Source organism: Lagopus muta, chromosome Z (assembly GCF_023343835.1).
Source record: "Lagopus muta isolate bLagMut1 chromosome Z, bLagMut1 primary, whole genome shotgun sequence".
Lineage (NCBI taxonomy): Eukaryota > Metazoa > Chordata > Aves > Galliformes > Phasianidae > Lagopus > Lagopus muta.
The window spans coordinates 10,079,458-10,345,154 of NC_064472.1; the positions used below are offsets into that span (position 1 = coordinate 10,079,458).

General features: G+C 48.3%; 10 protein-coding genes across 33 annotated transcripts; 5 read left to right on the forward strand and 5 right to left on the reverse strand.

Annotated features, from left to right (window-relative positions):
• The first annotated feature begins 1,552 nt into the window (after nt 1-1,552).
• LOC125686777 (avidin) lies at nt 1,553-11,031 on the forward strand. 2 transcript variants are annotated; one of them, XM_048931197.1, is made up of 4 exons: nt 1,553-1,680; nt 9,994-10,204; nt 10,686-10,806; nt 10,895-11,031. In XM_048931197.1, exons 1-4 carry the CDS (start codon nt 1,558-1,560, stop codon nt 10,938-10,940), a joined length of 501 nt encoding a protein of 166 aa, XP_048787154.1. In that variant the 5' UTR covers nt 1,553-1,557; the 3' UTR covers nt 10,941-11,031. The 2 variants fall into 2 exon arrangements, with proteins under 2 accessions (XP_048787154.1, XP_048787155.1); XM_048931198.1 differs by lacking the exon at nt 1,553-1,680 and adding an exon at nt 9,803-9,909.
• A 1,127-nt stretch (nt 11,032-12,158) lies between these two features.
• On the reverse strand, nt 12,159-17,560 carry CREB3 (cAMP responsive element binding protein 3). Its single transcript, XM_048931910.1, has 9 exons — nt 17,116-17,560; nt 16,766-17,039; nt 16,448-16,560; nt 16,108-16,200; nt 15,605-15,711; nt 15,008-15,076; nt 14,775-14,859; nt 14,557-14,638; nt 12,159-14,193 (listed from the first exon to the last, which is right to left on the reverse strand). The coding sequence occupies exons 1-9, from the start codon at nt 17,251-17,253 to the stop codon at nt 13,820-13,822; spliced, it is 1,335 nt and encodes a 444-aa protein (XP_048787867.1). The 5' UTR covers nt 17,254-17,560; the 3' UTR covers nt 12,159-13,819.
• A 292-nt stretch (nt 17,561-17,852) lies between these two features.
• On the forward strand, nt 17,853-48,800 carry TLN1 (talin 1). 2 transcript variants are annotated; one of them, XM_048931183.1, is made up of 58 exons: nt 17,853-17,935; nt 21,167-21,330; nt 24,071-24,168; nt 24,288-24,417; nt 24,504-24,656; nt 24,800-24,942; nt 25,099-25,226; nt 25,485-25,545; nt 25,824-25,928; nt 26,491-26,646; nt 26,810-26,911; nt 27,095-27,171; nt 27,327-27,507; nt 27,656-27,769; nt 28,025-28,133; nt 28,780-28,988; nt 29,116-29,214; nt 29,405-29,455; nt 30,898-31,065; nt 31,247-31,541; nt 31,736-31,902; nt 32,016-32,144; nt 32,285-32,398; nt 32,772-32,885; nt 32,967-33,101; nt 33,191-33,319; nt 33,418-33,520; nt 33,598-33,806; nt 33,893-34,012; nt 34,152-34,349; nt 34,575-34,714; nt 35,064-35,157; nt 35,305-35,394; nt 35,591-35,713; nt 35,817-35,960; nt 36,068-36,229; nt 36,336-36,476; nt 36,584-36,765; nt 37,105-37,237; nt 37,580-37,681; nt 37,811-37,981; nt 38,133-38,282; nt 38,612-38,713; nt 38,871-38,990; nt 39,103-39,249; nt 40,128-40,294; nt 40,567-40,750; nt 41,013-41,138; nt 41,429-41,545; nt 41,625-41,810; nt 41,917-42,024; nt 45,234-45,339; nt 45,467-45,591; nt 45,689-45,814; nt 45,951-46,013; nt 46,229-46,411; nt 47,080-47,205; nt 47,681-48,800. In XM_048931183.1, exons 2-58 carry the CDS (start codon nt 21,201-21,203, stop codon nt 47,810-47,812), a joined length of 7,677 nt encoding a protein of 2,558 aa, XP_048787140.1. In that variant the 5' UTR covers nt 17,853-17,935; nt 21,167-21,200; the 3' UTR covers nt 47,813-48,800. The 2 variants fall into 2 exon arrangements, with proteins under 2 accessions (XP_048787140.1, XP_048787141.1); XM_048931184.1 differs by lacking the exon at nt 29,405-29,455.
• Nucleotides 48,801-51,896: 3,096 nt separating this feature from the next.
• Nucleotides 51,897-62,979, forward strand: TPM2 (tropomyosin 2). Of its 12 annotated transcripts, none has more exons than XM_048931489.1 (9): nt 51,897-52,130; nt 52,824-52,949; nt 57,138-57,271; nt 58,366-58,483; nt 58,793-58,863; nt 59,522-59,597; nt 59,720-59,782; nt 59,991-60,060; nt 61,638-62,668. In XM_048931489.1, exons 1-9 carry the CDS (start codon nt 52,017-52,019, stop codon nt 61,715-61,717), a joined length of 852 nt encoding a protein of 283 aa, XP_048787446.1. In that variant the 5' UTR covers nt 51,897-52,016; the 3' UTR covers nt 61,718-62,668. The 12 variants fall into 12 exon arrangements, with proteins under 12 accessions (XP_048787446.1, XP_048787444.1, XP_048787443.1 ...); XM_048931487.1 differs by lacking the exon at nt 61,638-62,668 and adding an exon at nt 60,345-61,622; XM_048931486.1 differs by lacking the exon at nt 61,638-62,668 and adding an exon at nt 62,675-62,979 and having other exon boundaries at nt 51,900-52,130.
• A 3,170-nt stretch (nt 62,980-66,149) lies between these two features.
• LOC125687085 (gamma-secretase subunit Aph-1b-like) lies at nt 66,150-70,720 on the forward strand. The gene is made up of 7 exons (XM_048931855.1): nt 66,150-66,364; nt 67,066-67,236; nt 68,572-68,645; nt 68,756-68,878; nt 69,050-69,177; nt 69,580-69,703; nt 69,870-70,720. Exons 1-7 carry the CDS (start codon nt 66,252-66,254, stop codon nt 69,905-69,907), a joined length of 771 nt encoding a protein of 256 aa, XP_048787812.1. The 5' UTR covers nt 66,150-66,251; the 3' UTR covers nt 69,908-70,720.
• Nucleotides 70,721-70,839: 119 nt separating this feature from the next.
• CA9 (carbonic anhydrase 9) lies at nt 70,840-81,173 on the reverse strand. Of its 2 annotated transcripts, none has more exons than XM_048931854.1 (12): nt 80,777-81,173; nt 76,585-76,614; nt 75,638-75,808; nt 73,878-74,020; nt 73,495-73,587; nt 73,306-73,372; nt 73,041-73,198; nt 72,818-72,959; nt 71,795-71,818; nt 71,607-71,630; nt 71,422-71,515; nt 70,840-71,299 (listed from the first exon to the last, which is right to left on the reverse strand). In XM_048931854.1, exons 1-12 carry the CDS (start codon nt 80,955-80,957, stop codon nt 71,236-71,238), a joined length of 1,191 nt encoding a protein of 396 aa, XP_048787811.1. In that variant the 5' UTR covers nt 80,958-81,173; the 3' UTR covers nt 70,840-71,235. The 2 variants fall into 2 exon arrangements, with proteins under 2 accessions (XP_048787811.1, XP_048787810.1); XM_048931853.1 differs by having other exon boundaries at nt 71,607-71,633.
• Nucleotides 81,174-102,064: 20,891 nt separating this feature from the next.
• LOC125687098 (unconventional myosin-VIIa-like) lies at nt 102,065-128,638 on the reverse strand. 2 transcript variants are annotated; one of them, XM_048931893.1, is made up of 30 exons: nt 128,503-128,638; nt 128,348-128,413; nt 128,129-128,259; nt 123,763-123,865; nt 122,518-122,620; nt 121,926-122,082; nt 121,499-121,601; nt 121,170-121,298; nt 120,062-120,170; nt 118,758-118,874; nt 118,281-118,381; nt 117,770-117,856; nt 117,532-117,597; nt 117,111-117,224; nt 116,481-116,592; nt 113,782-113,828; nt 113,447-113,509; nt 113,036-113,155; nt 112,057-112,142; nt 111,765-111,812; nt 110,187-110,234; nt 109,916-110,007; nt 109,122-109,253; nt 108,456-108,580; nt 107,628-107,827; nt 105,563-105,652; nt 104,737-104,902; nt 104,102-104,410; nt 103,746-103,828; nt 102,065-102,780 (listed from the first exon to the last, which is right to left on the reverse strand). In XM_048931893.1, the coding sequence occupies exons 1-29, from the start codon at nt 128,620-128,622 to the stop codon at nt 103,784-103,786; spliced, it is 3,189 nt and encodes a 1,062-aa protein (XP_048787850.1). In that variant the 5' UTR covers nt 128,623-128,638; the 3' UTR covers nt 102,065-102,780; nt 103,746-103,783. The 2 variants fall into 2 exon arrangements, with proteins under 2 accessions (XP_048787850.1, XP_048787851.1); XM_048931894.1 differs by lacking the exons at nt 102,065-102,780; nt 103,746-103,828 and having other exon boundaries at nt 104,336-104,405.
• Nucleotides 128,639-128,649: 11 nt separating this feature from the next.
• On the forward strand, nt 128,650-141,733 carry ARHGEF39 (Rho guanine nucleotide exchange factor 39). Of its 9 annotated transcripts, none has more exons than XM_048931899.1 (10): nt 128,650-128,741; nt 131,197-131,356; nt 131,909-132,003; nt 132,360-132,480; nt 133,941-134,059; nt 135,594-135,664; nt 136,259-136,387; nt 138,750-138,979; nt 139,821-139,909; nt 140,101-141,733. In XM_048931899.1, exons 2-10 carry the CDS (start codon nt 131,210-131,212, stop codon nt 140,114-140,116), a joined length of 1,017 nt encoding a protein of 338 aa, XP_048787856.1. In that variant the 5' UTR covers nt 128,650-128,741; nt 131,197-131,209; the 3' UTR covers nt 140,117-141,733. The 9 variants fall into 9 exon arrangements, with proteins under 9 accessions (XP_048787856.1, XP_048787858.1, XP_048787857.1 ...); XM_048931901.1 differs by lacking the exon at nt 128,650-128,741 and adding an exon at nt 128,758-128,789; XM_048931900.1 differs by lacking the exon at nt 128,650-128,741 and adding an exon at nt 128,762-128,819.
• A 175-nt stretch (nt 141,734-141,908) lies between these two features.
• MRPL17 (mitochondrial ribosomal protein L17) lies at nt 141,909-142,912 on the reverse strand. Its single transcript, XM_048931201.1, has 3 exons — nt 142,685-142,912; nt 142,535-142,603; nt 141,909-142,467 (listed from the first exon to the last, which is right to left on the reverse strand). The coding sequence occupies exons 1-3, from the start codon at nt 142,856-142,858 to the stop codon at nt 142,219-142,221; spliced, it is 492 nt and encodes a 163-aa protein (XP_048787158.1). The 5' UTR covers nt 142,859-142,912; the 3' UTR covers nt 141,909-142,218.
• Nucleotides 142,913-143,340: 428 nt separating this feature from the next.
• CCBE1 (collagen and calcium binding EGF domains 1) lies at nt 143,341-232,066 on the reverse strand. The gene is made up of 11 exons (XM_048931439.1): nt 231,920-232,066; nt 231,749-231,829; nt 166,433-166,485; nt 161,408-161,542; nt 160,524-160,661; nt 156,305-156,411; nt 151,187-151,307; nt 149,011-149,150; nt 148,885-148,920; nt 148,271-148,306; nt 143,341-147,343 (listed from the first exon to the last, which is right to left on the reverse strand). The coding sequence occupies exons 1-11, from the start codon at nt 232,018-232,020 to the stop codon at nt 147,110-147,112; spliced, it is 1,182 nt and encodes a 393-aa protein (XP_048787396.1). The 5' UTR covers nt 232,021-232,066; the 3' UTR covers nt 143,341-147,109.
• Between the last annotated feature and the right edge of the window lie 33,631 nt (nt 232,067-265,697).

The window sequence follows — 265,697 nt, forward strand, 5'->3', positions numbered from 1 at the left end:
TCACGATTAGCCTGACTCACAATCATTTCCAACTCTTCCTGCTTGTTGCTCATGCTGCGTGCATTGGTATAGACACATTTCAGACGAGGCAGCCTCAAGGCGTGGGGTGACCTCCTTGCCCTGGGCTCTCTCCTAGGATGATCCTGCATCAGCTCTCCAGTCACCTCCCCTTCAACTTCCAGCATCTGCAACCTGTTCCTTAGAGGGAGTTGTGGAGGCGGGCTAGGCAGGCGGGGATGTCTCTTGTGACACCGAGTCGGGACTCTTTTCCAACCTTCCTCATCAGTGAAGTCTGTCCAACTGTGACAGGGCAGGGCTCCACCACCTGTCTGGGGTTTTGTTCCCGGGGCCCTTCCCTCTGGTAAGCCAGTGCTCCACTCCACCAGTCGATCTCCCGCTCACACTCCCTGATGGTCCTAAGTCTCTGCACCTCATCCTTGAGCTCCACCACCAGGCTGAGCAGCTCGTCCACCTGCTCACACCTCGCTCAGGTGAAGTCCCTGCCACTCTCCCCGGGCAGAAGTAGGCTCAGGCACTCCCGGCAGACAGCAACATTTCTCTGTAAGCTTTCCGTCTGCGTCGCCACGGTCTTCTTAGAATGAGCCCGCTGTCTAGAGGAGACCGTGTTTCAGCCTGTGGTCTCAGAGATTGCCAAGGAAAGCCGATCTCCTGAGCTAGGAGGGAGCAGAGCTCACAATTCTCACCACTGGACCCAGCTCCCACACGCACAGATGTAGCGCCCTATGGGAAGCGTGGGCTGTGCTTGCTCGCAGAACCTCCCCTTTCTCAATGAGCAGAAACAATGGTTTCTCACCTGATGTGACTCCTGGTCACAGCTAGCTTCCCCCCTCTCAGGAGCTACTTAAGGCTTATTATCAAGTGCAAAGGTGTGAAGGTGCAAAGGTGAGGGTGGGTGTTTAAACCATGCCGCTTATTTTGTTATTCTACAGTGGTCCAACTGAAAAACAGCCTTGTTCTCTCCCGGGGCAGCAGTCTTTCCACACTGCAGCAGCCCAGATGGGTTTGCCTCTGTGCAGGCTGTTGTTTTGCTTGCATTGCTTAGCCACTCCAAAAGGCTGCTGGCCACCAAACAGGAGTCAGTGCGGAGGTAGAGCTCTGGCCTTTTCTCATTTTCAGCAATGCCTACAGCCAGTTGGGTGGCCTCCACTTCTGCACCCTGGCCCATTTCACCTTCTCTTCAGCAGTTTCTGCAAGTCGTCACATAGGACTCTACCCAGCAGCCCTGCGTCTTCAGTGCCTGCACACAGTACGACAGGAGCCCTCAGTGAGCACGGCGTATTTCTTGTCTCCAATACTGTATTGCACAGTGGGGATGAATCAGCATGTGTCACCTCGTCCTCAAGTGATATTCCGAAGTTCCAGCTGGGTCTTGGACTTCCTGACCCCATCTCTGCAAGCTTCCTAAAAGACCTGCCAGCATAATTTTGGGGTTGTGCTCACAACTGGAAAATTTGGATGTGGGCTCACCCGGATTGCATAACACTGGGCAGAGTCAGAGATGGGAGCAATAAAAAGGCGAGAGAGCGTGCAGGAGGGATGAGTCCTGCCAGCAGCACACTCGGCTGTCCACCTGCTGCAGAGATGGTGCACGCAACCTCCTCCCTGCTGCTGCTGCTGCTCAGCCTGGCTCTGCTGGCTCCCAGACACTCTGCCAAAAAGGTAACGGGATGGGGCTGGGAGAGGGTGCCCCTGGGTGCCCACCCCTGCCTCCTGCCCGGCACTGAGTCCTTCCCTTCATCCCAGTGCTCGCTGACCGGGAACTGGATCAACGACCTGGGCTCCAACATGACCATCGAGCCTGTGAACGACAAGGGCGAGTTCAGAGGCACCTACTACACAGCTGTAGCAGCCACGCCAAATAAGATCACGAAGTCACCGCTGCTTGGTATCCAAAACATGACGGTCTGCCAGCCCACCTTTGGCTTCACAGTCGGATGGACTTTTATAGGTGCTTCTTTCCCATCCTCCCTGCCTTGTCCCTGTTCCTCTGCTGCCCTTCCCTGTGACATCCCCTTTGTTCTACTGCTCTTCCCCACAACATCCCCTTTGCTCTCCTACCCTTCCCCACGATGTCCCCACTGGTCTCCTCCAGTTCTATATGGTGGCCCTGATGATCTCTCCTCCTCTCTGTGATGTCCCTGACGATTTCCTACCCATACCCGTAGTCCCCCCACTCATGCCCTGCCTCTCATGGCCCCAGTGCTGCTCCATCCCTGCTGTGTTCCTAGCAGCCCCATCCCTTCCCCCAGAACTGTGGACTGCTGTCACCTCCTGGTCCCCAGGATCAGGGGAAGTGCTGGGGATGTCCCCAAGGGGCAGGGAGAGCTCAGATGAGTTGTCCCCAGGGCAGAGGGACCATGGCTCTGGCACTGCCCTGCTCTGTGTGGAGCTCATGACCCCACTCCCCTCATCTGCCCCTTTTCCTACAGAGACCACCACTGTCTTCACGGGTCAGTGCTTCATAAACGAGAACGGCGAGGAGATCCTGAAGACCATGTGGCTGCTGCGGTCAAATGTTACTAACATTGGTGATGACTGGAAAGCCACCAGGTGAGCCCAGAGCAGAGGCACAATGTCCCAGGCAGTGACCCAGAGGCTGTGCACTTACCACCTTACATGTCCCCTCTGTCCCCCACAGGGTTGGCAACAACAACTTCACTCGCCTGCACACAGAGAACATGGATGGCCCCACAAGTCCCACGTCAGCAACAATGCTGGAGTGCTGACTCTGCTTGTGACATTCCTCCCAATAAAGCTTTGCCTCATGCCACATCCCTTCAGGCTGCACTTTTGGCTCCCATATCCCCCCGTCACATCCCAATTCCTCTCCCTCACCTGTCCCCTCTGCCTATCCCACACCCCATGGCGTAGCAGTGCCAGCAATGACACTTGCATCACAATGTCCCCTGTGCCACCACAGGCACTGCTCAATGCCTTTGAGACTGCACACATTTGGGAAGCGGTTGGGAAGGAAGTTTAGGAAGCCAAAAGGGAAGAGAAAGAGAAGACGGGCCGTATTGCATACCAAGTGCAGGAGTGGGGAGTGCACTGGCACACAGTGCATGTGGGTGGGCTTCAATCCCCACGGCATCCAAGGAAAGCTGTCAGAGACAGCTCTGCCAGAAGCCTGCAGAAATAGCACGCTCCTTCTGCTCCTCCGCCATGTGCCACCGATGCTACCTGCAGCCCCTGGTGCTGGCCCAGCTCTACCCCAAATCCCTTTGAGTGATCCGAAAGCAAAGCAAAGGGTGGTGCTGCCAGCAGTGCTGGGAGCAGACACCACAGTGGCTCTGGGGCCAGGAGCATGGGGCTCTGGGGCTCTGCTCAAAAAGCACTGGACCTGGCACTTCATCATGCATCCCTTGGCAGAGCTCTGTACATTCCATGTGTTGATGTCTCACATAGTCAGCAAATCCACCACCTCGCACTGCTGTCTGTCCTAAAAAGTACACAGCCATCCCTGAGAGCATTCTAGTCATGTGCTTTCCCACCACATCCCTGTGCTGATCGCAGTGCTATCACAGCCCTACGACCATCCATGGATCTCGGACTCTTCCTGTTCATTCCCCGCACTGTGTGTCATGGTACACAGGCACTTCGGGGAAGAAAAGGGAGCACAGAATGCAGATTTCCCTTGGCAGGACTCCAGGGGCCCCATGCAGCCCCCACTGCTTATAAACAGGTCCAAGCAGGACTGCAACAGCAGGCAGAGTGCAGCTCAGCCACGGAGCACCTCCATGCTGCCTCCTGCTCGGCCTCGGCCCCACGGCCCCCAGGAAGGTGAGCACGGCCGGCGTGCTGGGAGCCACGGTGCGCTCTGACGCTGGTCCCAGTGCGAGCTGCAGGGCGTGTGCAGGCAAAAGCCGGGCTCCAAAATGGCCCTCAGCCCTGGACACCACTCAACGAGCGTCCAGGCTGCTCTCCATGCTGCAAAGAGCGACCTGTGAAAAGGGGCAACAAGCACGATTCCCGAACGCCACATTCCTAAACGGACTCAAAGGTGCGGCGCGCAAGCAGCCGCACCCGGCCACCATGTCCGCAGCTGTGTTCCGGCCGGGCCCTGCAGCTCCGCCAGCCGGTCCGCTCCCCCCAGTCTCCAGCAGCCGGTGCTCGCGGATCAGCAGTCCGCGCTGAACGCCGCAGGGCTGTCGCTGGGACACAGCGCTGCTCGCTTCTGCCGCCAGGCGGCGCTCTGCCCTCCCCACCCAGCGGCAGCGCAATTCCCAGCACGGAGCGCAATGGGCGCCCGCTGCGCGGCTGCAGGGCGCGTCCGGCGGCCACATGGCGGCGGTGCTGCAGCCTTCCTTCCGCAGGACGGCACCTCCGGCGTCCTCGAATTTGGCCCGGGAGGGCAGCACAGACCCGTGCTGCCAGCGTGCTCTGGGCTGTGGTGGGCCGGGGAGCAGGGTTTGGGCCACTGCTTACTTGTGGTCTTAATCGTCATCCAGCAGTCCATCCATAGCCTTGATCTTCACAGAATCACAGAATGGCTTTGGGTTGGAAGGAGCCTCAGAGCCCACCCAGCCCCAACCCCTGCCACGGGCTGGTTGCCCCCAGCAGCTCAGGTTCCCCAGGGCCCCATCCAGCTGGTCCTTGAGCACCTCCAGGGATGGGGCACCACAGCTCTGGGAGCAGTGCCAGCGCCTCACCACCCTCTGAATTTCCCTTTAACATCTAACCTAGATCTCCACTCTTAGTTTAATGTCATTCCTCCTTGCCCTATCGGTTTTACACCAAATAAAAAGACAGTGCTCTGCCTGTTAGCTCCCTTCAATTACTCGAAGGCTGCAATGAGGTATCCCTGTAGACCCAAAGCAGCGCGGCCAGCGGGGCAAGGGAGGGGATCCTGCCCCTCTGCTCTGCGCTGTGACACCGCACCTGGAGCGCTGCATCCACTTGGAGTGCTCAGCACAGCAGAGACGGGGGCCTGCTGGAGAGCGTCCAGAGGAGGGCCGCACGAATGGTCAGGATGGAGCAGCTCCCTGTGAGGACGGGCTGAGAGCTGGGGCTGTGCAGCCTGGGGAAGAGGAGGCTGAGCGAGACCTGAGGGCGGCCTGTCTGTGTCTACAGGGGGGATGTAAGAATGACAGGGATAGACTCTTCAGCAGGCTGTTGCATCATGTTCAGCTTCTGACGTGTTCCCACACTAGATCACTATCTTTAAATTGGAATGAGATGGATTTGAAGGGTGAACTATTTGATGGGTATGGAATTGGTTGAATGGTTGCAGCCAGAGGGTTTTGGTCAATGGCTCAATGTCCAGTGGAGGCCAGTGACTGGAGGTGCCCCCAGGGGTCCATCTTGTGGCTGACATTGTTCAACATTTTTATCAATCACATCACTGGGATTGAATTCACCTCAGCAGGTTTGCTGATGACACCAAGCTGAGCCGTACAGCAGTACGGCAGAAGGAAAGGATGCCATTCAGAGGACCTGGACACACTCAAAAAGTGGGCCAACATGAAACAAATGAGGTTGAATAAGTACTGAGTTCAGATTTAGGCCACTCCCTACAAGAAAGACATCGAGGCCATGGAGCAGGTACAGAGAAGGGCAACAAAGCTGTGAGGGGTCTGGAGCACAGGGCTTATGAGGAGTGGCTGCAGGAGCTGGGAATGTTCCGTGTGGAGAAGAGGAGGCTCAGGGGAGACCTCACTGCTCTCCATAACTACCTGAAGGGAGTTGCAGCGAGCTGGGGGTCGGGCTCTTCTCTCATGAAACTGGTGATAGGACTGGAGGGAATGGCTTCAGTTGTACTGGGGAGATTCATGCTGGACATCAGGAAATACTTTTCTGAAAGAGTGGTCAGGCACTGGAACAAGCTGCCCCGACCCTGGAGGTGTTCAAGGAACATTTAAACATTGTGTTGAGGGACATGGTTTAGTGAGAACTGTTGGTGACAGATGGATGGTTGGACTGGATGATCTTGTAGGTCTTTTCACAGAATCACACAGAATCACACAGAATCACACAGAATCACCCGGGTTGGAAGGGACCCCAAGGATCATGTAGTTCCAACCCCCCTGCCTAGCAGGGCCACCAACATACATATTCAGATCAGGTTGCCCAGGACCCCGTCCAACCTGGCCTTAAACACGTCCAAGGACGGGGCATCCACAACCTCCCTGGGCAGCCCGTTCCAGGGCCTAACCACTCTCCTAGTAAAGAACTTCCCCCTAACATCTAACCTAAATCTTCCCTCCTTCAACTTGGATCCATTTCCCCTAGTCCTGCTGTTGTCAGCCCTTTTGAAGAGTTTACTCCCCTCCTGGGTGTAGGTTCCCTTCAGGTATTGATAGGCTGCAATGAGGTCACCCCGCAGCCTTCTCTTCTCCAGGCTGAACAAGCCCAACTCCCTCAGCCTGTCCTCATAGGGGAGGTGCTCCAGCCCCCTGATCATCTTAGTCACCCTCCTCTGGACCCTTTCCAAAATCTCTATGTCTTTCTTGTACTGAGGGCTCCACACCTGGACACAGTACTCCAGATGGGGCCTCACAAGAGCCGAGTAGAGAGGGACAATCACCTCCCTGTCCCTGCTGGCCACCCCTCTCCTGATGGAGCCCAGGATCCCATTTGCCTTTTGAGCTGCCAGAGCGCACTGCTGGCTCATATTCAGTCTCTCGTCCATCAGGACCCCCAGCCTTGGTATTCCAGCCTTGGTATTCTATGATTCTCTGATCCTGTAAGTGCAAGGTGTTGCACGTGGGTCAGTGCAATCTCAGGTGTGTGCACAGACTGGGAAAAGAACTCCTTTAGAGCAGCCCTGCAGAGAAGGACTTGACATGAATGATTTAACATGGCCCAGTCCCCCTCTATTCTGCTCTCATGAGCCCCACCTGCAGTACTATGTGAAGGTCTGGACCCTCAGCACAGGAGGGATGTGGAGCTGCTGGGGCTGGTCCAGACGAGGGCCACAGAGATGTTCAGAAGGCTGGATCACCCCTCCCACAAAGAAAGGCTGAGTGAGTTGGGCTTGTTCAGTCTGGAGAAGAGGACCTCTTACTGCATCCTTCCAGTACCTGCAAGGAACCTACAGGCAGGAGGGGAACTGACTTTTACACAGTCTGATAGTGATAGGATAAGGAGGAAGCTCTAAACTAAAAGGGGAGATTTAGGTTAGATGTCAGGAGAAGATTGCTCACTAAAGAGCAGTGAGGCCGTGGCACAGACTTTCCAGAGCAGCTGTGGTGCCCCATCCCTGGAGGTGCTCAAGGCCGGGTTGGATGGGGCCCTTAGCATCCTGAGCTGGTGGGGGCAATCAGCCCGTGCAGGGGTTGGGGCTGGGTGGGCTTCGACGCCCCTTCCAACGTAAGCCATTCTGTGATGCTATGAAATGACACCAGGCTGCTTGGGAGGTTTCCACGGCTGGCTCCACGACTGGTTAATCAGCAGTAAGGCTGATTAATGGAGTACGGGCTGGACTCCCTGCTTAGTTGTCACTGTTATTCCAAGCCCAAATCTCATGTGATGGCTGCACTTACCTGGTTTCAGGGAGGTGCCCTTCAGCCCTCACCTGTCAACACCTTGCTGCCTCCATGTGGACACTGCAATGGGACATCCCAGCCAGGGCCCTGCATTCACACTGGAAGCACAGTGTGGTGCAGCTTCCCACAGCCACAGGTGCCATGGCTCGAGTTCAGCTGTGGGTCCAGAGTGTGTGGGTGGTGGCACAGTGCTGGCCACCCTGGGGACACCGTGCCCATGTCACGCTGCTGCCTGCATCCCTGCCACCTGTGCCCATTGTCTCCCCTTGTAGGACTGAAGAAGGGGTGCCAGGACAGGGGTGTCTGCTCCTTGCCAAGGAACAAGCCGTTCACCCTCGTTGGCCATCACCACAATAACCACATCCTGATCCAAACAGGCAAAGAACAAAAACAGCTGTGAAAGCCGTCACGCTTTCTTAGAGGCTGCTTTTATTACTGTGACCTACTGGCATCGCTCTTTAAGCTTATACAATGAGCTGCCTACAGGCTTTCATTCAAAGGCTGGGAAATTTGGTGGTACTGTGTTGTTGGACAATTCCACAATTTTCTTTTCTTACTTTTCAAGCACTTCAGTTAAAATTGTATCTTAAAGAGTCGGCTTTTGGAAAGGTTCATATGGACACGTCTGTAGGCTGAGGTGGTTTTGGTTACTTTGGGCAACCAAAGAGAAGTCATTTTCTCCACTGTTTGTGGAGAAATGATTCCCAGGGCTGACTCAGCCACGGGGCTCCTCCTGGCTCCCGCTTTGCTTAACTCCCTTATCTGAGACTTGCCAACAAATCCACCTTCAAGATACGAGATGCACCACTGGGCTGGGTAATGCTTGTGGGCTCCTTCCAACTTGGGATGTTCTGTGATTCTGTGACTCTAAAGGTCAATGGTAATGGCAGCGTTGTAGGTTCTGTTCTGCTGGATTAAGCCCGTCTATGTGTAAACGAGCTGTACCTGAGCAGCCAAAGTGAACTCAGCAGCCTTGTGGGAAAGGGAAACTTAATGTGCAGCCAATTCCCAGAAAAAGGCAAAGTAAACACTGGGGCAGGAATTTCCTACAGAAGAGCAGCCAGGAAGGGCCAGCCAGGCACGGCTGCTGTCACAGAGTGGGGAGTGAGCAGCAGGAGCACAGGGGCTGGGAAATCCATCAGGAAATGAGCCATAGGATGTGGCCCCTCATGGAAGTGCAGTGTTGGTGGGTCTGCAGGTGGTGGTAACAAGTTGACACTGACTGATGGTAACAAGTGGCACTGAGATGGCACTGGGGCAGCTGTGCAGTGCAGTGCTCAGCATTATGGGCAGGGATCAGTTCTGTAATCGGAGCTCAGAAGTGAATCTAAAGGGAAAGAGAAACTGACCACAGCAGCCAATTTTCTGTTTCCCTTACAAGAAATAGGGAGTGCTTTCTGACATGCAGGTCACCATGAGGTTACAGTGTGATGAACACAGAAGTAAAACACTCTTATTTTAACAGACCCCTGGAATGTTGCGAAGGAGCATGAGAAAAAACAGTGAAAAGCAAGTTACATCAGCCTCCCTGGCAAGCAAAAAGTGTTACAGAAGGGGAAGCATGAAAATACACAAGAAAAGCAACTGTTAGACCCCAGGACAATTGTGATATTCGTTGGCAATGAAATATGACATCCAAGATATTAATGGAATGTTTGTTTTTCCATAAACAATATTGTTTCCTCCAACAAAAGCCAATTTGATAAAACAACAGTGAACCTGCACACCAGCTCTGAGCAAAAAGAGCCCAGGAGCAGGTGGGATGCGGCTGGGCTTTGTGCTCTTGGCTGCCTTCTGCAGTGCACTGGGGTCCTGCAGCAGGTCTGAGCCATCGGGTCTGCAGCAGGAACCCTAAGCCTGGCCACACACAGGACTGAGCTGTAGGGAACACATGCTGTGTGCCTGCAGACCCTTCCAGTCTGGTCCCAAAGTAGTATGCATGATTGAGCAAGGAGAGCAAGAATGGGATGGGGCCTGGGGGCTGCCATTCCCAGATGGGCATTAATGATGTCAGACACCATGTGCACGGCTGTGCTGTGATCAACAGACAGCAGAAGATTGACCAGTGAAAAAGGGATTTTCCCCAGCTGAGCACCCTGCTGACAGCTTCCTTGAAGGGTCCTGCACAAACATGAGTTGTAAGCAAGGAGGGTCAGTTTCAGCACACTATTTTGGGAATGTTTGCAACCAGGAACGGTAAATGTGGGCTCACCCGGATTGCATAACACTGGGCAGAGTCAGAGATGGGAGCAATAAAAAGGCGAGAGAGCGTGCAGGAGGGATGAGTCCTGCCAGCAGCACACCCGGCTGTCCACCTGCTGCAGAGATGGTGCACGCAACCTCCTCCCTCCTGCTGCTGCTGCTCAGCCTGGCTCTGCTGGCTCCCGGACACTCTGCCAAAAAGGTAACGGGATGGGGCTGGGAGAGGGTGCCCCTGGGTGCCCACCCCTGCCTCCTGCCCGGCACTGAGTCCTTCCCTTCATCCCAGTGCTCGCTGACCGGGAACTGGACCAACGACCTGGGCTCCAACATGACCATCGGGGCCGTGAACCACAGGGGCGAATTCACAGGCACCTACTACACAGCTGTAACAGCCACATCAAATGCCATCAAACTGTCACCACTGCAGGGGACCCAAAACAACATCAACAAGAAGACCCAGCCCACCTTTGGCTTCACTGTCAATTGGAAGTTTTCAGGTGCTTCTTTCCCATCCTCCCTGCCTTGTCCCTGTTCCTCTGCTGCCCTTCCCTGTGACATCCCCTTTGTTCTACTGCTCTTCCCCACAACATCCCTTTTGCTCTCCTGCCCTTCCCCACGATGTCCCCACTGGTCTCCTCCAGTTCTATATGGTGGCCCTGATGATCTCTCCTCCTCTCTGTGATGTCCCTGACGATTTCCTACCCATACCCGTAGTCCCCCCAGTCATGCCCTGCCTCTCATGGCCCCAGTGCTGCTCCATCCCTGCTGTGTTCCCAGCAGCCCCATCCCTTCCCCCAGAACTGTGGACTGCTGTCACCTCCTGGTCCCCAGGATCAGGGGAAGTGCTGGGGATGTCCCCAAGGGGCAGGGAGAGCTCAGATGAGTTGTCCCCAGGGCAGAGGGACCATGGCTCTGGCACTGCCCTGCTCTGTGTGGAGCTCATGACCCCACTCCCCTCATCTGCCCCTTTTCCTACAGATTCCACCACTGTCTTCACGGGTCAGTGCTTCATAGACAGGAATGGCAAGGAGGTCCTGAAGACCATGTGGCTGCTGCGGTCAAGCGTTGATGACATTGGCGATGACTGGAAAGCCACCAGGTGAGCCCAGAGCAGAGGCACAATGTCCCAGGCAGTGACCTAGAGGCTGTGCACTTACCACCTTACATCTCTCCTCTGTTCCCCACAGGGTTGGCAACAATATCTTCACTCGCCTGCGCTCAGTGAAGGAGTGAGGATGGCTCTGCGAATCCCACGTCAGCAATAATGCAGGAGTGCTGACTCTGCTTGTGACATTCCTTCCAATAAAGCTTTACATCAGACACACTCTGGCTCTTGCAGTGTCCCTTTGGTCTGCACTTCTGGCTCCCATATCCCCCTGTCACATCCCAGTTCCTCTCCCCCCACCTGTCCCACACCCCATGGCGTGGCAGTGCCAGCAATGACACTTTGCGACACCACGTCCCCTGTGCCACCACAGGCACTGCTCAATGCCTTTGAGACCGCACACATTTGGGAAGTGGGTAGGGAAGAAAGCTTAAGAAGTCAAAAGGGAACAGAAGACTGTGCAGGGGCTGCGTGTGCTTGGGCCCACAGAGCACAAAGGGAGGGCTCCAATCCCCACAGCATGCAAGGAAAGCTGTCAGGGACAGCTCTGCCAGGGGCTTGCAGAAATAGCACGCTTCCTGGTCCTCTGCCTTGCAGGAATAAAACATGAACCTCTTTGACCGAAGGACTCATTCCTGGCATTTTTATCATCGCTGCCCCTCATCCCACAGTGGGAGGTCCAGGCTGCATTTCCTTTCCCCTGCTGGCTTAGAGCTGCTTGCTGTGGCACACAAGTGAGAGCAAAGAAAGCAAGGAGAAAAAACAGCAGTACTAGGGCAGAACAGGCTATGAGAGCAGATCAGCCAGCCCTGAAGCCCCCTACTATTCCACCTAGTACAGCTGTGGGAAATGCTCCAGACTCTTCACCTCAGTCTCAGTATCTTTCTGCAGAGAAGGGTTGTGCTGGCTGGCATGGCAACACCCCGTGCCAGCAGCACCAGGTCCAGTGTAGAGCCCCATGCTCCTGGCCCCAGAGCCACTGTGGTGTCTGCTCCCAGCACTGCTGGCAGCACCACCCTTTGCTTTGCTTTTGGATCACTCAAAGGGATTTGGGATAGAGCTGGGCCAGCACCAGGGGCTGCAGGTTGCATCAGTGCCATTACACATCTTAGCTTTGACTTGTGAAAAAACATAACAAAATCCAGCCAAGACTCCTACACCTCCCCACCACTGAGCAGGGCTCCTGGGGCAGGAGATGCAGGGTGAGCATGGCTGCCTTCCCAAGGCCAGACTGAGGGGCTCTGAGCTAACAGGATGAGCTGCCTCATCCTGTTAGAAGCATGCTATTGTCAGTTAGAGACATGACCCAGGCTTGAGACATCCTTCTTTACTTTTTCTCCTCCACAATGAAATCTGGCATACACTTCGACTTCTTGTCCATCTGCACAAGAACCTTTTCATACCACAAGTGTGTGCTGCTTGCCTCTCCAAGTTCCTGCACCCCAAACCCTGTGCAGGGCTCAGCAGCCTGAACACCACAGCCACTGATGCCTCTGTGGATCCAGTGATCCTGCCTGACTCCAATACGTAGCCTTGATCTAGTAACCATCACCTTCCTAGCAGTCAGGGCCCTCCAATTCCCCCCAGCAATGGGGCTATTGCACCACTCCAGACTCGCAGCCTTCCCGCAGTTGGGCAGTTTCTCCTTGTGAAAGCAGAGGTGGGGGCAGACAGCAGTTACTTGCACTTCCTACAAGGGAAGCTGCTTAGTTCCGTTGTGGTAACAGCTTTTCTGTGTGGCATGGTGCTGTCAGCACTGTCACTGTGCATGTGTGCTGGCAACATAAATTCGTCCTGGACGATTTTGAATGTATTTGCATGCCCCTGGCCTCTGCTGGCCTGGGAGCAGGGCTCCTGCACTCAGGTACTTTCACAACGCTCCCAACCCCTTGCCCCAAACCCAAGCCCCGTCCTCCTCTGGTCAGCCCAGCCCCAGATTGAAAAGACTGTGGAGTGCAGTTTGCACAGAGGGCATGTTTTATTTTCCCATCATTAACAAGGAAATGTCATTTGCTTAGATCTAAAGTAAGACAAGAAGATATGTTCAACAGGTACCACTCAACTGTATTCCAGGAAAGACACAAAGCCCCAGTGCAAAGCGCTTCTGCTCAGCCTCACAGAGCAACCAGAGCCAGCAAAAAGCCTCACTGGTCAGTGCAGGAAAGCTCAAGCTCACAGTGCAGCTGTGAACCTCAGCTGCAGAAAGGAAAACCTTCAGAATAACAGGCTCAGCTTCTCTGAGCTCTCTGCTCCAGTTAATAGTCTAGCAGAAAGCTTCCTCATCTCCCTGGGCAGAAGCCCAGCTCCCAGAGCTTTGGGAGAGGAGTGGCTCAGGCCTCTGTGACAGAAATGGGCATGCACAACATGGAAAGAACTCCCCATCATCTCCTCTAGCCACGCCAAAAGCTGCACCCATGGCTCAACAGTGAACAAGAACAGGGGAAGTGCAGGGTCTGCTGCAAGGGCAGGACGACTCCCTGTCAGGGCACTAAAGATAAGCATCACACTGAGAAATCAGAAATCACTGTAGGACTAAAGATAACGGACAAGGGACATGTGCTTGTGGCCACCAGATGCAGTAAGAAGCACAGGACCCAGCCTGTTCACTTCCATCTGGGCAGGGAGAAGCAAGGCAATGGCATTCATCAGCAGCAGCCTGCAGGTACTCACACCTCAGGCCCAGATGCTTTCAGCTTCCGGGCCAGAGCCCATCCCCAGTGAGTCTGAAGGCTTGCCCAAGGCTACAGGGAACAAAGCTCCCTGAGCTTCCTACCACATCTTGGATAGGAGCCTCTGTTACAGTTACACAGAGCAGAATGTAAGGATAGATCATCTCTAAAATGATTCCTCTCTAAAATGATTCCTCTGAGCTGCCAGCAATCAGGAGACTACATAAAAGCATTTGCTTTTACAGATTATCTGTTAACACAGTTCTGGCTGACCCTCCCAGCAGGGTGCCCAGCCTCACCCTGTCAGGCAGCAAGGAGGGGACGGTCACATCTCATGGTCACATCTCATCGGTGCGGTGCTGCTGGATGACAACGCTGGTGGTGTGCTCCACCCACTCCTGACTCTCATCTTTCCACGGTGCCAGCACCTCCGACTGCAAGGCATCTCTCTGGGAGTGCTGCTCCTGCGGCTGCGGAGGACCCAGCTCAGAGCCCGCTGTCCCAGGAGGGTCAGAGGATGAGTTGCTGTTGAATGCAGGCCTTGGGTCAGGCTTGGGTGGACTCTGCCCCTCTTCCCGTGACTGATTGAGGCTGCCCAACAGTGAAGTGTCTTCAGGCTCTGGACTGAACCTCTCCAGTACAACTTCCTCCTGCACAGCAGGTGCTGCCTGCCAGACCTTGTTTGGGAACTCACGAATCTGCCGTGACAGAACTGCAAAAGAGGGAGAGCCAGCTTCAACACTCCCACCCTGACAGAAGGATGCATCAACCACTCACGGTCCTGCAGGTCAATACAGAACCTGCGAGATAAACTCAAATTGTTCAGCTGGGGATGCCTCCTCCCAGTGAGGCACAGAAAGAGCATTGAACTCTGCCGTTCTGGTGGTATCACCCCTAGCCCTGGGTGAGAGGGTGAGAATCTGGAGACAGGCTAAGAAAGGGAAGGAAAACCAATGCTCGTATCAGGCAAGGGGCTCTTGGGTTGGAAGCGCCCCAAAATTCAGGCTGTCTCTGTGGGAAGTGCTCTGTTCTTGCAGACAACATTTTTTAATGGAATCATGCTTGGGGAACTCACCTCTGAACTCTGGCTGTGGCCCTCTGCTGCCGAACGAGTAGAGGCTGGGTGAGAGAATGAGGCAGAAGGAAAGGACAAGGACCTGGAAACAAAGAACAGCAAAGCCTTCAGCAAAAGACGTGAATAGGCATCATGAGCTGCAATAAATGCTTGCCTGCCAAGCTTATGGAGACAACAGAAACTCCTCCATCACAAACACGGGGGCTGAAGATGCTCACCATGATGCAGGTGCTTGCTGTGGTAGTTTTGGTTGTGGACTGTCTCACCAAGGCCTGCAGTTTACGCAGCTGCTCCAGCAGAGACCTGCAGGATAGCAAACAGTGAAGGTTAATGTAGCAGCTGAGGCATGAACTGTGCTCCCCTCCTTCACAGCCAGTGGCAGGATACAATCCTTGCAGAGGAACAACCTTCCCCATCACATCTCCTGCCACGTCAAACAACAAAAACTCACATGTTCTGCTTCTGCAGGAGCTGCACCTTCTTCTGCAGCTCATGGTTTTGGGCTGTGCAAGCTGCCACCCTGCCCAGGACAGACAAACAGCAAGGGAGAAGAACAGAAAGGTTTTAATTTGTTAGACAACAGCAGGAACTTTTCTGGCATCCCATTTCACGGGACCAGCCATCGCCCCTGAGTGGCTGGGGCAGATGAAAGCACTTCTGGAGTCTACTGGACATCAAGAGGGACAAAGCCCAGAGACCATACCTCGCACAGGACATGGGAAAAAAGGGCTGGGAGGGAGATGAAGTCTTTGCTGAGTCCCTCAGGGAAGCGCCATACTAACCTGTAAGGATGCTTGCTCCTGGCAGCACAGCAGCACCATTGTTCAGAGATACCAGTTTGTACTGCAAACTAGCCTGACACTGAGAACATGCTGGACCTAGCACGTCAGCACCTGGCTCAAAGTGAGAAGGCTCTGGGTCTTCTCCAAGTGCAAGAGAGCAGGCAGACTATGGCCTAAGCTACTGAGCTCCCTCCAGGGTCTGCTTATCTTCTGCCCACAGTGGCAAGACCTCAGCAGTAGCACAGCACAGTACTGTGTGCTCATACCTGTTCTCCAGGCCATCAACATAGATTTTCTTCCTGCGACGACTATCCTGGGCTGACTGCTTGTTCCGGATCTTCCGACGCACTTTCTTCAGAAGTCGCTCCTCAGCCTGCAATAACCATTTCTCATTAGCAGCCAGCCCTGGGTGAAGGCAATCCAGTCTTTACAAATCCTGTGTAGCACTCAGCCCTGCTTAGAGAAGCAGAAAGCAATGTACTTTTGTCCTCTGTCCCTTTCAGACCATTGGACAAACTGCACAGGTTGCACAGCAAACTCTGGTCTGCTGATAAGACTGGCAATTTCACGGCAGACCAGAGGACTGGGTCACACTGGAGGGAGATGGAAAACACACAACTCAGGAAGCACCAAGTAAGCAGGACGAAAAAGGCTGCAAGCACTGGTGGTGTAGGAGAGCACATTGTCCCACCACCAAAGCATTTTCAGCACTGAAGGGTAGGAGGAATCCAAGTCTGTTTGGGAGTTACAGGCCGCAGTGAGGACTCACTTTGGTCAGTGGCAGACAGGTTGGTAAGGAAACACCATCCTTCTCCAGAAGCTGCCTCTCCTCCTCAGTCAGGACCAGCTCTGGGAAGTTGGACTGGAAGAAAAAAAAAAACAGCCAAGCAAGAAAAATACATCTACTGAGAGCACAAAATAAAGGGAGTCCTTTATTACTAGGTAGAGAAAGCGTGCAAACTTTTCAGAACCAGAATCTGCTCTCCCAAAGCAGCACCACTGTCTCCCTTAAAACATTCCTCGAGTGGCCGTGCCCAGAAAGGGAGATGTGAGCAAAAGCAAACAGAGTGCCCATAAGTACACATTTCCTGAGGCACAAGACTCAGTACCTGCATGGAGGCTCCAGGAATATGCTGGGGTCCAGCATCCACAGCAACAGTGATTGGAAAACTGCAGTCCTGTTCCAGCGTCTCATTTGTGCCTTCCAAACACATCCATGTCTCTGGTAATAAAGGCAGAACGGGCCTTAACAAAGCTGTATAAAAAACTTACCAGACAGATTTGATCAGCATGAAATCAGTTATATGGCAGTGAAAAGCCATCATGCTCATCTTTCTCCGACATTATTTTGTGTCCCTACACCAAATCTCCACACCAGGCACAGCACTGCCTGCAGCTAGGACAGAGGGATCGCACGCATCACTTACCAAGGTCAATGGAAACGTCTCCTTCTGCCATGTCAGACCTCACACTTTCCAGTGCCTGCCAGTCTTGATGGAGGGAATAGTTGTGATCAAACTGCACGATGTCTGAGCTCTGAGGGCTGCTGGCAACATCACTGCTTGAGCTGTGGAACAGGTTCTGATCCTCAGAAGTGCTGCTATCACTGTCAGCAGGGAAACAGCCCTGCAGCGGGCACAGTTCGTCCTCAGAGGGGCTCAGCAGGGAGCTGATGAAGCTGTCCATCTCCTTGTCCAGGAGCTGCGGAGAAAAACCTCCAGCTAAACAGGAGCCAACCCTCCCGCCAGCACTTGGCAGCGGCTCCTCCACGACCCACCTCGAGCTCAGGCAGCACCCAGTCCCCCAGCGGCGGGCTGTCCCCCGCGGGGCTCCCCGCCGCCGGCGCGTCATCGTTCAGCAGGAAGTCGAGCAGGTCCCCGTCCGGCAGCGCGGCCAGAGGCTCCAGGCCCGCCATCGGAGCCAGGAAGCGCCCAGCCCCAGCGGGAAGGAGCCACGAAGGGTGAGAGCGCAAGGCGGGGAAGCCGGGCCTGGGCGGCGCCGGGAGGACGGGGGGCGGGCCGGGCCTCGGGGCCCGAGCAGCGCGAGGAGACAGAACGGGAGGGCCGCAGACGCTGCTCGGCGCGCAGCGCAGCCGCTCCAGGGAGCGCAGGGGCCGCCGTGGGGCCCCGGGCCGAAACGGGCCGCTCCTCCGCTCCTCCGCCGCCCCGCGCCCCGAAACCCGCTGCCGCGTCCGCCCCTCCGCGACCACCGCCCCGCGGTGCCGTCACCGCCGCCCGGCAGCCCCCGCGCGAGGCCCCGCCCGCCGCGCCCGGCCCCGCCCCCACGTGACGTGGGAAGCGCGGGCTGCCATTGGCCCACGGCACGTGGGCGGCGAGCGCGCGCGGGCGTGGCGGCGGCGGCGGATCCGTGCGGCGCGGCCCCGGGGCGCGGGCGGGCGTGGGCGGGGACCGAGCGCGGCGCAGCGCGGCGCAAGCCCGGGGGCCGGGCCGATCTGATCCGCTCCGCCCGGCGGCGGCGTCGTGCCGCGCCGCGCTCGGCGCATGCGCGGCGGGGGGCGGCGGGGCGGGAAGCGGGCGGTGCCGCCGCGCTGCCGCACAGCCTCGGCGGGCCCCGGCGCGCTGCTCGGCCGCGCTCAGGTACGGCACCGGGAGCGGGCGGCGCGGCCCCGCCACTGCGGGGCGACGCCGAGCGTGGATCGGGGGAGGGGAGACCGTTCGGATCGCGGCGCGGCAGCGTGCGGCGTGGGGTGGGGTGGGGGCTGCTGCCGCGGGGCGCGGTGGGGGAGCGCCGCTCGGAGACCCCGCGTGCGGCGGAGCGGTGCGGAGTGAAGCGCGCCCCACCCCGGCGCGGCCGCCGCCCCTCGGGCGCTCCGTGCGGGAGGAGCGCGGCCGCATCCTGTTTCCCGCACCCGCGGGGCGGCCGCGGTACTGCCTAGGGAGCGCGGCGGTCGGTCCCCGGAACGGAGCCTTCACCCGGCCCCGGAGCTCCGTGCCCCCGCCCGGCCCCGGGGCTGCATCGCTTCCAGCCCCATATTTGGAAGCGATGCCGCGAGACCGGGACACCGCGCGCGGGCCGGCGGGCGTGGGTGCCGCTGCGCTGCGGGGCTGTATTTCAGCGCGAGTCGGGGCGTGGGAGAGTCGAGCATCCCCTGTCCACGCCATCACTTCAGGATGCGGGTGGGGAGGGTGGGGCGCGGTGTGCGGCTCCGTGTTGCAGGCCCTCCCGGTGCCGTTCACCGGGGACGAAGTCACCGGCCCTACTGTCAGCCTGCTGCCACCCGGCGCCCATCCCCGGCGGGCATGAACCGGCCGCGGCCGCCGGAGAGAAGGAAGCGGCGTGAATCAGCCGCACTGCGTGGGGCTGAGTCACTGCGCCGCGGAGCTGCCCTCCCGGGATCCGCGGTGCTGCGGAGCGTGCGGGGCCGGCGCTGCGCCTCTGGGTTAAAACATTAACTTCTGCATTCGGTGGAGGAGGGGGAAAGCGTCGGAGCATGAGAACTAACAGCGCTGCGTTTTCTGAGATTAAAAGGAAAAAAAAAAAAAAAAAAAAGACACAACAAAAGCACACACCAAAAAAGAAATCTAGAACAAAGCAGTTTAAGTCCTTCCAGTGCTCCGCTGCGGAGCGGGGTGCTCCCCGCAGGAGCGGAAGGGCTGCGGGAACTTCCTGCAGTGCGATCGCACTGCTGCCCCTTCCCCCGGGCTGAGAGCAGCGAATTCGGTTCCTTCGGGAAAGCTCTGCGGCCTCTGAACGCGTGCCACGGACCGGCGTGAAAAGCCGGCTGCCTGCAGGCACAGCCTGTGAGGCAGAACCCGGGTGGGCTCCGCTTTGTTTTTTTTTTGCCTCTCTCTCTCTCTTTTTTTTTTTCTTTGCAAAAATAAAACTTTCTCTGTGCCCGTGCTCGCAGCAGCGCTGCTCTGAAGCCGGGAGACATAAATACAGCGGCGACGTCATGGGGTGGAAAATCGCTCTGTGCCCCGGGGATGGCGGCCGAGGCGTCGCGGGGAAGAGAAATGCAGAAGTGCCCGCAGCCGCTGCACTGCTGCTGTGCTGGCTTATCTGCCTCGCCTACCAGCGAGCACTGCTGACTTGTTTGCTTTCCCTGGAGGGCGGCCAGTGCTGAAAATTGGTGTGCATTCATCACATCGTTTGGCTTTTTGCTTTTTTTTTTTTCACCTCCCGGTGGGGCAACCTGGGGCTGACAGTTGCTTCTTGCACTTTGTCTGTGCTCTCAGTGGCACCATCACAGTGCAGCCCTTATTGCCGGTGCTGTGTCTGCACCGGTGCCTTGGGAACACGGCGCTGCTGTCATCAGCACAGAGCCCCAGATCTGTTTCCTGCCGCACCGGTGCCTCCGCAAAGCTCGCAGAAGGGCTCTCGCTGCCCTCCGATGCCCCCGTGTCCCCGTGCATACCCTAGTGCGAAATGCACTCAGGTCTTTCCTTTGCACCCCAGGGTGCTGCCATGGGGTGGGAAGCAGCAGCCGAGATTCAACCCTCACACTGTGCCCCGCTGCCACTGCTCTAAATAGCAGAGACCACTTCTGCTTTAACGTGCTGGTGGAGAGCAACGCACAAAGCATTTACTCGGAACGTAGAAAGAGCAACGAGCCTCCGGCTTCTTCATGGTTTAAGCGCCTCATAGAGAGAGCTATTTGGGACACAGCGTTATTTGGGGCACGGGGCGGTGGCCACGCGCGGCTGCTGATGGCCCCACAGAGCCGGAGCTGCCCCTGTCCCATCGCAGTTTCCCCCCCGGCACATCTTGCAGCTAGGGGCCGAGTTCACCAATTTTGCAGAAATTCACGAGTGAAGCCGGGCCGCTCAGGCGGCCGGGTGCGGCATCCCGTGTTTTCTTTGCAGTACTGTCCTGCTTTGGGACTGTTTTAATTTCTTCTCCTGCCTCTGCGTTCCTCTTCCTCCCCGCTCCCTGACCCTGCCCTGCGGGCAGAAGCGGGTGCGGGGGGGGGGGGGGGGGGGAGGGAATGGAAAAGGCTCAGCGCTCCGCTCCGGGGTATTTTTAGATTTAGGGAAGAGGATGATCTCCGTCCCGCCGGCCGCAGCCGCCCCTCCCGTCCGTCCCCTCAAATCCCCGGCGGCCCCTCACAGCTCCCGGCCGTGGGGCTGCGGAGCGGCTGCGTGCGGGGCCGTCCCGCTCGCGTTGCATTCCTCGTCGGCGGGGGCCGAGGGCCTCCGACGGGGCTCCTGCGCCGCATTGCCGAACGGCTCAGGAATGCGCAGCTGGAGCGGCTCCACGCGCTGGTGGAGGCGGCACGGCGCTCCTCCCGAGCAGAGCCCTGTGGCCGCCGGGATCCGATGGGGAGGACCGCCAGAGCCCCCCGGAGCGGACTGCGGCGAGCTGGGTGCTGCCCCAGCCCCTTCTCCTCGAGCAGCGCCGTGTGCGTTTCCTGGGGTCCCCACAGGGCTCCCTGCTGGACCTCGATAGTGGTGTTGGACCACGCACCACATGAGGTTTTCCTCTTGCAGTTGCTTTGCCACAGTTTTAATTAAAGCCCCTTCCGTTGCACAGTGCTGCCTTATCTCAGCACACTACTGACACACATTTCCTCTGTGCTGTGGCTGACAGCTGTGCACGAGCACAGCCCGCTCGGGGACACTGGGTGCACGATGAGGGCACAGCAGCCCCAGCGCTCTGCATTAGTAGGCCAGGCTGGGAACTCCATCTGAAGCCCTTCTGTCCGTACGCTATTCTCCACCACCTTCACCTGCTCCTGGGTTGGGACCTGAGCTCTGGGCTTTGCTCCCCCACCACCTCCAGGCACCTGCAGAGGGGTGAACACCATCACATCCCACCTAGTTGTGTCCCGACGCCTGGTGGTGGGATCTGACGTGTTGTGTCCTCAACAGGTGACACAGAAGTGGGGATAGCCCGGCCGCCACCATGGTTGCCCTCTCGCTGAAGATCAGCATTGGCAATGTGGTGAAGACGATGCAGTTCGAGCCCTCCACCATGGTGTACGACGCCTGCCGCATGATCCGGGAGCGCGTGCCCGAGGCACAGATGGGACAGCGTAAGTGTGCGGTCTGGGGATCGTCCCCTGCTCTTTGCAAGTGTGTTTCTGCTTCCCCAGATACACCTCCTTTTTTCTCTTCTGGCAGCCCTGGAATTGCTCTCATTGCTTCTCACCTGCCTGTGATGGGCACCTTTAAGCACCCAAAGTTTCAGCACGCTCCTGCAGCTTTGGACAAGCCCATCTTATTTCAGGCTGTGCTTTATGGCCTGCTCTGCTCTGCTGTTTGCATCTCTAAAATATATGTGTAATGGCTCTTCGCAGCTTTCCTTTCCTGCTCTGTCCCCCGAGATCTGGGTTTCTGCACCCACAGGGCGTTTGCTGGGTGCTGCATGGCGATGGGAGAGCTCGTTTCAAGGCATCTTGTAAGCCCTGGATGAAGAAGTTTGATAGTGAGCTTGGGAAGCTTTGTGCAAAATGAGGGCTTTGCTGGAGCTTTCGGTGGTGTTATCTTGCTGGAAAGTGTCAGTGCACTGCGGCTCGTTTTGGAGATCTGTAGACAGAATCACTGAATTGTAGGGGTTGAAGGAACCTCTGGTCTAACCCCTTGCTAGGCAGGTTTCCTGTGTTAGACCTTCACTCGCATGGAGGGACACAGGTCCCTCTCTGCAGCAACTGAAGGGGTTGCTCTGATAGAGCTGTTTCTATGAGCCTTGGTTCTAGCGAGATGTTCAGGCTCCCAGGCATGAAGGAATTGTCCAGCCACACAGAGTGGCACAAAAGAGCTCCAAGAGGAGCAGACTTTACCTGAGCCCCGGGGCTGTTGTCTGCTAAGGTCACTCGCTTGAAAATAAGTAATAGATGAGAACAGGCAGTAGTTCCTGCAGCCCAGCAAGTGCTGCCCTTGATCTGCTCTAGGCTTCCCATCTGCACGCAGCGAGTCTTGGAAAAATTCCTCCCAGTAACCTGGGAAGAATTTTGGGGACTTGGAGGGGGGGTAGGAAAAAGGCATTGGAAGTGAAATATGTGTCCATTGCTGTGAGCCTTTTCCCTGCCTCCTATCTCCTCTCCTACATGCCTTAAGCTGGCCAGGACTCGGTGGGTTCCAACAACTGCGGTGCTCCCAGCGGGTGTTCCTGTACCATATAAGTTAACTTTTCCTTTCTTGGGGAACATATACCCTCCCCTGCAGCCCTGTGTGGGGCCGTGACGTGCTGCCGTTGTGCTGAGCTTTGTCAGCTCTAATATCTCCCTGCTGCCGTCAGACTCAAAATTAAGTGGGTGACAAAGCACCTCGGGACGCTGAGCCGCCCCAGGGAGAGGCACCCCCAGCTCCAGGAGGTGGGAGGAGGGGGGTGAAGGCAGCGACATCTGGGAGCCGCAGATTCCTGGCGCAGCAGAGGAAATGCCTTCTCGCTCTGCACAACCATGGCTTTCGGTTTCGGAGGGGGACGGGGTGTTTACGCGGATCTGCAGCCATTGCATTTCCTGCCCCTGGGTCCGTGCCAGGCTGCTCGTAAAGCGCGAGGAGAGAGCCTTAAAGGGAGCTCTGACCATTGCCCTCTGCTCCGCCGGCAGCAGCTGAAGCTCAGCCCTGCTGCAGAGGAGACTTTGGGTCCCTGCATTCAGGCTGCAATGCTGGGAATCCCCAAGGCAGTTCTTCCACTTACCTGCTTTTACCTCATCCCTGCTGCAGAGCTCACCATTTTCTCTTATTTTTCTTTGTTGCCTTTACCCAATGACGTTTGTGGGTCTCTTTTGGAACTGCCCTGCTCCTCTTCCAGGATGCTGTTACAGTTTCATCTGAGCGTGTTTCCCAGCAAACCTCTCTGAGCCTGCTTTCCTGCCCCAGAGAGGAGTCCCGAGCTGCTGGGGCAGGTGCTGCCCTTTTCCCTGCCTTTTGCCTGAGTTTTATGGCTGAATGCCACTTCCCTGAACAGTGTGCTGAGCTCTGGCTCTGCTCTTGCCTTGCCCCAGGAAGTGCCTCTCTCCTCCTTTGCAGAGATCTGAGTGAGCTGCATGGTTCTTAGTGCTTTAGAATGAGCCTTTTAGAATTGGCTTTGGAAATAGCTTGCTTTTCCAAAAGCCAACAAAGGGCAGTCTCACTGATTCCCTGCTCCATTCAGCAGGATCCCCTGCACAGCATGAGCTGGGCAGGCATAGGGCAGCTCAGGAATTTCCCCCTCCCTGCCTGCTTACACAACCAGAGGTTGCTGGCAAGGAGCAGAAGGGCTTTTCCCGGGGCAGCACTTCTCGCAGCAGCAGTGCCAGGGCTGTCCTTGGGCAGCAGCAGACCCACCCTAGTGGGCAGGATTGTAGAACATCAAAATTCTGCACAAATTCACCTTGTAATCCTCCACCACATCCTTCTTCAATCCCCCACAGCAAGCAGCTGCCCCTCCTGCTCCATGACTTCTTCTGCTCTCTTGATGTGTTTGCAAACTCTGCGTTGTTCCCTGCAGCCTTCCTGGCAATGTTCAGCATTTTATCATCATCCTTTGGTTGTTATGTTTTGCATCAAACATTTTAGAGCTGTCAGCCACCACTCCGAGCTCATCTGTCAGCTGTGACTTCCACTTCCCAGTTAGTACTGTGTGGGCATGCTTCAGATGAGCTTTCCTGCAGACAAACAGATGTAAAACACCCACCCTGCTGTTTGTTTGCCAGCTTTTTGCCCACTCAGGCTTTCCCTGGTCTCATGGCCACTGCAGTCAATTCCAGCAGCGTGCAGGGGTGCTGCTGTGCCATGCACATCCCAGTGGCCCCATCCAACCAGACAGAATCTCTCTGTGTTTTCCAGCCAATGATTTTGGGCTGTTCCTCTCGGATGAAGACCCAAAGAAGGGGATTTGGCTGGAGGCTGGGAAGGCACTGGACTACTACATGCTTCGCAATGGGGTAAGCATTCAACCAGCGCTGTGCGTTCCCCACGGTCCTGCTGAGGAGCTGGGAGTCAGGGGGGATGTGGTGCAATGTACTCAGCATGGCTGCTGGAGTTGTGCTGGTTGTACCTGTAGGATACTATGGAGTACAAGAAGAAGCAGCGGCCCCTGAAGATTCGCATGCTGGATGGGACTGTGAAAACAGTTATGGTTGACGACTCCAAGACCGTCACAGACATGCTGATGACAATATGTGCTCGAATTGGTGAGAGGAGGGGTGGCAACGTGGGGCAGGGAGGAATATGGAGTGTCAGGGGAGCAGCACCGGCTCAGTGGTATGTGCTCCTGCAGGCATCACCAACTATGATGAGTACTCACTCGTTCGGGAGATCATGGAGGAAAAGAAGGAGGAAGTCACTGGCACCCTCAAGAAGGACAAGACCCTGCTGCGGGATGAGAAGAAGATGGAGAAACTGAAGCAGAAGTTGCACACTGATGACGAGTGTATGTGCTGGCAAGCTCTGGGGACAGAGCCATCCCGTGCTGAGGGTGGTGGGAATGGCAGTGAGGCCACCTGTCTGTGTGTCTCTGTATGTCTGTCCCTGCCTTGCTGTCTGTCCCTGCTCACACTCTGCCATCACCTGCAGTGAACTGGCTGGACCACGGCCGGACCCTGCGTGAACAAGGCATTGATGACAATGAGACGCTACTGCTGCGACGAAAGTTCTTCTACTCTGACCAGAACGTGGACTCACGAGATCCTGTACAGCTCAACCTGCTCTACGTGCAGGTACAGCAATGCTGCCCTGTGACAACCCATCAGGTGTTTGGTCAGGAGCAGCCCCGGGGCATTTCAGGTGCCTGGCTAGCTCCTCTGTGCCAGCACAGATCCCACCAGATGTGGAAGGGAGCAGAGCAGACCGCAGTGTCTTCTCTTCCCATTCAGGCACGCGATGACATCCTTAACGGTTCCCATCCCGTCTCATTTGACAAAGCGTGTGAGTTTGCTGGCTACCAGTGCCAGATCCAGTTTGGGCCACACAACGAGCAGAAGCACAAGCCCGGCTTTCTGGAGTGAGTGTCCCAGGGTGTCCCTTTGCGCATGTGCCAAGTTCCATCCCCCAGGGCATCATCATCCCAGAGGGTGGCTCCAAGGTTTTGGGTCCTGGAGTTGTCATTAGTTGCGATGACCTCTCCCACATCCTTCCTGTTACCAAAAACACTGCACCGGTGGGGTTTTGTGCAAGGCTCTGTGCTGGGCGTCTTCGTAGAGGAACACAAATGCTGGCTTTGGGCTGTGCTGTGGGAGCTGAGTTTGCTGTCTCTTGGCAGGCTGAAGGACTTCCTGCCAAAGGAGTACATCAAGCAGAAAGGGGAACGCAAGATCTTTATGGTAAGTGTGAGGCTGTGCTGAGATCAGGCTTGTCACTCCCTGCCAAAGGTTTGGGCTGCTATTGTCCCAGCACATCACATCCTGGCAGGTGAGGAAGAGGAGTGTGTGGCTGTAATTGGGCGTATGTGACAAATCTGAAGTTTCAGGTGGTCAGAGGGATGATTTGGGTGGGAATGGTGGGGAATGGAACACTAGTAAGGCAGAGGGAGAGCCTGGAGAAGCTGTGAAGGTGGTGTTGGCAACGTGGTAGCTGACCTGATGTCCTCTGGTGATTACAGGCCCACAAGAACTGCGGGACCATGAGCGAGATCGAGGCCAAAGTTCGCTACGTGAAGCTGGCCCGCTCCCTCAAGACCTATGGGGTCTCCTTCTTCCTAGTCAAGGTAGAGCAGAAGCTCTGCAGTTCTACCTCTTCTGCTGCTTTTCAGCATCTCTTCATTTTTCCCATCTCTACCCACCATTTACCTCTCAGTCCACATTGCCCTAGCTCTCCCTGTATCCCTCCTATCTGCCTGCCCTTCTTCTAACTGTAGAACTGTTCAGGTTGGAGAAGATCACTAAGGTCATCTAGTCCAACCACCAGCCCGTCCCCACCATGCCCACTAACCACATCTTTCAGTGCCACATCTCTACGGTTCATGGACACCCCCAAGGACGGTGACTTCACCACCTCCCTCGCCTGTGCCAGTGCCTTAACACTGTTTTTGAGAAGCAACTTTTCTTAATATCCAACCTGAACCTCCTCTGGTGCAACCTATGGCCAACTTAAAGACTTTGTGATTTTTATCTGCACTGCCCTCACACTCGGTTCCTGCTTTTCCCCATATCCTTTTCAAGATCCATGTAATAATTATCACACCTGGACTTGTGGCCCGAGGGTTGCTTGCTGCCCACATGGCTCTTTGATGAGCCTCCTAACCCCCATAACTTTGTCATGTCCTGCAGGAGAAAATGAAGGGGAAGAACAAGCTGGTGCCACGTCTGCTGGGGATCACCAAGGAATGCGTGATGCGTGTGGATGAGAAAACCAAGGAAGTGATACAGGAGTGGAGCCTGACCAACATCAAGCGCTGGGCAGCCTCTCCCAAGAGCTTCACCTTGGTAGGAGCCAGTCCCAGCTCTCAGCCCTCTGTGCCCTGCTCCCTTCCTCTCCTGGCCCCAAGAACAGGCAGAAAGTGCTGGCACAGCACTGGCACATACCAGAGGGGCTCAGGATATGTGCCAGCATCCAGCCTTGGTGCAACCCTGTGCTGTGCCCTTGTAGGATTTTGGAGATTACCAGGATGGCTACTACTCAGTGCAGACAACAGAAGGGGAGCAGATTGCCCAGCTGATTGCTGGCTACATCGACATCATCCTGAAAAAGGCAAGTTCAGGGAAAGGCAGCTTGCTCTTCTCCTGGGAGAAGTGCAAAGTGCAAGGTGCTTCTTGAGCTCATGGTTCTGCTGGGTATAGATGGGGATATCCCATGGACTTCCCCAGCCTGGGCAGCAGCATGGAGGCTGTGAGCTGTGGACTGACCCAATGCATTTTCTCTTTGCCTTAACAGAAAAAGAGCAAAGACCACTTCGGTCTGGAGGGAGATGAGGAGTCCACCATGCTGGAAGACTCGGTGTCTCCAAAGAAGTAAGTAAGAGCAAGTTGGCTGCCAAGTGGCATACCACAGTTCAGCCCCTGGCGTCCCTGGGCATCCTTCAGTATTCAGGGCAGCATTGTGGGGAGCAGCCAAAGTGCTGGTCCAGGGAGGAGGATCTCACTGCTGCTGTTCCTCTTCATTCCAGGTCAACCGTCCTGCAGCAGCAGTTTAACCGTGTGGGCAAGGCGGAGCTGGGCTCGGTTGCACTGCCAGCCATCATGCGCACAGGGGCTGGGGGCCCAGAGAACTTCCAGGTGGGGACAATGCCCCAGGCCCAGTTGCAAATCACCAGTGGCCAGATGCATCGAGGGCACATGCCTCCTCTGGTAGGTGCTTCCAGGGTGGCCAGGGGATTCATGCAGACCCATCCTTCTGGCCTGGCATCGGCTTGCCATGGAGAGCAGGGGCTCTGTAGTCAGCACCTGCCTAGACCACTGTCCCAAGCAGCCCCCTCACTCTGCTCTTGCCTTGCAGACTTCAGCACAACAGGCACTAACAGGTACCATCAACTCCAGCATGCAAGCTGTGAATGCAGCCCAGGCCACACTGGATGACTTCGAGACCTTGCCGCCCCTCGGGCAGGATGCTGTGAGTGCCTGGGGAAGGAGTGCCAGGCTGCTGGGGGCTAGAAGTTTGCTGGTGGGGTAGATGAGGCGAGAAGTGTTAGCAGCTCACAGGAAGATTGCTGCCTGCAGAATGAATTTGGAACACTCAGTCTTGGGGTTTTAGGGGTGAGGGGTTTTGGGTGGTGGCAGCTCTTCTTCCATTACCTCCTGTCTCCTTTCACATCTCACTGCAGCTCCCCATTGCCTCCACCTCCTGACCCTCTTCTCCTCATTTCAGGCTTCCAAAGCCTGGCGCAAAAACAAGATGGATGAGTCCAAGCATGAGATCCACTCCCAGGTGGATGCTATCACTGCCGGCACAGCCTCAGTGGTCAACCTCACTGCAGGTAGGGCAGCAGTGGACCACCTCTCAGCAGAAGGCTTTGGTCTCTCATTGTTCACCTTTGGCCTTCCTTAAAGAGAGCATGTATACAGGGGGAAATCAACTTTTCACATGGGCAGACAGCGATATGACAAGGAGGAACAGCTTTAAACTAAAAGAAAGGAGATTTAGATTGGATATCAGGGAAATTTTTCACTGGGAGGGTGGTGAGGCACTGGCATTGCTGTCCAGAGCAGCTGTGGTACCGCATCCCTGGAGGTGCTCAAGGCCAGGTTGGACGGGGCCCTGGGCAATCTGTGCTGCTGGGGGCAACCAGCCCATGGCAGGAGGATGGAAATTAGTGGAATGAGTGGACTTTACAGTCTCTTCTAACCCACCCATTGTATGATTGTATGAAGGTTGGGGTTCCTCCCTTCTGAAACGTGGCAGCCTGGCTTAGCCAGTGCTGAGTCTAGACCGCACTGATGTATATTTGTCCATTTTCACCTGTGGTAGCAGCCACAAGTGTGCTCCAGCTTTCCTGTACTGATGAAGGAGCCAGGGAGCTTCTCATGAATCACACTAATTTCAGGCACTTCTACTCCAGGCACAGGGTTGAGTGCTTCTGATGTTTCTCCAAGGGTCCCCATATCCCTCTTTTTTCTATGCAGGGGATCCAGCTGACACAGACTACACGGCTGTAGGCTGCGCTGTCACCACCATATCTTCTAACCTGACTGAGATGTCCAAGGGCGTGAAGCTGCTGGCTGCCCTGATGGAGGATGAGGGAGGCAATGGGAGGCAGCTCCTGCAGGCAGCCAAGAACTTGGCCAGTGCCGTCTCGGACTTGCTGAAGACAGCACAGCCCGCCAGTGCTGAGGTGCGAAGGAGCAGGAAGGACTGGCGGGCACTAGAGAGCTGAACCAGGATGCGTGGGAGCCATGGGAGCAGCTTGGTGCTCCCAACCTGGCTTGCCCAACGTGGTGGTTTTGCCTCTTTTCTTGCAGCCCCGCCAGAATCTCCTGCAGGCTGCTGGCCTTGTGGGCCAGACGAGCGGAGAGCTGCTGCAGCAGATCGGGGAAAGCGACACTGACCCTCGGTTCCAGGTGAGCGGCTCTGGCTGTGCGTGGGGACATACGCTTGGAAAATCCTTCTGCCCTGCACAGGAGCCCCAGGAGAGGTCCGTGCTGAAGCTTGACCCAAGCACAGTGCTGGGGGAGCAGACAGGCCAATTCCCATCCCTGCCCTTAGAGCCGCTGTCATGTAATGCCTCTTATCTTGTGGATTCCCATGTAGATGCCCGAAAGCCGGCGTGCTTGGATCCCGCCCTCCTCAGACCCAAAGACGGTAAAAGGGGGCTGTAGGCATGGCTTGGTGGTGTCCGCTCCTCTTGGATATCAGGGCTGCTCCTCTGGGGACAATCATCTGAATTCTTTGGAGATGGGTTCTGGTGGAAAATCTGCTTTTCTCGTGATCAGCTCTCAGAAGTCCATGCACTCGGGTCAGTGCCCCAGCAACCACCTTGTGCCTGCAGTGCCTGGCTGCCCAGAACAGGGATCTGGGACAGCCAAAGACCTGTGGTTGTTGTTTTTGCTGAACTGAGCTCTTCCCATGCTGGTTTCCTGTAGCTGCTCAGCACAGCAGAGGCAGCAGAGGGAACCTGACCTAGTGTAGACCAAAATGTGCTCATGAAATGAGAGGTCTCTGCTCACTGCAGCCACATGGCCTCAATATGGTCAGCAAAGCCGGAGAGAACACCAAGAAGAGCAGAACAGCTTGGGGGGGGGAAGTGAGACAGAGGCAGCATGTACAGGAGAAGCTAGCAGGAGGAGCTGGGGGGGCAGCTCCTTCCTGGGGGCCCTCACTAAAGACCAAGCAGTCCTATATGCAGCTAGCACAGGGCAGGGGACAGGTTTAGAAATCGTGGGATGTATAGCCTGCATCACAACCAGACCCGAGTGTATTCTCTTCCTTTCTCCAGACTGTTCATACAGAGTGCTTCTCTGCCTCAGGCAGCTGCTGTGCTTATGGGAACTGTGGGCTCCAGATTTTGGTGCATGTGCTCTCCAGCCTGCTGCCATGTCTGACAGGGTGATGGACAGCAGCAGGAGTGGCTTTGGCTTGCAGTAGGTGTGGGGATACTCTGATGTTGCTTGGTGGCCAGAGGCTTTGCTGTAGCAGGGTGCGGCTTTAGGGCTCATTCACGAGTCTGGTGGTGGTGTATTTGTCTTGTTTATGCTCTGCAAGCATGCCCTCAGAAGGAAGACAGGCCTGGCAGCCAGCTTAGCTGCTGTCTGCAATGGGAGGAGCTGTGACCTGTACACCTTGCCCGAGCTCCCTGTCCCAAGCACTGTTATTGGCATCCAGCAGCGTGGCATGAGAGCAAATCCAGATGGTTGCAGTGTGCTGGGCGTTCTGCCAGGAAGATCCTGCTGTGTGCTGCAGGGCCTCCTGGCAGCATGGGGCCTCACTGCAGGTTCTGGCCGTGGGGTAATCAGAAGTGCTGCGTGGGTTGTCCCTGTGACAACATCATGGGTGGTGCTGCTGAGTTGCTCCAGGCAGTGATTTTGTCCATGACAGTGTCCTGGTGCTGGTAGGTGCCACAGCACCCAGCTGTAGGGATTTGCTGGAGGTGTTGCCAGCCACACACCGGGAGTTCGATGCAAGGCAGGGGTGGCGGAAAGGCCCCCTGATCTCATGTTTCCCTGCTGAATATTTCACGAGAGCCGTGCAGGCGGCTGTGCCTGGCTCTGTGGTGGCTCCAGGACTGACCCTGTCCGTCCTCCCAGGACATGCTGATGCAACTGGCCAAGGCTGTGGCCAGCGCCGCTGCTGCGCTGGTGCTGAAGGCCAAGAACGTGGCTCAGAAAACAGAAGACTCAGCACTGCAGACACAGGTGATTGCAGCTGCCACGCAGTGTGCCCTCTCCACCTCCCAGCTGGTGGCCTGCACCAAGGTAAGCACCAACACTCACTTTGCTTCTGCTCAGACTTGAAGTCTCTGTTTCCTCTGACCCTGGTTCTTTGGAACATCCTCCTTGGGGGTCAAGGACAGCAGTCACTGATGTCGTGGGATGCTGGACAGAGAGTGGGGGCTGCAGAATGGCAGCGCTGCCCAGCTTTTTTCCTGTCCTGCAGGTGGTGGCTCCCACCATCAGCTCCCCAGTGTGCCAGGAGCAGCTGATCGAGGCTGGCAAGCTGGTAGCCAAGTCGGCAGAGGGCTGTGTGGAGGCCTCTAAGGCAGCCACCAATGATGACCAGCTGCTGAAGCAGGTGGGGGTGGCAGCCACCGCCGTCACCCAGGCCCTCAACGACCTGCTGCAGCACATCAAGCAGCACGCCACAGGTGGGCAGCCCATCGGGCGCTACGACCAGGCCACTGACACCATCCTCAACGTCACTGAGAACATATTCAGCTCCATGGGCGACGCAGGTAAGAGTGAGTGGCTGGTGGTACCTGGGGATGGTGGGCTTGAGAGGCACGGTGAGATGAAGCAGGTTCTGGAGTCATGCCTTGTTGGGGGCTCATGCTTGGAGCTTCCCCAAAGATGGAGGGCTGGTGCAGCAAAGCAGCAAATCAGGGGAATTCTCAGGACTTGCTGACAGCCTTCCTTCCTTCCTTCCTAGGGGAAATGGTGCGGCAGGCTCGTATTCTGGCCCAGGCCACCTCCGACCTCGTCAATGCTATTAAAGCTGACGCAGAGGGAGAGACTGACCTGGAGAATTCACGCAAGCTGCTGAGCGCGGCCAAAATTCTGGCTGATGCCACCGCCAAGATGGTGGAGGCTGCAAAGGTTGGTGGCAGGCGGGAGGAGCCGCTGGAGGCAGGGGCATAGCACAGCGACCTCTGGCAGGATGACAGGAGAACTGAGGGTCATGTCGGATACGATGGCTCTGCTTTGTCCAGGGGGCTGCCGCCCATCCCGACAGCGAGGAGCAGCAGCAGCGGCTGCGGGAGGCAGCAGAGGGGCTGCGCATGGCCACCAACGCTGCGGCTCAGAACGCCATCAAGAAGAAGTTGGTGCACAAGCTGGAGGTGAGGCTGCGGTTTGGGCTGCAGGGGGGAAAGAGGGACAGTGTTTGAACAGAAGGGTACTGGTGAGCAGGACCTTGGTCTGTGGCAGAGGGCTCCTGTGCTGGGCTCCCCACATCTGACTTGTGCTTTTTCCCTGGTAGCATGCAGCCAAGCAGGCAGCCGCCTCCGCCACCCAGACCATCGCCGCCGCACAGCATGCCGCTGCCTCCAACAAGAACCCTGCTGCACAACAGCAGCTGGTGCAGAGCTGCAAGGTGAGGGACGTGGGGGACACAGGCTGGGTGTCAGCGGGCCACTAGGCAAAACTGAGAAAAGCTGCTGTGAAAAAGGGACCTTAAAGCCCACCCAGCTCCAGCCCCCACCATATCAGGCTGCCCAGGGCCCCATTGAACCCAGCCTTATGCATCTCCAGGGATGGGGCATCCAGACCTACTCTTTGTCCCATCACTGCACTCCTTGTGCAGTGGTCAGGGATCTGTGCGTGGGATCGGTGGTCAGATCTTTGCGTGGCTGAGCTGCCAGTGCTGAGGAGGGGAGCTCCTGCCCTCAGAGCCTGAGCAGCTGCAGCCATCGGGATGCCCACACACTCCATGCCCCTGCTGTGACCCTGCTCTCCCTTGATCACAGGTGGTGGCAGACCAGATCCCCATGCTGGTGCAGGGCGTGCGAGGAAGCCAGTCGCAGCCAGACAGCCCCAGCGCCCAGCTGGCTCTCATTGCCGCCAGCCAGAACTTCCTGCAGGTACCAGAAAACCTGCTGCTGGATGCAGGCAGCAAGACAACTACGTGCCATGCCGTGTCTCACTCTTTTCTTTTTTGACAGCCTGGTGGGAAGATGGTTGCCGCGGCTAAGGCCACCGTGCCCACCATCACTGACCAGGCCTCAGCCATGCAGCTCAGCCAGTGTGCCAAGAACCTGGCCGCAGCCTTGGCTGAGCTCCGCACAGCTGCACAGAAGGTGAGGGGCTGCAGAGGGCAGGCGGGCGGGATGGCTCTCTACACGGGCTGAGCTCTGTGTAATGCTGTCCGTCCTTCCACCCGCTGCAGGCACAGGAAGCCTGTGGGCCCCTGGAGATCGACTCGGCACTGGGCCTGGTGCAGAGTTTGGAGAGGGACCTGAAGGAGGCCAAGGCAGCCGCCAGGGATGGCAAGCTGAAGCCTCTGCCAGGAGAGACGGTGAGGGCACGCGGGGTGATGGACACGGAGGCCTGGGCGAGGCCGAGCCCCTCTGTGTTGTCACAGGGCCAAACCCCTCCATGTTGTTTGCCCTGCAGATGGAGAAGTGTGCGCAGGACCTGGGGAACAGCACCAAGGCTGTCACCTCCGCCATCGCTCACCTCCTGGGCGAGGTGGCCCAGGGCAATGAGAACTACACAGGTACTAGCCCTCGGCCCCTAGCCAGGCTGCAGCATGTGGCCAGGCCCTCACTGACTGACTACTCTCCTCTATGGCAGGCATTGCTGCCCGGGAGGTGGCCCAGGCCCTGCGCTCACTCAGCCAGGCTGCCCGTGGTGTGGCGGCCAACAGCTCGGACCCTCAGGTGCAGGCTGCCATGTTGGAGTGTGCTAGCGACGTGATGGATAAGGCCAACAACCTCATCGAGGAGGCACGGAAAGCTGTGGCCAAGCCTGGAGACCCTGACAGCCAGCAGCGTCTGGTGCAGGTGGGTCTGGGCCCCTGGATGGCTGTGGGATGAGGGCGGGCCACCAGGGATGGCTGCTGAACAGGCTTTGTTCATATCTTCTGCAGGTGGCCAAGGCGGTGTCACAGGCTCTGAATCGCTGCGTGAACTGCCTGCCTGGGCAGCGGGACGTGGACGCTGCCATCCGCATGGTGGGAGAGGCCAGCAAGAGGCTGCTCTCAGATTCGGTGAGCTCAGCCTGGGGCTAAAGGGAACCATGAAGTGTTGAGGTGGGCACAGCTGGATGCTCTCCCTGCTGTTGGCTGTGGAATGCCCATCCAGCTGCCACCACCTCATGGCAGCTCCTGACACCCTCTATGCCTCCAGTTCCCTCCCAGCAACAAGACCTTCCAGGAGGCGCAGAGCCAGCTGAACCGGGCGGCTGCAGGGCTCAACCAGTCTGCCAACGAGCTGGTGCAAGCATCACGCGGCACACCCCAGGACCTGGCCAAATCCTCTGGCAAATTTGGACAGGACTTCAATGAGTTCCTGCAAGCGGGAGTGGAGATGGCCAGCCTTTCTCCAGTGAGTGCAAACACCCGTTTGGAGAGCCCAAAACTGGGCAAAATGGCAGTAGAGGGGTAGGAAGAGGCTAGGGTTGGTTCAGCAAATCACCAGATCATTGCTGCTGCCAGCTGGCAGACAAAGTAAGCAAAGGGGTCTGTCACAGTCTGGAAAGCACCAAAGAAATTGAGGGTGGGCACAGAGCTTGGCAATCTGCTGTTGGTGACTCTTATTGGTTCTTTGCAGAACAAAGAAGATCAGGCGCAGGTGGTATCAAACCTGAAGAGCATCTCCATGTCCTCCAGCAAGCTGCTGCTGGCAGCGAAGGCGCTTTCTGCTGACCCCACAGCCCCCAACCTTAAGAGTCAACTGGCAGCAGCAGCACGGTAGGAAGAACTGCTTGCAGTGCATGGAGAGAGGTGGTTAAATGCCAAGGGCTGTGCTGGGCTGCAGACAGCTCAGTTTAGGCCAGGTATCTGTCTGTATGAGACTCAGCTTGTTACAGGGCTGCGCTAAGCCCATTTATCTAATGTACTCCTAAACTGGATGCTGTTGCAGTCTATGAAAAGAGATAGACCCTGGGGGGGAATGAGGGTCTCATAACCAAAGCCTCTGTCAATTTCCTATACCAAGATGTGCCCCAAAACCAAGTTAAAGCGTTTGCAGTAGTGATGGTTCTGGATGATGAAGCTAACGCTGATCCTCTCCATGTGTGCCTCTCCCCTGTCCTGGCAGGGCTGTGACTGACAGCATTAACCAGCTGATCACCATGTGCACCCAGCAGGCACCAGGCCAAAAGGAGTGTGACAATGCTCTGAGGGAGCTGGAGGTGAGAAACAGCAACTTGGTGACCCAGGCCCTCCTCTATTTGGGCTTGGCTGGATGCTGAGATGTCTAGCGGGGGGAGAAGAGCTACAGGTACAGGGTGGGATGCAGGGAATGCGCTTCCCTTTATGTGGCATCTCTGTCTTTATAGACGGTGAAGGAGCTGTTGGAGAACCCCACCCAGACTGTCAATGACATGTCCTACTTCAGTTGCCTGGACAGCGTCATGGAGAACTCCAAGGTGAGACAGGAGCAGAGCAAAGGATGGAGGCTGGGGAAGGATGGGGAGGTTTGGGAAAGTATATGAGGGCAAATGTGGCAAAGGGAAAGAGGCTTTCTCCCTCACTTCTTATGTGGTGGAACTTGGTGATCTCTGAATCTGGAGCACTCAGTGCCAACAGGAGGTGGTCTCTAGCTGGTGGCTGTGTATCCTTCAGGTGCTGGGTGAGTCCATGGCTGGCATCTCCCAGAATGCAAAGAACAGCAAGCTGCCCGAGTTTGGAGAGTCCATCAGCGCAGCCTCCAAAGCTCTCTGTGGGCTCACGGAAGCAGCAGCCCAGGTGAGATACACTCATTCCCAGCCTCAGTATCACTCCTGGGGCTGGGAGCTATCGCCTGCCTCTGTCCCCATGCAGTCCCTCATTGCATCTCTCATGTTCACAGGCTGCCTACTTGGTGGGAGTTTCTGATCCCAACAGCCAGGCTGGGCAGCAGGGCTTGGTAGACCCCACTCAGTTTGCCAGAGCTAACCAGGCCATCCAGATGGCCTGCCAGAACCTGGTGGATCCTGCCTGCACGCAGTCTCAGGTGAGTATGAAGTGGGCTGCTGTGGTGGGCATTTTCTTGTCTAAAAGGGAGTGTTGGAGAGGTGGGGAGATGCTGTGGGTCCTGCCTCACTCTGCTCTTCTCTACAGGTGCTGTCAGCAGCCACCATTGTGGCAAAGCACACCTCAGCCCTGTGCAACACCTGCCGCCTGGCCTCCTCCCGCACCGCTAACCCTGTCGCCAAGCGGCAGTTCGTCCAGTCAGCTAAGGAGGTGGCCAACAGCACAGCCAACCTGGTGAAGACCATCAAGGTGCGGTTCCTGTTGGGGCAGTGTGGGCAGGGTATAGATAAGAGAGCACTTGGGTTTTAGGGTATGCTCAGGGCTAGATAACTGCTTGCTCTCTCCTGCACACCAGGCCCTGGATGGTGCCTTCAATGAGGAGAACCGGGAGCGGTGCCGCGCAGCCACAGCTCCTCTCATAGAGGCTGTGGACAACTTGACAGCCTTTGCCTCCAACCCGGAGTTTGCCACCGTTCCTGCCCAGATCAGCCCTGAGGTGGGGTGTCATTGGGGCGGGGAGGGGTGGTGGCCTGGCTGTGGTGGGAGCTGCTGCCCACATGTACCAGTCCATCTGTTTCACAAGGCCACTGCCTTCCCGCACAGGGACGCAGAGCCATGGAGCCTATTGTCATATCTGCGAAGACGATGCTGGAGAGCTCTGCTGGACTCATTCAGACTGCCCGCTCCCTGGCTGTCAACCCCAAGGACCCGCCACAGTGGTCAGTGCTGGCCGGCCACTCTCGGACTGTCTCAGACTCCATCAAGAAGCTGATCACCAACATGAGGTGAGAGTGGACTGGAACATCTCAGCCAATCTTGTGTGTGTGGCCAGGGCCCCTTTGCACTGACCAGTATTGGGTGCACTTCCGAGCATGCTGGGAATATTTTGGCACATCTTGCTTTTGTTCTAGTTGGTTGTTGCCATGGGGAAGCAAGGAAGGTGTTGTTCCTCTTGCCCCTGTTGCGGCACTAATAAGTGTTGAGGGGCATGTGGTGCAGCTGCAGTGCCTGGCTCCAACACCGAGTTGCTTGGTGAAAGGGGTCCTGCCCCTCTCCAGCACCAGGGGAAGTTTGTGGTAAAGCGATGGTAAGCCCTGCACGGTGCTGATATGGTTGTCATACAGGGACAAAGCTCCTGGACAGCGGGAGTGCGACGAGGCCATTGAGGTCCTGAACAGATGCATGCGGGAGGTGGACCAGGCCTCCCTTGCAGCCATCAGCCAGCAGCTGGCCCCCCGAGAAGGTATCTCCCAGGAGGTAAGTGGGAACATGCTCCCGGGGCCAGGATCTTACCTGGAATCCCTCTGCCTTCACAAAGGGCTTCTGCAGCCCTTCTTGTGTCTTTAGCAGGAGTCCTAAATCCACCTAGCCAAGTGCTTGTCAGAACACCCTAGCTTAAAGCTGTGTGTCCCTGCTGCCTGTCTGGTTCAGTGGGACGGAGGAGTGGGTCTGCTCAGGCCACCACTGCACCCAGATCTGATTAGCAGTGCAGCCAGCACCTTGGTGTCCTGCTTAGCTCAGCAAGTTAACTCCTTCTCACCAGAGCTTAGTGAGACCAGCTCTGCTGTAGCTTCATGCAAGATACTCTCTTTACAACAGGCTTTGCATAACCAGATGATCACGGCTGTTCAGGAGATCAACAACCTGATAGAGCCTGTGGCCAGTGCAGCACGGGCTGAAGCCTCACAGCTGGGACATAAGGTAACTGAAGGGCAGGGATGGGGAGCTGGTGATCAGCCACCAAATGTGTGTCAAGTAGTTTGCACCATGAGGAGAGGCTCAGGCTAGCGGGTACTAGGACCTGCCAGCACTGACTCTGCTTTTCCCTAGGTGTCCCAGATGGCTCAGTACTTCGAGCCCCTCATTTTGGCAGCTATCGGTGCTGCCTCCAAAACACCCAATCACCAGCAGCAGATGAACCTCCTGGACCAGACCAAAACTCTGGCTGAGTCTGCCCTGCAGATGCTGTATACAGCCAAGGAGGCTGGTGGGAACCCCAAGGTGAGCAGGAGGTGGACATGTTGACACCGTGAGCTTTGGATGTGTGTCGTGTGTCATATGTGCACGCCCGACACTAAAACTCGGGACAAGCATGTGGTGTCTGCATTGGAGTGGAGTAACTTCATTCTCTCACTCTGTCATGTCCTTGCAGCAAGCTGCCCACACACAGGAGGCTTTGGAGGAAGCCGTGCAGATGATGAAGGAGGCAGTGGAGGACCTGACCACCACGCTCAACGAGGCAGCCAGCGCTGCAGGCGTTGTTGGGGGCATGGTGGACTCCATCACCCAAGCCATCAACCAGGTGAAGGGAACACAGAGAGGGCTGTGGGAGAGGAGGAGTCAGAGTCAAACTCTGTGTGTGACACTTAGTCATTTCTTGTCTTCCTTGGGATGCTGCCACTGAGTCTTGCTTGAGGAGTGGTAAACAGGGTACTGCGCTTAGGCAGCCAAGGAGGAAGGGAGAGATGCTGGAAGTTGTTCAGATCTTCCCCTGAGGGAGCTCTGGGGGATGGTCTAAGGGAGGAGCATCTGGAGCCCTTGTGGGAAGCACAAATCTCCTGCCCTGCTGTAGTCAAAGAGGGCCTCTGGGCTGGGGCTGGAGCCAAACTCTCCTGATATATTTTCTTGCAGCTGGATGAGGGACCAATGGGCGAGCCAGAGGGGACATTTGTGGACTACCAGACCACAATGGTGAAGACGGCCAAGGCTATTGCAGTGACTGTGCAGGAGATGGTGCGTACAGGGCCCAGTCTCTGCTCTCCTACGCCCTCTTGCTTGAGGCAGAAAGCAGACAGTGTGCTGTGGTCTCACCCAGGCAAGGCAACTGCCACTGCTGCTTGCCTGTCCTACTACAGGGCCCATCTGAGTTCTGCCCTTCTTTCATTGGCAGGTCACCAAATCCACCACTAACCCAGATGAGTTGGGCATACTGGCCAACCAGCTTACTAATGACTATGGGCAGCTGGCACAACAGGCCAAGCCAGCTGCGCTCACTGCTGAAAATGAGGAGGTAAGATGTTGGGCCTGGAGGAGCTGCATTGGATGACTGGCATTTCCCTTTGGGTGTATTGGGTGTAAGGCTAATGCCCTTCAGGCTCTCTCATGCACGTGTTTGCCTGCAGATTGGCTCCCACATTAAGCGCCGGGTACAGGAGCTCGGCCATGGCTGTGCTGCCCTGGTGACCAAGGCTGGAGCCCTGCAGTGTAGCCCCAGCGATGCCTACACCAAGAAGGAGCTGATAGAGAGTGCACGCAAGGTCTCCGAGAAGGTGAGCAGCCCTGAGGGTCTCAGAGCATGTAATAGGAGGGGGGGATTCAGATGGTGGGAGGAGTGCTGGGTTGAACCCCATGTCCTATGCCACCAATCTGGTTTCTCCGGTGGTCATCCTGGACTCTGTCTGCTCTTGGCCATGCTTGCCCTGGCACAACTGGAGTGGAGGAGCCACCCCAGTTCCCTCCTGACACCGTACCAACTTGTGCTGTGATTGGAGCAGTGAAACAGCTGGGTGCTCACTGCTGAAATGCTGAGCTACCAAGGAGTATTGATCACACTCTCATGGCAGCTCAGGGCTCAGTAAACCTGCCCTTATTGAGATGTGTGTAGCATTTGCTGCATTTCTAACGAGCTTGCAACTCACTTTGGGTGATTGATCTCTTCTGCACCTTCTACTGGCATGGTGGAAAACCTTGTCCGTTTAAAAGCACATTGGTTAATAACAGATGCAAACATGGGTTAAAAAAAGTAGAGCTGCAGTCCTCCGAAGCAAGATTACAAAAGCAAAACAAACACTGGTTTGTACTGTCTGGCACAAATCAGCATGCTCAGGGCCCCCTGCAGATTCTTCCTTTCCAAGCTTACTTTCCACCAGGAAAACTTCTGTCTTGAGAGTGCTTGGCAGAGTGAAGGATTTGGATTTAGCACTTACAGAAGGAATGAGCTATAACGTGTAATAAACTGCACGCCTCACTTGTTTGGAGATTAGCACAGTCCAATGGTACATGCAATCCTAAAAGTGAGAGATACGAGATAAAAATTACTGAATGCTAAGAAGGGATATAATTCCTGATTCCCCTCCTTGATTTAAAGAGGTGCGTGGTGGGGGCTGCATGTGTCTGCCTCTCCAATCAACCTACTTGTACCCCACAGGTCTCCCACGTGCTGGCAGCCCTTCAGGCTGGGAACCGTGGGACTCAAGCCTGTATCACTGCAGCCAGTGCTGTCTCTGGCATCATTGCTGACCTCGACACCACCATCATGTTTGCCACAGCAGGGACTCTCAATCGGGAGAACTCTGAAACCTTTGCTGACCACAGGTATCAGGGGATAGGACACTTTGCTCAGCTGGAGGTGAAGGGTCAGGCTCTATCCTACCATCTCACATCCTTGTAAGCCGTGGGCTAGCCCCAGAGAAATCTGCAAATTCATGCTGGCTCTGTTTTCACACCCAGTGTGTACAGACAGAAAGCAGGAAGCAAAGAGCATGTGCACATGCAGAGGGACAGAAACCTGCATGTCATTCTTTAGCACCTTGTGCAAGCACACCTCTGTGGCACTGCCTTCTCTCTGACATTCTTCTTCTCCCCAGGGAAGGCATTTTGAAGACAGCCAAGGCATTGGTAGAAGACACCAAGGTGCTGGTGCAGAACGCCACTGCCAGCCAGGAGAAGTTAGCCCAGGCTGCCCAGTCCTCTGTGTCCACCATCACCCGCCTGGCCGAGGTGGTGAAGCTAGGTGCTGCCAGCCTGGGATCTGAAGACCCAGAGACTCAGGTAGGATGGAGCACCTGCAGTGAATGGAGAGTGCTCATGCCTTGCAGGAATGGAATGGAGCTGAGGGTGTATGGTCTGGGCTGGACTCCATGTGCCCTGAAGAGGGTTGACTGGGCTTTGACCCTGGTCGGGCACTCTAGCTGAGCTAAATTCCATGTATATGGTGTATCCTACAGCGCCCGTGTTTTTTATCACTGGGATGCTCCACCCCAGCTTGAGTGTGAGCAGATCACACTCCTGACCCTGGCCTTGCTTTCCCCAGGTGGTTCTGATCAATGCTGTGAAGGATGTGGCCAAAGCACTTGGGGACCTGATCGGTTCCACCAAAGCAGCTGCTGGCAAAGCTGGGGATGATCCTGCTGTCTATCAGCTGAAGAACTCTGCCAAGGTCTGCAATGGAGAAGAAAAGTTGGGGCAGGAGGGCTGGAGAAAGAGCTGGGGGACTTCTGTGCATGTCTAGGGGCACAGGGAGAATTGTGAGACAACTGGGAGAATGGAGCAGAGAGGCATGTGAAGGGTGGGGCACAGCACACATGAATTGGTGAGAGATCAAAATGAAATGGTGTGAGTGGAGTTTGGGGAAGGGACAGTTTTGCACCAAACCAGAGGGAGAGATGGTGCTGGCAGCATCCTAGAGGTTTTGCAGGGCTTTACCTGGCTCTGTTCTCCCTTCCACAGGTGATGGTCACCAATGTCACTTCCTTGCTGAAGACAGTGAAGGCTGTTGAGGATGAGGCCACAAAGGGGACACGAGCACTGGAGGCCACGATAGAGCATATCCGCCAAGAACTGGCGGTGAGCACCGCTGCGGTGTCACAGCTGACGCCCTGCCCACCCGCTGCCCCATGCCTCATTCCTGCCTTTCTCCTCGCAGGTCTTCTCCTCCCCAGTGCCTCCTGCCCAGGTCTCGACCCCAGAGGACTTCATCCGAATGACAAAAGGCATCACGATGGCCACGGCCAAAGCTGTGGCCGCTGGTAACTCGTGTCGGCAGGAGGATGTCATCGCTACCGCCAACCTGAGCCGCCGTGCCATTGCCGACATGCTGCGCGCCTGCAAGGTGCTGCATGGGTGGGCGGCGGACGTGGGGCTGGCACAGGGCTGGGCGGACCCTGGCACAAGCCCCAGTGTCATATCTGGATGAAAATGCTGTCTCTGGGTTGCAGGAGGCTGCCTACCACCCGGAGGTGAGTGCGGATGTGCGGCAGCGGGCGCTGCGCTTCGGCAAGGAATGCGCTGACGGCTACCTGGAGCTGCTGGAGCACGTGCTGGTGGTGAGTGTCCCCAGCCCCGTGGTTTGCTGAGGCTGCCCGTGGTCACCAGGTGTTCCCCAGATCCCCAGTTACCCTTGAGCCCCACAATTACCCTCACTGAGGTATTTTAGCAAGTTTACCCTTACTGCCTGTACTCAAAGTGCCCAAGGTGAGTGCAGGGCAAAAGATGGGGTGCAGTTGCCAGTGGCACAACAGGTAGCAATGCCTGTTTTTCAGATCCTGCATAAAAGAGAGACCTATCCCTGCCTTGAGACTGCAGCTATTTGTTGCAGCAGTGCTCTCAGGTAGTGCTGCTATAATTGCTTTGACCTGAGCTGGACAGTCAGTGTCAAAATGATCCTTGAGGAGCTGGTGCTGGATTCCTGTCTTATTGCTTGTCCCTGTACCTAGGTTAGACAGGCAAATAAAAGGTGAGGAGGGGTAGGAGTGCTGCCTGTAGTTACTTACAGAAGCAGATATCAGAGCCATAAACAGTCTTTCAAGAAAAGTATTTGGCTAACAACAGATGGAGATTAACTGGCCATAAACAGGTGGAGGCTGGAAATTCAGCAACACAGGAACAGAATCCTAGAGCAGCTTCCATTAAAAGTGGTGGGAGGGAGAAGCTTCAGTCAGGGTGCAAACAGAACTTGTTAAGCTCACAGAGGAGTGTGAGACAGACAATGCCTGTGGTGGCAGAGGTCTTGGCTGCAAAGGCCAGCTGCACCCTATTCAGCTTACTGCTGAATAGTACAGTACTTACAGTACTTCAGGTACTGCTGCTGCTACAGTCCTCTCAGTTGGCTGCTTTAATTAGCTGTCTTACAAAATCAACGTGGCTTGCTTGAAACAAATGAAATCTGGGTTAACCAGGAGATGGAAAGCAAGGATTCAGCGAAGTGCTTCCAGTGGCTTGCATTCTTGGCAAGATTACATAGTGACAGACTTGACCCTGCTGCAGGGATGTGCAGGGCGCGTGCCTTTGGAGCTGCTGATAGCCCTGGACCAGGAGCAGGGAAAAAGAGCAAGCGTGGGTTAGTTACACAGCATGGTTTCACTGGGTTAGTTAAAATGGACTGATAAATCACGTTGTCCAAATTCACCAGATGTGAAGTGGTGGAGCTCAGGGAAAATCAAGCTCCCTGGGGAAGAGAATTGCCAGCACTGGCAGAACAAAAAGGAGGCAGGCAGGAGCCAAGGGCTAGAAATTGAAGAGAGGCAGGGGAAATCAAGGGATGGTTGATTATGCTTGAAGGAGGAAACCACCAGGATACAGTTCCAAGAGGAGCAGTGAGTTTTGCATGCTCTAGATCAAATGTCTTTCTGGAAGATGCTGTGGCCACACATAAGACATCACAGCCAAGACTGACGTGCTAGATGAAGTTCTCTGGCTGACCTGTTGTTCACAGATGATTGGGCATTGACATACTGTGGCAGTGCCCAAGGTCAGTCTACTCACAGAAGCATGCTATTCCACTGCATCTTGGGTGTAACCTTCCAGCTGCCTTCTGACATCTCCTGAATATCACACATGCAGTACATTCAGTGAAATACTTACCAGAGGTACATCTTGGGAAGGCTATGTCCTCTAGAAAGAGACCATTTAGCAATTTTAAACATGTCAGAAGAGCAGACAACAGACTTAACAGTATGGCATTTTGTCCAGACGTGCTCGTGAGGGCAAACCGGGCATTGCTGTATGCTGTCAGCTCAGGAGCTCCTGTGACTTTCCTGAGATTGCCCCACGCAAGTCCAGAATAAAGTCAAAAGCACTCCCAGCCTCAGCAGCATGCCAATCTGTGTGTGCAGGGTCATGTCGGTGGGAGGGCAGCAGGTTCCTGGAAAGCAGTGAGCAGAAGGCATGCAGAGGTGCTGATGGGGCAGAGTGCAGTGCTGGTCCCTTCCCGTACAGAAGGGTGTGGAAGGGGAGGTTATGGACGGGATACTGCCTGATACCAACAGGATACAGCAAGACTTGCTGTGTGTATGCTGGGTTGGTCCCTTTGGGAGCCAACGCCTCACAGAGTGTGAACAGGAGTGGTTGTAGTTCAAGAAAGAGAGTTATTTAGCTTGGGATGGAAAACGTGGCTCCCAGCAGAGGAGTAAGCAAGCAGCATATTTCACCAGGGAGGGGAAGGAATTTGAACCTCCTCAGGGATGTGGTATTTTGTAACAATAGGTCTCTGCCACCAAAAGCAGAGAAATTCAGGCTGAGAACTGCAATCAGGCAGTTAGGAGCAGGGAGAAATAAGGTGCTGCTCTGGGCATGGTGGTCCCTCCAGCCCTGCAGCCTTTGGGTCCGGTCAGCAGAAAATGTGCTGGGGCTGAAATACGAAGTGGTGATGGCAGCTTCCAGGAAGCCTCTGAACCTTGCTTCCCACTTCTCTGTCTCACCTTCTTCACCCTTTCCTGCGCGTATCCCATTGCCCGTGTGTCTCTGCGGGGCATTCACTGCCTTCTCTCTCCTCTCCGTCCTCCCGTGCAGCCGGTGAGTAAGGCGACACTTGGTGTGCTTGCCAGTGTCTAACCTCCGCATGAGCCTTGCTGGCGGCACGTCCGCCTGCCCAGCCCAGCACTGGGGTGAAGCTGCATCTGCGTGGTTTGGAGCAGGACCCCGCGGTCCGTGCCTGCACTCACTCCTGCTCGAGCTGACGTGTGGCCTCGGGTGTGCCGTGGTGTGTGCATGCCTGTCCCCCAGAGCACCCTCTTCAGGGTGGCTCCTAGAAGGGGGGTGTGTGTCCTGCAGGGGCTGGGACCTTGCTCCGCGTCCTCCCCTGCCCAGGTTGTATTTGCAGATGAGTTTCCAAGGGGGGGACAGCAAGGGAGGGAAGGGTTCTGGAGCTTGGAGTACTTTGGGGTGGGGAGGAGATCCAAGGGGACAGCCTCTGAGTGGTGGAAGGGGTCAAGCCGAGAACCTCAGTGTTGTGCCATGTCCTAGAAGAGCATCCTGTCCCTGTGCAGGAGGAGACCTACCAGCGTTGCTGCAGACAGGATGGCAAACAATGACTGATACGCACATGCAGGGTGGGGGCTCCCCCCTCCTTCTCTGGGGAAACATCTCAAATGGACCCGTGGGACCCTGATGATGGCACTCGCCGTAGCCTGAAATGAGGGTGTCTGAGCCCCAAAAAGCACATTTTCCAAGCAGGCAAATTCTGGGGCAGGGAACTGCCATGTAGGGACCATTTCCTGCTTCCATTTCCCTAACATGCTGACTCCTGCTCTCGCAGATTCTGCAGAAGCCAACCCACGATCTGAAGCAGCAGCTGGCTGGGTACTCCAAGCGGGTGGCCAGCTCTGTCACCGAGCTCATCCAGGCAGCCGAGGCCATGAAGGGTGAGTGCCACGGCCACATCCACCCTTGGGCTGGCACCTGGGGTTCAGCAGCTGATGGGAGGAGGTAGAGTCAGCGGGAAATAAAGCTGTGCATGGGTTTAACTTCTCTTGGTTCCTATCTCTGCAGGGACAGAGTGGGTTGACCCTGAAGATCCCACGGTCATTGCTGAGAATGAATTGCTGGGTGCAGCAGCTGCCATCGAGGCTGCAGCCAAGAAGCTGGAGCAGCTGAAACCAAGGGCCAAGCCCAAGGTAGCGTGGAGTGCTGAGCCCCACCTCACCTCCCCAGCTCCCTGCCACCTTCCCTGCCCTCCTGTATAGGATTAATGTGCCCATTTTTTGCCTACAGCAAGCGGATGAGAGCCTGGACTTTGAGGAGCAGATCCTGGAGGCTGCCAAATCAATCGCTGCAGCCACAAGTGCCTTGGTGAAAGCGGCCTCAGCAGCCCAGCGAGAATTGGTGGCCCAAGGAAAGGTAAGAGGGAAGAGAGTTGAAGTCATCAAGATGCAGAGCTTTCACAGGAGAAGGGTGGATCTGGGGCTGTGGTTGGTCCTATTCTCCAAGGGCTGCCGACAGCTCCTGTGCCTCACTCACCTCCTGTGCTTAACAGGTGGGAGTCATCCCGGCCAATGCAGTGGATGATGGACAGTGGTCCCAAGGACTCATTTCAGCTGTGAGTATCAAGGACGCATAGGGGCAGGGGACATCTCGTGTTGGGCAAGATGCTCTCTGTCCTCGTGCTTCTGCACTCTAAAAGAAGTAGCCCCACTGCTTACTCCCTCTCCCACCATCTGGGGTGTGGCATGGAAGCCAACTGTCCCCATCCTATGTGCCGTGTCCTCCTTGGGACCCTCTCCTGCACCTCTCTGACATCCTCTCTCACTGCAGGCACGCATGGTGGCTGCTGCCACCAACAACCTGTGCGAAGCTGCCAATGCGGCAGTGCAGGGCCACGCCAGTGAGGAGAAACTGATCTCGTCAGCCAAGCAGGTGGCTGCCTCCACAGCACAGCTACTGGTGGCCTGCAAGGTGAAGGCTGATCATGACTCAGAGGCTATGAAGAGGCTCCAGGTGAGTCCCTAGAGCCCCAGCTGCCTCCTCCAGGTTCCTGAAGATTCACCTCTGTGCTTGAGTGGTGGATGGGAGCAGGGAGGCATCTAGGATCATGGGATGGGGCTGTGGCACTGCTCTTGGTGATTCAGTGGGATGCTGGCTCCACATAGCTTGGACTTCAGTTGCTTGCACGTGTAATCCTGGGCTCCTGTCCACCAGGCTGGGGTCGCAGAGCTTGGGGACATTCATGGCTGATGGCCTGGCTTGGGAATGCCTGAAATGTATGCACCAGATCCCTGGCATTAAAGTCTGGGGACATGTTTTGATGTGGCCATCTCCGTGGCTGCAGGGCAGAGGTGAATGCCCACGTGCTGCAGGAGGGATCCCAATGGGACCTCGGAGGTGTCATCTGGGGCCAAAGGCTGGGATGGGACAGTCCCTGCCCCATTGCTCATGTGGGAGCAGAGCAAGGGAGCCCATGTGCTCTCAGTCAGGAGCAGCAGTGCCTGAAATGGTCATGAGCAGTTGTGGTGGCAGCAAGCCATGAGCAGGAAGCTCTGCCGGCATGTCGCCTTCTCCCAGCTGCCTCTTCTGCACACAAGCCCATCTGGCACAGGGGTTCCCCCCCAAGGCAGCAGTTGTACCCTTGGCTGACTGTAATACTCCCCTTTTTTCCCCAACTCCAGGCTGCTGGCAATGCTGTGAAGAGAGCATCGGACAATCTGGTGAAGGCAGCACAGAAGGCAGCCGCCTTCCAGGACCATGATGAGACAGTGGTGGTGAAGGAGAAGATGGTGGGAGGAATTGCACAGGTGAGGAGTGGGGCTGCTTCCATAGGGCAGGGTGGCTCTGGCTGCCTACAAGGCCATATTTATCATCTGCCAACATGGGTCACTGAACAGCACTGCAAGCTGGGAAGTTGCTCCCGTCCCACACAGCAGAGCTTGATACTCTTCCTACTGTTTAGCAGTGGGCACAGCCAGCAAATATGTACCGATGTGTTTGGGGTAACATCTGCACCATCCCAGTGCCACGGGGTGTGTGAAGGGTAGAACGCTGTTCAAGGGACAGGCACAGCCCTATGTGGCATGGCACAAGTCCCAGCTTCGTGAGTTGGATGTGGGACCTGTCTGCAGGACACTGTGGGCTGTATCTCATGAGCACCGTGCATATTGCGACCACAGAGGGTGCTTAGCCGTAATTGTGGCTGCGATGGGAGGATGCAGAGCGAGATGTGCTCCCATCCCTGCCACAGGTGGACAAAGCATCTCATTGCTCTCTCTGCAGATCATCGCCGCCCAGGAGGAGATGCTGCGCAAGGAGCGGGAGCTGGAGGAGGCGCGTAAGAAGCTGGCCATGATCCGGCAGCAGCAGTACAAGTTCCTGCCCACGGAGCTGCGGGACGAGGAGCAGAACTGAGCCCCGCGCCTCTGCGCTGCGCCCAGGCAGAGCCCTCCCGCCACTCACTGCACAGACTGCTGCCGCCGGCTCCTATTTAAGACACCCCACCTCCAACAACACTGGGCTGCCTCGGGAGACCAGTGCCCTGCCCGCACCGGTGCACCAGGACTAACCCAGACACCGTGCAGCACCTGCGCTGCTGCTTCGCCACCCAGCCCGCCTCTCCACGCAGCACACCGGGCTGGGAGCCTGTCCTGGGGCAGCTCAAGGTGCCCCTGGGGCCCGAGGCTCCCTGCTGCCTGAGGCCTGGCCCTTCACACCTTTCAGGACTTTCCTCGTGCCTTCTTGTCCTCTCTCTTGCTTCTTTCTTCTCCCTCCTCCAGGTGGGAGCGGGTGAGGCCTGTGCCTTGCCCTTGTTTGGGGATCATCTCTGCACCTTCCCTTGTGCCTCGCACAGAGCCTCCCTTCACCTCTATGCCTTACTGCTGGCTGAACGCCCCTACACTCCTCAGCAGCAGTCTCCCAGGAGGCACCGTGCACCCTCCTCAGTGCCTCCGCTTGGGGGCCGGTGCCATGGCTTTTCCCCAGGAGCTGCTGTTCCCATCTTGTTGCCTCCCAGCCAGCTCTGCCTTCCTTCTCCTTCCCAAGTGCCTGCATTGTTTTCTGAGATCTTCAGTATTTTTTATAACTTTTAAATTTCTGTAGTATTGAGCCTGCAGCTTTCCAAGTTCATTTATCCCCTCGCTCACATTGCCCCCACTAACCCCCAGAGCCCAGCGCCTGCCCTGGGGCTGGGAGCCCACAGCTCCCCACCCCTCCTGGCTCTGGGACCTCCCTCCCTCCCTCCCCTTTGCACTCGCTGAGGCTTTTCTCACTATTTTGATACTTTGAGCATCCCATATTACACATGGAAGGAAACCACCTCCCCCGACGCTCCGGGGTGGGTGGATGCGGATGGCTCTTCGGAAAGACGCTTTCATCAATAAAAGTGTTTTTTCTGCTTGGAGCACGTGTCTGTGGGGGAGTGCAGGGACCTCCAACTTTAGGTGCCCCCAAGGAGCAGGGCTTTATGGAGGGAGGAGTGCTGCAGACCCCGCTGTGGGCAGCACGGGGCTGCCAGCCCTCCTTGCAGGGGGAAAGCAGCACGAGTGCTTATACAGCATGGAAACTATTTGAGGCATGTCCAAAGCAGCACCCGGCAACCCAGACCCCCATTGGCAGCCTCACAGGTGCTGCCCAGGGCGGGGGGGTGGATTTTGTTGCAGGGGGATTTGGGGGCCGGCTGAGCTCCAGTGTAGCACCTGCCCCTGAGGCTCTGCACTCCTGGCCCCATTCCTGCAGGCAGCCGAAAATATCCCTAGGCAGAGTGGTAGGAGGGGGTGCAGGTGGGGCACCCCCTATATATCGACCCCCCAATGGGGCAGCAGCCGGGAATGCGGCTGGAGCCCCTCTGGCTGCCTGGGCTAAGCTCAGGCCCTGAAATAGTCACCCCGGCTGCCCCAGCACGGCCCCTTCCCCACCTGCTGCCACCCCGTCCCGTCACTCAGCAGAGCTTGGGGACACAAGGGATATGGTGGGATGCAGTGGGGATACCTCTGTCCCTGCACCCCAAGTACCCATGCTGCAGGGCCAGCACCAGTGAGCAGCCTGGAGGCTGAGCTGCACTGCATGGCATGTCACAACTCTGCAGTTCTCAGCTGTGTCCATCGGGCTGGCCATGGGACTGTGGGGGGGGGGGAGAGCGGGGTGTCTCCGTTCCCTGCAGCACTGTGGTGTCCTTCAGCATCTTCGGGTGTCGAAGTGCAGAGGGGCCACTATGCCCCCCGTGACACTGTGCCATGGCCCAGCTCCAGGGCAGATTTGCGCCTCCCGCAGGAATCTCAGCCCTGCCAGCTGTCCCCTGACAATCTGCACTGCCTGACCCAGCACCAGGTACCAGACACAAGCACAGCCCAGCTCCACCACCCAGGGCAGTGGGCTGCAGCAGTGGGGACCCTCAGCCACATCTCTCAGGCAAAGGTTGGGACACAGGTGCCAGCTGTAAATACATGTTGGAGGGACGCAAGGCAGCATTTAGCATGGCTGGAGCCCTGAGCCCATAAATCTTTCAGCTGGGATTGGATGGGCTATTTTTGCATGCAGGTTCCAGCAGGCACAAGTGGTGCTCGGGATATGCCAATCATAAGGTGCCAGCAGTCCCACCATGGCCCCGAATTTGGGGTGGGCAGACGACCTGCAGCCTGGCTCATTGGGGAACACTGGGCAGTGATGACAACCAAAGAAGTCCCTTCCCTAGGAACATACTGGAGAAAGGTGCCTACCCCAGAACCCCTTGTCCTGCAGTTCAGCTTTGAGGGCAAAGCCATGGACAGGAGCACCTGCATGGCACCAGGTGTTCCTGTAGGATGTGGCCACGGGGAAAATGGAGAGTGCGGTGAGAGGGACCTGCATCCCTAGGGGGGCTCATAGGAAGCTCCCCCAGCTGCTCACGTTGTACTCATCACCTCTGAGTTCACTGGGCTGCTCTGGGCTGAAGCATCTTCCCCAGAGCCAACCATCCTTGTCTTGTTCCTATAAAACCATTTTCTCCAGTTCTCACCTCCAATCATTTTCACCGTGCCTTTGTGCCAAAAAGTCAAGTGTGCGCCCCATTGCTGGATGTGGGTGCAAAGGGATGGCCTTGGAGCTCACACAGTCCCTCACCTCGTCCATCCCATCCCACCCCATCCTCTCTGACCCCCCCAGCTCCAAACCCACCCTGCAGCTGGGAATGCACCAGAAGCATTTACGAGCGGTATTCAAGCATGGGGTATTTTTGGAGGAGTTGGGATCAGAAGGGTTTGCTTTTTTTTTTTTTTTTGGCCCATAGAATAAGGTTTATTGTGAGAAGAAAGAAGGAGCAAGGCAGCCTGCATGCCCCAAGTCACCCTGGTACACTGTCCCATTGGAGGTGCCCTCCTGCTGGGGATGATGGCACTAGAGTGGTGGTAACGTGGGGCCGTGCTGGTGCTGGTGCTGTGACGCAGCAGTGGGATGGGAAGGGGGGGGTCAGTGCTTGGCTCTCTCCAGTCCCAGAGGATTTTTCCGTTGTGTTTTGCTGCCAGGCCTTTCACAGAGGACACTGGGGCGGTGCAGAGGAGGGTCCTGGGGTGGCTGTGCTAGGAGGAGCCTGCGTGGCACAGGGGGGTCTCACTGTGGCCACCTCCACAGAGCATCCCTGTGCCCACTGCTGGCTCTGGGAGTGGGGTGCTAAGTTTGGCTTAGGGCCATGACCCCAATCTCCAGCTGTGCCAGGCTGGTGGGGCACCCTTGCTATGGGGCTATACGGGGGGCTGCAGTGCCAGAAGAACAGTGTCCTGCTGTAGGCACAGAGACACAAACAACACAGGGGACCCTGGGGCACAGCAGTATCATGATGGTTCTGGGCATCCCCTGCTCCTTTTGGAGCTGATGGAGTGTCCCTCTGCCCCAGGGAGCAAAGCTGGCCTATGGGGTGTCCCCAGGTGGTCACAGCCTGTAGGAGTCCGAGTGCCATTGCAGCACCCCAGGACCCCCAGGACTGCCGTGGGTGTCCCCAAGAGCAGCGCCAGCCCTCAGGGTCCCCCTTCCCCAGGGCACAGTGACAAAGTGCAGGGTGTCCCCTCGTTCAGGGACAGCTTTGCAGACAGAGGTGGGTCACTGACATCGGCGAGTCACCAAGCAGTGTCCCCAGGTGACAATAACAGCACAGGGGCAAAAGCGGGGTGTCCTCAAGCCCAGCGCCGCCAGTGTTCCCGCGGAAGTGCCACCAGGAGTGCCCTCAGCAGTGTGTCCCCTCAACCGGACCCCTCGCGGCGTCCCCAGCGTGCTGTCACCGATATCCCCAGCACCGTGCCACCACGGCACCCCCACCGCAGAGACCCCGGTGTCTCCAGAGCAGTGCCACCGCTACGCCCCTCTCCCGGTGCCCCTTCGGTGCCAGGTGCCGGGGCTGCCCGCCGGGTGCCGACCCCCCCGTCTCCCTCGGTGCCGCGGACTGCGGCGAAGTCTGTCCCTAAAAGGTGCTGGCGGGCGGCGGGGGAGGTCCCGGGGCGGCCCCCTCCCTCCCGGCGCGGCCCCTCCCCGGCTCTTAGGCGGCGCGGCGAGGCGGTGGGCGCAGTGCCGGTGCTGCCGCTGCCCCCGGTGCTCCGATCCCCACCGCCGCCGCCTCGCGCCCCACCGCTGCCGCTGCCCCACCGCCACCATGGAGGCCATCAAGAAGAAGATGCAGATGCTCAAACTGGACAAGGAGAATGCCATCGACCGTGCCGAGCAGGCGGAGGCTGACAAGAAGCAGGCAGAGGATCGCTGCAAGCAGGTGAGTGTCCCATAGCCTTCCCCAAAAAAGTGCTGGGAATCCCGGCCCTAAAGGGATCTGGCCCTGAGGATCCCGCTTCTCTGGGTGTTCGATCTTGGCCGCTCCCGTTATAGGGGTGTACAACCCTTGAGGACCCACAGTCTAGGGATGTCTGGCCCTGGAGTCCTTGTCCTAATGGGTGTCCAACGTGGGAACCCCCCCATCCCAGGGTTGTCCAACCTTTGGGACCTTGTCCTGCTGGGTGTCCAATCTTGAGGATCCACCATTCAGGGGTTTCTAACCTCTGGGATCCCCAGTTTGGAGACAGCCAGTCTTAGGGAAGTAGTCCTGCTGGGTGTCCAACCTTAGGGATCTCCAATCTGGGGCTGTCCAACCATGGGGACCAGTGCCTGTTGTTTCTGACCTCAGTATCCCCAAACTCACTATGTCTTGCTGGGACCCCCTATTGCCACTTCCCTACCCCTCTGCACGGGGTCCTGGGGGACAACGCACTCCCACCACAGCCATATGGACAGGGACCTTCCCAGTGCCCCAGAGCTGTGTCTCCATGTCAGGACTTCTCCTGTCCCCAGCCCTGAAGTCCTGGGGCCCCAAAATGGACTTCGGTCACCGCAGGGTGAGGATGGCTGCCTCTTGCTGGGTGGGTGTTCCAGGGTGACCACCCATGACACCCGTGCTCTATCCCTTCCCCAGCTGGAGGAGGAACAGCAGGGCCTGCAGAAGAAGCTGAAGGGCACAGAAGATGAGGTGGAGAAATACTCTGAATCTGTCAAGGAGGCCCAAGAGAAGCTGGAGCAGGCGGAGAAGAAAGCCACGGACGTACGTAGGCAACCCCTCCCCTGAGCAGGCACTGGACCCCGGGGGGGTGAAGGAAGAGGGGAACCTTATATGGTCAGCCTTGGTGGGAAGGGTGTCGGACCCGTTCTGGCTGTGGATGCCATATAGGTGCCAGGGTACTGGGGCATCACTTGGCCCAGTGCCCTAGAGCTCATAGGGATGAGCATCCCCACTGCGCCGACGTGCACATGTAGGGAAAACTTGGAAATAGTTGCTAAAACGTGTTAGAAAAAAATGGGAAAAGAAACTGAGAAATAGGAAAACTCTTGCCCGCACTGAGCGCTGGTTGGGAAGGATGCTCAGGGAGCATGGGGACAGCCCTTTAGGGGTTCAACGTGCCACCCTGTACCCTGAGAAGGGAAAGGCTGGGAAGAGTTTTATTTAGGGCCATGACTGATGCTACTCCTGGGAAATGGATCCCAGTGGGGAGATGTTAGGAAGGTGTTGAAATTGGCTTGCGCCTGGCTGAGATGAAGGGTGGAACAGCTGTGCGTGTCTTGAGCCTGTTTAGGAACTGGGTATAACAACCCGCAGTGCCACACGGGGTATTTGGCACCCTATAAATAAATGCTCCTTTTGATAGCCAGTCCTTCTCTGATGAAAACCAACCCTGGAAACTGGAGGAGAAGCTGAAGGGGAGCTGTCTGGAGCATGGCCAGCAGGGGCATGGCCAGGCTTTTTAGGATTGAGAACAAAAATTCAATCCTGGCGGGTTTATGGAGCTAAATGGGGGAGATGCGTCAAAAGTCCAAGGTGGCCGCCAAGGACAAGGGAGAGCAGATGAGGACAGACAACGACAGCAAAGTCCTTGGAGGTGCCCATGTCCCCTACTGGGACCCCAGCCTACAGGGGAACAGGGGTTGTCGGGTCAGGGATGTGGGCAGAGCAGGCAGTGAGCCTCATTGGATGCCAGTGGCCCCAGTGCCAGGCTGCGTTTGTAGGGAGGTTTTACAAGTTTGTCCTGAGAAAGGTTCTGGCATCGATTCCCAACCCTTAAGGCTGCCCAAAGTCAGGCTGCCTTAAGGCTGACCAAGTTGTCAAAGCAGTGGGAATTCCCTGGAAGAGTTTGTTTATCTTGTCCAGAGGGCAACTGTGCTGTGTGTGGTTCTGTGCTGCTCTGAGCAAGTTCATGCAGGATGGGGTGAGCTGGGTGCAGGATGCCCCAGACACAGGGTTTGGGGACAGGCTGCTCTCGTAGCCACTGATTATCAGAGTGCTGGCAGTGCGGAGCAAGGCCACTGCAGCCCCATTCCCTCCTTGTCTCCCAAAGAGACATCCCGTGAGGACAGCGTGGTGGTTGGAGCAGGGTACGTCCCCCTCCAGCCCTGTGTTGTCTCTGGCCACCGGCCTGTCCCAGCAAACTGCGAGCACAGGGACACGCACATTCTGCTGTTCCCAGGCCACGATCACAGGCCACGGTCCCACAAGGCTTCACCCAAGTTCCCGCCCCAGCGCTCTCCCAAGCTGAGACTTTGCTCTTATTTGGTGATTCCCTGAGCCGGTGGGAGGGAACGGGCTCTGCTGGGAAGTGACTGCATCCCTGGGTGGGGCCAGAGCAGGAGGCACCCTGCTCTGGCCGATATGGGACCAGGGTGCCTGCCCCCAGCCTGCTCCCTTTACTCTCGAGACTCCCCTTCTGCCCTGCACCCCATGCCCTGATCTGTGCCCAAGCATGAGGCTGGGACTAGGGCCAAGCCCAAAGCCATGTGCTGCCACACTGCTGCCATCTGGCTTGGGACTCGGTGCTGCGGGGGCATGGCCAGATGCTGCCTCTCCAGGGAAGCCCCAGATCCTGGGAAATGGCATCCCTGGAAGCAGGCATAAAGTGTGGCTGGGGCTGCCCAGCAGCTCACAGTGCTCCTTGACGGAGGATTGAATGCCACCACATCTTGCCCTTCTGACGGACCCAAGCATGTGCTGTGGCTGGGGTGCAGAGCTGGATATGCCTGTACCCTGGAGCATCAGCCCTGGGGGCCTTTGTGTGGCCAAGGACTGTACCCAGGGGATGCCCAAGAGCATCTCCATCCCTCTCATTGCTTCACCTGTGGGACAAAAGTCCGTGCCTCCCGTCTCTGTAGCAGATGTGTGGAGATTCTGGGGAGCACCCATGGATACACTCTACGCAGAGGGGCTCACAGCCTCTGCTGCCCCTTTTCCTCCCAGGAAAACAAGCACCCCGACCGCCTTTCCCTCTGCCTGCGGAGGCTCGGCTGGGGCATGCACCCCTGCTGGGGGCACTCTGTGCCCTGCTTTGGGGGAGCTGCGCCCCTAATGCTGGGGGGCACAGTGTGCCCTCCATGGCGCAGCCACGCGCCTTATCGGGAGCGACACGCGCTCAGCGCAGGGAGCGCAGCGGGAGCGGGTCGGTGTGCGGCAGGAGGAGGAGGAGGAGGAGGAGCAGGAAGGGATGGAGGCAGGGCGGGAGCGGCCGCCGCCTGAGCGCTTCCTGCCCGAGCCAGGCGGATCCCACAAAGGGCTCAGCGGAGCGGCCTCGCTGCGCTCCCCGCCGGCCGCACGGCCATGGCCGGCATCAGCTCCATCGACGCCGTCAAGAAGAAGATCCAGAGCCTGCAGCAAGTGGCCGACGAGGCGGAGGAACGCGCCGAGCACCTGCAGCGGGAGGCCGATGCCGAGCGGCAGGCCCGGGAGCGGGTAAGGCTCCTGGGGGCACCTCGCGACCCCCAGACTGGGGCGGCGCCGCCCCTCGGGGCCGCGCACCGGGGAGCGAGGGGCATGGGCGAGCTGCTGGGCCGCGCGTCCCGGTGGGCGTTGGTGAGCCCCCCGCGGGTGCCGGTGCGGGGCAGGGGCTGCGGGCAGCTCCCCGCTGCCGGGGCCTCGCGGGGTTGCTCAGCTCGGGAACGGCCCCACATCGCGGCCCAGCTCCCCACGCCCGAGCGGCTGCTGCCTGGTTCGGGAGCGGCCGCAGAGCCCTCTGCACCCCGTCGTAGGGATAAACCATCCTTGCGCGCTGGCACAGGCCAATGTTTCCGCTCTGTGGATTTTACAGGCTGCGGGTCGTTCCCGGTTTGGCTTCGTGCTGTTGTTGTGGAGAGGTTTTTTGTCTCTTTTTCCGCTGCCCTCCCCCGGCTCCCGCATCCTCCCGCTATCGGGGCCGGCAGAGCTGGGTGCGGTACCCGCGCCGTTGTCGCGGGCAGAGGAAGCGGCCCCTTCCTGCAGCCGCAGATCGGGTTCCCCTCTCAGCAGCTCATGTTCCCGAGCGCCCATTCGGGCAGCGCTGACCCACTTCGGGGGTCATTCCCTGGGAAAAAGCTCACGCCGAGGTGAGGCTGAACATATGACCGGGACCTCTGTTTCGGGCATCCCCGCTCGTTCTGCCCCGCGTACCGGCGATGAAGCAGGGCGCTCCCACCGCAGCCCATCCCTTTGAGTTTTGGGTTTTTTGTCCCCGCCGCGGGGTCGGGAGCTGCTGAGGCAGCGTTTCCCGGCTGTGATGGAGCAGGGAAGCTTTAGAGAATGGAAAGAGAACGGGGCCAGGCGACCGGGGGCTGGCGGGGGGCCAGAGCCACCGCTCCCGGCCGGCTCTGGCTGCCTGCCCCGTCGGCGCAAGGGGAGCATGGGAACGCGGGGGGCCCCGCTCCCTCCGGCCCCTGCGGTGCGAGGTTGGCCGGGCGCCATTGGTCCGAGGGCAGCTCGCTCCATCGCCCCGCGGCCGGGCTGTGTGAGTCGGCTGTGCAGTGCAGGGGGACTCCGTGTGACCCCAAGAGGGGGCTCGGCTCTATGGGGCCGGTTTGCTACACTGCCTCCGTAAACAGGAAATCGACAAGTGGCTCCTGTATCCTCTTCGGGAGCGGATCAGCTCAAGGCATTCCTCCTCCTTTACTCACTGCTCTGCAAAACCCCAGTGCTGGCCTGGGGAAGGCACAGCCCTGAGTACCCACTGAGAGCATTTCTTCTGTCTCCTGGGCAGGGGGTGCGAGAATTGGGTTTGGGCACAGTGCACACATGTTAAGGAGCAGCTGGCATCAAGCACAATGTTAGGGATGGAGGAACCCCATGTCATTGCAGAGAGTGATGGGGCTGCAAAGTGTCAGAGCGGGTCAGAAGTGATTGGTGCACGGTGCAAAGGGGTGTCCCAGCTAAAATAACTCCTGACAGTGCTACATACATGTCTGTGTGCCATGTGGTGACCAAGAGGTTTCTGCTCCACAGGCTGAGGCTGAGGTGGCTTCTCTGAACCGCCGCATCCAGCTGGTGGAGGAGGAGCTGGACCGGGCCCAGGAGCGCCTGGCCACCGCCCTGCAGAAGCTGGAAGAGGCTGAGAAGGCGGCAGATGAGAGCGAGAGGTGTGACGGGGTGGGGGGGGAGTGGCGGACAACAGGGGTTAGCTTTGGGTTGTCCATGATAGCAGACAATCCCTTGGCTTTGCAGCAAGGCTTGGGGAGCCCTTGAGTTGACCCCATGGGAGTTTGCATTGTTTTTTCTGTAGGGAAGGAGCACAACACAGCTCCCTTTGCTACGGGCATTTGTGGCACGCTTTGAAACTTTCAGGGCACACATTAAATCCCTAACAATTTGATCTGATGCCTGTACAAATTATTAAGCTGTGCCTGGAGCCAGAGGGTTCTCTCAGAACTGGTTTTGTGCCCCATGGGAAGGTTGGTGGCCCTGCATTTGGCAGGGGGGTTGGAGATTCATGATCCTTAGGGTCCCTTCCAACCCTGGCCATTCTGTGATTCTGTGATTCTGAGGGTTGATCAGTAGCCCAGGAGCTGAGGTTGGCCCCTGGGAATGAAGCAGTAGCATCCTGAAGAGGGCTGCAGAACACACACGGGGCATTGCTCACCCTCTGGTGAAGTACCTGCTTTCAGCACACACATTTCCTGTGCAGGAGCCATGCAAGCGAGGGCAGACATGTCGATGCCTTCTGGGCAGGTGGCAATGAACAATTTGCAGCTGGCCGTTTGCCTCCACTGGCAAAGATCAGTTTGACCTGCCTGGCTGAGAGGCACATCTCCTGGGTTGCCATGGGGCATCTCTGCTGGTTCAGCTGTGCATCCCCAGGGTACTGCTGATGTGACCCTACTGCACAGGGTGCCTGTGTTCCTTGGCAATGCACTGTGTCTCTGGAGCGTGAGGATGGACACATCAGAGTACAGAGGGCAGGAAGGAGATGCAGGTACCACCTCCACCTACAGCCATAACCTCATAGAATCACAGAATCGTGTGGTCTGGAAAAGATCTTCAGGATCATCTAGCCCAATCACCAACCCAACCTACTGAGATCCGTCGTTAATCCATATCCCTCAGTGCCAAGTCCTCACATCTCTTAAACACTTCCAGGGATGGGGACTCCACCAACCTCTCTGGGCAGCCCAATCCTTGGCCACCCTCTCCATGAATAAATTCTTCCTAACCTACTTGTTCTGACTTTCCTCAGAGGCATGAAGGTCATTGAAAACAGGGCCATGAAGGATGAGGAGAAAATGGAACTCCAGGAAATGCAGCTGAAGGAGGCCAAGCACATAGCGGAAGAGGCCGACCGCAAATATGAGGAGGTGTGTGCCACCACCTGTGTCCCCTGATCCCTGGTTTCATCAAAGGCAGTGCCCTGCAGCCCCGCTTCCTAGTCTGCATTTGACATAGCCTCCTAGAATCATGAAGTTTGGAGAAGACCTCTAAGATCATCCAATCCAACCCCGAACCATTCCCACCAAGCCCACTAACCACTTCCCATGGTTCTTGAACACCTTCAGGGACGGTGACTCCACCATCTCCTTGGTCAGCCTGTGCCAGTGAATCACCACTCTGAGAAGACATTTTTCCTAATATCCAACCTGACATGTTCCTCTGGATGTCCCCAACAGGTGGCCCGCAAGCTGGTGGTCCTTGAGGGAGAGCTGGAGCGCTCGGAGGAGCGGGCAGAGGTGGCGGAGAGGTGAGCAGGGCTTCAGGCACATGAGGCTCTCATACCACCCCTGTCCCATTCTCTTGCCCATGGGAGCTGCCGACATGTCCGTGTGTCGACATGGGGACGGGGATCTCCATCCCAGTCACCCATTAGGTGGGAGGAGGGAGGAGCGATGCTGGCCCCCGGCACATCCTTGACCTGCTCTCTGCTGGCCCCAATCTGTGGGTGCCCCTTTTCCACCCCAGTCGAGTGAGACAGCTGGAGGAGGAGCTGCGGACCATGGACCAGAGCCTCAAATCCCTCATTGCCTCAGAGGAAGAGGTACTGGGGCAGGGGTGTGGGGCAAGGTGCAGCAGCCCCCCTCTCTCTATCGCTGTCTCTTGAGCCACGCCAGCCACCTCTCTCCTCTCTGCACTGCTGCCACAGCCCTCACCTCGCCTGTCCCTCTGTGGGCAGCACATGCTCCTCCGTGTCCACTCTCCTCCTCCTCAGATGGATGCAGGAGTACAGCAGTGACATGCGAGGAAGGGATATGTGCCCAGTGGCTCTGCTGCTCCTCCACTCTGAGTTTTCTCCTCTCTCAACTTGTTCTCTCTCCTTTCCTCCTTCCCCATGCTCCTTCCGCTCCCCCCTTCTCCCCTTCACCACCCCCTCCCCTGCCTGGTGGCCCCTGCTTGGGATGTAGTAAATGTGGTGACCTAGAGGAGGAGCTGAAAATTGTCACCAACAACTTGAAGTCTCTGGAGGCCCAGGCTGACAAGGTATGACCTAGTGGGGCTGCTGGGGCTGGGCAGAGTGTGCAGGGTTGAGGGGAGGAGGGTCCCTGATTGGGGTGAAGAACTGGAGGTGTCCTCTGGAGCTAAGATCCTCTCTGTCCCTGCAGTATTCCACCAAGGAGGACAAGTATGAGGAGGAAATCAAGCTTCTAGGGGAGAAACTGAAGGAGGTAAGGCTCTTGGATGCACGATGCTCTGCTCCCGGGACATGCACTGGCAGCAGCAAAATAACATCTCACCCCTCTGCCTTGGAGGCAAATTGAGATGGTCACCAGCCCAGGTGCAGCAAATGGGACAGTTCTGGGGAACAGAGCATGTTTGGGGTGTGGACTTAAGGGCATTCCCATCACGCTCACTGTTCTTGCTGTGTTCCTGCAGGCTGAGACCAGGGCAGAATTTGCTGAGCGGTCTGTGGCAAAGCTGGAGAAAACCATTGATGACTTAGAAGGTAAAAGGGTCCTCGCTGCCGTGTGTCCCTCTTTCATGGGCAGGCAGGGATGGGGTCTCCTTGTGCTGGGGGTGGGCATGGGTGATGGGAGGGGGGAAGCTGGGATGCTGTGGAGGTGCTGGAGTCCCACATGGGAAATATGGCCTCATCCACACTGTCTTGTGCCCGGTGCCGTACCTGCACGCTCCCACCACCCTTGCCTCCTGCTCACCGCCACTTTCTCTCTCTCTGCCACTCACTCCCTCCCTGCTCCACCACCTGCTCCCCACTCCCCCCACCTGCAGACGAAGTATATGCACAGAAGATGAAGTACAAAGCCATCAGCGAGGAGCTGGACAATGCGCTTAATGACATCACCTCCCTCTGAACCCCACACTGGGCACCAGCACTGCACCCCTGCCTGCCTTCCTCCCCCCCCAGCTCTGCCATTTTGCCTGCCCGGCACCCTCTCCACTCCTACTGCCCACTCTGTCCCTACTCTGTCCCCTCTCTGTCCTTCCTGGCTTATGGCCACTGGTCAACAGGAGTCGGCCTGGGGTATTCATAGCAGGTGCCACCCCTGCCCATGGCAGGGTCTCTTCCAACCCTCTTCTTTAAGTTCTCCTCCAACCCCAGCCATGCTGTGATTCTATTAATTCTGTGTTCCCACAAGATGAGGTGTAGGTGCTATGGGGTGTTAAAGGGGAAGGGGTGCATCCCCGGGACCCCACACCCCACGGGGATGTGGGAGGATGGAGCTATGCCCAGGGGCCTTGTGTCCCGCATTTCCCCCCAGCAGCACAAGCACTAGGGACTTGCCCCTCCAGCACAGCCATCCCAGTGCTGCATGCCAGGGGGGATATGGGATGGAGGGGGGTGGTCCTGGTCCCAGGCAGACACCCCCACCACCCGCGCTCCCCTCCCTGCCTTGCCTCTGTCCTTTGCACATTGCTTTTCAAGTTTGCATTTTGCATTTCATGACTTTTTCTTTTCTGTTCTGTCCCTCTGGGTTACTGAGTTGGTCTCAATAAAGCGTTTTCTCTCCTTGGTTTCTCCTTTGTTTTCTTCATGCTGCTCTGGTTCTCCACGCTCATCCTTCATTTCCTGCTATCTCATGCAGGTGCCGGCAGCCGGGGGTGGTCTCAGGGACCCCAGCACAGCTGTGTCCCCACCACCCCTGGCTCTCGGACACAGCTTTCCTCATTTTGTGCCACCTTCCAGACCCCACCTCCGTGACTTTCAGCCTAAATTCATAGGGCTAGACCTGGTCTGTCCATTCCTCATCTGTGCTCCCAGACATCACAACATCCTCTCAGCACTGACTGGCATCTGTCCTCCACCACCCTCCCTGGCCGCAGGGGCTGTCTGTGGTGATTTCTGGTCCCAGTCCTCCCTGAGCATTCCACCCTACCCCACAGCCACGGAATTGATGGACCAGCAGCCCTATGACTGGCTGCCTCCTCCTCCTGCTTCCCCTACTGCCCCCCCAGCAGCCATGGGGTGCCCAGTGAAGGCTCTCGTGGGCAGTGCTGTCCCTTTGCTAACTCTCCTTTCTCTTTCTCTTCCCACTGCTGCGCTGATGTCTCTGTTTTCTCTAGAGCGCTCCCGGCAGGAGGCCGAGAAAAACCGGGTTCTCACTAACGAGCTGCGGGTCATCCTTACCGAACTAAACAACTGAGCTGCGACAGCTCCTGCCCCAGCCCCTGGGATGCCCCCAGCCCCAGCTGTTTCCCACCCCATTTTGACCAGGCTGGCTTGAGGCTGTGAGCCCTGCCCGCTCCCCCCTTGGGTGACTGCCCTGCTCAGTGGTATGGGAAAGCCCTGTGGAGCTGATGGGATTATCCTGGGGGAGGGATGAGAGCTTTTGCCATGTCCCAGAATGTCCGTCAGATGGTGGCTGTCCCCTGGCATCAGCCTGGCCCCACTGGGGAGGGACACAGTGCCTTGTGTATCTGCCTTCCTCCCCTTCCCCAGGCAGCCAACTTTCTCCTATCCCTCTGGTCACCCTAAACTGAGCAGGGGGATGCCCTCACAGCAGGATGCCCTTGCAGCAGAGAGGGCAGAACCCTTGCCCCATCCCCACCTCTCACGGAAGGAGGATACCATCTGCAAGCGAGCGTTGAAGGAGGCTGCCCCAGCAGTGAGCTCATCCCTGCAGCCTCATTAGTTCTGCTCCTTCTCTGCTGTCTTCTCCGCCTGACTTTCTGGGCTGCTGTCTCACTCCTCTTCTTCACGGAGCACGTGGCTCATGCAGCAGGCGCTGGCTCTCCTCTTTTGCAGCCAAGGGTTTGTGCGCGTGCCCATTGTGGCTGGTGGTGATGGCAGGATGGGGAGATGGGGATGTGATGATGGCTGGCTGGAGTAGTACCTGTCAGCAGTGCCCATGCCACAGAAGGGCTGTCCATGGGCAACTGGGCACTGTGGGAGGATGGAGAAGATAAAGAGCAGGGACCACCTGTCCCTGGGGGTCCCAGAGGGTCTGGGCACATCCCTGCTGGCACCACACTGAGATGTCTTCTGTGTGCGTGTGTTTGTGCTTGGTGTGGTGTGTGTGGGTCTGGCTGTGCCTGGATATGCTTGTGCTGTGTCTGCGTGTGCATCTTGCTGTGTGGCTGGGTGTCCCTTGTGTTCACAGAGAGTCTGGCCAGTGCCAAAGAGGAGAATGTGGGGATACACCAGGTCCTGGACCAGACCTTGCTGGAGCTAAACAACCTCTGAGCTGCCTGGGGAGCCCTCATCCCCCTTCCCTATCCCACACGTGCACCCCACTGGCACGCTCAGGACGTCACCAGCTGAACTGCATTTTGGCCAAATCCACACATCCATTGAGAAGGGAAACCCTGCAGCCTTGCACCATGGCTCGGGGGCGTCTTGTCTGTGCACAGCCTGAATGGCTTTGTCCTGTCTTCATGTTCAAATATTAAAGCAGTTTAACAAGAAGGATGGGTGTGAATGGTCCTTGTGGGTGGGAATGGGCATTGAGACCTCTGCAGGGACCTTGTGATGTGGCAGGAGCAGTTTGGATGGGAGTGATAGGAGTTCCTTAGGATGCACAGGAAACCTCAGTCTCAAGGGCAATCCAAACTTAGCATCCTCCTCAAGCACACAGTGACAGAGATATGTCACCAGCCTGTCCCCTTCCACCCCAGTACATTATCTGCCTGGCACTTGGGTAAGCCACAGGATCCTTGGCTCTCTCCTATTGACTCTGCTTCATGACCCATGCAAACAGTGCCACATGGGCACGTGTACAAGTGCATGACTACACACATACACACACTACTACCTTCCAGTGTCTCACCCAGCTCAGTATCTGCACCACTCGCATTTTCTACTACCAGATGCTGAACGCCTGCCTAAGGGACAGCTATATAAACTAGCAAGTATTAATACAGCAGGCAACCAATTCCCAGAGCGTTCAGGAAGTTTCCTCCCACTCTGTTGTAATTTCTCCAACACAAAGAGAAGAGCAGCAGGATGTATCTCATAGCTGTCACCAAATGGGGGTGGACTCCCTGGGGATGCCCAAAGCCATCATCCAGTCCCGCCCTCTGCTTCGGGCCCCCTGTGGCTTGCATGGAGCCCAGCTGTCTCACACTGTTTGGCGGATATCCCTTTGACAGCATAGCCTTATGTGGCCAGGAAGCATAATTCATGCTGACCCCTTGCTGGGCTAAGCCATCAACCTAGCAAGCAACAGGGAGAGCTTTCCCATCCACTTTCCTTTATTTGCTGTGCCTCCTGGCTCACAGAAGAAAGGCGGAGACACAAGTTCTTTCCTACCCAGGTACAGCTGGCTTCCTGCCCTCCTCATGGTCTCCAAATCATATTTGCAACTCTGAATTGCATCTGGCAATGCGCAAAAGGCATCTTTCACACAGGGACTCTCCATTCCCTGCCTTGGTGCTTGTTCCTGATTGGGTTGTGGCATCCCAGGATGTGCTGGAAGGGAGACATTGCTCTCCTAGCAGAGCCTGTCCTGTGCAAGGATTGGAGTTTTTCTTTGGGTCTGCCTTGCTTCCATACAGTACATCACTGTGTTGAGTGGTGTTAGGTAAAAGCACCTTCCTGAAATGGATTTGTCTTGCTGTAAAAGAGCAAGTCAAAACCACAGCCTTTCCCTGTGAGCAGCACCCTATCCTGCAAACAAGCCTGCCCAGACTTCCTATCAGGGTGCGTCCCCACCACTCAGTCTCTGGGCGTCCCTTCCTGCTGGGACAAAGAGCCCTTTCACACCCAGTGATTTTCCCCATTCCAGCCTCCTGGATTGGGTCGGTCCATTTAACCATTTACTTCCCTATGCCAGATCCTTCTTCTTCACCTCTAAACTCTCAATTTCTGCAAGGGCCTGGAAGCTGCTCCCAGAGTAATGCTCTGCCTATGACCACCAGCTGATCCCCAGTTCTGCTTTTCGCTCACCCTCTGCTCCCCTTTTTTCTTCAAGAAGGAGAAGCACCAGGAGGCTGGTGCTGGCCAAGAGTCAGCTGGGAGCCACATCCGTGCCACACCGCCCTGCCACGGGCTGGTTGCCTCCACCAGCTCAGGCTGCCCAGGGCCCCATTCCAACCTGGACTTGAGCACGTCCAGGCATGGGGCACCACAGCTCTCTGGGCAGCAGTGGCAGCACCTCACCTCCCTCTCAATGAAAAATGTCCCCAGCATCCAATCTGGATCCCTCCTCTTTTAGTTTAAAGCCATTCCTTCTTTCTTATCACTGTCTGCCCATGCAAAAAGTTTGGTCACTCCCCTACTCATGAACATTGGAAGGCTGCAATAAGGACTCCCTGGGGCCTTCTCTTCTCCAGGCTGAACATCCCCAGCCTTTCTTCATAGCTCCCAGCTCCCTCAGCCTTTCTTCATAGGAGAGGTATTCCATCTCCATTACAGTTCTCCACAACAACCCTCTTTCCAAATTGGAAAGATGTGGATTTGATGGGTGGACTGTTTGATGGATAAGAAACTCACTGCAAGACCCAAAGCAGCGCGGCCAGCGGGGCGAGGGAGGGGATCCTGCCCCTCTGCTCTGCGCTGTGACACCGCACCTGGAGCGCTGCGTCCACAGCTGGAGTGCTCAGCACAGCAGAGACGGGGGCCTGCTGGAGAGCGTCCAGAGGAGGGCCGCACGAATGGTCAGGATGGAGCAGCTCCCTGTGAGGACGGGCTGAGAGCTGGGGCTGTGCAGCCTGGGGAAGAGGAGGCTGAGCGAGACCTGAGGGCGGCCTGCCTGTGTCTAAGAGAGGACAGACTCTGTAGTGATAGGATAGGAGAAATGGCTTCAAACTGAAAGAAGGGAGATTTATATTGGATATAAGGAAGATTTTCATATTCAGGGTGGTGAGGCACTGGCACAGGTAGTCAGAGAGGTGGTGGATGCCCCATCTCTGGAGCCACCCAAGGTCAGAGTGGGGGCTCTGAGCACTTGATGGCTGTTGCGGGTGTCCCTGGTCACTGCACGGGAGTTGGACCGGATGACCTTTAAAGATCCCTTCCAACTCACACGATTCTGTGACTGTCCCTGCGCCCTCCTCTGGACCTGCTCCCGCAGCTCTGCATCCCTCCTGCGCCGGGGGCCCCCGCCCTGGACGCAATACTGCGGATGGGGCCTCATGAAAGGAGAGTAGAGCAGAGCACGGCAGAGCAGAGGGGACAGGCACCTCCATCTCCCTGCTGCCCCCCCCTGCTGACAGCCCAAGATGCTGCTGGCTTTCTGGGCCACAAGAACTCACGTCAGTTCGTGTTGAGCCCCAAACCACTCGGCTGCTCTTCCCACTCTCCGCCCAGCCCGTGCAGTTGTGCGGTTTTGCTCTGCCCCAGCCGCAGCACTGCACTGCACTCGCCCACGCTGGCAGCCACGCCAAAGCTCAACCCCACATCGCCATGACGGCATCCCCCCTTCCCGGGAGGCCCCGCCTCCATCAGGCCCCGCCCACAGCGCAGACCCCTCCCACGCCGAAGCTCCGCCCCGCCCCCGCAGTCAGACCGCACCCAGTCACGCCCACCCGCAAACCACGCCCCCCTCGGGTGGTCACGCCCATTTTCCCCCCTCCCCGCTCGCCCGCCTCTTCCGGCCCGGGCGGCGGTGCGCCGCGGCGTGTGACGTCAGGCGGCCCCGGAAGGGCGCGGGCCGGGAGCAGCCGCCGCCGCCGCCGGGCCCCGTCGGGCCCCGTCCCGTCCCGCCGCAGCCCCACCCCCGTACCACGCGCCCCGCCGCCATGACGCTCGCCGTTTTTTTCGGGTGTACCTTCATCGCCTTCGGGCCCGCGTTCAGCCTCTTTCTCTTCACCATCGCCCGCGACCCCCTCCGCATCATCATCCTCATCGCGGGGTCAGTGCGGGGCTGGGGAATGTCGTGGCACGGTACGGTGCTGTGGCACTGGTACCGGTGCGGGAGCATCGTGGCACCGGGACGGGAGTGGTACCGGGGTGGGGGACATAGGGCACTGGTGTGGGGGTGGTACCAGTACGGTGACATCGGGGCATCTCTATAGGAGCTGTACCGGGGGGGACATGAGGCGCTGGTGTGGTACCGGCTCTGGTACTGGGACTCCAGTATGGGACTGGTACCATTGCGGGGAGCTCAGGCACCAGTATGGCACTGGTACCAGTGCAGAGATGTCACGGCACCAGTACTGTAGCGTTACCAGTGTGGGAGTGGTGGAGCACCAATTTGGTGCCAGGGCACCAATCTGGTGCCTGGACACCACTATGGCACTGACAGCAGTGCATGCAGGGGGCTGGCACAGTACTAGTGCTGGTTCAGGTGCCTGAGCACCATTCTGGGTGCTGGTGGGCACCTTGTGAGCATGAAAGCACCACCAGTACCACTACTCATACTGGTGCCAGTGTCTGCTCAACCACTGCACTGGTGCCACTATAGCTGTGGCACGGCAGGGACGGGGTCTGTAGGAGCATGGGAGCCAGCGGCACTGCAGGACTGGTGCTAGCCCTCCTGCAGCAGGGACTGAGCCCTACCATGGCTCTGTGCTGGTGCCCACACAGCTCAGCTGCTGTTTCCCACCTCCCTAGGGCATTTTTCTGGCTAGTCTCACTGCTGCTCTCCTCCCTCATCTGGTTCATTGCTGTGAAGGCTAGCGACCCACGTGATGAGCCGCTGCAGAAAGGGCTCCTGATCTTCGGGGTGATGTTCTCCGTGTTGCTGCAGGAGGCGTTCCGCTTCCTCTACTACAAGCTCCTCAGGTAAGGGCAGCTCTGGCCTGGCTCCGGGCTGGGGGCACGTAATGTCGGTGAGCCTGGTGCCAGGAGAAGCCATTCTGACCCTGTGTGCCACATCATCCTGCTGCTCGGGGTCCCAGTCAGGGGGTTTTATGAGGCAAAAGGTCTTACGGCCAAAATCGCCGCACAGAGATGGGTTAAGGTGGAGGATGTCTGCGTAGTGAAGAGCAGCCCCAGGTCTGCAGGGCTGGAGGCTGACTGTGTGGTAGTGTCTTCCTGATCTCAGTGTGAGTTGGCTGTGATTTTAAGCTCCTGTAGCATCCTCACTGCCTGCCCTTCTTGTGACTGGAGTGGGTGGTGCTCCTGCAGCTCATACAAATGCCTGTGGGATGCCAGAGACAAGAAGGTTCCCACTTTGCTGCATGGAGGATGCAGAAGGGTGAGGGACCGGCCCTTGTCGCAAGCCTCATCCCTTTCCCAGGAATAGCTCTGCATCAGCAGAAGGAGCCTGGAGGAGATTCTAAGGCTCCGCAGCACTGCAGTCTGCCCAATCTGGAGCAGTGTTGTGAGTGCAGGATTGCCTTCCCCCAGCCCAGGCTGCTGTGGGTGGCACACCCCTGCCTGGACAGGGCAAAGTCTGGGCCCAGCCCCGCGGTGTCTGCAGCAGCAGCAAGGAGGAGGAGGAGGAAGAGGAGGAGGGCTCATGCCGCTCCTTGTGGCAGCACTGCGGCAGGCAGGCAGAGGGTAGCAGAGATCTGTGCTTTGCCCTGCAGAGCCACGGCAGTGCCAGCACCACTGCCTTCCTGGCTGCACAGTGACATTCAGGACACTTAGCTTTCTGTGTTTCTTTGCCCAAAATTGATTTTTTTCTAGCTTTCAGTGTTTTTCTCTGCACTTCCTTGCATTTTTTCACCACCTCATAGAAAATACAACTCCTGAGATCTCAGCTCTTTGATGCCTGAACTGTGTTCACAACCAGGGGTGCTGCTGCCTGCAGCATCCCACCAGCCGGTGTCTGAGCATTGGTGTGTGCTTGTCTTGCTCTCTGGAAAAAAATTCAAGGAGGTCCCATGGTGCTTGTTGCAGTGACGGCCAGCTTGGCAGCCACATGCTGCCCTCGGTCAGCACTCCAGGAGCTGTCAGCAGAGTCCTAAATGGTTCTCAGTAACGTGCAGAGTGCCTGTTGATTCATTAATCAACCTCAGGGTCATTTAGGACAAGGCCAGGTGCCTGCCAGCAGCAGAACTGTACCCTTTTTTCACACTCATGAGAGGCGTGGGCTGGTGCAGGACAGTCCCCAGTCCCTTGCCCCATCCATCCAGGGTGCCATGTGGTGCCCCATCACACTGTCCCCTGCAGGAAGGCCATCGAGGGGCTGGTGGCCCTCAGCGAGGACGGCTGCTCCCCCATCTCCATCCAGCAAATGGCATATGGTGAGTGCTGCATGGGGAAGACGAGGTTGGGTCTCCTGGGGTCTTGGAGGTGCTTGGGTGGGGGGGGGATTGTGTCCTTGGGGTGTCACAGCCTCTCTGTGTCCTGGCAGTGGCTGGTGTGGGCTTTGGACTCATGAGCGGTGCTTTCTCCATGATCAACCTCCTGGCGGATGCTCTGGGACCTGGCACCGTGGGCATCCATGGGGACTCACAGCTCTATTTCTTGACCTCAGGTGAGGACAGGATTGTGCCCTGAGCCTTCATCACAGGGGTGGCAGACACATAGCTGTATCATAGCCACTTGCAGCCCCAGTCTGTGGTGTTGTAGTCCCCTGTGACCTTGTCCAGCCCTGACCTTGCAGCATTACTGAATCTCCATTACCTCCCCACTGTTGTCCCGGCAGCCTTCATGACCATGGTGCTGATCTTCCTGCACACCTTCTGGGGCATCCTCTTTTTCCATGGCTGTGAGAACCGACACTGGTGGGAGGTCGTGGCCGTCGTTGTCATGCACTTGGCTGTTTCAGGGTCGGTAAGTAGCCGGGAGCAGAGCTCAGTGCTGCCACTAGGGGTGGCTGTGGGGTATGCTGGTGCCTGTGCCTGTGGAGGAGCAGCTACTCCTGCTACTGTGCTATGCTAAATTCATACTACATATTGGGCTACAGCTTGATACATCCTCACTAGATGTGCACCAGCAAAGCACGTAGAGATCATAACTCCCTACTAGGAGTTCCCCATGGGCTGTGCCCATCACTAACCAAACCCTGGAGCTAGTTTCCTACCCCTGGAACCATGAGTGATGCTGCTCTGTCCCCATCCTGTTCCAGCCACTCCCCAGAGTGCTGGGGCGAACTAAGAGGGGGACACTGTGGCTGTGTGTGACAATTAGGCCATGAGAGATCCTGCTCACCCTTTCCCTTTCTCCTCTCTGCAGACATTTTGCAACCCGCTGTATGTAGGCAGCCTGGTGCCCTCCTATGTGCTGATGGCCATTGCTGCTGTCTGGGCATATATGCTGTCGGGGGGCTCTGTCCAGAACCTGCGCCGCTTCCTGCTCTGTAAGTCACCCAAATGGAGTTTTCTTTGGTTACTGTGTCTTGAGGTGGGGCAGGGTGTCTTGGAGACTGAAGCAAGGTGATAGCTAAAAGGAAGAGACTCCAGGGTTTGGGTTGTTGCCTCTCTGAGGAAGTTAATTGGTAAAAACTGACCCCTTGCTTCCTGCAGGTGCACAGAGTGGAGCTAGCCCCCAGCCAGCATCCTGAGGCCCTGCAGACGTTCCCATCCCCAGCTGCCCCTGCCCTCCCCTGTCAGCGGCAAGGTTGGCCATCGCCTTTTCTGCAATACATTTTCTCCTGGAACGGGGGACCCTGGCCAGCCCCAGCAGGGACAGATGCTGCCATCCGGCTGCAGCAGCGGTGCTGTGACCGGCTTGCTCCTCTGCCCCTCTGGGGACAACTCAGTCTGGGGGACTCAGCTCTGTTGGCCCTGAGCTATCACCTGGGAAGTACTTCCTTGGACTGCTGGAAGCCCAAGCCCAGGAAGCCCCCTCACTTTTCCCCCTGGTACAGAAGATGTCCTGCAGTCCCCTGTGCCTACAGGGGACACAATGTCTCCTCCTCTCCTGGGAATTGGCTTTGTGAGGTGCTGCTGGGGCCAGGACTGAATGCTTGGTGCTACTTTCTCCATCTCGACTTGCTGTACTGGGAGATGCAGCCCCAGCACTGAACTGTAGTGAGCATCCCAGGGTGGGCAGATGGGGGTTGGCATGGCAAGGTTAGGGGATGATGTGGAGGAATGGGGGCAGAATGCATCCACCATTGTTGGTGGACGTGCAGTCAAGGGCTTGGGGTGAGCGGTGGGCGGCAGCTGGTGCTGGCACCGCCTGGGGAGGGGGGCTTGGGGCTGTTCTGGGGATCACTGCCCTCTCACTGAGTCAAAAGGGGATTTTAAGGCAGCTACCCCCCTGTTAACCTGCTACAGGACAGGGAGGACTGCCAATGGGCTCAGGGCTGAGAGGCGGTTTTGTCCACAGTGGGCTTTTGTACCAATAAAAGAAGCACCAGAGGTGAGCAAAAGTTGTGTGCTGGCCATGCAAGCATCCTTCCTCCTGCTCCTGTATAGAGCTCTGACTGATGCACTGGGGTGGAGGCTGCTCACAGGCTTCCTCCTGCTCCATGCCCAGCCTGTTGCTCTTGGCTCCAGCTGCAGAGGGGAGCAGGGCGGGGGTTAGCCAGGAGTGGTGGGTCTGCCACCGTCACCTCTGCATTTCTTCACGGCGCTGTGATATTTTTCCAACACTCTGCACAAATAAGAGGAGGAAGAAGTCCCAGAGCGATGTAGGGCAGGGTGGGACTGTGCAAGGAGCCCTGCACTGCTTGCTCTGGAGCTCTGCCGTATGCACGGATGGAGGCTGATGCTTCCTCTGCAAGAGGTGGCTGGCAGAGCAAAAAGCTTTTATCGTAGTTGTTTTGTTTTTTTTTTAATGGTTTTATCCTTTTTGTAACAAAAATATCCCCTTAGGCTAGGTGCTGTCCCAGGTGAACAGTCCATGCAGCTACTGGAGGTCCTCCTGCAGCTCAGTGGGAGTGGCTTAGGCGGTGTTCTCGGCTGTGGCTGCTGTGTAGATGACCTTGGATTTAGTGGGTGAGTCCAGCCTGGAGCAGGAAGGAAGAGGATAGGTTAGAGCAAGAGGGGGCCCTGCTAACAGCTGTCCTGCAGTGGGTGCTGCTATCCCTGGGGAGGACTGCTGCCCATTGCTGGTGTTCCCATCACTTACCGTGCATTCTGGCTGCGGTTCTTGTAGACGTAGAGCAGGAAAGCCAGCATTGTGATGGCAAAGAGCACTCCAAAAAGCACAGCCAGCACATCTCCTGAGCCCAAAAATGATACAAGGTTGGTTGGGGGGGGGAATGGTGCCAGGCTGGTGGCAGCCAACAGAAAGCCAGCAGCCAGCATGCTTACCTGCATGAAATGAGCTGGTGTGTCCTGCTGAGAAACAAGAACTAGTGTGAGAGCATGCTGCAGGGACACCAGGGTGGATCTAGAGTATCCCCCCTGGCTTTTTGCCCCTCAGCGCAGCACAAGGCTGCCAGAAACCCCATCCCCACCAGGCACCCCAATCCCTTTTGCATCCCCGGCATCTCCCCTACCTGCTGTTGCTGAGGTGCCATCACCTGAAAGAGACACATCACAGTCAGGGGGTGCCCAGAGGCGAGGGGAACACAATTATGGGTTCTTCCAGAAGTGACAAGAGGTTGGCCCTAGAGCCAGGCTGCTCACGTTGCTCCCTGCATAGGATGGCCAGTGCATGTCCATGCCCTAAATGCTGGGCCGGGGCTGTGCCAGGCAAATATTTACCCAGCACAATGGTGCTGCTTGCACACAGCTGCATTATCGCCTCTGTGCCTCTCTGTGTGGTGCCGGCTGGCACTATCGGTGGCAGTGTCCCATGGTTCAGGGAAGCCACCACCACGACAACAGCAATGCCACTGCTGCTTGGGGACAAGGGCTTTGTATGAGCTCAGGGCTTTGATAGAAATAGCAAATAAGAGAAAAAAAGCAGTGTTTGCACCTCCACCCCCACCTCTACAATGCCAGGGAGCAGCTTCTGCAGAAAGTGTCAAGAGGCTTGGAAATAAATGGTGAACACGATAAAGCAGCCAACAGGTTTACCAAAGATAGAGCAATGCCAGCCTAACCCGATATCCTTCTTTGATAAGTGAGATTCTAGACAAAGAAAATGCGGCAGATTTTATCTGCTAGACTTCAGTGAAGCGTTCCCATGGTGCTGCCCGGGCACTGCAGTGATGGGAGCCCATGGCCAGGGGAAGCCCCAGCACTGCCCCAGGCCTTGGTGCTGTTACTCAGTGTGACACAGGGCATCGGAAACGCCGCCCAAAGGGAGAGGGAACAGGATGTTGGACAGCAAAAAAATAAAACCCTGAGTGAGTTCAGAGAACTGAGAATGGCATGGATTTAGTGATGCAGAGATAGTCACACCTGAGGGCAAACAGGAATTTCGAGTCATAGCTGGAAACCACCAGTGCTAGGAAGTGCTCTGAGGACAAACTAAGGACAGGAGCAGGGCCAACCCATGCACAAACCTTTCACCAAGAGAAGCAGAGCTCTGAAGCATCACTCCTCCCCCCCCAGGATGCTCACGCACTCCTTACCTGCAGGCACCTGCCTCTCCCGGGAGGAGCTGGGCTCAAAGCTTGCCAGCACCCATCTCCTGTGCAGGCTCTGGTCCTGCCGAAAGTTGTTCATGAGGAGGCGGTGGTCATCTGTGTGCAGGCTGCTCACCAGTATGGACATCTGCGAGGAAAGCAGTGTGAGTGGGGTGGGATGCGGGATGCCCTGGGGAGCCAAGATCCAGCATGCACATGGCCAACAGACCTGTTCCTTGGAGAGCATCACCGTCTGGTTGAAGACAGTCCACTTGATGGATTCATGGCAGGGTGGGGTGGTCAGGGACCCATTGTAGTGGAAGTAGAGGTGCAGGTTGTCAGGCAGCAGGCCAGCGATGTTGAACCCGGGCACAAGGACTTCATCATCTGTGAGGAGAAATGGGGCAGCGGTGAACTGCTGCTGTGCAAGCTTCTCCTGTGCACAGAGCCAACAGCTGCTACAGCCTTCCTCTGCAGTGCCAGCAGGGCATTACCTTCTCCTTGGATGCTATGCAGGTGCTCGAGTATCTGCTGGTAATATGGGTTCTCCCTTGGCCCAACCTGCAACAGAGCAGTGATGGAAGGAATGGCTGCTGGCAAAGGGCCTCATGTCCTTCTGTCCCCTTCTCCATCCTCTAGATCATGTTGTTCTTCCTTCCCCTCCTTGCTCAAGGACTGCTCACCTCCAGGAAGACCCCCAGCACTGCCATCCCATCCGGTTGAGTTAGGGCTGCCTTGAAGTTCTCGTACTTGGTGTTGTAATGGACCACGTGGAGCTGAAAGGAAACACAGCCCCAGTGTGGGATGGGCACCCCTGGATGGTGCTCACTTCCTTGGACAGAATATATTCTGGGGGAGAGATGCAGCTCCTGCTTGGGGGACATTGCTGGTGAAGTGGGATAAAGGTGCCATAGCAGTGAGCACCAAGAGCTGCCCTGAACATGGGCAGACAACCCGCCCTGGAGGACAGCAGCTGTACCAGAAGGGATGAGATCAGCCCGAGCTGGCTGTGTGCAGCTCACGGTCCTGTGCCACCAGCCCAGCAGCAGGACAGAACACTCCTCACCTCCCCAGCAAAGCGCTTGTGGTCAACGGTGTGCTCGGAGCCAGGATTCGAAGGCGAGCCCCAGTGCAGGTGCAGCTGCACGGCACGGTACTGCTGTGCGTAGCCACCCGTGATGGCCAAGGACTCAGGCAGCTTCAGGACCACTGCAGAAGGAGGGAGAGTGCAGTTGGTAAGGCAGAATGGCTGAAGGGAAGGAGTCACCTTGGGCTGGGGGAGGTTGGTGACAACAAACAAAGTGGCTTTGGATCTTAAACGAGGTTGAGGGTAGGGCAACGGGTAGAGCCGTGCTATGAAGCAAGGTTCAGCCTGCAGAACACCCAGTGAATAGCTGTATTCGCTATGTGGGAATAACACAAAGAGGCTGTGGATAGAGGATAAGGGGATTGGCAGTGATGTACACCTAAAGGAGCGTAGAGCTGCATCACTGCTGCATCAAACAGAGCAGCCTGCAGGCCTGGCCAGCACTGGGGCTGGCGTCACATGAAATCTGCAGAGTTAGAGCAGAGTTAGTTTGGACACAGGGCACATGTATTTGGTTTTGCCTTTACCTTTAGGTGTGGTTTAGGGCAAAGTTGAGCTCCAGATACCTGGCGAGCAGAACAGTGCTGTAGATAACCTAAGGGCTGAGCTACGGGGGGGACAAGCACCAACATCATGAGTATCCCTGGGAGAGGCTGTGGATGGTTGGACTGGATGATCTTTTCCAACTTTGGTGATTCTGTCCCATCCTTATAGGTGAAGTGTTTCAATCACATCACTAGGGCACAGGTTTGTGATGAGTCATCTGTCCTCTCCTGCGCCACCAGGCACAGAGATACAGAACTCAAATACACTCCTTCCTCCCTGTGCATTTATACCCTCCCATGTTTCTATTGTATATCTAACTTGGTGCTTTCCTAGCATTCATCTGAGTCATTTTCAACATATACATTGTGTAAGGAGTAACTGTAGAGCTGTCCTAGCTGACTTGCAACTTTTCACTTTGTTCTATTTTTCCTGAGTGATCACAGAGGTCAGCACATGAAAAACTACCTCAGCCCTGGCCCCTCTGGTTGAAAATGCTACAAGTGTTTCTGTGAACACCAAACAGCACCAGATGCCAGGGTGCCTAAAATAGCAACCACTGACCTCAGACCGTTGAGCTATGCAGGCAGCTAGGGCAAGAGGCTATAAAATAGAGTGCTGGGCATGCCGTGCGCAGCAAGTCTGACTTGTTGGGTTTGCAGCACGCAGGGATCAGCTCCCACGGGCAAGGGCATGGAGCTATCCTGCTGCAGCCTCAGAGAGTTCTTCAGCTGCCATCACTACCAGCAGGTCCCACTCTGAGCAGCATGCACAGGGCTGGAAGTGCTTTTGGAAGGAGCTGGTGGCAGCCAGGATCCACTGCTGCAGGGAGGAGCTGATGAGGTTTCTGGAAAGCTGGGACAGAATCTGTTCACATTATTTTACTATCAGTCTCACCATGCTAGATAGAGAGAAAAAAGCCCTTCTAAAACTGCAGAAGCCTTTTAAAAGTGTCTTAAGATCCTCAGATAGCATCTCAAAGTATAGACTTCAAGAAGAGTGTCCTACAAGAGAGGCGGTACCATGGAGGCTAATTCACACAAGGCCATGATTTCTCCTTTGAAAAAAGTGCCATGTAGGAAAGGAACCAATGGCTGCAAACCTGCATTAGGAACAAATTTCTAAAGGAAACACGAATTACAATAAATTCCTGAAGCCAACACCCAACACAGTGAATAGCGAGCTCCCCCACCCACCTGTGTGCCCATTGTTCTTCATTTCTAGCATCTGGCTGGCAGGCAGGCTGTAGCCGGAGAGCTGGATGGGTCGCAGCTGGGGGCTGAAGATGGTCGTCTCCGTGTTGATGTTGATGGGAGATTGCATGTTGCCTGCACACTCTGGGAAGTGCTTGGCCCACTGCCCTGGATCTGGCATGGAGAAAGGGCAGAGGTGAGAGCAGGCAGGGACAGGACCTGGGGGTTTGGTGGGTGCAGGAGAAGAGATGGGCCGTGCACCACGCACAAAGGGTAGGTTTCTACCAAGTCAGCTCATGAGCAGCTCTATGGGCATGGTAGTGGTGGGTTGGCGGTTGGACTTGATGATCTTTGAGATCTTTTCCAACCTTTAATGATTCCATGATTCTATGCTGCCATATGACCGCTTGTGGCTGCATCATGAAAGGGTTCTGAGCATGGTGAGCTGCCAGGAAAGTCTATTTTAGGGGTGTTTGGGAAGAGCGTGAGAATATCATTTACAAGTGGACTTGGCAGGCAGGGGAGCTCTGCAGCTCATCACACTCACTGCTGGCAGGCACGGCCCCCTGTGAGCACGGTGCCACCATCTGCAGCTTCTGCCTTGGGCCACCGCAAGCCAGCGTCGTCCCCCTGCACACCCTGCTCTAGGAGACGGTGCAAGGACACAAGGTGATCCTCGGGCAAAGTCCCAGTACAGCCTGTCAGTGAGAATGGCATGGGACGGGCCTGTGCCTGCCTGGGGAGGCAAAACCCCAGAGACCCCCACACTGAGGCACAGGGGATCCCACTGCTGCCTCACAAATGGCCCAGGCTCGGTCACTGCTGAACCAGCATGGTGCAGGGAGGGAAGGGTGAGACACTGAGTGTGCCTGGTAATCATTAACCAGGACTGGCTGGAGCCCAGGGTCTGATGGTGGTGGCGAAAGTAGGAGCAACTGCAGGGTATTTACCTTCATAACTCCAATGGCTGTCACTGGGACCTTGAGAATAAAAAAAAAAAGAAAAAGAGAGCATGAATGGAAGTGAAAGATTGGCTGCAAACACACCTCTGCCATGCAGCACTCCTGGTCCTACGGCAGCCATGCACCCTCTGCCTCAGTGCTCTCCCAGCATTTGCCTGCTTGTTCTCCTCCTCCTCCTTCACCAGAACCAGAAATGCTCCCAAAGGGCACTGCCTCCTCCATGCAGAGAGAAAACTCCTGAGTTGATGCTTGGTTATTATCATTATAGTGGAAAATAATTCACAGATATCGCTCCCATCACTCAATAGCACCAGTTATGCTCTTCCAGCTGCTCCCACTGTGCCCCCATCAGATCCTGTAAGCACCATCCAGCTCCATACCTCTATCCCTCATTAGGGTGAGTGCCTACCAGGATGGCTGGGAGGCAGGAGAGCCACCATGTTGGTCCCCATTGCCCCCCTGACAACAGCCATTGACTTGCTATTAATAGGAGCAGATTCCATCTCATGGTGAGAAAGGAAAAGGCACACTTTCCCAGGCCCAGGCAATCGGCACAAGCCCCAAGCCCAGCAGGATCCTGCCCTCCTCCCAGCCCCAGGCAGCGGGTGGCCACAGCTGAAGGATGCTTGGGGACAGGGATGAGGACGGCTCTCAAGGCTTCTCCAGCACCACGGGTGGCATTTCAGAGAAGTCCAAAGAAGCTGTGGTGCCCCATCCCCAGGGGCAGTCCAGGCCAGGCTGGATGGGTCTCTGGGCAGCCTGAGTTTGTGGAGGGCAACTAGCCCATGGCAGCGGTTGGGGCTGGGTAGGCTTTAATGTTCCTTCTAACCCAAGCTGTTGTGCAGGCTTAGGAGTGATGCGAGGGAGCCACTCACCGAGGTGTGGGACATTCTCAAAGGTGTATGAGAAGGGAACAGCAAGGCATCAACAAGAAGGATGAATAGGGGCACTCGCACCAGAGCTGAGACCCGTGGGAGATACGCCAGCAGTTTCTCAAGCACGGTTCCTCAGCTGCAGCAGAAGGCTTGTGCTCTGGCACAGGTAACTTGTGGCACCCCGGGGCTGGCATACAGTACCTGGGCACACTGCACATGCCTCAGCTGCCACAGACAGCCCCAGCATCCTGCTCCCTGCTTCCCTCTGCGGCTCAGCCTATGAAGAAAGCATAGACCTCCCATGCATACAATCCTAAGCACTGAGGCAACATCTCCCACCCCATGGAGCTGGGTCCCTTGGTGCATGCCCTGGTGCTGCAGGGTGGCATCCCCTGGCATTGTGGTTCAGCTCTCAGCCCTGCAATACTCTCATCCCTTCCACACGGGGGCATTCACAATCCCACAGTCCTTCGGCAAGCACATTAACCCCCTGCCCTGCCCAGCCCAAATGCAATCCCAGCCTCCATCCCAGCTCCCCGCTGCAGCACGTCTTCTCTCTCTGATTGCTGCTGAACTGTTGCCATGCACCACAACGGAGGTGATGGTGCCGCAGCTGCAGCTCCCTGCATGCCCTGCCCTGCCTCTGGGCGCGCTCAGCCCTGGCAGGGGCTGCAGTGTACTCCCAAAAATGTGCATGTAAGGAAAAAAGTGCTGCAATAGGGCTTCAGTGTACATTCTGGGAGGTGTGAGCAAGGAGAGTCTCAGCAAAATACTGTGGGGCACAGAGGGGCAGCAGCAGGAGCCAGCTGCCACTGCAGACAGCACAAAGACACCCTGCTTGGCCATGTGGAGTCCCTCTGTTCCCTACTTGCTCCAAGCCCACCCCTCCCCTGAGCAGGGGGTATTTCACACCCAAGAGCAGCAACACTTCCCCCTTTCAATACTTTCTTCCCCTTGTATTCACTCCCTCTCCTTCTTTCCATCTTGGGATCCCAGTGCTGCCGTCAGCTTGCTTTCTTCCTGACGTCCAACACCATCCAACAACACCTCCCCGCTGAGTCGGGGCAGGCGCTGCCATTAGCAGTGCACTGTTCTGCATGTCCTGCGGACTGCGAGCAGCACAGCTGCTGCTAGCAGTGGGGAAAAGCAGCAAGTTGCAAGCTGCTCCCATAAACATCCCCATGGCTCCAGGGACTACATACCTAACGCTGTTTGTATAGAGCAAGAGCCAATACCAGAGAAAAGAGAGGGCTCAGTGTAGCCCTCCATCCTCACATGGAGGGTAAGTCCACAGAACAGAGCAATGTGGGTTGTAACAGGAGGGATCAGGACACACAGATACACCATGTCTCAAAGCAGTGAGCAGCACAGCTGCAAGTCCACAGCGTACCACACATCCAAGCACCTTGTCCCCTGCAAATAATAACCTGACCAAGGTACAGAGACTGTGCCAGGACGCTCATGCTTGCCTGCAGACAGCTCCCGAGGCAAGGACTAGTACAGGGTCCAGAGGATAGCCAGCATTCCCTGACAAACCGTGCAAAGAACCACTGCACCCCATGGACAGTAAGGCATCAGACCCCAGCTTGATTCCCCAAGCACAGCCCCTTTTTTGCCCACTCAGACACACAGCCATGCAGCCCCAGCCACTGCTGTGTGCACTGCCCACGGGGCACCAATCCTGGCTGCATTAAAGCCCTTTTGTGTTTATTAACTTCAGCCAACAGCGAGCCATGGGGATCAGCCTTTAATCTGCACCGGAGCTCAGGTCGCTGCAGGAATTGTTCTTTGTGCTGCTGGGAAACAGAGGGGCCCCACAAGGCAGGCAGCATCCCATGGAGCAGCAAGAGTTTGTGGGGGGAGGCACAGGGCAGGAATGGCCCCTGGTCTGTTTCTGCTGCCTGTGAACCCAAATAGTCTTGAAGAGTGCCGGGGGAAAGGGAAAATATTTACAGGGCATTAGGGTGTAAGGGATGGGATAAAAACGGGGAAATCCTGGGGAAAGACTGAGGCTTGAAGCAGAGGAATGAGTTGAATGAGGGGATTACAACAGAGGAGGGAGATCAGATGGAGGAAGAGAGAGCATCAGGGAACACAAAGCAGGACAGGACTGAATAAGAGGGAGAGAACAGATAGGCTGCTCTACTACAAAGACACCAGAGGTTCCTCAGGCTCCCACGCTAGGAAATCTCATGGAAAGCCTTATGGAAGGCTACAGAGTGCAATGGATGCTGCCAGCCTGGCCCCATGCAGGAGCCGAAAGGGGAAAATGAGACAGGAATGTGTACGGGACCCGGCCCCAGCACCAGGACTGTCACTGAGGGCTGGCTACTGCTCCTCGCCCACATCTTCTTCCCATCCACATCCCACCCGGCTCACAGCCGCATGGAGACGGTGTCACCCGGCTCCCTCCCACTCTGTGGAGGAGTTTCTCCATCTCTGTGGCAAGGAGCAGTGCGTCCCCAAAACCCCACGCACAGCCCAACAAGAACTCGGTAAGAAATGTGAATCGTTGCAATAACAGCAGCAGCTCGCAGCACCCCGTATTTGACACAGGGAACAGTGATGCCACACTGTGAGCCCGGAAAAGCAAACCCACGGGGAAAGCAACGCTGGGACGGGGACATCCCTGCGCTGTGCTCAGCCGCGGGTGAGAAACGCACCGCACTATCTCCAAACATTACTGAATGCCGGAATGAAAAAAGCGACCGAGACCACAGGGTCTGAGCACTACCCCCCAAAAGTGACTCCAAAACTTGAAAGCCCTCTGCGTGGGGTGAGGGGAGGCACGCCACAGCACCCAGCCCCGCGCTTCCCACGCTCCCCCATCCCACCGCCCGCCGTGGTGCAGCCCCACACCTGCCCCGCTGCACGGACCCTGCGGGCGGCCGAGAGCCCAGAGCCGCAGTGCGGTGCGAGCTGTCCGGCGGGAGCGGGATGCGAGGCTGCGCGCGGGGCGGGGACGCGGACCCCGCGGGGGTCGAAGAGTTGGCGGGAGCGGGGACAAAGGCAGCGGCGTGCGGGGCTGTGCTGGGCGGGGGGAGGCGGGGTTCCGTAATGGGTGGCACTGCAGCCCCAAATCTCAGCGAGAGAGCACCCCCAAAATCGTGCACAGGAGCACAAAGGTGCTCCGTGCATCGGGATAACCCGAAGCCGGCACTGGAGAGCCCCGTGCACGGCACTGCTCAGCGCCTCGGCGATCCCAAAGCCCCCATCGGGGGAGGGGGGCTGTTCCGTCCGTCGGGGTGCCCCGCGCACTGCGCACCCCACAGCCAGCGCTGTGCAGCCCAGCCACTTCCCCTCACCTCTCTCCTGGGAGTGCGGGGCGTTCTCGTCGTTGTGGTCGTGCTCCTGCCCGGCGGCGGTTCGGCCCAGCCCGGCCAGCAGCAGGACGCAGATCCGCAGCGCGGTGCGGTTCATTTCTAGCAAGTGCGGCGTGCGGGACGGCCCGTGGCTGCCTGCTGGTCGAGACTGCCGCACATACATGGGAACAGGAGGGGGGAGGAGGCAGCCCTGACTCGACGCCGCCGTTACCTTTTATAGAGGCTGGAGGCAAAGTCTGCCGCCGCCCGGCCCGGACAGGTGAGCCGCGCCGCCGCCGCCCCTGCACCGGGACTCGAACCCGTGATCCTGCCGGGACGGAGGAGGGGGCTACCCCGCCCCCCCTGCGCCGCGGGCACCTGAGTGGGGCGCGCGGCCCGGCCCCTGCGAGGGGGGGCGGGAGACCCCGTACGTCCCTCTGGCGCCTCTGCTGAGGGCGTGAGGGGCCCCTCGGGGAGAGCTGAGGGGTGTGCGTAGCTGTGGGGCGAGACGTTTCAGCTATGGGATTCCCTCAGTGCTGGACTGAGGGACCCTCTCAGAGAGGGGCTGAGACATCGTCAGCTATGAGATTCCCTCAGTGATGGGGTGGAGGGCTTCCCTCAGCTTTCTCCTCAACAATAGGGTGATGGATGTCCGCAGTGAAAGAAGTGAGGGAGATCATCGGTGATGGGGTGTGGGACACCCTCAGCAATGACACAAGAGACTTCTCCAGCTGTGGGTGTCCTCTCACAGTGCTGAGCTCAAAGAGCCCCACCTCCAGTGAGGGACATCTCCAGTGATGGAGTACTGACCAATCCAATGACTGACATCTCCAGTGAGGGATCTCCTCAGTGAGGAACATCCTCAGCTCTGGCTTGAGACCCCTTGGTAGAGGGGTGAGACCCAGTGTGCCCTCCTGCAGCAGGGCTTTGAGGGACCCCGTCAGCACTGGATGTTCCCCCATGTGCCAGTGATGGCTGTGCTCAGGAGGATGTGCCAGGACTCATGCTTTCAGCATTTTCAGCAATAGTCTGGAAAAGTGTGCAGGCAGTGATGAGACGGAATTAGCAACGATGTTAATTTGGGTCAGGAAAAGGCTGAAGTGGTCTTGAAGAGTTCAGGGGGTTGTGATGTATGGTGCTTGGGCAGATCTACAGCATGTTGCAGTTCTATGTTGTAGATACCAAGGAACACAAAAGTAGTGCAAGCAAGGGTGCAAGAGCATGGTTTTAAATCAGCTATTGCAGCTTGCAGAAGAGATCCAAGTCGCGAAGATGACAGTTGACTGCTTGCCAAGAAAGTGAAGTGAACATCAGGGATTATCCAGAAGGAAACAAAGAACAAAACAACAGAAAGAAAAAAAAAAAACCAAAAAACAACAAATAAAAAAAAGCACATTCTGCTGTTGTATAAACCTCTGGTGAATCCTCCTCTCAGTTATTGCCCATGGTTTTGTTTCTCCCATCACAAAAGGTACTGAAGCAGCAAGTGCAGGGCCAGGCTGGGCACAGAAATGGCTTTTGCACAAGGAAAGAACAAAGCAAGATGAGATGAATTCTATGGTCTTGGCATCCCAGATCATACAGGACCAGGGAGTGAGGAAGCATTTACTCCTTGAGTAGTGGATTTATGGCACAGTCAACCCATGTTGTCTCGCAGGAAGTTTGAGAACAACCAACAAAGTATCTTTTCTACCCTGCAGAAGGGAATGGGGGAATTCCTTCAGCCAAGTGTATTATCTGTGTCTGTACAAGAAGACACCAGGCAAGTTGCTGGGCTCCTTATTACCAGCATCCCAGCTCTGTGCCATATCTCCATAGCGTCACGCTTCCTCTAAACCACTTTTCCCAGCTGTTTCCTAGCCCACACCTTCCTATATGAACATGCTCGGTGTAGCCCTAACCAGTGCATCCAGACCTATTGCTGTTGTCACCGTGACGGGGCTTGAGACCTGTCACAGAGGGAGGGAGCTCTTTGTGCAGCCTGGATTTTGTGCTGAGTGTGAGAAAGATGTCCCCAGAAGATGACAGCTAGGACACAAGTTGCTGCACTGATTCTTTGCAGTCTGGCACCGTGTGTTCCTGCTCTCCCCTGTAGCAGGTGCCTTACCTTGTGCACCTGGGGTCTCTAGGGATGACCTGAAGGTGGGATCAGTGCACTCCCAACCTGCAGGTTTTATCCTGATTCACCTTGTTCCTCCCAACACCAGATAAGCCAAACCATCAGATAGGAAGACATTTATTTGTCAAGGCTTAAGGAAACAAGACTGTGGGGGGGAAAACAAACCATAAAATGCAACTCAGGCACCCTTCTCACATTCCTGTAGATTATCCTACAGGATAAAAAGGAAGAAGAGTTCTGGTCCTTTTAATCAAAACAGAAGAAGAGGAAGAAGTCTGGTTATCTAGGGAGAACAGGCTCGATCTTTTTCTGGCCAAGCCTCATGCAATTCTCAGCTTACACCTGGGCATACTCCTGTTCATTTGTCAGGTAGGTTGCCTTGCATTCGCTGTTTCTACTCTGTGCAGCTGGAGTCACTTTGAGGCCATCAGCCTTGCTGCCCTGCCTTAGGTTTCACTGTCCTCCCTCTTTATTACTCTTCAAGGCTGCATGTATCCTATCACAGAAGCTGTAATTGCACACGTCTCCTTTCCACCTCCTGTGCCTTCTCAGCTTTTTGTAGACGAAGATAACTGGCAGTCACAGACACTGGAGGACAAAAGGTGAATCTGTGGACAGGCCACATTGGATGTGTCGTCGGGGAGTGCAGCGGGTTGTGGATCATTGCCTCATCCCACAAGCCTGGCAGGCTAGGTGGAAGAGCACAGTGGCATCCTCCTTTGCAAGGTTTACAACATGTGCCCTTTGTTGAGATGGGGCCTCTTGAAATGCACAACACCAAGCTTCTGCTCATCTTGGAGTGCATCCATTCAAGGCACAAAACTCCAACTCTCCAGGGAGCTTCTCTCATTCTCAGCAGCGCAAGACAGGCTGTGCTCAAGTGGACGTGCCTTAGGAAATGCTGTCTGGTCTTCGTTTAGTCATAGTCTTCTGGGGAGTGATAATCTCCAAATGCCTGTGAAAGGATTTATGCTAAGGAAAAAGATATAATTCCCAAGAAAATTAGCTCAGCTAAGGAAAGACTTGGGTGTCCAGGAGAACTTTGTGACTCTATTCCTTATTAAAATCGGAGCAGTAATCCTTTCTCGCAGGACATACAGTGACTTTCTGAGATCTTGTGCAGGCTGACTTGTAATATCACAGCAATGGGCATCACTTCATCAGTGCCGTTGTGCTCCTTCATGACTTATGGGCTTGATGGTTGACTTCTGCAAGAAACCTACCTGTCTGGGTGAATCACATATGCGGTATTTATTCCATTACTGGTATTTGAGAAAATGAACTCTCCAAAAATCCGAATATTGTAGTGATGATGACATGGTGACCCTCTTATTGTGTTCGTTGTTAAAACGTTGCTAAAACAGAGCTACCTGAAGAGATGCTCCACGGACCTACCAAGCCCTCTACTGCTGCAGTGCATGGCTTATCTCCAGCAAGTAACCAGCATGCAGTGCTTGGGGGTAGGATGGTGAGGAACACTTCGAGGTGAGAGTGATAATTAGTTTGTTGACATCTCCTAATTTTCTAGGATGATGCTTCCTAATTTCAGAGCAACCCCAGCAAATCCTTGTTATGGGGCTCTGGACCAGTCAGGCCAGTCCTTGGAGTGCTCTATCTGGTCCTCTGTCGTCGGGTGGTAGGAAGCAGGCACCAGAGGAGCTGGTTCCCCTGGCAGTTCCTGAACCAGGACTATACCTGCAGTGCAGCAGCTGCTTTGGAACTATGAATTCCAGCAGCTCTAGTAGAGATTGTTTAAAAATATGTACTTACGTGTCTCTACGAACTGTTGAGATATTTACATGTCTATTTTTAGGACAAGCCTAAAAAAACTGGAGTAAGGAAAAACTGAATTTGGTTTTAATTTTAAGGGATTCACTCCCAAATCTGACCTTCAAAATAGCAAAACTTCTGGGAACTATTAACTCTGGCTTTGGGCAAGGTCTACATATGACTTGGCCCCTGTGTCAGAGTGTTTCATGCAGGCAAGCATCCCAGAACCTGCTGTCAAACAGCAGCCATAGTGTGGTCCCAGCAGGACACAAATGTGGAGACTCACAGCTGGCAAGCACTTCTAAGAGCACTGAGCTGCAGCATGATCTCTCTCAAGCAGTGAATAAGTCAATCTCTTTAATTACAGCAAGCAGAACAAGATTTTACCTATAGTTTTGTGCAAATCAGGGCTGACATAGCTTGCCCGTGCACCAAGTCCAGTCCTACTTCTGGAAAAGCAGTTCTGTGTTTTCCCTCATGACTTGGAGAGCAGGAATCTGCCTCCTCCTCTGTTCTTCTCTGAGTTTCAATGTGTTTCTTTGATTTTTTCCATTAAAATATATTTATTTGTTTCTAAGTAGGGCTGCCCTTTTGATAGCATTTATTCTCTCATTTATTTATAGACAGCAATTCAATCCCTCCACAAACTGTGTTTTGAAAGGTTAAACAGAAGTCCACACCAGCTTAGCTTGTCAGAAAATAAATGTCTCTGCTTCTCCTGATCACATTAACCCTCTGCACCTCAAGTTTTAATCAACCTTTCCTGAACATACACACCCTAAATTTTACATTTACTTCATAAGGATAATACTGCTCCAGCTACATGTGAAATCGCTCATAGTAAACACATGATCGAGTGCTTTGCTTGCTTGTTATTATTCTTGTATCCTATGAGTTCTCATTAGCAGCTCATCAGCACTCACAAATAGGAGGTTTTGTGTTCCTTCATCTTTCACAACTGTTCTGCTATGGCCTGATTTTCAGCTGCAGCGGCAGCATTTCCAGCAGCTTCATTCCTCTTCTTTGTAAACATCCCTAATGATACTTTTTATGAAGGTAGGTCCCAAAGCCAACCTTTGAGGAGTTTCAGTCACATTCATTTTACTGAGCTTTATTTTGAGTCGGGCGGTCTGTTCTTAAATTTGCTTTTTTTGGGGTCCTCTGCTTCTATTCCTGCATCCAGCAACATGGAGGGAAACATCGTTCATTTTTGAGTCACAGCTAAAGTTTATTTTTTGATCTTTACATGTTAGCTATCTCCCTCTGTTGTTCCATCAGACTGCTAAAACGACTAAAGACCCTTCTCTCTAGTATTAGAGTTTCTTCCTTAGGGTCTCGACTGGGAGCAGTTCTCAAGTTTTCCATGCACGTACTCACCACCAAGCCACAACCTCCTTTCTCAGCTTTTACTGCTGCTAGCAAATTCTTTGTTCATTCTCAGTGCCATTCACTGCAGTTACACAACCACTGAGGGATGGAGTCACTCTCTAAAAACTTCACCCATTATTTGAGATACGAGTTTCGGACCTCTCCTGTACTAAAATGAACAAAAAATTTCCACGCCACTCTTTATTATGCCGGGTGCTCTTGTGCTTCAATCTAGGTGGAGTCATTAGTTTTCGTATATTTTTCTCTAACTGTTGTCCTTGAAATTAGGAATTTTGAATCTTTTTATCACTTGATATATGGCAATTTTTTAGAAGCCACCTAGTATGAGGCATTTTCCCATTACATTCCATTTAAGAAACTATGTCAACCCACTCTGGGTGGTGTCTTGGATGTTTAAGTTGAGCAAACAGTGCCTGCTGCAAGTAGGTGTTGTCAGAAGCCATCAGCAGCTTCTGTAGTGTGTACTGTCACAGGAAACTGTGACGTTACTCTCGCTTCTGCTGCCTCAGTGTGAAATGGCATTAGGGAAAAAGAAACTATGTCTCAATTAATAAGAAGTGAGCACAGTTGAAGATCTTGCCTCTAATTTACAGAAAGTTGTGAAATGCTTCCTTCAGTACATTTCCCAGATTGGCAAAGCAAACTAAACATGATTCATTTCTTTGGAGATGAGTGGTGATCGGTGGTGATCAGGGTACTTTGTCCTGCATGATGAACTGCTCCCCCTGAACTGCTCCTCCAAAAAGGGAGACACACTAATGAAACTTCCCTGAGGACCATACGTCCAGAAGCCATCTAAAGGAAGGGAAATCTGGGGGGTTGCAATTTAAAAACACCAACTTCAATATATGCAACAGAGATTTTTTTACCTACACCAGCTTAAACAAAATTGAAAACATCTGGGATGAGGGGCAGGATGCCCCTGTGGCAGAACAAACGGAGGAGTCTGTGGCTGTGGACTCACAGCTGCAAGGAGCAGTAGTCTCTGGAGTATTCTGTCTGGCTGTGCATCACTGCACGCAGTCACCCTGCTACAACGCTCAGCAGCCTGTGTGACTAAGTTGCTTGTGGGATGAGGAAACTTCAAATGACAGAGCTCCAAAAACTCAAAGAGGCGTAAGGTTTCCCATAGGAAACTCCTCTCATGCGCAGTCTCTCTCAGTGTTGGCATGTCATGATTTTGATCCATTTTTCCTAAACCAAGGCATTGGTTCCATCCATCTTGCTGTCAGTTCAGCCCCAGTGTATTTTCCCATATCCTAACCAGGAACGTCTCAGCAGCCACCTTAAAAATTTCATCACCTGAGGCCCTTTAAATTTCTCTCTAGAGGGCACTTTCTCTGCCTTAGAGCAGCCAGTAATTTTTTCCTGTGCACTCTCCAATTTTCCACCAAAGTTACCTCTAAATGTGTATACCAGAAGCAGATCTTTATGTCAGCCTCAGCATCATGAGAACTGCACACAAAATAAATGTCTCTGCCCCGTCACAATCACTGGTGCAGGATTCGCAGCGGAAAACCATCAGCTCTTCCTCACACATCGTCCTGGTAGGAATTCTTATCATTCTGCTCTGAGGATCCAAGAACATTTTTCAGCACACGGATTTTCAAGAAAAACTCCCTCATCCCTTCAGCCTGCTCCATGCCACATGTGTAGCTTTCCTGGGTCACACTTACAAAGGGATCCAAGTCACTCGGATCTTTTGGTTCACCACAACTTTGCCAGCATTTGAGAACCAGAGGTCCTGTGTACCAACCTCCAAAAGGGAGACTGCCCTCAGCCAGTACCGTTCTCTGCAGAACAGCCAACAGCAGCTCCCAGCAGTCAGACCAGCAGTGCCTTTCCCATGGAGAGGTACACATTCAGGACCTCCATCATCCAAAGTCTGACTGAACCAAACTCAGGTGCTGCTTAGGTGGAAACCCACAGACAGAAAATAGGAAGCTTCTCCAGCACGTAGCAAGATGCTGCAAGGGCAGGGGAGATCCAGCATGCTTCATCTCTGTTCTTAATCATCACTTCTAGCAGTAATGAGGCTGTGCCATGTGCTGAACAGGCTGCCCTGAGGCAGCTTGAGCACAACCCAGTGCTTGCCTCAGGGTGCTTGGCATCAGCCAGCTGCCCATTGCCTACCCTGCAAACAGTGCCAGCTGCAGACACACAGCCACTGCACAACACCACATGTTTTGCTGCAGGGTCAGATGCAGAGTGATGTGGTGCTTCAGATTAACATGCTCTTATTCATTGTCACCCAGCTTACTTTTCTGAATCAGATTTATAAAAAGGTAGTAAGTCTCAAGTGCCATCAGCACGTGCTGGCCCTTGATCTTTTGCAGATCCAGGAGCGCCAGGCCCTCCTGCATGCCATGACAGGCAGTGGAAAAGCAGACAGGCTGTGATATCAGGAGGGATTTGCAGGCAAAGGTCCCCCGGCAAGACCTGCTGCAACATGGCTGGGTGAAGCCCTTACCCATGATGGCTGCACAGTAGTGCAAAGAGAAAAGACCTGCAGATCAAGCCAGCTGAGCAGCTCTGCCTAGCACAGTGGGCTGGCTGGGGCAGAGTGCATCCCCTTACGCAGTAGGATTAAACTTTTCTCGTTTTGCCAGATTTGAGGGAGAAGATGAAGTGAGCCTGCTTATCACAGCCACGCAGCATTACCTGTTGGCAATCCTCCCCGTTGAGGGCACCATGGGTCTGCCCTGCGTGACACCTGCAGCTGGCATCCATGCACAGATCAACTGGAAACAGACTGCTGAGGAGAATTGCTGGGCAGGAGCTCCAGGAGGCAGCAGATTCTTGGACCAAGCTGGCCTGATGAGTAGCTCTGGGATATTGCTGAGGGACTGCTTCTGGGAGGGCCCTCAAAGGAGACAAATTTATATAGCATGAGGAGTATAACAAAAAAAATGGTCTCTTGGGCCAAAAGTAACCTGCTCTGAAGCAGGTTAAAATCTTCAAACCATTAGAAACTTCATGAAGATTTGGCTAAGGCTCTACAGCAGATTTGTTCCACAACAGAAGGATTCCAGACACTTCCATCTTTATTTTCTGTCTGCTGCTAATTATCAGCACACCTCTCACTCAAAGCAGTGCAGTTCTCTTAGGCTTTGGACACGGGGGTCCTGCACAAACCAGTCTCCAGCCTGAAGGCTGATGTGTGCTGGGAGTACGGCAGGATTCCTTGTGAACCCCTTGAACCCCTTGACATGCATGCAGGACTGTGTGGCCAGACCATGTTTGTATCTGCTGCACGACGGTGGGGCACTGTTTTAATTTAAAATGGATTAGGCTTTGTTTTCTTTCTAGCTCAATAACATTGCATGCATTGTTGGGCGATAAAACCCACAGATAACCATGCCAGCAGGCTTTTGAGGTGGACGTGATCAGCAGCACAGCATGAGCTGAAATGGCAAAGAATAGAGGGAAAAACTGCATAAAAACATGCTGCTGGTAACACAGACTGCACAGTATATGCTGCAGCTCCTGGAGACACTGTGGAACATCTTCCTGACAGAGAAGGGTGAAAGAACCAGAGCAGAATGTGGGTGAACAGCTCGAGCACAGCCCAGTTCTTGGCCTGGGATGCAGGACATGAGGTGCAGGGGAGCAGGGAAGCATGTGAGCTGTTACTCCTTGTCCCAGTCCTTCTCTCAGTCATGGATTGCTGATGGTGACGATGACTCCCAGGAGAGGAGCTCCTCCCTAGGCAGTAAGGATGTCTCAATTCACCAAAGCGTTGTGCGTTGCTGTTTTTCCCAAGCTGGTTCTGCCCCTTTCTGCTCACCTCTGGCATTTCATGAGCTTAAGATTTGCTCCATGTCTACAAGGCAAGTACAGCCCTACCAAGGAGCTCTGGCAAAAGCATTTTGTTTCCCAGGTTTCTTGGCAGAGCCTCATTATCACATGCACTAGATTCCTTCACTACCCTAATCCATGCCTTCTGGCTGGCAGCAAGCATGAGGCTGAATGGATGGCACTGACCATGAGCTGCAGGAAGCGCAACCTGAACACAAGGTCTTAGGTTGTCCCAGAGTCTGATTTGGGACTCCCCAAGAGGAAGCACAAGGTCTCCGCAGAGCTAAGTATGAGGACACCTACCTACACCCCACTGTTGTGCTACAGACCAGCCCACATGTCTCTCCTGCAGACTCAAAGAGATCCCTAACAAAAACTCTAAAACCACGCTCACTCACCATACCATCCATACCAACCAGGCTGGGCCCTGTGGCCCTGCCTAGATCTTCATTCACACTGACTCCCTCGCAAGTGATGTCTGAGGAGGCTGATGCTGCCAGCAGGATGCACTGAGAGCTCTTTGGAAGGTCAGATAGCAGAATCACAGAATCACAGAAGCAGCTGGGAACCTGACCCCATACAGCTTTCTGTACGGTATTTTCCCCAAACATTCTTACCTGAAACCCTTTATAACCTCTCATGACTTTTTTTTTTTTTTTTTTTAAACATGAGTTTTGCTACTGACATGTTCCAGACCAGGCATCCCTTACTTTGAAAGCTAACAGAAGGCATCAGGATCCCCCAGGATACTTTGTCACTGCATCTCTATGTGGACAAAGATGACAGCAGCTCACACAAGATGTGTGTTGGTGCTCAGATCGTGCAGCAGTACACCATGTAAGCATACCAGTGCTGCTGCCCTGGGCAGGAACATAGAGGGAACCAGAGGCAGGAAGAGCAACTGCATAGCCCTGCATGACATCAGCATCTATCTGCCCTGATCTGCCAGGCAAATGGCAAAGCCCCAAATAGGACTGCAGATCTGTGCAGGTGTTGTAGCAACGTGCTCTGTGGGGAGAGAGGTGTACAGATGATAGAAACACAACTGTCCAGGGGAGCAGAAGTAAAGCAGATCTCTGCACAGTTCTCATAGGAGAAACAGACAGCCCACAGCCACTAAGGCAGGAAACTGGTGATCCACATCACCTGACATGGGCTGCAGCACCAGCGGGGGCTGGATGGTACTGCACAGAGAAAGACAGCAGGAACAGAAGTCTCCCATACAGCTCCTGTGAACACCCTGGCCTCTGAGATTTGGTGTTAAACTCCTGCAAAACTTTCATTAACATAATCATTTTAAGGGTTACAAGCAAACCAAACCACAAACCCTTGAAAGCAGCGAGTCTGCAGCACCTGCTTGCCCCAGAGGGCTCTGCCAGTGGTCCAAGAAGCAGTCATGGACAGGCTGAGAAGCCAGAAAACTGAGCTGCTGTGAGCCACCAGACAGCAGCAGAGCTGACAAGCATAGCCTCAAGGACAATCTGACCTTGCTCGATGTGGCAAGTACTGCCTGCAAGCCGTCCCCTCCACCTTCTGAGGGCTGGCCCAAGGATCCAGTATTCTTTCAGTCTTATAATTTTTGGGTGGTTCTGTGTGGAGTCAGGATTTGGACTCGGTGATTCTTGTGGGTCCCTTCCCACAAGAAGGGGACAATATTCCCTTCAGGATATTCTATAATTCTGTGAACTGATAACTTCTTTCCTGCAGTATGCAGCTTTTGTTACACAGAAACTCTTCTCTGTTAGGTGTAATTACAGCAGGAATGCAGAGAACCAGGATTTGCCTACATTAGTTGCTGGTAATTCCCTCCTCCCACAGTCAGTCTTCCAGTACTTCATATGTCTGGCATGTCAGATCCCATTTTCTTAGATCCCAGTTTCTTTGCAACAACAAGTTAAGCGTTATTAAGGCAGGCCATCACAGATCTTCACTGATCCAGCTCTTCCCTATGAAGAATTACTCAGTGCAATATCTAGCCACCCTGCTTGATAGACATACGCATCCAGCACTCAAGAAAAATTGGGACCTTTTGTATTTGATCCAACCCAACACTGTCCATTGCAATTGAGGGCTCTGGAGCACAAGTCTTATGAGGAGCGGCTGAGGGAGCTGGGATTGTTCAGTCTGGAGAAGAGGAGGCTCAGGGGAGACCTCATTGCACTGTACAACTTCCTGAAGGGAGGCTGTGATGAGGAGGGGTTTGGCCTCTTCTCCCAGGCAACGAGCAGGACCTGAGGAAATGGCCACAAGTTGTATCAGAGGAGGTTTAGGTTAGACATGAGGAAAAACTTCTTCTCTCAGAGAGTGGTCAGGCACTGCGATGGCTGCCCAGGGAGGTGGTGGAGTGGCCGTCCCTGGCAGTGTTCCTGTGATTCTATGTGACTCTGTGATTCTATGATTCTGTGAGGTACGGACCTTTCAGCTCCTACCTGGTTGGCAGGAATGGGACTAGGCAAAGCCAGAGCTTTGGGAAGCACACTGCAATCCAACACAGACCCAAAGTGCCTAAGGAAAGTGCACCACAAACAGCACATGGTGCTCTCCTAGTCAAATCCAGCCAGATCAACTATCTTCTTGGGCTGCAATCTCTACAGAACAGAATATGTTTTACGTGTATGGAGCCAAGCAAGAGCAGCTTAACTGCTTTGAATCCAGTAGAGGCATGCGAGGGACTCATCCAAGTGCTAATTGCTCTTGCACACAGTGAAATAAACCTGTGCAAACACAGTGAAAAAATAAAATTCAACAAAGTTGTTCATCACTGAAACCTGGAAAGAACAAAGCAAAAGTATTTCATATATATATAAAATATATGTGGGAAGAAGAAGTAAAAAAGATTTGCAGAACATACCACACCGAGTTTGGCCAATGTGAGCAGAATGCAGTAGGTGCTAAATACAAAACCTGCATCACTGCAAAGTCATAGATACAGGTTGCTGTTTTTCAAGAAGGACTGCAGAGAAAACTGGGCCATTCATTATTAAGTTGCAGACCAGCTTTCTCTGACTGTATTCAGGGAGTGTAAAAATCTGTCAGAAAAAAACACAAAACTCAGCAAACCCTGGTGAAAGAATGAAAGAAAAATCAAAGCCAGTAGTGCTCAGTCCTGCATGGTCTGCCTGTCATTAAACCTCCTTGGTGGCACTGCATCCTTTCTCCATGGCCAGGCTAGAGCTGGGGTCCTGCTCAGCAATGCACAGATCTGAAAGCCACCATCTCAGTCACACTGCAGCAGAAACAAGAGGGAAAAACAGGATCAAAGCAGCAGTGACAAGCCTTTGGAACTTGTCAGACAAATGTGTTTTTAGCAGAATCCTGAATGAGCTGATGAAGGGAAGCATTAGTGCCGTCATGCGAAGCACATGATTTTGGAATTCACTAAGCCTTTGATGCAGTGTTAGCACTGCCGTCTCCGTCTCAACCATTAACCATCTGACTGAGAACTAGCCAAATTCCCTCCATCCTGGGATCACAGAAATGGAAGGAGTTCGCCACATGTTGCAGGAGACACATGCTAGACAGGCTGAACGCACCAGTCTTGATGCTTCCGTAGAAACTTCCTTTCTTCTTATTCCAAGTTAGGTTAGAAAGGAAAGGAAAATTTACTTATGGATAAGTGGAACTTGAGTTGGAAGTCCTGCACCTCCTTATGTGACCAGCACAAAAGCACCTCAATTTGGATAAAACCAGGAGAGAATTGCGATTGAAGGCCATAGGAAAATGTCACCAAATCTTGCTGGCCATGGCAAAGGGCACAGAGTCAGCTTTTGTAGCACTATCTCAAATACAAAGTCCCCTCTGAAACTCCAGCTCTCCCTTGTTTGTGGATGGTTTGCAGATTAACTGCACGCTGCAAATGTGAAGATTCAGAGGTGGCCCATCCACAGACAGGGCTAAGTAAACATCCTTACATTTTGTGTTCTAGGCTAGAAAAACCCCAGCTACTTATTTACAAGTGCCCAAACTAAGAATCCACCAAGCAAGCCTACATGCTGAAGCAATTCCATCTTCAATCCCCACCCACAGGTGCACCAAGATACTCATGCAGCTCTATGCAGAGGAAACATGCTGCCCCTTATCCCTGGCTGATGTGAGCAGTGTGGCAGAGCCAGACTGGAGCCAGAGCAGCATTCACACTGACACCTGCCCTATGCAACTCAGCCTTATGGAGCACATCTCCCTTGTTTTCCTTCTGCTCCTCCTCCTTCTCTTTCTCCTTGCAGCAGGTTGTGCAGGGCTACTGTTGGGTGAGGCTGACATACCCTCAGCTTGGCCAGCCCTTGCTGTATGGCTGCTGTCTTTCCAGCTTGAACAGTATTTGGGTGAGACTGTGACTTTGGCACAGCAACCATGACAGGTATGTTGCTGGCAGACATCTCTGAGGCACAAAAGCATCAGAAGAAACCCTTGGAAATGCTTTACCAGGACTTATCGTGCTGTGAAGTGCTCTTTTTTCACAGTTTGCCAAAATTCTAATTTGCCAAATGTTTTTTTTTGCTTTACAGGAAGACGACTACAGCTTTGGGAACAAAATCCATGTTGCATGAGGTTCCCCAGGCTGTTAACCACTAGAATCTATTGTACTCAGTGCTCACTCTGCACAAGGCAAGTTTGATGCACAGGCGAAAGCACAAGCTGAGAGCTCTCCAGCCCAGCCTGGTAAGCCTGAGATGTTTCCTCCAGGGACTGGATAAGCTGCAAAGTGCCTATCCACAGATCTCTAGGCAGCAGCATCCCAAAATGCAATGACTGCAGGATAAGTAAATGCCCAGAGCTTCACTCTGGTGTGAAAGTAGGGGCAAAAGGGGCTGAGGACTGTCTGGAAGGGACTCTGAGCAGCCTGATTTAGCTGTAGATGTCTCTGCTCTTTGCAGAGGAGTAGGACTAGATGACCTTCAAGGGTTTCCTCCAAATAATGATTTTATGGCTCTATGGTAATTTTTGTTGCTTAATGCAGGGCTATTGCAGAAAGATTTAATCCTGGACCTTTTTTGAATGCTTCATGTCCGACCATCCTCTCATGCAGATCTAAAAGAACTCAAGGTGAGACTGCTGAACTCTTATATGGTTTGTAGCTTGCCATGTAAGGCTGCCTTGAGGAGACAGGAAGGTGTCAGGACTGGATTTCCTTCTGGGTTTCCAGCGAGCTCCAGGTTAGTTCTAAAGAATCAAATTAGCATGCAAAAAGATAAATGAGATATATTTTGAGAAATGATGTGCCCTCTGTTGTACCTTAAAACTTCCTGCAATTCTATGAAGGAAACTAACCACAACAAAAATGGAAAGCCATAACAGATTCCATTAGAATGATAAAGTGACTGAAGATGAAAAACTGAAAAAACAGGGCTCACTCAAAAGCAACAGAAAATAAATTCACACTGGAAGCTTACTGGAGAGTCAGTAGATAGTAGAGTCATGAGAGTCATTCAGAGAAGATAATGGCAACAGCAGGAAGACACAGTGAGTTATCCACACTATCAAGCAGTTAAGGGAAGTTCCCATCCTGAAACCATGTTTTAAGAATAAATGTGATAACTTGCTTCAAGCGAAAGCGTAGCCAGGTATGTTTCAAAACAAATTAATAAGACAAACAGTAAGTGACACAGATGGCACTTATCCAAGACCTTGGAGGAACCAAACACAGATCGCTCAGCAGCTTTGGGGCATGCAACCTATTGCTTAACTCAGCCTGAAACCAGAGGAATGACAGAAGGTAAATGAGATGCCTAGGTTGGCTTTTGTTTTTTTTTGCTCTAAGGGCTTTGGGTAAGTCTGTGGATCTGTGCCTTCTGGGAATTAGGAACAGCACTCCTGGGCATGGACTTTCCTTTCCATGAGCAGGAAAGTTGAACAAAGGGGAGTAAAATAGCTTGCTCTGGGGAGAAGGTCATGTCAGTCCTGGAAGGAGTTAGGAAACTAGTTCCATGGATGTAGCTGGGCAGAAGGATATACTATAACTGGATGCCCAAAACATTTTCAGCAAAGTCTTCCACCAAATGCCTTTAATCCTTCTTCTCTACAGCATGTTCATTCTCAGTTAGTAAAAGGGCAGGAGATACTGAATGGAAAGTGGTCAGCACAGAGGGGTTTGCCTCAACAGGATCTGTATTTGGGCTTGTGCTTCCTCCTCGTTTCATAAATAGTCCAGAAAAAGGGTGTGTGTGGTGACGGGACAAGGCTTGCTGGTCAAAGTGAGGTACTAATCTGGACAGTCAGATGGCAAAGTCACTGCTGGTAGACATAAAGTAATTTACATGGAGAAGTTCTAAGTACATGAGGAGAGAGTTCAGACAAGTTACCTCACTCAGGGAGGTGGCCTGGGGACTGGCTCTGTGTTTCTCCACTTCTTTCTCAGACAAGAAACAGAGCAATTAAGAGCTCCCAGCCACCTCTCACGCTCCTTGCCCTGCAAAGCCTCACCACCATGACAGCCCTCCTTTGGGCGCTGTGTGACAGCTTTATGTCTGTACACTGTGGCACCCAGCCTGCACCCAGAGCTGGAGGTGAGGCCGCCCAGCACAGAGGGAACAACGCCTCCCCTCACTGGCTGGCAGTGCTGGGCCTGAGGCACACAGGGTACGGTCAGCCCTCTGAGCTGCTGGCTCATGTTCAACTTCCCACTAACCAGAACTCCCAGATCCCTTTCCACAGTGCTGCTCCCAGCTGGCCTCCCTCATTCAGCTAGGTGAGTAGCCTTGCTGTAAGAGGAAATCAATTTAATTAAACAGCACTTTCCCCTTGTGAGCCCATGGTGGCTGTGACCAATGTCTGTACTGTTTTCAGGTGCTTTTCAGTAACTCCCAGAATAATCTTTTCCATAGGCATTGAAGTGAATTGACAGGCTTGTCATTATCAGGGTCCTCTTCCTTGCCCTAGAGAACTGGGACAATATTTCCAGCTTCCATCAAATGGGTTCTCTCAGTGGGGAACTGAAAAATAATTGAAAGGGTTCTTATGATGACATCAGCCAGATCTTTTGAATTGCTAGCACTGAATCCCATAGGGCCCCATGGATTTAGATGCATGTATCTGGAGTAGCAAGTCACACAAGCTGGGAGTTGGCTGGGAGCTGGTTGTTACTGCAGCCCTGGTCCTCCAGCTCTGGGCTACAGGGGTTCCAGAGCTCATCTTCGGGGTTGAAGACAGAGGCAAAGAAGACATTAAAGCTCTCTGCCTTTTCTACATCCCTGTTTGCGAGGTGATCTTCCTCGTCGACCAATCTTATCTGTTCCTCTGTGTGCTGCTAACATGTTTAACAAAGACCTTTCTCTTGTCCCACTTTGGCATTCTTCAACTTTAACTGGGCTTTCACTACACACATCTTCTCCCTACTCTCTCTGTTCACAAGCAACAGATCTAGGAAAGCACCTTTTTTTGTCTGTTTCCCTTGTACTGGTACCAAGATATTGTCATCAACATATTTTAGGAATCTCCTGGATCTGTTTGTACCAAATGTGTGGTGTTCTCAGCTTATGTCTGGCAAGCTGAAGTTTCTCATAAGTACGCTCATAAATTACTCATAAGTACGTCACACGTAATGTGTTTGATCTAGAGATATCTCTTAGTTCCTTAAAGAACAGTTCATTAGTGTCACTGTGCTGGCTGGGTGGCATATCGTAGGCTCCCACAATGTCATCTGCTTTATTTGCTAATTTCTTATGCTGTATGCATTGGTGTAGAAACATTTCAAATGTGCTTCATTGCACCTACCACCTTGTGCAGCTGGCTGAAGGATCTCACAGGCACACAGTCCCTCATGTTTTATTGTGCCAATACATAGCATACTACTAGCAAGCTTAGTTTTATCCCTTTCCTGTTTGGAATCTAGTTTAAATCTCTCTTGATCAGCTCTGCTAACTCCTGTGCAAAAACCTTTCCTCCCTGTCTGAGAAAAGTGCATCCAACAGATGCCAACAGGCCTGGTGTTGTGCAGACCATCCCATAATCAAGAAACCCAAAATCCTGCCAGTGACACGAGCCTTGGAGCACATAATGACATCACAGGTTAAAACCCAAACAGATCTAAGTACTTCACTACGCATCATAAATCTGAGGAATTAATTGCTTAGAGTTGCTGTGGAGGCAAATAGCCTAGAATTGATCAAAAGCAATGAGATACTTTCATGAAAGAGCAATTCAGCAAGGACTGCTAGAGGTAAGGATACTTTGGTCAGGGTGTGACTATCATGGATATTGCTGGAAACATACTAGAGAAAGCATTGCTTTACACCCACATTTTTCCTTAGTCTGTTTGAAGCACACTGCACTTACCACCACTGTTGTCAGGATCCATGGCTGGTTTGATCCCTATACACCAGGTAGTAGTTATTGTGCACCAGGATGAGAAGCAAAGCCCTGGCCAAGTAGTCTGACCTAAATACTGCTGCACAGCAATGCCATACCTTGCAAGCACTTAATCTGCACATCAGCATTAAATCGAAGATGGGAAAGACTGCAACTCAGATGTGCTGTTACGACACTCCACAGTCACTTGATGTAATCCAGCATGATGCTAAGGACCTTGCAGAGAGTCTGGGCTGAGGGCCAGATGGGCCCTTAAAACATATCTGAGGAAGGAAACATATCAGCATACACCATAACATTTTCCAGGAAGAAAGTAAGCAACATCAGGGCTGCCAGTCTTGTGAAAACAGATTGTAAGCCGTACTGGTCCCTGAGTCAAGTATACCTTAAAGATCTAGGAGAGATGAGGAAAAAGCATAGCTGGGAAAAGGGGAAAAAGAAGGGCTGAGAACAGAAGAAAGCCCTTTTTTTAGCCAGCCTGACGGTGAGTTGCTGGCTAGATATCTCTATGGCCAAAGACATGCCAGAACCTTGGGCTGGCCAGAGCAAGACTGAGCTTAGCGGAGTGATGAGCTGAAATGTTTGCAGCCAAGATAATTCAGTTGTAAAGCATGGAAGGAGATAAGAGTGGGGCACAAAATGCTTCTACAAAACCAGGGAGGCAAAATAGGGAAGTTCTCTAAAGACTGTGCTGAGGCACACACACAGTACCAAGCCTCAGTCAGGGACTCCTAGTTCCTCCAGCTGTAGGGAGCTCTGCACTGGAGTTCTCCATGCCACCACACAGGGAAATTGTTGTAGGAAACTGCCTCCAGCTGTCTGACAAGAACAGAGGAGGGGCTGGAGAAGAGTATTGAGAAGGTTGTATGAGTTGAAAAGAACAGGCTCTGACATGAAAGAAAACCAAACGTGCATAGATTACCACAAAGAAGGGTGAACAGAGGCTTTGCTGCAATAAATAAGCAAACACCTGTTTAATCACCAGGTATTTAACATGACTATTATATGGAACAATGAAACAATAAAAATGCAGCAGGCACTTTGTCTTTGCATTTAAAGCAAGTACAGCCTACAGTTTACCAGGTGGTGCTGTCATACATTCTCCAGTTCTGCCATCACTTTTGCAATGCTGCATCCCCAACTAGGGGCCACATATTATCCAAGCTACAGGCTCGGGCCCTTCTAGCTCAAATGGTGCTTTATCTCATGGTGATCTAAGGTAGGAAGGACATTGCCTTAGATCAGGAACAGGTCTTGATGCTGCACAGAATATCAGCCCTTGCCCAGGCAAACTTCTGAATTTATCTGAGGACATCGTCCTCTCTCTGTTCACCTTCTCTTCTATGTTCATGTGATAAAATTCCTCCTCCACCTCCAAGCCCTCGGCTTCCTCCAGTACTCCCAGTTGTCATTCCCAAGGATGGCAGAGCTTTCTGACTGCTCTCCCTACCTTACTTGGGTGCACTCTCTACTTGCACCCCCACCTGGGAGCTGGGAAGACTTCTCAGCCTTCCTCTCTGAGCTCAGCTCCAGTTCCGTGGGGCATGAAATGCAGTATTTGGAGGATCTGGAGGCTGCCTCCATTTGCACAGCCAGGCACAGCCTGATATTTACCTTTTTACGTGAGTACCTCTCGTGCAGCTCATCACATCACTATAACATGATATGACATGAATGGCCTTCCCACTCTGGCTTACTCAAGTTGCTCTTTGCTTATCATAAGGTATAATTTCTCAAGTTCCACAAGACAAGCAGGTCCTGTAGGGAATGATATAGGGCAGCTGTTGTGCATCTGTTCCTTTTCAACAACAGTCTTCTTGCCGAAGCACATGAAAGAAATCCTCAGGCTACGTCATCCTCTTGCAGAGCGCTAAAACTCCAGTGCCTGGCTGGTTCTGAGCTGAAAGCATGGGAGTGAAGACCACACTAGAGATGACAAATTTGTATTTTCTACTTCAGAATTCAATTGTATTTCCATCTCTTCTCCCAGCTTTTTCTCACTTCTGGCACATGTTTCTCCCCACAACCTTATTTAGATGTTGAGTATCACTGAGTTCATTTTAACGCTCCTTCAAACCAGAGCCTCACAGAAACCACCCCAGTGCCTCCAGTGCTGCACAGCCTCCTCAGCATAGCAGCTTCTCACCCTTATCCTCCTTCGGTTTCCTCCCACCATGCCACAGAAAGAGCAGAAGCAGCAGATGTGGAAGAAATCCATCCTGCCAGCCCAGGCGTGCTGCTTGGGTCTGTGTCAGGTCTCTGGCTGCCCATGTTGTGATTCCACTTTCCACCAACCACACCAAGGGCAGAATAAATCTGTGATCCATCCGTTCTGGTTTTGGGAAGCTTTCCATCCAGACATGCCACTGGATCTTAGCCCTGGGTTTACACTATGCTCTGTGGCACAAAAACTAGGAAAGTTACACAGCAGCTTGGTTCCTGAAATGCACTTCTCGTGCGTCCCATTTCTGTGCATGAGCAAGTTCTTAGAAATGCCTAGGTTATGATGCAGCTCTACGTGCTGCCCAGAAGGAAGGCACTGAAGTTGCCCAGTGGTGGAGAAAGCCAAGGAGAACATTGGTAGGGGCCAAGGCTGCCCAGAAAACGCCCCTGGGCTTAGTCAGGAAGATCTGCAAACAGCAGCCTTGGACTGCCTGGACTGGTTCTGTCCTGAACAACCTCAAAGCAGCTGCCAAAACCCAGCATGAGGAAGAGAAAGGGTGTGTTAATGCTGCAAGGCAGTGCTGGGAAGAGCCAGGACATCAGGCTGAAAGAACCACCGCTTCCAACACATTCCCAGCAGCGCTCCCTTGTGACCACTGCACCACAGAGCTAATATCTGCTGAGAGCACGGGGAAGAGAAAAAGTCCCGCGGTTAAAGGCAGAGCCACTAGAACCCCTGCAACACGAAGAAGCTTCTGTGGCTGCAGATTGAGCCTGTGTAGCAAGGATGAGGTAGGACTCTTGACCCAGCGAGGCTGCACCAGGCTATGCACTTTGAATATCCTCTTGTGCACAGGGATATGCAGGGTGCTCTTGCCTGAAGGACACACAAAGAAGTGAAGTGACATGGGGGGAGATTACTGTTGGCAGTTTTGGACCAGCATTACTGGTCAACCAGCCTTTATCTTCTCCCAGTTTGCTTGTTCAGAAGTAATCTGCAGTGATAACACAGTCAAGCCTCTTAACCCTACTGTCCCTTCTTTAAACCACAGACCTAAGCAGTGCATGGCACAAGGGAGAAAGTAAACATCCATGGTAGCTTTCCCTAATGCAGCTCCATGGGCTATATCTTTTGCCTAGGTCACTCCAGCAAATGTGGGTAGCAAACAGCTTGCTTATTAACACTGCTTCTCCTAACAAAAAAACAAACTGCACAACTCCATTCCCTGGTGAGCTGGCAGCTGCATTGCTGTAGGCTAGATCAGTGCAGGACAGCCCTGCTCTGGAAATGCCAGGGCTCTGGCAGGCAATCTGAAGCAAAGGTCTGCCTGAGGAGCTGCAGGTATGCCACCTGGCATAGACTCAAGTGACAATGTTATGTCTGTCACCTGCCTTTATGTCCCAGAAGAGGCAATGCAGAGCCTTTGCTAGGACCCTGCCACTAGCACATGAGAAGAAAACTCCCTGGTGCCAGCATTTAGAAATAGCCCTGTATCTCAGCTACCATCCATGTCCTTATGCAGGCATGGACAGGTTGACTCTGAACAACTCAGAGGTGAAGCCCTGCTGCCAATTACTCTCCTACTAAGAAGATCCTGTATTTACCATTCACAGGAGCTGTTGGCTGTTCTTCCTTTGCAGTTCATGGTGAAACTGACTGTAGGTAACAGGCACAAAGAAAACACAGAGCTTTTTGTAAGAACATTAAGAGATTTTTTTTAAAAGATAGAAAACACATAACAAGAAGCACTGCTCTACAACTTCCCAAGCTCTTTCCCCTCAGTGTAAAGAAGCATATTCTGCAGCCCAAACTCGCAATGCTTCCCGTGCTTGCAGATGAACAAGAAGAGCTCACTTGTGCTCTGGTGGAGAGGTGGGAGGCAGCAAGCCAGGATGACACTGGGCAGGAAATTCCATGTGCACACAGATCTGGTCTCGTGTCAGTTCATGTTCAAATACTGCTGCATTCAACAAAATGGACGCAGCACTTTCATCCCTTACCACTCAAGCCCAGCTTCCCTTAGCACCCAGGGCAGCAGATATATAGAACCATAAAAGAAAATAAAAAAAACCTGAACAGAAACAGATAGGAAATCAGTAGAGGTAGCTGTGAGTGAACACATTATTGCAATATCCAGTTTGCGACTGTTAACAGGTGAGGGGGTCTCCCGGCATGTTAAAGTAATGACGCACAGGCCGTGAGGCACTGTGAATCTGTGCAGAGTGTGACTGTTCCCATCTTATCCCCTTTGCCTGGATGGTCCATGTACTGCAGTCTCAGCCGCTGAGACCATCCAAGTGTTGAAGAACATTCACTTCTGCAGGAGTCCTGTCCAAAGGCAAAGTCCCAGCAGAGTGCAGCAAAAAATGTGCAGTAAAAAAGGTTGCTGTATGTCTGCATATAATCACCCAGCTGTGCAAGGCTCAGCAACACTGGAAGAGGATGTGGCTGAGCCACTCTGACCTGCAAAAAGTCGGGAAACACAACTCAGTGCAGGACACAGGGACATCCCAATCCAACATGCTTGCAATCATCTATGCATCTGCATAGTTTCCTGTTTCCACCTCATCTCAGACCGTTCTGGGGACATTAATACTCATATAAAAGAATGAAGCAATTGAGTCAAATATTTCGGGGATAGGCCTTTCTCAGGCACCAAGAGAAAGACTAGATCGATCCCAGCTAAAAACCTTTGCTGTGAGCAGCTCATGAATTTCTGTGAGCTGAACCACACAGGAAGCTCTGGCAAACCTGTGCAGGGCTGAGTCCCACAATGAGTCAGTAGCCAACAGCACACTTGTTTGACCTCTTTCACACTGATCTGTTACAAATCTCTGTTTCTCCAGAAGTGTATAATAGCACAAAGGCTGCTTCCTCCGGGCTTCAGCAAATAAATAGGGCAGGAGCAGAGCCCACTGGCAGCAAGAGAGAGCTGAGCATCCATTCCATGCTCCAAAAAATTAACACGTAACCAGCTGTCAGAAGGACCTTCCTGGACCTCTTTCACATACTCCTTTAACTTGCCCAGTTTATCAGAGTACTCAGTTTAGCTGAGTACTGCAGTGTGCAGATATGCTTTCTGATAGTACCCCATCCAGCCACAAGCCTTTTGACTGCAGCTTCTATCGTACTGTGGGCTCCCTCCACCAGCTTTATTATTGTACTGAAAGCACACCATGTACCACAGGTACTGGGAACCCAAACTAATTTGGATTGTTCCCATTTTTCCTGATCTCCCTCTGCCATTGGTCTCTGCAGCTCTGGAACAAATGCTAGCAGTTGCCGTTTTTCTTGTTCTGCTTTTAAATGGTTGCTGGCCACGAGATGCTCTGTGTGGATTCTGTAGGACAGGAAAGAGCCCTGTAGCTCTCCATTTTCTGGGGAAGCTGCAGGTGCTGTCTGTCCTTCTGTGTGTAGTCTCGTCTTACCTTGTCCCATGGGCTGTACATCCTCAACGTGGAGGGCTTTACTGCAGCTCTGTACAGGAGCCATTCAAGGAAGCAGAAGAGGACTGCAGAAAGAAGAGACGGTGTTAGGGGAACATGAAGTGGGTTGCTAGCTGCATCTTAGCCCCTCGTGCTGTGGTCAACTCTTTAGGCATGTCAATGAGCCAGGCTCTCCCTCAGCCTACCAATTTCAGTGAACACAGTCTTTATCTCAAGACCACTGAATAACACCTGTGACCCAGGAGCACTATTTGTGGAACCCTCCTCTTTCCTGCTCAGGTCAGCTTCACACATCCCACAGTAGCTGTATGTGCTGGAGCTATGACACCCTTGCTCACTTTCTGGATTTCTTGCATTGCTGTGTGTATGGAAGAATGAAGGCGAGGAAAAGCCCGCTGGTTGTCTCCCTCCTTGGTTGACATTTGCTTTTTTCTGCCTTTGTCCAGGCTCTGTTGCTCTTGGCAATTTTTGGTCCTCCTGAACCACAGTGGTCTGAGAATCGTATTTGCTTCTGCCTGCAGAGTGGACTTGCCAGTGGGAGGTCCTGGAGAACAGGGCTGCTCCTTGGGAAGGCTCTCCTCTGTGCTCGTGGAGTGTGTCAGTGTGAGGCACTCCAGGGCTTCATAATCCAGACTCTCACTGCTTTTCTGAGGGAAAGAAGAATGGATTCGGCTGTGGCTTGCAGATGTTAAACACAGCCCCAGCAGCACAGCTCTGATGAAAACTCATCAGTGAACAGCTGTGATCAGCTTGAGGCAGGGGGTATCATCCATCCACAGGCACTGCTTCTGATGCCCTCACTCCTCAGCACCCAGCTGCTTATGTTTGCTGGTGTATGCGGAAGAGGCCAAGCTGGTTGGCTAAAATTGGATACCTCCAGCAGGATCTCAGAGCAGAGACAGTGCAGCAGGGACTTTCTTAGCTTAGTGCACGGTCCATGCCCCTTTCCCTGCTGGAGATCCTCGCCACTCACCTGCCCACAGGGAACAGTCAGTATCTCCATGAAGGGCTGGATGCCCACAGTCTGGTGATACCGCACCAGTTCAGTGAGTGAGGCATGGGCCCGGTCTTCCCCCAGGATCACATAGCGTGCATTGGGCTGCATCTCTATCATGTAGTGCCTGCAGCGGCCTTCACCTCTGGGAAGACAGACAGGCAGAAATAGTCATGGAAGGGGGCCACAATCTCTCTCCAAGGCTCAGTCATCACTTTCTACACTTGTCTTTAGAGCCTAAGTGTGATCAGAAGCTACAGTAACAAATACTGCAAAGATGCAGGAGACACTCTATGCAAGACTGTCACACACTGTGCTATCATTTGCTGGAAGAGCAGCGATTTCCCCAAAGTCAGTGATGGGCTGGAGAAACCAGGCAGCAGGATCCAAACCCCAGCAGACTGTACTGCTTCCCAGGCTCATTGCCCACATTACAACTCCACACCACCCGTTGCCTGAGGCTGTATTACCATCATGACCTTGCAGCATATTCTGACTGCTTCTCTGTGGCCCTCCTCTCATCTCCTGTGCTTCAGTCACTGTTTCTTCCAACTGGTTTTCCCTCTCACCCAAAGTAAGACCTGCACCCTGCATGCTCTGGAGCAGCAACAGTGCACCCACAGTTTCTGGCAAAAGACAGACTGCAAGTCTCCTGTCTGCTACTCCAGACTGAGGCACCCACAACAGGAGATACTGAGTGTCATGCTAAGCAGATTCTTCTCCATAGAATGCTATGGAGCTGTTCCTCTATCCGTGAACAGCTCAGTTTAGGACCTTTATATTCCTTCTCCGCAAGGTTTATTACCTGTAGGTCAGGGTGTAGCCTGGTCGGCTCTGGCTGATCCGAACAAGGAAGCAACCCAAAGGCTTGTCAATCAGCAAGTTTTCAGCTTCCCTGAAAGCAGGAAAGAATTTTTCAGCAGAAAGTGCGCAGCTGCCTCTGTGCAGAAATTCCCAGTCTATCTAATTTGCTACCATTGTAGTGTTCCTCATCCACAGGGCAGCCAGCATCTGCCAGAGAGTTCCCAGCTAGAGGTTTCCAAACTCTGGCTTGCTGGTTCAGGGATACCGTAGCACGCTCAGAAGATGGAGCATTCTCGACAAAGCCCTTCCAAGCAGTGCTGCTCCAAACCTGCTCCAGCAGCCTGCTGAGTGCAATAGCAACAACTTCCTAGCACAGAGCACATAACAAAGCGTTGCTGAGATGAGGAGGTTAGGCACGTGGGCAATTCTGAGGTTTGAGGGTTGATGGAAGAAGTCATGGGTTAGTGGCGCCTAGCATAAGGTAAACTCCTGCCTTGGAAAAATACCAAGTGAGATTATAGCACTGGCTCTCTACTTCCTGCTGGAAAGAAGTCTTCTCCCTCTCTGCCCAAAGGACAAAGCACTACTTTGTGCTCTAGGTTAAAGGTGACTGTAAATCACCAATGCAATTTGAGACTGCTCTGATTGCTCTGTTACATGTTATACTACTGCACAGAGACTTAAATCCAGCAGCACGAAGCATCAGTTAGTAAGAATTTAAAACCTCGGTGTTTTTGGGAAGGATTTGCAGGCAAAGAACCTGCTGTGTCTTCCACTGTGAAGTACTTGTCTCTCGCCTATAGTTGAACTCTGACAATTTAGTCCCCCATGCGCTAATTGTTTCCATGCATTCTTGACTCTGTAGACAAAAGCGGTTACACAGGCGAGGGCCTTGTTAATTATCCATTGAAAAAAAGGCAGATACTGAAGAGATGTCAGCTACTGCCAGTGTCCTTTACTCAGCTAACATGCTATGCGATGTTTCTGAATAATGTTCACACTGACAGGCCAGCAAAATACAGCAACTTGTGATCTAATAAAGCTGCAAGACTCCTTTGGTCGTAAGATAAAAAAGTTACTAACAGAAAAAAGATGACAAAAGTGCCCAAATGACAGGCACATTTGGCACCAGAACCACCACTGAAGTTTCCCTAAATAAGGGACACTTGCAGTTGGTAAGAACCCGGATGAATTTGCACCCACAGAAAACTAGCTAGAAACTCTGACATCTATCCTGTCTAGCTCCACAGCCTTGCTCCTATCTCATCACTACTTTAATTAGCCCTTCTCTGACTGTCACAATGCCTGGAAAGCAATAATGCTTGGCTTGGCCAAGATAGTAAAATGTGAGTTCTCAGTAGCAGAATTTCAGGCATTTAAATAAGGGTTTTCTCAAAAAAATGTGAGAATTTGCAGCCATCTCTTCTCCAAGAAGGTAGGAGGACATGGAATTGTCTCTCAGCCTAAAGGTATGTGAAATTTCACCTACACTGCACTTTCCTTAGATGACAAAAAATATCAACAAAATGCCTTTTATTTCCACACCTAGGGGCTCTGCTGCCTCTTGCCACCAGGTATTCACTAAAATCCCTCTTAACACTTTTAAAAATAACGAATACTAAATTCTGTATTCTTCTGCAATTTCACCTAAACCGAGAGGCATGAGGTCATAATGAGTTAGACCAAAAGTCCACCTTCATTCAATATCATGTCTATGCAAATAGTCTAGAACATGCCAAATGTGTATTTCCTCAAGAACTTTCCCAGACTCCGTTTCCTGCACTTGATCAGTGTTTAGGAACTCACAGTTAATTTCCTATGGGTTCCTACAGTCCTTCCTTAGAGCCATGTAAAGTTTCACCAGTTGCATCCTTTCATAAGGAACTTCACACTTACTTTTGATGGCCTGAAGTTTACAGTATAAAAGTGAAATTCCTTAAGGAATTTCCCATTCCTTAAGGAAGCAAATCCAGGGCAATCCAACCTACGCATCCTTCCTAAGGAAAGAGCAGCTTCTACCTGCCTGCCACAGCCCAAGCTGTGACCAGAGTGTGCAGAATACTCACCTTCGGCTGATCATCCCATGCAGCCAGCTTGGAAAAGCCCCATCATCCTGCACGACTTTCTGGGCTTGTGTCTCTCTGAACCAGCGGAGAGTTGCTCCTCTCTTGAGTTGTTTCATTTTTGCCTCTTCTCCTGTCTGTTCCTCTGTCCCCATAACAGGGCAAGGCCCCGAAAGGTGCAGGAAGTTATCAAAAGGAGTGAACTGAAAACGAGGAGAAGGGGAAGGCAGCAATGAAAGCAAGATCAGAGGCAGGGACACTCTGAAGCAATTACTGTGGTAGATCCCATTCTTCAGTGGCTTAAGAAAAGATCAGTCACAAATTACCAGACACTGCTCTCAGTTCCTCGCAGGTCACAGAGTCAGATAATCAGGTAGGGTTTGGAAGGGACCTCTGGAGATCATCTATTCCATCCCCCTGCTAAAGAAGGTTCCCTAGAGTACATTGCACAGAAAAGTGTCCATACAGGTACTGAATTTCTTCAGAGAAGGGAACTCCACAACCTCTCTGGGCAGCCTGTTTCAGTGCTTTGTCACCCTCACAGTAAAGAGGATTTTTCTCACGTCTGTATGGAACTTTCTGTGCTCCACTTTGTACCTATTACTCTTTGCTTTGTCACTGGGTACCATTGAAAAGATCCTGGTGCCAACCACCTGACTCATATCTTTATTCTTGCCCTCACCGTGCTTTTTAATTAATGACATTAGAAAGGCACTTTAACTTCCGATAACTAGCAAGACAACATTCTTCAGTAGAACAGGTGTGTGCAGAAGTTGGGAGCAGCAGGGAACCAGCACACCTGCATAAGAGACCCCCAAGCAGAGCCAATACCTCTGTTAGCTTGCTGCGTGGCCGTGGCACAGGTGGCTGCGACAGCATATCAGGTGCAGTCTGAGGACGGGGACAAGGCAGCGGGCGTCTCTTCCGTGGCACAGGGACTGGGAGGGAGATTCGTTCTGCAAATAGGGAAGAAGTAGATGAAAGCTGCAATCCAAGATCTGTGAGATCAATCCCCCCAGGTATGCTGTCACCCTTGTAGGAGAGGAAAGACTTTGTCTTTTCAGCATAGACAACAAATGTTAGGAAGAGAGAGAATCAAGAACACAAGTTTGTGAAGCTCAATCCTTTCCCATCTCTCCTTAGCCAAGGAGTCTGGGAAGGGGCAAAAAGAGGCAAAGAGCCTCATAATCACCGTCAGCTCCCACTCTGCATGCCATTAGGAAGCCTACATCCAGGCATACAGCCATGATCAAAGTTCTTCTGTATGGAGTGCAAGGGCACAGTTTGGCTTTCCTCCCAACATAGCTAGGCAAATGACCTTTACCACGCAAATTCAGCTCCCCAGAAAGTCTCATTTTCAAGAGGCAGAAACGTCAGCACCTTTCTGCCCACTGCACCAGCCCCACAAGAGCCAAAGACAGGGCATCATCACCTGGAGCTTACAACAAGCTTACAAGGTGGCCACGCAGGTGGCAGTGGGAGGAGAAGGAGACTCACTCTGGGCCTCTGCTTCCATTGCCAGTTGTTGACATCTTTCTCTTTCCGCCTCCTCCTGTTGGCGCTGTGCCTGAGCTCTCAGCTCAGCCACCAGATTCAGATAGGTTCTCCTGCATCGGAATCTCCTGAAAACTGTTCAAGGAAGAGTGGTGGTGAGGAAAAAAAACAGCGATAATCATGTTTCTGCCACTCCCTGGTGGAAGCACACTTGGAAATATTCCTTCACCCAGCACAAAGCCCTCAGCACTTGAAGCACAGAAACAAAGAGCAGTGTAGCCCCTCTGCTGTAAATACTCCAAGCTGTGTGAGAATTGTCCTCTAACCTTTCAAGCAGTCAGATCGCAGACTTAAAAAAAACAACCAAACAAAAAAAAACAACCAACAAGTTACAAATCTAAGCTCTCATCTCTAGTGCCAAAGTGCAAGATGCCAAAAAACAGTCACACAGAAGAGCCACTTTTAGCCATCTATTTACTTGGTACCCTTCAAGCACTGCTCAATAAAAGCAAAGCTCTTCTATTCAGGAGACAGGATTTCCTTGGTGCCAGTTCATGAGATTCACCAGAAAAGTTAGAGACATCGCATTATATTGCCTACTTTACCAGGTACTAAAGGACACCAGTTGAAAGAAGCACCCTTCTCATTCTGCTGTGGACACTACTCACCTGTCTTCCTGAGAGACAAGAACAGAGAACAGCATGTGGCAGTCAGACTGAATCACTGACTGGACAAAAATTTTTCTTTGCTCTAATATGAGACCACAGTTGAGGGGACTGTCCTGCTTCAGTGCTCACCTTTCTGTATAACAACTGCTGCTCTTTCCAGTTGCTCCACATATTTTGCCAGCTGATCCTGGTGCCAGTATTTAAAGAAAAGTCGTGACTTTCTATGAGGTTGGAAAGAGAGAAAAGTACAGAAATACTGTTTGTTTAAGCTTGCATTCAATCATCCTTTGGACAGCCCACAGCCATAAAGTTCTCCCTGAAGGCAACCACGTAACAATTTATAGGTATAATGTCTCTGCAGTTCAGGACTGCACTGACAGCAAGAATGATTCACACCTACCCGCACATCCAGCCTGTCAGGTCTGTACTTTGCAGTATCTCCAAGCAGCTGAAAGAGAGAAATAAATTGAAAAAAAAAACATTTTCTGCACATAGTGATCGCTAGGTGGCTGTGTTTTTAGGCATATCAAAGGGGAGGAAAGTGCCTCCGTGTTTCTGCGCAGCATTCTCCGTTCCCTGCCACTTGATCACACCAACTGCCTGTCGATCTGTAGAGCTCCTTGGGGTATAGCTAGGAGAAGGTTCCATTCGGGAACATCAAAGCAGGGCTCAGAAATAGACTTTGTTCTGCTTTCTCAGAGGCAATTCTGCAGAACCTGTCTTATTCTCAGAACTATTCTTCCTCATTTCATTTCCATGTAATTTCAAAGTACAGAAGTTACAGGCTCAGCAAGGCAAGACTTCTTAGAGAAAGTCTATTTTTTAATTCCAGTTTCACTTTGCAAGCTTTTGTGACAAAACCTGTGCCATGCAGAAAGATTCCACACAATACTCCAGCTCTGTCAAGCAGTCTCCTTCCTCTGCCTGCAAACCTAGGCTGTGAAACCGCAGTGACACTTTTTGCAAGTGTCCTGCACAGCAAAACAGAAATAGCTATCCTGTGATTTCAGCCAACTTCTGCTGAGCTACATTCAAGATAACAAGGAACTGCATTCAAGGTAATTTTTTCATAATTGCATCCTATGATTTTTGTATCTGAAAACACATCGTGCTGCCTGCCTCTCTACCTCATCTCCATCTCGTTCATGAGATTCCTTCTGATTCTCACTTGGGTTTGCAGTTCTTAGCAATTTAGTATCATCAATAACTTCAAGGCATCTGTGTGAGGACTGGAGAGGCTGCTGCCAGGAAAGAACTTTCCCAGAACAACATTCAAATCCTTTCCTTAAGAGACCAAAAAAACAAACAAAAAAATCAGTTGGCTGTCTTACGTGCTTCATTGTCATTATCACAATTAACTGTGGCAGGAAGAAGGGAGCAGGACAGTGAAGGACAGGAGGTGTGAAGTGCTGCCCTACCTGCAGGAATTAAAAACCTAATAGGATAAGACTGTGCAGCTGAGGGACATTTACATTTGGAAGGGACAGATTTCTGAAGTGCTGTGAGTATGTTGTGCCAATACACACATAAACATTCTTGGGCCAAATGTAATGTTTTTAGCTTGGTGATACCCAAGTGCTGGCTGCTTAGTCAGCATTGCCTTTATTTTCTTCCCCCTGTGAGACAATCAGAAAAAAGAATCTAGAAAGGCAACTGGCAACTGTGCTGAGTCTTATCATACTGAGTTCAAGGGACACCCCTGGCCAATACTGTAACTCCAGACTTTAAGCCTGTTAGCCAGTCCTCCTTCTTCAGCACTTTAACACTGAATTGAATTGCTGCAGAGTATTGAAGAAATATTTCATTCATCATACCAAACTTTTAAACATTAATTGTTTTTGTCTAGGAATTTGTGTTCCCTGTCACCACAAAAATGCATCCCCATTTTGTTGCCTCTAGTCAGTTTGCTATTCTTTCCTGAGAACCAGAGTCTCTGTAGAGCAAACTGGATAACACATAACAAAGGAAGAGCTCTTACCTTCCTTTTGTCAAGGAAACATCTGGTTTAACTAGAAGAATTCCATATCTGCGAAAAACAAATGAATTCAGCTCGGTAAGAGCCACATCCTTGATGTACTGAGCTGACCCACGTCAAGCCCACAGCAAACAATAACAAATCAGTCTTTCCCACTAGGGTTCCCACAGCAAACAACCTTGTCGTCTCAGGTATGCAAACTTTAGAGAAGTAGTTTTACTCCCCGCCTGTTTCAGTTTACCAGCGTTGTTTCCCTAACAGTATCTAATAGGAACATTCAGAGGCTTTAAGATACCTTTCAGCAAATTCCTCAAATGATGGTCTCCAAGAGAAACCATCTCTTCGGATCCGGATAGTCTCCAGCAGTCCATTGTATCGGAGCTGGAGCAGCACCACAAAGACAGGATTAGAGAAACAAACATACAAAGGCCAGAACAGTCATCAGGACATGAGTTTGTCCCTCTCCTGCCCAAACCTCTCTAGGTTAAAAAAAAAAAAGTTTCTGAAAGTATTTCCTTGATTAAAGTCTGAATTCACCACATCCTGAAACTCTGATGATTAACCACCTCTAGTTGAAAGCTGGAAACCACAACATCCAAATAACTTCACCTGCCAGCCATGGGCACTACTTCACACGTGGGCACTACTTACTTGTCCTTCGTAGGACAGCCTTCCACTTCCAAACCTGTACAAAGCTGTACTCTGATGCACACAGATCCACTTCCCTCTTTATCCTATCTTTTCTTATATGTTTATATATGATACAGGCCACAGAGTGTTCTGAACACTTCTAACTAGTTTCAGTATTCTTTAAGGGCCTGGATATCAGACCTGACACAATACCCAGAGACACCTGTATCAGCACACATCAGCTCCTCTCAAAGCTTCTTGGCTTCTGTTCACAGCTGCCCTGAGAGGTACTGTCCATACCAGTCCCCACATCAGAGATGAGAAGACGGATGCTAGTACCTGACAAGCAGCTCTCATTACATTCATGAATATGAAATTAATATGAATGGGGGAGAACTAAGACTGTAAAACCTGGACATAGCAATCTGTGTCACAATAAAACCTTAAATGCTCAGAACCTCTACATGCATAGAAGGTGTGCCCACGCTTAATCCTACAAGGGAAGAATCAGACCAGCAAACTTCCAATGAGCTCCACTACTTTTCAGAAGGCTCTGAACCTTAAATCCATTCCTTCCCTGCCTTAGATTCACTTCCTACTGAGACCTGGCAGAAGTACCTGCAAAGAAAACTGCTTTTCTTTACCTGCTGCAGCAACATCTGGCTGTCCACAACACCTGGCTGCTTCTGGCTGTTGGGCTTTATACAGCGCACGAAATGTGGGTTGGCAGAATACATCCTCTCCATGAGCACCATCAGGGAATGCTGGTTAGAGCAGAGAAAGATCAGAAGCCCAGCATACCAAAGCACTGCCAGACTTCCGAGTGCAATACCCTGCAGCTAAAAGCTGCCTTCCTTCCCATGCCACTAACTCAGACTCCTGAAACAGCAACAGTTCAGGCTTCAGCAACAGCCAGACCACCATTACAGGCTGCGCCTGGCACCCAAAAGTAAAGCTCTTCTACAAGCTGGATACTTTAGCCAGTGACTGGCAAGCTCTCAAATAAATAATGCAGCATATACCTCAAAGGGCAGTGCAGGGCATCAATACTTTACCCGGAACTGAGCTCCAGCAGACTGCTTTCGTGTGCTGTTGAACTTGTCTGCTCCTGGTACAATCTGAAACCAAACCCAAACAAAATGATCATCTCTGGAAGGAGTCACTGATTGCTATGTTGATTGCAGATGAAGAGAGAGTAGATTTCAGGGGTGGGAAGGTAAAAGAAACACTGCAATAGAGGCAAGCAGAAGACAGTGTACAAAGATTGCTGTCTGCTCCTATTATCAGCCAATTGCTGCCTGCTCTTGTTTTTAACCATTTTTTCAAATAGTAAAAATCAGGCACCTGTGTCATAATTTATCAACTGCCACATGGGCCTCAAGCACGATACCTTGGTTTTCATATGAGGCATCAGCGTCCCCGTTCTGGAGATAGTGGCTGGAAGAATAGAGACAGGAGTTAATTTTGTATCTAGCTTTGCCCACAGTCAACCATTCCAAAACATTCAAAGCTTACTTCAAGCACAAATTTCCCCACACATACTAAATCACAGATGTTACTTTAGGTTTCAGCATTTGGAAATATAAGGAACGAGCTAAAGAGTGAGGGAAGAAGATGCAAATATATTAAGCATGCAATCCAGGGAACATTATTTTCTGTCATGGAAAAGACAAGACAGCTGGGTTACTGAGCAACATTAAGTGAACTTCAAAACAAAGATCATCCGGAGTAGGCACCTAACAATGTAGAAAACAGTACAGGTAGAAAGTGGAAAGCTCAGCAACGCACAATCAATGTGGGAGATTACACAAAACAAAGTAACTCAAAATTAATTCAGTGATAAGATGAAAAATTCAGGGAGGCTGAATTTTCGGAAGGATCAAATGACGGTGTGGCGTACTGTCGATGCCATGGTGTCACGTCAATCACAGAATGACTGAAATCGGGAAGGACCGCAGCAGGTCAACTTGTCCAACCGCTCTGTTCCGCAGTGCCACCTACAGCCCGTCGGTGGGAACTACACAACCGCAGAACAGGAATGCACTGAGCAGATTCTCTCTGATGTTTACCAGCTTTCAGAAAGAGCAGAGGCGAGGCTGTGTATCTCCAGTAACAGTGTGGGGGTGGCAACAGAGAAACATACTCATGAAAGGTAGTCATCTCCAACAAGTGGAAAATGTGGAGCTGTTGGAGTAGTGCAGAGGAGGGCCACTAAGATGCTCACAGGCACTGAGCACCTCTCCTATGCAGAAAGGACAAGAGGGCCAACGGCATCCTGGCCTGCATTAGAAATAGTGTGGCCAGCAGGAGCAGGGAGGTGATCATCCCCTTGTACTCAGCACTGGTGAGGCAGCACCTCGAGTGCTGTGTTCAGTTTTGGGCTCCTCGCTGCAGGAAAGATGTTGAGGTCCTGGAGCGTGTCCAAAGAAACTGGAAACAAACTGGTGAGGGGTCTGGAGCACAGGGCTGATGAGGAGCGGCTGAGGGAGCTGGGATTGTTCAGTCTGGAGAAGAGGAGGCTCAGGGGAGACCTCATTGCACTCTACAACTTCCTGAAGGGAGGCTGTGGTGAAGAGGGATCTGGCCTCTTCTCCCAGGCAACGAGCAGGACACGGGGCAATGGCTGCAAGTTGTATCAGAGGAGGTTTAGGTTGGACATAAAGAAGAGAGTGGTCCACTAAACTCAGAGAGTGGTCAGGCACTGCAATGTCTGCCCAGGGAGGTGGTGGAGTCACCGTCCCTGGCAGTGAAGAGGCATCTGGATGACGTGCTGCGTGACGTGGTTTAGTGCTTGTGGTGGCAATGGTGATGAGGAGACAGTTGGATTAGATGATCTTATAGGTCGTTTCCAACCTTGTGATTCTATGATTCTAAGGCTGGTGGAGCTGGGAGTGTTCAGCCTAGAGAAGAGAAGGCTCCAGGGTACCTCACTGCAACACTCCTGTACTTGAAGGGAGCTAATCACAGAATCACAGAATTGTGGGGGTCGGAAGGGACCTCCAGAGGTCATCGAGTCCAACCCCCCTGCCAAAGCAGGTTCCCTACACCAATAATAAAGAGGAGGTGATTTTTTTACATGGTCTACCACTGATAGGGCAAAGGGGCAATGGTTTTAAACTAAAAGAGAGGAGATTAAAGTTAGACTTAAGGAGAGGATCTTCACTCAGAGGGCGGTGAGGCGCTGGCACTGCTGTCCAGAGAGCTGTGGTGCCCCATCTCTGGAGGTGCTCAGTGGGTTGGAATGGGGCCCTGGCAGCCTGAGCTGGTGGGGGCAACCAGACCATGGCAGGAGGTGGAACTGTGTGGGCTTTAAGGTCCCTTCCAACTTAAGTAATTCACTGATTATAAGAAACACGAGCAGAACTGCAAAACACAGTGCAGAATAGATATAGAATTCATCAGTTACTTGTAAATTCCAGAATATGGCTTGGACTTAACAAGGATATAAAACAGAGAGAGCCCAGAGGAGAGCTGCAAAGGTGGACAGGGTCTGGAGGGCAAGGTGTGTGAGGGATGGCTGAGGGCCCTGGGTGCGCTGGGCACAGAGCGGAGGAGCTGAGGGGAGCCTGATGGCGGCTGCAGCTCCTCAAGGAGCGGAGGGCAGCGCTGAGCTCTGCTCTGTGTGACAGCGACAGGGCCGAGGGAACGGCATGGAGCTGCGCCAGGGGAGGGCTGGGGGTGGGGAAAGGCTCTGCACCAGAGGGCGGTGGGCATGGAACAGCCTGCCGGAGCTCTATGGGCATTCAGACAACACTTTAAAGCAAAATATAGCAAACAAACAAGACCTGGATCTCTGTAATTAGTGTGTGTAAGAATGGTTAGGCTTGTGGTCAGAACTATGCACATGCAGTGTTTTCCCAATTCCACAGGAGGAACAGCTCTGACGGATATTCTTGCTTCCATGCACATGTACCATGGGGAACAGAACAGTTCACAGCGCTGTATATCCCACCCCACAGGCTGCAGCCTTCCTAGAGGCTGTCAAGTTGGGAAAATGTTTGTAGTACTCATGCCTTATCCCCACCCTTAGCTTTTGCTGGGGAGGGCCCCAGTTCACGTGGGATGCCCCAACATAACAGAGGGACTTGCCAGTGAACAGCAGGCTGAGCAAGGGGGTGATGCTGTTGATGAAGAGCCCACGGACATTGGCTGGCAACGTGTCTCTGTTCTTCTCCAGAAAGCCACCAGCAGTGTATTGTACCTAGGAGAAAAGGCAGAGAATCACAAAGTGCTCACAAGCTTGAGGTGAAAGCCATCTCCACAGCCTGACAGGAAAAACTGTAAATCTGAATGTAGTGTCTTGGAAGGTGAATTCTGTAAATGCAGTGTTTACAATGAAATTGTAACTGCAGTACTCTGGATCTCAATAGGTAAAGACAAAGCCAACAGACTCCCTTCTGGGGCTGTGATATAGGACTTTTATTTTAAAAAGGACTATTTTAAGATCAGTGCACCAAAAGGCTGCTGATCAGTGTGACAGATTCCTCTAATACCACATGCTTCCCAGAGGAAGTCCCACATTCTTCAGAGGTCCTTTTTCTATACCTTCCAATGAGCTCCCAGGAAGTCCTAGGAGACAGCTCCCGGGGAACACAATATTTTTGTTATATAACTGTCAAAAAAACAGATGCCTTAACTTCAAAGCCTTATTCGTCAAGCAACACATCTTCCCTCTCCTACAAACATTACAACAACATTCTTTTAGCAAACAGTACATACCTTCCCAGCATAGTGAAGGATGCTGAAGCCCAAAACACGTCCTCGGCCTGGCTGGAAGTATACATTCCCTTTAAAACTGCTGTTTAGTTTATCCACAAAAGTCTTATCAGTTGCCTGCAAGAAAGCAGATTTTATAATCAAATTACAGGGCTGCAACAGAGACATGATCAGAGCACATGGAAGGAAAGTATAGTATTGGAAGCGGCCTTGGCTGTGGAACAGCTTCACGCTGCATCCTCTGACACTCCACAGAGATCCCAATATCGACAGTCCGTCTGTGATTTGTCTGTCCTGCCTCATCAGCCACATGAGGACTCCTTTGTTCATCCTGCTCTTTATAGTCACACATCAACATAACAATTTTCTCTGCAGTCTACAGATTTATTGCTACTTCCCCCACATCATTCTCCCTGTCCCACACCTGAGGGAATGCACTCTGTTCATCCAGAAGAGACAGCAGCCCAAGTGGCTTGGCCAGGAGCAGATTCTGTAGGGAAAGGAGAAACATTACATGTATCCAAAGCTGAGCAGGGTACCCACTCTCATTTGTACCACCCTTTAAGCAGCATTTTCCCAATGCATCTCTTCCCAGTGATGGAAAGAGCAACACTGCTCCCTTGGCTGAGCGGAGCAACTCTCTTCTCTCAACTCTCACTCACCAGAACAGGTTCATTGTTGCTGAAGGTGATGGTTTCCCAGGGCAGCTCTTCTGCCCTATAGGCATCCTGCTCCATCTGGAAAATGTGCTGAGACAGAGAAAACAGAGGTTTAAGCCCCCAGCAAACTCAGTTAGATAACTTTGAAAATCTCTCTGACCCTGAGTTGAGGGCACAGGCATGACTCTCTTACAGCATCACTAAAAATGAAACTGCTGTTCTGCATGCTCTCCTATAGCCTGTGAGCAGCTGCTGCTGCATAAAGCAGGAACACTTCTCAGAGTATGTGTCCCTACATTGCCAACTCAGGTCATTGCTTGACCCTTATACTTTCATTGATGGTTCTTTTGCAATGGCAGTAAAGGTCACTGTCACTTTTTACCCTGCGTTGCCCATTACCACTTCTGTCCTTCCAGTCAACCAATTTGCTTTCCAACGAGTTCTTTATGTTCTAGGTAGCTCAGTGCTCTATTTTCCCTGCTACACAAGGTGAGATAATCCACAACAGACTTACATGGTTGAAGAAGTGCTGAAGCTGCTCATTGGCCAAATTTATGCAGAGCTGTTCAAAACGATTCACTGCAAAGTTTTCAAACCCAAAAATATCCAAGATACCTGAAAGAATGAAAATGAGCACAAGAGCCTGCAGATCTCACCACACAGCTGAATATCCCATCACGCTCCTGTTATGGCACGTGAGCCCCTGGCCAAGCAGCTAGTGACACCCCTCCCATAACTTCTCTTGGAAGATCAATTCAGATCAATCCACTCCAATCTCCAGCTCCTCTGCAGAGTCAGCACGTCCTAGAACTTCAGCCTCACATTTGTTTCAGATCAGCTAATTGCCAGCACTTTCTGCTGCCATACAGATTTAATGCCGCTCACCAGTCTCTCCAGCATGGTCGTGTCCCTTATGCAACTCTGTGAAATTGTGCATTCCTTTGTCATGGCACTTGAGATCAGATGAAGGAGCAACGCAGGCAGAACTCACCTATCTCCCTCAGCTCTACTTCAGGATCCACATTCTCAGCCAGCAGCTCATTGATCTTGCAAACAATCCAGCCAAATACTCGGCCATATGCCACCTTGGCAATAGAGTCCCGAGCATCTGCATGGAGAGAACAAGCGATGCACTGAAGGGCTCCGAGGAAGGTAGAGACCACAGCACCAAAGTTGTCTCAATATATTCCCTTCTACAAGGTCTTGAGTTCTAAAAACTACCTTAAACATCAACATTAGGTGTGTCTGATCATGCCTGCCCCCTGCAAGCTGCTGCTGTCCATTGGTCAAGAGCTCATTCAGAGCTCTTCCATTCAAAAGTTTTCATTATCTTTCTACAAGACCAAATATGGCATACTGGGGTATTTTTGAGACTATCCAAAACAGAAACAAAACCTAACTTCCCAAAAAGTCCCTCCACTTTTTAGAATATCCAGACTTGCTTTCTTCTCTGGCAGTTAAATTAGTACAGTCCTGCTAAATGACCCAGAAGCTCCATCTTGTTCTTAGAAAATCAAATGGTTCTGCAGCAAACAATTGAACTTCTTTTTAATCCAATAGCTAACACCGAAAATAGTGTGTGCAAGAGGAGGATGCTATTGATGAAAAATTTGCTGACCAACTCAACACGTACCTACTGATGAGAGATGGTTATGCTATTGTCTAGATATAAGCAAGAGAAGATATTTGAGAAGCAGAACTAAATAATTCTGTTTCCAGTTTTGCCTTTCCAACTTGTTTTAAGCAATAATCTGAAGTACTGGCATTTAGTGTTTGTTTTTAAAAAAACATCTTGCATTTCAACTGAATCTTGTTGTGAAAATTATTTTCTTGTTAGTTTTTTTTAGTGAAAGGAAAATAACACCTTACACTTACCACACTTCCCCTTCATTTGGCTTCTCTGATATTGTGCTGTCTTACCGATTCTCTCTCCAGCAACTTTCTAAAGCTCTGCACACTGCCAAAACTGTGCAGCAGTAGCCTTTCCCTCTTTTGTACAAACACCTACATTTATCTTCTAGTCTAGATTTGAGGGAGAAAGTAACGATAATTCCTTGGTCTCCCACTTAATCTCTGCAGTCTCTTTGGGGTCAAACAAAATGAGGCCAGCATTCATGATCCCAGCTGTTAGTAAGAGACCAAGCAGATAAGCTTGCCTCTGTGCAAGCAGAAGAAGGAAGTGGCACAGACAGACATTCTTGTTCCTAAGAAGTTGCACATGTGCAGGGACACCCATCAAACAACTCTGGGTCATTCGTTCAAGCCAGCACATCTGTGATTCATTATGTTTCTTACCTTCTGCCTGCTGCTGGGTGTGAAAACGCTGTATCTGCTCTCCCCGGGTCACTGACATTGTGCAAACGAGGCATTTCAACAATTCATCCTCCTGCACTCCAAACTGACCCTGGGAAAGGGAAAACAGATCAGGAGGCAATAGCGAATCCTTGTTCTATATGTGAGGATTGTATCTGTATCATTACCGACCCAGTGTAAGGGGATGCATCTTGCAGAACCAGAGTCAGATACATGCTCTGAGATGCACATTATCTTATCCAGGGTGTAAGATCATTTTCTGAATACTTTCCATTTGGTTCTCCCAGTGGTGCCACCTGTCACCTTATTTGCGTGCCACATCAGTCCAGGCTGAATGACTTATGGAATAGCACCACACCAAGGTGACTGTGCACAGAGATCAGCCATGTGAACCCACAAGAAAACAAAGGGAACAAAGGGAACTCAGATGCAGTTGAACTCTCCAGTAATTACTTTAACAGGAATTCCCCCTTCTGTAGGCAAAAACCAAGAAGCAGATTTTAAAAACAAAGACAAAAAGAAGTTGGCTGCTGAACAGATGCATGTGGTTAATTCAGGTATGCTGTAGGAGGAATGCAGATGAAGAGATGAAACACAAAACCAAGGGTGCTGGAATTTCTAACAGATCAAAATAAAAAGACATGGAGAAAGCAAAAATATTTTTTCTGTACTGTGCTGTTAGTAAAGCACTATAATGCATCCATCTCATATACTAAAGATCAGATAGGCCTAGGGAATATCTGCTTTTTAATCTGATAATTTCATGTAAAAATAGTAGAAAATTTAATTCAAGATGATCAACAAAAGTGACTGCAGTTAAGGTGTCATCCTTGGACAGGATTTACATAGATACACAAAGCCAGTGTTCAGATACCACATATCCAAATTTCTCCAAGGTCCCACACTTAGTGAAACATGGAATCGGATTTTAAAACGTTTGCATTGTGTGAAGTCAACAAGGCATGTGTAGTATCTCCAGATGAAAACCCTAGTCCTAGTCGAGAAAGAGAACCTGGGAAGTGTTTCTTTGGGTACCAATGGCAGTGAACACAAGGCAATCAGAGGGACACACTGCAAAATCGTGACTCACCGCTGCAGCCTTCAGCCACCCCTGTGAGCTTTCACTCACTTTTAGAGACCCATTGCTCTCCTGAGGCTCGAAGGTCACATTGCCCAGTGACAACACACCAGCCAGGATTGCCTGCATATCCACTTGTTCCTAAAACACACATGAGGGGTGACTGAAAATCTATTAGTATGTAAAATACAAAACGTGGGGACCCCAGAAGGAGAAAAGGTGAAGGAAAGGCATGGGCAGCCTGTGGGAAAAGCTCTAGCTGTCACAAAGCGTAACAAATTCAAGTGTTTTGGAAGCAAGATGGAAAATTCAGGTATAAACAAAGCAATCCCAGAACTGACCTGCTCTTGGAAGCCCACCATGTCAAGGGCATTGCACACCTCCTGGTATTTCTGCTTCCAGTGCTGAGATACATCCTCCGTACCAAACCATTTGCTTATGTACCTGAGAAAGTATACAAAATCATAACAAAATCAGTGCAGCAATTCAGTTCTACTCCAAATAAAGCAGATCAGCGATGGCTGAGATCTGAAAGAAATAAAAATCTTTTCTAAGGTAACGCAACACAGAAGAGATCCAGATCTATCAGCTTTCATGATGACTTGTAAGATCTCTTTATAAACACCATTCAGATCCCACTTCAGCTTCCTTTATTTTATTTACCTGTACCAGGCTCCATCCCCAATGGCACAACTGTAGGCTCCATTCCACTACTTTCCCTTCCACTCCCCATCACGAAGACTAAACCAAGACCTGACTTTGAAGTACCTATAGAGTGAAGGATCCAATAATCCATACATCTCCTTTTGCTCTGAAGACAGTCCAGCAAACATGTAGTAGAAGATATGAAAATTCCTCTCGCCAGTATCTTGTTGCACCACTCGTGACTTCTCCAGCAGATACTCACTCAGCTTGGCACCTCGCACTGCACACAAGGAGGTAACAGGGTGTATTTTGCACAAGGAGACATGAAGCTGACTGAGCTGCCCACATCTCTGCACTACTGAGAGAAGCACGGAGTTGCCTGAAACAAGTCTTGCATACAACTTCTCTGGGCTGCCCAACACGCTGGAAATGGGCTCCTCCATGCTTCCCATGTTCTCAAAGATATCTACTCACCTCCTTTAATCACAACAGTCATCAGACACCACTGACCATTGCTGATATCTCCCCCGCATCATTGCCCCAGTATTCTTCCCTTACTCCCACATCATTCAAACCCAGGTCTCATCTCAAAGCTGTGGCTGCTATAGAATTCTCTTTACACGCACACCCTTTCCACAAAGAATCAAGTAACAAAATCTTACCCTCCTTAAGTTCCAGCTACTCAGTCCACTCCCTCAACTGCCCTTGACTTTACCTGTATTGTTCTGGAAACGCAGCTGTATGTATTTTCCAAAGCGGCTGCTGTTGTCATTCATCACAGTCTGGGCATTGCCAAAAGCTTCAAGCAATGGGTTTACCTACAAGACGTACACAGACAGAAAATGCATTCTTCAAACTAAGCGATCCAATCCAACTTGTTTGGAAAGGGTTAGCTTTAGCATTTTCTGCTTAACATTCTGATGGAACAGGAAACACTCCATGAACACTCAAAAATGTATGTTTTATCATATTCTGGGAAAAAAAAGTCTGCAAGAGGCAAACGTGACAAAGACTAAGCAGAAATTACTGTAAATAATCACAAAAAGCGATGGACTATCAACTCATTTGTTAAGGTAATGTTGGTATAACAGACTTTCCCAGGAATCTAGTATGGCACCACTAGATTGTTTGTTTGCTAACCAACAATAAGCCAATACACATGACACTCACTTTTTTTTTTTTACTTTTTTTTTTACATTTTTTTTTACACTTTTTTAAATTTTTTTTTTAAATGTAAGCATGATAAAATACCTAATGGCATCTGTAGACAGCATAAGGATCAGAACAGTGAATTATGAAGAAACTGAAAGAACAATCAGACCAGCTTGGGTCTGATTCCACCACAGATGTCTGAAACAGACTTTAAAATGGAGCAGTCCAAGAACTCATTCCACTTAATCCATCAACTGGAAGTGTAGGATATGATTTGCTCAAAATAAAACTCCTCTGGGAGCAAGTCAAGACCAAACAGCCATGTTTCAAAATCAGCTAGCAAAAGTTATGAAAACAGTAAAGATTAAGTCACTGAGTTAGCAAGTATGTGTCTGACTGTAAGTATAACTAGCCAATGAAAGGTTACTGAAGGCTGTGCAGATTCTCCATCCCTGGCTTTCATTAAATCAATATTTTATTTCTCTAATAAAAATATTGTTCCATCTCAAACAGGAAATGATTCAGAAAATAAACCCCTACTTTCTTGTTGCAGACATCATGCTAAACAATCACAATAGTTCTGTTCCATTTGGGAACCAAAACATCACATTCCCAGCAAACCTACCAACCCTTCTAACTTGTGGTCAGCTGTTTCATCATCCTTCCCCCTATGTTCCTAAAATCTGTCTTAATGTTTCGCTCCTCAGCTCAGTGGTGATGATTCACCAGGAGGTTCTCTGAGCTTGGTGCTAGCTGCCTCACAGCAGTGCTACTTCTGCATCTACAACAAGACCCCCCCAGCACCTACCTGAAGGATCTGCTGCTCCAGCTGCGAGTTGCCTTTGCACAGGTTCATTATGTGCTGCAACAGTAGCTTCGTACTCTCTGTTTTCCCTGCACCGCTCTCTCCGCTGCAAAGAAGTGAGGAAATCACAGTTGCCATAAAGTACAATTGCTCTGACCCTCATGTCTTAATGTCCTATTGCTTGAGCATGCAATCCAGCAGTTTTACACCTTTTTCAGCTGTAACAGTGGGTTCCACAGTGTACTGATTTCTGCCCGGAGGAGTTTTTCCCCATTTACCAGGAAGTACAGAAACACTTCATGCTGTCATTACTGGATGGGACACATAGAAGAGTTCACTTGATCTGCTTCTTAATGATCTGTTAATACTTAACAATCCCCCTCAGAAGTGTTCTGATTCACCAACTGCCTCATATATGCTGGGGTCAACAGATTCCTGCTTCTACGGACTATTTGCCCCATCTCACATCCAGAAGTGAGCAATTGATCTTGTGATACTGCTGCAATCTCAAATCTCAGGCTCTTTACATGCTTCAGCTGGTTGATAATGCTGGCCTATAGCTGCAGAGCTGCTGTCACACCTACAGCAGCAATGCTGCACGTCATTTTGGCATCGCACAGATTCAGCACTCCACCTCCAAGTCAAATAAGTAGCACTCAGAAAGCACAGTTTCCCAACCTACGGGAGAGGGAATGTCCAGTCAAGGACACACTGCCTCACCGACCAACAGCATCACAGTGGCACGCAACTTCAGCATCTGCATAGTAAAATAAAAATGCAGGAAACGATGCAGGTATATGTGAGGGCTGGTCTCTGTTTACACACCTGACCTTTGAGCATCAGGTGTGGCTTTGCTGCTTCGCAACTTCCCCTAACTCCGTGCTTGCACCTGGCACGGGCTGCTAAATACCTCAAGCTCTAAGATGAATACCTGATCCCAAGCATGTATTGAGCCATCATCACCTGAATATGGGAAACCAAAACAAGACCATATGCTATCCAGCACTCCTGCCACACAGATAAGATGATCTCTGATTGTCATAGAATAGTTTGGGTTGGAAGGTACCTTTAAGATCACCTAGTTCCAAACTCCTACAATAGGCAGGGACACTTCCCTCTGGACCAGGTTGCCCACAGCCCCATCCAGCCGGGATTTGAATACCTCCATGGAAGAGACACCCACAACCTCTGCACAACCTGTTCCAATGTCTCATCACATTCACAGTAAAGAACTTCTTCCTAATATCTAATCTAAATCCACCCTCCTCCAGATTAAAGCCATTTCCCCTTATCCTGTTGCTAGATCCCTTAGCAGAAGTCCCTCCCCGGCTTTCTCGTAGAGCCCTTTCAGGTACTGGAAGGCAGCTATGAGGTCCCCCTGGAGCCTTCTCTTCTCCCCCGGCTCTCTCAGCCTGTCCCATAGTGGAAGTGCCCCAGCCCTCTGATCATCTTTGTGGTCCTCCTCTGGACCTGCTCCAACAACTCCACATCCCTCATGTTAGGGGCTACAGAACTGGACACAGTTCTTGGAGACTTCCTTCCTCCACGGAAGCACTGTCATTCAGCGCTCCCCCAGGTCAAGCTCACCCTTATGTTCTTAAACAAGAGCAACAGCTCTGCCAAGTCCTGCAAGCTCACTCTCCAGCTGTGGGTATGTAACTGCCCCAGGCTGTGAAGAAAAGCAAAGTCATCTCCAGGAGACCCATGTGCTGTTCCACAGCATACTGAGGCTGTGACTAATGCCAGCGAATCTCAGCCAGTGGAATCTGCAGCTCAAGAAAACTTGATTGCAACGAACTTTTGTCACCCAGGGGGCAGCTGCTGTGTTCAACATCAGTTATAACCTCTGAAGTAAGTCATCCAGATCTCCCAGAATAAGCTGAAGCGAACAAAAAGAGAACAGAAAGGGCAGGAAGGCAATGTGTGTATCCTAGAGAAAAGTACGCGGGTTCATGCCTTGCTAGAAGTGGGCAACTGCAATGCAGAAACAACACAAGCACAAGGAATAGTAGAACGTGGTGCATCGCTACACTGTTCTGATAAACTCCAGTGTAACAAGAGTGACATCAACCTCCATACCCAAAGCTTTGCTCAAAGTAGGTAATCTTGCTATTCAGTGTTTTACCACTTGCAGATAGTAAAACCATGAACTTCCTGTTACAACAACATACTCAACAGGATTGCAAGGTGCATGACAGTTGCTTGAGCTGTCATTTCTGAGACCACAAACCGCTCTCAGAAAATAACAAGACCACTGCCTTACTGGGAAACACCTACAGGTCACTCATTTTGTCTTCCACCTCCTTAGACAAATCCTGTGACTTTTCTCAAATCCTAAGAACCCCACCAGCAGCACCTTTCCCACCTGCAGACTCACAGCCACCACATCCTTCTGCTTCATAAGAGCACTTCAATGTGCTGTTGGCCTGCAGGCTGTTGAAATGAGCAGGGCTGAAACCTGAGGTCTGTTCCAAGTTCCAACTGCAAAACCCAGTAATGATTCAGTAAGTCATTTCCATACAACGTAGCATGAAAATGATCAGAATGTTCACATAAAGAAGGAAACACTAAATCAAGCAGCTGGCAACTAACACATCAACTCAAAAGTCATTTAAAGCCTCTACAATACTCAAAACAGAAAGTTATCTGGTGATTAAAAGCTTCTTTTGCTAGTCAATACTGTCAGAGACTTTCTCTGCTAGATGATGCTATCTGCTGCCCTGAAGATGAGAAACAATAATGACATAATGGAGGGAAATACTCATGGTATTGGATCACAGTCTTGTGATACAGGAACTCATTTCTCTCCTGTTCCACAGAATTCTCACAACAATACAGAATCACAGAATTGTTTCAGTTGGATAGGACCCTTAAAGGTCACCTGGCTCAACTCCCAGCAGTGAACAGGGACGCCCACAGCTCCATCAGGTGCTCAGAGCCCCTCCATCCTGACCTTGGGTGGCTCCAGGAATGGGGCATCCACCATTCTCTCAGGACAATCTGTGCCAGTGCCTCATCACCCTAAATGTAAAAATCTTCCTTATATCCAACATAAATCTCCCTTCTTTCAGTTTGAAGCCATTTCTCCTTGTCCTTTCACTTTCTTTTCTGTAGCTCCCCAATAGACACAGACAGGCCGCCCTCAGGTCTCGCTCAGCCTCCTCTTCCCCAGGCTGCACAGCCCCAGCTCTCAGCCCGTCCTCACAGGGAGCTGCTCCATCCTGACCATTCGTGCGGCCCTCCTCTGGACGCTCTCCAGCAGGCCCCCGTCTCTGCTGTGCTGAGCACTCCAGCTGTGGACGCAGCGCTCCAGGTGCGGTGTCACAGCGCAGAGCAGAGGGGCAGGATCCCCTCCCTCCCCCCGCTGGCCGCGCTGCTTCGGATGCAGCTCGGGATGTGCTTTGATTTTAAGATTTTTCCTGACTAGATTTTCTTACAGCAAAGAAACTCCTTCTCTTCCCTTTCCTCTTTGGTTACTTAGGGAGATGATAGAATAATAGAAAGGTGTAAATTAAAAATTAACTTCAAGGTCAGCCAGTTTCCTCTCCCTGCTGTGGGCTGGTTGCTTCCATCAGCTCAGGTACCCAGGGCTCCATCCAGCTCAGCCTTGAGCACCTCTAGGGATGGAGCACCTACAAAAATAGGTCCACTCCATCTCTCCTATGAAGTCAGGCTGAGAGAGCTGAGCCTATTCAGTCTGCAGAAGAGAAGTCTCTGGGGAGACATCATTTCAGCCTTTCAATATTTAAAGGGACTTTACAGGTAGGACACAAATCAGCTTTTTACATGGGTAGATAAACAAGAGGATGTGGGGAAATGGTTTTAAACTAAAGGAAGGGAGATTTTCATTAGATGTCAGGGGGAAGTTTTTCAGTGAAATGGCAATCAGAGAGCTGTGGTGCCCCATCCCTGGAGGTGCTCAAAGCCATGCTTGATGGGGCCCTGGGCAGCCTGGTCTGCTGTTTGATTTAATGGATGGCAGCCCTGCCTGTGGGAGAAGGAAGGAACTTGATGATATTCGAGGTCCCTTCCAACACAAGCCACTTTATAATTGCATGATTTATAAGATTCAATACACAAATTACAGTGGAAGATGTTTTGCCAAAGAAAAGCAATGTGCAGAGTGGGTTAACCTTTCCAGCACTACAACCCAACAGAAGCAACCCTGCTAGACTCCACACAGTTGCGCTACCATCAAAGGCTGGCTAGCGACCACATGAAACCCAACCTCTTTCACAACACCTCTCTCTTCACCATCTGTCTGCTAATCTTGCTGGAATGCAGCCAACGAAGCTGGGTTTGGACCCACCAGAAGCGTGGATACGTGAAGGTCTGATGGGGAGAACGCCGTGCCCTCGAGGCACCTCACCTGATGACGATGCACTGGCTCTGCGGCCGGGCGCCGCGGCGACCCAGCATGGCTTGGTAAGCACGGTCGGCCACGGCGAAGATGTGCGGAGGCAGCGTGCCCTTCTCATGGCACCGGTACTGCTCGGAGACCTGAAGGGTGAGACGGCCCTTGAGGACGGGCTGGGGGACACGGCACCAGCACTCGCTGCTGCTTGGGCTGCCCGAGCGCGACACTCACCTCTCTCCCGTAGAGCTGCAGGGGCTGAAAGGGGTTCACGGCGATGAGGATGTCCCCCACGTCGGTCTGGAGGCGGTGAGGGGAGAGCGGTGAGGGGAGAGCCGGGAGGGGGGAGAGCCGGGAGGGGGAGAGCCGAGCCCCGCGCGCACACTCACGTAGATCTGCTGCCGCAGGAAGCGGTCCCGCAGCGCGCCCAGCAGCGACGCCTCGTCCAGCTCCGCCAGTGCCGCCAGGTCCCCCGCCACAACTCCGCGCTGCTTCCCCGGCGGCCCCATGCCGTCCGCTCCCGACCCGGCCCGCCGCCCGGCCCGCCTCGCCGCAGCCCCGCCCCGGGACCGCCCGTCGGGGCGGAGCTCGGTTTGAATGTGGAGCGGCGGCCGCGGGGCCGGAGCAGGTAACGGGCGGCGGTGCCACCGGAGGAGGGGAATGCCGAGGGGCGGCGGTGCGGTGCGGTGCGGTGCGGTGCGGTGCGGTGCGGTGCGGTGCGAGCCACGCTCCCCTCCCCTCCCTTCCCTTGCCTGCCCTGCCCTGCCCGGCTGAGGGTCGCGCGTAGCCGCCCCGGGAGCGTCAACATGGCGCCAGGACAGCTCGGGGGTCGGGGCAGCAGCAGCAAACCGGGGCACAGTGCGGGGCAGCGGGCAGAAGAAGGGGATGATAAGGAGAGTCCGTGTGGGCACGCTGGAGCCTCCTCAGGAAGGAGGGAGCTGGAGCAGGGCTCCTACGGAGGTGTGTGTGATGAATGCTTACCTGTTGGGTGTGTGGAGATGGGTTCAGGCACTGCTTCCCGGAGCTGTGGTGCCCCCTCCCTGGCGATGCTCCAGGCCGGGTTCGATGGGGTCCTGGGCAGCCTGAGCTGGTAACATAAGGCAACCCTATTCCCGGGGCTTGATAGGCACTCAGGGGGACAGAGTTCAAATAAAAAGCAGCTCTGAAGGGAGTCTGGAGGAGCCTGACAAGGAGCAGCATGCACAGTGTGTGTGCATCATCTCCTGCTCACTGTGTAAGGAGTCCATTGTAAGCAATCTAGTGAGTCTCTGCAGTGTGCACCAACTGCAGTGTGCCTCACAATTAGTCCTAATTGCAGGTTGGTATTCCAGGGCTCCCCAGACTCTTTCAGAATTAAAAAAAAAAAGACACAAAGAAAACCCTGCATGTTTCACAGAATCACAGAATCATTTGGGTTGGAAGAGACCCTTAAAGGTCACCTGGCTCAACTTCCCTGCAGTGAACAGGGACGCCCACAGCTCCATCACGGCTCAGGGCCCCTCCACTCTGACCTTGGGTGGCTCCAGGGATGGGGCATCCAGCACAAACTGGGCAGCACCGTACTGCCCATGTAATAAAAATCTTCTTCCTTATGTCCAGCATGAATCTCCCCTTTTCATTTGAAGCCATTTCTCCTTGCCCTATCACCACAGATACTGCTGAAGAGTCTGTCGATGTCTTTCTTACAGCCCCCATTAGACACAGGCAGGCCGCCCTCAGGTCTCGCTCAGCCTCCTCTTCCCCAGGCTGCACAGCCCCAGCTCTCAGCCCGTCCTCACAGGGAGCTGCTCCATCCTGACCATTCGTAAATTGAAATGGTGTAACCTGGTGGTTATTTATTGCTTTGTTTTGTTTTAAACAAATTATTCAGCCTGCCCTGGGTAAAGATACTTACTGAATGATAGTTGCTCAGAATGAGATCCGTGGGTATTTCACCACATTGTGCTGATGCTAAACCATTGGTTAGCATTACTGCAGCACTACCTCTCCAGCTCCCAGCTACATTTAGTCATGAGAAAGACTTGATCTTAGCTAAACTTGTTGCTGTTTCATGAATAAATGTGAGAAAAAAACCCTGAAGAAACTCCTGGTGCTATGAAATAATGTGCATGTCCCTCAGCTATCTGGACTTTTGCTAGGACAAAGGAGGCCATTCTCTTTTTGTGCGACTTTTGATATCTGGAATATCTGAAATAGGCTGTATTTGACAAATGCCTTTCTCTGCAACAACATAAATTTTTGTGCTAGCATAGCTTGGATGTTTGTGAGCCAGAACACTTGTGGGGGTAGCTCAAGACAGAGTGGCAGGCTTCCCCTGAAACCACAGACTTTATATCATGGCAAGCATGCAACAAGCCTCTCTAAATTTTAATCAAAAGAAAGCTTGAGGTAATGAATGCTGTGCTGGCACGTGCTTCTTTCTCAGGAGAGGGTGCTGAGAGTGTTTTTCGGTGTTAGAAAAACATGATGCTCTTGAAGAAGAGCAGCAGAGAAGCCTGTTAACAAGTGCACAAGATGGCTCATGTTGGTTGCTCAGGCTCTCACCTCTGAAACGACAAACTACTGCTAGCAAATAAGAGTGCAGAACACTCACTGTTAGGGGATCCTCTATGGAGAAAAAACAGTCTCTCTCCCCACCTGTAACACAGATCTTAGGGCTGTTTTCTATTTCTGTATGCTGTAGCTCTTCCACGTGCAGGTGAGCTGTCTGTGTTTGTGTCTGTGACTTGAGTGAGAATCCTGCATGAAGAATGGCTTAAAGCAAAGGAAGCAGCAGTAGTGGGCTATGAAAGCAGGTGGGATTGCATGCATAAGTTTTGCTTACGGATGCATCGTGACGTACTGCTTCTCTTGCTTTTATAGTCTGGTCTTACTGTCACTTTTCCTCTGGTTGATGCAAGGCTTCACAAGAAAGAATGCAGAAGGAAACTGAGGAAACTGTTGTTGAATGTTAGCTGACTTCCTGTCTTCCACAGAAACAGTAGAATCTGTGTCTTAGAATTGTACCCTTTGGCCCACGTTGTGCGTTTGTTGTGTGTCCACCTCTCCTGGCTCTCAGTAGCGGTTACCTTTCTGTTTATCAGCCCTGAGGCTACCATGAGCTACTCACCCCTTCCACCGGTGGCTGGAGCAAACACAGTGGAAGAGCAGAGGGCTCGCTGGGAGAGAAAGCGCAGCCGCACGGCCAAGGAGCTGCTGGAAACGGAGCACAGATACCTTGAGCAGCTGGATTTGGTGGTAACGGTGTGTATTTGGGCCCTTGTGATACACGGCTGCCCTCAGGAAGCACATGTTTATTTCTGGCGTCATGAGGTCACAGAACATGAATTTGATGCATCTATACAACATGTGACAAATTATAGTTCTTTATGTTGCTGAGCCTGAAAGCTATTTTTTTTCTTCTGTCTTTTACCTCCTGTTATGCATCTGATTCCTTGTGCTTTTGGCCTTTTGGCTTTGGTCCGTATCCAGCCATAAGTTTTGATTGTACAGGGGACCTGGTTTAAGATTCTTGAGACATAAAACATGGGGGCATAGAGGACACAGAGGTAGATTAAGAAGTAGGTGGTTAAAAACAGATGCATCTCGGAATACTGAAATAGACTCAGTCACATGTTTACAGCTATAGTCAAAGTTACCAAAAACACTTACGTATAATAATAGATATTTTAGATAGGTGCTCATGATACCTGCTGTCCTTCTGAGCTTAAGTGTGCAGGCTGCAACTTCTTGCCTCCGCTCAGTGCTAAGAATGATCTCTGAATTACCTGTGATTTTTAATTCTTTCCTGTTTAGTTCTTTGTGACAATTTTAAAGGCCAAAGGGACACTGAAACCTGCTGTAATGGAAACCATATTTGGACCCCTGGAATCCATATATTCTGCCAGCCAGTAAGTGAACAAACTCTTACTGGGGGAAAAGCTTCACTGTGAGCGTGATGGAGCACTGGAACAGGCTGTCCAGAGAGGTGGGGGAGTCACCTGGAACTAGGTGATCTTTAAGGTCCCTTCTGTTCTACGATTGTTTTCTGGATAGTAGTTTAAACCCAGTAAGTCGACTCTGTAGTATTTTTATGGGTTGTTTTCTGCAGCTTGTTCTGTGACCACCAAGCACACATTCTGGATAGAAACTGAATGTGAGATGAAGGCTGGCAAATGAAAGTAAGCGTAGGAGTGAACCAGAAGGAGCTGGGGAAATGGTATCAGAAGTGTACTCTTGCCTAATTGTCTTTCCTCCTTGTGCACAGAGTTTTGTCGCTTCACCTGGAGAGAGGCAATTTAGGAGTAGGATTGGAAAATTTCTGTCAGAAATTGGAGCTCTATGGTCACTATGCTGAGAATTTCGAACAGGCAAATAAAACTTTGATGGTATGTATTGCCTTTACTCTTCCTGTTGCCTTTTCCCTCCTCTCCATTCTTTGAAGCATTATTTTGCTTTTGCTTCTGATTCTCGAATGCTTGGATTTCCTCCTTTTTCTGGGCTGTTTTCTGTCCTTCTGTCATAATAGAGTGGTAAAAGCTGTTCTCTTTATTTAGAGCTTCAGTTTTTTAAAGTATGTTTCAGGTGTTTTGGTACCTGTTTGTGTGCACATACTGAGCTTTCTCTAACAGAGTAACGTTTTCACTTCCACTCCTTGGCTTGCAAGCCTGGAGTGTGTTCAGTGTAAACAACAGGGGACAGTGGTCTTTTTCCAGCCAGTTACCAGGTCTCTCAATCTCCTCCACTGCTACTAAGTGTATCCTAGTGGTGGGATTTCCTTTCTCCTCCCCATTTTTCTTTTCTGCAGTAAAGGAAAATTCCTGCTTAGCTTTCCACATATAGTCTGTCTTCTGAGATATTTCAGATAAATGTGTTTTTATTTCTAAGTCCTGAAAGCCGTATTTGGAATTTAAACTGCCTGACCTCGGTTCTTGTCAGTGTTTATTGCTAGCTGCAGAATGTACTAGGATTTCTGTTCTTTTCTGCTTGCTCACATATAATCATACTTTTCATTTTGAGTAACTGCCTTGATGTGATAGGAATGAGGGGTTGCATTGCATTGTCTTGAAATGAATGGCAAAAAGCTGCAGGTGGTAATACTAACTTGTGGCTTAACCCCACAGCAGCTCAGCGCCTGTTCTTTGCTCACTCTTCCCCTCCTAGAGTGGTGGTGGAGAGGATCAGGAAAGAAACAAATACGAAATACTTGTAGTTTTTATCTCAACCCAGCAGTGCTAGTAACAATTCTGTATTTGTTTATGTGTGTGTTAATGTGTATATTTATACACACACAAAACGAAGGATGCACAAGGCAGTTGCTCACTACCAGTGCCTGGCTGGTCTTTCAGCAGTGCCTGCCCCACAGCCAACACCCTTCAGTTTTATTGCCTTTTTACATGATTCCTTGTGGTATGGCATATTCCTATGGCCTGCTTAAGCTGTCCTGGTTCTGTCCCTTCTCAGCCCCTCTGCTGGCAGGACAGTGCAAGAAGTCGAAACGTCCTTGGCTTTGTGCAGCGCTGCTCAGCAACAACTAAACATCATGTGCTATCAACATAGCCAGAGCACATCATCATACCAAATGCTGTAAAGAAAAGGTTAACTCTGTCTCTGCTGGAACCAGAATGCTAGCTTAGTATTGCTGTGCATATATGTAGAGGGGATATAACTGAAACTACTCACTGGGAGATAGTGGTCAGAAGAAAGGAAATGGCTTGTCCATGGCCACAAAATAAGCTGCTGATGCTTGCATTTAGTACTGACGTTCTGTTTTCTAAGCGCTGGTGCAAACTAGCATGCATATTTCTTTTGTAGTCTCAAAATAATGTATCTTCTCTGCTGCATGCAGGAACAATTGAGGAAAAATAAATCATTCCGACGTTTTAAGAAGCTCCAAGAAACTCGACCTCAGTTTCAAGGGAAAAAGCTAGAGGATTTGCTTCCTTTGCCTCTGCAGAGGTTGCACCAGTAAGTAAGCAGTTCTGAGTCCTCAAGGTGTTAGTATGAGAAAGCAAACATACACATATAGTGTCTTGCTAATAGTAATGTTATGTGTCTCCAAATTGGAACATGTAGACTGCAGTGAAATGGTCTTCAGGATGTACCTGTAAAGCAGAATCAGTGTGTCTGGATGGTGACTGATGCAGAGATTGCTTTGTTTAGCCCTGGCTCTTAAGCCCTTTATTAAGCTCTCAGGTAGAATCAGAGTCATCTCAGTAGGTGGCTGAAGTTAGGTCCTCAACAAAAGCAAGCTGTCTGAAACACCACAGAAGTGCTGCTCCTAGCTAGAGATTGCTGTGCTCTGCTTTTGTGCAGGTTGCTGATCTGGAGCATGACTCCCTTCTTGTAAAGGGCTGCTCTTGGAGAGAGATGAGATGAAATCAAGGGTGCTTTTCTCCTCTGTCTGGTTATCAGGACCACATTTTCTTTGTATTTGCTTCTCTTGTATTTGGTGCCTGCCACGGTTGTCTGAGACAGACAGATCCCATCTGGATTGCTGCCCTCTCCTTGAGGCATCCTTTGAGGGGCAGGCTGAGTGCATGAGGAGAGTGCTGCATGCACTCAGTGGCTGCCTGTTTTGGAGAGGAGTGTGAGGGTAGTACAGACATAAGTAGGGTTCTGGGGTCCCGGCCACAGCTGTAGGACAAGCTGCTCTTTAGCCATGGTCTTATCCATACTATGGTACATTTAAGAGATCAGAGCCTTGTTTCTTTGAAAATACAGGGTTGAGCATACCATGGTCTTTCAGGTAGCGTTATACAACATTTTTAATGTACTTAGTAAATGCAAGCTTTCTTTTTTGCTGTAATTCTTTGGGTCATTCCTTTGAATTTGTAAGACAACAGTATATTTCTTGGAGAAATTATGCCTTTTTAACAGAAGGTCTAACTTTTTCATTAATCAGCTCTTTCATATTCACTTTTCAGTTACATATACTGCAGGTGAGATGACTTCTACCATTTCATGAATCTGTTCAATATTGTATATGTTCTGTCATTTCAGACTGAAAATAGTTTGATTTTATGGGGAGAAGCTAGTTGCAGAGATCTGATTCTTTTTAGTTTAGTTTAAGACTGGACAGGAATGCCTTTATTTTCTTTGTAAATAGAGAGTATATGGCAGGAATGCTTCCATTCAAACATAAAAAAGAAACAACAACAACAACAAAAAAGTTGTTCAAAGCAAAATGTCCGTAATTTAAGGCATTTGTGTGAATCTTGAAGTTGTCTCCGTGTCTCATGCAATAGTAAGTGAAATTGTTCTTACCAGCTCCCCAGGAAATTCCAAAGGCTTGCAAATGTATAAAAAATATAGGGTACTGCAACTGATGCATCTGAAGATAAAACGAGTGTGAACAATGAAATATGACCCAAAGCTGCTGAAATATGACCGAAAGACCTAGAGTGTACTCTGTGTGCTGATGGCACACTGCTAATGATTTTGGTAATAAAGGTGATATTTCTGTTCCTGGTGTTGTGCAATAAAGCTTCTTCTGTCTTAGGTACAAGCATTTCCTCAGAGACCTGCTGGAGAACACCAGCCCGGGCAGTGCTGAATGCCAGAAACTTGCAAGTATGATACCATCTGTAAACATTGCTGCTTTGATTGCCACAATAAATACTAGCATTTTTATCAGTCTTAGCTTCCTTGCTAACATTTTGAGTCCAGTTTTTTGTCTTTTTCCCCAAGAAAAATCTTGGGTTTCCAGTGCATTACTATTTTCCATCACCATTTTGATTGACCCCTCCTCCTGAGAAAGAGTGAGGAATTGCAGTGTAGACTGACCTACTGGGAAACTGGTGAGGGGTTAGAGTGGAAAAATGTCTGTTCTATTTGTCACATACCTCAGTTTTCTAGGATAATTAATGTCACGTTCTCCTGCAGCCAACATCATCTACAGTGGGGCATTTGTTTCTTGTTCTTGCTTCTAAACCCGTTTGGATAGTATTTCACTGGCAAATAAATATTTTCCAGAATCGCAAAAATGTTGTTTGGAAGGAATCTTCTGATGGCTTCTAGTGTAATCTCTGTTGGAAATTAAGAAATAAATTTGTTACGGATACTTGGTTTAAAACATTTGCTTCTTAATTTCACCTTATGTTTTCACAGCAAGACAGTACACATACTCGTTTGTGATAACCTGAAAATATGCTGCTATAATTTCAGGGACTGTGAAATCTGTTTCTGAGGTATCTCAATGGGTTCAGGACGTTGTTCGTAAGAGAGAGAACTCACTGCAGCTACACAGGATTCAGAAACTCCTCAAAGGACAGAAGATCCAGGTGTTGACTCCAGGTAGGTCCTACAGACGGCTGTTTTCCTTCTGCCAAGCTGAGACAACTGGGGGTATGCTTGCCTTCATCTCTAACCCTACTCATGTCAGTCAGAGTTCCCCTTCTGATCTGAATTTCACAGGTAGTAAAATAATGTAATTAGTAAGGAATTTAGGCACCTTTTTAATTTTTGAGTAAAGATAAGCAGCATATTAGATGTCTGATGTTCAGATAAAAGGAGCTGATGATACGCATTCAGAAACTTAGTTCACAGAAACCCAGGGAGGTCTGGAATACAAGTCCTGGGTGAGAACAAGAGAAAGAAACTGAATTATTTTGGAGAAGAATTTCATAAACTTCTGCTCACACCTTATACATGAAAAGAAACATCTTTTAGCTGCAAGGTTAGACTCTGTCAGAAATCAGAGTATCTGTACTAATAGCTGAGATACATAAAATCACAGTAACTGGCATGTAAGATCATCTAGTTGGATAATAAGTTTTTTTAGGATCTGTGGTTTGACCGACTGCTCTCCATGCCCAGAACATGCTCCAAGGTACACATGGAACACTGTGAGAAGTATGTCCAGCTTGGACAAATATGAGTCGACCACTGGGGGCTTCATCCATGCCTGCACAGCTTCACTAAAATTTGCTGTTGCAGAGGTCACCTAGAAACACTGCAGCAGCTGCAAAGTTAAAGATCTCCAAGATGCACCCCCCACGTCTGTGACTGTGATGGTAGTTTTTTTTCTTTGTACATAGGGATTATGGTGAAAGTAGAAAAAATGATTTGCTAATCACAAGTTATCATTCTCTAGTATGCACAGTCAACATGCAGAGAATTATGATTATAAGGCTTTCCATTAGCTGGAGTCAACTAGGTCTTGTGAGATGTGGTAAACAGGAAAGTCAGAGGCTGCAGAGTATTACTGGTTCTATGCAAGCTTGACAACATTGTTTGTCCAGCAGCTAGCTAGCTTTTTTTTTTTTAAGGATTGCATCCTATTATTAGGGAGAAAAAGATCAGAAAACGTAATGTTTGTGGATTCAAGGAAAAGTGGTTTTGAAGTTAAGTTTCTCACTACTGGTGTTGTCTCTGACAATACCAATATTGCTCACAATGCAAAGAGACCCTGCTTTTCTTGCTGCCTTTCGCATGTAGAGCAAACACCATCTCAGCTAGAACTGTCTGCTTGACATAAAATGCTGTTCTTGTCATCTCTAGCTTCCCTAGGGGTGTTTCCCTAGACTTCATTCACAAGAATTTCCACATGCCGACGTGGAATACTGAAAATGCATCCCTATTCATTCCCGCGTAGTCCAGCTCAGTCTATATGTTATTGAGCCTGATCACAGCATAGCATGAGGGAAATGATGCCCAGCCCCACACCAACACCTTCTTTCCATTTGTTTTTTAAACTTGAACTGATCCCTGCCTCTCCGTTCTGTTCTTCAGCTTCCTGTTCTGGCAGGAGACACCATTTCTGTAGACTGAGCTAAGCAGCAGCTCACTTGTCCCTATTTTGTATGTGTAGTATACTAAGACACATGGTCCATACTTGACACAGTGCTCTTCTCTAAAAAAGTGCAAGCACAGCCAGAAGCAAGAGCACAAAAAACAGTGTCTGAAATTCTCTGGCAGCTGTTTCCCAGACCAGGACAGGTGGTGATATCATATTAAGGCTTTGGATTGTTATAAATAATCTTCTTTCTGGCAGGTGTTTTCACTAAGAGTTAATGGCTGTTGTCTACAATAATGCTGAGTACAGTAAAGTTTAGAAGCATAGCTTTAATTATTCCATTTTGTGTATGTCCTTTTTTTTTTTTTTTAATTATTGCCTACCTCTGGGCTTTTCAATTACTTTTTTCCAGCTGATTTCTCTACCTTTTTAATTATTGCTGTTCATTCTGTGGGTAGAGTACAGAGGATCCTGTCTATAGTCTAATAAAATTGCCTATTGAAGCCCTCTTTGCATCTTATTTTTGTATCCCTTTGCTGTCTTTCATTACAGCAGCAATCTCCACTCTGTGATTTGTTAACTTGTACAGGTTTGTATATATTTAGGTGACCTGTGAAATGTTTTTTATCATCACACACAAGCAGGAAAAAACAGGGGAAATATAATAAATATTCAGACTTTAGGCTGACTTCTGTTTTGCTGTTAATGACGAACAATTAAGTAACCCAGTAACCCAGTTCAAGACAGCACGTGGGATCTGAATTAAGACGTGTTGACGCGCAGGTGCCTTCTAGTGGCTGGGGTTGGTGCAGAGCCTGGTGGTTTACGAGGCAGCTCACGGTATTCTCTTTTGTAATGGTAAATCCTTTCTCGTGCCGGTGATTGTCTGACAACTGTCTTTATTTCTTCTTGAATGCCTAGGGCGCTGGTATATCCGGGAAGGCTGGCTTTTGGTTGTGCCTTCAAAGGGCGAAGAATTGAAGCGCAGGATGTTCTTCCTTTTTTCTGATATCTTTATTTCAGCAAAGCCCTGCCACCCACTGCATCTGCTGAACTCCAATAAATTTGCCTGCACAGCTGTCTATCCCCTTCACCAGTGTGTAGTGGATAAAGTATTTGGCCACACTCAGAGTGAGGGAGGGCTGCTCAGTGTAAGTCTTCCTGCTTCTGCTTGGCAGAACTATCAGTGGGTCAGATTGCAAATCAAGTCTCTAACTGTCTCAGCAGCAGCATGGCTGAGGTGGTAAGTGGTGACAATGGTAAATGCAAGGAACTAGTCTGAGTTAGGGCAGCTCTTCTCTTTTGGGCAGGCTGTCTTTTTCCCGTCATCGTTGGGCCCTGCTGAGCACTGGAATACAGGCTCCTGCTTGTTCCACATAGGTCAGCTGAGGAGAGTCTGATCACACTCTGGCATGCCCTCAACTGAGCACATGCTCGTGTCATGAGCCCACAGCCTCATGACAAGCAGTATGCAGCATTACAGTGATGTGGAATTAGTTCAGAGGGAACGCTAAAAAATAGAGAATGCAGAAATAGGATGGAAAAATAGGATGGAACAATCACAGTGGGCACTGCTTGTGCCTACAACTCTTTGAGGACTGCACTGGCTCTGACTGGGAGTAATGCCTCAGGTGAGGGTTTTAAATTCAGGTTTTTCTAGACTGCAGCACCTGGGAGGCTTTGTTGACTCATTGTTTGAGTGTAAGCTATAAATTCTTTGTCAAATTGTGTGTTTGTAGTTGGTGGTAGTAGAAGGACCTCTAGAGGCAGCTTGAAATAATAGAGAAAACTGAAAGACCAGCAGATACAGATTGGCATTGCTGACTTCCAAACACTGTTAAGTCAAAGCAAACTGACATCTGTAGCTAGAAGTCTGGCACATGCTGTGTTCTTTCCAGCCTGTGTGCCAATGCAAAACGTTTCTAGCTTTCTGGGGAAAAAAAATGGCAGAAATCAACATGCAGGACTGAATCTCTTCCATCTGTCTTTCAGCTTTCCTTCCCACACAAGACGCTGTTGTTGATGTCCACTGACCAGCAAGATATTAATGACTGGCACCAGAGTCTTACAACTGCGGTCAGGTATGCCTTTATCTTCCAGAGGGCTGGGGACAGAAGAATTATACTGACAATCATAAGGACATGTATATTTGAATCTATTATATATCTATTGTAAGTCTGATAGAGAAGATCTGACTGATAGCCAGAACGCAAGAGAGTAAAAAGAACAGACTTAAATTAACAGGGAACTTTCCCTTCATTTTCCTCCACAGGCAGCTGAAAGCCTGACCCATCTGAGTACAAGACAGCCTAGCAGGACGACTGCCTCTTGAGAGAAGCCAGCATAAATTCAGGAAACATTCAGGGACGTACAGTAGGAGAGTTGTGTTTAGAGGAACGCTGAGCTTGTGAGATTAGGAATGCATTGTCAGCTCTCTTAAACACCTGTGGCAAAAAATGGGTATGCACAATCAATCTGTAATTAAAAAGACTTTCCCCCAACCTCCCTTAGTGTCTTCTAGCTTTTCTACCCCTTTTCTCTTGAGATTATTAAATCTAAGTCCCACTAGAAGAAACCTTCACTTGCTTGCCCTCATTAAATATTTTTTACCCCGATCACCACTGGCACATTTGAGTGTCTGCCTTCTCTTACTTCTGGCTTACAAATTCTTTGAATAAAACAGATGTTTTGGCTACCAGTAATGTAGACATAACACAGGCTTTTCAGCTAGTGCCAAGGGGCCACAGTGTTCCTCCCCGACATTGATTTTTCATCATTCATACCCATCTGTTTTTTACCAAAGTGTTTTGAATAGTTTACCCTTCCTCCTCTGAGAAAGTGACAAGTAGGCAGATAAGGGAAAACAAAGCCTACCTCTCATCAAATCAACAAAAATTGATCTGCTGAGATAACTGAGATGAACTGATAGGCAACAGAGTCACACTTATGAAACATGGCTCGCATTTCTGATCTGAGTCCTAAGAAATGATACAGTTGAAACAGCAGTGAAAAAACTGGGCAGTAATTCTGCTCCTGAAGCGTGGTGGGAATCTGCGGAGGGATAGAAGCAGCATTCTGGGGCATTAGATTGCAGAGGTTGTGCTACAGTTCAGTTTGCTGGGGCACAAGACCAATTTATGGCTGCAGCAGGCTATTCTTGAATTAAAGCCTCAACATTAACTTTTAATATGGGGAAGCTACACAGCAACAACAGTTGGTTCATTTCTTCAGTTATGGAGAAAATACCTGTAGTTACGTTAGGCCATCTAGTGCAAGGCATGCAATTTCTTATTTCTAATGACCTTAGAATTGCACACCCTGCAGGCGATGACCTAACCTAACCCCACCTTCAAACAGATTAAGGTCTCTGTAACATTCACTTTTCCTTTCCTTACATGATATCTCACACATTTTAAATTTCTCATTGGATTTCATTAAAAGAGAAGTGAGTGTGGGAGAAAGCATGACTGAATTGTAAGCTCTTTCATGTGAGTTAACACGTTTCAGCTAACACTTCACTATCTAAGATTACTGAGTAGTCTTAGCTTGTAGACACTTAGAGGGAGAAAGGAACACAAGGTCTCTATATCTCTTCCCCAACTCAGAAGCTACAGCTAGGACTGAACAAATCAGGGGCAAAGCTAGCAATTCCAAGTTTCGAACCTCTGAGTTGTTACATTATTGCCTGTAAAAGTTCTGCCACTATCCCTTTGTTTTGAGAGCACAATAAAGAGGTTTCCTACAACTCTACACCTGAGGCTGTCTACCAAGTTCAACGACAACTTAGTTCTGGTCACATTGCCTCCTAGTAATACAATTTGCTATAGTACTGCTGCTTTTATGAACTTCAGTACTACTGTCCTTGTTTGTAGTCAGTAATGCTGAAACAGTGAAGCTAACTTGATTCTTCTCTGAATTTCCAGTGCTGAAAGTCTGCACAGTGGCTTCTAAAGAATATGAAGTTACGTGGAGATGTTATCCCAGAGTACAGGGCTGCAGAGTACAGGATCAGAAACTGGCTGGAATAAATGATTAACTCTTGCACACAATAACATAATCCAAACAGAAGCAAACTCACTTTTCAAAGTAGTTTATTTACACAGAGGACATCAGTAGGGCTCGCAGCTTGATTTCCTTCTCTTGTGAAGTTGCTAGTAAATCACAGGAGCACGAAGGTAAACCTTGAGCTTGTGCCCTGTTATGATCACTTAAGGCTAGGAAGGTGTCCTGAGCCCTCCCAGGACCCTTCCACCCCTGTGCTCCAGGAGAGCAGGTGTCCTGCCCTGGGATGTGAGCTCAATGCCTGGTGCACAGGCAGCTCACCCCAGGCCCCATCCTGCTGCCCACATGGGACACGCTGGGGGCAGAGCAGGATGCCTGCACGATGCCCTCAGGGGCCGGCATCCCGCTGGGCGTCCTCCCGGCAGCCCTTCAGCAGCTGGTTGAGCAGCGTCTTATCGCTGTCACGACGCGGGCGGATGAGCGGTGGGTAGGGGTTCCCCTTCAGCTCGATCACAGCCATCTTGGCACGGTCCAGGCAGTCACGGTTGGGGATGTGCAGCATGCGGGTGTAGCTGCCGGGGTACGGCTGGAAGCGGGGCGCCAGCACTTTGAACAGCTTGTGGACGAGATCCTTCTCCTGCGGAACGGCACGCTCAGCCCCGGGCCCGCGGGACGGGGGAGGTGAGGGGCCGGGCGCTACCTACCGTCAGCCAGAAATCCGCCATGCGCATGGCGCGCTCGTCCGCGTCCCCGCGCTTGGCGTAGTCGATGAGCTGCGGGGAAGAAGCGGGGCACGGCCGTCAGCCCCCCTCAGCCGGCGCTCCCGCCCGCCGCGGCCCGGCCCCGCCGCTCACCCGCTCCGCGTAGCCTCGCATCTCGTCGGCGCGCGCCCACGGCGCCTCGATGCGCTCGTGCCGCACCAGCGCCGTCACCAGGTTGCGCAGCAGGTCGAGGCGCGAGCGCGGGCCGTGTCCCAGCCGCCGGTACACGCGCCCGTGCGAGATCGCGGCTACCAGCGACAGCCGCATCCCGCCGCCGCCGCCGCCGCCTAGCCAACAGGAAGGGGGGGAGAGGGGAGGGGAATCGTCGCGCGTCAGTGACGTCACAGCGCGACGGCGCGACGCAGCCGTCCCACGCGGGCGCGCTGCATGCCGGGAGGTGTAGTCTCAGCGCGGGGCTCGGCACGCGGTGGCGACGCGCTGAGCATGGGAGGTGGTGGAGTCAGCATCCCCGGACGTGTTTGGGAAGCGCGGGGATGTGGCGCTGAGGGACACAGTGGGCGTGGCGGGGTGGATTGGGTGAGAAGCTCTGAGAGGTCTGAACGGTTCTACAGCTGTAAGCTGCGCGTGCCGACAGCGCGGGTAAAACCACCAAGCCAGCGCTCGTGAGGCCGTGGCGGTACCGAGGTGGGTCTGTGCCTCACGGCCACGAGCACGGAACGCCGTAACCCCAACGCCGCGGTCGTGGCTGTGCGTATCGCCTAGCTCCAAGCGGGATGCTAAAAGGCAGCGTCTGGAAGCGTCCTCCTTGTTTCTCCCAGTCACTGCCGCAGGTGCAAGCAAAACTACATGGAACAAAAGCAACTACCGACAGTGTAAGAAAAAATATCTTTGTTATTACGAATACATCATAAAATCACAATCATTTTATGCACATTTTAGTATTTTGTATATAAATAAAGTGAACAGTATAGTTACTGGAATGTGTAATAGGAACAAACATATCGATCTTAAGTGAAATTAACAAATTCTTGGACCCCATCTTTTGTTGCTTCTCTGGGGCTAAACATGTTAACTCTGAAATACTTGTAAGAAAAATGTTATTCAAACCGGGACCAAAAATATCTCCAGGGATTGTCGTAATTCTGTACACAATCAATTTTCCTCTCCTTTTTCTGGTTTAACCTGACCATGTAAGAATTGTTATGTGTCAGTATTCTAGTTTTGCAAGGAAGACTAATCCTGTATGTCCCTGGGAGGTTTATGTTTTGTTAAACCTTTTAACAGTCAGTATTTCCCCATCACTACACACTCTTGCAAATGTTTCCATTAAATATATTTCCAATGTTAATAAAATAACAACCTCTTTATTATCCTTCTGCTTATAACTTGATGTCTTAACATCAAAATAATATTTCTTTCTAATAAAACTATACATAGTATTTATACGAAACAAAGTTGTCACGTGCGTGAGCCTAGTAACGAAACTGGACATGATTATAGATGTTACTGCATTCTTCTTGGGTTATTACTTTTGGAGCTATAGAGAAATAAATAATTTATAAGCTGATGACTTTCTTCTCTCTAGTAACTGCTTAAAACTGGAGATGTCTCTTCTGATCTGTGTCTATAAAAGCTTGGGTGCGCTTAAGAAAGCTTCATTTTTGTGAGCTTCTGCATGTGTTTCTCTAGAAACTGTAGTGAAATGGTTCTGATACAATGTGTTATGCAAGTTATCATACAGTTAATGAGAAATAAAATGATAAAGTTGTGCACAGAGGTTCTCAGACACAAGGCTGACCCTTCCCAGCCAGCTTTACTCAGAGGAGCTCTCCCTGCTAGAGGCATTCCTCTGTCCTGTGGAGTGAATGTGTCCTTACCACAGCATCTTCTCCTTGCTGCTGGGACTCTGCCAACTGCACTTTGGGGCAAGGAGTCTGTGGAAAGAAGGTGAGGCACAAGGACAAACCCAAGCTGCTCTTTCCTTCACCATTTTCATGGAGAAAGCATGTATGCTGGAAAGAAACAGCTCTGGACTGTGAAAAAAAACATGATTCTGACTACAGAAAGAGAAGTTATTGAGAAAGGCATGTAAAAATGTGCCCTATTTATGCTCTCAAGTTTGTGGGACAGCTTCTGCACTTACAACAAGGCATGTATTTTACCTTTTTTTTCTGGTGTAGTATCAGAATTTCTCTTCCCTGAATACTTATGCAAGGCAGGGCAATTACTGCATTCCCCTGAATTCAGTTGTCAGACTGTAGGAACTGCTATTTGTATATATTCAGAAAAGCAGAGCTGAGAACTCAAATAAGTGCCTTTTTGTGTGCAGTGGGCAATAGAATTTAGTCAGCATGGAGGAAGTAACTCATTTAATTCATTGCTCAATATCTGGTGGTTCAAACAATCGCAGCTTCTAATTCTGTAGTGGAAATCAACCTGGTCCAGCAGCTCATGGGTGGTGGTGGTGAACATATGCAAGAGTTAGATAATTTGCAACAGTTACAAATACATAGTCAGACATTTAACAATTGTACTTACTGCATATTCATGAACTACATAATTTGTACCCAGTTGCCTCTTTGAATTTTAGAAAATAATACATACGTGCCTCAATTAATGCTGCCTCAGAAGTTTCTTTCAGTCTGCTCTATGTAAGAACACCCTTTCTTTGGCCAGAAGTTCCTTCCTCACGTCTCACTGATATCCCCATTACCTCCTTCATAAGATTACTTGGATCTGCAGCTGCTGGGTGAGGTGCTTTCAGAAGAGAAGCCCAAAGACCAGAGGCTGAGAGCACTCATTTTTCCTTAGCTTAGCTTAGACCAGTGGCTTAGTCACTGCTGTGTAAATACTGATATGCGTATAGTGTGAAGAGGAATAAAGAACATTAATGTTCTAACCTAATGCTCTTGCTTGTGGCATACTGATAGTGAAAAGTTGTGAAACAATTACAGGAATGAAGAAAATCCTCTTAAGATAATATACAGAAGATATGGAAGGTCTCGACAGCCAGCTGTTTATACAACATGACCTGTTCTGGTGGTGTAGGAATTACACCAACTGTCTTTTGGCCAAGAGAATATGGAAGGGGATCCAAAACTTTACAGATTATTTGAAAAGGACCTCCTTATGTTTTTACCAGTATTTATTCTACTAGAACTTGCAAGCCATGGAAAACATGGCACAATAAATGCATTTGTGATGTGGACAGGACCCAGCACTAAACATCTTGTGGAAGTAGCAGCTACACAGATACGACACTGAAGTTTGGTGCTTAATATACTACTTTATCTTCTAAGCATGGCAAAGTCCTCAGCAGCTGAGAAAATCCCCATAAAAAAGTTAACATGCATCATCCGTGAGGTATGGTCTAACTCGTGCATCCCATTTTCCAGTGTAAAAAAAGGGCACTCCCTTCCATCCGTCTTCACAAATACAGGATGCCATGTGCAGTACCTCACCTTAGCTGTACTTGTACCATTGAAATGTTTCGTCATGTGCACTCCTGCACCTACCCACACTGCTCATATACCCGGCCAAACACACTGCAACTCCTGTGTTCCAGTTCTGTGAATGCCATTTAGGTTGCTCTCATGCAGCAAAGGAACAAAACAGATGGAAGCTCTTTGCAAACGAGGCCTCTCTCTGGTCTCAGTTTTACTTGGATCAAATAAAATTGAGTTAGCATTTCACCAAGGAAGACAAGCACTTGCAGGAGGTCAGAATCTCGGCTTTCTGCAAGGTTGAGATATTTGTGCTTGCCAATAAGCCAACTTGATTGATATATGCTTGCTTTTCCTGCTTTATCCCTGTTCTTTTGCTCATCTGTGTGAAAATGTGTTCAGTATGAACCTGCTGAGAAAGAGAACTGGGTTTCACGCTAAGCAGTGAAAGAATGGTTAGTTTAGGCAAAGATGTCTTCTTGACTGCCTTTGCACAATTCTCTATCAACTGCAAGCCACATAATTTCTTGATCAACGAGCATCACTGCTTCATCTTAATTTCTTTTTCTGTCATGGTGAAGCATAACAGAAGGAGACTCCTGGCCCCTGCTGTGAAAGAGATCCACCTTTCACACTCTCCTAAGCTTGGGGACACTAGCTGGAGACTTGTGTTCAGTGGAATAACTCATTTACAAGTATAAAGTAAATGTGAACCTAGACTTTCATGACTGATGTCTTTCAGGGATGATGTTCAGCTACCTCTCTCACCTCTCTACCCCTTGAAAAATTTGGTACTGGGTCATTGGGACACAGAACCACAGGTAGGCAGATGAGATGCTGTTGTCTGCCCCACTAGCTAGCTCTTGCCTGATTCATGCTAGCCCTACGCATTAAGAAGGTTTTCCTGATAAACTACATACAGTGCACAGTGCAGGCTTGAAGGTATAGAATTACTGCAAGGAGGCCATCATGAACTGGGAAAGCTACAGTACAGGCAGCATGGTTAGGGAAAAGCAAAGAGAAAGAACAGGAAATAATCTATATCTATTTTACATTGTCAGTGCATTTTTGTGACAAAGATCTCTAGAGGGGCTCTACTTTTCAGTAGGCATAGCTAAGGATGGGCTGCCTTCTGTATCCTGGAGTCTCTGGGTGCTGCCCGTGATTTGTAGTCTTCTCCAGATCCAAAATCTACCGTGTCATGATAGTTTGTAAATTCCTGAGGTAATGGAAACTCCTCTGTTGATGAATGAGTCCTCCGTCCAAACACTCTCTCCTGCAGCTCTGCGATGTCATTTCTGATGTCTGCCATCATCAGCAATAGGAAGTCAAACGAACCTGGTGGGCCCTGCAGTCACAAGGCATGGTCGTATCGTATTTAAGTTTTCAAATGGGTTGATATAATTACCCTTGCAGGGGTAATTCACTATAATACTGCTTCGTATCTACTGACAGAAATTAAATGTCCCTTTCTGAACCCACCTGCTCAGGAAACGGTTTTCAAAAAGCAAAGTTGGTATTTTTTTGTTTGTTTTTTTTTCCAGACAGAGCCTGGAAAAGAGGATAGAAGTACTGGTTCCTCTTATTAAACGGATAGACTACCTAATTAAAAATTCTTCGGGGAGTGCTGATGTTTGGAAGATAGTTTTCAGTATATTATCCCCACTGTTGTCTAGTACTTACTATGTTCGTTGGTAATTATGATGTAGACAGTATCTACCTGTTTCTATCTAATTTCAGAATATCGTTTCTTTTTAGCTGACTTCATGCAGTAGACTACACTGTTCAATACTGAGGATGCTCTGCTGCACACTCCTAAAAACCCATTTCATGACAAACAACATCTTACTCAATTTCTCTTAAAAACAGATTATATACACCCCATCCTTCTCCTGATGATTTGCTCAATGCCTACAGCTTGCCAGGTTCCAGAGAGAGATGAGAGGCGGGATTTTAAAATGTTTCAGAGCTCCCATTCCCATGAGTGTTGGCTGAACTGTGCTAACCAGCACTCTGCATGTATTCTCACGCCTTTGCCAGCTAACATGTCCCACTGCTTACTGCCTTCACTGTAGCATCCAGTGAAGTTGGAGGTGTGCAGGCAACAGGCTTGGAAGAAAACTGGTAATCGCTTTCTTTCCAATGACCTTTTCTCTGCATGTAAAGTGCAATTCACTGTAATTTTGACAAAGGAGAAGTTTATCTTCCTTTTGGCTGGTCTGCTGGTAGCCAGCATCGCTTTGCTGTAGAAATGCTCGCTGTGAGTGATACTTACAGGTATCCCTTTTGGTCCTGGTGCACCTCGCTCCCCCTGTAATCAATACCACCTCAGTTAAGTTGCTGTGACCAAAGGAAGCCAAAAAATCAAAGTTTACCTGTGCAGACTCCCTTACTGGCTACAGATGAAGAATCATCAGCTCATTTTGTTAACTTTGCTTGCTCAGAGAAATAAAACAACGTGAAGTGGGAACAAGTATACCAAGAAGAACCAGGAATACACCAGAAAGAACACAGGAAATTTCCACCTGCCCTAGCAGAAGCAGAGTTGGATGCTTCTGATGTTTATCCTGGCTGGTAACAAACTAACCTGATCACCAGAGAAAATCACAGAAGAACAGTGTAATGAAATGGGCTAGAGAAAAATGTTTCTTGTTCGAAAAGCCAAAATAGTTGCAGATAAAGGAAAAAAAGCTGCTTGACAGCTGACAGGGCTATTATTTTTAAGACTTCAGGAGTGGGAAGGACAGAATTGCATGACAAAGACACAAAGGGATAGGACAACAGAGTATTTTCAGCTTAGCAAAGGAAATGAGATGGTAAAAGACTGCAAGTGCATAAAGAGTATCTAACAAGCCTGCACTTCATAAGGTACATTGTGCCTCTTCTCACCTTGCTACCGTCTCTTCCCGGTGCTCCAGGTGGGCCCTGCAACAGAAAAGAAAGTGTTCACAAGAATATGATTGGTTGCAGGCCTAAGCTCAATCAGTGCATGAGAGTGGAGGTGAGAATACTGACCACGGGGCCCCGTCTGCCCTGTTTAATGTGGGATATATCCGGAGATGGGCCCATGGGTCCCATTGATCCCCGGGGGCCTGGCTGTCCAGGTGGTCCAGGTGACCCAGGAACTCCTTGACTTCCTTTTGGTCCTGGTGCCCCTGCAATTGACAGCAAAGGTTATCTGCCAGGGAAAGCCTTCAGCACGCTTCGTCAGCATTTGCAGTGGGGATTGGCTATTTTTTGAACCACCCAATTGACTGGTTACCTTAACATGCCCGAACCCACAATGCAACCAACACAGAATTCATTTTAGATGACATCACTCCTTGTCACAGTAGCTACAAGCAGTTTTAACAAGGCAATGAAATCCTTTGTATTCAAAAAAATCCAAAGAACAACAACAAAACCAACCAACAATCCAACAACAACGACAACAAAAACACACACAAAACCCCCCAAACAAACAACAACAACAAAAAGCAACCAGAAAATAACACAAGATTGCCACTGCCAAGTGGTTGGTGACACAGACCAGGGATGAAAAGAAAAGCAGAAAAGTCTCATTTTCACACAATGAAGAAAAGGGGAAAAAAACAAGTCACATCTCAGAATCATCTGAGAAAACTCGTGGAGATGTTGGGTCAAAGCCACCTATACGACTGGCACAGAAGCAAACCCTTTTAAGCAGTGATTTACAAGTCTCTTTTTCACAGTACGGCAGCCAAGATATTAGGGCAAGAAAAGCTCTGTTCTTGGATTTTACTTTATACCCTTTTCAGCTTCTGCTGTGTCAGCAGAAAATGCTAGTTTTTAGGAAGCAGCCAGGCAACAAAGTAGAGGTTTAGATCAAGAGAACACTGTGGAAAGCTAAACAGAAAATAAGGCATCTAAAAGAACATCTGCACTGAATAAAAGTTCATTAAAATGTCATTGGCAGAAGTGCTTTGTAATTAGAGGGGAAAGCACCTTCCTGCATACTGAAGTCATGTGAAAGTCCCAAGAAACGAAAGGCAGAGAGAAAAAAAGCGCTCATAAGGGCAGAATATTCACAGCTAGGGTTTTCAGGAGGAGTAAGGTCAGCGATGAACACCTCAGAGTGCTGCTCAAGTCTCGGCACGCTGCTGGTAATGGCAGAGCAGGGGAGAAGGTCAGCGGAGATGGAGAGAGTTCTACAGTACCTTGGACAGCTCAGTGATGGGACCAGGTGGGAGACATGCAGAGCCAGCCTGCGACAGAGAATTGCAGACGGTGTGCCACACGTTTCACAGGCTGACACAGAATCTCTAGCCACACTGCCCTGCAGTTATGTTGTAGTGAAGGCTGAAGATACTCATCTTCCAAGAAAATGAGGTAAAAGCTCAAAAAAAAAAAAAAAAAAAAAAGAAAGAAGGAAAGAAAGAAGGAAAGACTGCACAAGTGGAGACAAATGAAGGGCGGTTCTGCGTGTAGAGAATCAAACCTGGTAAGGAATATCAGCTTGTCCTTGGTCAGAGTATTCCACGAACTCAGAACAGTACTAAAATTCCCTGCATTTACTGCTAGCCCAAAATCAGATTTGCATTCAACAGTTAGCAAATCTTTAACCACCATCCTGCAACCACCATAGGCTGCAGGATGTCTGGCTTAAGTTAGAGAATTAGGAACTTTGCTTTTCTCATTGTTTCAAAAATGAAGGTAAGAGTGTAGTTTTACTGTTCAGGTTTCTTTGAATCCTGAGCACAACATAAAATCAAGAAATTAATTCTTGCAAAACCAGACAAGGAAAAATAAAACATTTGGCACAAACTCCCACAAACTGAAAGCAGATCTTCTGCTCTATTAACAATTTTAAAATAATAGGCATTTCTGAAATGTAATGCAGGGTGCTTAAGACAGAGTTAAGAAATGGGGAATGACAAGTGAAGCAGGTGAAATATCGTAGGGAGAGGGAGAAAATTAACACAAACAGAACAAAACCAGCTTTGCATGCCAAGAAATATGGGGAAACAAGGAAATACAAGGGACTGTTGTTAGACAGTTGGCAGAGGATGACTGAATAATGACCAGTGTGTTTTTCAATTTATTACAAATTAAAATATAATCATAGCAATCACAATATGTAACACATGAAATCCTGTTATACTGGAAGACTGAAGCTTATTATTTTTTCAAATGGCAGTAATTCATACCCACATCCCTCTGGTCTGTGTCTTACCTGGAGGGCCTTGTTGGCCAGGCTGTCCCGGGGGGCCAGGGATATATGCATTAGATGCAAGCACTTTTTCACCAGTGATTTGCTTGCTAAGATCAGCAGCATTATTTGGTAGCAAAGCAACCTGTCAAAAGCAAAAATCACTGTAAGCTCTCCATCCTTAAGCTGGATAAATAGCACTCTTGATTAAGCTTTCATGAGGACAAATAGCATATTTGTATACTTCAGAAAAATTGTAAAATATTTATTGATATCCATATTCATAATAAAACTGTTCTGCAACCTTAGTCAGGATTACACTTCACATGACATCAAGCAACTTAACACATGGAGAAAAGAAAATGCAACCATTATTCCCTGATAGAAGTAAAATAAATCAGCTAATTCTTAAAGGCACACCAACAGCACATGACTGTGCAGATGAATTGCCCAATACAGGGGCACAGGACATGAGAACTGGATGGGAGATCCTGGAGATTATTTACACTTCCTGCATCACGTACCAAGGATTGGAAGATACCACGTGAAAAATATGACACCATTTGATTTTAAGGCATTTATACATTCTGGTACTTTACTTCCCTTGGGATGTGGAGCCAGCATTTTGTTAGTAATCCTGGTTTTACCTATAAGGCTGCCCACCTTCCAAGTCATCACGGAAATATTGCAAGTCCATCCAAATGGAGGACACAAACAATTCAGGTGAGATACAGCAAAAAGCTGTGAAAAACGGAAGTCTGATAACTGCTTGGCATTTCTCAGAAAACTTCTCTTTCCTCATTTGAGTTTCCTTCTGTTCATTTTCTATGCTTTTTCAGGCCAACATCTGCTCAGATATTTACATTTGAATTGCTGCACAAGCCCCTAACATCTCAGTGGTTTCAATGGGAGACCAAAATGCTTTGTAATCACACTGTTTGACCCAATGGAGCTTGCATCTGCTCTGAATAAAGACACAAGGCAAAAGCAACTAAGAATGCAAGGAAAACTGCATGCTGTGGTTTAAAATGTCATTAACCATTAAATATCAATTCCTGCTTGCCCAGATTGAATGTATTTAATAATGAAATATATTTTAAAATATTCTGCAAGTGCTTAGTGTCTCCAGAGGAAGCTGAGGGGAGAGATGATAAGCCAGAAGGCTGGTCTACAGCGAGAAGTTTATTAATGCTGAATGGGCTGCATGTGGAGTGGGGAATTCTGCTCTGCCAATCTGAGGAGCTGTTTCAGCAGGGTCAGGATAGATCCACCCCTGGGTCATCTTTGTTGCTCACTGGACTCCGCAACGTTTGCATAGGAGAGGAGCATCAACTAATATGCATAACTCCTGCCTTCTGCTAGTGGTTTTAATCAGTTGTTTGGAATTCCCTGCACTGTTCTCAGGACTCCTCCTCATGCAATTATTTGATATATACTCTCCTGCCCTTCACACAAGCTTCATGCTTGTAAAGCACTGAAAAAATAGTAATGCTATGCACCTGCAACACCTACTATATGTGGGCAAATTTCTTTTGGGAAACAAGTTATTAGTGAATGAAAGCACATTGAAGAGCAGCCAGTGTTGCTTGCAGTTTAAGGCTGAATGCACCAGAACAGTTCTGAAGGAAGAAAAAGTAAGGAAAGAACACTGGAAATGCAGAGCTCCCAGTGGCACTTCATAAACAATGGGATACAAAATATGATGAGAGAAATACAAGGGTTTAGCAGCCATTCCTGACTTGTGCTTTGGAGCACATTGCTGCTCCAAAGGCAAGGTGAATGCTCTGAATATAAACTAAACAACAAGATGAAAGCCTTACAGGAATCCCATGTGCTCCCTCCTCCCCTCTGGAAATCAAGCACTTCACAGAAGCACCACAGGGTGGTGATTTAGCATGCCTGCTGCTCTGATGTTGGCCTTTTGCGCTGTCATGTTGGATTTTCAACAGAAGAAAGTCTTCTTCATTTACCAATGGCTCTGTCTGCTGACAAGCTTTGGTCAGCACACTACAAACACGAAAACCTGACAGCACTGTATTGTTGAGGCAGTTTTAAAATGAAAATATTTTTGCTGTCATCAATGAGGCTCAAACAGGTGAGGAGCACTTCATCTCTTCCAGCCTTCCTCAGCAGGAACACTTATTCACACTGAAGAAAAAGTGAATGTTTCTCCTTGAGAGTGGCCACCATTGAGTGTCTTATTAATGGATCTTCTCTTCAGAGCTTGGGCCCACGTGAGGGAGCTGCTGGTTTCTGCACAGCCCCTGCTGTGAACAGCTCTTCAGATTGTACTGCAAACGGCCAGCCTGGATTAAAAAGATGCGACTCATCATGAAGGAGATTTGGAAGTGTATTCTTTTCTGTTGCATAAATAAAATACTGGCTTTTTCCTGCCAGCAAGGCTGTTTTAACAATAACTTAGTTTAAAAAAAGATCACATAGCTGCTGTGAAAGCATCTACACATGCTTCCCCACTGAGTCAGCTGGACTTAGGCACACACTGGGAATGCCAAAATACCCACGATCTGGTCTAGCTCACGGCTCTTTGATACCTTCTGGACAGAAAATGGCTGTTACATGCACTACAGCCAAACCATGTGTTTTTGATATTGACTCACATCCTCTCAGGGGCTGGCTATACTCACTAGCCTAATTTCTGTTTCACCTTTTAACTCTACAAGGATCTTGATATAGAGTGATCTTGACTTTCTCCCTCCACAGCTCCAAATCTCAGTGGCCCTTGAAAAATATTTTTCCACATGCGTGCAAATATTAGTGAGGCACTACTTTAAAGAAAGGCATTGCTAGAGATAAGATCCCATATATTCAGTGTTGAATGTTGCATGTGGAGTTTTGGGCAGTTTCTAGATCTGTGGTCTATGTGACTCTGGTAGTGCTTCTTGCTTGTGGAATTCTATCAGTGATTTCTAAATACAATTTTTAAATATACCTGCTCCATAAGATCTAGCCATCCCCCAAATCCAAGAACTCAACTGCTTACTTGATTTCTTAAAAAACTGACTGTGTGTCAGCATGTCAGCACGTCCCCTGCTTTTCCAGCTTTCTGCTTTTCCTCCTTCCTACAAGGCCTGAATCAGTCTAGATCTGCCCACAGCCCTCTAGAAAATCAGGAGAACAGTGCAGCCCATTTGATAACCACGTAAGTTGAATTTCCGTACTTGATCCATAAACTATTCTCATGTTGGATCTGGAATCCGTGCTGCAATCCTCGGAGAAGGTGCTGATGACATCAACCACCTCCTTTCACCCAACAGTTTGTGCACACTCTGGAGGCTGCAGTGACACGAGTTCAATTCCCTCTTTTCCTAAGAAGATCCAAAACCAAACTTCCAACCTCCAGAAGCACATTCCAATTCACAGTTGTAGCATTTGCAGGACTGGATCCTTCTGAGACTCTTCTGCTATACATAATTTGATGTGAAGTTTGTAAAATCAAAATCTTTAACCACAGGAATAAAGACCAAAGAGTTATTCCCATAAACTGTCTGTCTGGCAGCCAGTAATGAATTTTTATGTACAAAACAGAAAGCTTCAACCACAGATACTGAGATGGCCACAGGGAGCTGTTAGAGAAATGCAGAAGTTTTGTGTCTCCTCGGGCAGAGGAGCAGCGTGAGGCCAGATCTCTTCTCTGCGTGGGTAAAAGCTCTGTATGGGGCAGGGTAAGAGATGCTGAAGGCATCTAGGGATCATCTCTTCGTGCTCTGCATGTGGCTCAGCTCAGTGGTCTTTCTCTGAGGATGCCAAGTTGATCAAGTCCCACAAGGAAAATACTTGGGTACAATTTAGTCCATGTACTACGACAGGAATTATCATTAAGGCACAGCTACAAGTGCGACAAGTGCACACAGCACCAGAGTGTGCCAGGCTCTCAGGACTCAGGCTCCCAACGCTGATGAAAACTTTCCCTTAATCCAGGCGATTCGTTTCCACGCATTCCTGCAGCAAACAGTTGGCCAGCAGCTCGGTCCCAGCGCTCAGGCAGCTGCGAGCTGCTCAGCCTCCCAGCCATGGACGCCGGCGCTCGGCAGCGCGGCTCTGCTGTGTCCTGCTCGCTGTCCACTAGCAGGAGCTGTCTGAAAACCAGAATGTCTTCCACGTGCAAAATTCTGTCACTTTTCACGTTTGTCTTCATACGGGTTCATAAGGAAAGCAAGTTTTTTTGTTCGGTTTTGGGGCTTTTTTTTTTTTTTTTTTTTTTTTTTTTTTTTTTTTTGAGATTTTTGAAATAAAGAATATGTCACACTTCAGTGTATTTAATTTTAGTGAGGTAGATTCCTTTCTCCCTAATGGAATTACACTGAATGAATAACATTAAATTCAGCAGGTGAATATACCAATTTATGTTTTGATGCAGTGAAATTAATTGAGCAGCTTGACTGAAATGATGACAACCTGCCAACATGGACTGCTTACACTGACCCTGCAGAGCATTTCCATTTCAGAGAACTGAACATTTGGAGGAAGTGTCACCAGAAAAGGCATCTGCACCTGCGTACTTGGTTCTCCAAACCCTGTGTATCTGCATTCTTTAAATCCTACCAAAATGCAGAAGGAGGTCACATATAGGAGCAGACAAAGTTAAAGGTCAGGGGATGTTTTTGTGTGCAATGTAATCAACTAAAAACTCATGGCTGAGGCTTTTTTTCTTTTAACAATCAAAGCTGATGTGCGTGCTAGTGATGTTTTATGTCTAGCCACACACCTCCTATTTGGCAAGCATCCTGTATCAACAACTTGGTAGTGCAAAATCATATTCTCCCACGTTCCCTCATCAGCAGAATGTCTTGCATTTACATATACTTGGGGTGGATCAAGTCCAAAATCCTGTGTGTTCAGAATGAATGAAAAACTGAGGACAGTGCATCTTGCCAAGAAACCTGGGCTCACGTTGCAAGAGGTTTTGCCAGATCCTGTTACCATAAGCTTGAGTAGTAATCTGCTTACAAGCAGTGCAGAAGCGTAAGGAAGAGATGCTCTTCCTATGCAATTTTAAAACACGTTGCCATCATCTTCCAGGGCAAAAGTGTGATGTGGCAGTGACAGTTCCAAACACCTTAATTTATACTCAGTTGTCACAAAACACGCAGGTCTCGTAACATGATTGATCAACGTTCATACCTTTTGCTTCAGTTGTAAAACCGTCTGCTTTATTTGATGAAATTCCTTACAAGAGGCACAGCATGTCCCTGGTTTTGCCACGTTTTCAGCTTTCTCAGAAAGTCCAGCTGAAAGAAAGCAGTTTCCAATACAAATATAAAGATCCAAGGAAAAGAAGTTCATAAAGTAATTGCAAAAGCAACTGGAGTTTGAAAGGTCGTTGCATTCCCCCAGACTGCGAAAAGAAGAGGCAATCTCACCATTATTAATGCCTTGACTGTGAGCTGCAATACAAGGCTGAAAAATTTTTCAGGGACAGCTCTGAGCTCATTTTTAATGCAGCTGTTTCCAGTTAACAGTCACCAAAGTATTTATTTTTTTAATACCTGAAAAAGTTTACACCCCTTCTTTTATCTTTGCACTTAGGGCAGACCGTTCCTACAGGTCTGTCTGGATTTACAGTGCCCTGAAGGAGCAAATTTTCATATGCTGTAAATTACAGTATAACTCCTCACAATGTGGCCATTTCACTCACTCTGCACATACTGCTCTTTATCATCATGCTTTTTCCCCACGTGACGGGAGATTGGGATTGAGAGCAATGATAAGGATTGAAATCCACTGGAGTGAATGGGTCACACCAGTGAATATGCTGTAAGAACGGGATCTTTTCAAGAATCCTTGAAATGATTTGAATTGTGAAAGATGCTGCAAGTGCTTTTTTGTATGTGTCCTTTTCCTGGTCCCATACTCAATGAATCATTTCTGCATCATAAACAAACAAGCTTGTTTTGACAGATGTCCACTGAAAGAGAAACGTGGTTTCCAAAACACATACTTGCAAATTCCAGATAAGCATTTTTTCTTGCACACACAGTTGCTGAGAAGCATAAAGTACACAAAGGCTCTGCATGTGATGTGTGGCCTTGTACGACGTCTCCAGCGAGGGTTGTCGGACACCTTGGCACACCGATCCCTCAGAGCACGCTTTGTAATGGAAAAGCTGCAGGTTCTCCTGGAATGTACTTAGCTATTGTTTTACATTCCTCATATCAGCTTTAACACCCTTCATCTTTTCCTAACTGTGTACTGATTATGAAAAAGTCTGCATCGTTTTTAATACAAGCAGAATTTTCTAATACTACATAAATCGCGTGCTACTTGACTTTAAATGTCTGCAGCGTCCAGTGAGGGACATTGCAGCCATCAGATGGTCACCTACAGACCATCAATGCACAATCTTTGAAAAAACTTGTTTTCAGTAGTTTTCGTCCATTGGGTGTAATATTTTATCACATAAGCCCCTGTCTTACTGCAGATAGCAAGTGGGACTGCAAAGGCAGGATGCTGGAATGACCACCAGCAGCACGGCCTTGGTGTAAATCCTGAATCAGTCAGAAGATCAGGAAGCAAAGGCTGGAGGTTTTCCCAGTCACTACCTGCCTGCACAACACTGCAGTCCTATGGCACTGTGGTAATCCACAGCTCTCCTCCCTATTTCATTTAGCATTTGTCTAAAAGTAAGCTTCCTGCTTTCAGAGCTTCCCAGCCCTAGTTGATAGCGCATGGCTGAACAGCTTTCTGTGCTGTGCTTGGATGGCTCAATGTTTATGGTCAAAAGGTATTCCAGGGCCTTCTCCACTGACCTTCACATACAGTGGTTTCAACAAATTACAGCTATTATGTCTTCCTGACCATTTGTTTGGCCACAGCCCCTCCAAGAAGGACTCTACCATTGGTCATTTTGACTCTCACCAATGCCATTTTGCCCATCTCTGACAGAGCTTGCAGCACGTAGGGGTTTTTTTTTCATCTTTTTTTTCCCCCCCTTAACAAGTAGCTGTTAAGCTGTTATCAGGACACCTCTTCATATTTCTACAAGGCAAATTTTCTCCTGACTGTAAGTCTGCACTGTGGTTCTCTCAGGGGTTCACCCTTGTCAATTTTTTTCAGCTCTCTAAAAACATGAGAGTGCTCTGACATGTTCACCATCAGACCTTGGTAAGATTTACAAAAGCCCATTTAGGGAGACATTTTTAAAATATCCTTTTTAAAAATTTCCCCTAAAAACTGTGTTTGATACTATTCTTAACCAAATTTGTTTTAGTAGGTATCTTAACAAATGAGTTCCCTCATACAACACACACACTGTGTTAAGAAATGTTGCTGACAGCAACATGCGGTCATAGAGAGAAACTGCCAGAACCTCTGCTGTTTGAGACTCCAGCAGTCCCACCAGAGTCAGTAGAATTATGAGCAGATTAAGCAGCAGTGAATTTGGCCTCTTCTTTCATCATAAAATGCAGTTTGCCTTCCAGAAAGATGTGGTACATGGGGCTGAGGACTGCAGATAAATAGGGCTGTAACAGCCCATGGAGGTGAACAGCGCGGGGGTCAGCTAATGTTTGGAAAATACCACACCAGAGAGATTTCTGCAAACCCAGTTGGACTGATTTATCTGAGGAAGAAGTCCAACAGTGTCACATAAGCAAGTGTGAGCTGTGTCCCCAGAGAGGGATGGAATCCCCTAACTCATACCAGACATGAGTGTTGATTTGCCCAAAGAAGGAGTCATCCATCAAACACTCGCTCTACCCCCATCTGATCCTGCATCAGGACCAAAATATGAATACAGCCAGACTAAAGCACGGAGGAAGCCAGAAGCCACCTAGGATGGGCCAGAGGGGCAGGCAGCAATCAGCTGCAGCCTCCCACGCATGGTGCAGACACTGAGGTCACCCACCAGGATCAGTTTGGCCAGCGTTGAGCAAGACACTTACATAACCTGTTTTCATTGCACAGGGAAACTAAAGTTACTGCAGAGAAGGCTTCAACTAGCCCCATTTAGGGAGGGTTTCTGAAGCATGAAGTCCAGCTCACGGGTGACACAGAGCCTTCCATCTAAGCAAGGTACTGGTGAACCCTTCAGTGCTATCAGTAAGAGAGCAGCTCAGGGAGCAACGTGTTGTCTTTGCCCTTGCTCAGATGGCTGATGCTGGACGAGAAGGAGATGCTGGCAGAGCAGAGCTCTGCAGGAGCTGTGCTGCGGGCGGTCTTTGCACGGAGGCTGCCTGGTGGATCATCTGTGTTGCATTATCTGGGCTCAGCCTGCTGAGATGGTTTAATGTGCCTGCTTCAGAGCGGGTGGCTCTATTGTCTCTGTCAAACACAACGTTACTGTGGATGCAGGAAAAATGCTCCCTGTTCTCGCGTCCCACTAACAAATCCACAGCGTTCAGTGGAGCTCACTTGTAGCTCAGAGCCAAAAACAGTGCTCAGGCTGCAGCCTCTGTGCATGGCAGGATGAGCACAAGAGATAGTTCTCCAGCAAACACACAGAAAGCGTAAACCTGGAGAGAGGGTTTCTTGAAAATGTTTCTTGAAAACAGAGTGCAATTGTTTTTATGGCTATGTCAAATTGCTTGTTTCAAATATTAGAATGATTTCCACAGCCCTGAATGTTTCCAATGATCAGTTATCCTGGATGCTTCAGACATTACCCTGTCAGTAAATATGAATTAGCCAGAGGAAAATTTAGCTAAAAATGCTATTTGCAAGGGGATTATTTATGCTGTATGTATTTCCTTAATGCCCCCCCCCCCCCACACTTATAAAGGAAAAAAATCCAAACATTTGAAAATGACAAGAAACAACTAATGTTAATGGAGAGGCTCCAGCCACTTCATTTGATTTTCAGGGGAAAATCAAAATTGTAAATGGCTTTGGCCATCCAGTGAGACTTAGAGCACCCATTGATACATGTGCTCAGGCATTAACAGATGAGCTTAGGTAAGATGCCATTCATCAGAAGAGTGAAGTTTCCTTCTTCATTTCCCCCACCCTCTTTTTTTTTTCTTTTTCAGAGCACAGATTGTTGTCTTCCTCCCCGTTTTTAAAATTGCCCTATCAGTATTTAATCTTCAGAACTCTAAATACTGTAACTTAATAACTGGGATGAGGTCAACAATTTCAAAGTCACTTACAATCTGTACACATTCATGCTCTGAAAACAGCAGTGAAAAGGAAGTACAAGCCCTTACTCTCACCCCTTTTTCGTCACAAATTGCTTCCAATGGAAAAAAACCCCATCTCTTGAGCTCTGGGCTGTCCGTAGGCTCTTTGGGCAAATAGTGCCAATGCTCCATCATGCACACATACAGCAGTGCTTCCTGACGGCCAGACGGAGCCTCGTGTGAAGCAGACCCTTTGACCCCAGACCTTTAACCCCGGCGGCACGTACCTTTATCTCCCTTGGTGCACGTCCTGCCATCCTCCCCCCGGGTGTAGCCTTCGTGGCACTCACACCTGTAGCTGCCCACAGTGTTGATGCAGATCTGTGAGCACAGTGTCCCATTGCTGGCGGCACACTCATCGATGTCTGGAGATGAGTGAGAACAGAAAGCATCCTGAAGCTGGAGTTTTCACATCTCGGGTAAATAATAATCTTCTTTTTGAAGTACCAGGAGATTTGGGGTTTAAATAAATAAGTGGCTGCAGCACTGCTGCTGCTTCAGACCGGAGCTCTGTGCAGACCGACAATCATTAACACACCCACCATTTTATCAGTGAGCACTGTGTGAGTGTTTTTTGCACCAGGCAGCTCACTAAAAGCTTCATCCTGACAACCCTGGCTCCCTGGCACGGCAAACTAAGCAGGACACAACTCCTTGTGTCAGCCACATGAGAGCAGCTGCGTGAGAACTGCAGAGAACCACAGGACAGTGAGAACTGTCCTGAACCAGATCCTTCCCATCTGAATGGAACCCCAAGGACTGGTTGTCCTAATCAGGCATGGTTATAGTGCTTTGAGGGTTACGCCTAGAACCGTGCCCCTCTTCTCAAATACTACTCATAACCTGCAGGAGGAATTAAGAAAGGGAAAACTGCGTCACCCTGATGCTTCAAAGCGCTTAAGTGTATATGGCTTTTTTTAGGTACTGCCCACCCATAATTTCAGGAGGATTTAGGTATCTTAGTCCTGGGGACCAACACTCAGCAGAATTAAAAGCCACATTTAATATGCAACTGTAAAGAAAATAAAGAAGTTTTGAAATCTAAACTGACCCCTAAAGAACGTGAAGAAGGAAAATACATCACGAACCAGAGAGAAGCACTTCTACCCACCCAGGCAATACGGCTTCTCCCTGTTCCTGTGTCTCTCCCGATCGTAGCGGTACCCAGGATAGCAAGTGCACAGCACCCGTCCGAAGTTATCTGTGCACTGCTGTTCACAAGGAGCTTCAGCACACACATCATAGTCTATGGAGAGAAGTGCACGGTTAGGAGACAGTATTCTAGATGTGGCCTCACCAGGGCAGAGGAGAGGGGAGGATCACCTCCCCCAACCTGCTGGCCATGCTCTTTTTAATGCACCTCATGGCAATGGGGTTATTTATTAAAACTGGCTTTTAAGCAAGGGATACTTATCCAGTTTGCAGAATTTAAGAAGAATTTTCAGGAATTTTACATTACCTAGAAGTTTTTTGCTGTTTTCTTCCACAGTCTTTAAGTACTGATCTAAGCATTTCATATGCAAAGTACTGAGAAATACAGTATGGCAAACTGCCAAATCCAGGTAGAAAATATATCACAAAAGAAAGTTAATTAAAATCACGCAGTAACTGTTCATACCTAGCTATAAACCTCCTAGCAAGGAACACACTGCTGCAAAACCATCATCACCCCTAATAACAGCCATGTGAAGATCAGGATGCATTCAGTCACTAGCCATGCTTGTGAGTGAGATCCCAGAAATCTGCCTGAGGTCCCACTTCAAAACCCCAGGAGAAGGAAGGAGCAGGAGGAGCATCCAGCCTCCATAGCAGCTCAGATCACCCTGCTGAAGGCTGGGTTTTATGCCACAGCCATGCTCTGAGGTTATTTCAGAGGAGTATCGCCCTGCACACAGTGATTCACAGTGCTTGGATAACCCTGCAGTGACAGGGCACTGTGTGGCCAAGCAGAAGCATCCAACCTCTGCTCCAGGCATAACACACAACACCCAAACCTACGTGTTTCTACTGAGTTCCCAGCAATGCACTGTCTTTCCATACACACAGTATAAAATGATTAAAACCCCAACTCATTACTGACTCATGCTAATGACTAGCAGACATCTCTGCTAGTACGATGATTTTTCCAAACAATTAAAATGAATTAATAGATGGAAAAGCAAGTGAAACCACATTTGCTATATGGAGTATTCAGAACACATGTGAACAACTGTGGGCAGAAGTGACTGGTTACAAAAGTGCTCCAAATGGGGCTTAATGAGCCACGGTGTGCCAGCACCAGTATGGCACACCAGAGCTCCTTCAGCTGAAAAATACTGTCTCAGTGCCAAGCATTTCCTCTCTGGTACTTGTTACCTTGTGAATCCTTTCTTTCCATTGCACTTCACAGTGGGTTGGCTTTAATGCCAGCTGTGTCCATGGTGCTGTGGTTGGGGTGGAATAGTGTAGATGCCTGGGTTTGGAAGGAAAACATGGCCACTGCCTTCAAACTTGGACAACCTTCTGGATAGTTTGGGCTTTTTCAGTGACACTGGGGATGCAAAGTTTGGAACTAATAGTCACAAATATAAAGGGCCAGAGGCAATTTTTCTGAGCATGGCTGCTATTTTATTTTTCCACATAGATGTGGTTGATTGCAATGACTGGCCTCTGTGCAGCAGCAAAGTTGGAGTACTAGGTGTTGCATGGAGCTCCTGGCAGTGCTGCAGGCTGCAGGCAAGGGATGGGGCTGGATGGTGCTGTAGCACATGGGAGCACGCCCTTGCTTAGCTGAGCATGCCTGTGCCTTAGGCAGTTGCCCTCACAGATGCTGTATTTAGCCTGTTCCAAAATTTGGCCTGTTCAGTCTATTCAGAGCTGAGGAAGAATGATCTCTGTCCTCACTGTGCTTCCATGTATAGACATACACTAATAAAATTAGGAAAAAAAGAAAAAAGAATATAATAAAATAAAATAAAGCAACAGAGCTGGAAGGGGCCACCTTCCACCCAAACAGGATTAACTACGTGCAAGCCTTTCCTCAGATGTTCAAGTAACTCACACTTAGGAAGCCTTCGGGGATGGTACACCCCACATTCCGAAGATGAAGTATCCTTGTGAAGGGTAAGATTTTTACTAATGCCTGTTCCAAATTCCCCTTAATGCCATTAAAGCCCATTATTTTTGTCCTCCTCTCCCTGGCCATGTAGAAGAGTTTGCTTTCTGCTTTGCAGCCTTTTCACATAAATACTGCTAACAGATCTCCCTTCAGACTTCTTTCCTCTAGACTAAACAGGTCCCATGTGGAATGACTCTCTTAGGAACGAGGCAAAACTGGACAAAAGGTGCTGTGGCTCTTGGCTGTGGATACCACCTCTGTGTGCTCTGAAGCAATAAGAATACAGGATTCCTCACATATCTGCCCCTTCTTCACCAGCCCGGTCTCAGGAGGTTTGAGGACAAATCAAAGCTGTACAGCAAGGATCAGGCTGTTTCAGACTTCAGGAAAATACGAAGCACTGAAGGAAATAATGCCTCTATACATGCCTCAATGAATTCAGGAATGACAATGCAACGCAGAAGGTTGCACCAAGGAAGTTTCTTAAGTAGCATTAGTGAGGAGAGAGCAGATCTTCTGAGTATCTGTCTGTCATGGTGTGCTTTGCATGAATTAGCCTGAATTAATTTGGTGAATTAGCCTGAAGACAGGAAACTCAACTAACAAATCATTGGTAGGAAGTCTGCTCTTCAAGAAGCTGCTTCAGACTACAGCTCTACTTTAATGTCAGCAACACTGTGAAGCAGGACCTGCTTGGAGCTGTCAGTTTCTGAGTCAAAGAAGAGGAAAACTACTCTGGTAAAAGTGCAAAGATCTCATTTTGGCCTCATCTGTTGGCCAAGTAGAGTGCAAATCAGACACGCAAAGGAAACTCCTCTGTTTCCCAATGGTCATGGATCCCTGCTCTTGCAACTGAAACCTATAGAGAGACATTCAGCCCAATGCCAACAGAATGCAGGACACAGCAGCAGGAACTCAGGTACACTAAGCTGCTACATCGAAGATGGAAGAGGAAAAACAGGACAGAAATGAAAGATGGACATGGGCAACCCTTTGGAGAAAGAGTGTGTTCAGATAGCAGCTGCCGAAAAGAAAGGCTGGTGTGCAAGGGAAGGGTCTAGGCCTCTTCTGACCCTTCTCTCTGCAGCCACTGCTAAATCACAGAGAAGGTGAGGCTGGAACTATTTCCCTGAGCTTTAGCTTTCCAGCACTGGATTAGAAGGTGCAGATGTGCTCTAACAAGCTCACATCTGCAATGTATTTATGTGCCTGTCTCAAGATATGCATTTCATGCAGCTCCTCCTCCAAGACTATGCCAAAACAACGTGCAAAGAGCCAAGTGATGTATTGTAACAGAGTAAATGAAAGAACTGCTTCATTGAATCATGTTTCTCATCCCTACATCAAAAGCCCAGATTGTCTTGGATGTTATAGCAGCTGCTGTGGGCTGCAGAATTCAAGGCAAAATATCTACTGAGCTGAAAAGGGTGTAAAGAGACAAAGGGATAGCAGCCACAGCCAGTGGAGAAATTCAATGAATGGCAAAAACCTAGGTTACTGAGATGCAGTTAGTAGGCAGGATTAAGTAAAGTCAGTGGGTACACAGAAATGCTGCTTTCATGATCACCTGAAACCTCAAGAGATGAAAATTAGAACCCTCCTATAATTTGCCATGGCTCTCACTATATTTTCACTCCCATTACTTCTTCTGCTGTATCCATTATATTTAGTGAAAATAACAGCATATAGAAGTGTTACAATTGACAGGAAAGCAGGAGGCCAGGCTGCAGAGCCCTGGCTTTCTTCCACCCTGAAAGGATTCAGGGCTTCTTCCTCCTACGCACAGACAGGGTTGAACAAACCCAGCACAACCGTCTCCTCCAAGTGTCTCGCACTGAAGCCATCATCTCACATCGCACACCCTGAGACAAAACTGCAAAACCACAGAACAAGGATGCCCTTGTGAGCTCCGACGATGCCCAAACCCATTCCTCCTCATGGAAGCAGGAAATGTACAACTCCTGTTTTTAAAATATGACATTTAATATCTTCTTTTTTTGTACAGATTCCATGAGTGTTTCCAGCCAACAGCAAAGGTACAAAGGACACAAACAAACAAAAAAAGAGACAGCAGGACTGGAGTTTGGTTTATGATCCCCGTTGGCTGGAGACTGAAATTCAAAATTCAGCTAATATCAACAGCTGATATTAACAATGATAATTTGTCACTTTTCTTTTTGAAACATCACCATCTCAAGCTGAGACAACATCCACCTAACCTGTTTTTTTGGAGGAAATGAATTTTAATGTATTGTTGTCTCTGGCCATTTGCTTCTGTGTGGCCACTTCTCCTCTCTTATAACTTCTGAGCCAATTTCACCCAAGGTGGGCAAAGTGTGAGGAGTGATGGCTCTTGAGACTGGGCCGACCAACCAGCAGAGGCCTCTGCCACGGTTAAGGCAGGCAGACCTCAGCCTCTTTCTTACAAGAGATGTGCAATCAACTTCTGAGCACTGGATCCCAGCACTCTCTTTCAAAGCCTCTGGGCAGCCTGTCAGGAGAGACAGATTTCCTTTCCGCTGTGAATTTAACCAGCCCTGGTAATTCTCAGTCCCTGTGCCCACAGCCAGAAGAAGTGGTGAAAAAGAGGCATGGTATGGCGATGCTTTCCCCTTTCTGCCTGCAGGAAACAGGTGACAAAAGCAGGACTTACTCACCTGGTCACTCCATGCATTTCCAAGCCAAATCTCCTCTGCTAGACCACAGGGGGAGCATGAGCTCCTGGATGCACAGACTGCTCCTGGACACACAGCCAAGAGCAGCATGTGGCTCTGTGTTTGCACCAGGTCCTGTTACAAGATCTGTGCAGCCACACGTACTCAGGGAGGATTAAGGCTTGGCATGCTGAACAAAACTTTTGGAAGACGCCGATTTTTTTATTTTCACAACAATTTCTTGGAAATGGTTCCATGTATGTGCTACAGCCCAGGCTGTGGGCTGTATCAGGATGCTCTCCCAGACAGCAGTGCAGAGAATAGAGCACACATGGAAAGACAAATGCACAGGGAAAGGAAAGGTAAGAACAGCAAAAACACATACCTTCAGGGATGCACTGTCCAAGAACAAATTTATAACCCTTACAGCATTTTTTCCTGAAAAATAATAAAACAAAATAATGAATAAATAAACATATTCTCTAAAGCTTGGTGTGTCTTTTAAAAACAGTTACAGATAGGTTATGGTTACAGATGCGGTGAACCAAGCCAGCAGAGGATCCTGAACTTTTCTCAGTGTTAAAGAACACAAAGTGGAAAGCCATCACTCAATCCACAGTATCTATGTTGCTCTGCTTGGAGAACTGGAGAGGATCACAGACATCTGAAAATCTTGCTTTTCTGTGTTGAAAGGACACAGCACACCTCAGTGCTGTCCTCACACACAAGCCAGGTTGTAATTTTCTTGATATGCTGAAGGGTGTTTTCAAACATCTGTCATTACAATGTAAACTTGCAGAAAGGGGTAAGGCTCAGCTTGGAGTTCAAACAAGATAAATGTTATCAGTCATTTCTCATCTTTTAATAAAACTGGAAGGTGATAAGTGAAATATATTGAATATTTCATTTGCAGTGAAAAAGTGCATCTTATACGGGCAGCAGGTCAAAGCTATAGTGAAGATTCAATAGTGTCAGATCCTTTTAGTGTGCCTATGGTATGAAAAAAGTCTAAATGATGAGAAATCAAATGAATTTTTTTACACCAAGCTGTGATGTCCTGTAAGTAAGTGTTCAGCCATATCAGCCTGCTTTCTTTCTAGGCAGCACACTAGAGCAGGATGTTGGTGCCTCTTATCACCCCAAGAGCTGCTGGGTGCAGAGGCTCCTGCAGTGACCTTCAAAGGGCCCCAAGCAGTGCTGGCTGGGACTTGCCAGAGAAGCAAGCTACCATTCAGTGTGCTACTCAATACAGTCAACGTGAGGTTCTGGAGGAAAAAGCCCACGTGTTTCACAAATTTGCAATTTTTTACGCTTGCGGATCTGCTGAAATATCCGAAAACATCCATTTGCTCTTATCCTTTCACTCAACAACTGACGTCAAAGAGTGCTAAAGCCACGGCAGTCAATGACACAACAGTCCCCACGACAATCTGCAGCCATCACAAATCATCATTATGTTGAATATAAATCAGCTGTCAGTTGCAACTGACCACTTAAAACAAACAACGCGTTACTCCAAACTATGTAAAAACAAACTTTGGCTCCATATTTTATCCGCTTCCAAAGATTAGCTGGAATATAAATTATGCTTAATGAAGGTTGAACATCTGAAGAGGAAGCCTCGCTTTGTTATGCAAACAGTGGTCCCTCATTAGACTTTTCTCCAAACACTGCTGTGAAGCTTTATCTGCAAGACAAACAAATGTAGGAGGAATGGGTTCAAAGGTGCACTGGGGAGGCTGTTCATACACCACGAGCCACGCCAATGGCTTTCCAAGTGCACATTCGTCTCCTCCTGTCTGCAGAAAGAGGGGAGGCTGATAAAGGGAGAGCTGGGAGATGGCAGAGGAGGGCCATGAGATTCCGGGCTGTGGGTTGTGGCAGCCAAAACAAAAGAAATGGGAGCAGCAGCTGTCTCCATTTCTTCCCTTCTCCCTGGGAATTCCCACCTACTTTCCAGGTTTAGGCCCCTGAAAAGCCCTGGTGTGTCTTGGGCAGAACATGCAGAGCTCAGCACACAGCCTGCTCCTGGGGAGGGCTCGCAGCTGGGCACTGTGCTGGAACTGTTCCTCTCCTCTCAAATCACCCAGCTTTTGGTTTTCCCATTGCTAAATTGATTAAGTGATAAGGAGATCTGGAAATATTTTCTCCAAACACCTGATTCTTTTTTCCACATAATGAAAGCTTTAAATCAAACCAAAAGAAGTGGTACAGAGGATGGATGCCCTGTTCTCAGGCTTATGCTCCAGAAATTCCCCATCATACTCAGTTCCCAGCTCAGGATTATGGATCTCTTTGAGCACAGCCTGTGCTCAGCAGCAAGCTTCAGACACCAGCATGATTTTGCCAAGGAAAGTGCTACTTCAGGGTTAACACACAGGAAATACACCAATACCCATTTCCCTGAACATGACATCGCAACCTTGGGATTCCTGCATGCTTTCCACATTCCTGAGGAGAAATCTGTCAAAATGATAGACATGTGAGCTGATCATTAGCAAAGGCATTTTAATAGCAATACTCATTTCCAGACATCCAGCTGCAGGTTGACATGTCTAATCAAAGTTGCACAGCAGCGATCTCATTACACAGGCGGAGAGGGAAGAGAGGGTCCCCACTGATAATTTTAGCTACTGAATAACTTTCAGGTCAGCAGTTGCTACGCAGCCGCGCTTGCAAGCATGCAGCAAACACCAACACATACACAGCTGGGCAAGAAGATCAGTCTCTGAAATATGGAACCACGGGGAAATTAAGTTGTTTCATTAACATTAGGGATTGTTTTTGAAAGGAGGAACTCTCAGGACTTTTTGTTACAGATTTAAAGGGGAGCTTCAGCAGTTGGAAGGAGGAGAGCGGCCCTACAGGTTTTGATTTAGGGTCAAGCGTTTTAGACCAATAAATCTGAGAGGATATAACTCTGTTCAGCTTTCCACTTGTTCCTCCTATACCCAACACACCAATGCACTGGCACAGCCCCCGGCTCCATGTAGCTGCTCGATAGCATCACCCCAGAGAGTCAGGACGAAAGGCAAGATGCAAGGAATGTGGCTTGATTAAGCCGTTGCTTTATTAAGTTAGCTTATCTGGGTGCTATCAGCAGTAACTCATGCTAGGTCCAGGCTAGGACCCCTTCCCATAATTGTTCCCACCTGGGGCAGGGCTGCCACCACCCGCAGCCCAGCTCTTGGTCTGTGCTGGGACACTGGTAGCGGTGCCACAGAGACTGGGGAATGCTGAGCCAGGAAAACACAGCTGTGGGAGACAGAGGGAAGGGTTCGGGTGCTGTCACAGCTGGAATATATTACAAGTGCAAATAATGGCAGGATAGCAATTGAAGGAATTGAGAATTAATCTGTATTTGTTGGCAGTAGAGTGGCAGTGACTACAGAGCTTGACTTCAGCAGAAGAGGTTGAAAAAAAAAAGGTGGGAGAAATATGGAGAGAAAGGTAGGGATGGAAAAACCCAAAGCTTCATACAATTTTATTTATTTATTCATTATTTCAAATGAAAATAACACGTCAAGGAAGTTCTTGCTAAATATGTCAAAAGTAGAAACGGAAGAGCACACTCCAGGAAATATTTGTCTCATAGGAATGAAGGAGACACAGAAATCCCCATGGCGAGTCAGAAAGTGAGTTCCCAAAGTAAAATATTATCTTTGTTATATCCTGACCACAAATGCAATCAAGCAGCCAGTGCAAAAGACTCTCCCATCTTTGTATCTTATGTGGTGGAACTGTGTCAAAATAGCAAACTAAAAGCAAGAAAGCCTGCAGCACGCCAACAAGGTGCTCAAGACTTCATTAAAAGAGTGAAACCTGAAAGTGTTCCACGCCAACTGCCAGAACTCTGAGAACATCATCTGTTGTCAGATGACAGCTCCATTAGGCAGGGGTGGCTCCAAGGACAAGCCAGCATTTTCATGGAAAGCCAATGCTCCTCTTGACAAATGTAATTAATGAAAAAACACATTTCTTATTGGGAAAAGGTAGACTTTTTTTTTTTTTTTTTTTTTAACTAGGCTTTTTTGGACAATTTTAGATAATACAGGACTAGGGCTGTATGTTGAAGATGTGAGTTTGCAAAGGCCATGGCACAGCTGCCTTTAATTGCAGCATGTGGACTTTGCTGGAGCGGCTCCTTGTTGGGCCTGCTTCGTGTTTCTCTTTGATCATCCTGGCTTGCAGAAATACAGAATGCAGCAAAAATGCAGACAGAAAATACAACAATTAACTTTCCAAAGATAATTAGCTATGTAAACAAGCCAACAAGGTATCTTAAAAAAACATCTACCCCCTCCCACCCCTTTTTTCCCCCTGTATGCTATACAGAATTTGAATGTGAGCCAGGTCTGTCTGCCAAAACACGTACGGACAAAACCCATCTGCAGTGCGGGTGCATTAAGACAGAAGCTCAGTAGCTGCATGTAGTTTTGCCATAATTCACACAGAGAGTAGATTTATGGCAAGATGGTGTAAAAGTGAAGCAACGTGCTTTAATTTTGTTTGCCTTTCCGTGGGATACATACCAAAATCTTGAGTAAGAGAGGGTGGCCTTCTTGCAGACGCTCACTCAGCATACACTTTGCCACGATTTCCAGACTTAGCCCTTTTTCATAGTTTTGTAAAGAGATGATTTATGTCCACCCTGGGTGCAAGGCAAGGTCTAACGCCAGCCTTACCCTCTCCAGTGAACAGCACAGGGCACACTAGGAAGTGCAGTATCGTCTGTGAGCACAGTAGGCATATATGTGCTGCTCTGTTTCTCTTGGTGAAGTGAATAGAGCAGTGTCCACCCGGCAGCCACAGAGACCCACCTTCACCACAAAGCTGAAGCTCCAACCCCTGGGAGCAAATCACTGCAGGCACATACGTGGTTTTTCTGAAGGTCAGATTTTGAGTAATCGCACGAATCTCAGTCACGTTTCTCATCAGCTCCTGCAGTCCAATAACTGTAATCATATATTACTGTTCTCTTCTTAAAAAGAAAAAAATCCACCCCACAATCCTGCTATTGCTTTTTGCTCAGTTCTGGTTATAAAAGCAGACACAAGAACTGGAGTTCCATTCTACTTGTTGTTAATGGGCAATCTTTGATAAGATTCATAATTCCTGGGCTCCTCTGTTGCGAACATGAGCCAGGGACCAGATCCTCTTCTGGCAAACACCTCTGCTGAATGACTCTGGGGGCCTGTGTCAGGTCCTGCCTGGGGCCGCTCTGGTTGATGCTCTCAGACATGACCTCTGGCTGCTCCTTATTGTAATGTATTGTTTATGGACTCCTCTTGCAGCTGCTGATGTATGTCATCTTTTTTATGGTCGAGGGGAGTTTTTATGGAGCAGAAACGGCGGTTCCTTTTTCTCAAGAGGGACCTTCCATGTGGATGGGATGATCTGTGGCCTCTGCAGAGCACACTGTGAACGCGCGAAGCACCTTTCTCTTTGAAGCAGTGATAAAAACTTGAAGGGGTGCAAGAAATGCTCCACCCTGCGTGGGTACTGGTGGGGCTCAGAGAGCTGAACGCAAGTGGGGAATGCACACAAAGCAGAACAACAGAGTTTGGGGGAAAAGTGGCCTGCAATCCCCAGAGGTCATCCCATTTGGATTACTTCAGGACTTTTTGGTGCAGGGTAAGGTTTTGGTTGATTTGGTTTGTAGAATCACAGAACATCCTGAGTTAGAGGGGTCCCACAAGGGTGACTGAGCTCAACTCCTGGCTCCAAACCCAATGTCTGCAAGTACTGTTCCAATGCTCTGTCACCTCCAGCAGCTCAGTGCCATGCCCACAGCCCTGGGCAGGCTGTACCATGCCTACCACTCTCTGGAGCACAGCTTTTTAATAATCTCCCAGCTCCTGGCACAGCTCCATACCATTCCCTTGGGCCCTGTTTCTGCCACCAGTGACCTCAAAAGGCAATTACCCCTGTGGACACTGGAAAAGACATTTCTTGTACATTTTATATAGATGGGAACATCATCCTCAACATCACACACTGATTCCCTCAGCACTGAGCTGTACTCTCCTCCATTTTTTCTTTTCTTAATGCAAAGGAATGCTCATGTGGTTTATTGCTAGATAGCATGTCAAAAATAACAGAATGATTAAATAAAAAACTTGTGACAGAATTCATCTGTTTAGACTCAGCTTAATACACATGCTGTCAGCTTTGTCTTACACTCTTTTCTAACAAATTTATTTTATATTTTGGCGTTGACCCAAGAAAATGATTTTGTTTAGTTTCAGGGATGAAACTGGAATGGATTTTGCAGAATCAAATTAATGTTTAACAGGTGTGAAGTTTGAGGGGAAGAAAAAAATGAATTTAGTGCAAAGATGGCACAGTTTGCATGTGCTGCATAGTCTGATGACCTGAAAGAGTAAATAATGCAGTAGCCTAATGAGCTGGAAGAGTATAACACATCCTCACAAATACATTTCATTTTCTGCTCAGCTTACTCTAGGGAACCTGCTTCAGCAGCGTTTGGACCAGATGATCAGTCTGATGGATCAGATGAAGTGCCTTCCAACCTCTACAATTCTGTGTTCTAAGGTTTTCATTTGTTAAAACAAGCATTCTTCTACATCTCAGTTAAAGTGATCTAAAATAAAGCCTGTGTTTTAGAATAACTTACTGCTCTGAGATTTAAAGCCAAAAAAGTGAGCAAATGGCATTTTCTTGGTCCACTTCTGACTTTGAATTGGAAGACTGTTTGCCAAATTTCCTTCTAGCCCCATAAACAGCAACGCCTGCAGACAGCTCATGCTCAGCAATGGATGGACACAAAGGTGAGTACAGGATGGTCGGAGTAGATAATCTTAGTGGTCTTTTCCAGCCTTAACATTTCTGTGGTTCTATGATCATAGCATATCTATCTTACTCCTTGTATTCTTAAACTCCCACAACTTTCATTTTGTGGCTCCAATTCCTGACCAAATAGCCCTGAGAGAGAGATGCAGAGCAATGATTTCCTTCAGAAGGGAGGCAAAGGCAGCACCGTGCTGCAGGAGCTGCGCTGGCTGGCGGCAGGGCTCGTGCTCCGTCGCTGGAGTCAAACAGCAATAAAGTGCTGGCAAGCTCTCAGATTGAATGCAGTCCAATCCAGTCCTGTTTACATGGTATCTATCATCAACACGATCATGAAAATGCTGCATAAGCAATGTCTAATAAATGTGTTTTGATAAACAGTGGAAGGCAAGCGCATTCTATGCAAGCATGCATAGAAAAGCTCATCATAGAAACAAAAGCAAGGAAGTAGGTTTCTAAAACTAGTTCTCCGAACAGGACTCAGGCAAGCTAGTAGCTTGGTCTGTGTTCACTCAGGGGAGCTGCTGTATAAGAATCTGATCCTGATTCTGCAGACATCACTTTGCCATGAACACACACCAGGTGGGAGACAGGCTGATACGCCAAGACTGAGGATTATGCTTAGGCACGCGCTCAGCCCTGAGGGTGGGCTACAATTGCACTTTTATGAAGAACAGTTGTGGATAATCACTTGTGGCATAAACTTACCCAATTCTGTCCGACATTTGTCACTGCAGACAGCTGCAAGCCTCTTTCTGGTTTGGGTGGGTTCAGGATTTGACTGAAGTCTGCTTCCCCCATAAGTACGTCAGCCACCTATCCCCACAGGCATGCACAGATATAACCCCAGCTTTTCATGTGAAATTCTAAGAATACGTATCTCAGAAACAATTTTCAAGCATAAAGGGAAAATTTGTAGTGGTTTTTGAAATTCAGCTCTGGGAAGAAAGCAAACAAATAATCCCAGCTTGTGATTTTAATAGACTAGGTCTGCACACAGCCAGACACAAAGACATCGGCTTTCAGGAAAGTCAAATACCATGGAAAATAATTTAAGAAAGATGCAGTTGTTCTCTACATGGTTACCCATGTTGAGATGACATCAACAAAGTGTGAGTGTCATGATGACCACTAGGTATGGAAGCTCTACCTCTACCCTGCTGAAAGGACAGGGAAAGCTTAGATTGGATGTCAGGGGAAGTTCTTTACAGAGAGAGTGGTGAGGTGCTGGAACAGGCTGCTCAGAGAGGCTGTGGACGCTCCATCCCTGGAGGTGTGCAAGGCCAGGTTGGATGGGGCCCTGGGCAGCCTGGTCTACTATTAAATGTGGAGGTTTGTAGCCCTGCATGTGCTGGGGAGGTTGCAACTTGGTGATTCTTGGGGTCCCTTCCAATTCAAGCCATACAATCATCCTATAATACTAGGACAGCTTTCGCCATGCAGATACAGGGGATGGTGCAATCTTATCACAGATTAATGAGGAAAACACAGGCACGAAGGATCACTACTGCAAGATCTATTGTTTTTGTGATCTCCAGCATGGACAGGACAATTTCAACAAGATTCTACTATTCCAACATTCTACTGAGCGCTCTGGTCTTTCCCACCTAGTGATGAAAGCAAAATCAAATAGGACACTGCTGTGCATAGTCTGATATCTCACAGGTAAATTTTCTCCACTTTGACTTCTGAGATGTGCTCAAGCCTGTCTCTATTTTTCTCTGCCCACCTCAGTGCCTGAAAGTTAAGGGGTGATATACTTTCACTTCTCTGCTTATATCAAAGCCAAAAAGCTGACGAATCAAATGGCTGCAATCCAAAAGTCTGTTTCCCCTCAACAATCAACACTTTTTTATAAGGAAATCACAGCAAATAGCTTCAACCTTGATGTTTCAGTGCAAGAAAAAGGTTGCATATATCTTCTGTTTTCAACACACATGCTTTGTAAGACTGAAAAAGAATAGCCATCTAATTTTATACTCCATGAATCACATAAGGGTGCTTAACAGCCACTTATGGAAAAGGGTTTTTATCCTTCCAATACTGGCTTCGAGTCACGAAGGGCACGACCCTGCTTCAGCTGCAGCCAAGGGGACTTTTCCAGTTAAGGCTTCAGACATGTTATTGGAAATCCAAGGGAAAAAAAAAGCATAACATTAGAGGAATAGATTCACAGCATAAAAAGCAGCAAGGAATCCTTGGAAAGCACCTGATTCAAGGAGGGTGAGATGCTCAGAGGTCCTCCCAGATGGATGTCGTCAAGTGTGGATAACTGTCTCACCTCCCAAAAACGTCTTCCAGCACATAGCCACTAATTGTGCATCTTTCCCTTTTTGACTACCTAAAACACCTCTTGCTGCACTTACAGCTCTGGTCACATATCTTTTTCTTATGCATGTCTGACATGCTTTACTTTCCCTATAGCACTCCATTTGGTAGCCCCAGTGCTCCCTCCTCTCCAGCTGGGCTCCTCTCCAGCATGACGCGCTCCAGGCCCTGGACATCCCAGCTCTACTTTTCTGGTAGGTGCACAAAACTGCAAGTAACCAAATCAAACATCACCACAACAGGTATTTGTTAAAACAGATTAAAGACATGGGAAACCAGACAAATTCAAACAAAAAAGAAAAAAAAAAAAGGAAGAGGAAAGAAATGATTTGCTAAATTGCAACAGAACTGCAGCTCTAGTGCCCTTCCACTGTCTTATCTTTCTCTTCATTTTCACAATAAAATTTTAAAGGGAGAAAAAATGAAAAAAGTAGTAAAACTCGAATGAAAAACAAACAATGCTATTTGTCACGAGCATATTTTCAGACAAAAGAGTGGGCCAACTCTGATCTCTATCTAGGCAACGAGACCAAGTCAAAATTGTACTGCTTTCAACATCATCATCAGCAATGGAATTAAGTTCTTAGTGTAAGCCCTTGGAAACTTCTTAAGACACTGAAAAAGATACTATTTCAAGAGCATTTCATGGATCCAGATGTTTCTCTCCTTTTCCCTTCTCTTTTATTGTTCCCACAGAAGACCTTGTAAAAGCTGAAACTGCTTATTAAGTACACAGACTTAATGAATTAGACAAGGAAAGAAATAATTCTTAATATAACATGATCACAAGCCAGATCTGTGCTTGTTGTCTATAGATACGCTAGCAAAATGCTCTCTATACACAGAGCAGCCTCAGACAGCACAGGATCCGTCTCCATCAGCGTGCAGAAAAGATTTGTTTTTAAAACAACACAGTATGAAACTGCTGAATTATGCAGTGACTGCACCACGACCACAGCACCAAGGATTATTTTTAGAGGCACACATCTGCAGGTTATTTTTTGCAAGGCAGGGTGGATGGAGCAAATCCTGAAGCAATTCACTCAGCAGAGAAGCATCGCTGGAGTGAGCTGTTATTTATATGGTGTCACGACAGCACTTGGTATCTGCTGCTGCTACTGCTGCTGGGATGCAGCACAGTGCCCACAGTGCCCTCTTGTCTCCTCCAGGGCGTGGAAAGTTCATAAAGCAGTGTTTTGATGTGGCACTTTGTTTAGCTCATCTGTTAAAAATGGCAGGCGCTGGAATGCCACCCAGCACTTCTTCCTGCCAACAACAGGGCTGCAGGGACTTCAGCATGGCACGTGCTCTTCATGCCATACCCTCCACCCAAGGGGGCATCCCACACTTCTGGAATTCATGAGCAGGTGGGCGGCATGAGACCATTCTTAAAAATAAAAGCAAAGTTTTCTGAAGCTTCCTTCCATTTCTTCACTATGCTGTGCCCCACACTTGGCTCAGCTGGCGAGACAGAGACTGAACTTGGTGTCTCTTACCCATCAGCCACATACTAATTGTATGAGCAACCATACCATCTCTTAACCCAGCAAACCACAACCCGAGCACACTTCCTATTGCCTAATTTAACTCTGACACCAGCTGCTGCTTCTCCCAATCCATTCCCCATCTGAATGCTGGAAGAGAATCTCAGCCCAGAATAACCTACTGAGGTTGAACTCACAGTTTTTATGATGACATGCAACAAATTTATTTTGCCATGTGTTTCACTGGAGCTTACAGCCACCCACCCTGCCTGCCTGCTATTTGCATGCTCAGCCCATCGCAGCCATCCTCAGTCCCTGCTTTCCCTCCAATCCACCGCACAAAAACTGGGGATGGGCTCTCCTCACATGTGTGGTGATGCCTGATGGTCTGAGATGGGACAAAGAGGCACTCTTCTTTGCTCATTTAGGAAATACACAATGGATGAAATGAGCCTGAGGAAAAGCAAGGAGCACTGCTGGAATGGAGAACTGAATGCAAGAAAGAAACACTTCTGGGACAGACAAGGGACCGAGGGGCAAGGCTACAAACCCAAGTCATCATCAGACAAGCAGCAAAGAGATCCTGCACGAGTGGGGATCACTTGCGACTGGGGGGGTCTCGAGGCTGCTGGCTTCTTGGAACAACTTGCATAACTTCTCACTGCTTGATACTAGAAAACAACAACCAGCCCCTGTGCCACCCAGCTTTAAAAACACTAAATCCTTTACTCATCTAAACAGATCAGCCCTGTGAAGGGAAAACTGCATGGTCAGGATCTGTGAGCTTGCCAAACTCACGTTGCTTGGGAAGAAAGAAGCGGTGTTGGGCAAGTTAGCCCCTGAATGAGAGAAAGCAAGCCATAAGGACATGGCCCAGAGTGCAGCCGGTGGTGAAGGTATGTGTTTCAAATGGAAAAACATATTTTCTTACTGCTTGGTAGCAATAAAAGCTGATGAACTCATAAACTTTAATTTCAGTTTATATATTAAGAAATAAATGATGAAATAGTAAATTTCATCATTACATAAACATGTAAAGAAACAGAGCTTGGCATTCTCCTAACAAGTTGTCCAATTTTAGCGTTCTGTTGAGACCTATGCAAAGTAGCATGTGATGCTTCTAGCTGTCATTTTGACATCACTGGTACAAAAAACTCACCCTTGTTAATGTATTTTTAAAATTAATGAGTAGATTAATTAATTTGCTGTTGGCTTGCAGTCTTTTATATTTGCCCTCATATTAATTAGGCATCACAAGCGAAATATGATCGTATTTTCAGGTCTAATTATACTGATACTCCCTGTCTCAAATCCAGCAAACCAGAACTGGGGCTGGCAGACTGGTACCAGTTGCAGGCAAATATGATGTGATCATTGGAGAAACTCTGGCATTTCAAGCGCCCAAACTGGCTCAAAATTGGACTCAGAAGCAAGAAAGCAGTACCTCATGTTTTCAGCAGTTCAGCACAAAGTCAATTTTTGCTGGCTGAATTTTGTGCATTTCCGCAAAAACCTTTTCTGAACAGCTTGTAGACCTGACCAAGCCTGAAAGCTGTGGCTGTGGCTTCGGCAGAGTCACCACTCACAAGCAGTGGCAGATGCCACATGGATGGATTGCTTAATTCCATTGGACGATTGCAACCCTGGTGACAGAAACGAGCTGTCACCGCCATCTAAAGCAAACAGCAAAACTAAAGGGGAAAGTTTGGGTGATTTTGTTCTATTAATTCACAGTCTTCTAAAGTGTTTTGTGCTATGACCATTGTTAATGAGACGTTTTCAGGTTGAATCCTTACTTCAGTAAATACAAAGTAGACCAACTGCAAAAGAAGTCTAAGAGATAGGGAAGTAATGCATTTTTTTCTGTCTGATTCACCCTGACCAGTGTGATGTTGGGTGACAGTCACTTCAGCCCTCCCCAGGTTAATCTTAGCCCTCCCTCATAAGCACAGGTTGTCTTCAAAAAAAGCTGTCCCCGGTGAAGGCCTGGTGCTGGTCTGCCTCAGCCTTCAGAGACAACATTAAATTCAGACCTGAGGTTAAAACAATATCAGCAAAGACAGCATTAGCATTACATGCTTCACACCTCCTTTCCTCTCAGAATATACAAATTGCATCTGTCTGTACTGCTGCTAAATTCCAGTTCATGTCTATGCAGCACCTGTGAGATGCCTCTGAGCCACAGTTCACACCAATGCACTCATTGGAGGTAATATTTCATGCAGAATAGTAGGAACTGCTTTTTTTTGTTTGCTATACTGTTCACAAGTTGACTTTTTTCCCAAAGGACTCAAAGGAAGAAAACCCAACATTTTTACAGCCTGAGATATCAATCTGATTCTACAAAGTTGTCTGAAAGTGTTATATTATATCTGGCACACTCTGCTTGGAATAGAAGTTTGGCTCATGGTGTAAAGCAGACTCCCCCCCACACATACATGGAAGGTCTCATACTCCAAACTGAAATGAATATCACCCACATTCCTTGGGAAAATGTACTTCTCTGTTCAGAACTTTCCCCCTTTTTCTACCTAATGATGTGCGTTTATCACTATTCAACCCAACAGGCACAGTGTGTATTGCAATCTCACCATCTGCACCATTTACATTCCCAAACATGGAATCTCAGCCAGATGTCTGACTTATCTCCAAGGCTCTGACTTTGGGCATATGGCTTTTATTTAAATTAATTGCAGTACTAGCAGAAATCCAGTATCTATTATCCATCACAACGGCAGATAATGACTCAGAATAAATTTGTCGAGCCTTCTATCGTTGCTCACACAAACCCTTCTATGGATGAACTGCAATAACTTAAGTCCGATGAAAGCCAGGTAAGATATTATGCAGAATACCTCACCCCAGATTAAGCTTGCAATGCATAATGAGTAGAAGAGAAGAGTGAGCCCTGCTCAGCAGCAATCAATGTCATCTCATACAGGGAGTCCATAAGTGGAAAACAATCTTGCTCCTACTTACACATGGAGCTGTGGCTCTTTCTGAAAACTCATGTGGTGCTTTCTGGCCCTGAACCCTGTGCTTTCCCTTCAAATGAAACCTATACCTTCATTTAGAAATATGTAGTTTTACATGGTTTTCTCTGATTGGGATTTCTGGAGCTCTTTACATGCCCAATTATTACTGGTAGTAGTAATAATACGTTTCTACTTCCATGATGTTAACCACTGGAGTATGAGAGCTGTAAATAGAAGCTAAGTTCAACTTCAAGAGATATCCAAGAAAACTGATAGCTCCTTTCTTAGCTTTGTCAGACTCTTTAGTTAAATCCTTAAATTTACCACCAAATGAGCACTGTTCTTCAAATTTCACAGCAGAAACGTGTCATTATTTTCACTAGACTGACACCAAAGTGTCTCTGGCAAGGACCAGAATCCCAAATCTTTATGCAAAGCTTGGCCAAAAGAACGATCCCAATCCAAATATATTTTCAAGCCGGAGCTAAGACGTGGCATGGCAGGCATTTACACTCAGACCAGGATAGAGTTTTACACATCAGCATATTGTCAGCAGGATAATCAATGCCATCCCGTCCTTCATGACAGTTATACATGATTTTCTGTGAAGCACCTGAAATTCATCTCAAACTCACCCCACCAGGCTGACTGACTGCGGGTTCCTCTGTACTCAGAGGAGTGCAACAGGCACTTCCACTGAGTGCTCAACCTCATCATGGCATGGCACATCTCCAAATTTCCTAGGCTTTCATGTCCTTGTTTTCTGCAGGGCTACCTGATTTTTTAAACTGTATTTCACCATTTCCTTGCTGTGCAAGGGGAGGTGGAAATAAATGACATGAAGAAGAAATCAACACAACCAACAAGAGACTGGCACCTCGTTGCTTTCATTCTCCAGCTGGGATGATGTTGCATCGGCAGAACATCACTGCTTTTGGGCCTCCACGGAAACCCCTCCAGAATCAGACCCAGAAAAACAACAAAGTCTGCCATGTGTTATTGAAGGCTGAATCATAACAGAGAGCCATAACATATGCGTGTGTTAACACTGGTTTTGCTTAACCGGTAAGTGCTGAAACTTTCATGTGTTTATAAGTTTTCTGTTGTGTGACTTTATATGGACCACCATTCCCAATGCACCAAGTTCCCTTTCAGAGCTCCTTGAAGCTCTCAGGATCACAACATTTTTCCCCTGCGTTTTTCCAACACCTGAGTCAGTGAGGAATGTGCGAACACAGACCTGTCAATGGGATGAGTGCCTGCATCCCCTGCTGTACACACACATTGCTCTGCCCTGCTCTGTGTTCTCCACATCCTATGGCCTTGGGGTAACATGGGGATGATGGAACTCGTATCTCCCAGTAGGATGTTGCAGAAAGGCAGTGAAGAGGTGACAGATCCCACTACCACTGTCACCCACAGAAGGGTGGGCAGGGGATCCCTGCCCCTCCACAAGCAATGAAGCCGTTAAGGGAATATCTGAGATCTTACAAAGGTGATGAATTAACTTCCCGCAGATAAAGCCCAGAAGTTTTATGCCACCACTTACAAAGTCATCAGCTTTTCAGAGTTGACATTTCTGAGGAGATTTAGCTGTTGCATTTTGACAGCGGTGGCACAGAAGAGCAAAATAGTCAAGACAGCTCTCGTTAGAGCTGGGCAGTAAATTACATGCTCTGCTCCATCCACTGAGAAATGTTTATCATCTGTTGCCAAAAACCACAGTGCCCTGGTGTTTCCTCGGGCTTGCTTTCCATTTCTCCAGCCACCGAGGAGGCTGTTCCCCTTGGGAAGTCTCATTTAGAATAAACAGTTCTTTATGTTCATTATCATAATTCCCAGGGAATAGGCTGGAGGTAGCTAATTAGCAATTAAGTGTGACCGACCGGGCAGCCCGGGCGCACCATGCAGGACCAGCTGATGTGTGAGTGCATCTTCCAGCTGCAGTGAACCCGTGACTCGTCCTGTGGCCTTGAGGACAACCGGGCTTTCTTTCTCTTTTTCTTTTTCTTCTTCCTTTTTTTTTTTTTCCCTTTCTTTTTTATTTTTAGAGAAAAACATTTCACTGTGTGTGGGGAAGAAGCTAACAATAGTACCATTTCAGGAAATGACTAATTGCTAGGAAAAAAGCAGAAAGAACCTGAGTCAAAGTGTTTCAGTTCCGCACTGAGGAGCAGTGTTCCTGCATCAGGATTGACTGATTCCAAAACCCCAAGTATAGGTGTTTGTGGGGCAGCCTAAACTACATCCCTTGACTTTATTTTTCCATTTCATCCTCTGAGCCCTGCAAAGCACACAGGGATGCTCATGCCATCCCCAGCTGTGCATACCCAGAGATTTGGATGACAACCACAGCATGGCACAGTGGGGGTGCTGGACCTGGTCCATCACTCAGCCAGGAAGGGAAAAGCAGCAGAGATAAGGGACCCCCCTCAGAGCGGGCCTGGTTTAAATCCCAGCACAACTAAACATTTCACACATTTCGGAGTTACTCCTGGACTTCTCCAGCAGCACAGATTTTTGGTTGTTTAATGCCTTCCCTCTTGATTTAACTCAACTCCTAGTAATAGGGGCAAATCTCCTCTCATTAATATGGCTTGTTAAAAGATCACAGCAATCCCTCTACAGATTTTAAATCCACAAGTTGAGACCATATTGACCTGCTCAAGGCAGCAGCAGGTTGACAAAAATCACACTGCTGCTCCAGCTCTTCTGCAAGCTGGGTTTGGATCTGTTGGGTGCACTACCTAAAACAGCTTCTCACTAGGGTACGACTCAACTGCTGCCTGAGGTTTTGTGACAGGCTCAGGGATTGTCTCACTTCGGATATTGCTAAGATTTCAAAGTCCCACAAAGACAGTTTTCCAATTTGAATGGCCTGCAGGAAATCTTTGTAACCCATGAGATTGAATCAAAACAGCATTTTTAACAAATCTTGTTCAAGTTATTTTTTCCATTACTGATCTCTCCCCAGATCATCATTTACTTATATATTCTTTGCTACTTAGAAATGCAGAGGGAGAGGACGAATGTATCAGCCAGCAATTCACTGAGGATCACCTCTGGAAATGCTGTTGGCTTCTCGCTCAGCAAGGAGAGGTTGATGTATGAGTGTCTAATTCAGAAAGGCAAGCAAGAGAAGGGCATCATTTCACAGAAAAGCACAGAGATGGCCAAAACTCTTATACAACACAGAAGGATCTATGGTGTGGTTCAAAACTAGACCATTGCTGCACGCCAGACTGCACCATGTGCATGGTGCCCCAGAGATCTGCCTGTCCTGGATTCAGTAGGATGTTCCTAAAGAGGTGAGGAATTGCATCCAGAACCTTCTGTCTGCAGAGCCAGGGCTGGCTGATGTGCATTGGACACAGAGGGAGCTTGGTAGCTTCACCAAGCAGTATGTGAGGGATCGCCTGCTGCTCCCAGCTCAGCCTGTCTGCATTCATCCCTGTGGGCCAGCAGGCAGAAGGAGGGTCTGGCGTGAGATCCCCAAAGGAAGGGGTTGTGGAAGAAATAAAAAATAAAGGCAACATTCAATTTTCCTGTTCAGCTGAAAGCAAGGGAACTGAGGACAGAACTTGGTCTGCACAGAGCTTCAGCATCTCCCTCCCGCATGACTGCACAGGGCTCCTGAGGGTGCTGACCTACTTTCTGTTCCTGGTTCTCCCAGGTGACTTATAAATGGATGACAGTCTCATAAACGTGGGACAGCACTGCGGCAGCTCTTATGGGGTGGCACTGCAGAGCTGCTCCCTCCTGCCATGACCATGACCGTGACTGTGACCATAACCCCAACCACTCAGATACATCAATCTGCTAACATTTCATCCAGGCTTGTGTTAAGTCACCCGTCGCCACACTATCTCAGCTCCTTAGAAATTGGTATCAGATGACTGCTGGTGGCCTACAGCTATGTGATCCACTTCAATTTACTTCAAAGCCAGTGCTGTAGATGGGACTGCCACGCAAGAGCAGCTTGCTCCCAGTCTGCCCAGCTACCTGGGCTGGTTGGGAGGAAGATAAAGCAGCCCTCCGACTGTTATGACAAGAAGCCTTTTAGCAAAAATGAAGCAGAGAGGCACTGTTTACAAGAACTGCTTGTAAATGGAAACCAAAACCTGAATTTGAAAGGAAAACCACATGGCCATAATCTCTCTCCCATGAAAGGAGTAATAATTCCGATGTCACCCTGCAAGCTAAATGGTCTCTCCTATCCAAAAAGGATTACAACCACATTCCTGGGCCATACCTGACCTCCACAGTTTTCTGCTGTGGCTGATGGGAGGGCCTCCCCCTTGCTGCAGTACATTTCCCTGGCACAACTGAACCCAAGGTTACGGAACAGCTCAGTTTTCAGTTACATAGCAACCCAAACTATTATTTTCTGGAATGAAACCTTTCTGTGAGGATTTCCAGCAGGGGTGAATACAAACCCTAGGGCTGACTTCCTCCAAAACCTCCCACCTTCATGCACGGCACCTGTAGGCTGGAGAGTCTCGGAACCACTGGCGGTGGCAATGCAGCAGCGAGCAACAAAAGAGGCAGTACTTGCTTTGTTGGCACTATGTAATGCAAACATGGAGAAAGACACAGCATCAAAAATTGAGACCAAAACCAGCAAAATGGTTTTCAGGTCTTTCTCAGCAGATCTGCCAAGGAGGGATCAGTGCATAGCAACACAAGCCGTTAAGTCACAGGCACAAATAAATGCACAAGGAATTAGATAGGCTCTTGCACTCCTTGAGAAAGCTCAGGGGACAGAGAGATACCCTTGTGCCCATGCATTGTGCAATACGTGTATTTTACATCATGCTCCCAGTCACTGCAATCCCCTTGGTTCCAGAGAACAAAGCAGTGATGAAGACAGAAGCATTACTGCCTTGTGCATGCACTGAGGCTGTGCAGCATTTTGTGCAGCAAAGAGTAACACTGAGGTACCTGAGAACCCGCTGCAGCACATGCTTCCCAACCTCACAGACCAGCTGGTTCACATCCCAAACTGCTGATGGTCTTCCCAACTGATTTCCAGACTTCAGCTTGCACTGTAAATATTGTAAAACCCAGGAAAAGCATGGATGCTTTTAACAGCATCACACTCAAGAATCGAAAGCAAGGAACAACCTTCCAAGCGTCACCTAAATGCAAATCACCCAAGCATCAGAGCTGTGCTGAAGCCCCTTTTTTTTTGGTGAGCAGTGATTATGCTCCAATACACTTCTGCTAACTTGATGGAGGTATGTGGCATCATTTCCCTCCACCATAAAAACAGCAGTCAATTTACAAGAGCTGAAATGTTGCCAGTGCCTCTTGGTTGCTGTGCTAACCATCATGATAGGCTGGGTGGTTGCAAAAGGGAGTTGCTTTCTTAGTCAATTGTGCCATTATTTCCAAAAACATGCTTGAAATGACAAGAGATAAATCTCCATAGGCCTCTTTTGAGTACACTCTGTTCTACAGAAATATCAGTGGTGGACAGCCATGTAAAAATGGGCTGGACCCAAAAGACCAGGGAGGCTGGACTGTGGGAGAACACTGGCAAGCTGTGCAGCACTGTGGTAACGCGGCAGCCAAGGGAAACAGTGCTGCACTGGGGCTGTCCTTCATGAGGTGAAAAAACAGATGAAAAATGCTAACCCTGCAGGTAGCAGCTTGGCACATTTCTAATTCCAAGTGGATTTGTTGTTTCTCTTCTTTTAGAGCATCTCTAGATACTCTCACATTGTGCAGGAGATGCAGTGATAGCCACATCACAACGCTGTGCATGTCAGCTCCACACACTGTGCATGTCTGTGAGCATCAACAGGTGAATGCATGCTGCCACTCTCCTGTAAATCCATCCTAAAAGTGTGCAGAGTTGCACCCACTGGGAATTCACTGAGTTTGGACAATTTTTTTTCTTTTTTTTTTTTCTCTTTAGTTAAATTATCTCTGTCATATTTGTAGATTCCACTATAGCCTTCTGCTGGAGATTATTTTTGCATATTTGGAAAAGACATTTCAACTTTTTGCAATGAATTCTTGATCTATGCAAGAACACGATGTAAAGGAATCATGGGAAGTGCTCTTACTGATGGGCTAAGAAATTACTTCAAGCCCACATGTCAGCTAAGGACAGATTCATGTGCAGCATGTCCTTATCTGTGCTGCAGAGTTTTTTTGAAAGCATTGCTGCTATGAGAGATAAAGGAAGTTCACTAGCATGCATACAGCTCCAGCAATGTGCCTACATTTCCAACAAGCGTTTTATAGGATTCAGCTTGGAGATCAGAAACTGAAGCCAAAAGGAAAGATTACAGGATTAAAAACACCGCACGCAGCACAAAAGACATAACACTCAGAATCAGGACGTGACCAGCGGGACAGGAAAGATGAATCAGTTGTCCCAGGGCTGTTTTCCAGTGACTGGCTATTTCTTTTTACATAGCTCTGTTTCTGTAGAGAACTGGGTATGCTGACTCTGGGTTTCCAGGGCTTCCACACCATTGTGTGAACTTACTGAATGCCCAAGCAGTGGATGTGGGCACAGTGAGGAGGCGGGTGGTGCGTTCAGCAGTGGTGATAGTGACAGTGGGTCACCTCTGCTGATGCAGCTTGGTATGAATGTGGCATACAGGCTCTTCTGCATCACTGCCAAAAATGCACAGCTAATGGTGGTGACAGTGCTAAAGTGTTGAGTCTTGCAGCTGAGAATTTGCTGTACCAGATAATGTTACTGTGCTCCTTGTGTCTGCTGTAGTTTTCATGGAATTAAACAGAAGGCATTACTTTTGGAGCAACAAACTTATTTTTCATTCCTGCTTTAAAATCTCAGTAGAATAAGCAGCATGCCAAATGAGTTTAAATAAGGTCCTGCTTTGAGGTCTAGCAGTTTCCTCTGTGCTATAATATTATTTAGTTTCATCATTTCTTCAGTCTTTGGCACAGCCAGAATGCCATCCGTGCTATTGCATTTCTCTTTGTTTTTCAACACACAATGCTAAGCAAACCCAGTAACCCTCATGAACTCTGTTTCTAATGCAAAACATCTTTTGTAGCACTTAAAAATCAATCAAACAGAGATTGCTAAAGTAAGTGGCATTTTGTACGCATGAAGGTGACGCCGGGGAGATGAGCAGGCTCTTGGAGTTTGCAGACTGATTCCGTTTGTTACACATTAAGTTCAGTTTTGGTAGTGAAAACACTAGGAAGGGGGTTAAAAAAAAAATTTAGAAACATCTTATTTTCTGTATTTACTAATGGCAGGGCCTGATCTCATGAGGAGCTTCACTGCTGCAAGGTGCACAGAGCACTGACACCTCTGCTTTTGTGGCCTGGGCTTCCCCTAAGCCACTGTACCAGCCAAGAGAGCTGCAGAGTATGCTGAAATGTAACAGTGCTCACTGCCTGCCCTGTGGAGGGATGGTGCTGCCGGCCACAGCTGCACCCTGTCTGCAGACAGTGATAAAGAGGGAGTCGTGTTTTTAATACCAGAAGGCGAGAAGACTTCGTATCAGCAAGGACATGAGAAAGAGAACTGTGTAACAGCTCCCTCCCCAGCATTCCTCACCAGCCACGACTAACGAGCACCAACCATCAGCCAAAACGAAGCACGACATTGCTGCTAAGGCATGCGTTTGTGCAATGCTGGAGGCTCCACTCCATGTGCAATAGGACACACGTCCTTCCCATCACAGCCAGGCTGCCTCCTTCTACTCAGTTTAGGTCATGACTGTGGAATTGCAAGATGGAAGCCATCTGCCTTCTGACTTTATTGCTATTTTGTAGAATCAAAGAATTCCTGAAATTGGAGGGGACTGCTAAAGATCGTCTAGTCCAACTCTCTTCCAGTGAGCAGGGACACGTAAAATTCCATCAGGTGCTCAGAACCCCTCCACCCTGACCTTGAGTGTCTGCATGCATAGGGCATCCGCCACCTTTCTGGGCAGTCTGTTCCGGTGCTTCACCATCCATATCACAAGAAACTTCTTCCTTATATCTGGTCTAAATCTCTTCTCTGTCATTTTGAAGCAAGAGACCCTGATGAAGAGTCTGCAGCCTAATCCCTGGAAGTGCTCAAGGTTGGATTGGATGGGGCCCTTAGCAACCTGAGCTTGTGGGGACAACCAGCCCATGGCAGGGGGTGGGGCTGGGTGGGCGTTAAGTCCCCTCCAACCTAAGCCATTCTGTGATTCAATGATAGGTAGGAGGCCAGGTGAACTACGTAGCTTTAGGGAAGTGCACTGGTCCTAGGCATGGTCAGGTTAGTGTGGATGGAGTCACAAGGTGAGAGTTTGCCTCCTTTTGCTTTTACATATATCCTAAGATATGTTTTGGTTGACTTTAGTAGAGCTATAGGAGGAAGAAATCTACTAGCCATGGCAGAAAGAGATGAAAGAATCCAGACCTAAGGGTCACTCATGTTGGAAGGGAGCTTTTGAAGTCCAATCCAGGTTCAAAGCAGGGTCAGCTATGAGATCCAACCAAATTTCTGAGGGATTTACCCAGGCTGGTTTTGAGAACTGCCAAGGACAGAAACAGAACCACACCCTCAGGTGCCTTAGCAGATGGCAGCTTGCTGGTCAGACTCAAACACTGAAGCTTGAGCTTTTACACATACATGTTGTTGCCTGTTTTCATTTTGGTTGTTTGTTAACTTGGAAGAAATGCCTGTAGCAGATTTTTGGTTGCACTGCTCTTTTTCCAAAGGGTAAATAAAACCTCTGCCACACAGACTGGGGGCTGTGGTTTATGATGAAACAGAAACCACAACAGGATGCAAGCCATAGGACACCAAACCCTACACTCTATAGGGCAGGCTGAGGACTTGTACATAATCTGGAGCATTTGGCACCCCTGGTTTTTCAGAGTAGGCAGGAAGATGACAGCCCTCCCAAAATCCAGCTTCTCATGGTAGCAACTGGATATGCTCATATTTTCTCACTCAGAGAAGATATTTTTCAACATCTGATCAAACCATGAGCTGCAGTGGTTTGGACTGCTACACTGCATCTTACTGCTGACCTAATGAGATCACAGCTGGGCTTGTCAGTTTCTTTATTCATCATTAAAATATTATCTGTAATATTATAGATAAAATATATAGATAAAATATTATCATTAAAATATTTTCTAATATTCAGATTCTGTGCTTGATTGCCCATGGATTTATGGGTTTATTAGTGTTGTGAGTTACTGCTCTCTGTTTGGAGAGGGCACTGTCCTGCTGCCTGCTCCCAGCTGGCCACAGATAACTGGAGGAGGTGATGGGATGGGTGGTGACTAAGTTCACCAACAGCTGGTAGCTGAACTATTTATCACTTTTTAATGAAAATATGTTTACAGAGCTACTTAATTTCAGGTCTTAAATTGAGCATGTGGTGTCTGTCCCAATTATGCCCTGGGGTGGTCTCAATTATTTTCCATGTGAATTTATCAATACTAACCTGTTTCTTTATAATTGAAATCATAAAGATGGAAATATGTTCTCAGCACTGTACATTTATCTTGTTGATGTTCTAAGGACCAGGATGGTTCCCTGTTGTCATTTTCCCATGTTTGAAAAGCAGACCATAAGAGAAATGGGTGACTGTGGTGCGTAAATCAAGAACTGATGGGATAAAAGTTCTGCCAAGGAAGCAGAATTCCTATTTATGTTGTATATAGGTGCAAGGATGGCAAATGAACTTGCCAAATTGGTGATGGAGAACACAGGAGCGCTTCTTCTGCTGAAATCAGTACATGAGATCATGGCTAAATTATGAGCACTATCCGCTGTTTCTAGAGAAACAGGTTCTTCTTGGACATAGAATGCAAGGCAACTGTTCTTATCTGGCATTCACTCAGAAGTTTATCTCATAACTGTTGCCACTGAAATTATCTGAGCGACTGGGCAGTGCTGAGCACCACGATTTGACCTGTGCTTGGTGGTGCATTCTTGGTGCTTTGGGGAATAGGGCATATGCTCATCCCAGCAGGAGCAAATGCAGGTGATTTGGGATTTACTGCGCATCAGAATTCAGGAGTAGAGGCAGTTATAACAAAAGTTCACACACCAATGTGCCAGAGATAATAATCCTTTGGGAATGTTTTCTCCTTGTCTGGAAATGTTGTCTCCTTGTCCTTTGTTAAGAAAATTAGAAAGCTCCTCAAATGATCTGTGCTTCCTTCTGAAGAAAGTGTCATCAGAATTGACACACTCATAGAAAACATTTAAATGATGATTTATCAGCATTTCCTGGTAGTGGGGAATTACCACATTAGTCACATTCAGTTCAAGCAACAGAAGAGTGGCACTGGTGAAAGGAAGATGGTATGCAAGATGGTATAAGAGGGTGGTTTGGAGCAAAGCACACCAGACAGCATCACTGTGCAGTGCCTGGGGCAGAAGCCATGCTGTGGCTATGAATGTGCCATGTGGAACTGCCCTCCATCTCAGCATCAACAAAGCACCATTGTTCTGCATAATGAAAGGAAAAGTAAATAGAATAACTTCAATTGTAACTATTTTTAAATGCTCGATCTGTGGAATGCTGCTTTTAAAAAATATTCTGGCTTGTTTTTCCCCCTGCATGTGGATTGACACTGGCCCTTACTCAGTGTCTAACAGACCAAAATACAGTTTTTAGAGTATAGGAATAATAAGGGTAAGCCCTGTCCTTAGTCACTGCTATCACTGCAGTTGCAGTGATAGCAGTGGAATTATGTCAAGCATAGCTGTGGAATTTAACTTTTTGTTTTATGCACAGGCAATGAGGTATTCATCAGTCCTTGCACATCTTGCTGGGCAGCAGACTTGGAGAGAGTGATTTGTTCAACCCCTTTTGGTGATATTACATGCTCAAAAGCAGCTGCAAATCTGATGCCCATGTCAAGATTTCTTTGGATGAGATAAGGAGAGATGTTAAAAATGCACCCAATCTTCTCTAAAAACAAAAACAAACAAAAAAAAAAAACCGAATATATGCAGCACAGAATATGTCACGGAATAGGACATAAAGGACATGTCATCCAACTCCCTGGCAACGAACAGGGACACCCACAGCTCCATCAGGTGCTCAAAGCCATTCCAGCCTGACCTTGGGTGTTTCCAGGGATGGGGCATCCACCACCTCTCTGGGCAACCCGCTGACCCATTTCTCTGCATGATTAACCTATATCATAGTTCTTAGTCTCAGGTGTGCATGAAACAGTATGTAGATGACAGCTACTGAAAGATGAGAAAGCACCATTTTTTTTTGCAACCTCTGACATGATTGTAGAACTATGAGTGTTCACCAGAAGTCCAATCCTTTTTTATTTACTATTTTTATCCTGTTATTTATAAAACATCACGGCAACATAAATATCCTACATGAAAAACTTCATGCATCCTGTTTAAAATAGATGTTTTATTGTATTCAGCCCATATTTCCTGGACACTTAAAACCCAGTTTGCTGGCCAATGCTTCCCAATGCTTGTAGGAAGATTTATACCAGTGAGTGCATATTTGTTAAGTGGCCTGTAGTGCTCAGTGGCAAAGTATCTTTGCTTGGAATTTCCACTGGAATGCTGCTATGGGACTTCTGATTGACTTTGTTGGATTTTGCCAAATTGTATTATCATGAATGGCGCAAGAAAACTGCCCCTGAGTGTGAGATATTAAGCGGGTTTCCAAAGAGCCTTTCTGCTCGCTGCTTGCCTACCTCTTGGAAACACGCACGAGAACATTTTTTCTGGGGGAAAAAGAACAGAGTGTTTTCGGAGACATATCATAATTTGTCCCCCAAGGGTTCATTGAAGAATATTCTTTATAGAGTAATGATTTTTCATTAGGATAACAGAGCCTGTACGATTTTAGATGTTGTGCGGGTTCTGGAACAATCCCAGCTAGTGAACAAACTTTCTTTTCTCTTTGTGGTAAAAGCTTATTATTCACAGCAAAGAATTCAGCCTGTCAAGCAGCTCAGATCTGGCTTCCATTTCAACAGTCCTCCTCCACTCTCCTCTCCTCCAGAAGACTTTTGTGTTTGTTGCAAAGGTTTTCATTTTACCACAAGCATAATTCCAAGATGCAATAACATTGTTCCCTTTATTAGGTTATTCAGTTGTTGCTTAGCTGGTAAGGCAGCTGGGTCCCTTGTCTGCTCTATGACTCAGCTCAGAGGAATGCCCACGTTTAGCTTCACCCATCAAAGGCAGAAGCCTTCCAGCCTGGCCAGGGAATTGCAAAGCAGTTTCACCCTGCTTGGACCTAAGGTTCACTAGATCTCACGGATAAAGGACATCCAAAGGAAACACCTCCAGGGCTGGAGCCTGATCCATTCCATCAAAAATTTGAGGTCTTTGACATGATCCCCCTCAACATCCTTCTCTCTAAACTGTAAAGACATGGATTTGATGAGTGGGCTGTTCAGTGGATGAGGAACTGTTTGTGAGTTCATGTCCAGAGAGCGGTGGTCAATGGCTCAATGTCTGGATGGAGATCAGTGACAAGTGCTGTCCCTCAGGGTTCAGCTCTGGGACTGCTGCCCTTTAACATCATCACAAGTGAACGGCAGTGGGACGGAGCGCACCCTGAGCAGTTTGCGGATGACACCCAGCCGTGCGGTGCGGTCGACACGGCCGAGGGACGGGATGCCGTCCAGAGAGACCTGGCCAGGCTGAGCGGTGCGCCCAGGGGAACCTCCTGAGGCTCAACACATCCAAGCGCGAGGCGTCGCACCCGGGTCGTGGCAACCCCCGCTGCCAGTACGAGCCGGGGGACGTAGGGACAGAGCACGGCCCTGCCGGAAAGGACCTGGGGGTGCCGGTGGATGGCAGCCGGGCGTGAGCCAGCAGTGTGCCCTGCGGCCCAGGCAGCCGGCCGGATCCTGGGCTGCATCCGAAGCAGCGCGGCCAGCAGGGCGAGGGAGGGGATCCTGCCCCTCTGCTCTGCGCTGTGACACCGCACCTGGAGCGCTGCGTCCACAGCTGGAGTGCTCAGCACAGCAGAGACGGGGGCCTGCTGGAGAGCGTCCAGAGGAGGGCCGCACGAATGGTCAGGATGGAGCAGCTCCCTGTGAGGACGGGCTGAGAGCTGGGGCTGTGCAGCCTGGGGAAGAGGAGGCTGAGCGAGACCTGAGGGCGGCCTGCCTGTGTCTAACGGGGGCTGTAAGAAAGACATCGACAGACTCTTCAGCAGTATCTGTGGTGATAGGGCAAGGAGAAATGGCTTCAAATGAAAAGGGGAGATTCATGCTGGACATAAGGAAGAAGATTTTTATTACATGGGCAGTACGGTGCTGCCCGGTTGGTGCTGGATGCCCCATCCCTTGGGCCACCCAAGGTCAGAGTGGAGGGGCCCTGAGCTGCTGATGGAGCTGTGGGCGTCCCTGTTCACTGCGGGGGAGTTGAGCCAGGTGATCTTAAAGAGTCACTTCCAACTCAAATTATTATTATTGTATGATTTTATGATGTTGGCCCATGATGATAAGGCAGATGCTGGTTGTATTGGCAATAGAGGCTGAACTTTCCCACAATATTCTGTTATGTTCCGTTGCCATGCTACAAATAGCAGCAGAAGGATAGCCTGTCAAGATGGCATCTGACAAGGAAGTGCATACAAAGGAAAGAAAAAACGGCACCCATTGACATTCCTTGATGTTAGCTGAACATTTATGGAGACCAAACAGAGGATGTCAGCACAGTGAGGCATTGGATGGTGCTTTTCAGCAGTGGCAATACAGATGTGAGAGACAAACCATTTTCTAAATAGCCATGCACAGTTGTCACATCATGAAATGAAGAGCTTCTCAATCAGCTTATATCAACGAACTAGCTAATGGTGGTGACTATGCTGAAAAATAGTGCTTTGTAGATGAGAATTTGCTCTATCAAACAGTGTTCTTGTGCTCTTTGTATCCACTGTATTTTCCATGGAAATTAACAGCAGGTGCTACTTTTGGAGTGACCTACATACACTGTGTGTCAAGCAAGGTGTCACACGGTGCTATTTTTGTTTTTGTTGCACCCCAGCACACAAATATCTGGGCATATGGGCTGTGGTTCAGCTCTGCATGGTAACTGATGCAACAGTCCTCCTGCAGGGCTGGGAATGCAGGCTCTAGGAGCACAAATATCTGCCCGTCAGAGTTCACTTTTTGTTTCCTCGGCTTATGTAAGCACAGGCATGCACAGGTTGAGGAAGGAAGGAGGGTCATCAGCTCCTTGCTCACAAATTTAGATTTTTCCTATTTTTGCTGACCTCTGTGTTCGTAACCAAAATGTAGCACAGCATCGCTGCACTCCGACCAGTCATCTCTATTGTTGTTTCTTTTTCTGATTTACAGCACTGACTCAGATGCACCATCAGAACGTTGCTGTGTACAGTTCTGTGGAGGCAGTATTATCATAGCTGTCAAGAATTAGGCAGGTTTTAGAAGCTGGAACCAATTGCCAGAGGAACCTCTACATAAATGGCTCAGGATTTCCTGTTATTGCAGATTGATTTTTGTGATGCAAGGCAAGATTCATTTTTTTCCCCCAATAATTAAACACATGTGAAGTAGCATTCTTTCCAGTCCACAACAATGACTTTCCTGGAGATTGTTTTGACAGAGTTTTCAGCCGAAATATTTTTCATTAATATAAATAAGTTTGTTTCTCAAAGTCATGACTCTGCAGTGATATCATAGCACACCAATCTACTTTTTAAGGAAAGTTGTTATTTTAAGAACAGCAGTCCCAACAGAACTCCTTGAATAAGTAGATCTTAATCCATTCCATTTACTTGAATTTTTTGGGCTTGCTGACAACACGAGCTTGGTGCAAAATGCTTCAGCAACAACAAAAACAATATTTTGTAACACCAGTTTTAAAAGTATTTTGCTGTTTTATACAAGAAAATGTAAACATGACTGTGATTTGAGTCCCCCGATGTTCTTTCTTATATGGCATTACTAAGGTAAACTTCTCAGCCAGTGAAATAGAGCTGAAAAATTATTGTTTTTGATAGGAAAAATGTGGAATGTTTAATACTGCCTGGAAGTGGACTATGGCCCTGGTCCAAAGCCTGTTGACGTTAATGGGAATCCTTCCCCAGTATCTTTGTTAGCAGGAAATGCACTGTCAAGAAAATTGTTTTTTCTCAGTATCATGATCTAATCACTAGAGATAACACAACAGTTTCAATATGGAACTGAAATACTAGCAGGAGAAGCACAAATCACAAGCGGGTTGTTGAGCAACTCCAGAGAGGCTGTGAATGGCCATGCACCCACATGTCCAAGGGAATGCACTTTGTTGGGTTCTTCTTGGGGGCACTTACTGTGCACAATAAGTAGGGCACATCAGATAACCAAAGCCTGAAATAACCCCTTTGTATCTTCACTGCTGCTTTTTACTAAAAGTGGGATAACTTATCTCTTATTACCTCCACTGGAGCAATTCCTTTGCCTCCACAGTGGCTTTGGGTAAAGACCCAACTCCATGCTCACCTTGACTAAGCCCTCAAGCCCCCTGCCCTCCCCTTCCCTGTTGCTTTTTGTGTCAGATGAATGAATGCTTGCTGGAGTGTTGCTGTGCAGGGCAGTTTAAAAGGACTGGTTTGTTCAGAACTCCCAGCTGTCTGCAGGGGAATTCCTCACAAAAGCAGATCTCCCCTTAGGGATTACCATGCTACCTTTGAAGACTGCTTGCCAGTGCTGCTGCTTTTTATTTGAAGAGGTATTCCAGCCTTCTGAAATGATGGTGCATGTAATGTGCTACAGACAGATTCCTTAAAGCAGCTCTGCAGGCCAAGTATCTGGATGTTGCTTTATGAATATCTAGCTTTTTTTTTTTTTTTTTTAATACAGCCCTGTCCTTTGCAAAGACATGGCTTAGTGGGCATGGTGATGATGGTTTGATGATTGGACCAGGTGATTTTACAGGTCTTTCCCAATCTCACTGATTCTGTGATTCTATGAACCCCACAGAAAACAAAGGTGATTACATTCCCTTAAGCATCCCACTCCGGAGAAGGCCACTATCAGCCCACATTGCACTGACTAACACATCCAATAACACCCTAAATCCTACACATTCAGAGTACCCTAAATCCAACAGATTCATTAACATCCTCAATCCAGCAGATCCAATAGCTCCCTAAATCCAACACACTCAGTAGTACCCATACTCCTGCAGTGCTTCCTCCTGCAGGTCACTTCCTTTCCTGGATGTGTCTGGATATCTGACTGTGGGATTTGGACAGCATTAGGCGGCTGGGTGCCTTGAGGTCCTCCCCTGCAATACCTGAATCCCTTTGGGCTTAGCTCAGAGCCTAATGACACCCAGCAGCTGCAGCTATGCCAGGGAAGTTCCAAGTTCTCCAGATGCAGCTGAAGGAACCGCTGCTGAACCAAAATGGCTTTCTTCTTCCTAAGGATGCACGCAGTGCTTTCCTGGACACAGAAACAGATGCATCCCGTCTTCTAGACATTGAGCATGCACTCCTCCTTCTGGCTCCAAACAGGGATTTAGGAGTGCTGACGAGTTCCAAAAACTGAAACGCAACGTCTGAATGCTATAAAGCTCCCAAGTTGGCTGCTTAAAGCTCAAGAGCAGATAGCTGGAGGCCAGTTCAGCACAAGTGGGGCAGCACATGGCTTATCCTCAGCATGCAGTCAGTGTGGGCAGCCCAACCCCTCTTTGCCATATCTTCGTGTGTTGGATAAGTGCTCTCACCAGTACATATTGCACTGTCCTCCAGAAAAAGAGAGGGGATAGAAAAGAGAAAAGGTAGGCAGGGATCCTGCTTCTGAATGGTAGATTTGATTGTAAGCATATCAGCTCAATACTTATTTTTAAACCAGGGAGGTTAAGAAATAGTTCCAGGCATGTGCTGTGAAACAGCATATGAATGTTTTTCTCTCCTTTTTTTTTCCCCTGTAGCTAAGGAAAAAGCTGCATAGAACAGCTATAACTAGACCGCTGCTCATTAATCATTTGTCTAATACATGCCCAAGTTGTCTTAACTTCATTTTTAGAAATTCACCAGCTAAACCAGAACATTGTTCTGAGGCCAAACTGGAATGAATCGGAGAAGTTCTCCCATGAGGTGATCTCATACCAAAAGAGAACTTCATCCCATGCGCAGAGCTATTACCCAAATATCACCAAGCTGAAGTTAAGTTTTGGTTCAAATTATTTATGCATGCTGAACTGGACAGGCAGATGGGGATGAGCATGGGTTTGCAGTGCTTGGTGTGAACTGGGGGCTGTGCACCATGATGAAAAATTAAGGATTTATAATATGATGCTGTGCTAAGAGGTGAAAACAGGAAGAGACATCTAGAATAGAAAAACCGGCAGCTTCCCATGTGAAGGAAGAGAAATAGTAGGACAGAGATCTGCCTGAGCTGTTAACAGAGATCAGTGCCTGTGAGTTATCAGCTGCAGAAGGTGGCAGGACCCTTGGCTGACAAAGCATCTGGAAAGTCATGCTCACAAAAATCCAAGAGACACCAGAACGCCAACAGACATCTCTGGGAAACACACTGGGAAGAAATGCAGCACATCCCAGAAGGAGCTTCTACACATTCATAAATTCTAATTCAGTGTAAAACATCCAAGAAAGAGACCTCAGAGATGTGAGGAATCCAGTGAAAACATCTGCTTAGTGCACGGGAAGATGGGTTATGAAGCCAAGAAAATATTAAACTGCCTCAAGAAAGATAAAGCAGCAGTTTTACTGTTCCAGCAATAGGCTCAAACTTCTAGAAATCTCAGGAAGCTAGTTCTTGTTTAGGGAGGACTCTGTTCAGCTGCATATAGTGAGACTTGCCCCTGAACCGCTTGGAAATCCTGGTCTGCTGAGGGATATATGTCTGCTGTGGTATTAAGAGAAAATGGGCACACAAATGATAGACTGAGATTTGCCCATAGGTACACACCATCAGTGTCAGTGGCACTCCTGAGAACTGGAACTGGAGTAAGAACATACTGGCAAGGCCAGTAATGGATGTCAGTAGAACTTCAGAAGTGCTTGACTTATATAAAGAACTACAAACATTGGCATTTTATGTCTCTGACTTCAAATGTGTACAAGGAAGCAGCAGACTGTAAAAAGCAGAACTGGTTTAAGGGACAAAGCAAAAACAGCTGACGAAGGAGCACTGGTGCAGTCAGTAGGTATCCATCATCTCCAAAGAGTGGGAAAACACCTGTGTGCAGCAGCTGCTGAACTCACTAGCATCAAGTCTGTGTCTGTTCTCACTGCTGCCCCCAGGACATCTCAGAAAGCACAGGACCCAGCCCATTTCTGAGCCTTCCCACATTTCAAACTCAAATGGCACTCCAGGTTTACAAACTCAACTCAAACTATCAGAGGAGTCATGTGCCAGCAGCTTGGTTAAAATGCAGCTGCTCATACACTTCCCAGGCTTTACCTTTGCTTTCCAGGAACAGCCTCTCCATTAGCACTTGGTGAAAACTGTAATTTATATCCCGGCTTCCATGCCACATCACACAGAGATAAGGAGCCTTCATTTCACCAGCTCTCCCGTTCCCACAGTTTATCAGCAAATCCCATGATCCCCATCCTGTTTAAAGAACTCATGTTAGGCAATGCCTGCAGCGCAGCCCACATCTGCAGGGTGGGCACAGCACCTGTGGGCCTTCCCCATCTCTTCAAGCTGGAAAATCTCAGCAGCAGACAGCTAAGGAGGCTTAGGGTGTTACAGCAGTGGTCAGCTACAGCTGTGCTCGCAGAAACAGCCCAATCCTGGAGGTGTACAGCCATGTTGTAAGCTCTGTCATTCTTCCCTGCTTTTACACATGGGCAATCTTCAGAATAGAAGTGAATTCCTCAATAGTTTCTTCCTAATTGATTATACGTGAATAACTCCTTTTGCTTAATGAAAAATATATTTTAAGAGACGTTTAGCCCTGAAATCAGATTTAAGCAGTGTGTGGAATTAGAAGCACTATGATGGATTAGAAGCAGGACTTTCAAAGAGGAATATTTGTGCTGGAATAACTTTTACAACATAAAACATACCAGAGATTGCAAAGCTAACATCCTTGAAAATGCCACACGGTGTTACACAGCAGGCCCACTGTAAGAAGCAGGGGGCATCAGATGAAGCTAGTAAGCTTAATGTGATGTATAAAAATAATGGCTATTTGAAATGTGTGGGTCAATGTCAAGGCATGATAAGGCTATCATCTATTTAGAAGGGACAAATTCACAGAAGAGAAATTCCTTGCAGATATTGAATAGACAGAAATCAGAACTTGGTCAGCGAGTCCCTGAGTTGAGGACAGTTGAAAAGTGGAGAAGAGCAGCAGTACAGTATTGAGTGTTGAATACTGAGTATTGAATACTGAATACAGATTGTTGGGTACAGAGCACAGAGCATGGAGTACTGAGTGTTGAGTACTGAATATCGAGTGTTGAGTATGAAGTACTGGATATTGAGTGATGAGTGTTTAGTACTGAGTGTTGAGCATTGAATTGGGCACTCATAAAGATGAGTTACTGGGACAGGTGAATTGCCAGCATTGCTAAGCCCCTGATCCTGGTATTTTTTTGGGCATTGCAGTTCAGTGAACAGGAGGTGCCAGAAGTGCTGAGTTAGTAGGTATTATCATTGTGCAGGGCTGTGTAGAGCATCTGCACAATGACAGAAGCAACACTGGGGAGAGGAATAGAAATTCCATGATGCAGAAAAGAAACATCTATAGTGAGAGACTACAAGAGACTTGCAGGCAACTGACCAATGCTGTTTGTTTTTCTGGACAGATGCTGCCATGGAGCAACTCGCCTCCTTATTGCCATCAGACCAATCTGACCAGAATTAGGAGTATGTCCCCAACACATGACATATGGCATTAGTGATCACAACCACTGAGCTATGAGCATTTGGCAAAACCAACAAAAATGTGCTTAGCTAAAAAGAGGTTAACAGTACGAGAACTCACTAAGCTATGAAGTAGAGCTCTTAGCTGTGTAATGTGAGCTACATTAATGTTGTTTCAATCTTAGAAAAACAGAGTATCTAAGGTCTTCCATTTCTCCAGCACCACAGGGAGCACAGGGTGGCTATTGGAGCTGCAAGTTAAAATGGGGGGATAGGTGACAACAGTTCAGACAAATCTGAGATTAAAGGTTGCCTTTCCTTCCCTCCCCACCAGAATATGATATTTTGACAGCTGAATGTGCCTTGCTCTCCTGAGAGATGCAAAGATACAGACTGAGATCTGACATCACCAATGGCATCAAGAAGCAGCAGCAAACATCTGCACACGCAGTGCTGCAGCAGCCACAACCCCAGCGCTCCTGTACTACTGATAATGGTGAAGCTCTTGAAGTACAGGTTACAATCAGAGTGGAAGTTGAGGCTGCAGATTTCGATCTATTCAGAGATTATGTCCCCGATAGCGTCTCCTTCCCTCCCTCCCTCCTTTCCTCCTTCTCTCCCAAGGCATTGCAGTTTTTTTTTATTATTTCTCCAGAAGTTTAACCCAGGCTCCATCCCCACAGCATTCTCCCATAGCACAGCCCACAGCTTGCCAGCAGCTCCATGGAGATGGCTTTCTGAGCCGGGGAGGAGAGCAGAAATCTGCTCCCCTGGAAAAGGGAGGAACGTGAAGATAACACCAGAGGAGGATGCAAACAATGGACACCCAGAGGACTTGAGGTCACAGACGGTAATGCCCTTACACAATAGAAAAAAGCAAAAAGCACATTCAAATGCCCACCCAGGTTTGACAACACTATGGACTGTCTCCTACTCTTTATTCTCCAGAGTCAAGAAAAAAACAAAGGCCTATTTTTTTAAGATTAAGACCAGAGACAGTGGGATTATAGGAGTGATTTGTCAAAACGTATAATGGAAGGACTCAGCATGCAAACGGGTTTGGAGTAATGCCAAAGCCTCAGGTCACAAAAACTACACTGTTTCTTCTTCTGCTCCTTTCTAAGTCTTCATAAATAAGCATTGTCAGGCACAAGCAATTCTTCTTCCTCTTCTTTTTTTTTTTTTTTCTTTCCTTTTTTCTTTTTTCATTAAGATACAACAACCATACTTTAAACTTGGAAAGTATTTCAAATTCAACTTTTGCATGACAACCAGAAGACTGAAACTAAACATGTCAACACTTCCACTATTTGGGGGTGATGAAGAGTACTCTTTGTAATTAAATTCAGTAATACAAGCTGAAGAGAATAAATTTCATCCAGCTTGCTGTGTGTCTTCAGGAATTAGCATATAAAGTGATATATAAATGTACACAGTTTCCCTAAATGCATATGGCCTTAAGTTGCACCAAGGGTTCAGGTTAGGTAGGATATGAGGAAAAAATTCTTCTCAGGAAGAGCTGTGATGCACTGGCACAGACTGCCCTGAGAACTGGTGGAGTCACTCTTCCTGGGGTGTCCAAGAACCACGGAGATGTGGCACCAGGGAACATGGATTAGTGGGCATAGTGGGGGTGGGTTGGGGCTGGACTGGATTACCTTAGAGATCTCTTCCATCCTTATTGATTCTATGATTTTATGATTCCATATTATTAACCTCAGCAGCTCCTGCCAATAGATATCCTTGTTGCTTTGCAACACTAAAAGTAATGTTTTCATTCATGCTAAGAAATGGAATAAATTCAGTTATCTCATTCTGTTCACCTTAGGATTCAGAGGAGAGTAGAAATCGATATGCTTCACTTAGAGGAAAACTCACACAGCTCACTATTTTCTGTAGCCAGTGACATCCAATTAGCTATGTTAGGGATCTCTCTAGCTTAGAAACACAGTGAAGCAAAATAGAGAAAAAAAAAAAAGAGCAACAACAACATAAAAAAGCAAGATCGACTCCAGATACAGTTCTCAGGATCAGCCTGGAGCCACTGTGAAGGCAGAGCTGAGGCAGAGCACATGGGGATGAGCACAGCGAATGGGGAGACATCACCAAATAGGGGGAACTTCTTTGCATTTGAATTGTCACCGAGTGCTCCACATCATGAAAGTGCAGGTGAAACCGCTTGAAAACACCGGGTTGTTCAACCAAACAACATGGCACTTCTAATGGGACACTCATTATGACATTCTCCACAGTGCAGCTATCTCTTTTTCTAGCAACAAGTGGGGCTATCGTGTATGTTATTTAAAACATTTCCAAGAACAACTACAGAGAGCGATTTTCAACCACAGTTTTGGACCCAAAAGCCAAAAGAGTTGACGTGGGCTCACATGGACAGCAGAACTACAGAGTTTGAACGTGTCTCTGGAATGCCAAAGGTGCCAAACACAGCACACAACCTCTTTGCATGGTTAAGCAAAGCCTCAGACATAGGATTCCCAATGAAGACACAAGACTGAGCAACTGTTTTAAGTAACCAAGAGCTTCCCTTAGTACTTGCACAGGTTGAAGCGCCATGCAGACCTTTTTCTAGCAAGCAAGCTGCTTGATTCAAAGCTTTTCTCATCTGCCAGGAATCCAGATGCACTTTATGGCATGATCCCAGCTGAAACTATTTTTGAAGCCTCGCTGTGCACTTAAAATGACATGATAATCAAGATTAGAAAACAATAATCAGTTCAAACTTTCAGAAAAACATACAACCTAAAAAAGAAAAAAAAAAGTTGGTTTTATAATGAATTTGTTAGACAATCTGGATAGGAATCTTTTAAGTAAGCCAAGAAGTTTAGAAGGATTAAAAGGAATGTGTTAGTGAATCCAAAATTTCAAAGCAAATTTCAGAGTGTTTTGCCATTTTTAAGTGTAGTATTTTGGCTCTCCAAGTATTTCATGATTTTAAGAGTCTTACTTTCAAGTTACTGGAAATCTAAATCAAAGCATCACCTCACTAAGTACAGCATGTGCACTCCAAATGCCCAGAAAGATGAAAAGCTGTAATACAAAACTACTCGGGAAATTAATAGACACAAGAGGAGCATAAATAACCAATGATGATAAGACCAGAAAACTGCCACAGGTAGGTTAAAAAAAAAAAAGTCTGATTAACACAGCCTTGATTGCAGCTGTAACGAGGGGAGAGAGCATCAGACATGGCCAAGCCTTACGTGGTTTTCCTTCAGCATCCCTCCCTTCTTCCTGCAACAAGTTATTGGGACACATCCCAAGGAGTTGGAAGCTCAGCAGTCACCAACAGGGCCACCATCTGCTATAGTGGTGCTTTGACTTGACAGAAAGTGGAGAACTGGGGCACCCTAGAGGGTAATGTTTTGAAAAGACTGTTTGAACTATGCAAGTCTCTTAGCCAAGAATGCCAGTTTAAGGACTGTGAAAAAGAAATCATACTGCCATTATTATTCAAAAAACAGTGACATTACTGCTTTTTGATTAAACAATACTGCACATGGGGACTACAGGAAAAGGTCAAACAAAGGCTTTGGTGCACTAACAAAGCTGTGCTGAAATCTTGGAAAGACCTCAAGTTCCGTGGGGCTAAACTGCAGCTGTGAAGGTACAAGGAAGCAAAGTGCCTCTGCGGGACGCTGCTCCCGAGCTGGGAAATTGTTCTCCCTCCCATCAGTTCTCCTGCCTCTCCTACTTCACACCGCGCTCCTTCTTTATGCTTTTCTTTTTCAGAAGGCATTAATTTAGGCTTACTCATTTCTGGGGGAGTAGTGAGACCCCAGTGTGAAGGGAATGAAGGGGCTGAATGACTCTGAATGGGGTAAGGAGGACCCAGAGGAGCATCCTGCAGTGTCCCCTCCACTGGCCTCATGGAGCCAAAGGAAGCAGACCTGGCACAAGAGCTGTGCTCTGCGTTGCTGTGGCTTTCAATACACACAGTATTTCCTGGGCGATTTCTGAAATTTCTTTTTAAACTCCACAACAACCCAACAAACTCAACAACAGATTGCATTCTTGGCATGCTTATGGCTGTTGTTAGAAAATCCTACAACAAATTATCTTCACTAAATTAACCAACATTCTTTATTCTTCAGCGATAATTCTCATCTGCAGGTCTGGCCATGCACTTTATTGTGGTCACTCCCAAGGGCACAAGATGGGGTAAGAAGGAAAACCTGAATAATTAGAACTTACATCCATGTGCCAATGACTGCTTCAGGCTCAGAACTCAGAATTTTAAAATATAACACTTCATCCCTATATGTATTTTTCCTGCTTTTTTTTTCTTTTTAGGGTCAGGGCCCTGTGCCCACACCAGCACCAATGCTAGTGGTGGAACAGCCCCCACAGGGCTCGCCGGTGACAGACATTGCACAGACTTCACCATTGAGCCCCTGCAAAGGCTAAAACTGAAATTCTGCTGCCTCTGTTAAGCACAGCTCATTAACTCCCATAGACACACACCAGCAAACAGCAAACACAGACTACACACCAGCAAACAGGCACTGCAGACAAGGTCAAGACTGCCCAGCCTGTCTGGGCTCAAGTCTGGCCTCCAGAACAGCGGCCAGAGACAAAACTGAAAAATTGCCCATTATCAGCTTGTGACACCTCAAGCCTTTTCCCTTAGCACACCCTAACCCAGAAAGGTTTGCGTTGGTTTTGTAGACACCTACATCACTTGTTGTCCATTTGGCACATCACTGAAGATGAAATAACTCAGTGAGTAATTGGTCGATCAATAGGACATGATCAATTGGTGAAACCAAGCATGACAGAGAAGCTCTGCTCAGTGTTGCTTTCTCCTAAGAAATTTAGCAGCTGAAAACACAGCAGCACCAGGTCTTTCCTCAGGGATCTCACCTCCAGCTCCAAACCACAGTGTGATGCAGAGGAAACAGCTTCTGCAAAACACAGCTTCCCATTAAAGATCTTGGGCAAAATACACAAGCAATTAGTATGCATGAGAGCTCCTTATGTCTTTGTTGTTGTTTGCCAGAAAGTACTTGGGAAATTCTGCAGTTGAGTTTTAAAAGGGAAAAAAGGGATAATTGTAGCCTACTGAACCTTGACAAATGTTGTTCCCCAGCACTATCAGATGTGAACAGATTACATATCTACTTACAAGGAAAACGCAAGTTTGCTATTACACTTCAGAAGGCATTTCCATTAATAATTCCAAGTATTTGGAAACGATTCATGCGCTCCTGCTGAGCTATTGTTGAGGAATTTTTTATTAGGTAAAAGATTTTATTTTTCCCTGAGCCAAGTATGTACATTTGGCAGAATGACACGCACCCCGTATGCTACTGGAATGGCATCAATCTTGGCGCAATATTCCCAAATTTCTCATTTCTCCTTCTATAAACAGAGCTTGGTGAAGAAAAAAAAAAAAAAAAAAGAAGAAAAAAAAAAAAGAAGAAAAAAGTAAAAAGCAAAAAGGAAAAAGACAAGAACGCAGCAGATAACAGTGCCTTTTTTTTTTTTTTCCCCTTGTTTCTGGGTAAGCAAATAAGCTTCCATGAGGAGAATAAAATGTGTCTCTGTCCCAGAGGAGGAGGTCATAGGGCAACAGGTGGAATGAAAGCCTCCAGCAAAAACGTCTTTAGAGTTTTCTTCAGACAGGTTTAAATCACTCTGCTCTACACAGGGCTGGCCTTTGACTTGTGCTACCACTTGCCCGGGGCATTTTGCCACACAAGCTTTCTAAGGAGGGCTTATAAGGCATCTACAAGACAGGGCTGAAGTGAGGTCTGACAGATGGACCCCATGGCTGTAAGGGGCTGCAGATTTGGCCAGCTGAAAAGCTCGATTAGCAAAACGTGCATCCAAGGGGCAGCACGGATGGAGCGACACAAGGAAGGTCTTTTTGAAGATAGACAATTTAAATCAGATACAGAGCTAATTGGGCTTTTAGGGAATAATTATGGATCATATGACTTACTCAAAGGTGAAATACTTGTCAAACATCGCTAGGCTTTAATTAATCTTTTATGATTAAATCCCCTTTATAATTCCAAGCTTTGGAATGACTCCCTCAGCACCAAAGAACAAATTAAACCTTCTAAATGGAGTTTAATTATGTTCTGGTAGCTCCATCCAAATAAAAACTAAAGCCTTTGCTACAAATGCTACCACCACTAAACCACCACCGAAGAGAAGACTCTGTTTTGTAGCAAATACTAATTTACTGCTATTCTGGTGCTTTTCTTTTTTTTTCTTTTTTAAATCAAGTATGAAACAGCTATGTGCCACTGCACAGCTGACAAGCTATCCCACTGTAAAGGGGAATACTATTAAGTGTCTAAGAGTACACTCTGATGCTTCAGGTTAGATATTAGGAAAAATGTCTACTCAGAGAGTGTGGTGATGCATTGGCAAAGGCTTCCCAGGGAGGTGGTGGAATCACCATCCCTGGAGACTCCAAGAACCGTGGACATGTGGCATTGAGGGACGTGGTTAATGTAGGGAGTGGGTTGGTGGTTGGACTGGATGGTCTTAGAGATCTCTTCCAATCTTAATGATTCTATGCTTCTGCCTTTTCCATACATTGAAGACTGCTTCAAAAAGGGGGCTTGGTACTGGAGAAGCAAAAGCACTACATTGAATTTTGAGGCACTTCTCCTCAGTGCAGATTCAGGACTTTGGACGGGGTGCTCTGCCTTCCTGCAGCATTTACAGGAATTAGGAAATATCCACGGCTGCAAGGATGCTGTGCCCACAGCTCTTTTCTGACAGTGGGCTGCAACCTCCACACCAATGCCAGCAAAAACTCAGCCCTACAGTAAATCAACTGGAAAAAAGCAAGTAAAACTTGGCTGAGGTCAAACACACTGTGCTGCCAAGGCTTCTTCCAACCACCCAAGTGACAGGTCTGCCATAAGCTGCCTTCATACCAAACCTTCCTCTCGTCTCCACATGAAGCCTTGAGGAATTGTTTATGCCTGGTTGTGCAGATGCATTCTTTTGCCTTCAGTGAGACGCAACAAACTACGCTGCCCCATGGGATAGCTGAGGTCTGTCTCAGAGCTTCAAAACCCCAAGAGGTCAGTAATCGAGTGAAAATCTTATGGTCAGTTAAAGAAAAAAAATCTATGCTTACTCTTGATAAGACAACCACAGTGCTGATGCTTAACAGCAGAAGTGTTGAAAGCAGATTATTTTTAGTTTTGATTTAGTCATGCAACCACTTTCCTACCCAAGCTGTCAGAGGTTGAGACAAATATCTCAAAAACATACCAGGTTAATTAACTCAGAGACCAAAGACATGCCTCAGGCTACAGAAGTATGTACGAATGGCTTGTAGGCATCCCTGCCATCACAGACGAGGCTTGGAATGGGCTGTATTCCTCACTGCAGTGTCTTTTACCAAACACCAGCAGCGTTACAGGCTACAAACATCTTTAAATACCTGATCTGAGCCTGCATGAGAAATAATACCCAAGAGCTTGCTGCTGTGTGAAGATTTGCCTCCAGAAGCAAAAGTGATTATGTAAAGGACATAATCTCACCCCAGAATGGAAAGACTAACATCATTTACACAGGCAAAATTTAAAACAGCAGCACTGCTGGCAAGAGGACTGTGGATCTCCTTGTAGCCCAAATTAACTGTGTGGCATTAGCAAGGCCTCTGGGTAATAACAACACAGCAGCTGTAAGTGGATGTTGCAATTTCCAGTGTGCCCAAAGACCCCAGGACACAGCCCTGCACCCGGCGCTGGGTAACATCTGCAGCACAGGAGGTCCTCTTCAGCTTTCAGCTTGCACACTCGTCGACTCTAAATTCGTTAATGATTGTTTCATTTCCTGTGGCTATATTCAAAACCACAAAGTACTTGCTCATGCAGAAATCTCCCAGTTCAGAGCTTAACTCTGCATTAGTTCAGCATTACTGGGAAGACCAGGCTCTTGGCTGAACTCAGCTATCCCCGAGGAGAGGATGTCCCGGCTTGTCCGCGGTGCTGCCACATTTCCCATTGCAAAGGTCTGTCAGGCGGACATTTATCACCACAAAACCAAAACCAGGTGTAGTGAGGCACCCAGAAATAAATAACTGTACCACAGAACCTCTGCGCAGCACTACTCAGAACACTGTGCAGACAGAGGGACCAGGCCTCCAACTTAATTTACAGTTCCGTAGGAAAAACCTCAAGTACAGCAAAGCTTACTTCTAACCTGGAGAAAACGTGGCTGCATTATTAACACAAGAAGCACAAACACAGAGTATTAGACTTGCACCAGCACAAAGCTTTCAGCCTTATTTTATTTACAGCCTGGCTGCAGGGCTGTCCTTGGATTCACACAGTGCTTTACAACCAGAGAAACACATTTTCTCCTATTTCTGGACCAAGGCATCCTATGAGACTGGTAAATTACTTTAAACATTTCCTCACTTTCAAATCCCTAGAAATGCCTTCATTTCAAATCACAACTTTAGAGCTTGCCTGTACTTTCCTAACAAAGTGTTTGAGAAGGTTTCAAAATGCTGATTTTGAGCACGGTTTATTTTCATCGTCATGAAGGAGTTTTAATTTTGATGTTTAGTTACATTTACCTTTCTATGATTTGAGCAGTCTTTTTTTTTTTTTTTTTTTTCTTTTTTTAAGTAATGAACATATTTGGAGCAGTACTAGAAGGATATATAACACAATCTAGTATCAGATATTGTATCAGAATGATAAACAGTAACACAGAGCTCTGATAGCATTGGTAAAATGCAGGCTGCACCAGAGGACTACAGAATGACCTATTCACACCTCACTGTAAATCCATGTGACCTGGATGATGCTCTTTTTCTACCTAATTTAATATCCCTGTGCTTTTCCACTGTATAGGTGTAAATTAGCCAAAAATGTTAAGGATTTTTCACATCCTCAGACGTAGCCAGATGATCAGATTCCTCTCCTGCTGATGGCTGTGTACACTGCCGCCCTACAGAGACTGGAAATGGAAAAATATGTCCTGTGTTCGTACTCCGCAAAAAGGGGAGAGCAGTCAGCTTTGAAGAATTTTAATTCAGTGGATTCCGACTTTGATGAAACACATTCCTGTAGCTTTGCATTGTTTGGAGCAGAGTTTTTCTTTAGTTAGAGATTAAGCTGTTGCCTGCATATTTACTGAATATCTCATTTGTTCTTGATAAAGTCAGCACTTTGGAAATCTCTTCCCAAAGCACAGTATTTTGGAACCATTTCTCCTCTGCTGGCGCTTACTGGAAGTCCCTAGAAAGAAGTCATGCAGCCTGAACAGGTAATTACCTCCTGTTGGGCACATGCCATTAGCACAGAAATTACACCACTTGCTTTCAGCATTACCTGGAGGCTCACGTGGAAGCAAGCTCAAATTGCCGTATGTGCCTTCCTCTCTATTCTCCAAAACAGGTTCAAGCAGTAAGAAGTCGTAAATTGGCATTTTTTTTAACCTTTTATAGTCCTTTACCCCACTCCTTACAGTTGAAGAGGATCTCTGTAAGAGGACCGAGAAGCACGGAGATGTGGTGGAAGCAGAATAAGGTGGTCATCACATTATGAGAACCATGCTGGTTTCCCAGCAGATGCGTGAATCCGATTAAGCCGAGGAACAAAGAGCAGTGCAGACAGATATCTGTGGCTTTCCCAGGTGTGGGGTAATTTGCCCCAAAAGTAGACACAAACCTAGACCACGGATATGGAAAACAACTCGATGCCATCAAGGAATGGGATGTTTTAACACTTTAAGATTCATACTATTTGAAGAGCATGACACCGCTAAATGCAAGTGGAGCCATGAAACTGCTTCTAGCTCATGGTTTATCTCATGTTCCCCTGATTAAAGGGTCATTAGGATTTCTAATGCTGTGGCAAATGAGCCAAGCAGCCCTCGTGATGCTACAGGCCATTTACAGTAAGTGCGTGCTAGGCTGTTTTGGAGCATAAATTGCAAGCCACATAGGGAACACGCAAGTCATGGCTGGGCTCTCGTGGTCTGCCAGCTCCAGATCACATCAGGAATGTCTCCATCCATAGCATTCATGTCTCCAAAATGGACGCACGGGTTGCAGCTGAATCACGCAGTGTACTGAATTGCTAAAAACTGTGATAAAAACTGCTAAAAACAATGATACAGGTGTTAAAGCTGTTAAAAATGCAGCCCAACACACGCATATACATGTATTTGAGTGCACGATCTATTATTTACTAAGTGTTTACTGAAACTCCTGACGTGCATTAAGTGCAAGGTCCCAACCACAGCGCACTCCTGGGGCTGAGTGAACGAAGACGAGCAAAGTCAGCCAAAAGGAAAAACAACAAACCCAATAAAAACAGCGTTCCTAACTCCTCAGCTAGCTCCATCTGCACGCAAGCAGAAAGCTGCATAAATCTGCCTACAAGCTGCCCCTTGGGCAGCACCTTCCAGCCCAGGTCTCCAGCAATGGCCCTGTAATGCCTTTGCAATTTCTGGATCAGCAGAATTTACACACGCAAAAGAACGAAGGCAGATATAAATGTGAGACGTCGTATGTGAAACTTTCATGCTTTATTGCAGGAGGGACCATAATTTTGGCAGATTACTACCAATAGGATGACCTCTTAGGTATTCGTTTGCAGATGAGTTTATTGAAAGAACACACTTCCATTTCCCCCTTTATTAAGAAACAGAAAAGAAAATAACATCGTCATGCCTTAAAAACAATACGTAACCAAGAGAGAATAAAGCAGCACAAAGCAAAACTAGTTAGAAAGTCAAAGGGACATTTCTATTCCTTAGTATCTGCAATTTCCAGTTGCAAATATATTCTTACATTCTGCTCCTTTCCCAGATTCTTTCTCCAAAATGCAGGAACACTGAAATGGAGCAGGCTAGGAAAAATCCTGAACATTAAGTATAGCCAAAAATGAAAAACAATAAATCCTTTTGAAAGGAAGCTAAAAAAGAAAAAAAAAAATCATATTCTTTCTTGAGCCAACAAAGATGTAGAAATAAGATACAACTATCATGCAGAAACCATTGTTTCATCTGCAACAAAGGGATCTTCCAGGATTTTCCATACTGGCACTAATTACCTTTTCTCCTGTCATGCAGAATAGGAAAGGCTCAGCTGGAGACAGAAAAGTCTGATTTAAAAAATATTTTTCGAGATGCCACAGACTTCAATCTATGATCTCATCTAAAGGAACATTTCTGCACACACACACAAATGCAATGCTCTGAAATAGCTCTTTAGGGAAGAACAAGAGATTTCATTTTTAAGTGCATATATATGAAAAACATATAGAGATAACGATATATATAATGTTTAATTTACAATGCACTGTATAAAGATCATAATTATAGGTATAGTAGCATATTTTACACATGCATGTTGAAAAATAAAGCTCATCTTAGGAGCATTTCTCTAAAACCAAAAATTCTCTGGAGTACTCCACAATGCAAGCTTTCATGTCTGAATGCAGAAATTCCCACATATACAGTGATGCCATCAGTGTTTCTATCAGCTTCCAAGCACACTGCATTTCCCCAGGCATTAATGAGGACAAGCAAATGTAAATGAGGATTAAAAGCCCATTATAAAATCTTTTCATCCTCTCTGTACAGAGCTTACCTACAGAGTCAACAGTGACGTATTTTAATTTTCTTTCTCATGATGAACGGCACCAGCCATTTGGTTTTGTTTAGCTGTTTGTGCTCCACCAGCACACTAATCACACCAGTGATAAATGCAGTCACTGAGGAATTTTGAATTTTCAATTGACTCTCAATAACGTACCATTATAAACATTAGGTCATAGTCTCAGGGTCTCTCTTGAACCAAGCAATGTATCCTGGAAAATCATTTTCCTTGTGTGGTCTGTGCTCTAAAACACCACTGGCAAACTGTCAGTGAAAACGCAGCAGTTTAGGATTTTATCCCACAGTAAATATTGCTTTGTTCCTCAAAACAAATCGCTGCTGAGGCTCTGAGGGCACTCAGCATAACCTCCTACCCATTTCTTCCCCACCCAACAAGTTTTAATGCCAGCTGATGGGAGATGCTGATATTGTTGGCTCCTGTTACCAGGCACAGAAGATTTAAGCACAGATATCATCTAGGCACTTTGCTTGAAAAATAAAAACATGGACACCCATCCAGTCACCCTCATTGCCTGCACGGAAGGTTTGGGGGTGAAGGGTGAGCTCTTCCCACCTGGGATAGAGCACATTGGTAGGGACAGATTTCCCTTAACTACAAGTTCCTGTGTTCACAGTGTTGTTCCTATAGGATTTGCAGACTCTGGAACAAGGATCTTAATTACTCATTTCACAGCCCTTAGTAAACCTTCTCTGGCACAGAAGAGTTTGGATTTGATGATTTTTTTGTTTGTTTGTTCATTCCAGGTTTTACAGCCCTGTTTCATAGCAGAAAGTAGCCCATTATTAACTCGTTATCTGAATACACTCTAAGTCCAAGGACACTGGCCTCAAAACGTGGCCAGCAACCAACCCCAACAAGACTTTTTAATGAACAATCCATAAATCTTACCCCTAGGCTGATAAATATTGTCAAGGTTAACTGAATAAGTCAGTCAAATATAAGTCAACAGTATGATTTATTTTATTTTTTTCTTCTGACAACGTAAACGAAAAGAGCTGGAAAATCGAGTTTGCAGGGTCCACGCTGATACTGCACCACTAAGCCAACAGCTGTGCACATCAACAGCACTGCTCTGACTGGCATGTGGCATTTGTTGTGAGGAAGGCCTCTCAAATATAATAAATTAGAGAGAAATAAAAATCAGCCTAGTTTGGGTAAAACAAACCCCACAGCAGCAAACAAAAGCATGCCACAGGAGTGTCTAGAAGACATTCATATGGACTAGCTTGTGAGCTGCTAAAAACTAATACTGAGTTTGCAATAGGGTGATCTCTTTCCACTGCCCAAATCCTGCAGTCCTGAAGGATTTACTGAAACTTGCCTGGTTTCAATTGAGAGCACTGGGCTTACTGTGCTGATGCCATTCAGCAATCTGCAGCAAGACAATGTTCAAAACAAGTGGAAGAGAAAGCCTAAAACATAAAATTATGACCAAAATTCCTCTCTGTATTTTCTTAAAGTTTACAGGAAGCTTACAGCTGTCACAGCTTAAAATACTGTTGCACACTTCCTTGTAACCCAGGTACAAGTTATGGATATCAAGGGCTGCCATGTTCTACAAAGTGCTTCCCAACACTCATCATACATTTGGATTTTTCCTTTCAGTTGACAGATATAAGTGATCATATATGGCCTGCAAACACCCTACTTCTCATCGCTCTCTAGAGATTATCATATTTGTGTTCTTCCAATCTCTCCCACAGCACTGGTAACTCCAGATTTTTCCAAGAAAGTTAATGTTTCCTGGGATTTCCACCCATTTTCGAGCAATTGTAACCCTTCTGGAGATTTCTGATCAAATAACAGCATGAGATACAATCATTGGCTTTAGGACTACAACTGCATTTTCAGATTCTGCAAGCTGAGTAACTGCTCTTAACCCATACCAAGCAGTTCTAAGAAATGATCTGCCTTATTTCCAGCTTTCTTAGTACTTGCCACATTTACATATGGAATATACATATTTCCTTCATTTTGGGAAAGGGAAGGCAAGTGGGAGGGAACATTGGAGGATCAGACAGGATATAACCATGAAAAGTGTTTCCAGCCACCTCATCCATTTGAAGAGGTGTCGTGATGGCACTGAGCAAATCATATGATGGTAGTTGACATTCCCATGAGCTGCAAGACACCCCTATTGAATCTTAGGGATTTACTGCATGGTGTTTAGGCATGGGATTGGATTCAGTTTGGCATCACAGTTGGGAACACATTGACCCAGAGTAAATAGCTTCATCATGTCAGTATCCTAATTTTTTGGAAAAACAAGCATGCGAACAAAAAAATCCCCACAGCTAAACTCCACTGGTTTACCTTCCTGTAAAATCACAGAATCACAGAATAGTTGGAAGGGATCTCAAAGCTGGCTGCCCAGGGCCCCAGCCAGCCTGGCCTTGATCACCTCCAGGGATGGGGCACCACAGTTCTCTGGGCAGCAGTGCCAGTACCTCACTGTCCTGTGAGTCAAGAATTTCTTCCTAATGCCTAATCTAAACCTCCGCTCATTTAATTTAAAGCACCTCCTGTTTGGGATTGCCCCAACACAGGTGAAGGATCTTGCACTTGCCCTTCATGAGGTTGGCATGGGCCCAACTCTCACATATGCCCAGGTTCCTCAGGATGGCATAATTCCCTCCAACATGTCTATCGCACCACACAACTCAGTGTCATTCACAGACCTGAAAAGGATGCACTCAGTCCCACTGTCTGTGTGACTGAAAAAGATGTTAAAAAGTTCCAGTCTAGTACAGACTCCTGAAGAATGCTGCTTGTCACCAGTTTCCCATTTGGAGATCAAGCCATTGACAAAAGTCTGAGTGACACCATCCAGGCAATTCCTTATCCTCCAGTGATCTATCCTTCAAATCCATATCTCTCCAATTGAGAAACAAGGACGTCAAGGAGGACAGTGTCAAATATTTTTGCTCATTTTACCTTCTGACCTCAGGTTTGTATGTTATTAGTATGGTCAGGTTGAGGTTGGACTTGATGATCTTGAGGGTCTTTTCCAACTTCAGCAATTCTACGGTTCTATGACTCTACGACACAGAGAATTAAATTTCACTTAACTTCCATCATGAGCTAGAAAAATTCACTGGTATTGTTTGCTTGTATATTTTCTATTTTATTTGTTCATATATTAAAAAAATTACAGAACTGTCACCATGTGGCACATACTTAAACTGAGCGTCCATGTGACTGTGTTACCCTAAAATTATCTGTCAGTATCTCTGAGTCCTCCTCGCAGTTAGCTACCACTCATCAGCTCTGGTGGTGGCTATCTCTAAAGAGCTGTTAGTGACCATATCTCACACTAAATGTGTCAGTAATTCAAATATTTGGCAAGGCTGGACTTCTCTCCATTAAGTGATTAGATGGCTTTTTGGGTTAGTCTGTTGCTGTGACTCACAACTGAGCTGTCCTTCACTCCTATCTCAATGACTTAAAAAATAATAAAAAAAATTGAATATGACAAAAAACAAATAAACAAAAACTCTGGTATGCATAATAGTAGCCCTTAAATAGAGAATATCAGGAGAAGGCTGCTGTAAATGTTGGGCTGGATGTGAAGTGGATGGCTGGGACATGACTGGCAAATTCTCATAGTAAGATCCTACTCACAATCTCACAAAATACTCACGAAGTAAAAATCATCAAATTTGAGCTATTTTTACACACAATGGAAAGCACAGCCATATCCTCGCTCTGGCCATTGAGTCATTTTAAACTTGCTGCAGATTATTTTTTTCCAAATACTCTTCTGTTCTTCTTGGCTGAGATATACGTGAGAGGTTCCATGAAACAGAGAGCTCATTCTAATAGTGCTAATTATCTTGTTTAGGATCCCCGTTTACAGTAGAATAGAAAGGATGCGTTTTGTCTTCACGTGCCCTTATGCAAACCCAGGATCTGACCTTGCAGACTCTGGAACAGAGTCACGTCTGTTTGGGAGATGATATCACTCATGTCGCTCCTGTATCAGCTTTCTGCTGGCATCGGTTCAGTTCTTCTAAGCAACAATCTCCCTCTCCTCAGCCCTCAGCTCACTTGAAGCTTTTATTGGGATAACTGCTGTTTTCTCAGTTATTCCAAATTTAAAGGTCACTGGAGAGTCACACTCCAGGTCAGCTCTTTGCCCTGTTACTATTCCTTAACAAGCATCTGTGAAAGTCACCAAAACTCAAAGGCAGTCCAGCTCTTCACTCTCCTTATAAAAGAAAACACAGCTGAAGTATCCCAGTGTGTGCATCAGCAGCCTCTGGATTGCATTAGAATGGGTGGCAGACAGACAAAAAGCTCTCTTTTTAAAAGTATCTTGAGACATCTAATCTCAGAACTGCCACTTTGAAAAACACATAAGGCACAAATTTTCTATTCCTTGAACATCATAGTACATTCCCCAAAACTGTATCCTTGGATATACTGCATGATTGATTCTCAGATCTGGAAACCAGGGACTGAGAGAGACACAAACATTTCTGTTCACCCTCAAAAATGAATGCAACCATTTCTTCAAGAATTCCTCCACATTGGTAGCATTAAGGCTCTAACTCCATTTCAACTTTTAAATCATTCTGTCCAAAAGGGTTATAATGATTTACAACAACTTAGGTCCATGAAGGAGACTCTGATATTAATAAATAAATAAATATATAAATCCTAAAAGGAAAAGTCATCATTCAGGGCTAGACCAAGTGTGCACTGCTCTAAGCATGTACAAGTAAGTTCCCTGAGAAAACCTTAAATTCAAACACCATTCTGTTTCATCGCAAATGTTTTCTTTATTTCCTTGTTTTGTTTGTTTGCAGGGATATTTGTTCCATGTTAACAATGATGAGAAGGGACAATCAAGAAGAGACGGCACCATCACAGGATGTTGAGCATAGCCATGGAAGTCATTCAGACAAGAGATAAGATTTCCCACGTTCATTGCTTTCAATAACAAAGCTGAAAGCCCAGCCAGAGAGGAAAGAGTACCCGGCACTAAGGTACTAGTTTATGATTTGTGAGACTGCTGATTTCAAGCCTGCAGTAGAATTTCAGTGGTAAAACCACACTGCTAGTGCAAGGTCTAGAGCTGGTGTCTTTAACAACCAACTTACCTGGACACATTGTACCTGCGTGAGCACAGCCTGGTGACTGATGACTTCTTTGAGACTGATGTGGCACTAGCTTTGGCGCATGCTACCAACTAGACATCTATGTACGTGGCATACATAAAGAAAGAAATTCTTGTGTGCAAAGTTTTGTAAGCTGGAAAGAATGCAGAAGAGAAGAGCAAACTTCTCCAAGGTTGGTGGTTGCATTGGAGATGCATGCAGGACTCTGTGAACCTGCCCAAGCTTCCCAGAGCAGATCAGTTCCAAAATCCAGAGACCACACTCCCACAAGAATATGGCACTGTGCTTTACCTAACGAGACTAATGGCAAAACTTGGTGCTTCAGAATCATCATCACTGAAACTGCTATACAGCATATAAGCAGGAATGGCTTGTCCCTTTCCATGAGAGACACTGTTTGTTTCCAGATTTGAACCACCACCCTCTTCTCATCAGATGAGCTCTCTGTGTTCCTGAAAGCCTTGCAGCTCTACCCTTCACCTGTCCCAGGCGTGACTCCTCATCCCTTGAAATGAATGACCAGAACTGCACACACTATTCCAGCAGAGATCTCAGCACAAATTTGCACAGTAAATTCAACACTTCACAGGATATACCGCAGCATGTCTCCTTTCCAGTTCCTGGTTTTCCCATTACTAAACGTTTCCTCTAGTATCTTTGCCATCTGATGAGCCTCTCACTTTCACCACCATCACCTGATAGAGAAAATTGCCCCAGTAATCCCACCATATCAGCTAGGTTTATCTTACCTACAACAAGCTGCCTTTCTAAATGATGCATGGAAAGGGCTTAGGTAATTTCTGCTGGGGATCCATTCCTGCCAAGTTTTGATCACTGTTTATTTTCTCTCATTCCTAAACATCCAAGTTCCAGAGGTGATGTTCCACCTCTCTGGTCTCCTGATAATGCTGAAGTGGTTCCCACCTCTATGCTTACTTGCAGCCCTGTTTAAATAAGTTAAAACATTTGCAAGTGAATCAGAAAGAAAAAGTGTGAGGCAACTTTGCTTTTATGTCTGTAAAGCCGTGTGTGAGGGTTAAAGTCACATACTGAGAAAGGAAAAGCACAGCCCTGGTGAGATGCCTGGATAATTAACAAGGGGAAAGAGAGCATGTTCTGCATTACATTTGGAAACAGCACACAGAACCCTGAACTTCAGCATCTTTTCTGCTCTCTGTACTTTGGGGATGTTGAGAAACAATGGAGAACGCAAAGAAGAACTGGCCTGGGGGTGAGAAAATACAGAGGATCAGACTAGATGGCTGGTCAAAGACTTGACTGTATTCTAAAGTGAGATTTATGATTTTTTTTTTTCATGCCCCTACATTACAAGTCCTATCACAGAGGAATTAACCAATGCTTACCACCCTGTGTTCTTTATGCTTTGTGCTTGAGGACAGACCCTCCTGCCTCCCACCAACATCAATGGAATCATGCATCCAAGCATCTCTGATGACCTGTGCCTTAGGGCATCAGTGGGCTGAGAACAAACTTAGCTGATCTTGAAAATGAAGGGCTAAAAAAATGCAAAGTATTTCTTGCAGTTAGAGAAGACACACCAGTCCACTGTCGATTTCCAAGACTTTCTAGAATGGCACATCTTTTATTTATTTATAAGCAGCCAAGGACTGCTGACTGTTCAAACAACTTACGAAGGAATCGACCTGTTTTTGTTAAAAATAATAATACAGTAACAATGCATTACCCAAACCTACAAATCTTAAAAATAAATAAAAATAAATGGTGAGACAGGAAAGTGCTAAAAAAAACCCAGAACTTAAATGTTCATGCACAACAACTGAGTTAGTTGTTTCCCTGTAAAACACCAATTACTTCATCACGAAGGAGAGTTTGAACCATTGCACCAAAGCTGAATTCCATATGCTAAAGCCCATTTTCACCATCATTTAAAGCAGCATAAGTCAGCAGAAGTCCAACCAAAGCCAATGGAGCTATACCTAATCTGCAGGGTACTGCAAAACAGATTTTGATGCTGGCTGGCATTTTTGCTCACAAGCAGTAGGAAACAACAAGAATTAATCTTGCTGTCTTGGATAGGGCTGATGTATTTTTGCATCTACTTTTTATTTTATATGCTATTTTTGCATATATTTTGCATACATGCTGTTGTATTTCAACCCAGATGTCACCCAAAAGAATCCGCGCTTTACTCTCGCCGACATCTGAAGCATTTTTAGAATGTTCCTAACTTCAACAACTGATATCCCAAGTTCAAAAATAATTTTCTTTCTTTGTGAATTTCAGCTAAATGCTGTAAATAGAAAAATAAAGGGCTGTGTAGCTCCCAAGCAAACACTGACCTTACAAAGGCAATGACCATCCAGGTGACCATATTATGAACAACCTCAAGCCATTTAACAGAACATTGTGGAAAATTTACCTTTTGAAAAGGAAACTTTAAAGAGAGAGAGATTTTGGAAACAATAGTAAAGGCTTACCATAGGCAGTGCAAACAAAGAACAGTAGCTGATTGGGTCTCTCAAAGCCTTTCACAGACAAGATATTTATTCACAGTGAAGAAGTCAAATAAACTGCCATGCTGAATGTGTCTTGCCATTTCTGGAGCTGTTACCAGGTAATAATAGCAATAAAAAATTAATTTTCTTGTCAGATTCACGTTTTGGGAAGAAGGGGAGCCACAAATATGATTCCAGTACATTAACAGTTGGCCTTTATAAAGATACTGCAGCAAGTGTCAGGGAGGTAAGCAATGTGAATGCCTTCCAGTTAAGGGGTAAAAGATGGGCAAGTGTCTTCAAAGACAATCAGCTTCACTTTGTATGCAGTAATAAGGGCAATTTTGAAAGTATTTTAAATCTTTAGTTTAGACACTTTTTAAACAACAAAAAGACATTTCTAACAGAACTTAGCACCTACTTCAACCACACTCCTCCAAGAAACCTTCCTTATAAACAGACTTTTTCTATGCCACATGAACGAATGACACTTTCCCCATGGAATTTAAGGACTAAAAAGTGGCCTTTCTTCATTTTAGTGAGCTGCAGAGTGCTCCTTTGATACTTGACTGGTTGTTCAAAACCCACATTTTAGAAGCCTTTGCTTTTCTCTGTCCCAATTGCCGGGCAGCCTGGGCTGACAGAAGGACATGGCCCAGGTCTCCCCCACCGCAGCATTAGATTAGGACCACTCCTGAAACTCGTCTTCTCAAGTATTTCCCACAAACACCAATCATTTGTGTCCAGTGCAAGACCCCACAGATTTCTTTGACTTCTTTGCAGCCTTTTCTCTGCATGCATCCTATTGTAACAAGGAGGATACTGAATCTTTCGAAACAGTTAATTTTCTCCCAGCTGAGCCTGGATTTCAGTAATAAATGTTCGTTGTAATTTTTCATTCTCTCAGCCTTTATACTTCCATGAACAAAGGTCAAGTTGGCATTTAATGAAAAGATTACTATGTTTGTTTTGATTCTTTCTTCCAAAAAAAAAAAAAAAAAAAAAAAAAAAGTATTACAGAGCAAAGCATCAAAGTGGACTGCATGGACTACAGCCAGAGTCTTCAGCCTTAGTATGCAATTAAGAGGAATATGAATATATGAATACAGGAAAGTTTCTCTATTTCCATTCTATATATATATTTGTCCTGTATTAGTCTTCAAGTCCTTAAGGAAAAATTATTGGAACAACTTTCTTTTTATTGGAACACTTAGAATTGTAATGGCTCTAAGGTCAATGCAAATGTTTGGAATCACTCCGTCTCGGTACTTAAAAATATCTTATAGTCCATATTGCAAACCAGAATGTGTAAATAAACGCATGTGTATCTTAGCCATCCTTGCTTCTGACTTCTTGTTTTCTGCTGCTCTTTTCACTCTACCACAGCTATTTTCACTGGAGATGTTCCAGTGATGTACCATTAACTTATTCCCACTGTGGAAATACTCTGGATATTTTTGCAACATAAGAAAACATCACAAAAATCTAATTTGTCTCTCAGTGGATATGAAAAAATATACTTTAAAAGGGACCATTTTTTTATTCTTATCTCAAACAGTAGCATTTTGTTGAATAGGAATGACAACAAATCATCCTAAGAAAACAAAGACCAAAAAGTTATTTGAAGACTCAATTTACAGCAATCTTCTTTGTGCAAACAGGAACACTACCTCTTCAGGATAAATTACCAAGTGTTTTTTTTTTCTGCAAGGCATAAATTAGGTGGGTTTTTTCCTACATTTTATAGCTGGAGACATACACAATACTGAAATCCCCTAGTAAACCTTAGTGGGTAACTGAAGGCAGAATTTGGCATGATGTGGATCATTGAGGAGCGCAAAAACGTAGCCCAGCATCTAGGAAAACAGTTAGGCTCTTGGCAAACCCATACGAAGGTTAAACAATCTTGCCTCCCAGGGTCACAGTGCCTTCCACTGATGTAAATCTGGAGGAGTGCAGAAAGGCCCCTTCCAGCCACGTTCAACAAAACCACTGCTCAACTACGGGTCAGCGCAAGGACAAGAAACAGCACAAACAAGAGCCTCGCCAACAAACACCGCCTGGAAAGTCAAGCAGAGAACTTGCTTCTTTGGTAAGATGTGTTCAATTTGCTCTAACAACTTCTAGTGTTCTTTCTTTCATGGAATGCTAACAAGAGTTATGAAGAGGAATTCCATAACTGATGCTACATGGCATGAGCCCAGTGAAGTCAGCAGAGCTATGGATACACAAACCTCAACATTGTTGGTGCCAATCAGGGGACCTAACAGCACCCCCTAGCACAGGTGAGCTTACAAGAACAATCAAGAAGGATCCAGACCTACAAACACTTTTTATATTATATATGTTTACTATATATAAATATATATATATATTTACTGCATTTACCCTTGTCAAGGATTTTTCTTGAGCTCCTGAGTCATATTGTAACATTTCTGTAGGCAAATAACTTGATTTAAGATCATGCAAGGAGAGGGTTTGAATGTACCCTGGATCTCCTTTGAAATTCCAAGAGCAGCCAGGAATGCAAGTCTGTAGGAAAAGTTTTTCACTAAAGTTTTATCACAGTGAAACTCAACTCTCTACAACAAGTTTTAAAACTAAAAGGAAATAGGACATGTTAACACGGTCCACTAAACTATACAGAGGGAGATGACTGAACCTGGTCTCTTAGGCTTAAGGACAAGGACTCAGGAAGTCATAGAATGGCTTGGTTTGGAAGGATTTATTATCTCCTGTTTTCCTATTAAACAAACTAGAAGACCAGCAGGACAATGTAGAATAAAAATATATCCCATGTTCTCTATTATTAAATATAATCCACTTTGTGTTGCTTTATTTTAAAATCAGGAAAACTTGAAATGAGAATTTTCTGTGAAAATTCCTGAAAAGAATTGCTCCTTTACTAACAGCCCCCTCATCACTCCAGTCTGAGATTCAAAGGAGTTTCACCAACTGCTGTTCTCTGGATGTGCGCTTTCTAGTCTCCAGGGAGTAGTGGAGTGGACTTAAGAGTTTCTTCAGGGAAAAAAAAAAAAGCCTAATTAGCTTTTCATCCAAATATATTACACATCAAAACAGTGTTTCTCTATCTGCCTAAACAAAATGCCTATTTTCATACAACCAGCACATTATGTAATATATTGAGAAGTCAACATCCGAGGCACCACAGAAGTCATAGTCTGAGACAACAGTTGCTGTAGACTGTCTGGGCCACCATTGTGCAGACAACCAACCCAACCACACACGGGACCTTCAAGTGACCAATTCTCAAGTAGAAATCAGCCCACACTGCAAGCGTGCATGGCTGTTGCTTCTCCTTGCTTTTGCCTTAGGGAGATGCAGTTGAAAGCAACTCTCTACTCCCGAAGTTCCAGTGACCTCTGGTCCTTCGCATCCCTTACACTTCACTTCCAAACAACTAACATGTACCAAAGACATCCAACCCCACTTTCAGCCAGTTTTTCTCTTTTCACAGATGCTATTATAAAGATTAAATAATTCTTCCTTTGCTACTTTTGTTTCAATTATAACTCATTTAAACTCTCAAAGGCAATAATCTCTAAGCTAAGGGTTTTGTCAGAATTCCAGACAGCATTGCTTAGGAAACAACACTGCTTTTTGATGCAGCTAAGATGATATATTCCATAATAAAAATTGTGTCTGATTATAGCATCTTGTTGAATAGGCAAGATGTCAGATTTACAACGTATTAAATGTGTTGAATCATAAAGATATTAACATTCCAGCAAGACATTAGAGCTCTGGGCAGGAAGTTATTTACAGTGAAATGACGCATCCAATGAAGTTATTTGCTCTCTCATATAAAAAGAGTTCTAAGCATACTTTTTCTTTGACTGTTTTGACAAATTTCTATGCTGTCAGCATTTATCCATCACTCGTAAAATATTACTATAATACTTTGTGTACTTCTTCACCCATTTTGCAATCTGACTTTTTGGACTGAGTGTTTCGTTACAGAGAATTAGCTGTCAGCCTTCCCCTCAAGGGAGGGCAATGAGATAATCAAGTCAATATAAAGACTGCTGTTTTACACTGGAAGCTCTGCACTGCTAATTTGTCCATAGAAAGACTTCTGTTCTTCATACAATTGCTAGCCTAGACGAATATTGTTCTATACTTCTCCAAGCTCTCTCTGTAGTGTAGCTTGTCCTTGACTTATTCATTCTCCAAGAACAATCCCTTTACATATTCAGGGGATACCTTTGATTTTGCCACTCTCACCCACTTAAAACACCGTGCGTGCTCTGCCTTAGCTCCCAGCCCATTTGAAAAGGAAGGGGGAAAAATTCTGTTTGATGTGTGTTTACTACTGAATAGATGCTCATCTTAATACAGTGAATATACACTGAGTATTTCACCTTATTTACATCCAGTACAGATCACCAATTTAAATGGTTGTGGTTAGAAGTGAGGTTTAAAACAAATCAAAACAAAAAACAGAAGTACATGCTTTTAATAGCTGGATGTAAGTTAAATGTTTTATGGACTCGTACTTCATTTTCTGAACCAGGATCAACAATGAAATCAACACATGATGGAAAACACTCCTTAAGCAAGAAGGATTTTCCAAACACAGCTAAACTCTGGGGCTACTGTCTGCAGCTGAAATTGTTTTTCTCTTCAACTGTTAATCACAGCTACCCTCAAGGAGATTCAGATGGATTGCTTTCTTCTCCTAGCCCAAGAAGAAACTGAGTCAGCACTGTATGGATTCAGCTCTCCATTGTTTTTTTGCATATAATTGGAAGAACATAGAAGAAAAGGCAAAGTATACCAGCAGATTGACATTTGCTACTGTTAATTTACAAAAGAAGCCACCATCAGCTTGGAAACTGAAACCAAGCAACAGAAAAAAGATTTCAAAGCAGAATTGCAGGGTAGCATTTTCACTGTAAATCAAATGTCAGCTCTGTTTACTTGGATATAGGCACAAGCTTCTGCCTGTCAGTAAGTGTGAACTTAAAGGCAGGAGTGACCAAGGGGATAGAAGCAATGCAGTGGGAAGGCACCAACAAGGGCCTTCCCCATGTCCCCACCTTAGCAAAAACAAAGCCAATCCCTTCAGACCATCTGCTCCCCATACAGTGACAGGGATACCGAACACCTAGCAATGATTCACACATCAAAAGTCATTTCAGGACTCGGGGCACTGCGGCAGACATAAACGAAAGATTAAACTCAAGGACAGAAGAATTCAGCACGGCATCAACCAAAAACGAAAACAAAACAAGAAAAGTATCAGACATTCCTTCAGCACTGCACGCGGGCAATCTGAAATGCGATCTACCCAGGTAATGTTTCTCTGCACATCTGTAAATCAGCAGTATGGGTGACGCAAGATATCGTGCACACATCTGCTTTGTGTGATCTTGTTGCACAGCAACTGCTTTGCGGACACGCAATATCACCACAACAGGGAGGCTCAGCTCACAGTGCTGGATAACTTGTCCCCTGGTCACACTGATCCTGTTGGGCAGTAGCTTTCTCATCAGTCTCTGGACAGTCCCGACCCATCCAGGATGCCTGCCAAGTTTTACCTATTTCTCTGAATGTAGTTTAAATGTTTTGTGTTCAACTACTGCTCATTGTGCCACGGTACCACAATGAGGGAAGGCAATCTGAGCCAATGAGCAGTTAAACATCTGCCTGTATCATGTTCCTCTGCCCTCCTGCAGACCTGCATGCTGCAGGAAGGGACGGATTTCCCAAACCAAGGCATCAGAAGAGCAAAGAGGCGGTCAGGGGAAGCAGCCGTGGCTCTGCAGCATTGCTTCAAGCAGTCGGGAGAACTGGCATTTCCCCAGAGTGCGTGCGTGTGTTTTTGTTTGCTTTCAGCTAATGCTTTGTTTGTCTGGGTTCTATGTAAGCAGATGAAGTCTGGAAGTGTTTAAATTATACCTTTTTGGGATGTGATTGTCTCCCATCACACACATATCTGTTGCAGCAAGCTGGAATTTCTCCCTTCTCATCTCTTTACCTTTTATCTTGTTTCCTGTCTGTTCTAAGCCCCTGTTTTTACTGCTTTCCCTTTCTCTTCTTGTTGCTTCATACCTTCATCCCTCAATCCCTCACCCTTCTGCCCCATTCCTCCTGATGCAGAACAACCCCTCTCCAGGGGTCTCTGCACCTATGCTATCCTGCTGCCAGCAAGAGTGGCAAAGCAGCCTGACCTTAGAGAGCGTACACAACGCTTAGGATAATTACCAAAGTGGTATTCTCTTTGGCTGCCTATTTTTATTACATATTTTGTATCAACCACGGGAGGCCCTGGGGCTACTATTTTGTTTGTCTGGAGCCTCTGTGCTAGACGCCATGCCCGGGAAAGTCAGTTCATATTTAACCCTATATTCAGCAGATGAAAACCATAATGTAACGCACCTGGTTCTCATTATTGATCTAGCCACAAAGGAGGGCACTTATCACACAGTTCGCTCTCTCTTGCCAGTTTTAAACTTCTCCCAACTGCTTTGATGTGAACATCAAAAACTTCCGGACTGCACGAGCAGCTAGCTGCCAGACCTCATCCTTTAATTGTACCAATTTCTACCTTAGTGCAGCACTCACCATCATTATGCAGTGTTCTGAAGGACCATTAGTTATATTGGCTCATGTGGGAGTGAACTCTGCACAGAGGAAACACTGCCCAGTAAATCCCCAGCACCTATGTGTTTTGCTGCAGCAGACTCTCTAATGCACCAAGATTCAGAAAGAGTTAAGGTCCTTGGTTCCTAAAGGAGGAGGGATCCCAAAAGTCATGGCCGCCCAACTGCTGTAACCTTCAGATAGGAGCACACCTGTGGTGATGCTCTTAAGCAGCTGATACACCAGCTGAGAGCTGCCTTTGTGCTCACAGCCAAGGAAAGAAAACCAAGCAGAGGGCTGACTGTATTCAAAGCTGCAACACTTTCACGTGCTACTTTCTATGCAACAAGGAGAGGAAAAATGTGTGAGAGTGGAGACAAGTAACATTCCACCATCGTAGCACGTGGTGTTTTGTGGAAAAGCAATGTACCAAATTTTCATTATTACTATGTAAAAAATTTACCTGTGATGGCAATTTAAAGTAACTTTTCTTAAATATATATGCATACAATGGACATATGTAATTCAATCATAGAATCATTAAGGTTGGAAAAGACCTCCAAGGTCATCTAATCTAATCATCAACCCCTCCCCACTGTGCCAACTGACCATGTTCCTCAGTGCCACATCTCCATGGTCCATGGACACCTCCAAGGAAGGTGAGTCCACCACCTCCCTGGGCAGCCTGTGCCAGTGCCTCACCAATCTTTCAAGAAGAAACGTTTCCTAATATCCAACCTGAACCTCCATGAATGTGTGTGTATATATATATATATATATATAATTTTTCTAAATTGGAGTCTCTTATTTGTCTTCTATCTTTGTTATTACACACACAGATATATACATACAAAGCAAAGGAGAACACTTGGGCTTGTTACATGTCTTCATGAATGGAGCACGGGTAAACCTGGAGGACAGCACACATCATGGAGATGTGCTTGATACGGAGTTCAGAGCTCTGCACCTGCACATCATGGGCAGTTTGAAAGGATGAATAAATTAATATAATAAAATCTGACACTCATTTTCAATCTGACTACCAGGTACCTTATCTCAGCAGCTCTAACAGGGTACTCTGGCATGTTTCAGATGCTGATGCCACTTTGAGTGGTGCAGATTGTGGCATTTCAGCACTGAACTACGTGCAAAAGAAGAACTCTTAGTTTATGGAAACATAAGGAAACTTGTTTGGCAGCCATGGAATTACAGCTGTTGTGTATGTTTGCTTTTCTGAAACAAAAACAAAAATGAAAATCTTATCCTCTCTTAAATTTTCAGCAAAATTTTGTTATGGAGTGCATTACCCTGAAAGAGAATTGGAGATTAAGCAGCACTTTGCTCTAATCAGATAAATTTCTTGTTTACAATGTTATATTGTAATGTAAATCAGGGCTCTTTCAATGCTATTAAAATTAAACTGATGAGCAAAACTTCAGGGGGAAGCACAACAGCAGAATGAGAAAACAAACCTCTAAAAACAAAACTCAATAGACAAATGACAAAATCTCAAGCTTGCTTACTCCAGCTGAGAGGATCAGTACTGCATAGTGCATTTTTTCCCTTTTGGAGGCTCACGAAGTATCTGGGAGGCAGGAATGGTGCGTGGTCCCCAAGGGCATATTAGTGACAGTGCTGCTCTTTGGGAAGCAGCTACACTCCAGCGTACTTGCAATCACTTTTATCTTCTAAGAATGTGCAAAACAATGCTGTGCATAGGAAGAGGAGGCTCCACGAGCAGTATCAGTGTTCAGGAGAGGGAAAAGAAAAACTTCTCAGGGCATGCAATTTCTGGTTAGTATCAGGATTGAGTAGGGTATCCATATATGAGCATTCTCTTCTGCTGTGATTTGATTTTTTTTGTGTTTTGCTCTGAAGTCTGCAGCAAACTTTCATGGCAAAACTGAAAACCTGATGTGTAGGGAAGGCCTCTGTAAGACACACTTAACTGCAATTATCAGAAGCCAACAGCCTATATAGAAACACATCTGTGCTGCATAGAAGACCCTTTGCTTCCAAAACACTACAAAAGCTATTGATGAACTTCTGAGCTAAATTTTAAGCTCCACAACATGGCCGTATTTGCACATACACTGATGTCCTCTAATCCACCAGCAGCATCTCCTCCTTGCTAGTCCTGCAGGACACCGACTGCATGCAGAATTAGAATCACAGAACTACACGTAATCGTGTGAGTTGGAAGGGACCCTAAGGCATTATCTGGTCCAACTCTCCGACAGTGAAGAGAGACAACTACAACTCAGGCAGGTGCTCACAGCCCCTCCAGCCTGACCTTCAGAATAGAATCAGAGAAGCCTTTGATCCAGAATGGACATTTACACTGGGATATGATCAGGTACCTGTATCTTTCACTTCTAGCACAGGAAACAGGAACTGGAGAGCACTCACCATGATTTTCAAGAAAGATGGATAAATTTTCTCACCAAACCAACTGTCTGCTTAAGAGCATCAGTTCTGTCAACTTGATTTGCAAGTTGAGAGGGGCCTAGACAAGTGTCTTAAGCTTCATAAAAGAAGAAACACATCTGTGTACCTTGCAAGTGTTCTTCCAAAGTACACAGACCCAGGTTGAAATATCTACCTGTCTGATTCAGAACAATGACCAGACAAGCATAGGGTCCTGCTCTGCACACTGCTTTTGTTAAATTAGACCTTCATTTTTGTCCACAACTTCTGAAAAAGAGTGAAACTATTTATCTCAAGTCTATTAACAGCAATATTTCAGTATCTAGCAGACAACAGGTGAGTGACAAAATATTTTGCTGCCAACAAATACCGTCTGTATGTTGTTATTTGGAAACATATTCCCTGCTCTTGCTGAAGGTAATATGTAGATCTCCTACTATACAACAGTTTGCAAAGTGATCAGGTTTTAACAGATCTTAAAAAAAAAGATGCCTTTAATTAATAAATCGTTGAGTTTCCTGCACTTGGAAACATCACCATCCCCTTGCAAGAAGACACTGCTAGGATAAAGCAAGAAAATGCCAACTCCACAGATGCTGTTTTTACACACAGACACATCCCTTCGTTATCACAGATGGGATAGACAGAGTCAAAGCCCCTGAAGAGTCATTAAGGTTGTAAGAGACCTCTAAGATCATCTAGTCCAACCCCGGCTCCCCCACCATGCCCACACACGTCTCTCAATACTGCATCTCCACAGTCCTTGGACACCTCCAGGGTCGGTGACTCCTCCACCTCCCTGGGCAGCCTGTGCCAACGCATCACTGCTCTTTCTGAGCATAAATGTTTCCTAACATCTAACCCAGCACTGGAGTTTTCACCCAGCATTTCACTTTTCACCCAGCACTGGAGTTTTACCACTACACCCTGTATACCCACCTGGACAGGCCATCACTACAGATACTTTATGCAAGAGTTTAAATGAGAGTTTAAATGCTGTACGAGCTCAAACTGCTTGTTGCATCCGTTCCCCTGTATTCTTATGAAAATAAATACAGAGAACATCTAAAAAAATACGAATCAATCCAAGCCAAGGGCCAGACTGCACACTTTCAAAAATGAAAAATACATCTAATTATGTACAAGGTTGCTATGACCACAGGGAGAAATGCCAACATACTCTCAGTGCTTGGCCCTGCTTTTGGCTTGGCCCTGCATTTGGCTCATTTATATTCATGAGTAAATCTGGTAAAAAATTTTCAAGAAATATTTCTTTTGTGATGAGAAGATGCTATTTTTTACTGAAGTGCTCTGCAAAACATGCTGATTTTCACGAAAAAAAATCCAACAGGAGGAAAAAAGAAGAAGAAATTGTGTTCAGTCAAGAGTTTATGCTCAGGAATTTTGACATCTGACTTCAAAAGTACTCTTTTTCTACTTAACTTTTTGTATTGCAGATTTTAATGAGCAGTGTGTGCTGCATCATGCCTGGTGTGGGATGGCATGAAATAGAGCTTGGGTCAATTTGGTTAATTGAATTTGACTTAAGAAATGAATTAAATGTGTATGATAATAGCTAATAGCTTTAAAAGGCATACTGTCAGCTCCTACCTCTAACAAAATATTAAAATCATGACACGATGCATAATTATTGTCATTGTGAAACCGTGAAAATAAAAGTCTTGGAAGACAAAAATCAAATTTTTTAAGTTTAAATACCAGAATAGCAAAGTTAAGCTTTTCAGGAACCTGGAGTGAAAATTTCCTACAGCCAAAGGTGAGTTTCATGTCCAGCTGAAGTTTTTAAAATGTTCAGTATTGCGCCAGAAGTGAAAACAGGATTGTAAGGCCCCTAAGTTCGGAAAAATAATAGAATCATTAAGGCCTGGATGACCACAAAGACCATCTAGTCCAACCACCAATACCTCCCTGCCAGGCCCAGTATGGTGAAGCCCATCTTTAGGCATCACTGCCTTCTCCAATGCTTGCACGTTCCCTCTCATCTCACTATCAGCTCCAACCTCGAAGTATCAATTAACATAAACTTAAGACATCCTCCATGCGAGGCTGCTCTGCTGAGCCACACATCTTCATGCAGGAAATGCTATCGTGCAAAGGAGGAGAGCCCAGAGAAAGGGATGGAGCTCTCACACATCCCCAGCGCCAGACCCTGGATAAAGGTCACTATGTGGAAATTAACCTTTTTCCTTTTTTTTCCCCTTTTTTTTCAAGATGAAACAGTCCTAGCAGCCACAGACATAGACAAACTTCAGAAACACAAACCACAACAACACAGAGTGTGCAGTGCAGCGATTTGGAAATGCTCACCAGGGTCTGTGTGGGCTGGGGATGGTGAACACTGCCTGGGAGTTGCAGGGGGGAAGGAAGGGAGGGCTTGACAGAGCAGGGCCCAAAGGTCAGCAACACCTCAGCGAGGATGAAAGACAGCATGAGCGGACTTGGCAGCCAGACACAGTCCTGCTTTCTTTGCACGGGGAGCTCAGCAGCCAGTGGAGCCTGTGAAGTCCTCCTCTGCTGTGCACAAAGCAGCCCCACTTCTCTCGGAGGGATGTGGGGATGTGCAGCAGCAAGGATGCAAGTAGCAGGATGTACTCTGTATTTTTGCAGTTCCTGCTCCAGAACTTCAAACAGCCTTTCCCAAGACGGGGCCTGATAGGGGGCAATCAGCCCATGGCTGATTTTTATGGTCCCTTCTAACTCAGCCACTCTATGGTTCTATAATTCAGTGCTATTAAAGCAGGTGCTGCCTCTCCTTCATAGGGAGAGAAGATGAGCAAAGCATGGGCTGCAAGGATGCTAACACTGCTCAGGCAGAGGTGTGGTACCTTCCCAGGTGCACAAACAGTACAGTACTGCTGCATCATGAGTCTGCAGCAATCAGATACCTGTACCAAAAAGAAAATACCAGGACCCTGGGAATAAATGAGGGATCTCTGTAACACTTCTTGTGAGCACCAGTGTGCCTTATAACATTTTTTATATACATAAGTGGCTCTGGCACACGCAGGCATACACACACATGAGCAGAGTGCAGTTGACTCCACAAAGCAAAAGCTCTCACAAGAAGCAGCCTTCATGGATGAGAAGTCTCATCTGCAGATGGAGCTAATCAGAGGACATCAGTAAAGGGATATGTGTGTTCTCATGCTTTGTATATACTTCAATGTATCATCAAGTGTTCTTTATCATCCTTACGACAGCTTTAAGATTATTGATGTTTCTCAAACACACAGCTTAAAAAGAAGGGAAGGGGAAAGGGAAGGGGAAGGGGAAGAGGAGAGAAGGGGAGAGCAGAGCGAAGAGAAGAGAAGAGAAGAGAAGAGAAGAGAAGAGAAGAGAAGAGAAGAGAAGAGAAGAGAAGAGAAGAGAAGAGAAGAGAAGAGAAGAGAAGAGAAGAGAAGAGAAGAGAAGAGAAGAGAAGAGAAGAGAAGAGAGAAGAGAAGAGAAGAGAAGAGAAGAGAAGAGAAGAGAAGAGAAGAGAAGAGAAGAGAAGAGAAGAGAAGAGAAGAGAAGAGAAGAGAAGAGAAGAGAAGAGAAGAGAAGAGAAGAGAAGAGAAGAGAATTGGGGTTGCCCTGAATTCATTTAATTGCAGAGCTCTCAGATGACTTGTCCCGCAGAGCTGAAGCACTCAGTCATTCTGAAGGTCTGATTCATCCACCTAAAAACTCAAACGGCTACTCGCTGGGGTGAGCCCAGCACATTTCCCTGGTCATTCTGTGACTGATGCAGCTCCACTGCCCTCCTGTCTGCACCCATCCGCATCGACGACTGACAGCCGGGGTCCAGCAGCCAAACCCCTCGCAATCTCTCCAGCGCTGCCTTGGAGGTGACACTGGCAGCGTTACCCAACCTTTTCCCCGGACAGCAGGGGAGCTGCCAGCAAAGATGCCGCACGCCGTGACCGAGCCTCCCGTTCCGCCGGGGGTTCGGAACGCCGGATGGTTCCGCGCGGAGCAGAGGACAGGCAAGGAGCTCGAGACGGTCACGCTGTGCCCGCGGTGTTAACGCCGCGCCCACGCGTGTGTCCCGCGGCTCCGCGCTCACCTGAAGCAGGTGGTGAGCTCGCCCGTGGGCTTCAGGCACGGGTAGCGGGTGGTAGCGATTTTGTTCTCCGAGCAGACTTCCCTGTAAGACAGGGCGCCGGGTGGAAAATCAGTAATAGGAAAGGAAAAAAGAAAGGGAGCGCAGGGTAACCCGCGGACGGGGGACACTCACCTGTCGCCGTCCTGCGGCTCCTCCCGGTAAGTCCAGGCGTGCCCCAGCGCCAGGAGCAGCAGCAGCCGGAGCGAGGCCAGGCTGCGGGCCGGCCGCCCCATCGGGCCGCCTCTCCGCTGCGCGCCGCGCCGGCTCTGCCCGCCCCGACCGGCGGCGGGGCTGCGCCGAGTGCCGCTCCTCCCGCCCCGACGGAGGGCCGCCCCCCGCGGCCGCCAGATGTGCCCGCGGGGAGGGGCCGCGCCCGCCCAGATGTGCCGGCAGATGCGGCTCCGCGGCGGGGCGGGACCCCGGCAGATGTGCGGAGGAAGTCGGGGGGACCCCGCGGACCCAACTCGTGTCTTTCGCGGTCCCACGGCTGCGGGGAGCGCGGGGTAAGGGGTGGGGTGGGGGGGACAGAAAGTGACAGAAAGGGGAAGGTCCGGAACCCCGGCGGTGATGAGCGGCCCTCGATGCACCATCACTGATGCTTTCCAGATTCGGCTTTATCTCACATCTCTCCCAAAGGAGCACTGCAGTTCAAAGCATCTCTGCTGGGACTGCTGTTTACCCCTGTGAATGACTGCCACTTCCCTACCGTTCATAAAAAGGAGATTAGCAACGACAGACTTTGATAAAATGCTGCATTGGCTCTGGCTGCTGTATCATATCCTGCTGTCACCCCTAAACTCCCCACAAGAAAACCCACAAAATGACGATGGCTTTGCAAAGCCTTTGTCAGCTATCCTAGCTTTGGTCAGTACATAACTCCCTAGCGGTATTGAAGACTTTGGGGAGATGAGGGTGTGTGAGGCAGCCCTGGTGTCGCTTTCACCTGTAGGATGAATAACCTCATTTACAGTTAGAATGCACTCACATATGTATTGTTACAGCCAGGAAAGTCGGAGATAAGCAAGTAATAAACTGTAAAACCCATGCTAAGCCATCAGAGAAGTAATAAGGGGATGTAAGAGGACTCAAGCCATTTTGCCTCCTATTTTTGGCTAGGCAACAGGGAATGTTTGAACAAGACACTTCACTCCCTCAATGCCTCAGTTTCCCCTTCTGTACCAGGAAGACTATAATAGTTAAAATAATGCAGATCCCAATCTATGATTCAGTTACAATTAAGCTGTTAACCCCTTTGTTATATTGTCCAGTACCAAGAAAACCAGTGAACAGTAGACTCTGAACTGGAGAAGTTCTGGGGCTTTTCAGGCATTTCCCTGTGGAGCATCCACTGTTGCCATGCTCTGCTGCAGGCACTGTGAATTGCCAAACTCGGAGTGTTTCTCTGCTCTAGGTGCTGTTGCTTGTTCCTTCTTTCTCTGTGCTCAATTGAATAAGGGAGTTCTGCACAGCAGATTTTTTTCCACTTCTTGCCTTTGCTGTTGATATGACATTTTGAATGTTTATTCTTCCATAGTTCCTTCTTTTTCTTTACACAAATAATGAGTAAGCAAAGGCAGCATGCACTGTCTTGAAGCCCGTGAGAGCTGTGGTATTTCCCACAGGTCTGAGCCCTCTTGTCTCACAGCCATCCCTGATCCTGAGAGAGCAGCAGAGGAGCAGCATCTGCATGCTGGGATGCAGGCACCAGCAGACACCTGTCTGTACATTGTGCTCTTCACCCTCCTGCCTCAAGTGGAAAGCATCCAGTAACGAGGTCTGAAATGAAGTTTCTGCTGCTTTGGATTTCTGCCTGTAGATAGCAAGTGACCAACTAACTGCATTCTGGAGCCTAGAAGTGGCTACAGTCCCTCCCAAAAGCTCTAATTTTTAAAGAATTTGGATCACACTGAGCACAGTGCTGAAACCTTGTGGGTGGTTCTGAATGCCACAGCTCTGAAAGAACTCTGATTTAAAGGATTGCTGTTTAGGCCTGGGATAAATATGTTTCCCTAGAATTTCCCCAGAAATTTTGCCGTTCAGAGTGGATCTGAATCACTACCTGAATTGCTTAACCCTGCTCTCTGCTTTTCCTGTAATGCCTGCCTCCCACATAGGCATGTATCAGCTAAAAAGACACTTTACTGTCTTTGTAATTAAAAAAATTATAGTAGCTTACATATGTTTTCATTTAATTCATGGAAACAGCCTTGTTAATCCAAACAAGGTAACCTGCAGGTGAAGGCAGTCCTGTACTCAACTCTTTGCAAAGCAAGCCTTAGAGTCTCATGTTTGAAAGAAAGTGTGGTCAGTAGTAAAGAGAAAAGAGAGGTTCAGCAGCAGGCAACAATACCCACATTTTAATAACCCTGATAGCTCTGAACACATTGAAGTTGAGGCTTTCATCATTTTGCTTCATCAGCCTCATCTTGGCTCTAATGACCTTGCACTGGGGCCATCCTGAGAACAAGGCTTGCTTCCTGGAAAGTGTTGAAGGGTGGCAGTGGTTAAGGAAACACTGAGCTGTTCCTGTTGCCTTGGGGCAGGAATGATCTGGGACTGTTTTACATATAGTAAATAAGCTGAAAGTGATTTCTCGTGCGAGAGATGCTTTTGCTTGTGCGGGGTCATGTTAGTTTTGACCTGCCCGACTCCAGCATGTATGAAGTTGATGAAGCTGCATGCTAAATTTTGGAACAGTCTCAAAGAAAGGGATGAGGAATTCAATCTAGTAAAGTGCTTATCAGGAGTTTTATTTATGTTGTTTGTGTGGGAATAGGCACTGTTTCCTACAAATCATCCATAACGATGTTAATGACACAACCTCAAGTTTATTTTCTGGGTTTTGCTGGACAAGGGAATATCTCAGAAGCAGAGTTTAATCACTGTGACAGAAGGGGCTCTTTCAGAAGAGCACTTCCACCCTGGAAACACGCAGTCTCTGCACACTGCAGAGCAGGAGGAGGAGGGCAACCCCGACTCCCCAGCAACACAGCGAGCTCCTTATGTCCTTGATGAGCTCAGAGGATGCTGAGCAGATGAAACATTGTCCTGCTGGTCACAGACCTCAGTTGGATCCTACTTTTAGGGTCAGCAAAGATGCACAAAGAGGTTTGAAAGGTCAAAGGTGATCCTGAACAGGAAAGATGATCGCTCTCTCCTTCCCACCCCACCTTTAAAATGCTATGAAGGTCATGGTTTGGGGTGTAAGATGTTTCACTGGAGTTTACAGAGGTATGTGCTGTGAATTTTGCTAATCCATTTACAACTGACTGTTCCAACAGTGTTTTTTGCATCTGCTACAATTAAAAAGAAAGGAACCAGGTATTGTAAATAGCCTTAATCCCACTGCAGTATTGTGTTTGCATCAAGTGTCTTAGTGGTGACTCCACCAGATCTCCAGTTGTCTGTGTTCATATGTTCAGGGGGATCAGAGTTGGACCAAAGCTGTAAACAAACAGAAAACAGAACTATTAAAGAGCATCTTGGGTCTGAGATTTGAAAGGCCTTGTGTTGGTGTTGGCCATCTGCAAACCAGGATGCCTTTCATGTGGATGTCCAGACCAAATCTGTTCTTCCCAGGGATATTGTGTAGTCCAAGCTTAGCTGTTAAGTGTTTGTCAATGCTTGGGCAGCATGGGGGTTTTCCATGTCATTTTAACTTCAGAAGGCATCTGCAGCAGCATCATATCTCAGACAAAAGCCAAACGAAGACTGAGATAGAAAAAGCCCTGAATAATTATAGCTAGCTCCCTAGAAAGAGAGGGAGTTTCTTCCTAGTCTCTTTATGATTAGGTGCCAGACAAATAGGCCACATGAAGCAAAGAAGCAGGAGGCAGAGCTAGACAGAAAGCTGAGGCAAAAACCAACAGAGATAATCTTGTGGTTGGTGAACCTGCATATAGCAGGGGGGTTGAGACTAGATGATCTTCAAGGTCCTTTTCAACCCAGGCCATTCCATGATTCTATGATTCATTCTATGATCCATAAATCCACATGGAACAGATCTGGACAGTAAGGAATGGGGAGAAAGGACACACACACACACACAGTAAATAAATGAATAAATAAAGGGAAGAGGGAGAAGAAGAAAGAGAATGGAGCTGAAGAACTATCGGGGAATCTTACAGCAAGAATTGAGGGTCCTCACAGGTATTACACCTTGAAAGAAGGTCAGAATAGGCAGGAGAGCATGCAACAGAGCAGGGAAGGAGTAGGGGGCAATGCAGAGAAGGCAATGATGTGGTTGCACAGGGAATTTTTTGGTGGCAAAGAACAGATTGGGAGGAGAAGGGTTGAAAATCTGGGCAAAGGCAGTTACCCTTCTCACCTTTTCATTTCAGCCAACCCATGTTGCTCCATGAGAAGATGACAAAGTGGGACAGTGACAATATTTCATTTATTTTTTCCTAGTAGTAAAAGGCATTATCTCACCTCTGGAGCCAAACATACGAAATGCACCAAAAAAATACGCATTAAATAAAAACACCGAGGCAGAGGGTGGATGCGTATTTTCCAGAAACGCTGCTATGATCTTTAATCCACGAAGGAGACAAAAAGTCTCTGTTTTCAGTCAGAGGCATTTTTAGGGAAACACATTAGTGCTGGATCAAGGTAGCTGAAATGCGATGCAACTGTTTTTAACTTAGCCATGGAAAAAGGCTCCACGGGAACCATGCAACAGAAACCATCAGGCACTGCTTCCAGAGATCATCACAGCTACTGAGAGGAATTACCCCAGGCTGCTTCCTCCGCTTCATGGATAAATAGAGGGCTCATCTCAGATTAGTAGCAAAAATAAACACCTTTTGAAAATATCACCTAAAATGATAGTGCTGTTCAAGCTGAAAATAGGTAAACCTTAGTCTAATCCACCAAAAACAAGCCCATGAGACTTGACTTGACACTAACCAGAGCAGACTTATTCTCTTAGGGGTTAGGTTTGAATTCCATTTTGTTATAAGAGATTAGAGCTGAAGAATGTGAAATCTTTCTTGGCATCCTGGCTAACAGACACCAACTGGCCCTGAGGTGCGTATGTGCTTCTTGTCAGTCCTGGCTCCTTTGACAAGGCTTGGGCCATCCCTCTACGTGTCAGTCAGTAAGATAAAAAGTTCTCCTTTACCCAGTCTCTGTAACAGTTAGAACAAGGTCCCTCTGCTTGAAGTTTATGTGCTTTTTCCATTCAGGATTAGCAGTGGTCACCCCATAGCAGCACAGGCCAATGCGGAGGACTTCAGCAGGTCATTGAGTCACTGTGTCAGAGATGCCTTTAACCAGACACACACAGCTACCTGCACAGTTCCTGCATGTGTATAGAGGAACAAAACAGGTAGGATATTAGATCTCATGATACAAAATTAAAGTTTGCATGCTCATTCGTTTTTTTCATGTCGTGGTGGCAAGCATGGAGAAAGACAGCCATTTGGTTGCAAAGGAAGTGGAGCACTCAAGACTGCTACATCTTAATGCAACCAAAGCATCTAATTAACAGAGCCTGATGTTGACCACATCTTGTGTCATGATGGATTCCCAGCGAGGTGAATGTTGTCTTCGCAAACTACACACTGAAAAGTGCTTGAAGGCTTGAGCCAAAGGGTACCTCAGTGAGAGATCTGTGCTAACTGAAGATCTACACCTAAAAGGTTTTTGTGTGTGTGTGTTTTTTAATTTCATATAGTGTCATTGTCATCAATGACATATGATTAATTGGCAAATTTGATTTTCAACAGTTTGCAAATGCTGAGAAAGATGTTCCAGTGAGTAAAGCACCAAGCCACATGCATGGAGGACATCTGAAAACAGTGGATAAAGTGACTGTCCAAAAATGTGCTTTTCAACATGCTCATGCTAATGAGCATATGTAATTTTCACACACGCAAACAAGAAAGCAAAGTGGTGGAGTAAATGCATTCAATTACCTCTCTGCCTCAGACTCCATATTGTGACCTTGGGTAAATGACGTAAGCCCAGACCTTCCACAGTCTAAACATCTTTAAGCATGTGGACCCTAATCTCTGAACCTCAGCACGCTGTCTGCAAAGCGCCCTAATCTCTGCTCTCCCACCTTTGGACAGGTTGTGTAAAGTCTAAGGCATGTATTTCAGGGGCAATATTTGACCCTGATCACAGTATTGAAATACAAGATATGCATATTTAATAATGTAAAATATTCCAATGAAAACAGATATCTCACCCGATAAAACACATCCTGCAGTTTCCCACTTGCCCCTGATGCAGCACTGCCGCACTCATTTCCTTATATTCTACTGGGGCTGCTTAGCAGCAACTGCAGTGTTGCAATCTCCATTAAAGCACATCACAGTGAGATCAGTACGCACCATGGTCTTCTCCCTGCAATACAGAGGCCTGCTACAGCTTGACACAGACCAGTGCAGCCCAGGTGATGGAACCAGTGGAGAGCGGAGTGAGGGGTATGGAGGGAAGCTGCACCAGGTCTGCAGTGCACAGGGGAACTGACAGCCCCCATGGCCATTCTTGGAGTTCATGCCAAAGCAAACGTAGCCTGGAGATTTCATGCACATACCCCTGCTGGGGCATCTCCTCTCAGCTGTGTTTTCCTTGGCTGAAGCTCCTGCGGAGTCACGGGCACTCCAAAGTGATGGATGCTTTAACACAGACATGAGTGAGTGGAGGTCCCAAAGCTTTCAAACCCTCTTGGTTGGGAGGCTTGAGAAATGGTAGGGTTATGCCACAGGCACAAAATATACAGTTATTTCCATCTTCTGCATGCTGTTTTTGCCACCTTATTAGTATTGATAGATATTTTCCTAAATTTCTCTCTAAACAAGGCAGATTTTACTAAACTTTCACTCCAACTTTCTGTGCAGCACATGTGACTCATCACAGAAACAGGCTCAACTCAGCTCAGCCATCCCTTCCACTGAAGTTAATCTGGCAAAACACAAGCAAAAAGAGAATACGACCTTCACTCTACAGTTTGTGACAGCTCACTTGCTGCTTATTTATTCTGCACCCCTTGCAAAAACACTCCACACATTCAATCACTTCTCAAAGAAAGGGGTCAAAAGGCAAGTGTTTTTAAACTGTCTCAGTTGAAGAGTCCCTTCCCATTAGAGCCATGCTGGTTGTGTCAGAGATAAAAGACTGCTTTCCATGAGGACTGACCACTCTAACATATCTACTATAAATTACTCAGAAATAGGGTCTAGCACACTCATTTCAGGGAAATTAATTTCTGGTCACCCTCCATGTTCAGTAGTGAACATTGTGTAAATCTGCTGATATTTGTATGAAAAATACAATAAACTAGTTCATTCTTGTAGCAACTGTTTCAAGAATGACTGTACTACTGAGTTCTCCACAATGGGAGAACCAAAGATTAGAAACTAAACGGCAGTGGTATGGGACTATTGAAGGGAAGAAAATTAGGGACAAAAAATATCTGTTCTTTTGAGCTCACAAAATGTTGACTTCCAGTGATCAATGGTGCATGTGGGAGACCCCAATGTTTTTTGAGCACAAGCAGAAAGCAAACTGAGCACACTGGGAAAGACAGCTTTCCTTCCAGAAACAAGGAAAACCCACATTCAAATGTTCATTAAGTGAAGTGTTAAGACAAATACAGCATTTTGCCTGGAGAACGACCTCTTACTCCAAAACAAGGTATTTACATCTGGTTTGACTTGAGGCTGAAAGTGCCCTGGTTCTTGTCTATAACTGAAAGATAAATGGGTGCAAGAAATTAAGGGTGCTTCACAGCAATGCTTCTGACACACACTCCTTTCCATATTTATTCCTTTGCAGGTTCTTTAATAACTACCAGCAACAGGGCTTGATCTCCTGCATGTCTTACTCCTTCTCAGAACAACTTCCAGATCTCACCACACTAACATAAGCCTTACATAAGCACCTTGTGCCATCTGGTTTCTACTCTCGCTGTCATCTGCACCAAATACACAACTTGATAGCAATTATTAGAGGAATAACAAAGACTTTCCTGGAGACAAAACCCTTGGTTCCACTTGGTTCCACTACAAATGCATTTGCATTGTAATCCAAAGATGTGACAGGAGCTTGTAAGAGTGTGCTCGCTCAAACCAAAAGCCTTCCCATTCCCACGTTCCATGTTTCGTGGTAGCTGTAAGATAATTTGTAAGCATATACGATAAGCATGTGACCATCTCCAATTCAGAGACTTCCTTTCTACGTTGCTGGGAATCCTCAATGAATTTCCCTTCCAAACACACCCAGAGTCCACAGGTTTTTAGCAACCTTAACATAATCCAGACAGTTTTATTTCTGTGGAATTGCCAAGACTTACACATGAACATTGAACCACCTGACTGTGGTAATTGAAAGTTTGAAAGAATAGACTCTCAGGACAGTAAAGATCAGAAGTGCCACTTGGATATATAAGAGTGCAGTTTTAGCATTAAGCATCCAGTTCATAGAGAGTAACTGTAATTAATTATCATCCCAATCTCCTCACTCTGCTATACAATTAATATAATACTGCAGTATGTTAATTAACTACTTGAAAGATACACAGCACAGTTTATGCTGGGCTACTCCAGTATCATCAGAGATACTGTCTTAGCACGTTAAATCACAACAGATACACACGTTAGACAGAATATTTGCCCTAAGATAAGTAAAACAATATGATACATCTGTCACTTCCATTTCTCTTTATGGGAAAGTGATAAGTGGAGACTGAAGTTATCAGAGGCCAAGACAGAGTGAGCTAAAATGCTACTGACAGACCACACCACCTTGGCAGGATTTTCCCTGTCAGAAGTTTAAAGGCAGTGTCAGCGTGATTAATGAGGACTCCAAGTCACTGCTCACAAGTAGGAAGAGCTGTAACATGGGAAAAGGTTATTAAGCTCTTTGTAAGTGAAAGTCCTGCAAGAAAGGAAAATGAATTTGCATACGAGTCAGAAAGCTAAAGCCGACTTGTCTTAAACAGCTGGTCTTACACTCCAAGCCTCGTCCACAGTCCCATCACTTGGAAGCCTCTGTCACAGGTAATTTAAAACTCACGTCTCTTGTCTGACCTTTCCTGTTCAGTGTGCAAAGGGGATGCAGTGAGAGGCTGTAGCAGGTTAGAAGCAGCTTGAAGGGCTTGCCCTGAGCCTTTCTTCAGTGCTTTTTTGTATTGCCTTATGCAGGCGTTTGCACTGGGAACAACTGCAAATGCAAGTTGAAAACAGATGTCCTCTTTCCATCTGCAGCTCCTTGGACACAGAGGCCTACAATAGCCTTGTGAGTTTCCAGTGGCAGTGCCCACAGCTTGGATGTCACTGGGTGACAGCATGGCCATGGTAGTGCAATTCTTTGTGTGGCCCCAGAATGGAGAGCTCTGTGTTTGGGTCTCTGCTTCACCCCAGTGCCTGGTGATCAGCGTTAAACATCCCCTAGGCATCTTCAGTATGGTAGGAATGATGTCTTTAAGACCTTGAAACTGTATGATAACTGGGATCCATGTACTTGCAAAAGAAAAATAAGTCTATCAGCTGCATTCAAGCTCTTACTGTTTGGCATCTCCAGCAGAGCTCTGTAAGGGTAACAATGCTGGAAAACTGAGTTACTTCATTCCTGCAATTCTAAATGGCCCTTTGCAGCCGGCAAACTCTCATTCCCCTTTGCTGTGTATCAAAATAATAGTTTTTCCAGGTCTACATCAGATCTATGACAAAAAACTATGACGGACAGAGAAGAGCATCTGTAATGTATTTTCCTTGATTCCTCAAACAGAAGAGAAATAGAATCACACAGAATCACAGAATGGCCAGGGTTGGATGGGACCTCAAGGATCACGAATCTCCAACCCCCTGCCACATGCAGGACCACCAACCTCCTCATTTAATACCAGACCAGGCTGACCACAGGGCCCACCCCCAGGGCTGGCTTTGAACACCTCCAGGGACAGGGCATCCACAGCCTCTCTGGGCAGCCTGTTGCAGCACCTCACCACTCTTTCTGTAAAGAACTTAATACTACGAACACTACGGGGATTGAGATGCTTTCATGTTATGGCTCTTTGCAGCTATTCATTACCGAAGTTAAGTCAGCTGCCTGAAACATAACATTCAGGAAAAGGTGCAAACATAGGAAGAACTCTGACAGCAATCCATTCCCACTGGCCAGGGGAAGCCAGCCGTGTGTACCTTGGCACCTCACTGAACCAAGATGCCTTTCCTTCCTTCAGGCACCTCATCCAACCATTTTCTTGGAATAGATTCCCTGTGTGTGCAGGAGCTATTTATAATCTACAACACTTATTTTTGGATTAAATACACTAAATACATTAAATAGGTGGCTAGTTGCCACGAGAGCAAAGGAGAGTGCTCAATGAATTACAAAAATATGTATGAAATATTGCACTTGGGATAAGGCACATCCAAACCTGAAGGTCCATACAAGACAACAGTCTGTCAGGCCTGGTGTGGGCAGGCACAGAACCAGCCAAGTGAGGCACCAGTATGGCCTCTGGATGTGGGATTCCTCCAGGTCTCAGCCAAAGGGCAGCCAAGCAGCAGCTTGGAAGGCTGCTCTGTTTGTTCAGCATCTGCCCTAGCTTTAGAGCGTGTCTGTCAGCTGAAGGCAGCCCAGTGACCAGTCAGTCATCTGCATGCTCCAGAGAGGGCATGTCCAAGGTGTTCATCTGATGCCTCTTCTAAGCCACCGGAGACTCCTATCTCCTCTTAGATACGTTGTTTGTGCAAGATAGCCCTGGCTTGCAAGGTGTTTGTTCCCAAGCTTGCTGCATTCTCATCCAAGCCTCTTTCCTCTGCTTTTTCACCCACGCATCCCTTGTTTTCCCTCCTGTGCCTTGCTCAGCACTGCTGCCCCCTCCAACTCACAGCATTGGTCTGGAGCTGGATCCCACAGCACACATGGTTAATGTACAGCCAGAAGAGTGCGTTCTCCCATTCTCAGTTCAGCCTGGACAGAAGTGAACATGCTCATTAGCTAACGGTTAGATATGCTAGCTATGCAACTCATGCTGCTCTATAATGGAGGATGGGTAATCATTAATAGTGCAATGAGCTGGTTCATACATGCTTTTTCTCACACAAAGAAGCAGCCCTGTGCAATCTCAGTAAAGTAACTCAGACTCTCAGCCCGTGTCATGCAACCCTATCTTGTACTGACAAAGCTTGTGTCACATCTAACATCCAAACGCTGCCAAAGCTTCAGTTAGCCCTTCAAACAAATAAAATATGGAGTGGCACACATACCTTTCCTGACGCTGTAAGTCCCTTCACTTTGAAAACATGCATTCTAGTGAAGAATTGCATGCACTACTCTCTATCCTTCTTGTCTAGCTATAATCACTGAGATTTACGTTCCAGGTTGTTCCCATCAATGTGTCATCTGCTGTGTGCTAATTCACAGATCTTTCTGTGAGAAAGTGGGAAACTGGTCTCACAGCTCCAGTGCTCAGACATCAGGTCTACCACTTTGGGTTGATTTCCTGAACATTCAGTACATGCAGGAAGTGTATTACTCATAGGATGACAAACAACAGGGCTTGTTTCTGCCCTCCATGAAATCAATGGCAAAACTCCTATTCACACATGTACCAAGAAGCACTGGGTTGAATTTTAAGTAGATATTTGAGAAGTCGTGGCTGTCAGGTGAGGTCCCGGACGACTGGAGGAAAGGTCACGTCACTCCCATATACAAGAAGGGGAGCAGGGAGGACCCGGGGAACTACAGGCCGGTGAGTCTCACCTCTGTGCCTGGGAAGATCATGGAACAGATCCTCCTGGACAACATGCTCAGTCACATAAAGAATGAGCATGTGATCCGAGACAGCCAGCACGGCTTCACCAAAGGAAGGTCATGCCTAACTAATCTTGTGGCCTTCTATGATGGAGTGACGGCATTGGTGGACGAAGGGAAGGCGACCGATGTCATTTACCTGGACCTGAGCAAGGCCTTTGACATGGTCCCCCACCACATCCTCATCTCCAAATTGGAGGGAAGTGGATTTGATGGGTGGACGACCCGATGGATGAGCAATTGGTTGAAAGGCCGCAGACAGAGGGTGGTGGTCAATGGCTCTATGTCCAGGTGGAGGCCGGTAACAAGTGGTGTCCCCCAAGGGTCTGTCTTGGGACCGGTGCTCTTTAACATCTTTATTAATGACATCAATGAGGGAATTGAGTGCACCCTCAGCAAGTTTGCTGACGACACCAAGCTGAGTGGTGCGGTTGATACGGTGGAAGGAAGGGATGCCATTCAGAGGGACCTCGACAGGCTGGAGGGCTGGGCTCGGGTGAACCTGATGAGGTTCAACACGGCAAAGTGCAGGGTTTTGCATTTGGGCCGGAAGAACCCCAGGCACCTGTACAGGCTGGGAGGAGCGGTCCTTGAGAGCAGCTCGGCAGAGAAGGACCTGGGGGTCCTGATGGACGAGAGACTGAACATGAGCCAGCAGTGCGCTCTGACAGCTCGAAAGGCAAATGGGATCCTGGGCTCCATCAGGAGAGGGGTGGCCAGCAGGGACAGGGAGGTGATTGTCCCTCTCTACTCGGCTCTTGTGAGGCCCCATCTGGAGTACTGTGTCCAGGTGTGGAGCCCTCAGTACAAGAAAGACATTGAGATTTTGGAAAGGGTCCAGAGGAGGGCGACTAAGATGATCAGGGGGCTGGAGCACCTCCCCTATGAGGACAGGCTGAGGGAGTTGGGCTTGTTCAGCCTGGAGAAGAGAAGGCTGCGGGGTGACCTCATTGCAGCCTATCAATACCTGAAGGGAACCTACACCCAGGAGGGGAGTAAACTCTTCAAAAGGGCTGACAACAGCAGGACTAGGGGAAATGGTTTTAAGTTGAAGGAGGGAAGATTTAGGTTAGATGTTAGGGGGAAGTTCTTTACTAGGAGAGTGGTTAGGCCCTGGAACGGGCTGCCCAGGGAGGTTGTGGATGCCCCGTCCTTGGACGTGTTTAAGGCCAGGTTGGACGGGGTCCTGGGCAACCTGATCTGAATATGTATGTTGGTGGCCCTGCTAGGCAGGGGGGTTGGAACTACATGATCCTTGGGGTCCCTTCCAACCCGGGTGATTCTGTGATTCTGTGATTCTGTGATTCTGTGATAGATATGCCCCAGACTGGCAAATCTGAATTATTTCAAATGGTTGAAATATGTATTGTGAGCAGCAACAGCTGTGTATTTCTCTGTAATAAGAGCTCCAGATTGGCAAGACATTTTTCCATTTCTTTTTAATTCCCAGGAGAGGAAACACTAAGAGAGCCTTTGTGCCTTTGGTTTTAAGAGCCACACTGCTGTAGTCCCACTCCAACTGCCTGGAGATAGGTAGGGTTTCTGTGTGTGGGCAACAAAGTCATGTTGATATTACATATGAATAAGTAATTCCATGCTAAGGGAAGGCAGCGAAACAACAAAGCCAGAACGCCTCAGCACTGTAGAGATGACAGTCCAGAAGTTGTCCCAGTGCCATCCAGTCTCACTCCTCTCCTTTTGCACACCAGTGCTGAGAGCGGGTTTGCCTAGTCTCAGAACCAAATGGTTACGTGGGTGACTCAGAAATGCCTGTGTATCTCATACTAAAGAGCCATCATTAGCACAGCAAGATAACAACTCACAAGGAATAAATATATAGACGTGGTTTTATAACACTTCTCTCATTCAACATTTCTTTGTCAACAGCGATGAGAACACGGAAGAAGTGCCATAAGCCAGAAATGCTCAACAGCTAGTTTTACTCGTGAAAGAGAAATATTCCAAGGTTGTATTGCTGTGAGAAAAGTAAGAATCTGAAGTAAACCATGAACGAGTAGGGGAAGGGAGAAGCAAGAAATGCTCATTTTCAGTAGTACCAACTACCTCCTCTATGGACATGCATGCTACATGTCTAAGGGCCCAGCACAGTGGAATTTACACCAGAGAGAGCCCAGGCCTCCAGGTGGCCACAGCCAAGCCAAGAAGGCTGACAGGAGCAATAAGACATAAAATGAAGAACTTCCAAACTATGGGTTGAACCATATAATGATATATATTATATATAACAACTTAACTGCGTTCTTGTAAAACTGTCCTCCAGCAACCAGTTTTGCAGAGATCAAATTACAAGAAAATGTAACCCAAAACCATTTTTTCAAAGTGTCTGGATCCATGCAAATGCCCAGGATGTGCAGATCTAACTGAACTACAGAGGGCAGACCCACTGCAGAGGAGTGGAATGGAACTGCCACAAACCCATGCACAACAAAACTTCTGTGAGAAGATGAAAGGCACAGACTCAACTGGACAGAAAGGCAAGGGAAAACTGCTCATTGTGTTCAGCATCTACAAGGACATAAATAGAGAGAATATATAACTCTTCAAAGACTTCTCTCACTCCAGCAAACAGAAAATTAGAAACACAGACAACAGCAATAAATTAGAACTGAATGCAACATGGATGAATTAGTTTTCCCTCCACAATTCTAAGAAAATACCAAAGAAATATTATTTCTCTGGGCAGAAGCTCCCAGCATTCTGCCCTGTCCCACGAGACTGCCATAGAGACTTTCATACACAGGAAGTCATCTCTTCCATTGCCTCTCCAGACAACAGACTTCTGATGGCATCTGCTCTGATATGAAAGTAGAACCCCAAAGGAATCAGGCGTTGGTACTGGCTGGTGAGGGCTTTGCAGTCCCCTGGTGAGGACACTGCTGGTGGGAATCCATTGCCTTCTCTGCTCCAAAGAAGTTGGTTGCAGCTGGGAAGCAGAAAGGAACACTCTTCTTCTCTCCACCATGAACCAGAATGCTCTGGCAGCTCTGCTTTGAACCCAAGCTTCTTTCTACCCCACTGACCTCCAGTACAAACCACTGCAGTCCTCATGCTGCAGCAGAGGGATGGAGAGCTCAGCCTTCAGCAGCACTCACAGCCCGTTCATTCAAAGATGAAAATTGAACCAAAAGCTCTGCCAGCTTTCTGACCCAGCTTGCTTTCTGGCTGTGAGATGAAGCTGGCTCCACTTCAGAAAGGCTCCAATGACAAAATCGTGTGGCCTTTTCCACACTGCTTCTCAAACACCCAAAGGTATTCCAGGTTTCAAAGAAATCAGCCTCTGCTTTTCCTCTCAATCATACAGTATTATTGACCTGCCCCATTAGTGCACCACTATGAAGGACCAGCTGCCAGAAACAAGGAGTTGAGAAAAAGCCAAAGAATTGATTTCATCATACACGGATTTGCACACTGCTTAAAGAGCATTCCCATCTACAAATGCAGTGGAAAGGAGGGAGAGGTGCAAGAGAGATGAAGAAACTCTTCCAGGGATTCTAGGAACAATCCACACCGCAAAAGCAGCTCAGGCAACAATGAAAACTCGGTCCAGACGAAGAGAATGAATGGATGAATGAACAAATCTCTTTCTGAAAGAGGTACAGCGACAGCCCACTGATGTGGGCTTAACTTCAGCCCAGATGCCTGAGGAAAGGAATTCCCTGTGCAACACTGGGTCTGTGCTTGGGATACCCACTCAGTGGACAACTCACTGATAATTGATTAGCTCAAAAACTCAGTGTTGTAGGTTTTATCAGGGTCCCACAACATTGCTGGCAATTTTGCATGGTGGGTGCATGCATGGGTGCAGCTTAGAAAGAAGCATGCAGGATGCAATACCATATGCAGTTACATGTTGGTCCAAGAGAGACCATTGGCTTCTGAGCATTTTGAGCTGCAGGCAAAAGTTCTGATGACTTTCCTGTGCTTTTTTAATGTTCCTTTTTTTTAGAAAGGGCTTCTCTGTCTGATAACAGCCTTTTCTGCAACTCCCATCATGTGTGTTGGTCTGTTGGATGAGAGAGGCTTTAAATGAATTGGAGCACTACACTTGGATGAGTGGAAAGTTGGATAGGAAAAGCAATGCAAAATATACCGAGTAAGCAACAGCAACCCTGGTTAGGAAAATGAAGTTACCAACACTATTGCATTAGATTAGGATTGAGTTCAAATCAGAAAGCTAAAGCTATTGCTAAAGCTAGCAAGAGATGAGCAACCAAAGCTCTGAAAAAGGCTGACATCATGTTTTATCTGAGATTAGAGCTTCCAAATCATTCCTGCTACCCAGAGAACAGAAGAGACATTTCCCCCACTTTTCCCTTCTGCTCTGGAAAAATTCCCCTGCACAAAACATGCCCTTCCTCCTGACCTAGCTAATCATCTCACTAACTGTTGCCATACTGTACAAACATTTTTTGACCAATTTAAAAAGAATTACAGAATCGTTACTCTATTTGCCCAGCATCATTGTGCTCTCTGGAGTCAGCTCAGAAGACCAACCTAAAAGCGATTTAAGATCCCATTTTAAAGTTCAGCTTGGGCCAAACACATTAAGCCCTAACTGATAGCTTCCTTTACAAACAATCAGTTTAAATGACTTCCTTTGACCTCCTGTTGGCAACTGGCATTTCATTCACCATGATCAAAGCTACATGAGAATTAACAGAGCTTCATCTCTTGTGGAATTTAAGTGTCCAAGAGAAAAATTGAATTTCTCAGTTGTGTGTGCACCATCTGACACTGGCACAGGGAACTCGTTTGGGCCAAGGAGGATAAATCATCCTTAGAACAACACTGTGACTGCTGGGAATGCGGGTCCTAAGCCAAACTGACCTTGGGTGCAAATCAATTAGGACCAGGGGTGATTCCAGTCCAGCACTGCCCAACCACAAGCACACAGAAGTTGAAATAAAGAAATGCATGCGTAATGCGCCAGAAGCTGTTATCTTGGGGTTCAGACAAGCAGGCTGGTAAGAGGAAGTCATGCCTGAGAAGTGTCACTCGCTTACTGCTGGAAGTTTGCAAACTTTGACAAATTCCAGTCAGTGTGCTGAACTCAATGGTCACTTCGCAGAAGAAAGTCTTCCTTTCTGGTGCACAGCCCTTTGCGTGCGCCTTCCTTGCATGCAGGGCAGAGAACAGATTTCTTTACTATACTATATATAACTTCACTATATATAACTTCCCTGTGCATATTTCCAGAGTCACTTTTCTACTGCCAACACTCGTTTTTTTGAAGTGTGTGCGGGATTTTGTTTCCCCAGAGGAACAAATCCATAGCACTGATCATTCGTGAAAAGCACTCTATTGGACATGGGCAGAACAATTTTCATATTCCTATGAGAGTTTTAGTTTTTTAATTCAACTTATTTGCACTCACAGAAGCCACCATTATGCATAGGTAACTTAATCACAGCATTTCTTAAATAAATAAACATGTTAACTGTACATTGTAATTTGAGTACAAATTTAACCATTCAAATCTTAGGGGAATTACGCAATTTAACCTCATAGCTACAACTTTTACCCAGCTGGGCCATTTTAGACATGATTATTTCTGTAACTGCTGCATTTTTATGCAGGCATATTCTTTCCCTCCCACCTTCTCCTCAGTTGCAATGGAGATGAGAACTCTCACCAATTAGGTACACACTGACTTTTAAAAGAACTCCAATTTATGCAGTTGGGACATCAGACATGCACGCAAGAATGCGATTAACAAAATTCAGCAGGAAAGAGAAAACAACATTCCTCACTACTTCTGAGGTCATCCAGGGGAATACAACAGGATCATGAAAAAATTTGCAGCACTACATGGCCAGTAGCAATGGGCCACATGCTGAGCACTGCACAGAACTCCTGCATGGTTCTCAAACAAGTGGTTTAACAAACTGGCTAAGGCTGATTGTATGAGCTTCAATAAAATCAAGTGCCAAGATCTGCACTTTGGCCACAACAATCCCAGGCAAAGCTACAGGCTTGGGGCAGAGTGGCTGGAAAAATATGTGGAAGAAACACACATGGGGGTGGTGGTCAATGCTCGGCTGAACATCAGCCAGCAGTTTGCCCAAGTGACCAAGAAGGCCAATGGCATCCTGGCTTCTATGTAGTGTTGCCAGCAGGAGCAGGGAAGTGATTGTCTCCCTGTACTCAGCCCTGGTGAGAACGCACCTCAAGAACTATATTCAGCTTTGCACCCCTCAATACAAGAAAGATATTGAGGCCTTGGAGTGTGTCCAGGGAAGGACAGCGAAGCTTTGAGGGGTCTGGAGCACAAGTCTTATGGGCTGAGGGAACTGGGACTGTTCAGTATGGAGAAGAAGAGGCTCAGGGGAGACATTACTGCTCTCTTCAACTCCCTGAAAGGAGGCTGTGCTGAGATGGAAATCAGCCTCTTCTCCCAGTAACAGTGATAACTGTGATAGAACAAGAGAGAATGTCCATAAGCTGTGTCAGGGAAGACTCAGATTGGATATTAAGAAAAATTTCATCTCTGAAATAGTGATGAGGCATTAGCACATGCCAGCACTCCACCAGAAAAGTGGTGGAGTCATCACCCCTGGAGGTGTTCAAGAACAGTGGAGATGTGATGCTGAAGCTCATGGTTCTGTGGATGTGGATACTGGGTTGGCATCAAGATGGTCTTGAAGGCCTTTTCCAACTGTTATGATACTATGATTCTGTGAAATCAATTTGAGATAAGTTCAAAGCAAGGCCATCCTCCAGGTGGTGCAGAGCTCTCCAGCTCTCAAGATTACTGCTTTAGCTGCAGGGCCACTGCTGCCCCAAGACCTCTATTCACACAGACTGGACATGAAGATTCTCATGCTGATGTAATGCTGGAGCAGCATCCAGAGTACAGCTCAGGACAGGCACTGAGCAACAGGAGACTGTGGGAAGACAAAATGTAGACCTGGTGACAGAAACAGAATGTGCACATTTGCAGTAAGTGCACAAGGAGGAGCACTCAGGGTTGGGGATGAGGAGGGAAGGTATGCTTTCATACTGTTAAACATTTGCCGTTTTTGCTATTCAGCTAAAGGACTAACACTCCTGCTGCTACAAAGCATGTGTGGAGCAATGGACCTGGGAAATTCTCTTTTCAGAGCACATCACCAGACGCAGTTTAGGCTGCATTCATTTGCTATCAACCAGAGGAAGATCTCTCTAAAATGAGAATTCAGTGTTTTGAACCTCTGTTGCAAGAAATGCCATTAAGCTCAATAGAATTAAGCTGTTCAAATTGCATGGCAATAAACGGCAAGTATTTTCCTTTATGTACTTCCAGGCTCCTGCAGCAAAACAGGAATGTAAAGCGATGCCATGTCTCAGCACTTCAAAAGGAGCTAACCCTGCACACGTTATCTTAGCCAGCACTGTTTAAATACAGTTTTCTATATTGTAACTATGTTGTAACACAGAACCTTTTCATTTTTCCTTCTCAATCCTATATGAGCCAAGCTTGTGCTTACGTTTCCTCTACTGTTAGCAAAGCCATTAGGTGGCAGTGCATCCTTATTCTTAGGACTGGAGGGAATGGCCTCAGGCTGCACCAGGGGAGATTTAGCTGGACGTCAGAAAATACTTCTTTTCAGAAAGGGTGGTCAGGCAGTGGAATGGGCTGCCCAGGGAGGTGGTGGAGTCACCAACCCTGGAGCTGTTCAAGGAACGTTTGGATTTTGTGTTGAGGGACATGGTTTAGTGAGAGCTATTGGTGATAAGTGGATGGTTGGACTGGATGATCTTGAAGGTCTTGTCCAACCTTGGTGATTCTGTGATTCTTAGCAATGCCAATAAAACCCAAGGAACTTTGGTTCCTTGGTTTGGGTTTGGTGATACAAATAAATACTTCATTTGTGTTGGCTTTGAAAAAATGCTGCATGAAGTAAGGAAAAAAAAATAAATTGATAAACACATAAATAAGCCTAGCTACCAAATGTTGATAAGGGTGAGAATGTCTTATTGTAATTAAAGAAAATACACATGTATTTTATGTCCATTAAACACTGCAAGGAGTTACTAATCATTGTTAGGAATGATCTTATCCTGCAGGCTATGACAAGTCATCAGCAGACACAGATGAGAATGATGAGGCCCTTGGTCTGCTTAGTTGTGCCCACAGCAAAACTAAGTGTAGCAGAGAGAAAGCACAGAGCAAGAGGATGGAGTCTTCTGAAGGACAGAAATCTTTTGTAGCTTTCCAAGACACACACAGCTATTTCCTTGATGAGCTGTTTGGCCATTGAAAACTGAAGTTTTACTTCATCTGAAAGTATTCCCAAATTTAAGCTGAATTTGCCAAACACATCATAAATAAATATATTAAGAAAATACTGACTACCGATACTGAAAGCTACTGAAATTCAGAGTCAGAAAAAGACTTGCCAATGGGAGACTGGAGTCTAAGTTCTTGTAAATCTCATCCTTGCCTTCATTAAAAATGCTTTCCTTCTCCCAAATCCTAGCTCCAGACTGAGCAGCTATTCATTTCAGAATCTAGTAGAGTTCCTATTGTTTACAATATCCTCATTTAAAATATAGTAATCTGAAGGCAACCTGCAAAACCTCCCTTCTGACAATTTCTACACATCTGCCTCATCCACAGAACAAACCACCAGTGATGGGTGCTGGGAGACCCAGTGTGATGGCAGTTTCCAGTATCACCATCCCCTTCACATCTTCCTGTCAGGCACAAGTGACAGTCCCTGCTCTCACACGCATAAATAATTATCACTGTAAGCACTGCATATCCACACTGCGCAAATTAAGTGGTTTGTGCAGTTTATTTCTTTATTGCTCAGTGGTTGTAAACGTAAGCACTTCATACTACCGCAGTGGAGCAATTAAAGCATTAGCAGACAATATACAATGTGTTAAAATTTTCATTTTAATAAAGGTATCTCTCGTCTATCATATAGGGACATTTAACAATGTAATTTCTTGCTGTTATTTCAGTAAGACTTTGGAAAGCCTGTACACCATGGATTATGACAGCACTCATGCGCCCTGTAGCCACCACCTTTTGTTCTAAAATCCTTTGTCTCTTTTGAATAACATATTTGTTTACAGGACCTCTGGGAAAACAAAGAAATAAAAACACACAGAATCTGAAGCAAAACACACATTGCATGATAAACAGTCTTCAGAGTAATGCAAAGGCCAGGGAAAGCTCTTGTCTTGTGCTGGCTTCCTGTGGCAGATGCCCTGAAAGCCAGATTTGAGGGAGACATATCAAAGCAACTGTTTCTGCTTTGATCCTTTTGTACATTAAACTGGGTCCTGTCTTAACCCCATTAATCAATCTTAGAAGGGATGAAAAACTGGGGAACTAAAAGAAAAGACATGGATTCACATGGAGACCACAGCAGAGAGTCCGGGTAAGGTCCAATGAGAGATGTTCTACCAGTGGCAGAGGAGTTGGAACCAAGTGACCTTCAGAGATCCATTCCAACCCAAACCATTCTGTGATTCTAGGCATGAAATAACTTTTATTATTATCATTGTTCTTAGAAGAAATGGGGTGATGATGGGGAGGCTGCTAAATTGGAGAAGGTTTCCAAATCCTGTGAAGCTTTAGAAATTTGGTGTAACTTTGTGACAGCGTCTCTGGGGAGCAGAGACTGGAGAGACCTCCTTTGGAGTCACAGGAGGAGTGGTGTTTCACACCATGCAGAACAGAGGCATCTTGCAGTCAGATCTGTGAGAGATTTCCTTTGAGTCTTCAGGAAAGAAAAGCCCACGTAGGGAACCAGAGAAGGACCAGGGTTTGGCCATGGTGTGATTTCCCAAGGCAGGTGCCCTGTTCCCCAGCGTGTCCAGCTGCTTGCAGCATCCCACCTGGCAGCTCCACACTGAGGATCATCCTGCACAAGGATCACCATAAAATCAGGGCTAGGGCCATTGTCCCAGCAGCCAGCTTCATGTTGCTCCCCACCAGCAGCAGGACCAGCACGGCAGCACACCTCACTACTGCTGGGTCACAGTCCCTCTTGGGCTATGAATGTTAGAGGCCAAGCATACTCTGAAACTGTGCAAAATCAGACTAGCACATGGAAAAATCAATAAAGCCGATATTGCCAGAGTCATCATTTTTCAGCCTTAAGCTATCTCTATGCAAACAGCAACAGAACGAAGCCAGAGGGATTTGCTTTCCCCATTTCCAGGCACTAATGCCTTTACCACCCTCCAGCAATACATTTTACATTTGGACTGGCAGACTCTAACACCCTCCCCAGGTAGCAGAAGACAGGAGCATTCATCTCCCCAGCAGCCTCTTTAAACATCTGACTCAGACGAAATATTGCTGGCCCAAAAGCTGGGAACCCGGTGTATTAGAACAGAGAGTCATTAAGGAACTTAGGTATAGTGATGGGACTCAGAAGGTCAGATCGGATACAGTGAACTTGGAGGTATTTTCCAGTCTAGATTATTCTATGTTTTCCCACAAATAGGAAAACTTTTCATCCTCGACCAATTTGTCACACTACTGGATGTAGACCATACACCCTTAAGCCATCACCACACTCCATGCATCAGTGGTGACCTCACCCCGCTGACACTGTCCCCTTGGAAGGAGATCTTGACATCTGGGCTTATATGACCCATGAGACACAACTGCTTGGAAGTGCTGGGATTTCAGAACAGAGGCCAGGGGATGCTTGAATTTGGCACCTCCCCAGACAAGGACAGCCTTTTCCTGAGAGTAAATCCCTCTTGTATAGCAAGGGTCTCTCTGACAAAAGTAGATACTGCTGACACATAGGGAATTAAGTCAGCTCAAATTTTCACACTGCTTAGAACATATATATATATATATATATATATATAAATTCAAATATAAGCATTTATCCTCAGTTTTAGCAGACATAAGTCAGATCTCTGAGATACTCGCCTCTGAGCACCCAGGGTGGAGTGACACCTTAAAAACCTCTTGAAACTGATCCCTTTAATGTAATTTGCCAGGTGACTGCTTACAGCTCTAACAGGATGCAGGGAATGCATTGTTTCAGCTACCAGCAAACTTATTTTTAGCTTGCCAAGTGCTTTCAAAGCAAGATTAATCTCCCAGACCCCCTTGCGCTGGAGGCAACAGTGATTATGTGCTCCCCTATTTATTGCCAGGAAGTAGCTAAACAACAAACACAGAAACTGTGCATGAAGAAGCAAATACAGTATTAATAGTCAGCAACTTATTACTTGAGTATGGACAATAGGATATCCAGTCACAGCATTTTCCAATAATAACATAAACCTGAGGTCAAGCTATTGGATCGCTGCTATACTGGCATTTGCTCCTACAAGGAAAAAAACATTAAGTGAGGTTCCCACAGACCTTAAAAAGCAGAAACATCTGTTGCTGCTATGAACAGCTTGTACGCTGAGTTCAGCAGGAGAAAGTCCAGCAGCTAGGCCAGGTCTCTGCTTACCACCACATGCCTCTGCACTCAATGGGAAATGATCAGAGAGGGTTTCAAGGGACATATCAATAATTCTAAGCAGCCAAAACATTCATAAACAAGTAAGAATTAGTGCTCTTTTTCTTTTCCTGCCAGCAAGACTGGAAGACGTTACTGATGTGCAATGCGTAGTCTTGAGCGCCTTTGCCGGGTCTGTCCCCAGCTGATGAGTTGCTCCGCAGCATGTATTTGGTTTTCTTTCTAACAAACAGTTTTGACTTGAAACATAGAGCAGAAATTCCAGAGAAGTGAGTCTTATTCTCAGCGATACAAAGTTCTTGTGATTTTCCCCAGCCACACAGACCTCCTGGACTTCTCTGTTTGAGAACTGAATCACCATTTCAACAATCTGCTATTTACTCCATTCCCAACGATCCTTCATACTTTGAGTTTGTGGGGTTTTTTACTCCTCATTTTGTTGAAAATTCACATCTTAAAGATGATATACAAATGTCAGATAGTGTTTTGCTATAGGTGATGTAATCTGTGCTCAGTGAAATTCTATAAGAATTTCTTCAGTAAACAAATTCTCTTGGCAAAGCAGGGATCATTCAGAGGGACTGAGCTGCTCAGATGAAAGTAATTGCTCTGTGAGCACCATGGGTAAACAGCCACAAAAGTCTTGCTTCTACTTGGAAAAAAGTCAAACTGCATTAAGGCTGTAGCAGCCCCGAGTCCAGCAAGGAAATGATGATGACCTGGTATGTCAGACTGCTTAATCTCTTGAATATTGTATTTGAGAAGCCCCTCAGAAGTGGTTGTGTCAAAGGAAAGAACCCTTGCATGCCAGATTTTTTGTGCAAAATCAGATTTCTATCTACTGAGCTTTATTTTGCTTGGAATTCTTAAATGGAAGAGCTTCCAAATGCGTGCAGGGCTAAAAAGCAAAGAGAAATGAAGTCAAGGCCTCTGGACCTGAAGGAGTGAAGCTCGGCCCTTCTTTCTCCTCACCTCTGTGTTAAGATCAGCACAGAGCCAGTCTTTGCCTCCTCGTATACATCAGCACAAGGAGACTGCAGCCCAGTTTTCAGGGAGAGGTGGCTAAGAAGAGTGGAAGAGAAGGGCTTTGGAAGATCACAAGCTTTGGATATGAATTTATTCCTTAATTTAGTTATTGCTGCTATGGAAATACGTAAACAGATGGTTGGTTTTTCATTTTTATTTACACTGTGAACTTAGAGATAGGAATACTACAGTGCAGGACATACAATGCAAATCCATGCCGTAGAATCGATGAAGGCCCAGGGTCAAACAAAGTGAGCTGAGAAATTGTGCTAATAGACAATTTGACAAGTATTCCTCTTAGCAGCAATGGCACTGCAAGAAATACCCCCCTTTTTTCCTCCTTTCTCACTCTTTTTTTTTTTTTTTTAATTGACTGGTCTAAGAGTTTCTTGTGCAACTATTTGATGGTCAGTACTACATGCAGCACTTTGAAAGGTAAAGTTCATCAGAATTGTTTGGGGCCTTGTTTTAGACCTTTTCTGGAAATAAATTTTATTGACTGTGAAGTGATTCAAAAGGAAAGTGCCCTGTAAGCAAGTCTGCAGGTACCATCTCCTGAAGCATTCTCCATCTCCACCTGGTCCAAGTCCAGAGAATTGAAGGCAGGTCTTGTTCTGCAGGACAGCTGCAAGGGACACTTCAGGAGAGCAACTCACCTATGCCCCTGTGCTCAGCACTGCCTGACAACTCTGTTCTTGCACAGCTTAAAGTAAAGAAAAACCTGGAGCCAAGTGTTCCACAGTCACTTATATTCACACAGCTTCAGGCTAGACCCCTCTGCAGAAGTTAACCTGTTGGATCTCAACGCAGTTATTCTGCTTCTGGCAATTTATGGTTTTTCCACTGTTGGTTGGGGCACTGTGGACAAAACAAATCACCAACAGGCAGTGTCTTTTTCCACACTGCAATCAACAACAATGCTGCGAAAGGCTCCACAAAAACTAAGAAGTCCTGAAAGAAGAAGGAAAGGTTTCACATTCATACATTGTGTGTGAAGTATGAAAATAAACTGGTCTCTGTGGGAGAAGGTATCCAGATGGGTGTCCCCAAGATTTGTGCTTTCCTAGATATAAATGGCTTGGAAATGCTGCAGACAAGGCTTAGCAGCACTGAATGATGCCAGGCATTGTAAGTTCCCACAACCCTGAGCAGGTGTGTGTCAAGTAAGCAGAAGAAATCAGCTAGAAATTAGCATAATCGGCACAAATTAGCATAGAAAGAGGCATCTTCAAAGTGAACAAAAACAGACACATCTTAGCTAAGCCTATTTAAACTGAAATCTCACTATAATGGAAACCCTTGATGTTTGGCCTGGATTCAGGAACATGACTAATGAATCTATGGAAGAAAAATTAATCAGGAGTTTCTGAAGACAGAAATAGCTTTTGCAGGTACTTTCTGGAAATTCTAAGCAACCATCTACAGAAGCCAGGAGAAGCCACTCAAGACTTGCCTTACTGAAAACTTCCTAAAGCAGCTGTTTCACATCATAGATCAAGAGAGCAGGTGTCTGGATAGACCTTTATCCTGATCCATTCTGGCTTTTTTTCTAAGTGTACTTATATTTAAAATGCAGCATTTTCCTCATATTTGTGGCACTTCTAGAATAGAGTTGACCGAGAAGTGAGAAAGGCTGCCACCTGGAGAACTCAGCCCTGTATCAGCACAAATCTCCCAGGAAGCAATTCTACTCTAGGAACCCTCTACAGTCAGAGACCAAAGTGGAAAGTAAGCTCTCCTAACCTTCAGCCAAGTCCTATTGCACTGCTAAACAGTCACATATAACCCAGAACTTGCAACATGATACTTCCTCCAAGAGTCGTAAGTCCTGGATGTGTTGTCTGTATTACGTTAAGGCTCATATGGCAGCAGTGCCCTTTTTAGAACTCCTCCAAAATCTGATTAAGTGCCCTATTCTTTTTAATACATGGATAGCAATCATATTTACAGTCTGTAGCCCTGTTAAGGAGGGAATCAAAAGGGAAAACCTCACCAGAAGAAGAAAAAAAAAACAAAACTGGAAGAATTTCAGACACAAGAAGAGAAGTGACACTCCAACCCAGTGTGTTTGTATGAGAATCACTGCATTCTCCAGTTTAACATCCTGCCTGCAAACTCACCAACTACTGGCCAGGAAGAGACTTCAGGAGCACTGAAGATTTCACCTCACTCAGAGCTGCCAGTTTCCATATGTTCTTGCCTGTGACTTGTGACGTCAGACTGAATGCTTTTCAAAGTCTCGCCTCCTGAAAGCAAGTGATTAAGGACAAGAAGAGTAGGATGAAGTGTTCTAAAAGTTTCCATCTGTTTTCATTCCAGAGAAATTCCAGATACAATGATCTGAGTAGTACCAGCTGAGAGTTTTCCCCAAAAAACAAACAAACAAACAAAACCAGTAATATATATATATTTCCTGTTAGGAAGTGCTGACTTGTTAAAATTTAAATCCTCCGCAGGACTAACAGTTCTGACAGAAGCTCTCAGATACAGTCTAGAATGGCACCAAATAAGACCAATTCCAAAGTAGAGTTGTCTGGAAGAGCCATGCACCTGTGGATATGTGGATCTCAACAAATAATACCAACACTTATCAGGTCACATAATCAGCCTAATTTAGTAATCAAAACAGGCAAGAGAGAAAACAAATCTTTTCATTGTACCGGAATACAGCTGTCTTCCCCAGCAGGATTTGAAGAAACCTGAAGCTAGGAGATACAGTTCATTTTATATTTGGATTGAGCCTATCACACCAGTGCTGTGCTCCTCTCCAGTACTAGTTTCATTTAAACCTTCTATTATTTCCCCTCCTTCCCTTCCTCTGAAGTTCTGCCACTGCCAATATTTCCTGTTTCTGATAAGTACCAAGCTAAATAACACACAATTTGTGCTCCATTTTGGATTCCTCCAGCTGGTTGAGTATATTTGATTCCCACTTGACATCAACCCTTTTTCTTAGAGGATTTTTGTCCCCCCTATGAAGCTATATATCCTGGTTTTCACGAACAGAATGAAGGTCAGCAGAAAATGAGAACAGAGAAGCTCACAGAAAAGTCTGCTTCCCTACAGTTAATACGCACTGCACCACAAGTTAAGCAATGGCCAAACACTAAAACACAGGGCAGGAGATGAAGAGGGATGTTTTCTAACACCAGCGCACGATTAGTCATCTAATCTTTGCTGATTAGCAGAATTAAAGTAACAATGTTGTGAGAATGTGTTGAAATATCATTCCTAGAAATTTCAACATTTGCCAAATACGAGGGCAGAGAATTCTGAAGCAGAAAGTGAAATCAAGCATCGAGTTTCTGAACAGGCCATAGTGATTTCTCTGGAAGCAGTTGGTGTGCCGATGGTAAAAGCAGTCATTTTGGTGAAAATGCCTCCAGCTGGCACACTGTCAACCAAAGCGAAGAGCACACGTGTACATTACTGTACAAACACACAGTCTCATGCCAAGATTAGCAGCAGTCAGTGCTCATATTCCAGTGGCCTGGAAACCAGCATAAGAAACAAAAAATATTTAACACTGATTTAAATGACACCAGCTTTATACTTCCTTCTGAGTACTGTGAAAAGGAAAGGAAAAAAAAAAGGGGGGGAGAGGGATGGGGAAGGCAGCAGGAAGGGGAGGGGGGAAGGGAAGTAATGATCAGAATGTTGGTAGAAAGTTGACATTTTGGTAAGCAGTCAAAATGGAGCAAATGTTACTAGGAATAATCCTCTTATTACCACTCTTTGCATTAAAGAAAAATCAGGAAAAAATGCTGAGTGTCATGAAGTCAGCAGGTCAGCATCTATTCAGCATAATTGCACCTTTCTGGACAACTGAAGCTATTAATAATGCCCCATTTGAAGTCAAGAGGAAGCCTCAGGAAAGCACTGATAGAGCAGAAAGGAGCAGCTAAAGCAGCTACTATAGATACTTGGATAAAGGAAAATTTTCATTTTTATGGATATGAGAAGGAAGGAACAAGAAATTGAACAGAAATCCATTAGCAGTTTTATAAAATCAGTTCAGAAAATTCTCATCTCCCACCAATCAAAAAGAGAAACTTTCAGCAGATGCATCCATCTCCATGAGACCTTTATTCACTGAACAGATTTCAAGCATGTGACACACGTAGCTGCCTTCCTGGCTAACCACACCATTCCTTTAAACCCAACACCTGCTATAAATAAGCCATCACACCCACTGGGCTGCAGTCAGAGTCACACATCTATGCCAGGAGTGTTATTGTCTGCTCTGTTTCCAGGCAACTTCACCCCCATAATCAGAGCATTGGTAGGACAAGGGGAATGGTTTTAAATCAAGAAAGGGGAGATTTAGATTAGATGTCACATAAGTCTAGCACCAGAACCAGTCATTGGAATGCTAGAACTCCTGCTCCATACAGGGAACGTTTCCCCAGCATAAACTCACCATGATTATTCCCCCCTTCCTCCCTTAGGCTCGCTCTTATCTCAAGCACTATGCTTTATGGAACCAAACTGGCCTGCACTACACTATCCCACATCACCCCATCCCAAATCTACCCACTGACACCAGCCCCACCGGCCCATCGCAGCCATACACCACAATACATCCCTGCATCCTACACAAACCACAATCCCCTTCTGAATTTAGGAAAATGGCAGAATATATTTGGAGTGTACGCAGGGTATAATCAAGCACTCTATCCTCTGCTTCCTCGTTTCTCTGCTGGATCAAATCCCACCAAGAACTCCATTTGCAGTTGTTCAACAGTCAAATCAATGCGAGTGTGCAATGACTACAAGGCAGAATCTGATCCATCCTGCAGATAGAGTTTATTGATGGAAAAGGCTATACAGAAGTAATAGCAGTCCATTAAAAAAAACAAACAAACCAACCACAAAACTCCAGATCAAGTGCTCATTTGGATTGCACTGGTATAGAGTCACATTACCTCCCAAAATGATGTGTATCATTTATCACCACAACTCAATGACACAAGGAATTGATGTAAATCAGAGAAGTGATTATGTGACCAGTACTATGGAGAGAGTCTGCGGTAGAGCTGAGTACTGAATGTTTACCACAAGCTCATTTCTCAAGAAAGGGGAAAAAAAGGAAAAAAAAAAAAACACAAAAAAACCACTGAATCTTTATTCAAAATATTTCACTGAACTTTTGGGAACATTATTAGATTATTAGAAACTACTTAGAAAAGAGAAAAAAACTTAGAGTCAAGAATGTTCCACACTAGAGTGTTATCTGACACTTAGATATAGATAAAGGCTGTTTTTAAGAGAGTATCAAAGGGCAGAAATCTTTAACACAAAGAGAATTCTCCAGAGGTAAAGGGGAAAGAAAAAAAAAAAAAAAGTAATATATTTTTCATAGAGATGTCACACTGAAATGGACAAGTGTGAGGGAAAAAAAAAGTAGAGAAAAATCAGCTTTAACACTTTTCCCAAGAGTTTTCCACAGTACTTCAGGTTTAAAGCAAACAACAGCCTTTGTTTACTTCTCCACTGGAAAAAAAAAAAAGTTATCAGAATAATAAACATGCCTCTTTAATGACAAAAAGGGGAAAGGCCTCTTGAAAAAACAGAAAATGAGAACTGGATGTCTTTGGCAGCTCCATTTTCCTCACTCAGGGGATTCATATCTTCAGTTCAGCTTCACCACCGTGGGTGAGTACAGAAGAGCACTCTGGCACAGCCAGGCTGTACTGCAGTATCTGCCAAGGCAAAGGTCTGCTTTCAGTCAACCCTATCTGCACAGGAGCTAAAACACCCCTTTGCACGGTAAGCAGAATAAGCCACAGGCACAGGGGTTGGACGTACTTCAAGGACACTCCTGAAAGTTTGTTAAGAGCATCCTTCAGAGGTATTCAGATATTCACAACATCCATCAGATGGATGTCCTCTGTCTCTTGGTTTGGGACATCCAGATCAATTTGAGGGCACACAGGTTTAGATATCACAATACTTCCACCACAGTGAGGCCAAACTGTTCTCCTCTGTAATTTCCCACCTCCTGCGGTCAACAGCACTATTACCTTCATGATAAGGAGGACTCTTCTGGCCTCATTTTACTTATGTAGATCTTAGACCTTGTTGCAGTGAAGCATTTATTGATTTTCCAAAGCGCTGTGCAGCCTGAAATACAGGAAGCAGCTTCCTGGCAGTTTCCACATCTCTTTTGCTCACAAATAGACAGATCTGTAAGCTGCTGTTAACCAAAAGGTCAGTGCCTCTGAGTACCAGATGTGGGTTTAAAAGCAGCCTGACCTGATGGACCAGACTCTGCAAGTGTTTGATGCAGAGACTTTTGGAAGCTGTTCCTTGTGCTAATGAGAGTATGAGAAGACAGTGTGGGAACTGCCCAGAAAACTCAGATTTATTACAACTTGATATCCCCCAGTCAGAGAATATGCTCTAGGAAATACACATTCCTCTTCTGTATTCACCACAGCCTCCTACACAAGCAGAAACGAAGACAGAAACAACCCCAATTACTTTCTACTGAAGCCACAACCTTTTTGTTTTACCACAAATATATCCTATAACTCAACTCCCCACAGTGATTTACTCAAAAAGATTATAGCAACACCAAGAAAAAAAGTCTAGGTCATTTAATTCTACCACTTGGTGCTCAAACCACAAGGCCATCTCTCTCACTCTGAGAGACAGGGAGACAAGCTCTGCTGTAGGCTAAGCCTCTTCTCTAGGAACCACATACAACTCTTTAGCCCTCACCAACAACACTTTAGACAAGCTGAAAAAGAGAGAGAGAACAAATTGGAACCAGATGTTAAAGAAAATAAATAAAAAAAGGAGACCACAACAGACACTCCTATCATTCATCTACTAGTTCAACCAGTGACCCAAGATCAACCTCCTGAAGGAACCATACAGCAGCACACAAAATGTCCCCCCACCCCTCAATGCTTGAAATGAAAACATGCAGTAGAAGAGTCATTCAATCTGAATAAACTGACCCTGAGTTCAATAAACAAGCCTTAAGACACAAGTGATAAGAAGTTGAAACATCCAGTACAAACAAGATGACTGCGGAGAGAGAACCCTGAGCTGCATGCAAGCAGCAGTGGAACACAGTGAGTTCTCTTCCAAACTTCTGTTGTTGACTTCCAGGTTATCTCTTGTTCAGGTACAGCATACCTATGTCATAGGGACAGGTTGACACATACATTTGTTCTTCAGAGAGTTTCACGTTGCAGAGACTTTGCAGATCTAAGCTGCTGCATTCCCAACAAGGAATATGATTAACTTCTGCTGGTTTTGTTTAAAGCAATGTGTCATTAAGAACAAATTTAGCACCTTTCCACTACCTAACTCAGATTACTTGAGTTTGAAGAATACTTGAGTTTGTATGCCACCTGCCTTCCAGAATTTCAAACTTGTGTGAACAGAGTTCAGGAGCTAGGTGGAAACAGCCCAGCAGAGACCCCAGGACACATGCAGAGCAAACAGCAGATGAGCAAATGTCAGAGCTAAGGCAACACTCAAAGGGAGACCTGCCTGCTGGGGGCATCCCCATCACACTCTTTGTCCTAGATTTTTAACCCTTAAACCCCCACCTTTCCGTTTAACCTTTTAAATAGCACTTTTTGGATTTTGAGAGAACACTGACAATTTCTGCTTGAAATCACACACAGAATGCCATGCCTTAATGCTTCAGGTGGTCACTACAGCATCCCATGGTGAAGCAGCAGTGGTGCCATGACTTGTTGCCTGGATGCTTACTGAAGTGGCTTGAGATTGTCTTCCCTGGCAGCCAACACAGAGCATTGAACTTCACACTGCTGTCTGCAACAACTCCTCATAGGCCCCTATAAGCTGCAATTCAAAATCTTTTGGTTGTGCAAAGAGCACCATCCCAAGAGGTGGCCAGGAACAATTACAGTCCCAAAGGGCTGTACAAACCAACATGTTCTGCACGCTAAGCAGGACAATGACAGCAAACATTTTCAGAGACAGAAGCTGAATACAGTCCCATAGACCTTTTGTGTGCACCGCGATGTAAGGGAGGAGAGAGTCTCATAAGAGGTGACGTATAGGAGACCACAGGCTTTACTGTGGAATCACCAATTTTTCTCCGATCTACCTGCACACCACCTCAGTATTATTACTGTGACAGAGTAGGTATAAGGCCAACGTCCTGTTGTACATCCCTTTGTTGAGATGAAAGCAGAGACTTTCTGAGGGGCATGTTCACACCCTGCTGCCACTCACTTCCATGCCAACCATCTCTACACTCTCCCACTGATATTCCCTTTATTTTGAGGATGTTTTGTGGTCTCATTTCCTTATTTATGCTTACGTCAAGCAGCAGCTGACTTCCATGCAACTCTGGCTGCTTCCTTGCAGAACATGTGATGGACCATTTGTGCTGCAGAGCCCAGTCTAGCATCTCTCTCCTCATTTTCTGCCATATATTCAACAAGGTGACACTTATTTCCTTCTTTGTTTTTCTTCCTTGTCCCCCTTACACATGTTTTTGTGTTGAGTTTTATGCCAGTCTCTGCCCACCAGCACCAAATATCAAGTACTCTAGAAAAGTCCTCACATGTGTTACCTGGAGAAAGAAGTAGCAAGTCCTTAGCTTTCTTCTTGGTCCCTATCTGACCCTAAGCACTGCTGCAGGCATTTGGATTCCTTTTCTTCCTTGCAGTAATAGCACCACCTTTTGGCTTTCTGTGCAAAGCTGACATTTCCCATCGGTGGCTCAGCAACGTCCCTGCAGAGCACTGGCTTTTCCAGAACAAGACCTCACTCATCTTACCTGTGCTGTACCACCAGCAACAGCTCTGCCTGGGGAAAAGAGAAGCTCACAAGGCCCTGAGATGAGCCCAGCACAACACCTGAGCACCTCATCTTCTAACTCAATAGCTTCCTAGATAAGATAACAGGTTAGCAATTAATTCCACCTCCACCCAGCTCTGCACTCCAAGACCAGCACAGCAGCAGTAGCACAGCACAAAGCACAGTTATTTTGCATACCAAATGTACACAAACATGCCAATCCTTTGACCCTTGTCTAATTGGGCTACAAACATGAGGTAATCAAAAGCTAAGGAACAGTGCTCATAAAACCAGCTTCTTAGAAACAACCAAGACATCACTATTTGCCCAGAGTGCATTTTGCACACAGTGTTAAAAACAAGATCTGTAGAGATTTGTTTTGAGGTCAGGCAGTAAGAAGCTAACATAGAAGAAGAGAGATTATAACCCACACATACCTAAACATGAACTCACCTCAAGCTTTCAGTCATGCTTGAACAACAACCTGTAACCACAAATGTTTGTCTCCTCTGTTAGTATCACAAGCCCTTACAGCTACAACCCAGAAACTGCTGTTTCTTGGAGCAACTGCTATAAGACAGATTATAACCACCATCACTTATCTATACCAATGGATAAACCCACTTCTCTTCCTTTATCAACCTGACTTTCACCAGCATGTCTGAGGTCCACCAAAGAGGGTCAAGGACAATGGCAGAGGTGAGGTTCTCCAGGCATGGGAAAAGCTGAGCAGGTGCTTTTTTGCAGTTTTTAATGGTACATATTCAACCCAGACTCAATAATTCAGCCAAATCAGCTCCATTTGGGGGGAATACACCTTTCAATTACACCCGCTTTTGAAACCCACTTGGGAATACCTGTGAAACAAGAAC

What these genes read in the sequence shown, in the direction of transcription:
- MRPL17 (XM_048931201.1), bottom strand. Translation starts at nt 142,858, where the DNA reads ATGCGGCTGTCGCTGGTAGCCGCGATCTCGCACGGGCGCGTGTACCGG. An exon ending in TGCGAGGCTACGCGGAGCGG is followed by an intron (nt 142,604 to 142,684) that starts GTGAGCGGCGGG and finishes TCTTCCCCGCAG; the next exon opens with CTCATCGACTACGCCAAGCG. An exon ending in TGGCGGATTTCTGGCTGACG is followed by an intron (nt 142,468 to 142,534) that starts GTAGGTAGCGCC and finishes GCCGTTCCGCAG; the next exon opens with GAGAAGGATCTCGTCCACAA.
- CREB3 (XM_048931910.1), bottom strand. Translation starts at nt 17,253, where the DNA reads ATGGCGGGCCTGGAGCCTCTGGCCGCGCTGCCGGACGGGGACCTGCTC. An exon ending in TTCCTGGAGCCTCCATGCAG is followed by an intron (nt 16,201 to 16,447) that starts GTACTGAGTCTT and finishes TTTTTCTTCCAG; the next exon opens with TCCAACTTCCCAGAGCTGGT. An exon ending in GTTGATGGCCTGGAGAACAG is followed by an intron (nt 15,077 to 15,604) that starts GTATGAGCACAC and finishes TGTCCTGGGCAG; the next exon opens with GGTGGCAGCTTGCACAGCCC.
- TPM2 (XM_048931487.1), top strand. Translation starts at nt 52,017, where the DNA reads ATGGAGGCCATCAAGAAGAAGATGCAGATGCTCAAACTGGACAAGGAG. An exon ending in GCGGCAGATGAGAGCGAGAG is followed by an intron (nt 57,272 to 58,365) that starts GTGTGACGGGGT and finishes GACTTTCCTCAG; the next exon opens with AGGCATGAAGGTCATTGAAA. An exon ending in CGGGCAGAGGTGGCGGAGAG is followed by an intron (nt 58,864 to 59,521) that starts GTGAGCAGGGCT and finishes CTTGGGATGTAG; the next exon opens with TAAATGTGGTGACCTAGAGG.
- CCBE1 (XM_048931439.1), bottom strand. Translation starts at nt 232,020, where the DNA reads ATGGGGCGGCCGGCCCGCAGCCTGGCCTCGCTCCGGCTGCTGCTGCTC. An exon ending in GGAGAAGCCGTATTGCCTGG is followed by an intron (nt 160,662 to 161,407) that starts GTGGGTAGAAGT and finishes ACTCATCTCCAG; the next exon opens with ACATCGATGAGTGTGCCGCC. An exon ending in GTGCACCAAGGGAGATAAAG is followed by an intron (nt 156,412 to 160,523) that starts GTACGTGCCGCC and finishes GCTTTCTTTCAG; the next exon opens with CTGGACTTTCTGAGAAAGCT.
- LOC125687098 (XM_048931893.1), bottom strand. Translation starts at nt 128,622, where the DNA reads ATGGGGCCGCCGGGGAAGCAGCGCGGAGTTGTGGCGGGGGACCTGGCG. An exon ending in CACCCAGCAGCAGGCAGAAG is followed by an intron (nt 118,875 to 120,061) that starts GTAAGAAACATA and finishes CTCTCCATGCAG; the next exon opens with ATGCTCGGGACTCTATTGCC. An exon ending in AGTAGAGCTGAGGGAGATAG is followed by an intron (nt 118,382 to 118,757) that starts GTGAGTTCTGCC and finishes TCATTCTTTCAG; the next exon opens with GTATCTTGGATATTTTTGGG.
- LOC125687085 (XM_048931855.1), top strand. Translation starts at nt 66,252, where the DNA reads ATGACGCTCGCCGTTTTTTTCGGGTGTACCTTCATCGCCTTCGGGCCC. An exon ending in CATCCAGCAAATGGCATATG is followed by an intron (nt 68,646 to 68,755) that starts GTGAGTGCTGCA and finishes GTGTCCTGGCAG; the next exon opens with TGGCTGGTGTGGGCTTTGGA. An exon ending in GCTCTATTTCTTGACCTCAG is followed by an intron (nt 68,879 to 69,049) that starts GTGAGGACAGGA and finishes TTGTCCCGGCAG; the next exon opens with CCTTCATGACCATGGTGCTG.
- ARHGEF39 (XM_048931895.1), top strand. Translation starts at nt 128,774, where the DNA reads ATGCCGAGGGGCGGCGGTGCGGTGCGGTGCGGTGCGGTGCGGTGCGGT. An exon ending in GTGCGGTGCGGTGCGGTGCG is followed by an intron (nt 128,830 to 131,196) that starts GTGCGAGCCACG and finishes TCTGTTTATCAG; the next exon opens with CCCTGAGGCTACCATGAGCT. An exon ending in CCTCTGCAGAGGTTGCACCA is followed by an intron (nt 134,060 to 135,593) that starts GTAAGTAAGCAG and finishes CTTCTGTCTTAG; the next exon opens with GTACAAGCATTTCCTCAGAG.
- LOC125686777 (XM_048931197.1), top strand. Translation starts at nt 1,558, where the DNA reads ATGAGTCCTGCCAGCAGCACACTCGGCTGTCCACCTGCTGCAGAGATG. An exon ending in CCAGACACTCTGCCAAAAAG is followed by an intron (nt 1,681 to 9,993) that starts GTAACGGGATGG and finishes CCTTCATCCCAG; the next exon opens with TGCTCGCTGACCGGGAACTG. An exon ending in TGTCAATTGGAAGTTTTCAG is followed by an intron (nt 10,205 to 10,685) that starts GTGCTTCTTTCC and finishes CTTTTCCTACAG; the next exon opens with ATTCCACCACTGTCTTCACG.
- TLN1 (XM_048931183.1), top strand. Translation starts at nt 21,201, where the DNA reads ATGGTTGCCCTCTCGCTGAAGATCAGCATTGGCAATGTGGTGAAGACG. An exon ending in GACAATATGTGCTCGAATTG is followed by an intron (nt 24,418 to 24,503) that starts GTGAGAGGAGGG and finishes GTGCTCCTGCAG; the next exon opens with GCATCACCAACTATGATGAG. An exon ending in GAGGGCACATGCCTCCTCTG is followed by an intron (nt 27,508 to 27,655) that starts GTAGGTGCTTCC and finishes CTTGCCTTGCAG; the next exon opens with ACTTCAGCACAACAGGCACT.
- CA9 (XM_048931853.1), bottom strand. Translation starts at nt 80,957, where the DNA reads ATGTATGTGCGGCAGTCTCGACCAGCAGGCAGCCACGGGCCGTCCCGC. An exon ending in TGCTGGGGGTCTTCCTGGAG is followed by an intron (nt 73,373 to 73,494) that starts GTGAGCAGTCCT and finishes GCTCTGTTGCAG; the next exon opens with GTTGGGCCAAGGGAGAACCC. An exon ending in AACCGCAGCCAGAATGCACG is followed by an intron (nt 71,300 to 71,421) that starts GTAAGTGATGGG and finishes TTCCTGCTCCAG; the next exon opens with GCTGGACTCACCCACTAAAT.